The sequence below is a fragment of the Oncorhynchus gorbuscha genome, linkage group LG02 (assembly GCF_021184085.1).
Source record: "Oncorhynchus gorbuscha isolate QuinsamMale2020 ecotype Even-year linkage group LG02, OgorEven_v1.0, whole genome shotgun sequence".
Classification (NCBI taxonomy): Eukaryota; Metazoa; Chordata; class Actinopteri; order Salmoniformes; family Salmonidae; genus Oncorhynchus; species Oncorhynchus gorbuscha.
The window spans coordinates 54341239-54589882 of NC_060174.1; the positions used below are offsets into that span (position 1 = coordinate 54341239).

A 248644-nucleotide genomic window follows, 5' to 3' on the forward strand; every position below is an offset into this window, starting at 1 on the left:
GGTAGGGATGAAGTGACTATGCATAGATAGTAAACAGCGAGTAGCAGCAGTGTACAAAACAAATGTGGGGGGTCAATATAAATAGTCCCGTGGCCACTTAATTAATTGTTCAGCAGTCTTATGGCTTGAGGTTAGAAGCTGTTCAGAAGCCTCTTGGACCTAGACTTGGCGCTCCAGTACCGCTTGCCGTGCGGTGGCAGAGAAAACAGTCTATGACTTGGGTGACTGGAGTCTCTGACAGTTTTATGGGCTTTTCTCTGACACCACCTATTATATAGGTCCTGGATTGCAGGAAACTTGGCCTCAATGATGTATTGGGCTGTACGCACTACCCTCTGTAGCGCCTTACGTTTAGATGCCGAGCAGTTGCCATACCAGGCGGTGATGCAACCGGTCAGGATGCTCTTGATGGTGCAGCTGTAGAACTTATTGAGGATCTGGGGACCCATGCCAAATTTTTCCAGACTCCTGAGGGGGAAAAGGCTTTGTCGTTCCCTCTTCACGACTGTCTTGGTGTGTTTGGACCATGATAGATCTTTGTTGATGTGGACATAAAGGAACTTTAAACTCTCGACCTGCTCCACAACAGCCCCGTTGATGTTAATCGGGGCCTGTTCGGCCCGCATTTTCCTGTAGTCCACATTCAGCTCCTTAATTCAGCTCCTTAATCTTGTTGTCCTGGCACCACACTGCCAGTTCTCTGACCTCTTCTATATAGGCTGTCTCATCGTTGTCGGTGATCAGGCCTAACACTGTTGTGTCCTCAGCAAACTTAATGATGGTGTTGGAGTCGTGTTTGGCCACGCAGTCGTGGGTGAACAGGGAGTACAGGAGGGGACTAAGTACACACCCCTGAGGGGCCCCAGTGTTGAGGATCAGCGTGGCAGACGTGTTGTTGCCTACCCTTACCACCTGGGGGCGGCCCGTCAGGAAGTCCAGGATCCACTTGCAGAGGGAGGTGTTTAGTCCCAGGGTCGTTAGCTTAGTGATGAGCTTCTTGGGCACTATGGTGTTGAACGCTGAGCTGTAGTCAATGAACAGCATTCTCACATACTTTTGTCCAGGTGGAAAAGGGCAGTATGGAGTGCGATTGAGATTGCATCATCTGTGGATCTGCTGGGGCGGTATGCGAATTGGAGTGGGTCCAGGGTATCCGGGAGGATGCTGTTGATGTGAGCCATGACCAGCCTCTCAACGAACTTCATGGTTACTGAGTGCTTACGGGGGCGGAAATCATTTAGGCAGGTTATCTTCGCTTCCTTGGGCACAGGGACTATGGTGGTCTGCTTGAAACATGTAGGTATTACAGACTCCATCAGGGAGAGGATGAAAATGTCAGTGAAGACACTTGCCAGTTGGTCCACCCATGCTTTGAGTACACGTCCTGGTAATCCATGTGGCCCCGCGGCTTTGTGAATGTTGACCTGTTGTAAAGGTCTTGTTCACATCGGCTGCCTAGAGTGTTATCACACAGTCATCCAGAAGAGCTGGTGCTCTCGTGCATACTTCAGTGTTGCTTGCCTCGAAGCGAGCATAAAAGGCATTTAACTCATCTGGTTGGCTCGCGTCACTGGGCAGCTCACGTCTGGGTTTCCCTTTGTAGTCCGTAATAGTTTTCAAGCCCTGCCACATCCAACGAGCATCAGAGCCGGTGTAATAGGATTCAATTTTAATCCTGTATTGGATTAAGAGAATTTAGGAGAACTATTAGAATGTTAGCCGCCATTAAATGGCGGAGCGATTTCTGCATAGTGCATATTTTTTCTAAGAGATAACTACATCAAACACAGAGCATGGGAGTGTTGGTAGGTTTAATGTCATTATTTCTTGGCAGGCCCAGGCCTGGCTCTTTAAATCTTAGACTTGAAAAGCGGGATAAAGGCTGTCGTGGCATATTTGCTGAGCAATTAGACAACACAAGTGGGCCAAACCATTATGTCAACAGAGAGGGGGGAGGAATGGGGGCCGAAGGGGGAGGAAGGAGGGTGATGGGCTTAAGCCTATGCGAATGAGAGGAAGGAAGCATGAGCATGTTCTTGGGAGCATTCAAGTGCATGCTCCATTCCCTAAAGAACATACTTCCACAGCATCCTGCTGCTAGGGTAGCACTCCTGTCCTGCTATCTGTCTCAATGGACAGACTAGAGGACAGCGTCATGCAGCTGCTGTGGCATTCTTCCACTGTGACCCTCTTCAGAGCAGGTGTCCATTTCTCGCACATATCTGCCGCCCATGCAGTACTTGGCAAGAGCCTGGGGCAGGGGCTGGGTTTGGGGATGGAGCATTGGCCGAGGCTGAGGTTGGGGTTGGGGCTGGGGACGGAGCTGTGGCTGAGGTCAGGGCTGGGGCTGGCTATAGGCTGAGATTGTTTTCCTCCACTATAAAATCTCTGGTCTTCAAACAAATATCCAGATCTTCTCTTCAAAACAGAGATCCAGCCAGTGCCCAGGCTTGTAGCCCGGACTCCCGAGTCCCCAGCCCCCTGACCCGGCAGCCCCCCCCCCTACTTCACAAGAAATGCTCCAAGAACAACGGCCTAGCCAGTGGGGACGGGGCAAAAACAGACCCTCTTTTGTTCCCCTTGCTCCTTCTCTGTGTTCCATTAGGTACATGATTCCCCCCCCAAAATGCTTCCACACACCCCTCGCGTCCACCCTTCCCCCCCTCCCACTTCTTTCCAATGAGTGGTAAAAAAGCTTCTTTTTTTTAAAGAGTAACTTGTGAGGAGGACACAGAGAAGCAGACTAGCAACCACATCCTTCATTCATTCAACCCCCATCCCTCTCAACTTAGTCTTGTTCGTATCACAGAGAATAAATTCAGGTAAGTCCGGTTGTGAAGAATGAATCCCCGTGCTAGCTAACCGCCTAGAAGCTCAAGTGGTTTACGCTGCATGGTTTCAAATCAACGATGGCGGGTTAGCCTGTTCATTTGGTTTCTATTGGGCAGGGGGAGCATAGAACATTAAACCCACAACATCACGTTCTATTATCTTCCCATTCCTCACCACCCACTTTGAAAGGAGGCTTTCTGCTAGTTGATCCCTCACAGTCCGTTTGAACAGAAAAGAGCATCGCTTCACCTTTGTTCTCACCGAGGGGTGTAATAATCCTTACATGGGAGGGTGATAATACCGTATCCCGGGGTAACCTTGAGCGATTGGGTCGGGCGGCTATAATGGCATAATAACCTGACATGGGTAATAATTCATTCACCGTGGGGCTACTGCTGCTGACAAATGGGTGAGACTGACCGCTGACCGACTAACCACTCCTTCTGTGCCATCTGTCCTAGCAACCAAACAAATGACCACAAGCTAATAAAACAGTTAGGTATTAAAGAGCACATTGATAACAATAGTTGATTCACTTTGGACTGCTACTTCAGCTAGGAAGGGACCAGGGCAGACCAGACCATTGACTGACCACTCCTGTAAATCTGACATCTACCCTAGCAACCAAACACTGTACTGGCCTGAGATTCTTGACCACAAAGTCATATAGCTAGCTAGGTAATAAGGAGCACACATATAGCCTAACACTCCTATAACCCTTTGTGTAGCTCCAGGTTTCTTGCGTGTTTTGTGTATAGTACAACAAGCCAAACAATATCCTATTACTTGATGTGGGTGTAATGAAACGTTACACAAGGAATCTCGAGTAGAAAAGCGTTATTGTTTACAGCAACAGTGAGAATCAACCAAAATAGATTGTTTCTGGTCGAGACAATCGTGTCTGAGTCAGTCCAGAATCAGTCTGTTGTCACAATGTACGGGTCACCTAACCCCGCCACTTTTTCTAAGACATTATAAATCTAGGTCTATGATGTAAACAACTACAGTGTGCAGCTGTGAGGAGAGGAGAGCAGAGGACAGGACAGGAACCTGTCAATCCCCATTAGCACCAGTGGCTAACCAAGTGTGAAACTCTAATTGCGCTTCACCAGCTTGTCACTACTCAAGCGTGTGTGTGTGTGTGTGTGTGTGTGTGTGTGTGTGTGTGTGTGTGTGTGTGTGTGTGTGTGTGTGTGTGTGTGTGTGTGTGTGTGTGTGTGTGTGTGTGTGTGTGTGTGTGTGTGTGTGTGTGTGTGTGTGTGTGTGTGCGTGTGCGCGTGTGCGTGCTTGCCTCTCTAAGCAGATTTGAATACATGCATACGTTTAGTTTATTAAAGGCCCATTTCAGTCAGAAATGTGATTTCCTGTGTTTTATATATATTTCTACACTACGAGTTTGGAATAATACTGAAAATTATGATAATGCCCTTTTAGCGTAAGAGCTGTTTGAAAAGGCCGCTGGAAATGTCGGCTTTCTTGGTGGGATAGTTTTGGCCTGTCTGGTGTGATCACCTAGATGTAAATGAGTTAATAGACCAATAAGAAAGAGAGTTCCAAACCTCTCTGCCAATAACAGCTCATTTTCGGTTTTCCCCTCCCCACTCAGACCACTCCCAGACAGTCCTAGCAAAATTCTTGCTTGAGAATTTGCTCTTTGCTAAGAAGCCATTTTTGTTTCTTTTTGACCATTTTCATTTAAAACAATCCATGTAAGGTACTTCATTGTTACTCAGAAATGATTTAATATTGAGATACAAATGGCTACAATGGACCTTTAAAAACCGTGACACATCCAGCCCCATGTCATGTCTGTTGAGCAGGCAGAGACAGCCAAGCAGCAGCGAGACCGAGGGAGGGATATCCTTCACAGTCACCCGGTGGTCCTCACAGAATTAGACAGAACAGTATTATATGGCTGCGCGTCCCAAAGGGCATCCTATTCTCTACATAAGTGCCCTACTTTTGACCAGAGCCCTGGGAAAAGGGTGGGTATCATGAGAGTAGGGCGTCATTTTGGGACGCACACTTTGTGTTTCTATGGTGGTCCCCCTAATGAGACATTCATCTGCCGGCAGTGTGGAGGACAGGGGTGTGACAGAGAAGCTAGACTAAAGCATTTTCACTGTGACGCCTGCCTGGTCCTATGGGAACACACATACACACACGAAACACACACACACACACACACACACACACACACACACACACACACACACACACACACACACACACACACACACACACACACACACACACACACACACACACACACACACACACACACACACACACACACACACACACACACACACACACACACCACACACACACACACACACACAGAGAGACAGGCCCAGACCCTGGTGACACTAATGGATGTACATGGGCCTCTTCTTACTCGCCTGGGATCACTTACATCAGAGCAGGTCAGCCGGCAGTAGCAGACATTCATATTATTGAGTGGCAGACAGGCTACATTCAGATCATGGCTAAATAATATTCTCCATTCAAAGCAGTGCACTTTCACTACCTGTCCTACTGACCGACCCGTGAGGACATACTGTGTAACTAAATAATGGTAACCCCCAGGGTACAAACATGTGTCTTACAAAGTAACAACCACTGAGACACAAAGAATAATCAAATACTGTAGGTCTGTGTTGTTTTTGTTTAACAAAAAGCTCCAAAGAAAGCATCAAGAACTGCATGATAAAAAGTAAACTATTCCGACTAGTGACATCTGCCTTTACTAAATGGACACAGCTCCACAAGTGTGACTCCATTCCGTGATTCAATAGGTCCAAATGAACCGTCTTGGCTCGAAACGTCCTTCAACACTTCCGTTCTGGACCGATAACGGTTGATTTGACGCACGCGGTCTTCCCAAAAAGAGCATTCAAATAGGAACGTGTCATAAAAGTTGATATTCAATTCTTTCAGAGGAACCGCTATGACATCAGCATGACTAGACCAGGCTGAGTGCGTTGGTTGGATGACTAAGACACATTGTCCTGCTGTCTTGGTGAGGGGGGGGGGGGGTTACAACACAAGCTAGCAACTGCCTGGCAGACGACCGGAGACAGAGAACAAGTCCCTTCTCACAGAAGAGTCCGCATGCTTCACCAGCCCACAGTGTTGAATAAGTGGCATTTTCCTCTTCTCCACCCCAGCCTTTCCCATCACTCTAAGGACCGGCCACTTCTAGGTTTATCATCTACTGGGAAACTGGGACTCTCATAATGCCACATACAAATAAGTGCATGCATGAAAACAAAACACACACACACACACAGAGACACACACACGTTCAACAGACACACACACAGACACACACGCGCACACAGAGACACACACATGTTCAACAGACACACACACACGCACAATACCACAGATACCACAACCAGTAAATGGTAATTATGGTGATCCATTACAGTTATGCAAATCTCCATGTGGCACTGGAGCTGGGTGAAAGCAGTGAAGAGTAAAGGGACAGATATCTAGGTCACCAGTCTGGTAAGGTCACTGTGTATTATCTCGTCCCATTCTCAGGAATGGCCGGACGGGTGAGCAACAACGGTCTGCCAGACGACAGCTGTCAACTAAACCGCAAAAGTCACTGAGGTGACAGCAGGAAGTACAGAAAGGTTGAAAAATGACCCGGAACATCAACGGACAACATTATAACCGGTTGTTTTACCTCCGTTTTCACCGTAGTGTCCCTTTAAGACAGCTGCCCAGAGGGGGTCTCTCTGGGTCACAAATCTGTAAAGCAAAGTTATTAACAAACTGATCTTATAAATTAGATTAGATATAATCCATGGGTCAATAAAAAACAAGAAGGAACACCAGGGCAGGGTACACAAGCAACAATCACCGATGGGAGACACAAACACATTTTTGGACCGCTCTCTCAGGGTGCATGCAGATGCCATAGGGTAGGTCAGGGAGTCGTGATCTACTTGAGGAGATTAACAATAGTCTGCTCAGACTGAACAAACACACCTAGAACGTCAGTCACAGCCAGAAGACAGATAAAAGCATTGGTCATTCATCGTTAGTCGTTAGCGTTGTATTCATTGGACTGAAAAGTAAAAGTGCTGTGTGTTTTTGTGTGTGTGTGTGTGTGTGTGTGTTTCTGTCTGTGTGCGCGTGTGTGTGTTTGGGTGTTTGTGTGTGTCTGGAAAGTGAAAGTGGCGAGTGTTTGGTTGTGTGAGTTTGTTTGTGTTGAAGGGGGGGGGGCACTGGGTACACCATGAATGAATTAAGCTTGCCTGACAAGGGGACAGAGTGGGGGGGAGGGGTAGGGTAAGACATGGGTGGGAATGTTTTTGCAGTAATGCAATTGTTTGGCTTGATTATTAACGTCTCGAATACGTGACAGATGGAACAAGGACATCTCCAGGGGGATTATTCTAATTAGAATAATGACAATTTCGAGAAAATGGAGTCAGCTAGATATTGGTGTCAACTCATTAAACAAAACACAACATTTGATTTGCACCCGTACATTTTGAGAAATCGAATCAAGCGTGACATTTCGCATGTGAAATAACAGCAAACGCATTATTTGATTTCGATCAACTGACCAAATCTACTCGAATACCAAATACCAAACTTGAGTTATGTGCGTAGGCCCTTTACACAAATGCATTACATATTGTCTAACGCTCTGCTCTGCTCTCTCTCTCTCTCTCTCTCTCTCTCTCTCTCTCTCTCTCTCTCTCTGTCTCTGTCTCTCTCTCTCTCTCTCTCTCTCTCTCTCTCTCTCTCTCTCTCTCTCTCTCTCTCTCTCTCTCTCTCTCTCTCTCTCACTCTCACTCTCTCGCTCTCGCTCTCTCTCTCTCTCTCTGTCTCTCTGTCTCTCTCTCTCTCCCTCTCTCTCTCTCTCTATCTCTCTCTCCTCCCTCCCTCCCTCCCTCGTTACAACGAATACAAGAATTTGTGGAAAACCTTCAGTGAAGTTTTTTTTTTAAGGATTGTCACGCGCATAGCGGCACAAACATTTGGGGTGCTGTGGAGTGCGCCTTGGGTTGACTATCATTTGTTCAACAGCCATAACCTACAAATGAACAATTGATGCCATCGCAAGTCTAACATTGTTGACAACTTGTCCACCTGACCAACCACACTGATGCACAGACTGATGTACAGGGCTGTAGGACCAATACACAGACTCCTGATGTTGTGTCCCAACGTTAGCTGTAGGCTACACCTGTTCTGAGTAATATACCACATTTCTGTATCACATAAGAAGTAATCTAAATACTGTTACTGGTTCCATATGTAGGGTATACTACATGCAGTTTAATTGGCTCCGGCAATTTAACGAACACGATAATTCGTTTCTTGATAGCCTCAAGACAACATCTATCCTACGTTCGCACGCATAAACTACTGAATGAACGACAGCGTCATACGATTCTCATTCTGCCTTTGGGATGTTATGGCATAAAAACATGATTTACTTAACTAACCTGCAGTGTGAGGTGCGCTCTTTCTTCCAGGTCCTTGCAGTAGAGTGCTATTTTTCCCCGGTGTGTATTTTCAGTTGGAACCGCGTCGGTCCGTTGAGCTTCCACTTGCCTCTGCTGCTTGACTGGTCCTCTCCTCCTCTCGCTCTCTCTCTCTCTCTCTCGATCTCATCCGTTCACAAGATAGCGCGCTCTTCAAGCGCGCACACTGCAGCGCCGCTGCGGACGGATGGGGGTGGCCTCGAGCGCTGGACCAATTTGACAAAATAGGTTTCCAAATTCCAAATCGGTTCCCAGTTTCTTTCAACATCACAGATGGAGAACAGCTGTATGGGGTAAAGGATCATGCAGGCTAAAATAATTATACATGCTGTATTGTATAAATGATTCCCTGTTGCTATTGTATTAATCATCTTCTTGAAATGAGAAGGGCGAGTGAAAGGTTATTTACAAATTTGTCTATTATCTGTCACCCTTCAGGCAGAAACAGCACATTAGTGCCACTATTTGCAGGATTTCTCGATTTAAAAAATGCACAACATATTGTCTTAAGTCAACAAAGTTGGAGCTGCTGGGCAAGTCTGTCTCACTGTCTATGCTATTAGATCGAGAGCAATCACGGCAGCTGTTCATGTTATGCAGGTGAATGAGGACCCAAAAGCGATTTAACGAAAACAGAGTCTTTATTCCAGTCTTAGACAAAAGTGATAATCCTGGAAATTATCTAGGTGAAAGCAAACACAGGAAAACTGAAATCCACTCGTCAGTAGAGAGGAATGACTGGAGACGCGACCACAGACTGCAGGTCGCTTCGGGAAGGCATCGGCTGACAATGACACCTGCTCACACGCAGCATCTGAAGAAGGTAAAACACGACAGGGCGGAACAAGGACACAGAACAGCGAACATCATACAAGGATCCGACAAAGACAGAAGCGGAAAACAGAGGGAGAAATAGGGACTCTAATCAGAGGGCAAAATAGGGGACAGGTGTGAAAAGAGTAAATGAGGTAGTTAGGAGAATGAGGAACAGCTGGGAGCAGGAACGGAACGATAGAGAGAGAGAGCGAGAGAGGGAGAGAGGGAGGGGGAGAGAGAGGGATAGAAAGAGAGAAAGAACCTAATAAGACCAGCAGAGGGAAACGAATAGAAGGAAAGCACAGAGACAAGACATGATAATCAATGACAAAACATGACAGTTCACCCCATGTTACTGGGGATATACCAGAGACAAAGGGTTGTTCATATTGCAACCATACATGCAGCAGTCTAAGGTACTGCATCTCAGTGCTAGAGGTTTCCCTACAGACACCCTGGTTCGATTCCCGGCTGTATCACAACCGGCCGTGATTGGGAGTCCAACAGGGCGGTGCACAATTGGCCCAGAGCCGTCTGGGTTTGGCCGGAGTAGGCCGTCATTGTAAATAAGAATTTGTTCTTAACTGACTTGCCTAGTTAAAATAATAATAATGTCGAATGCCGGTTCACCGGTATGACCAAAATCACAAACCACTTTTTTTTTGTTCAAGCACTCAAGAACTGTTGTCCGCTACAGATGAAAATAATCTGTTTGCATCTGCCATATTGTCTGTCCAATATCCAGACGACCTGTCCCTAGAGATTTCTCTACAGTTCATCTGTTTCCGTAACGTGTTGAGGCCGGCAATTAAGGAGCATGAGAGGTTTAATTCAAGATTTTGCAGAACAGCTGTGTTTCAAGCACCACTCCCTTCTGCCACCAGTTTCCCCGATGTTTCGACAGCGATCAAGCTGTTTTCCCATCCCTGTAGCTGTCGCTTCTGCGGAGAGGTCGTTTTCTAAACTAAAACTCATAAAGAACTACCAAAGAAGCATTAGGCTCTCGGTCTGATATGTGCCGAGTAAGCTCTACTCATTGCACTGGCGCTGTCATTGCCTTGACCACGGCATTTATTCACCGATATCCCCTTATACTTTCAATCAGTTGCATATTTTTCAAGGTCTTTCAGTCCGATTCATGAAGCCCAAGTAACAAACACGTAGCTTCCTAGTACATGGAACATTTTTTATGAATTACTTTTTGGTGGGTTACTGCGGGGGGCTGACAGGTACTCCAGTTTTCAGAACTCGGGATAAGACCCAGATGCAAACAGCTAAAGTCACAGATGTTTATTGACCCAAACAGGGGGCAGGCAAAAGATAGGTCAAAGGCAGGCAGAGGTCTGTAATCCAGGGCAGAGTCAAAAAGGTACAGAACAGCGGGCAGGCTTGGGGTCAGGACAGGCAGAGGTTCGTAAACGGGTCAGAGTCAGGCAGGTACAGAACGGCAGGCAGGCTCGGGGTCAGGGCAGGCAGAATGGTCAGAACCAGGAAAACTAGGGAACTGTCCCTCTCCTTGTTCTGGTGGTCACCGACCTTCTAGCCATCATTGATCCATTTTTCATTTTCCATTGGTTTTGTCTTCCTTCACACCTGGTTCCAATCCCATCAATTACATGTTGTGTATTTAACCCTCTGTTTCCCCTCATGTTCTGACGGAGATTGTTTTATTGTATGTTTGTGCAAGTCATATGTCGGTGTGCGGTGGGTTTTTATACCCATTTATGTTATTTTTTGTATATTTTGGTTTTTGGAGTTTCATGAGCATTTATTAAACGACTCCGTTTATACCAAGTTAATTTTCCTGCACCTGACTTCCCTGCCACTGACACGCACCCATTACAGAATCTCCGACCAATACTATGGAGTCAACAGGAAAGGCCGGCCATTGAGGTGGAGGAGCGCATCCAGGAGCATGCAGTTTTACTTTACCGTCTTGGCGCCGCCATGGACCGCGTTGTCCAGACAATGGACCGCTGGGAGAGACAGTGAGTTCTTCCAGCACCAACACTGTGTGGAGAGAGGGTTAGATGCGGCGTTGGACCAGTTTGAGGAGTTTCCCAGCCATTACCGGGTAGGTTTCGACCACCTGCCCGAGGGTGGAGTGGCGGGTGAGCGCCTCTACCATCTGAGGCAGGAGACGAGGAACGCCCAGGAGTTCGCCCTGGAGTTTAGGACCCTGGCTGCCGGCGTGGGATGGAACAACAGGGCCCTGATTGACAATTATCGTTGCAGTCTGCGCGAGAACGTCCGTCGGGAGCTGGCCTGCAGAGACACCACCCTCACATTGGACCAGCTGGTGGACCTGTCAATCCAGCCGGACAACCTGCTGGCTATTCGCGGACATTCAGATCGGGGTCTGGTGGTTCTATCCTCCCGCACTCCCTCTCCAATACCCATGGAGCTGGGAGGGGTGGTGCGCAGGGAGACCGGAGGGAGTCCCCGCTCTTGCACATCTGTGGCCGCAGAGGTCACACTGCCGGTCGGTGCCGGGTTGGTTCCTCTGGGAATTGAGGCAGCAGGCAGGGTGCTCTGGTGTTACCCCAGGTGAGCCAGCACCATTCTCAGACAGAGCCCTCTTTTGTACATATGTTTGTGTCTGTTACGATCCCTGAATTTTCCCCGCATTCCCAACATAAGGCGCTCGTCGATTCAAGCGCAGCTGGGAATTTTATTGATAGTGCTTTAGCCTATAGTTTAGGGATCCCTATTTTGTTCCCATGGATGTGCCCTTCCCCGTTCATGCCTTAGATAGTCAACCATTAGGGTCAGGGTTAATTAGGGAGGTCACCGCACCGTTGGGCATGGTGACGCAGGGGGGTCATACGAAGAGAATTAGTCTCTTCCTTATTGACTCTCCTGTGTTTCCTGTGGTGCTGGGCCTACCCTGGTTAGCTGGTCATAACCCCACCATAACCCCACTGTTTCTTGGCCAGAGAGGGCTCTCATGGGGTGGTCACGAGAGTGCTCATGTAGGTGTTTAGGGGTTTCCTTTGGTGCTACTACGGTGGAAACTCCAGACCAGGTCTCCACCGTGCGCATTCCCCCTGAATTTGCCGATTTGGCTCTCTCCTTCTCCAAAAAGAAGGTGACTCAATTACCACCTCATCGACGGGACGATTGTGCGATAGATCTCCTGGTAGACGCTGCACTTCCCAGGAGTCATGTGTATCCCCTCTCACAGGCGGAGACGGAGGCTATGGAAACATATGTCTCTGAATCCCTCCCAAGTTCGTTTTCCTGCGCCTGACTTCCCTGCCACCGACACGCACCCATTACAGGAACAGAACTTGAGCAAGCAGGGAGACAGGAAAACACGCTGGTAAGACCTGTAGCTCAGTTGGTAGAGCATGGCGCTTGTAACGCCAGGGTAGTGGGTTTGATTCCCGGGACCACCCATACGTAGAATGTATGCACACATGACTGTAAGTCGCTTTGGATAAAAGCGTCTGCTAAATGGCATATATTACAAGACAAACTGGCAACAGACAAACAGAGAACACAGGTATAAATATAAATACACTGGGGATAATGAGGAAGATGGGTGACACCTGTAGGGTGGTGGAGACGAGCACAAAGACAGGTGAAACAGATCAGGGTGTGACACCTGTCACGCCCTGGTCGAAGTATTTTGTGTTTATCTTTATTTATTTGGTCAGGCCAGGGTGTGGCATGGGTTTGTGTATGTGGTGTGTATGTATTGGGATTGTAGCCAGTGGGGTGTTCTGGTTAAGTCTATGGCTGTCTGAAGTGGTTCTCAATCGTTGTTTATCGTTGTCTCTGATTGGGAACCATATTTAGGCAGCCATATTCTTTGAGTTTGTCGTGGGTGATTGTCCTTAGTGTCTTTGTTCCTGTCTTTGTGTTTGCACCAGATAGGGCTGTTTCGGTTTTCACATTTCATTATTTCTTCATGTATAGTTTTTTCCTTCATTAAAATATCATGAATCATCATCACGCTGCATTTTGGTCCGACTCTCCTTCACACCTAGAAAACCGTTACAACACCAGTGATTGCACCAATAATCATGATGAAGCAGTGTCCTATGGGATGATCCTTTTCACATCTAAGGCGGCTCTGATGATCTGGTCATGTGACTCTTGAAAGAAGGACATTTCGTCTCAATTCAACCCTGAGCGAGTCAGTGAATCACTCAGGCACAGCCTCTCAGTGCATGTTGATGTTCCAACACATGCATTATCTCTGGTTTAGCACAAGAAGCCATCGGCAGCCTGCCATGGCAGAACCAAAGAATTAGAATGATTCATTCTAATTCTTTGGATGGAACCAACCACATCATGCTAGACAGTCACTCTACTGGAAATCGTCACTGTCTGCACGCAAGTTACTATGGTGTAACGTTACTCTGTTTGGGAGGGATTCATTATTTCACTTCTGTGTTTGGAGACATTGGATCAGCATTCTTGTCTGGTCTTCTGTTAGTACCTTTCATGTAGGGAAGCTAATCGTCCATCATGTATGACAATCCTGGGAGTGTGTAAACTTGCATTTTTATTCGCATTTTTGTATGTTCTCTATAGTTACGTTCTTGAAAATGTATCAATTTACCAATTTGGCCCCTTGAAGGCCACTTGGGTATATTTGGGCAACTCGTGAGGGACATCTGGGTGACTTTGTGCTAAATGTCAGGTACCTCGCTCATTCTTGAAGTTATCAGTCTGAAACTTTGCACATACACTGTTTCCCTCTTGTGGAAACAATCTAAATTACCTCCAGCATCCTATCTGAATGTATGGCTTTTATTTTTCATGTTAAAGATGAATCAATAAAAATAGAAAATGTGTTTTTTTGGTTTGTGTTATCTTTTACCAGATCTTTTGTGTTTTGTTTTCCTACATTCATTTCACATTTAGACAACTTCAAAGTGTTTCCTTTCAAATAATATCAAGAATATGCATATCCTTGCTTCAGGTCCTGAGCTACAGGCAGTTAGATTTGGGTATGTCATTTTAGGCGGAAATTGAAAAGAAGGGTCTAATCCTTAACTGGCTTAAATAAGCCTGATTTGGCAGCAACAAACAAAAAAACACCCTTAATTTTGCTTCTAACTACCACACACTGGGCAAACCCGTAAGCTGCCTTACTGTGAGTTAGCCAAATTTAGATTTTTGGTTATGTTGAGAACTGGAGCATGTAATAATAAAGAAATTATTTCAATTGGACAGTTATTATCATTTGGAAAAGGAACAGAAGTAACTGATCCAACATTTGAGAAAATAGGGCCGGGTTAATGTCAGAATACATGGAAAAGGATCTCTCTTGTTTTCAAACCATCTCACTGCTGTTCAGATTTGGATACAGAAAAGCATTATTGGTCCATTATTGTATGAAAAACAATACAAAAACACAGATAATCAATAAAAAGCACAATAACAGGATTTCAGAATGAATACATACCATATACTACTCGTAAAGTGTAGCAGTCAGTGTATCCCGTCCTCCTCTCCTGTACCCTGCAGTCCTGTTCAGTTGTAAGGGACCAGGGAAATGAATAGCCTATAATTAAGGCCTATTGTTCTTACCGAATTAAGTCATATTCTTTCTATGGACTAGAATGGGATGGTCAATCTAGTAATTATATTTCTATGTTTTCAGTCCTGTCCTCCTATATCCTACTATACACTGCAGCCCTTATGCTCTTTATGAGTAGTAAGGGACCTGGGGACTCCTGCTACTGTATGCGTCTCATAAAAATACCATTTCTGTTGACTTGAATGGGGATCAAATCAAATCAAATGTTATTTGTCACATACACATGGTTAGCAGATGTTAATGCGAGTGTAGCGAAATGCTTGTGCTTCTAGTTCCGACAATGCAGTAATAACCAACAAGTAATCTAGCTAACAATTTCAAAACTATTACCTTATAGACACAAGTGTAAGGGGATAAGAATATGCACATAAAGATATATGAGTGAGTGATGGTACAGAGTGGCATAGGCTGCCCATTGTAGTAATTATTTTTCTATTTCTTCAGTCCTCCACCTGCAGCCCTACGTATTATCAGTTGTAATGGACCATGGTATCCATGCTATGTCTTCCATAGAAATGTAAATACTACAATTACTATCATTATATTTCTATTGACTTAAATGGGGATGCCCATTCTAGTAATTCTATTTCTGTCTTCAGTACTGCTCCTATACCCTGCAGCCCCGCTCATTACCAGTTGTAAGGGACTCCGCCCAGTACCACGTTAGAAAATACTGTAATTGTCCTCCCCTTCTCTCCTCTCAGACTGCCTGCAGATACATCTGTGGATCATCTCAGTCCGAGTAAAATATTCACTTAATTTCCTCCTGGATGCAAATGATCTGGAAAAATACTAAAAGGACTATTACTGTAGGAGTTCATGTATAGAATATGGGTAGCTATAGGGATGAATGGCCCTCTAGCATGAACCTACCTGACCTCATTGTTGAGCTATAAAGACAGGTGTAACAATGCTGGTCCTGTTAATGTCAGGAGGTCCCTCTGAAGAACAACACTTCATATTCAAGCACCATCTATGACACAGATTCAGAAGAGCCCCGAAAACAGACATGTACCTTACTCATCATTTGTTTGATGGCGCTAAATTAAACAGGTCTCATGAATCTGGTGCGTGCAAGCTGAGCGAGTGCAGGCTTCACCACCAGCCAGGAGCCAGGTCTGTTTTCTGAACGAGTCAGTGTTTACCTGCCTTATCACAACAACAAGCTAGGGAGGGATGAGCACAGAGAAGCAAGACGCACACACACACACACACACAGAGAACCATCGTTGCCAAGGAAGCCGACCATGAAATAACCTGGCTGTGATTCTAATGAATGTGATCCCATCTGAATGATGATTATATAACTACATCAAACCGCAGATCACAAGGACTGAACTGAAGCCCAAACACACATCAAAACACACGTATAATGTCAGCATCTAATGTCGGTGCGCTGACATTATACTGCATACTCACCGGAGTTAACTTTAGAGTTTTGACATTAACTTCAACAGGAAGGCTGGTGGATACGTCACCCTACAGCTTAATGTTGAAACTGTAGACAGACAGTCTTTAGGCTTCTGACAAGGTATAGAAGGGCCTATAGTCCCATATACTTAGTGTTGCCATTTGTTCCGCCATTGTCAAGCCGTACAATATACAGTATACAGGTTCCTGCGGGACCAATGTTATGCAGGTGAATGAGGACCCAAAAGCGACTTGGCGAAAACAGAGTCTTTATTCCAGTAAAGGAAATATGCAATACTCCTAGACAAATCGGAGCGGTAAACAAAGCATAAAAAACAATTCCACTCGTAATGACGAGGACAGACTGGAGACTCGACCATAAACTGTAGATTGCCTCGGGAAGGCACTGACCGTAGCAGACTCAGACACCTGCTCACACGCAGCATCTGAGGGAAACAAGACACAGCACGGCGAACAATATACAAGGATCCGACAGGGCAGAAACGGAAAACAAGGGGAGAAATTGGGACTCCAATCAGGGGAAAAGATAGGGAACAGGTGTGGGAAGACTAAATGATTGATTAGGGGAATAGGAACAGCTGGGCGCAGGAACGGAATGATAGAGAGAAGAGAGAGAGAGAGGGAGAGAGAAAAAAGGGAACGAACCTAAAAAGACCAGCAGGGGGAAAACGAACAGAAGGAAAAGCAAAATGACAAGACAATATAAGACAAAACATGACAGTACCCCCCCACTCACCGAGCGCCTCCTGGCGCACTCGAGGAGGAATCCTGGCGGCAACGGAGGAAATCATCAATCAGTGAACGGTCCAGCACGTCCCGAGACGGAACCCAACTCCTCTCCTCAGGACCGTAACCCTCCCAATCCACTAAGTATTGGTGACCCCGTCCCCGGGAACGCATGTCCATGATCCTACGTACCTTGTAAATAGGTGCGCTCTCGACAAGGACGGGAGGGGGAGGGAAGACGAACGGGGGTGCGAAGAAAGGGCTTGACACAGGAGACATGGAAGACAGGATGGACGCGACGAAGATGTCGCGGAAGAAGCAGTCGCACAGCGACAGGATTGACGACCTGGGAGACACGGAACGGACCAATGAACCGCGGAGTCAACTTACGAGAAGCTGTCGTAAGAGGAAGGTTGCGAGTGGAAAGCCACACTCTCTGGCCGCAACAATACCTAGGACTCTTAATCCTACGTTTATTGGCGGCTCTCACAGTCTGTGCCCTGTAACGGCAAAGTGCAGACCTCACCCTCCTCCAGGTGCGCTCACAACGTTGGACAAACGCTTGAGCGGAGGGAACACTGGACTCGGCAAGCTGGGATGAGAACAGAGGAGGCTGGTAACCCAGACTACTCTGAAACGGAGATAACCCGGTAGCAGACGAAGGAAGCGAGTTGTGAGCGTATTCTGCCCAGGGGAGCTGTTCTGCCCAAGACGCAGGGTTTCTGAAAGAAAGGCTGCGTAGTATGCGACCAATCGTCTGATTGGCCCTCTCTGCTTGACCGTTAGACTGGGGATGAAACCCGGAAGAGAGACTGACGGACGCACCAATCAAACGACAGAACTCCCTCCAAAACTGTGACGTGAATTGCGGACCTCTGTCTGAAACGGCGTCTAACGGGAGGCCATGAATTCTGAACACATTCTCGATGATGATTTGTGCCGTCTCCTTAGCGGAAGGAAGTTTAGCGAGAGGAATGAAATGTGCCGCCTTAGAGAACCTATCGACAACCGTAAGACTCACAGTCTTCCCCGCAGACAAAGGCAGACCGGTAATGAAGTCTAGGGCGATGTGAGACCATGGTCGAGAAGGAATGGGGAGCGGTCTGAGACGACCGGCAGGAGGAGAGTTACCTGACTTAGTCTGCGCGCAGTCCGAACAAGCAGCCACGAAACGGCGCGTGTCACGCTCCTGAGTCGGCCACCAAAAGCGCTGGCGAATAGAAGCAAGAGTGCCTCGAACACCGGGATGACCAGCTAACTTGGCAGAGTGAGCCCACTGAAGAACAGCCAGACGAGTGGAAACAGGAACGAAAAGAAGGTTACTAGGACAAGCGCGGCGACGCAGTGTGCGTGAGTGCTTGCTTAACCTGTCTTTCAATTCCCCAGACTGTCAACCCGACAACACGCCCATAAGGAAGAATCCCCTCGGGATCAGTAGAAGCCACAGAAGAACTAAAAAGATGGGATAAGGCATCAGGCTTGGTGTTCTTGCTACCCGGACGGTAAGAAATCACAAACTCGAAACGAGCGAAAAATAACGCCCAACGAGCTTGACGAGCATTAAGTCGTTTGGCAGAACGGATGTACTCAAGGTTCTTATGGTCTGTCCAAACGACAAAAGGAACGGTCGCCCCCTCCAACCACTGTCGCCATTCGCCTAGGGCTAAGCGGATGGCGAGCAGTTCGCGGTTACCCACATCATAGTTGCGTTCCGATGGCGACAGGCGATGAGAAAAATAAGCGCAAGGATGAACCTTATCGTCAGACTGGAAGCGCTGGGATAGAATGGCTCCCACGCCTACCTCTGAAGCGTCAACCTCGACAATGAATTGTCTAGTGACGTCAGGAGTAACGAGGATAGGAGCGGACGTAAAACGTTCTTTTAGAAGATCAAAAGCTCCCTGGGCGGAACCGGACCACTTAAAACACGTCTTGACAGAAGTAAGAGCTGTGAGAGGGGCAGCAACTTGACCGAAATTACGAATGAAACGCCGATAGAAATTAGCGAAACCTAGAAAGCGCTGCAACTCGACACGTGACCTTGGAACGGGCCACTCACTGACAGCTTGGACCTTGGCGGAATCCATCTGAATGCCTTCAGCGGAAATAACGGAACCGAGAAAAGTAACGGAGGAGACATGAAAAGAGCACTTCTCAGCCTTCACGTAGAGACAATTCTCTAAAAGGCGCTGGAGAACACGTCGAACGTGCTGAACATGAATCTCGAGTGACGGTGAAAAAATCAGGATATCGTCAAGGTAGACAAAAACAAAGATGTTCAGCATGTCTCTCAGAACATCATTAACTAATGCCTGAAAAACAGCTGGCGCATTGGCGAGACCAAACGGCAGAACCCGGTACTCAAAATGCCCTAACGGAGTGTTAAACGCCGTTTTCCACTCGTCCCCCTCTCTGATGCGCACGAGATGGTAAGCGTTACGAAGGTCCAACTTAGTAAAGCACCTAGCTCCCTGCAGAATCTCGAAGGATGATGACATAAGGGGAAGCGGATAACGATTCTTAACCGTTATGTCATTCAGCCCTCGATAATCCACGCAGGGGCGCAGAGTACCGTCCTTTTTCTTAACAAAAAAAAAACCCCGCCCCGGCCGGAGAGGAAGAAGGCACTATGGTACCGGCGTCAAGAGACACAGACAAATAATCCTTGAGAGCCTTACGTTCGGGAGCCGACAGAGAGTATAGTCTACCCCGAGGAGGAGTGGTCCCCGGAAGGAGATCAATACTACAATCATACGACCGGTGAGGAGGAAGGGAGTTGGCTCGGGACCGACTGAAGACCGTGCGCAGATCATGATATTCCTCCGGCACTCCTGTCAAATCACCAGGTTCCTCCTGAGAAGTGGGGACAGAAGAAATGGGAGGGATGGCAGACATTAAACACTTCACATGACAAGAAACGTTCCAGGATAGGATAGAATTACTAGACCAATTAATAGAAGGATTATGACATACTAGCCAGGGATGACCCAAAACAACAGGTGTAAAAGGTGAACGAAAAATCAAAAAAGAAATAGTCTCACTGTGGTTACCAGATACTGTGAGGGTTAAAGGTAGTGTCTCAAATCTGATACTGGGAAGATGACTACCATCTAAGGCGAACATGGGCGTAGGCTTGTCTAACTGTCTGAAAGGAATGTCATGTTTCCGAGCCCATGCTTCGTCCATGAAACAACCCTCAGCCCCAGAGTCTATCAAGGCACTGCATGTAGCACCCGAACCGGTCCAGCGTAGATGGACCGACATAGTAGTACAGGATCTAGATGGAGAGACCTGAGTAGTAGCGCTCACCAGTAGCCCTCCGCTTACTGATGAGCTCTGGCTTTTACTGGACATGAATTGACAAAATGTCCATCAAATCCGCAATAGAGGCACAGGTGGTTGGTGATCCTCCGTTCCCTCTCCTTAGTCGAGATGCGAATACCTCCCAGCTGCATGGGCTCAGTCTCTGAGCCAGAGGAGGGAGATGGTTGCGATGCGGAGCAGGGAAACACCGTTGACGCGAGCTCTCTTCCACGAGCTTGGTGACGAAGATCTACCCGTCGTTCTATGCGGATGGCGAGAGCAATCAAAGAGTCCACACTGGAAGGAACCTCCCGGGAGAGAATCTCATCTTTGACCACTGCGTGGAGTCCCTCCAGAAAACGAGCGAGCAGCGCCGGCTCGTTCCAGTCACTAGAGGCAGCAAGAGTGCGAAACTCTATAGAGTAATCCGTTATGGATCGATCACCTTGGCATAGGGAAGCCAGGGCCCTAGAAGCCTCCCTACCAAAAACTGAACGGTCAAAAACCCGAATCATCTCCTCTTTAAAGTTCTGGTAATTGTTTGAACAATCAGCCCTTGCCTCCCAGATAGCTGTGCCCCACTCTCGAGCCCGGCCAGTAAGGAGTGAAATGACGTAAGCAACCCGAGCTCTCTCTCTAGAGTATGTGTTGGGTTGGAGAGAGAACACAATATCACACTGGGTGAGAAAGGAGCGGCACTCCTTGGGCTGCCCGGAGTAGCAAGGTGGGTTATTAACCCTAGGTTCCGGAGGCTCGGCAGACCAGGAAGTAACAGGTGGCACGAGACGAAGACTCTGGAACTGTCCAGAGAGGTCGGAAACCTGAGCGGCCAGGTTCTCCATGGCATGACGAGCAGCAGACAATTCCTGCTCGTGTCTGCCGAGCATGGCTCCTTGGATCTCGACGGCAGTGTTACGAGCGTCTGTAGTCGCTGGGTCCATTCTTTGGTCGGATCCTTCTGTTATGCAGGTGAATGAGGACCCAAAAGCGACTTGGCGAAAACAGAGTCTTTATTCCAGTAAAGGAAATATGCAATACTCCTAGACAAATCGGAGCGGTAAACAAAGCATAAAAAACAATTCCACTCGTAATGACGAGGACAGACTGGAGACTCGACCATAAACTGTAGATTGCCTCGGGAAGGCACTGACCATAGCAGACTCAGACACCTGCTCACACGCAGCATCTGAGGGAAACAAGACACAGCACGGCAAACAATATACAAGGATCCGACAGGGCAGAAACGGAAAACAAGGGGAGAAATAGGGACTCCAATCAGGGGAAAAGATAGGGAACAGGTGTGGGAAGACTAAATGATTGATTAGGGGAATAGGAACAGCTGGGAGCAGGAACGGAACGATAGAGAGAAGAGAGAGAGAGAGGGAGAGAGAAAAAAGGGAACGAACCTAAAAAGACCAGCAGGGGGAAAACGAACAGAAGGAAAAGCAAAATGACAAGACAATATAAGACAAAACATGACAACCAATGAGGCTGTATATAAATATCAATGTCTATGTATGGGACTAGGCTGAGAGAGGCTGAAATAGCCTACTGTATAAGCGACATCCTCTATCTAAAACAACTCCTCCCCCCCGATCCACGATTCACTTCAAAACCAATTAATAGCCATTGAGCAAGGATATTCACTGCGGCTGAATCCCAGGGATAACTGAGTGCCAGTGACACCCCAAGCGTAAAAACAACATTACGTAACATGACATAAGTGTTCAGATGGAAGGGAGTGAGAACACCGCGTCTGTCAAAATCCAAATCTAAATACACACCAATAGAAATATGCAGAGTACCATTGATATGCTACTGTAATTCTGTTTCAATGAAAGCACCACTTGCCATTACTGTCTGGCTGTTATCTTCGTGACTCATTATTTCTAAACCCAATTATTGTACGTTCCCAGAGGAAAGGTAATGTCTACAGCAACATTAGCAGAGATATTGGTGCATGGAGCAATCTAGTTGTATCTTATAGGAGCCTAGATATGATATTTCTCATCATATGTAATGATTTATGTTAATACATTATGGGGGTGGGGGTGTACGGACTTTGCTGTGCCTCCATGCGTGTAAGCAGGTGCTGGAGAGGAGAGCTGTGGCCGCCCAGTGTTTATGCTCTAGGGAGGGTGTCTGAGCGTCTGAACAGAGACTTGCACAGTCATCTCATCTCACCTTCTCCTTTTAGTTGCATGCTTGACACAGCTGGCTCAGGAAAACACCTTCTTGCACGCACGCACGCACGCACGCACGCACGCACGCACACACACACACACACACACACACACACACACACACACAGGCAACAGCTGGCGGCTTTTCATGTGTGTCGATGGTTATATAAGTATGAAAATATAAATATGAATCCTCCATAAGCTCAGTAGAATCCCAGTGAATTGAACAGCCAGGGTGAAAGCTTAGGCATCTGCATTTACATTGCAGTGGAATTTAGAAGTGGGATGTGAATGTGCTTGTGTGCATGTGCCGTGTCACCCATGTGAAAGCATGGTTAAATAAAACACTAACAAAAACACAACCAGGACATACTCTTCCTTCCTGATGAACAAGTTGTCTGTGAATTAAAAAAACAGCAGCACTCAAAAGATAACATTCATAATAACGAGGCAAGAAGAGACAGTGTTTCAGTGACACACTTTAATTACACAACACACACACACACTCCAGACCTGAAATCATTCAAATACTTTGAGTGTTTGCTTGAGCTTGCCTGGAGTGCCAGTTGGGCGGGGTTTGTCGAACTATTCTATTGGTTCCATTGCATCAGGCAAGCTCAATCGAGCACAGTTGAGTGTGCGATAGTGTTTGAACCCAGGTCTGTTGGAAAACGGCACATTGGAGTGCTCATGATAACCTGTTATTAGTGGCTCTATAACATCTATAACATCTATAACATTGCTCATGCAGATAAATGATGAAAGAATCTAAATGACTCTGAGCAAAAGAAAATCTCAAAATCTAAACAAAAACAGCATGGATTAAAATCTCCTCTAAAGCTAAAATAATACAGAATTGCAAGACTACATTTTTGTTAATTCGGGAGCATTTTCAATCTTAATGCATTTTCAAACTATACCCAACACAAATATAAATGCAACATGTAAGGTGTTGGTTCCATGTTTAATGAGCTGAAATAAAAGATCCCAGAAATCTTCTACATGCACAAAAAGCGTATTATCTTTCAGATTTTGTGCACAAATAGTTTTACATCCCTGTTAGTGAGTATTTCTAATTTGCCAAGATAATTCATCCATCTGACAGATGTGGCATATGAAGAAGCTGATTTAAGAGCATGATCATTACACAGGTGCACCTTGTGCTGGGGACAATACAAGTTTATTTTACACACCACAGATTTCTCAAGTTCTGAGGGAGCATGCAATCAGTATGCTGACTGCAGGAATGTCAACTAGAGCTATTGCCAGAGAACTGAATGTTAATTTCTCTACCTTAAGTCGCCTCCAACATTGTTTTAGAGAATTCATTAGTACGTCCTCACAACCGCAAACCACACCAACCCTGGACTTCCACATCCGGGCATCTTCATCTGCGGGATCGTCTGAGACCAGCCACCCGGACAGCTAATGAAACGGTCAGTTTGCAGAAGAATTTCTGCACAAACTGTCTGTTATTTAATTAGGCAAGTCAGTTAAGAACAAATTCTTATATACAATGACAGCCCACCATGGCCAAACCCGGACAATTGTCTGCCACCCTATGGGACTCCCAATCACGGGCAGATACAGCCCGGATTGAAACTAGGGACTGTGGTGACAACTCTTGCACTGAGATGCAGTTCCTACGACCGCTGTGCCACTCGGGAGGCAGGCATAAGCTAAGGACAACAAGCACAATTGCATTTTAGCAGATGTTATTGCAGGTGTAGCGAAATGCTTGTATAAGCGCCATCCTCTATCTAAACCACTCATAACCCCCGATCCACTATTCACTTCAAAACCAATTAAGAGCTAATGAGCAAGGTTATTCACTGCGGCTGAATCCCAGGGATAATTAAGTGCCAGTGACACCCCAAGCGTACAAACAACATTACATAAGTGTTACATAAGTGTTCAGATGGAAGGGAGTGAGAACACCGCGTCTGTCAAAATCCAAATCTAAATACACATCAAAATGTGTTCTCAAAACCAATAGAAATATGGCGAGTACCATTGATATGGTACTGTAATTCCGTTTCAATGAAAGCACCACCTGCCATTACTGTCTGGCATGTTTGTGGCTGTTATCTTCGCGAGTCATTACTTCCAAACCCAATTACCGTCCTGGAGGAAAAGTATTGACTACAGCAACTGTAGCAGAGCTGTTGGTGTGTAGAGCAATCTAGTTTGAATGCACAGAGATAACGTGATGAGATACTATTGTGTTCCGGAGTTCTAAATTGAGCAGCTGCTAAAAATTAGCTCCTGTATATATTGAGATTTAAATGGTTTTTTAGAGTGAAGTACATCAAAAAAATCAAGAGAAAACTGCAAGACTCAATAGAAGACAAAACAAGGAACAAACCAAAAAAGACAGGCTTTTGAAAAATTAACTATTTTTCATAAAATTGTACAGTTATCTTAGCTAGCTGAATTGCTAACAGAATTGTTTACTTGTTGCTAAGCAGTTGCTAGGGACTCTCCTGGAAGAAGCTAGCTAGTTTACAAAGAATAACAACAAAAAATATCTAGTTAACAGAAGAAAGGAAGACAAAATAAGGACAAAAGAAGGACAGAAGAAAAAGGAAAAGAAAGAGGACAACAAAGTGTAACAGTCAGCACTTCTATTGCAACTTCGTATTTCGTCGTCCTAACGTAGTCTACACTGCTATCTGCCCAGCAGCTAGCCAGCTAGCATACGTCCACCGTCTACCGAATAGCAGCACTGTAGAAACTATTACACTCAACTGAACGACTTGATTAGTGTAGTGTTAGCTAGCTACATAGTTGTCTTTGCTGTCTTCGTATCCAAGATAATTGTGTAGTTTAGAGCGTGTAGTCTTAGAGTGATTATCTTAATTTACCGAGGTTAGCTAGCCAGCTATTTGTCGTCCTTAACGTAGGAGACACTGCTAGCTAGCCAACAGCTAGCCAACGTCTACTGAATAGAACTTCCGCACTCAACAACCCGGTCGCATTCCGCTTCGCTCCACAGGTAGTATCACATTTTTCATTTCATTTCATTACAGCACAACGGTTTGATTTGTTTGATCGTAGCTAGCTACATAGCTAGCTACATAGCCGTCTGTGTATCAAAGATAATTGTGTAGTCTAGAGCGATTTTCTAGGTTAGCTAGCCAGCTATTGTCGTTCTTTTAACGCAACGTAACGTAATCAACACTGCTAGCTAGCCAGCTAGCCCCCGAATAGCAGCACTTTAGAAACTATTACACTCAACGGAACGACTTGATTAGTGTAGTGTCAACAACGCAGCCACTGCCAGCTAGCCTACAAAGTCAACAATGCAGCCACTGCCAGCTAGCCTACTTCAGCAGTACTGTATCATTTTAATCATTTTAGTCAATAAGATTCTTGCTACGTAAGCTTAACTTTCTGAACATTTGAGACGTGTAGTCCACTTGTCATTCCAATCTCCTTGCATTAGCGTAGCCTCTTCTGTAGCCTGTCAACTATGTGTCTGTCTATCCCTGTTCTCTCCTCTCTGCACAGACCATACAAACGCTCCACACCGCGTGGCCGCTGCCACCCTAATCTGGTGGTCCCAGCGCGCACGACCCACGTGGAGTTCCAGGTCTCCGGTAGCCTCTGGAACTGCCGATCTGCAGCCAACAAGGCAGAGTTCATCTCAGCCTATGCCTCCCTCCAGTCCCTCGACTTCTTAGCACTGACAGAAACATGGATCACCACAGATAACACTGCTACTCCTACTGCTCTCTCTTCGTCCGCCCACGTGTTCTCGCACACCCCGAGAGCTTCTGGTCAGCGGGGTGGTGGCATCGGGATCCTTATCTCTCCCAAGTGGTCATTCTCTCTTTCTCCCCTTACCCATCTGTCTATCGCCTCCTTTGAATTTCATGCTGTCACAGTTACCAGCCCTTTCAAGCTTAACATCCTTATCATTTATCGCCCTCCAGGTCCCCTCGGAGAGTTCATCAATGAGCTTGATGCCTTGATAAGCTCCTCTCCTGAGGACGGCTCACCTCTCACAGTTCTGGGCGACTTTAACCTCCCCATGTCTACCTTTGACTCATTCCTCTCTGCCTCCTTCTTTCCACTCCTCTCCTCTTTTGACCTCACCCTCTCACCTTCCCCCCCTACTCACAAGGGAGGCAATACGCTCGACCTCATCTTTACTAGATGCTGTTTTTCCACTAACCTCATTGCAACTCCCCTCCAAGTCTCCGACCACTACCTTGTATTCTTTTCCCTCTCGCTCTCATCCAACACTTCCCACACTGCCCCTACTCGGATGGTATCGCGCCGTCCCAACCTTCGCTCTCTCTCCCCCGCTACTCTCTCCTCTTCCATCCTATCATCTCTTCCCTCTGCTCAAACCTTCTCCAACCTATCTCCTGATTCTGCCTCCTCAACCCTCCTCTCCTCCCTTTCTGCATCCTTTGACTCTCTATGTCCCCTATCTTCCAGGCCGGCTCGGTCCTCCCCTCCCGCTCCGTGGCTTGACGACTCATTGCGAGCTCACAGAACAGGGCTCCGGGCAGCCGAGCGGAAATGGAGGAAAACTCGCCTCCCTGTGGACCTGGCATCCTTTCACTCCCTCCTCTCTACATTTTCCTCCTCTGTCTCTGCTGCTAAAGCCACTTTCTACCACTCTAAATTCCAAGCATCTGCCTCTACCCCTAGGAAGCTCTTTGCCACCTTCTCCTCCCTCCTGAATCCCCCCCCCCCTCCTCCCTCTCTGCAGATGACTTCGTCAACCATTTTGAAAAGAAGGTCGACGACATCCGATCCTCGTTTGGTAAGTCAAACGACACCGCTGGTTCTGCTCACACTGCCCTACCCTGTGCTCTGACCTCTTTCTCCCCTCTCTCTCCAGATGAAATCTCGCGTCTTGTGATGGCCGGCCGCCCAACAACCTGCCCGCTCGACCCTATCCCCTCCTCTCTTCTCCAGACCATTTCCGGAGACCTTCTCCCTTACCTCACCTCGCTCATCAACTTATCCCTGACTGCTGGCTACGTCCCTTCCGTCTTCAAGAGAGCGAGAGTTGCACCCCTTCTGAAAAAACCTACACTCGATCCCTCCGATGTCAACAACTACAGACCAGTATCCCTTCTTTCTTTTCTCTCCAAAACTCTTGAACGTGCCGTCCTTGGTCAGCTCTCCCGCTATCTCTCTCAGAATGACCTTCTTGATCCAAATCAGTCAGGTTTCAAGACTAGTCATTCAACTGAGACTGCTCTTCTCTGTATCACGGAGGCACTCCGCACCGCTAAAGCTAACTCTCTCTCCTCTGCTCTCATCCTTCTAGACCTATCGGCTGCCTTCGATACTGTGAACCATCAGATCCTCCTCTCCACCCTCTCCGAGTTGGGCATCTCCGACGCGGCCCACGCTTGGATTGCGTCCTACCTGAAAGGTCGCTCCTACCAGGTGGCGTGGCGAGAATCTGTCTCCTACCACGCGCTCTCACCACTGGTGTCCCCCAGGGCTCTGTTCTAGGCCCTCTCCTATTCTCGCTATACACCAAGTCACTTGGCTCTGTCATAACCTCACATGGTCTCTCCTATCATTGCTATGCAGACGACACACAATTAATCTTCTCCTTTCCCCCTTCTGATGACCAGGTGGCGAATCGCATCTCTGCATGTCTGGCAGACATATCAGTGTGGATGACGGATCACCACCTCAAGCTGAACTTCGGCAAGACGGAGCTGCTCTTCCTCCCGGGGAAGGACTGCCCATTCCATGATCTCGCCATCACGGTTGACAACTCCATTGTGTCCTCCTCCCAGAGCGCTAAGAACCTTGGCGTGATCCTGGACAACACCCTGTCGTTCTCAACTAACATCAAGGCGGTGGCCCGTTCCTGTAGGTTCATGCTCTACAACATCCGCAGATTACGACCCTGCCTCACACAGGAAGCGGCGCAGGTCCTAATCCAGGCACTTGTCATCTCCCGTCTGGATTACTGCAACTCGCTGTTGGCTGGGCTCCCTGCCTGTGCCATTAAACCCCTACAACTCATCCAGAACGCCGCAGCCCGTCTAGTGTTCAATCTTCCCAAGTTCTCTCATGTCACCCCGCTCCTCCGCTCTCTCCACTGGCTTCCAGTTGAAGCTCGCATCCGCTACAAGACCATGGTGCTTGCCTACGGAGCTGTGAGGGGAACGGCACCTCAGTACCTCCAGGCTCTGATCAGGCCCTACACCCAAATAAGGGCACTGCGTTCATCCACCTCTGGCCTGCTCGCCTCCCTACCACCGAGGAAGTACAGTTCCCGCTCAGCCCAGTCAAAACTGTTCGCTGCTCTGGCTCCCCAATGGTGGAACAAACGCCCTCACGACACCAGGACAGCGGAGTCAATCACCACCTTCCGGAGACACCTGAAACCCCACCTCTTTAAGGAATACCTAGGATAGGATAAAGTAATCCTTCTCACCCCCCCCCCTTAAAATATTTAGATGCACTATTGTAAAGTGGCTGTTCCACTGGATGTCATAAGGTGAATGCACCAATTTGTAAGTCGCTCTGGATAAGAGCGTCTACTAAATGACTTAAATGTAAATGTAAATGTATACTGGAGGCCCATTGTCGTGCCATTCATCCGCCGCCATCATCTCATGTTTCAGCATGACAATGAATGGCACCATGCTACAAGTGTCTGTACTGTAATTCCTGGATCTGTAATTCCTGGAAGCTGAAAATGTCCCAGCCGTCCTGCATACTCACCAGACATGCCATCCATTGAGCATGTTCGGGATGCTCTGGATTGGTGTGTATGACAGCGTGTTCCAGCTCCCGCTAATATCCAGCAACTACGCACAGCCATTTAAGAGGAGTGGGACAACATTCCACGGGCCACAATTAACAGCCTGATCAACACTATGCAAAGGAGCATGAGGCGCAAATGGTGGTCACATCAGATAATGACTGGTTATCTGATCCACATTCCTAATTTTCTTTTAAAGATATATGTGACCAACAGTGTTATGCAGGTGAATGAGGACCCAAAAGCGACTTGGCGAAAACAGAGTCTTTATTCCAGTAAAGGAAATAGGCAGTACTCCTAGACAAATCGGAGCAGAAAACAAAACATAAAAAACTAATTCCACTCGTAGTGACAAGGACAGACTGGAGACTCGACCATAAACTGTAGGTTGCCTCGGGAAGGCACCGACCGTAGCAGACTCAGACACCTGCTCACATGCAGCATCTGAGGGAAACAAGACACGACAGGGCGAGACAAAGACACAGCACGGTGAACAATATACAAGGATCCGACAGGACAGAAACGGAAGACAAGGGGAGAAATAGGGACTCTAATCAGAGGGCAAGATACGGAACAGGTGTGAAAAGATTAGATGATTGATTAGGGGAATAGGAACAGCTGGGAGCAGGAACGGAACGATAGAGAGAAGAGAGAGAGGGAGGGAGAGAGAAAAAGGGAACGAACCTAATAAGACCAGCAGGGGGAAAACGAACAGAAGGGAAAGCAAAATGACAAGACAATATAAGACAAAACATGACAGTACCCCCCCACTCACCGAGCGCCTCCTGGCGCACTCGAGGAGGAATCCTGGCGGCAACGGAGGAAATCATCAATCAGCGAACGGTCCAGCACGTCCAGAGACGGAACCCAACTCCTCTCCTCAGGACCGTAACCCTCCCAATCCACTAAGTATTGGTGACCCCGTCCCCGAGAACGCATGTCCATGATCCTACGTACCTTGTAAATAGGTGCGCTCTCGACAAGGACGGGGGGGGAGGGAAGACGAACGGGGGTGCGAAGAAAGGGCTTGACACAGGAGACATGGAAGACAGGATGGACGCGACGAAGATGTCGCGGAAGAAGCAGTCGCACAGCGACAGGATTGACGACCTGGGAGACAAGGAACGGACCAATGAACCGCGGAGTCAACTTACGAGAAGCTGTCGTAAGGGGAAGGTTGCGAGTGGAAAGCCACACTCTCTGGCCGCAACAATACCTAGGACTCTTAATCCTACGTTTATTGGCGGCTCTCACAGTCTGTGCCCTGTAACGGCAAAGTGCAGACCTCACCCTCCTCCAGGTGCGCTCACAACGTTGGACAAACGCTTGAGCGGAGGGAACGCTGGACTCGGCAAGCTGGGATGAGAACAGAGGAGGCTGGTAACCCAGACTACTCTGAAACGGAGATAACCCGGTAGCAGACGAAGGAAGCGAGTTGTGAGCGTATTCTGCCCAGGGGAGCTGTTCTGCCCAAGACGCAGGGTTTCTAAAAGAAAGGCTGCGTAGTATGCGACCAATCGTCTGATTGGCCCTTTCTGCTTGACCGTTAGACTGGGGATGAATCCCGGAAGAGAGACTGACGGACGCACCAATCAAACGACAGAACTCCCTCCAAAACTGTGACGTGAATTGCGGGCCTCTGTCTGAAACGGCGTCTAACGGGAGGCCATGAATTCTGAACACATTCTCGATGATGATTTGTGCCGTCTCCTTAGCGGAAGGAAGTTTAGCGAGGGGAATGAAATGTGCCGCCTTAGAGAACCTATCGACAACCGTAAGAATCACAGTCTTCCCCGCAGACAAAGGCAGACCGGTAATGAAGTCTAAAGCGATGTGAGACCATGGTCGAGAAGGAATGGGAAGCGGTCTGAGACGACCGGCAGGAGGAGAGTTACCTGACTTAGTCTGCGCGCAGTCCGAACAAGCAGCCACGAAACGGCGCGTGTCACGCTCCTGAGTCGGCCACCAAAAGCGCTGGCGAATAGAAGCAAGAGTACCTCGAACGCCGGGATGACCAGCTAACTTGGCAGAGTGAGCCCACTGAAGAACAGCCAGACGAGTAGAAACAGGAACGAAAAGAAGGTTACTAGGACAAGCGCGCGGCGACGCAGTGTGCGTGAGTGCTTGCTTAACCTGTTTTTCTATTCCCTAGACTGTCATCCCGACAACACGCCCTTAAGGAAGAATCCCCTCGGGATCAGTAGGAGCCACAGAAGAACTAAAGAGACGGGATAAGGCATCAGGCTTGGTGTTCTTACTACCCGGACGGTAAGAAATCACAAACTCGAAACGAGCGAAAAACAACGCCCAACGAGCTTGACGTGCATTAAGTCGTTTGGCAGAACGGATGTACTCAAGGTTCTTATGGTCTGTCCAAACGACAAAAGGAACGGTCGCCCCCTCCAACCACTGTCGCCATTCGCCTAGGGCTAAGCGGATGGCGAGCAGTTCGCGGTTACCCACATCATAGTTGCGTTCCGATGGCGACAGGCGATGAGAAAAATAAGCGCAAGGATGAACCTTATCGTCAGACTGGAAGCGCTGGGATAGAATGGCTCCCACGCCTACCTCTGAAGCGTCAACCTCGACAATGAATTGTCTAGTGACGTCAGGAGTAACGAGGATAGGAGCGGACGTAAAACGTTCTTTGAGAAGATCAAAAGCTCCCTGGGCGGAACCGGACCACTTAAAACACGTCTTGACAGAAGTAAGAGCTGTGAGAGGGGCAGCAACTTGACCGAAATTACGAATGAAACGCCGATAGAAATTAGCGAAACCTAGAAAGCGCTGCAACTCGACACGTGACCTTGGAACGGGCCACTCACTGACAGCTTGGACCTTAGCGGGATCCATCTGAATGCCTTCAGCGGAAATAACAGAACCGAGAAAAGTAACGGAGGAGACATGAAAAGAGCACTTCTCAGCCTTCACGTAGAGACAATTCTCTAAAAGGCGCTGGAGTACACGTCGAACGTGCTGAACATGAATCTCGAGTGACGGTGAAAAAATCAGGATATCGTCAAGGTAGACAAAAACAAAGATGTTCAGCATGTCTCTCAGAACATCATTAACTAATGCCTGAAAAACAGCTGGCGCATTGGCGAGACCAAACGGCAGAACCCGGTACTCAAAATGCCCTAACGGAGTGTTAAACGCCGTTTTCCACTCGTCCCCCTCTCTGATGCGCACGAGATGGTAAGCGTTACGAAGGTCCAACTTAGTAAAGCACCTGGCTCCCTGCAGAATCTCGAAGGCTGATGACATAAGGGGAAGCGGATAACGATTCTTAACCGTTATGTCATTCAGCCCTCGATAATCCACGCAGGGGCGCAGAGTACCAATCCTTCTTCTTAACAAAAAAAACCCCCGCCCCGGCAGGAGAGGAAGAAGGCACTACGGTGCCGGCGTCAAGAGACACAGACAAATAATCCTCGAGAGCCTTACGTTCGGGAGCCGACAGAGAGTATAGTCTACCCCGAGGAGGAGTGGTCCCCGGAAGGAGATCAATACTACAATCATATGACCGGTGAGGAGGAAGGGAGTTGGCTCTGGACCGACTGAAGACCGTGCGCAGATCATGATATTCCTCCGGCACTCCTGTCAAATCGCCAGGTTCCTCCTGAGAAGTGGGGACAGAAGAAACGGGAGGGATAGCAGACATTAAACACTTCACATGACAAGAAACGTTCCAGGATAGGATAGAATTACTAGACCAATTAATAGAAGGATTATGACATACTAGCCAGGGATGACCCAAAACAACAGGTGTAAAAGGTGAACGAAAAATCAAAAAGGAAATAGTCTCACTGTGGTTACCAGATACTGTGAGGGTTAAAGGTAGTGTCTCATATCTGATACTGGGGAGATGACTACCATCTAAGGCGAACATGGGCGTAGGCTTCTCTAACTGTCTGAAAGGAATGTCATGTTTCCGAGCCCATGCTTCGTCCATAAAACAACCCTCAGCCCCAGAGTCTATCAAGGCACTGCATGTAGCAACCGAACCGGTCCAGCGTAGATGGACCGACATAGTAGTACAGGATCTTGATGGAGAGACCTGAGTAGTAGCGCTCACCAGTAGCCCTCCGCTTACTGATGAGCTCTGGCTTTTACTGGACATGAATTGACAAAATGTCCAGCAAGTCCGCAATAGAGGCACAGGCGGTTGGTGATCCTCCGTTCCCTCTCCTTAGTCGAGATGCGAATACCTCCCAGCTGCATGGGCTCAGTATCTGAGCCAGAGGAGGGAGATGGTTGCGATGTGGAGCGGGGAAACACCGTTAACGCGAGCTCTCTTCCACGAGCTTGGTGACGAAGATCTACCCGTCGTTCTATGCGGATGGCGAGAGCAATCAAAGAGTCCACACTGGAAGGAACCTCCCGGGAGAGAATCTCATCTTTAACCTCTGCGTGGAGTCCCTCCAGAAAACGAGCGAGCAGCGCCGGCTTGTTCCAGTCACTAGAGGCAGCAAGAGTGCGAAACTCTATAGAGTAATCCGTTATGGATCGATCACCTTGACATAGGGAAGCCAGGGCCCTAGAAGCCTCCCTACCAAAAACTGAACGGTCAAAAACCCGAATCATCTCCTCTTTAAAGTTCTGGTAATTGTTAGAACAATCAGCCCTTGCCTCCCAGATAGCTGTGCCCCACTCTCGAGCCCGGCCAGTAAGGAGTGATATGACGTAAGCAACCCGAGCTCTCTCTCTAGAGTATGTGTTGGGTTGGAGAGAGAACACAATATCACACTGGGTGAGAAAGGAGAGGCACTCCGTGGGCTGCCCAGAGTAACAAGGTGGGTTATTAACCCTAGGTTCCGGAGGCTCGGCGGACCAGGAAGTAACAGGTGGCACGAGACGAAGACTCTGGAACTGTCCAGAGAGGTCGGAAACCTGAGCGGCCAGGTTCTCCACGGCATGACGAGCAGCAGACAATTCCTGCTCGTGTCTGCCGAGCATGGCTCCTTGGATCTCGACGGCAGTGTTACGAGCGTCTGTAGTCGCTGGGTCCATTCTTTGGTCGGATCCTTCTGTTATGCAGGTGAATGAGGACCCAAAAGCGACTTGGCGAAAACAGAGTCTTTATTCCAGTAAAGGAAATAGGCAATACTCCTAGACAAATCGGAGCAGAAAACAAAACATAAAAAACTAATTCCACTCGTAGTGACGAGGACAGACTGGAGACTCGACCATAAACTGTAGTTTGCCTCGGGAAGGCACCGACCGTAGCAGACTCAGACACCTGCTCACACGCAGCATCTGAGGGAAACAAGACACGACAGGGCGAGACAAAGACACAGCACGGTGAACAATATACAAGGATCCGACAGGACAGAAACGGAAGACAAGGGGAGAAATAGGGACTCTAATCAGAGGGCAAGATACGGAACAGGTGTGAAAAGATTAGATGATTGATTAAGGGGAATAGGAACAGCTGGGAGCAGGAACGGAACGATAGAGAGAAGAGAGAGAGGGAGGGAGAGAGAAAAAGGGAACGAACCTAATAAGACCAGCAGGGGGAAAACGAACAGAAGGGAAAGCAAAATGACAAGACAATATAAGACAAAACATGACAAACAGACGCATATCTATATTCCCCGTCATGTGAAATCCATAGATTAGGACCTAATTAGCTTGTTTCTATTAACTGATTTCCTGATATGAACTGTAACTATTTGACATTGTCGCATGATGTGTTTATATATTTTTTTCAGTGTATAATTACAATTTTAAAGTAGTAATACGTACAGTCAAGTCATTTTTCTAATGATGCATTCTGAAAATCACAGAGAGGCGTGAACATTTTGAAACTTATACATCCATATACAATACAGAACCTATTTATCCTGATTAGACCTCGGGGCTTTAAAGCAGCTGTATGTGCAAGCTAGCCAGGTCTGTGACTAAAATGTTTCTCAAAATAAAATTATTTCTACAGTATATGTCCAAAATTACACCCTGATGCACAGTTGAAGTCGGACGTTTACATACACTTAGTCATTCAAACTAGTTTTTCAACCACTCCACAAATGTCTTGTTAACAAACTATAGTTTTGGCAAGTCGGTTAGGACATCTACTTTGTGCATGACACGAGTCATTTTTCCAACAATGGTTTACAAACAGATTATTTCACTTATAATTCACTGTATCACAATTCCAGTGGGCCAGAAGTTTACATTCACCAAGTTGACTGTGCCTTTTAACAGCTCGGAAAATTCAAGAAAATTATGTCATGGCTTTAGAAGCTTCTGATAGGCTCATTGACATCATTTGAGTGAATGTATTTCAAGGCCTACCTTCAAACTCAGTGCCTCTTTGCTTGACATCATGGGAAAATGAAAAGAAATCAGCCAAGACCTCAGAAAAAGAATTGTAGACCTCCACAAGTCTGGTTCATCATTGGGAGCAATTTCCAAAGGTACCACGGTCATCTGTACAAACAATAGTACGCAAGTATCAACACCATGGGACCATGCAGCCGTCATACCACTCAGAAATGGGACCATGCAGCCGTCATACCACTCTGTCGTCTAGAGATGAACGTACTTTGTAGCGAGAAGTGCAAATCAATCCCAGAACAACAGCAAAGGACCTTGGGAAGATGCTGGAGGAAACAGGTACAAAAGTATCTATATCCACAGCAAAACAAGTCCTATATCGACAAAACCTGAAAGGCCGCTCAGCAAGGAAGAAGCCACTGCTCCAAAACCGCCATAAGAAAGCCAGACTACGGTTTGCAACTGCACATGGAGATAAAGATCATACTTTTTGAGAAATGTCCTCTGGTCTGATGAAACAAAAATAGAACCGTTTGGTCATAATGACCATCATTATTTTTGGAGGAAAATGGGGAAGGCTTGCAAGCCGAAGAACTCCATCCCAAACGTGAAGCACTGGGGTGGCAGCATCATGTTGTGGGGGTGCTTTGCTCAGGAGGGACTGGTGCACTTCACAAAATAGATGGCATCATGAGGTAGGGAAATTATGTGGATATATTGAAGCAACATCTCAAGTCATCAGTTCAGGAAGTTTGGTCGCAAATGGACCATGACCCCAAGCATACTTCCAAAGTTGTGGCAAAATGGCTTAAGGACAACAAAGTCAAGGTTTTGGAGTGGCCATCACAAAACCCTGACCTCAATCCTAGAGAAAATGTGTGGGGAGACCTGAAAAAACGTGTGCGATCAAGGAGGCCTACAAACCTGACTCATTTACACCAGCTCTGTGTCACGCCCTGACCATAGAGAGACATTGTTTCTCTATGGTGTAGTTGGTCAGGGCGTGACTAGGGGGTATTCTAGTTTATTATCTATATTTTGTGTTCTAGTTAATTTTTCTATGTTGGTGTTTTGTATGATTCCCAATTAGAGGCAGCTGGTAATCGTTGTCTCTAATTGAGGGATCATATTTAAGTAGCTATTTTCCCATACTGTGTTATTTTATGTTTGTGCATGTGCACCACGTAGTCACTTTTCAATGTTCGTTTATTGTTTTGTTTTGCTTAAGTTCCAATTGTTAATAAAGATGTGGAACTCTATGTACGCTGCGCCTTGGTACAGTTCTTACGACAACCGTGACACTCTGTCAAGAGGAATGAGCCAAAATTCAACAACTTATTGTGGGAAGCTTGTGAAAGGCTACCCGAAACGTTTGACCCAAGTTAAGCAATTTAAAGGCAATGCTACCAAATACTAATTGAGCGTATGTACACTTCTGACCCACTGGGAATGTGATGAAAGAAATAAAAGCTGAAATAAATAATTCTCTCTACTATTATTTTGACATTTCACATTCTTAAAATAAAGTGGTGATACTAACTGACCTAAGACAGGGAATTTTTACTAGGATTAAATGTCAGGAATTGTGAAAAACTGAGTTTAAATATATTTGGCTAAGGTGTATGTAAACGTCCGACTTCAACTGTATGTACCAATATCACCGCCAATAATGAAACGATCAAATCAAGGATCACTAGCTGCATTGGTGTTCAAATAAAGCCGTTCGTTCAAATAAAACCTTGATACCAACCATTGCACGTGACAAGCTAGTGATTGTCAACGTTTGTTTTGCATTACATTCTTGTTGTTTACAATGTTCGTTTTACGCGCATGTTGAAATTTAGTTATTGATTGGTGGTAGATTGGGTTCAAGTAAAAAAGTGAAACCAATTTCAATCAAAAAAACATCCCAGTTATTTTTGTATGAAAATAGAAATAATTACAGCGTGAGGATATACTGGCTGTCGTAGCCTTATAGGGGTGCGTGCTTCAGTGTATAGTTGAGTCCAGTTTTAGGCGAAGGTGGTGTTATGTTGTTTGGTGGCCAAGCATCAGCCCAGACCCACCTACAGCTCGCAGTTGAAGATGGGCATACCATCGTACATGCCATGTTTGAGCTTAGCTCAGGTTTACAGCTTTTGGACGGGGCTCTTTTCCCTGGTGAGTATCCTGGCAGGTTTCTGCAGCTTCTCCAGTTTCCTGTCCAGGTAGTGGAGGCCCTTGGCCTGCAGCATTTCAGTTTCTCACCACGGCTCTCGTCCAGGGTGATGTTCTCGTTCATATAGGGGTTGAAGCGCAAGCACGAGTCGGGAGAAAGGAGGGCGTCCAGCATGACGTGGACCTCTGGGAGGGAGCGAAGGAGTGAGGCGAACTATAATCAAGTTATTGGTGCATCTAGTTAAGTATTAGTTATTGTAAGTGGAAAAATTAGCCGTGGGAGAAGACGGCATTGTGAACCACTGGAGACATAGAAGGGGAGGGGGGGGGGGTGGGAGTGAGGGCACATGTATGTATGTAGATGTGCATTTACAGGCACAGACACAGACATGGACGCACATTCAAACACACCACATTGGACATTGGTTGACATACAGTAACAAACATTCAACCCCACATAACAAATAAACCTAATTGTCACAACATGCGTAAACAGTCCGAAGTCAAAAGAGCTTGAGAGAGTCAAGAGATCAAGCTCGTCAAACCCATTCTGTCAGCAACATTGACAGGATCGCGTAATTTCAGATGGGCCAACATTTAGCGGCGAGGATCTGTGAGCTCTGACAGTGTCAGAAGCAGGGTTATTCAGGGTGCAGACGTCTGAGCGAGTGTTGTTTCTCAATGGTGTGTGTGTGTGTGTGTGTGTGTGTGTGTGTGTGTGTGTGTGTGTGTGTGTGTGTGTGTGTGTGTGTGTGTGTGTGTGTGTGTGTGTGTGTGTGTGTGTGTGTGTGTGTGTGTGTGTGTGTGTGTGTACATGCGTGTGTGTGTGTGTGTGTGTGTGTGTGTGTGTGTGTGTGTGTGTGTGTGTGTGTGTGTGTGTGTGTGTGTGTGTGTGTGTGTGTGTGTGTGTGTGTGTGTGTGTGTGTGTGTGTGTACATGCGCGTGTGTGTGTGAGGGTTGTTTCTCAGAGTATATTCAGTCATGGATGTGTTAAAATGGCGTGTCTGTAGCGGTAGGACCAGCAAGACACACACACACACATAGGTAATAATAGGCTAGATGTGCCTGAAGGAGCTGGTCCAATAAGTAATAGCAGCTGTTCGTGTCAATGTTCCCAGAGAAATGTGAGAGAGGTTGAGGTGAATCTTAGTTCAGGAGCTAAGACAAGACACGGGTTCCATTATAGCTACAACACGATTCTCAAACTACACGTCTGGGGGGCTGTTATTATCACTATATCTAACGGTCGCATCAGTTCTCACTACTTTTCTCACTAAGATAGGAACAGATTAAGTGAGTGGTTGCAGTTTTATACAAGCCTGACGGAGGGCCACAGCCCAGTAAATACTGTTGTTTGTGTCACCAGCTGTTTGTGTCACCTTTAAGTTCCCACAGAGGAGTGAATGAGGTGAGTCTCAGATCAGGAGCTGAAACACGTTCCCGTTATAGTATGTAATAAATGCATGATTGAGTTTGACTCTGTTCAACACACTTTTAAGACAACATACATGTATCTGGATGCTGTGTATTCAGGGTTCAACCAATGGGAAAGAGTGATACCTTAGTAAAGTTGTACAACTGAATGGCTCCAAACGAAATGTGTCTTCTCCAGAAAGGTGCAGGGGGCTGCCTTAATTAACATCCACAGCGCCAGGGAACCAGTGAGTTAAGTGCCTTGCTCAGGGGTAGAACAACAGATTCTTAAGGTGTCAGCTCAGGGATTCAAACCAGCAACCTTTTAGTTACTTGTCTACCTGCCTAGCGGTTCGCTGCTCGGTACGATATAGTTATGACCACAAGTTCGCGAAGATGACGGAAGAGGGAGTGTTTTTAAGTGTTGAATTTTCTAAGTGACCTCATTCCAATACACACTCCCCCCTAGCGATACGTGATCAATTCCAGCATGCACATTATGGCGTGCTCCTACTGCACTGCAAACGACATGTATATTGTTTTACATTTACATTTTAGATTAGGTCTGCTGTGCCGCTGCTGTGCTGCTTCTGCTGCTCTCTGCAGGGTGCTCCTGTAGTTCGGATCCATCTCTTCTCCCCTCCTCCCGTCCCTCTCTAATCAGGCAGGTTATTTATACCCACGAGATGAACATGCTTAAAACCCGGATTTCCTATTTTCCTTCTCAAAAACTCTGCTTCCACCACAGCTGCGACCTCCTCGTCCGCTTCTCAGAGTGTCCCAGGGGGGGTGTAGCGTTCGGTCTGTGTTGATGTGCGCGCAGACAAGGAAGGTTTTGAGTGTTTGTCTTTCTGTGTGGTGCAGCCGGTTGGTTTACAGCGACTGCCAAGTAGATCCGAAGACATCCGGGGGCTGTGTGTGTGTGCACGTTTCACCCTAATCACCGACTTCATTCCATCCCAGAGCAAATGTGGTGAGAATTAAAGTGATCATTAGACCATAGTTACACTGGGGGTGTATTGCTGAGGTGATGTCGAAATGTCAGTATTCGACGTCCATCCATGTCTGAGGACGTCGGGAGATGACGTGGGAAACGGCCACTAGGGGCAACAGTGAGCGTTTTTGTGGGTTTGCGGTTTTGCGGTTTTGCTATGGCGTTATGGACGGGGATGGCGGATGGGCATAAGCATCTGGTTGGAAAGGTTGCATGTTTGTTTTAAGCTCATCCTTAACCCTTGCCTCATCTATTCTGAGTTAATGCCTGACCTGAAGAATTCGTAGTTAATGGCTAAACTTAACCCCTAACCTTACAATGCCGAGTTAATGCCTAAACTTAACCTTAAACACTTTGAAATGTGTCGTTTGGAACAACTTTGAAATTTGACGTTTGAGAAACAGTCTAATTCTGACATGATGTGTCCAAACATAGGCTGATCTCAGAAATCTAACATGCTTTTTAGTTCAGGACTCGGCTTAATCTGTGTCTAGGAAACTGGACCAAAAAGTACAATGGCCCAGACAGATGTCAAGTTACGCTCTGTGTCTGTGACAGAGCTGATGACATTGGGGAGCTTGGTCTTGAGGCTGGTGTAGGTGGTGTTGTTCTTGCCGGCCGTCTCCACGCGAACCGTACCCAGGGATACCACACACTGCACAGACGTGTTGGGCCATAAGCACTTACATTCATGGATAGCTAACGCTGTGGGGTTGTTGATGAGGAGGAAGAAACAAGGTGAGGGTCATTTATGAACATTTGAACATCTTGGCCATGTTCTGTTATAATCTTCACCCGGCACAGCCAGAAGAGGACTGGCCACCCCTCATAGCCTGGTTCCTCTCTAGGTTTCCTCCTAGGTTTTGGCCTTTCTAGGGAGTTTTTCCTAGCCGCCGTGCTTCTACACCTGCATTGCTTGCTGTTTGGGGTTTTAGGCTGGGTTTCTGTACAGCATTTTGAGATATCAGCTGATATAAGAAGGGCTGTATAAATAAATTAGATTTGATTTGAGGGAAGAGAGAGTGAGAGAGCGAGAGAGAACATCAAATTCGACATACCAATTAGGATCTGGCTAAAAATACTTGAAATAGTTATAGAACCCATTGCCCTTTATAGTTGTGAGGTCTGTGGTCTGCTCACCAACCAAGAATTCAGAAAATGTGATAAATACCCAATTGAGACTGCATGCAGAATTCTGCAAAAATATCCTCTGTGTACAGCGTAAAATGCAAGCAAGGCAGAATTAGGGCGATTCCCACTAATTATCCAAATCCAGAAAAGAGCGGTTAGATTCTACAACCATCTAAAAGGAAGCGATTCCCAAACCGTCCATAACAAAGCCATCACCTACAGAGAGATGAACCTGGAGAAGAGTCCCCCTAAGCAAGCTGGTCCTGGGGCTCTGTTCACAAATACAAACAGACCCCACAGAGCCCCATGACGGCAACACAATTAGACCCAACCAAATCATGAGAAAACAAAAAGATAATTAACAAAAAAACAGAGCAAACTAGAATGCTACTTGGCACTAAACAGAGAGTACACAGTGGCAGAATACCTGACCCAAACTTAAAGAATTATCTACTTCACTTGCTTTGGCAGTATAAACATATGTTTGTTCCATGCCAATAAAGCCCTTGAATTGAATTGAGAGAGAGAGTGGTAGAGGCAGAGAGATGTTATGGCTACAGTTATGTTGCAGCGACCAGCGGGCATTTAGCATTTATTCAAAATTGATGTAATTAAATGTCCATTTGTTTTGTTTGTTTGGAAAGTAAGAAAAGGCAAAAGATCAAAACTTAAAATGATACAAGAACGTCTGCCAAAATGAACAAAATGGGACAGATCGCTACTGTAGTTGTGGCACAGCTTCTAGGATTCAGCTCCACCTCCAGCTACGCTGTAGTTGCTTTTCCCCCTTGCCTCTATTCATTGTGTCTGACTGGCTTTGATATCAAGAAGCCACCCAGGAGCAATCTGGTGAAGATCCATAGACTACCCAGGGCAATGGGGGAGTAAGTAGGGTAGAAGGCTGAAGGAGGGGAGGTGGGTGTTGAATAGGCATGAGGCTGGGGGACCCAAGGGGGGCTGGAGGGGTTGCTGGCTACAGGATCAAACACTGAGGGACAGTCCTCATTAGGGCAGCCAGGCTGGGGGGGGGGGGGGAGCTCTAGGACCCGGGGTGTCTAGGGACTCTCGGAGGAGTGGGTGGTGTGTATGTGTGTGTCTCTTTGCATGCCTGTAAATGTATATGTTTTGCTGTGTGTGTGTGTGTGTGTGTGTGTGTGTGTGTGTGTGTGTGTGTGTGTGTGTGTGTGTGTGTGTGTGTGTGTGTGTGTGTGTGTGTGTGTGTGTGTGTGTGTGTGTGTGTGTGTGTGTGTGTGTGTGTGTGTGTGTGTGTGTGTGTGTGTGAGAGAGATATAGACACCTGTGGGTGTGAATGCATTTCTCTGTGTATATGTGTGATACACTTGGGTGTGCAGTGTGCGTGTATGTATGCAATTATGTGTGTGAGTGCGGAAGGGAAAGTCAGGGGTAGGGGGGCCTTCTCCCGCTCTAATCCACATTGCCAATCCCTAGACCTATATCTCTCCATACCACTCAAGTACCCATATAGGATAATGAGAAAGAGGGTCCCTGTTTAATGTAACAAGGTCAGAGAGCATGCCATGATGGGGAATATCAGGGAGGGCTGCATCCTAGCCTACCAACCACCAAGCCAGGTCTGTTAATCATCCAGGGAGCTGGACTGAAGTATTATATCATTGCCTCAAGGTTTCCCCCCCCCAAAAAAAAGAAAGAAGAAAATAAAGAAAAAGGGAATTGGATGTGGGAGCATGATTGGGACCCTGGCGGCTGAGCGAAAGAGAGAGAGAAGAGCCCTGTGGACGGAATTATTAGAGGCACATTGACAGTGCGGACACCAAGTGCGATTTTTGGCTCTTAATATCACAGCCCCCTCAAATGGAAAGTCAAGTATGAATGACATTGAGGGATTGGAGGACTTGCAAGACAGGTGAAAAAAGCTCAACTACCAAGGGACAAATATGTAGCACAAGCTAACATGGTTGCATGGGTTAGTGGTTCAAAATGGAAAACAGTAGAACTTTTAATAAAAACATTGTCTTCGATTTTGACAACGGTGAAGTTTCTGGGTCATGTTAGTTCATGTTGTCTCATAAAGAGCTATTCTCGAGTTTGGAGAGAAAACAAGCTCTCATGGGTTGGCACGTAGCCTAGCGGTTAGAGAGGCGAGGGTTTCCAGTTTGAATCTAGCCCGAACCATGAAAAACAGCCCCAGACCATTATTCCTCCTCCACCGAACTTTACAATTGGCACTATGCTTTGGTCTTCTGGCATCCGCCAAACCCAGATTCGTCCGTCAGATTGCCAGATGCTGAAGCGTGATTCATCACTCCACAGAACGCATTTCCACTGCTCCAGAGTCCAATGGCGGCGAGCTTTATACCACTCCAGCCAATGCTTGTCATTGCGCATGGTGATGTTTGGCTTGTGTGCAGCTGCTCGGCCATGGAAAGCCATTTCATGAAGATCCCGCTGAACAGTTCTTGTGCTGACGTCACTTCCAGATGCAGGTTGGTACTCGGTAGTGAGTGTTGCAACCGAGGACATACAATGTTTACGCACTTCAGCACTCACCGGTCCGGTTCTGTGAGCTTGTGTGTCCTACCACTTCGCAGCTGAGCCAGTGTTGCTCCTAGACGTTTCTATGTCACAATAAAAATGCGTACAGTTGACCGGGGCAGATCTAGCAGGGCAGAAATTCGATGAACTGACTTGTTGGAAAGGTGGCATCCTATGATGGTGCCACGTTGAAAGTCACTGAGCTCTTCAGTAAGGCCATTCTACTGCCACCGTTTGACTATTGATATTGAATGGCTGTGTGCTCGATTTTATACACCTGTCAGCAATGGGTGTGGCTGAAATAGACTAATCCACTAATTTGAGGGGGTGTCCACATGCAGTACCAGTCAAAAGTTTGGACGCACCTACTTATTCAAGGGTTTTTCTTTATTTTTTACTATTTTCTACATTGTAGAACAATAGTGAAGACATCAAAACTATGAAATAACACATATGGAATCATGTACTCCCGAGTGGTGCAGCAGTCTAAGGCATTGCATCTCAATTCTAGAGGTGTCACTACAGACACTGGTTGGATTCCAAGCTGTATCACAACTGGCTGTAATTGGGAGTCCCATAGGGGTTGGCTGGGGAGGTCAGTCATTGTAAATTTGAATTTGTGCTTAACTGTCTTGCCCCGTTAAATAAAGGTCAAATAAAAACTTGGTAGACCCAGACCTGGTTTAAAATACATTTAAAAAATGTCACGTGGCCTACAGCCAACTTTGAGCAATTTTTTTTCCCAGGCTGGAGTGCCAGGTCGACAGGGTTGGCTATTTTGGGACATTTCTATTGGTTCATTGCGTCATGCAAGCTCAATAAAGCAAATTTAAAGTATTTAAAATGATTTCAAACAGTATTTGAACCCAGGTCTGCCATACAAATGGCGAGTTCTCATCTCATCTTGGTGACTTATATGCTGACTTAAACCACTTGCGTTGCGTGACGCGCTGCATGTTCCACCTCTCCCATTTCCTCATTGGTTTTTAGGAGCATATACGCACGTGGGTGAATGAAAGATGAACTGAGGTACACACTCCAGTCCAGTTGGTGGTGGTAAAGCACCTTAAAGTTGGTTGCTAACCGCCATATAAAGTCCAAAGAAGAAGACTGAAGGAGGAGCGATTACTAGAAACTAACTAGGTTTACCCTTTTATTTGTGGATTAATTGTCAGAGTAGAGGACCTTGTTTATATCCCAGGACAAATTAGCTAGCAACAGCAAGCTAGCTAAATTTCCATGAATGTTTAATGCATTTGGACCTATCCTCAAATGAATATGGTTTGTTCAGAATTCGTTTTGATATTTCAACCTGCGTGTTCTGATTGCGTCTGGTGTGGGTGGACAAAATCAACATGCGCGCGAAGGCGCACGCGGACGCACGCTTGCGCCCGGTCTAGTCGGCATTCAAGACCAAAAACAAGAACACAGAGAGAACAAAAAGCCATCGCCATCTCACCGTCCCCTTCCACAAAAAAAAACCTAGAGGAAGAGGAAGTGCTGAGTTGGCAAGGCCACGTCATTCAGCGCCAGAGGGGCCGTCGTCTGGTCTGGCAGTTCCTGAAATTAATCACAGAAGAAGTGTGTGTGTGTGTGCGTGCGTGCGTGTTTGATGTGTGTGTGTGTGTGTGTGTGTGTGCGTGTTTGATGTGTGTGTTTGTGCGCTGGATTTCCTGCAAACGGATAATTAATGGGAGGAGATAATGCTGCAGCCAACAGCAATAGATAACGTTTGGCCGACCACAGCTGGAACAAAACAGCTCTGTACCTTCTTACCACTTACACCACTGGGAGTGACTCCATTTTACGGTCCAGGACCTAGTAGCTGTGGCGGCTTCTTTTCCTTGATAGCCAGAGGCCATTTGTCAGTTCTCAATGAGCACAATGCCTTCCACTCATAACCAGTGTGGCAAGCAAGCACACACATTCTCCCACCAAATCCGGGAGTAGAATGATACGACTTGTCTCAATGACTCTGCACCTGTTAGGGGAATTTAATAGCCAATGGAGAAGAGAGGCGTCGCCTTGAAGCGCATTCTGTGACAAGGGACACCCTATTCCATACATAGTGCACTACTTTTGACCAGAGCTCTATGAGTAGTTCACTATGAAAGGAACTGTCCACGCGTCCTGTGAAGATCAGTTGGTCGAGCATGGTGCTTACAATGCCATCGATGTTGGTTTGATTCCCACTGCAGACCGGTAAGAAAATGTATGCGCTCACAAAGTCGATCTGGATAAAAAACCATATGGTAAAACGTTTGAAAAATGGATAGGGTGCCATTTGGGATGCGTCCACAGTCTGACGACTATGAAGAGGCTCCATGGTGCTATTGGGTTTGGACGGAAGACTGGGTTCCAAAGACGGGTTTTGTCCACTGTGGAACTTTTGGCATAATACATCATTCAGAGTCTCATTTGCATAGATCCGTCATCTCTCTCTATCTATCTACAGCTGTCAGAGACAAATAAGCCTCCGTGAGGGAGATGGAGCCGGGCCCCACACTAATAGAAACCAGTTGGCAGACTTCTTCTGACACCAACTGCGATCGTAGGCTCTGCAGCGCTGCTTGCTATCTTTTGGGGGCATACACACAAGCACACACACACACATGCACACACAAACACTCTCAGTCCACTTTTCTTTCCCAGCTGATGCCATTGCCACACCGAAGCACTGCTTAAGGTCTTTGGGCGCACTCTTCATCTGAGATCCATACTTGGAAAGCTTACAGTATATACTTGGACCATTGCCATGTTCTCACATTAAGCATCTCTTCAGGCCACGAGAGTCATTTGGATAGGAGGGTTAAAGTTAGAAACAATGATCTACTTAGGGGCCAAACTGTGGCAAATGAGCTGGGCACACAGAAACCTGCCACACAAGCTGCCTGTCAAACTCAGCATGACACAGGTCAGGGTTCGCTTCTCTTCAGAGGGATTTAGAGCCAATGCTACTCTCACTCTCTTACCATGGCCAATGCCTGTATAGAAAGTGCTCTTACCACAAGTTAAAATGTCCTCCTTTGAATGAAAAGGTACAAACCCTCTTTATTGAGGTGATTTGACAGAATTTAAACCCAGACCAAAGGCAAAACTGTAATTGAAATATTGAAGAAAGATTCAGGACGGAAACTTAGCACCCCTACAAATTATAACCCCCAAAGCCAAAGGCAATGAATGTCTACAGTAGCCTCAACAACATTCTGTAGGTTAGCACCATGGTGTAGCCAGAGGACAGAAAGCTTCTGTCCTCCTCTGTGTCTCAATCAATCCCGTGAACACAGACATTTACATTCAGTGTGAATGGTCTCATGACGTGATCATGGATCTCTCTCTCTCTCTCTCTCTCTCTCTCTCTCTCTCTCTCTCTCAATCAATCAATCAATCAATCCCGTGAACACAGACATTTACATCGGTGTCATGGAACGGGGTGTTCTTTTCTACACCAGTATAAAAAACACTTCTAACGAAACTTACAATAGAGCAGAAAACATGGAAGCTTTCGCTAAATATTTGGCAACTCTACCAAAGGACAAAACTAGAGAACTTGGAGATCATTCCCACGTTGAAATGGTTAAGAAATCTACAAACTAAAGAACAATTATTCAGTCTGCAGCTGGTAAACGCAACCGGACGAACGACCGAATGTTATTCTGACGTATGCTACAACTGCGAAAGACTTTGATCTCTGGTGGACAAACCAGAGACTTTCCATTGATGATGTATCCAGCAGGTGGTCCGGCGCTCGCAGAGAGGGACAAAGCCATACACTCGTAAATATGTAAATTGAGATTTATTTTGGAATGAGCGGTTGTTTGTGTTCAAAGTATAAGCATATTTATGAGTGTAGTGTATGTACGGGGCTCCACTCTGAGATTCCCGCCCTTGAGCTGGCCCCACCCCTTTCCTTTGTCTACAAAGCCGTCATATTGGCTTAGCCCACTAGAGACTTTTCAGTGTATCATGTCAGGAACCAATGTATAACTATTGTGTGTGTATTTATGTAATTCTGTGATTGATTAGTTAGTTAGTAAATAAATAATTAAGACCATTTGTATATAGCTGATTCATGATTTATGATGCTAGGGTTCATGCAGATATCCAAGGGTTTGCAACATTCAGGAATGAGATTGATGAGGTAATAATACATTAATAGAAGATCGATAAGATATGAAAATATCTTAAAAGTTTATTTGGGAAATAGAGACTCTATAAACATTTTCCCTTGGAGCCCCGACTTCCTAGTTAATTAAAGTTACATGATTAGTTTAATGAAGACAATGGGCAAGACAAAATATTTAAGTGCCTTTGAACAGGGTATGCTACTAGGTGCCAGGGGCACCGGTTTGAGTGTGTGAAGAACTGCTAGGTTTTTTACACTCAACAGTTTCCCCATGTGCTTCCGTTCAAGAAACATTTTTAACAGAATTGGTGGAATGAACACAACCTGATCACACGTAAACATGGTTCATGTTGTACTATTTCTGGCATCTCTGCGCTCTCCTCCTCTCACCTTTTCCCTTTGCCTGTGGACTTCAATGCACAACACATCAGCTGTATGTGACCAGGCAAAAAACACTTTCCAAGCTAAACCATATCATAACCACTATACACAGCCTACATCGTTGTCACCATAGGTTAAAGTAACATCATAGTCAACATAGCTATTAGAACTAACATGTTAGTTAACCTGTCAGTAAGCAGTTTAGCACTTACACCGGCGGGCCCGGATGGCAATACAGTAGTAGAACCAATAGCTTACCTTGACTTGGAAGAGTTGCAGTGTGGTGTTGGATAATCCTAGCCAGCTTGCTAACGTAGCATACCTCTGTTTAAGCAGATTGTTTGAGTAGGCTAAACTAGCTAGCTGCATTTGCTAGCTAAGTAAGTGAAACTGAAAGTGTCATTTCTTGCTTCTCCATTTTGAAATAAATTAATTTAGTTCAAAACTGGTTATGTCACGTTCTGACGATATTTATTTTGTGTTTTCCTTGTTTTAGTGTTGGTCAAGACATGAGCTGGGTGGGCATTCTATGTTGTGTGTCTAGTTTGTCCGTTTCTATGTATGGCCTGATATGGTTCTCAATCAGAGGCAGGCGTTAGTCATCGTCTCTGGTTGGGAATCATATTTAGGTAGCTTGTTTTGTGTTGGGGTTTGTGGGTGGTTATCTTCGGTCTTTGTACCAGATAGGACTGTTTCGGTTTTCACTTTTGTTGTTTTGTATTTTGTAGTGTTCTCATGTATGGTCTTGATTAAACATGTTGAACTCTAACCACGCTGCATTTTGGTCCTCCTCTCCTTCAAGAGAAGAAAGCCGTTACAGGTTAACTATTGTCTTTCTCCCTCTGAGTCAACTACTCACCACATTTGATGCACTGCAGTGCTATCTAGCTGTAGCTTTCAGTTCTAGATTAATTATCTGATACTTTGTTTGGGTGGACAACATATCAGTTCATGCTGCAACTCTGATAGGTTGGAGGACGTCCTCTGGGAGTTGTCATAATTACACTGTATGTCAATGGAAGGGGGTGAGAACTATGAGCCTACTAGTTTTTTTTATTGAAGTCAATGTATATAGAGGAGGGTGGAAGATAGCTGTCCTCCAGCTGTTCCATGGTGCTACTCTGCAGAGTGCTGTTGAGGGTACTGTAGACCTTCACTGCAAAACAGTGTGTTTTAATCAGTTATTTGGTGAGTATATTTAGTATAGTTTTAGCTAAAAGAGAACCTTTTTTAATGTTTTACCATTTTTATTTGTATGAAATTCACTGAATAAGATGGTCCTCCCCTTCCTCCTCTAAAGAGCCTCCACTGACTCAGTGTATACTGTCTGCTGCTAAAAGAGTGCCTTCGTACTCATACACCTCCCGGGGCTAATCCCTCATTGGGTGATGTGCTCTCTCCTTCAGGCATTAATGGCTGTTTCACAAATCTGCTTCTTTCCTTTTGCTATGGCCTGACTAAAATGAGATTCCTACTAGCTAATTGGGCTCTACACTGCACCCGGGGGAGCATGTTTCACTGCTAAAACCCCAGGAATTTAAACTGAATGATTTATGTATGTGTAAACAAGTTGCGGAATATAAGTTCCAGTATCAGTAAGATGATGAAAGGATAGAATTAAAACAAGAAGCTACAATTTAAAGGATGTTTAGTTCCTACTTACAGTACAATTGGCTTATCTTCATTGTTCCACTAAGCCATTTTTATATGGGGCTTTAAATTGGAAAGGGGTGTGATTCAAATGGGAAAGGGGTGTTGTGCCATCTATCGTTGTGATCAGCAAAATTCATTTCACGCATCAGTGTTTGTCAGCTCCCATTAGCAACTTCCTCCTCCATCTAAATGTTTGCCTCTGAGTTATCCCCGTCTCTCCATCTTCATCTCCCTTTCCCTTTCTCTCGGCTATGCTCCAATGGTAGCCTTGTGTGAGGGCCAAGTTGAGCGGTCCCAACAGAGGGGGACACAGGGGACACTGGTCCAAAGAGCCTGGTCCAGTACTTGTGTTCAACAGGGCATTCACTCTCCTCTCAGCTTCAGCTCCAGGTCAGCTGCTCTTGTCTATATCCCAAAGTGCACCCTATTCCTGATATAGTGCACTACTTTTGACTCGAGCACTATGGGCCCAGGTCAAAGTAGTGCTACATAGGTAATCGGTTGCCATTTGGGAGGCAGCTCTGGTCATTAGAAGTTCCTATCAGAGCGTCCATCTCAGACAAGGCTTGGCTAGCCCAGGGGCTAAAGGGTTTTTTGGCCGAGCTGGAGCTCAGCTCTGCTGCCTTGATTTACCCACAAGGATTATTTTCCTCTGAATAAGGTTTAATTGGGGAAAGGTTACATAAGTCACAGACCATCTGATGGATGCTACCCAGTGTGTCACAATAGCAGCTCTGTTTTAATGAGCTGATCATTCAGCCTTAATTGTCATATTCAGCGATGCTGTCACGTGTATATTGAATGAGGTTTAGCGTGAGTCTTCCTCTTCAACCCAGGTTGTTATGCTCAAACCGATATAAATCACATTTACCATGCAATCAAGTTCATTCATCTGTCCGCTCAACTCATCAATTGTCCAGATAAAATTGTATCTTAGCTATGTAATCACGTGTATATCGAACAAGGTTTGCCAGTCAAGGGTGTTTGTTCAAGAAGATATACAACCTTCCTTAGTAAATAATGTTCATCCATCCGATCAAGTGAATAAATCTGTCCGTTCAATGAATTAATTGTCCAGATAACATATAATCCATATCGTCCCTGTCACCAATAAGGAGGAGACAGACAGACAATGGTGTTAGTGTGATGACTGTCACGATGACTGTCACGGTCTAGGAGTGCCCAGGTCAGGACAGAGGTCTCCATGCCACATTATGTAATTGCACAGCCCGGTTTTTCTCTTTTACCTTTGACCCAAGAGGACAGAGGGGTACGAATGTGGTTCAAGTTGTCATCCCAGGCGGCGAATGGAGAGGGATTTTGGGACTCTGTATGGGAGAGAAAGATAGAGAGAGCCAACTATGCCCTCAGGCTAGGAAAAGCAATTGAGCGCTATTGCCATTGAGAACCACCTTCCCCCCTTCTCTCTCACACATGCCTTGATTCCCTCTTCCTCTTTCCCTTTCTCTTTTTCTCTCACATTCACATTCACATGCACACAACACACACACACACACACACACACACTGAATATTAAAGCACTCCTGCTGAGACCCTGAGATTGGAGCGTGTGGCAGCAGTTGAAATACTAAATGGGTGTGGCTTCTCCCTATGATATCTGATTGGTCTCTACCCACCATGTCATGAATAGGTCAATTGGCTACCTCATGTTCCAATGGTAGATTTTCACCGTCTATCATAATAAGAAAAGCGAACAGATTTACCACAGCAATATACAGTGCCTTGCGAAAGTATTCGGCCCCCTTGAACTTTGCGACCTTTTGCCACATTTCAGGCTTTAAACATAAAGATATAAAACTGTATTTTTTGTGAAGAAACAACAACAATTGGGACACAATCATGAAGTGGAACGACATTTATTGGATATTTCAAACTTTTTTTAAATCAAAAACTGAAAAATTGGGCGTGCAAAATTATTCAGCCCCCTTAAGTTAATACTTTGTAGCGCCACCTTTTGCTGCGATTACAGCTGTAAGTCGCTTGGGGTATGTCTTTATCAGTTTTGCACATCGAGAGACTGAATTTTTTTCCCATTACTCCTTGCAAAACAGCTCGAGCTTAGTGAGGTTGGATGGAGAGCATTTGTGAACAGCAGTAATTCAGTTCTTTCCACAGATTCTCGATTGGATTCAGGTCTGGACTTTGACTTGGCCATTCTAACACCTGGATATGTTTATTTTATGTTTTGGATCATTGTCTTGTTGGAAGACAAATCTCTGTCCCAGTCTCAGGTCTTTTGCAGACTCCATCAGGTTTTCTTCCAGAATGGTCCTGTATTTGGCTCCATCCATCTTCCCATCAATTTTAACCATCTTCCCTGTCCCTGCTGAAGAAAAGCAGGCCCAAAACATGATGCTGCCACCACCATGTTTGACAATGGGGATGGCGTGTTCAGGGTGATGAGCTGTGTTGCTTTTACGCCAAACATAACGTTTTGCATTGTTGCCAAAAAGTTCAATTTTGGTTTCATCTGACCAGAGCACCTTCTTCCACATGTTTGGTGTGTCTCCCAGGTGGCTTGAGGCAAACTTTAAACTACACTTTTTATGGATATCTTTAAGAAATGGCTTTATTCTTGCCACCTGGGAGACACAGGTGAAAAGGCCAGATTTGTGCAATATACGACTGACTGTTGTCCTATGGACAGAGTCTCCCACCTCAGCTGTAGATCTCTGTAGTTCATCCAGAGTGATCATGGGCCTCTTGGCTGCATCTCTGATCAGTCTTCTCCTTGTATGAGCTGAAGGTTTAGAGGGACGGCCAGGTCTTGGTAGATTTTGTTGTTGTTGTTGTTATTTACTGTAATTGTAACCTGTACTGGATACAGTATTTTATGTTTGTTGTTATTTACTGTAATTGTAACCTGTACTGGATACAGTATTTTATGTTTGTTGTTGTTGTTATTTACTGTAATTGTAACCTGTACTGGATACAGTATTTTATGTTTGTTGTTGTTGTTATTTACTGTAATTGTAACCTGTACTGGATACAGTATTTTATGTTTGTTGTTGTTGTTATTTACTGTAATTGTAACCTGTACTGGATACAGTATTTTATGTTTGTTGTTGTTGTTATTTACTGTAATTGTAACCTGTACTGGATACAGTATTTTATGTCTGTTGTTGTTGTTATTTACTGTAATTGTAACCTGTACTGGATACAGTATTTTATGTTTGTTGTTGTTGTTATTTACTGTAATTGTAACCTGTACTGGATACAGTATTTTATGTTTGTTGTTGTTGTTATTTACTGTAATTGTAACCTGTACGGGATACAGTATTTTATGTTTGTTGTTGTTGTTATTTACTGTAATTGTAACCTGTACTGGATACAGTATTTTATGTTTGTTGTTGTTGTTATTTACTGTAATTGTAACCTGTACTGGATACAGTATTTTATGTTTGTTGTTGTTGTTATTTACTGTAATTGTAACCTGTACTGGATACAGTATTTTATGTTTGTTGTTGTTGTTATTTACTGTAATTGTAACCTGTACTGGATACAGTATTTTATGTTTGTTGTTGTTGTTATTTACTGTAATTGTAACCTGTACTGGATACAGTATTTTATGTTTGTTGTTGTTGTTATTTACTGTAATTGTAACCTGTACTGGATACAGTATTTTATGTTTGTTGTTATTTACTGTAATTGTAACCTGTACTGGATACAGTATTTTATGTTTGTTGTTATTTACTGTAATTGTAACCTGTACTGGATACAGTATTTTATGATTGTTGTTATTTACTGTAATTGTAACCTGTACTGGATACAGTATTTTATGTTTGTTGTTATTTACTGTAATTGTAACCTGTACTGGATACAGTATTTTATGTTTGTTGTTGTTGTTATTTACTGTAATTGTAACCTGTACTGGATACAGTATTTTATGTTTGTTGTTGTTATTTACTGTAATTGTAACCTGTACTGGATACAGTATTTTATGTTTGTTGTTGTTGTTATTTACTGTAATTGTAACCTGTACTGGATACAGTATTTTATGTTTGTTGTTGTTGTTATTTACTGTAATTGTAACCTGTACTGGATACAGTATTTTAAGTTTGTCTGTTGTTTGCTGAGCTAACAGTGTTATTATTATTACTGTAGTAGCATGAAAACTGGGACATGTTTTGTTGTGATTCTCCATGTTGACATGTTGACTGATTTGGGTATATAGAGAGAAATAAATGATGTTTTCCTCAGTCTGCAGCATTGGTCATGTGTAGTGTTTGTATAGTTGCACTTTCTCCGTGTACTTCATTTACAGCACTCTAATCACTGACACTTAGACTTGCTGAAAGTGTTTTAGGTTAGCAACAGAAGTGTTTTAGATTAGCGACAGCAGTGTTTTAGGTTAGCAACAGCAGTGTTTTAGGTTAGCAACAGCAGTGCTTTAGGTTAGCAACAGCAGTGTGTAACTGGTTCAAAAAGATTGAAGTCATATGAAATGTGTGTTTCGTATGGTAACAAAATATTATTTTTATTAAGTCGTGTATAGTTTTGACAAATGTGTTCCATTTTTGCAAATGATCTGAAGTGTTGTGCTACTTTGGTGTAGGGTTGTGCTAATTGTGTGTAGTGTTTTGACAAACCGGGCCCTGTTATCAAAATTGTGCTTAAACAATTGAAAAAAACGACGTGGCTGAACGTGTGTGCGTGCATATGAATGCATTAATACAAGCATGAGATTGATGGCCCGTCTTTAAAACGGCAGACTTAATGCAGAGATTTCTTTGAGGAAATCTCATTTGAGCCACCACAGAGAGAGTGCTGTTAAGTGCAGAAGCAGTACTGTGAGGGGTTAGGGAAGGAGGGATGGAGGGAAACAGAGAAGGATCGAGGGAGGCAGTCTTCCACACAGCAGTCAGTCAGTCAATGTAATCAGTGGACTGGCCTAATCCCTAAAGAAGTGTGTCAGCGCAATCGCGTGTGTGTGTGTGTGTGTGTGTGTGTGTGTGTGTGTGTGTGTGTGTGTGTGTGTGTGTGTGTGTGTGTGTGTGTGTGTGTGTGTGTGTGTGTGTGTGTGTGTGTGTGTGTGTGTGTGTGTGTGTGTGTGTGTGTGTGTGTGTGTGTGTGTGTGTGTGTGTGTGTGTGTGTGGTTGTTCAGTTAAGATGGATGCATATGGGACACACAAACAGAGAGAAACAACATGGTTTACTGCGTGATTACGCCGACCATGAAATCCTATAAATGTATGTATGTATGTATGTATGTATATATATATATATATATATATATACTAGAGGAGAAAGAGAGAGGGAGAAAATGTGCGTGTGAATGTGGATAATAACCAAGTGAATGTGTGTACCGGGGGACAGCACTACACCGTCTATATGGGAATAAGAGGATACAGTAGATGGACAGTAGCCCGCTTGAAAAGTTCCCTCTTCCTCCAGCACTAAATGCTTAAAGGTCCAATGCAGCCGTTTTTATCTCAATATCATATTTACAGTCTACAGTCAATCACGGATTACAATAAGAAAACCAGCCCCGTCGCGGACATCTACGTCTTGCTCCCAGACAAATTAACAACTTCATTGCTCGCTTTGAGGACAATACAGTGCCACTGACACGGCCCACTATCAAAGCCTGTGGGCTCTCCTTCTCCATGGCCAACGTGAGTAAAACATTTAAACGTCTTAACCCTCACAAGGCTGCCGGCCCAGACGGCATCCCTTGCTGCGTCCTAAGACCATGCGAAGACCAGCTGGCTGGTGTGTTTACGAAGGTATTCAATCAATCCCTATCCCAGTCTGCTGTCCACGCATGCTTCAAGATGGCCACCATTGTTCCTGATCCCAAGAAAGTTAACGTAACTGAACTAAATGACTATCATTAGCACTCACTTCTGTCATCATGAAATTATTTGAGAGACTAGTCAAAGATCATATCACCTCCACCTGACTTGATACCCTAGACCCAATCCAATTTGCCCCAATAGATCCACTGACGATGCAATCACCATCATACTGCACACAGCCCTATCCCATCTGGACAAGAGGAATACCTATGTAAGAATGCTGTTGATTGACTACAGCTCAGCATTTAACACCATAGTACCCTCCAAACTCGTCATTAAGCTTGAGACCCTGGGTCCCGGCCCCGCCTTGTGCAACTGGGTACTGGACTTTCTGACGGACCGCCCCCAGGTGGTGAAGGTAGGAAACAACATCTCCACCCTGCTGATCTTCAACACTGGGGCCCCACAAGGGTGCGTTCTCATCCCACAGAGGGGGGTACAGGAAAATAACCTCTCACTCAACGTCAGCAAAACAAAGGAGATGATCGTGGACTTCAGGAAACAGCAGAGGGAGCACCCCCCCCCCCCCCCCCCCCCCATCAACATCGACGGGACAGTAGTGGAGAAGGTGGAAAGTTTTAAGTTCCTTGGCGTACACATCATGGACAAACTGAAATGGTCCACCAACACAGACAGCGTGGTGAAGAAGGCTCAACAGCGCCTCTTCAATCTCAGGAGGCTGAAGAAATTTGGCTTGTCACCTAAAACACTCACAAACCTTTACAGATGCACAATCATCCTGTCGGGCTGTATCTCCGCCTGGTACGGCAACTGCACCGCCCTCAACCACAAGTCTCTCCAGAGGGTATAGTGAGGTCTGCACAGCGCGTCAACGGTGGCAAACTACCTGCCCTCCAGGACACCCACATCACCCGATGTCACAGGAAGGCCAAAAAGATCATCAAGGACAACAACCACCCGAGCCACTGCCTGTTCACCCCGCTATCATCCAGAAGGCAAAGTCAGCACAGGTGCATCAAAGCAGGGACAGAGAAACTGAAAAACAGTTTATATCTCAAGGCCATCATACTGTTAAACAGCCATCACTAACATTGAGAGGCTGCTGCCAACATACAGACTCAAATACTTTAATATAATTATTTTTTATTTCCCCATTATTTAACCAGGTAGGCCAGTTGAGAAGAAGTTCTTATTTACAATTGCGACATGGCCAAGATAAAGCAAAGCAGTGCGACAAAAACAACACAGAGTTACACATGGGCTAAACAAACATACAGTCAATAACACAATAGAAAACTCTCTGTACAGTGTGTGCAAATGTAGTAAGATTAGGGAGGTAAGGCAATAAATAGGCCATAGTGGCAAAATTATTACAATTTAGCATTAACACTGGAGTGATAGATGTGCAGATGATGATGTGCAAGTAGAGATACTGGGGTTCAAAAGATTTTAAAAAATAACAATATGGGGATGAGGTAGTTGGGTGGGCTATTTACAGATGGGACCTTAATAAAATGTATCACTAGTCACTTTAAATAACAGCACTTTAATAATGTTTACATATTATATTACTCATCTCATATGCATATACTGTATTCTATACCATCTACTGCATCTCGCCTATGCCGCTCTGTCATCGCTCATCCATATATTTATATGTACATATTCTTATTCATCCCTTTACATTGTGTGTATGAGTTAGTTGTTGTGAATGTTAGATCACTTGTTAGATATTACTGCATTGTCGGAACGAGAAGCACAAGCATTTCGCTACACTCGCATTAACATCTGATAACCATGTGTAATGTGACCAATACAATTTTATTCGATTTTATTTGATTTCGGGGTAACAATTAAGTACCTTACAGTGATTGTTTTCAATGAAATGGTCAAAAACAAAAAAAGCTTAAGTTCTAAAGCAAAGGGCAATTTCTAAAGCAAGAATTTTGCTAGGACTGTCTAGGAGTGGTCTGAGTGGGGAGGAGAAAACAGAGAGGTTTGGAACTATCTTTCTTATTGGTCTATTAACTCATTTACTGCATGGTGATGTCACCATAGATGGGCAAAACTCCATCCCACCAAAACAGGCTGAAATTTCAGGTGGTCTTTTCAAACAGCTCTTCCACTAAAACTATTTTTTTACAATTTCATAGTATTATTCCAACCTCATAGTGTGGAAACGTATATAAAACACAGCAAAATCCTATTTTGGACTGCACTGGGCCTTTAACACAGGAGGAACGCTGGCCCTGAGGAGGAGAGGAGATGAGGCAGACTGAGCTGAAAGCACCAATAACAGCCAATGAGAACAACACGGAAAGGTGAAGAAGACAACTCCACCAAGTTTACTAGCAATACTTGACAATAGCCCGCATTTCTTATATTTGGTTAGTACACTGGTACTTGAAGAGAGGTGAAACCACTTAACTCAAATATCTTGTTTAAAGGAATTTTTATGGAAGCTTTTGATTACTCACACCAACAAACACCCTCTCTGAGAGTTATGAGTTCTCTGTATAGGAACAAGCCTCTCCTCCCCTATCCATGTGAGTGACATTGATGGTGTGTACTCAAAGTACTGAGGTGACAGGCTCCATTCCTGCGAGGGGTCTTTCTGTTTGGGATGGCGCCATATGGGAGGCTCTCCAGTCCCTTGCTTTGATCCCTGGGCTCTGAGGTCTTTCTCTGTCAAAGACTGGAGGAGGTGGGCACAAACATGTGGTTGTGTGTGTGCTGTGATCCCAGGGTTCTGAGGCATCTGTCAAAGACTGAAGGAGGTGATGGGCACACACAAACATGCCCCATTCCTGCCCACCGCCAAGGGAGACGCCATGGCAACCAACGCAAGGAGAATCACAGGGCCTTTTCCATGCATGGCATTCCCTGGCTGGCATCCCTGGCATCCTTTGTCAATTTCTGAAGTCTTATATTTCTATGGTGTTCAGAGCAGAGATAATACAGGATTTAAATGTGGAAAAGGCTCCTCACTCCTCCTCCTCTCCTTCTTTCTCTGTCTCAGAGGCATTCTCTCCATGGTTGTGGTGACTGTGATAGTGTTGTAGCTACTAGGCTTCAGAATTATTGCTCCCAGTCACAGTGTCTTTCTCCTATGTTGTTTACCACAGTTATAGAATCAGAATCCTGCCCCAGCTTACAATTAGTTTACAATTTCCAACATTCCAGGCCTGTTGAATCTGAAACTGGAAATGCATCATAAAGGGACAATCAGAACATTCTTCAAACAGCTGCTTGATAATTCCACAATTCCAGCGTTCGTTCAGCACACGGACTTGGCCGTGTTCTGGCACTTCCGAAACAGATAGGTGATTGTTGCGGAGTTGGGAGTCAATGGAATACTCTGTGGGTAGGGCGACTTGTGGAAAAAGGGCGGGATGACTCTCTCGCTGGGGGATCCTGAGATCACACACGAAGGCACAACCTTATGCTCCACTGACGCTTCGTTTGGACCGGTGGCCCTTTCAGAAAAACACCCACTCAAACAACAGAAGGGTGTTGACTGCTGGTGGGGCTTTTAAATATTGCTTATTGGACTTGAGAAGTTATGAAATTGTGAAAGACTTTATGGAATTGCGAAATTTGTCCTGATTTTACTGCTCCCACGCAAACTCCAATCTAGCCTAGTTACTTAAATTTTATTATTATTATTTTTTAAATTTGACTTTTATTTAACCAGGCAAGTCAGTTAAGAACACATTCTTATTTTCAATGACAGCCTGGGAACAGTGGGTTAACTGCCTGTTCAGGGGCAGAATGACAGATTTGTACCTTGTCAGCTCGGGGGTTTGAACTCGCATCAGTGGAGGTTGGTGAGGGTTGGTGAGGGGAGGACGGCACATAACGGAGCAAATGGAATGGCATCAAACGCATCAAACACATAGAAACCACTTACTCCGCTCCTGCCATTACCACGAGCCCATCCTCCCCAATTAAGGTGCCACCAACCTCCTGGGAAATGCATGCAGTTGAAGTTGTTTACATACATCTTAGCCAAATACCTTTAAACTCAGTTTTTCACAATTCCTGACATTTAATCCTAGTAAGAATTCCCTGTCTTAGCTCAGTTAGGATCACCACTTTATTTTAAGAATGTGAAATGTCAGAATAATATTAGAGAGAATGATTTATTTCAGCTTTGATTTATTTCATCACATTCCCAGAGGGTCAGAAGTTTACATACACTCAAATAGTATTTGGTAGCATTGCCTTTAAATTGGTTAACTTGGGTCAAATATTTCAGGTTGCCTTCCACAAACTTGGTGTCACAGCTGTCGAAAGAAGCGGACCAAGGTGCAGCGTACATTTTCTTTTATTATAAAAATGACAAAAATGCATTTACCAGGGCTAAATGCATCAAGCAAAGTTAACTACCCACAATCACAGGTGGGAAAAAGGGCTGCCTAAGTATGGTTCCCAATCAGAGACAACGATAGACAGCTGTCCCTGATTGAGAACCATACCTGGCCAAAACAAAGAAACTAGAACATAGAATGCCCACCCAAATCACACCCTGACCAAACCAAAATAGACATAAAAAAGTCTAATGTCAGGGTGTGACAGTTGGGTGAATTTTGGCTCATTCCTCCTGACAGAGCTGGTGTAACTGAGTCAGGTTTGTTGGTCTCCTTGCTCCCACATGTTTTTTCAGTTCAGCCCACACATTTTCTATAAGATTAAGGTCAGGGCTTTCTGATGGCATCTCCAATACCTTGACTTTGTTGTCCTTTAGCCATTTTTCCACAACTTTGGAAGTATGCATGGGGTCATTGTCAATTGGAAGACACATTTGTGAGCAAGCTTTAGCTTCCTAACTGATGTTGAGATGTTGCTTCAATATATCCACATCACTTTCCTTCTCATTATGCCATCTATTTTGTGAAGTGCACCAGTCCCTCCTGCAACAAAGCACTCCCATGATGCTGCCACCCCCGTGCTTCACAGTTGGGATGGTGTTCTTCGGCTTGCAAGCCTCCCCCTTTTTCCTCAAACATAGTGATGGTCATTATTGCCAAACAGTTCTATTTTTGTTTCATCAGACCACAGGATATTTCTCCAAAAAGTACGATCTTTGTCCCCATGTGCAGTTGCAAACCGTAGTCTGGCTTTTTTATGGCGGTTTTGGAGCAGTGGCTTCTTCCTTGCTGAGTGGCCTTTCAGGTTATGTCGATATAGGACTCGTTTTGCTGTGGATATAGATACATTTGTACCTCTTTCCTCCAGCGTCTTCAGAAGGTCCTTTGCTGTTGTTCTAGGTTAGATTTGCATTTTTCGCACCAAAGTATGTTCATCTCTAGGAAACAGAACGCGTCTCCTTCCTGAGCGGTATGATGGCTGCGTGGTCCCATGGTTTTGTACTTGCGTACTATTATTTGTACAGATGAATGTGGTACCTTCAAGCATTTAGTAATTGTTCCCAAGGATGAACTAGACTTGTGGAGGTCTACAATAATTTTTCTGAGGTTTTGGCTGATTTCTTTTCATTTTCCCATGATGTCAAGCAAAGAGGCACTGAGTTTGAAGGTAGGCCTTGAAATACATCCACAAATTATGTCAATTAGCCTGTCAGAAGCTTCTGAAGCCATGACATCATTTTCTGGAATTTTCTAAGCTGTGTAAAGGCACAGTCAACTTAGTGTATGTACATTTCTGACCCACTGGAATTGTGATACAGTGAATTATAAGTGAAATAATCGTCTGTAAACAATTGTTAGAAAAATGACTTGTGTCATGCACAAAGTAGATATCCTAACCAACTTGCCAAAACTCTAGTTTGTTAACAAGAAATTTGTGGAGTGGTTGAAAAACAAGTTTCAGTGACTCTAGTGAATGTAACTTCCGACTTCAACTGTATATTAACCTTACTGAAAAACATCCTACATACGATGGAAAGTTTGTATATTCACAGCTTGAAATTAAAATGTACGTTTCATTTCAGTTTCACTTTTCTTAGATATTTTTTGGACAGCAGTAGTGGATGACAATTTAGTATTAAGTATTTTATTAGGATCCCCATTAGCTGTTACCAAGGCAGCAGATACTGTTCCTGGGGTCCAAACAGAGATAAAACATTACATCAAACAAAGCATTGTGTATTTTACACATGTACATTATTCCATTACTTTGTTACAATGTGGCAATACTACATTGCATTACTAAGAATAATGTGTGGCTGTTTTAGAGCGTGTGTTTTGAGCTCCACAATGTATTTTTATTATTATTCTTTTTTTTCTTGCTTTTCTTTTGCTCCAAAATGCAGGTGTTTGAGCCTAGTGCTTTCTGTGGTGGTGGGGCAGCCAGCGGAAAATACAGAGCGTAGGGGTTGGTAATGTTCTCTAGTTGCGCCGTGATTGGCTCAGTGTTCTGTCACTCATGGGGACACTACGTCACCACCAAATCTATGGGTAGAGCTCGAAAATTCAAGCCCCTTGGGTGCTGCCATAAAGTTACATTAGAAGTGCCCATCCAAGAAGGCTCAATTCATTGGCCACAGATAAAATGAGGTCAAATCACGTTATATCTACAGTAGCTTTGATTGAACTGATCATGTCAAAAAAACATTATTTTTTTTAGCTAGCAGTCATCATCATGAATCAAGTCGATAATCTACTGGCAAATACTTTTTAATTCTTGTCATATGAAGAGAATTTACAGATAAAACATATTGGTGTTCATCAGCAAAAAACATCACACAACAAGTTGCAAATTCAACAATGAGTGGTTTGGAAGGAGTCAGTGGCTAACTTGCAAGCATTGCAAAGCAATCACTAGCCTGCTATTCAGTGGAGTGGAGTGGGTGTGTGGTCCGAAGTCTGGGTTTAAGGGTCTCTTTTACAAGCTTAAAATGATAAACATTTAAAATTGGCCTTGCTGTCAATCCAGCATGATTTTTGCCACGCTCAAAACAACTTGAAACTCGGAACTAGGAAATCTGACAAGACAATTGGGACCACGGGAAAAAAATAGCTCCGACTGGGAAAATACCTTTTGAACGGTCATCCAAATCAGAATTGTAAGTTGGGAGCTCAGGTCTCATTCTAGAGCTACGATCTGAAGATCACTGACATTATCATGATTTGATCTTGTTTTTTTCCAGAGTTCCCAGTTGTCTTGAAAGCACCATAAATCCAGATAATGCCAGAATTTGATGTCGAAGTCTGATGACAAAATTTGCCCACAAAGAACCACCGTGCCGCCTTCCTGTTCAAGTGAGCAGAGCGCAACAAGGTGAGTCCAAAAATGTCTTGCATGCTGTTGTATAAATTATGTAATATGCCAGGGAGATATATATACTGTAGCTAAGAAAGCAATACTAAGTGTATGTTGTGTAGTAAACTGTTAGTAGTCCATGTGCCTTACCCTAAGAATTTGGTCTATTTTCACCTCTTAATTTTGCCTGTTGTTCTGACTTGGTGGTGCACATGTAACCTATAACCTGTTTTAGAGAAATGTAATCATATAATATTGTAATTTCATCGTCTGCTTATATGCCCCCTTTACTTTTCCTACAGTTCCGATTTGGTGTACAAGGAGAATACTGTAAGAACAGCCCATGTTCTGAATTCTGTTGCTGTACATTTCAAAAGTGCTGAACAAATACTTATATTGACTACGTCCGTCCTAGCTTGCTCATTAACGTCTTCATCGAAATGATGGATTGCCTCTTATCCTCTTGTTGTACAAACTATGGCATAAGGGGACATCTCAATTGTCATCAGAAACCACATTTGTTTAAGCAAGTCAACCATATCAGCTATGTTTTTTTAAAGGCATTAAATGAGGCTGAATGAACTGTTTCACTGCCGGGAAAGGCCCTGCTGGTAGCCAGGTGTAGCAGTGGTAAGGTGTTGGGACTGCTGTTGGGACCCTGCTGTTGTGACAGCTTTATGTAGGCCCTAACAGTTTGTGGGGACTGTTTGTCACCATTATAGTGCAATTAATGTATTGTTTAGTGTTTAGTGTTATGTAGTGGCTTTTCTGGCATGCATCGTCCCCCAACAAATGTTGTTTGCCCACCAAGATTTACATGCTAAAATCACAACTGTGTGTTTGTCTCTTCACAGTCTGCGTTGTGAGGTGTTGTTTTAAATCAGATTTCACTGCTAGCTTGAGTTATCTGAGGTGGAAGAGAGTTCCATGGAGACATGGCTCTATGTCAATGACAAAGCCATCGATCATGTGACACCATTCATCACTATGTGAAGACTCAATAGCGCATTGAAGTCAAATGTAGTCAATTAAGATGGTCTCATGGAGACATAACATGCGCAGTTTGAGCTACTCCGGGAAGTGACGTTGCAGGCTAGCTAAGTGCTGACCCCTCTCATCGAGTAACCCAAGTTGAAGGTCGACCGGGTTACTGCAGGCTGTCATTAGCAACTAAATGATCCTTAAAATGTCTTCTGTGTGCGATTTGAAAACAATCAGTTCTAGGAAAAGTATTTGGTGCATTAGAAGCAATTATTGGTACCGTGATTGTCTTCCAAAAAATGTTTTATTTACCCAAAGATTGCCATTTTTCCATTCTCTATAAGAGGGACCCGGTTTTCTGCTAACAGTGCCTGCAGTGCCGTGGAGAGGGGGAGTCAATCTGCCTTGCACTATATGGTATGGTACTGTGCATTTCGTAGCCTCTGTTCTGGACTTGGGGACTGTATAGAGACCTATGGTGGCCGTGGCATGTCTTGTGGGGTATGTATGAGTGTCTGAGCTGTGTGTTAACCGATTGAACAGACAGTTTGGAACTTTTAACATGTCAATATCTCCTCTACTTTGAAACAGGAGAGATGAATGTGCATGTTATTGATATTAGCCGTCCGTGTACATTTAAGGGTCAGACATTCTTCTCTGTTCTGGGCCAATGGTAATTTGCCTACATGTCCTATTTTTGCAGCACTTGACCATATACACTTGACCATATAACTGGGCAGTAGTCCAGGTATGATAAAACTAGGGCCCTATAGGACTTGTTTGGTCGAGTGTGATGTCAAGAAAGCAGAGCAAAGCTTTATTACGGACAGATCTCGACCCATTTTAGCAACCATTGTTTGAATCAATATGTTTTGACCATGTCAGCTGACAATCTAGGCTTAAACCAAGCAGTTGTCTCCACTTGCTCAATTGCCACATTATTAATTACTAAATTTAGGTTTAGGAGGTTAGGGTGAAGTGAATGATTTGTCCCAAATACGGTGCTTTTAGTTTTTTATATATTTAGGACTAACTTATTACTAGCCACCCATTCTAAAACGGACTATGGCTCTTTGTTAAGGGTTGCTGTCATTTTACTTGTTGTGGTAGCTGACGTGTATAATATTGAGTCATCAGTGTACAGTCGTGGCAAAAGTGTTGAGAATGACAGAAATATTGATTTTCACAAAGTCTGCTGCCTGTATGATGGCAATTTGCATATACTCCAGAATGTTATGAAGAGTGATCAGATGAATTGCAATTAATTGCAAGTCCCTCTTTGCCATGCAAATGAACTGAATCCCAACAAAACATTTCCACTGCATTTCAGCCCTGCCACAAAAGGACCAGCTCACATCATGTCAGTGATTCTCTCGTTAACACAGGTGTGAGTGGCTGGAGATCACTCTGTAAATGCTGATTGAGTTTGAATAACAGACTGGAAGCTTCAAAATGAGGGTGGTGCTTGGAATAATTGTTCTCCCTCTGTCAACCATGGTTACCTGCAAGGAAACACGTGCCATCATCATTGCTTTGCACAAATAGGGCTTCACAGGCAAGGACATTGCTGCAAGTAAGATTGCACCTAAATCAACCATTTATCGGATCATCAAGAACTTCAAGGAGAGTGGTTCAATTGTTGTGAAGAAGGCTTCAGGGCGACCAAGAAAGTCCAGCAAGTGCCAGGACTGTCTCCTAAAGTTGATTCAGCTGCAGGATCGGGGCACTACCAGTACAGAGCTTGCTCAGGAATGGCAGCAAGCAGCTGTGAGTGCATCTGCACGCACAGTGAGGCGAAGACTTTGAGGATGGCCTGGTGTCAAGAAGGGCAGCAAACAAGCCACTTCTCTACAGGAGACAGACTGATATTCTGCAAAAGGTACAGGGATTAGACTGCTGAGGACTGGGGTAAAGTCATTTTCTTTGATGAATCCCATTTCCAATTGTTTGGGGCATCTGGTAAAAAGCTTGTCCGGAGAAGACAAGGTGAGCTCTACCATCAGTCCTGTGTCATGCCAACAGTAAAGCATCCTGAGACCATTCATGTGTGGGGTTGCTTCTCAGCCAAGGGATTGGGCTCACTCACAATTTTGCTTAAGAACACAGCCATGAAGAAAAAATGGTACCAACACATCCTCCGAGAGCAACTTCTCCTAACCATCCAGGAACAGTTTAGTGATGAACAATGCCTTTTCCAGCATGATGGAGCACCTTGCATTAAGGCAAAAGTGATAACTAAGTGGCTCGGGAACAAAACATTGATATTTCGGGTCCATGGCCAGGAAACTCCCCAGACCTTAATCCCATTGAGAACTTGTGGTCAATCCTCAAGAAGCAGGTGGACAAACAAAAAACAAAACCACCGCAAATATTGACTCTTTGCATCAACTTCATGTAATTGTCAATAAAAGCCTTTGACACTAATGAAATGCTTGTAATTATACTTCAGTATTCCATAGTAACATCTGACAAAAATATCTAAAGACACTGAAGCAGCAAACTTTGTGAAAATTAATATTTGTGTCATTCTCAAAACTTTTGGCCACAACTGTACATAGACACATAGGCTTTATTCAAGGCTAGTTGTAGGTCATTTGTAAAAATAAATAAAAAATAGAGAATAGTAGAGGGCCAAGACAGGTGCCTTGAGGTATACCACACTATACCTGGTTTACGTTAGAGGCTTCTAATAAATAAAACCCTCTGTGTTCTATTAGATAGGTAGCTCTCAATCCACAATATGGCATAGGATGTAAAGCCATAACACATGTTCTCAGCAACAGATTATGATCAATAATATCAAAATCTGCTCTGAAGTCTAACAATACAGCCTCCACAACCTTCTTATCAATTTATTTCAGCCAATCATCAGTCATTTGTGTCAGTGCAGTAAATGTCAATTGCCCTTCCCTATAAGCATGATTAAAGTATGTTGTTAATTTGTTTACAGTGAAATAACATTGTATCTGGTCAAACACAATTTTTTCCCAAATGTTTACTTAGGGCCAGTAGCAGGCTGATTGGTTGGCTGGAAAGGGTGTTTTGACATTCTTGGGAAGTGGAATGACTTTTGCTTCCCTCCAGGTCTGAGGGGAAGCACTTTCCTCTAGGCTTAGATAGAATATATGGCAAATAAGAGTGGCAATATACACTACCGGTCAAAAGTTTTAGAACATCTACTCTTTCAAGAGTTTTTCTTCATTTCTACACTGTATAATAATAGTGAAACATCAAAACTATGAAATAAAACATATGGAATCAAAAAAGTGTTAAACAAATTAAAAGAGTGGGCAAAGCTGTATCAAGGCAAAGGGTGGCTATTTGAAGAATCTCAAGTATACATCTTTTTTGATTTAACACTTTTTTGGTTACTGCAATATTCCATATGTGTTATTTCATAGTTTTGAAGTCTTCACTATTATTCTACAATGTAGAAAAGAGTCAAAAAAAAGAACAACCCTTGAATGAGTAGGTGTTCTAAAACCGCTGACCGACAGTGTAGTTCGCTACCATCCTCAGGAATTTTCCATCCAAGTTGTCAGAACCAGGTGGTTTGTCATTATTGATAAACAGCAATACTTTTGTTTCACCTCTTCCACACTCACTTTACAGAATTCAAAATGACTATGCTCGTCTTTCATTATTTTGTCAGTTATGCATGAATATGAAGAATGAGAGTTTGTTGTTGGCATGCCATGCTTAAGTTTGCTAATCTTGCCAATGAAAAGGCATTAAAGTAGTTGGCAATATCAGATGGTTTTGTGATCAATTCATAGTACGTTTGCCAGCTGTGCAGACAGATTTAACTGCTTTTCCTTTTTCCTTCGCAACTATACAATTTTTAAAAATCCTCATAAATTCCTCCCTCAATGACAAGAACATTGTATAACTCTGTTGTCATTGTAAACATGTTTAACTACCTAAGGTGTCACACTTTCCCAGTGAGAGGTAAGAGTTTTCCACAGTTAGCTAGCACCTAGTGGGATAACTGAGATTTAACAAGCACATGCTTCTCTGTTTTAACGAGTCTGATGTAGATTTCAAAAGGTGTGTGTGTGTGTGTGTGTGTATGTTTGTGGAGAAGGGTCTTTGTTTGGATACTGTATGAGTATCTGGGAGAGGAGGGAGACTTGGAAGACGGTAGGAAGGCGGTTTTCATCAACCATTCTGTTTCATTTCTCAGCACACGTTTTCAGAGCGTTCCCCGCTCACCTACACCGGTTCCAATTAAAAGTGTGGTAGCATGGGATTCCCACCTTTGATGAAAACAAACAAGTGTGTGGATCTCACCTCTGTGCGATGTGCATCTTTTATTTTGCCTTTATTTAACTAGGCAAGCCAGTTAAGAACAAATTCTTATTTACAATGACTGCCTACTGGGGAACAGTGGGCTGCCTGCCTTTTTCAGGGGTAGAACAACAGATTTTGTCACAATTCCGACCGAAGGTGGCTCCCCTTCCCGTTCGGGTGGCTTCTTTCCTCCCCCTCCTTATGTGTTTATTGGTTACACCTGTTATGAGTTTGTGGTAATTAGTTGGGCTTTATTAGTCAGCCGACCCGCCCGTTTCTTTGTGCGGGATTAATTGTTGTAACCTTTGTGTATGTAGTAGACAAACGTGTTTGTTCATGGTCGTGGATTTTGCTGGACTGTTTTCGTGCCCCGTGGTTGGGGCATTTGTTTTGAGCACCCAGTGTTTCGTGGAGAGGCCGTTGTTCACCGTGTGTGCATTAAATAGCACTATATTGAACTCTCTGTTTCCTGTGCTTGACTTCACACCCATGACACCCAGAGCGTTTCAGATTTTTACCTTACCAGCTCAGGGATTCAATCCAGCAACCTTTAGGTTACTGCCCCCACTCAAACCACTAGGCCACCCCAGATGTATGCTACATCTGTGTTTCCTAAGCCAATTTGGGAGGATGACATGATGAGAATTCCAACCTAGGCAGATAAGAAACTACACACATCCTTCACCTACACCTTGAGGCTACATTATGATTTGATGTCTCTAGTAGCCAGGTAGGCTTACTGAAAAACACATGTGTGTGAGTGTGAGTGGGGGGGGGTTCTCCTTGTGGGGACTTAAAAATCCCCCAGTCCAACAAGGATAGTAAAACAAGGAAAATTCTCCCTCGTGGGGATATTGCCCACGTCCCCATGAGGACAAAGGGTATTTTAAGCTTAGGGGTTAGGTTTAGTGCTGGGTTACAATTAAAAGTGGAATTAGGGTTAGAATTAGGGTTATGGTAAAGGTTTAGTGTTTAGGTTTAGGGTACGGTTTAGGGTTAGGGTTTAAGGAAAGTAGGATTTTGAAAGGAAAATTTAGGTTAGCATACACTGAGTATACAAAACAGCTCTTTCCATGACAGACTGACCAGGTGAACCTAGGTGAATGCTATGATCCCTTGTTGATGTACAGTGTATTCGGAAAGTATTCAGACCCCCTGACTTTTTACACATTTTGTTACATTACAGCCTGATTCTGAAATGGATTAAAGTAAATGTTTTCCTCATAAATCTACACACACTACCCCATTATGACAAAGCAAAAACAGTTTTTTAGAAATGCATGCACATTTACAGTATAACAAATAAGAAACAGAAATACCTTGTTGAAATAAGTATTCAGACCCTTTGCTAAGTGCATCCTTTCCATACTTGAAATATTTCTACAACTTGGAGTCCACCTGTGGTAAATTAAAATGATTGGACATGATTTGGAAAGGCATACACCTGTCTATAAAGATCCAACAGTTGACAGTGCATGTCAGAGCAAAAACTAAGCCATGAGGTCAAAGGAATTGTCCGTAGATCTCCGAGACAGGATTGTGTCAAGTCACAGATCTGGGGAAGGGTACCAAAAAATGTCTGCAGCATTGAAGGTCCCCAAAAACACAGTGGCCTCCATTCTTAAATGGAAGAAGTTTGGAACCATCAAGACTCTTCCTAGAACTGGCTGCCCGGCCAAACTGAGCAATTGGGGGAGAAGTGCCTTTGTCAGGGAGGTGACCAAGAAGATGTTTTTCAGCGGTAGGGACTGGGAGACTAGTCAGGATCGAGTGAAAGATGAATGGAGAAAAGTACAGAGAGATCCTTGATGAACACCTGCTCCAGAGTGCTCAGGACCTCAGAATGGAGCATAGATTCACTTTCCAACAGGTCAACAATCCTAAGCACACAGCCATGACATTGCGGGAGTGGTTTCGGGACAAGCCTCCGAATGTCCTTGAGTGCCCCAGCCCTAGCCCTGACTCGAACCCGATTAAGTCGGTCTTGACAGACCTTAAAATATCTGTGCAGCGACGCCCCCCATCCAACCTGACAGAGCTTGAGAGGATCTGCAGAGAAGAATGTGAGAAACTCCACAAATACAGGTGTGCCAATATTGTAGTGTCATACCCAAGAAGACTCGAGGCTGTAAGGGTCTGAAGACTTATGTAAATGTGATACTTCAGTCTTTATTTTTAAAACATTTACAAAAATGTCTAATAACTTGTTTTTGCTCCGTCATTATGGGGTATTGTGTGGAGATTGATGAGGGGGAAAAAAACAATTTAATTGTCAAGGGTCTGAATACTTTCCGAATGCACTATAACTTGTTAAAACCGCTTCAATCGGTGTAGATGAAGGGGAGGAGACAGGTTAAAGAAGTATTTTTAAGCCTTGAGACAATTGAGACAGATTATGTATGTTTGCCATTCATAGAGTGAAGGGGCAAGACAACATATTTAAGTGCCTTTGAATAGGTTATGGTAATAGATGCCAGGCGCATTGGTTTGTTACAAGAACTGTAACACTTCTGGGTTTGTATCACAGTTTCCCGATCTCTAGGAAGTATTGGAGTCAACATGGGCCAGCATCCCTGTGGAACGCTTTTGACACCTTGCAGAGTCCATGCTCCTACGAATTGAGGCTGATCTGAGGGCAAAAGGGTGGGTACAACTCAATTAGGAAGGTAATCAGGAGCAGAAGGGCTATATTATTGATCAGTAAAATAGCTGAGTGGAGAGGATTCAGGATGTACAAAAAGTATTCACAACCCTTGACTTTTTCCACATTTTCTTGTGTTACAGCCTGAATTTAAAATGGGTTAAATGGAGATGTTTTGTCACTAGCCTACACACAATTCCCCATAATGTCAAAGTGATATTATTCTTTTTTTTCTCTACATTTTTACAAATGAATAAAATAATGAAAAGCTGAAAATTATTGCGTCAATACGTATTCAACCCCTTTGTTATGGCAAGCTTAAATAAGTTCAGGAATAAAAATATGCTTACCAGTCACATAATAAGTAGCATAGACATACTCTGTGTGCAATAAGTGTTTTACTTGATTTATTAATGACTACCTCATCTCTGTACCCCACACATACAATTATCTGTAAGGTCCCTCAGTCGAGCAGTGCAAAACCTGGTTCAGTTTGCTTTCCACCAGACACTGAGAGATGAATTCACATTTCAGCAAGACAATAACCTAAAACACAAGGCCAAATTCACACTGGAGTTGCTCAGTGGCCGTCAGAGTTACAGTTTTTACTTAAATCTACTTGAAAATCTATGGCAAGACCTGAAAATGGTTGTCTAGCAGTGATCAACAACCAATTTGACACAGCCTGAAGAATTTTGAAAACAATAATGGACAAATATTGCACAATCCAGGTGTGGAAAGCTTTTAGAGACTTACCCAGAAAGACTAACAGCTGTAGAAAGTTTTTTCAATAAATTTGAAAAAAATTCTAAAAACATGTTTACACTTTGTCATTATGGGGTATTGTGTGTAGATGGGTGAGAAAAAAATATTTAACCTATTTTGAATTCAGGCTTTAACACAATAAAATGTGGAATAAGTCCAAATACTTCTGAAGGCACTGTGGGTATTTGTGGTTGCTGAGCTCTTGTCCTGTCTAATGGCTTGTCTCTTTAGATGCCTGTTTAGAATGGATAGAGTTAACTATCTCTCAGGCAGATTGCGTCTCAAACGGCATCCTATTCCCTATATAGTGCATTCATTTTGGTAAAAAGTAATGCACTGTGTATGGAATATGGCACCATTCGGGCCACACAAGTCTGTCTGACTCTTCCTGTTCTCTGTCCAAATGTAACTGCCTGGAAACAAATGCTGATGGTTTTCACATGAATCCAAAACTCCAGAAGTGTATTACAGGGATGGGGAAAGGGGATTTTGCAGGATTATATGAACTAGGCTACACACTGGAGGGAGGCCATACATGTCACCCAGTCCTTTAAATACAGGCTGCTGCTGGGTGAAGTAGGATAAAACCTCAAGTATTCTACTATGAATTATAATGCCTGTTCCCACCCCTGCTCATTATAGAAAAGTGGGTACAGGGATGAGGAAAAAAAACAGAGCAGACGAGAACGGGTGAGGAAAATAAACAGAGAGCACGAGAGAGGGTCCTCACCCTTACAAAATAATAATTACACGGAATCAGAGCCCAATTGATCCCCAATGCTCTCTGTTGAGCCAACCCGGTCCTGGTCTTACCTGATGGAGGTTGTGTCCCATGGCAGCGGAGGAGGCTCTGACTGCCTGCCACATGTTGTGTTCATAGCCCCCGAGGTAGTGGGAGTGCACCCCTGGCTCGGTTGGCTGGAGGTTATATTCCCTGAACACATAGGCCTTCAGAGGAGTGCTCAATGATGCTACCTGGAGGTAGGAGTAGGGTATGACATCACATTTGTTGTTTTTCCATTTGGCCCCATAAGCTGCTGGCGATGTTGGTTATGTAAATGAACATAGCCATGTATTGAATAAGAGTGATATTAATAGAATGTGTTGCTATAGCCAAGTCATCCACATAGCAGATATAGGAGGGGCGGCACATATACATGATCCCCTTGTGGGGATCTACAAATCGCTCAAAGTCCTCACAAGGATAGTAAAACAAGGAAAATTCTCCCTCGTGGGGACATTTCCCATGTCCCTATGAGGACAAAGGCTATTTTAAGCTTAGGGGTTAGGTTCAGGGTTACAATTAGGGTAAGGGGAACAGGTTAGTGGTTAGGTTTAGGGTTAGGAGCGCTGGAAGATTTAGGTATAGGCGACATGGGCAGCCGCCCGGGGTGGCATCTTGCCGGGGGCGGCATGGGGCACCCGCACAAAAAAAAAATTGTAGCGGTGACATGTGTGTGATCGGTTTTCTATCCCTCATTTGCACGTCACGTCAATGATATCATGTGACTGTGGGTCAATTAACCTTGTTGGAGTGGCCGCCCCGATTCTAGTTTGTGAGCTCGGCAGGCTACTGCCTGGGAAGGTCTTCCACTCAGAAGTACAAGATGGGGAGGGGGGCGGGGTTAGGTCTCCCGACTGGAAGCCTGAGGTCGGGGGAGCGGTGGAATCTATCAAATGGTGCACCTCTAACTTTGTACGTTACTAATGCAATTATTTATAATCAGTCACACTAGGAAATGCTACCAAATAAACCACAATTAATTCACGATACTGTGAAAATATAGTTTCACGGACATATTGTTGCATTTTTTGCTAGTTTGTGCAAAAAAAAACTGTCTATACACCACCAAGGTGAATTGGTTTAGTCTTGACTCTTGGTTGAAAGCAGAGGGAGCACCCCCCTATCCACACCGACGGGACAGTAGTGGAGAGGGTAGAAAGGGTTAAGTTTCTCGGCGTACACATCATGGACAAACTGAAATGGTCCACCCACACAGACAAAGTGGTGAAGAAGGCGCAGCAGCGCCTCTTCAACCTCAGGAGGCTGAAGAAATTTGGCTTGTCATCTAAAACATTCAAACTTTTACAGATGCACAATCGAGAGCATCCTGTCGGGCTGTATCTCCGCCTGGTACGGCAACTGCTCTGCCCACAACCGTAAGGCTCTCCAGAGGGTAGTGAGGTCTGCACAACGCATCACTGGTGGCAAACTACCTGCCCTCCAGGACACCTACACCACCCGATGTCACAGGAAGGCCAAAAAGATCATCAAGGACAACAACCAGCTTCTATCTCAAGGCCTGTTAAACAGCCATCACTAACATTGAGTGGCTGCTGCCAACATACTGACTCAACTCCAGCCACTTTAATAATGGAAAATTAATGTAATAAATGTATCACTAGCCACTTTAAACAATGCCACTTCATATCATGTTTACATACCCTACATTACTCATCTCATATGTATATACTGTACTCTATACCATCTACTGCATCTTGCCATCTTGATGTAATGTATCACTAGCCACTTTAAACAATGCCACTTCATATCATGTTTACATACCCTACATTACTCATCTCATATGTAAATACTGTACTCTATACCATCCACTGCATCTTGCCTATGCCGTTCTGTACCATCACTCATTCATATATTTTGTTAATGTACATATTCTTATTCATTCCTTTATACTTGTGTATAAGGTAGTTGTTGTGAAATTGTTAGGTTAGATTACACGTTGGATATTTCTGCATTGTCGGAACTAGAAGCACAAGCATTTCGCTGCACTCGCATTAACATCTGCTAACCATGTGTATGTGACAAACAACATTTGATTTGACAGTGTTGGTGGATGGGTAATGTACTGATGCTCGAGTGCCAGCCAGCCAGCCAGCCACCGGCCAGAAGCTTTCTGAGTGACCTCATTATTAAAGGGGCAATGCAGGTAAATACGTGATTTTTCTGTTTTCATTATGATATTTCCACACTATGAGGTGGAATAACGGTCTGAAATTGTACAATTATGACAATGCCCTTTTTGTGGAAGACCTGTTCAGGTGAACCACATCATGATGTCACAATGTGATCTGATTATAATAGACCATCAGCCATTTAGAGATGTGTATGTAAATATTTTCACATTTGTTTCCTATTGCTCACACGATCCGACTGAGCATTTCAAAGGCCAAAGGAAGTTCATGGTGATACATTATTAAACATACAGGTTGAAGTTATTTTCATTAAATAAACATCAAATATATTGATACATACAGTGATGATTGAAAAAGAAAATTCAAAAACTGCATGGGGCCTTTAAAGGCCCAGTCCAGTCAAAAATGTGTTTTTTTCTATGTTTTATGTTCTATATATATATATATATATATATATATATTTCCACACCATGAGTTTGGAATAATACTGTTCAATTTTGTAAATTAAGATAATGTGAACATGAACGACACTGTACCGGTATCCCCTGTATATAGCCTCGCTATTGTTATTTTACTGCTGCTCTTTATTTATTTGTAACTTTTATTTATTTTTAAGGTACTTTTTCTTAAAACTGCATTGTTGGTTAAGGGCTTGTGAGTAAACATTTCACTGTAAGGTCTATGTTGTATTCGGCACATGTGACAAGTACAATTTCATTTGATTTGATTGACAATTCCCTTTATGCATAAGAGTTGTTTGAAAAGACTGCTTGAAATTTCAGGCTGTTTTTGTAGGATGGAGTTTAGGCCTTCCGTGGTGTTATCACCATGTGGAAAATGTGTTAAACCAAGGGTGTTTTCACATATAATCTTCTTTAAAAGAAGTGAACTCTGGGGTAAAAAAAAGGAAAAAAAAGCTAAATAACTCAGTTACTGTACCTTTGTATTCTCAATGCACCCTTCCCTTGAATGAGGACTCAACTCTTTTGTCAGTTCACTTTAACTATTCTGTGATCCGAGTCCTCTTTGAATTCACATTGATATGTTTAGAAAGGAAACAATATTTTTTTTCACTCAATGCCTTTTGGGTTTTTACAATGTGCTGGACAAGCCATTCCATCAGAATGTGTTATCAGACACCTTGATACACCTACTTATATTTTGGGAGGCAATAGATTGCAAATATAAGACAATAATTGTAATCCGAGGATACTGTTAACATGCAAAAATGATTGGTAACTAAATAGCAGACGAATAACTGCATATTACATAATGTTGTACTTAAAAAAATTGTACACTCAATGTAGGCTACTTCCCCTTTAAGAGCTAAAATAGACATGGTTGTGATTCTCAACAAATATGTTTTCACACTATTCAAACCCCACAATCAACTAAACAGCTTGAGAAGCTCTCTTAGCCTACAGATCACATATTGAAAACAAATCATTTGAACTAAAAACCACACATATTCTGGAATTTCTAAGCATCCATGACAATCGTTAATCAACATTCAAAAACGGCACACGTTGTTTTTCTTGAACCTGTACATCATCATCTTCTCTCTCTTTTGGCTCCAATGTGAGGGCTTATGCCAGGGGAAACAACGTTTGCAGTAATCTAGGTGTGGGGCGGGAATAATGACAAGGGAACCTGGGGAGCTTCATGTCCACATTGTCCTATTAAAGGGAACCCAAACTCAGACCCCCTCTCGAGATGGCTCTCAGTTCAGTTAGTTTCGGGGGCTCTTTTGAGGGGTTTGAGTTCCTGCACTGAGTTCACAAACATTCTGCTGAAAGGGACTACGTGTAAAACACTAAGGGAGTTCCAAATCTCTCTGCCAATAAAAGCACATTTTCAGTGTTCGCCTCTCTGCTCAGACCAATCCCAGGCAGTCCTAGCAAAATTGTTGCTTGAGAAATTGCCCTTCGCTAAAAATCTATTTTTGTTTATTTTTGACCATAATTGAAAACAATCACAGTTAGGTACTCAATTATTACCCAGAAATTATTTGATATTGAAAAAAAATGACTACTAGGACCTTTAAGAGATCGTGAGGGCCTTCCTTCCTCACTGTCCACCTTGCCATCCATGAGAGGGCGTGTGTGTGTGTGATCATCAGCGCCACACTCCAGAGAGTGTAAATGAGTCATACCATGTGTCAAAGCTTAACTTTGGGCATTTGGAGTTTCTTGATGTTTCCACCATGAGAGCCCATTTTCTCTCTGTGGGAGAGAAGGAAAAAGGAGTTTTGTTACTAGAAGGCTGTGTCTAAAAATGTTACTTAGTCTTCAAATCCTTGCTTCCTCTGTCCTCGTTTCATCCATACCTGAGGAAGGGACCTTTGATAATCTCCTCCAATAAACTTTGAGACAAAATGAGCGTGCTGTGCTGTATCTATGAAGCTATTCTATTCCATACTCACTTGAGGATTTGCTCCAAGGTCTGCGAGTCGCAGAAGAAATGGCTCCAGCCCATCTTGATGGTGCCAACGATGACGTTCTGCTTGAAGGCGTCAGAACCCAGCTCCTGTAGAGCTCCTCACAATCATTTAGAGGGATCTGGAACACACCCAGCATGAAGCCCGGGATGGCACCTGAGCAGGATGAGAAGGATATTCAGCCACACGTGGAGGATGAAGGAAGTATATTTAACAAATGCTTCTTTGTTAGGCTATTAAGACCAGCAGGTTTTTAGAGGAGAAACATACATAAACACACACCCTTGTAAATATACACTATAAGCACTACAGCCTCTCTTGACACTCCCTCCACAAGGAATCCAATATGCTATCTAATAATGGAACCACAATTTAAATCTCATTCTTTGAGTCCACCGTGGACCAGCTTGGGTCAAATACTATTTATCATTGCAAATACTTGATCTGTAATTAATTGTGCTTGCCTGGCTTAATTGTCCAATAGAATAGTCCCAAAAATGGATAACCTTGCACATTTGTCACTCCAGGCAGGCTAGAGCAAATGCTCAAAATAAATTATGTGAAAGATTTCAAATAGTATTTGAAGTGAACCCAGGTCTGAGGCTTAGAGAAGAGAGCGGCTGGATGGGAGACTAATTGCCGGCAGGATAATCCGTTATGGGCATCATTACTCAGGGATGATCCATCCACAGCCATTGACTGGGATTAAAATGGTCACTAATGAATCAACCACAGTGAGAGGCACAGGCAGATCACTGCTAGCTTCCTCCAGCACCAGCATCACCTGACCACATGGAATATACAGTGCATTGATAATGTATTCACAACCCTTAACTTTTTTCACATTTTGTTGTCACGATCGTTGAGAGATGGATTGGACCAAGGTGCAGCGTGGTAAGCGTACATTTGACTTTTATTTAAATGACACCGAAAAAACATCAAAATACAAAAAACGAACATAATGCTACATGCAGTGCAGAAAGAAACTGCACACAAACAAGATCCCACAAAACTAAAGGTGGAAAAAAGGCTGCCTAAGTATGATCCCCAATCAGATACAACGATAGACAGCTGCCTCTGATTGGGAACCATACCCGGCCAACAAAGAAATAGAAAAACTAGAATGCCCACCCAAATCACACACTGACCTAAGCAAATAGAGAAATAAAAAGGCTCTAAGGTCAGGGTGTGACAGTTGTGTGTTGGCCAGAGACCAAAAATCTAATTGTAATCCATCTTAAATTCAGGCTGTAACACAACATTTAGAAATGTTTACAAATTAATTACAAATGAAAAGCTGAAATGTCTTGAGTCAATAAGCATTCAACACTTTTGTTATGGCAAGCCTAAATAAGTGTTTTACATGATTTATGAATGACTACCTCATCTCTGTACCTCACACAAGCAATTATTTGTAAGGTCCCTCAGTTGAGCAGTGAATTTCAAACACAGATTCAACCACAATGACCTGGGAGGTTTTCTAATGCCTCACAAAGGGCACCTATTGGTAGATAGTAGACATTGAATATCCCTTTCAGCAGGGTGAAGTTATTAATTACACCTTAGATGGTTTAGTAATTTTTTCCTGAATACAAAGTGTTATGTTTGGGGCAAATCCAATACAACACATTACGGAGTACCACTCTCTAGATTTTCAAGCATAGTTGTGGCTGCATAATTTGTATGGGTGTCCTTGTAATTGTTAAGGACTGGGAAGTTTTTCAGGATAGAAACATAAATATAATTGAGCTAAGCACAGGCAAAAACATGGTTCAGTCTGCTTTCCAACAGACACTGGGAGACAAATGCACCTTTCAGCAGGACAATAAAATAAAACAGGGCAACTCTTAACTGGAGTGGCTTACCAAGACAACATTTTGGACTTATAGTTTGGACTTGAGAATGGCTGTCTAGCAATGATCAACAACCAACTTGACAGAACTTGAAGAATTAAAAAAAAAGTGCAAATGTTGTACAATCCAGGTGTGCAAAGCTCATAAAGACCCAGAAAGAGTCACATCTGTAAATTGCTGCCAAAAGTGATTCTAAAGTGTATTAACTTGACTTATGTAAATGAGATATTACTGTATTTAATGTATTTAATGTTCAATACATTTGCAAAAATGTCTATGAACATATTCCCACTCTGTTATTATGGGTGATTGTATGTAGATGGGCGAGACTATTTGTTTGTGTATCCATTTGGAACTCAGGCTGTAACACGACAAAATGTGAAATAAGTCAAGGGGTGTGAAAACTTTCTGAAGGCACCGTATATGATACGCCTGCATCATCTTGCCCTGAGACAAAATGTTACTCTGATTCTCCAGTAGCCTTTCCTCCGTTTCTCACTAGTTGTCAGACCCCTACTGCTACCTGCTCTAAAATACCAAACCGATCTACTCCCAGCAGCTCCTTCATAATCCAACACACAAACCAATTCCAAAACCAGCTGGAATTCCCCAAATCTGTTTCTGCCTTCCTGCTCCACTCCCTCTGGGGACCAATCCCTTCTTTGGGAGAGGAGAGAGAGGATGCCGCTGGGTTGGCGGCCTCTGCTGCCAGCCACCGCCCCAGAAAAGAGACCCTTGTCCCGAAACTGTCATGACAGGGAGTACCCAGACCAGCGTGACCAAAGTGGGCAGCCGACACCAGATGTGGTGGTCCAGATGTGTCTGTCCTTAATGTTAATGTGTGCACTTCACTTAGCCTATCTGGTGGAAGGGGATTACCCTGTCCATTGACTGCAGCACACACTTGCCAGCTGTCTCTCTCACACACACACACACACACACACTGGCCGGCCATCTGAGCGCTAAAGGCTAGACTGGCTACTTTCAACTGGAGAGGTTTAAGGAAATGGATATGAAAGAGGGGAATAGGGGCAGAGGGGCAGGCAGACAGAGAGAGAGCATGTCTGGGTCAGATGTGGAAGTTCTGCGGTAGCTTCTTTGCGAGTCGCTGGTGGGAAAAGCATTTAGTTCTCTTTTGACTGTGATAAAGAGACATGGCCAGGATATTGAGGAGAGAAGAGAGGCAGGGAGTTATGGTAAACAGCACCACAATGTGGTGGTTTAGCCTAAGATCCTAGAATATTAGACAGACTAGACCGATAGACAAAACACGACATGATAGCCTACAGTCTGCATGTCGTTGGATTTATAGGGATTTCCCTTTCTCTGGAATCTCTGGCTTTTACTTGAAAACTCTAGTATAAACTGGAGACCATTGTAATCAAGTCTCAAATAAGAAAAGAGATCTGTTGAATTGAGAGCATGCCCAAAACAGTACAAAAGGAAAGGATAAATAGACCAAAGATTTGACATCCATTTGCCCTACAGGCTCCATAATGTTCCATTATAACCTGTGGCCTGGCGTGCGATGCAGGGTACAGATTAGAGAGCAAGGCTAAGGGCCGAGGCCAGTACAGGAACCAGTGGTAGAAAAAGTACCCAATTGTTATTGAAAGTAAAGATACCTGTAACGGCTGTTGTCGGGAGAGGGAGAAGACCAAGGTGCAGCGTGGTAAGTATTCATAATACCTTTTAATAAATACGAATACTTGGAGAGAAAAACAACAACCGAACAGTTCTGCAAGGTGCAATACACAAAACAGAAAACAGCTACCCACAAAACCCATGTGGGCAAGAGCTACCTAAGTATGGTTCTCAGAGACAACGACAGACAGCTATCCCTGATTGAGAACCATACCCGGCCAAAAACAAAGAAATACAAAAACATAGAAAAAAAAACATAGAATGCCCACCCTAGTCACACCCTGGCCTAACCAAAATAGAGAATAAAAAGCCTCTATGGCCAGGGAGTGACAATACCTTAATAGAAAACGACTGAAGTAAAATCACCCAGTCAAATACAACTTTTTAAAGGTCTAAAAATTTTGGTTTTAATTATACTTAAGTATCAAAAGTCAAAATCATTGCAAATTCCTTATATTAAGCAAACCAGATGGCACCATTTTCTAGTTGTTTTTATTTATGGATAGCCAGGGGCACACTCAGACATTTACAAATGAAGCGTGTGCTTAGTGAGTCCGCCAGATCAGAAGCATTAGGGATGACCAGGGATGTTCTCTTGATAAGTGCTTGAATTTGTCACATTGGCATGAACGATTCGGGAGAAAGGTGCAGGAATGCGTAATAGTAATTTTTTTATTAAGCCTAAATTACAGCGTGTCGTGTAAAGGCACAGGGACGAAGACCAAACAAACACGTAACAAAACACAGGGTAGAAACCCAAACAAAAGAGCGAGGAGTACCTCGAATAAATAACACAAGCTCACAATGATTAACACACGGAACGAGACCCATAACTAACTGCGCAATCCACAACGGCACAAAAGCCATAACACACAGCACAGGTGGTCACACGCTCCAACTGACATTGTAGCAATAATCAACAGCTCAATGTGAACCAAAGGGAACACTTATACAAGTACTAATCAGTGGGAATAGGGGACAGGTGTGCATAATGAAAATTCTGGAGGGATCCGTGACAGAATTCAACCATTTTCCTGTCCTTCCAAGCATTCAAAATGTAAGTACTTTTAGGTGTAAGGGATAATGTATGCAGTAAAAAGTACATTGTCTTTAGGAATATAGTGAAGTAATAAAAATATAAATAGTAAAGTATAGATACAAAAAAAAGACTTAACTAGTACTTTAAAGTATTTTTACATCACTGCCAGGAACTGGGTCACCCATGGGTGTGAAATGGGTTCAGCAAAGTATTGTAGTGACTGGGAGGAGCGGCTCCCTTTAGGTTAATCCACCTTCCCTTTACTGCAGGCCAAGCTGCCCTCACAAACAGGCATGTGGGTCTTTCTATAAATAAAGAGGCCAACAAGTGACAGAAGGGTCACATTTTCAAAATGGTTTGATACACATTTGCAGATTCACACGTGTGATTACAGGAATAAAGGTATAGGTAGGCACAACGAGACCATAACTCCACCTAGCAACAACAAAACATCTACTGCACGTTATTGAAAATGTCACAAGAAGCATAGACACTGCATGTTTCTTTGTCATGGTTAGTTGCCAGGTCTTTGTGCTTCTCTATCATTTACAGCCATGCTAAACGTTCAATGTGCAGCGTGGTAAGTGTGGTAAGTGTCCATAATGATATATTTAATAAAATCAACTGAACAAAAGTAGAAACAAACAACCGAAGCAGTCCCGTATGGTGAAAACACTAACACAGGATACAACCACCCAGAAAATGCAATAGAACACGCTACCTAAATATGGCTCCCAATCAGAGACAACGACTGACACCTGCCTCTGATTGAGAACCATACTAGGCCAAACACATAGAAATATAACAACAGAACAAAACATAGAAAAACAACATAGAATGCCCACCCCAACTCACGCCCTGACCAACTAAAATAAAGACTTAAAAAATGAAATAAGGTCAGAACATGACAATAATAGAATACAATGTGTTCTGTCAACCAAATAATTTACAATAATCATAATAATTGACTGACCTTCATGTCTTAAAGTAATGATGGACTGTCATTTCTCTTTGTTTATTTGAGCTGTTCTTGCCATAATATGGTCTTGGTCTATTACCAAATAGGGCTCTCTCGGGGGTATGAACTTGCAACCTTCTGGTTACTAGTCCAACTCTCTAACCACTAGGCTACCCTGCCGCCCCATTAAAAAGGAAAGAAATTCAACAAATTAACTTTTAACAAGGCACACCTGTTAATTGAAATGCATTCCAGATAACTACCTTATTAAGCTGGTTGAATGCCAAGAGTGTGCAAAGCTTCATCAAGGCAAAGGGTGGCTACTTTGAAGAATCTTATATAAAATATATAAAATAACACTTTTTTGGTTAATACATGATTCTACATGTGTTATTTCATAGTTTTGATGTATTCACTATTATTATGCAATGTAGAAAATAGAAAATAAAAATAAAGATAAAAACCCTTGAATAAAACCCTTGAATGAGTAGATGTGTCCAAACTTTTAACTGGTACAGTCAGGTCCATAAATATTTGGACATTGACCAAGTTAATATTGTTTTTAGCTGTCTACCACAGCATATTGGAGTTGAAATTAATTAATGGATATGAGCTGAAAGTACTTCCAGCTTTAATTTGAGGGTATTTACATCCACATCGGGTGAACGGTGTAGGCATTACAACACTTTTTTTTTACACCAAAAGTTGGCCAATTGGCTGCTCAGTTGTTCCATGGCCAGGTGTGTGTTAATACCTAATTTAGTTAATTTACAAGTAAGCAGATAAAAGGTCTAGAGTTGATTTCAAGTGTTGCATTTGCATTGGGAATCTGTTACTGTTAACCCTCAATATGAAGTCCAAAGAGCTGTCACTGCCAGTGAGGCAAGAAATCATTAGGCTGAAAAATCATTAGCAAAAACATTAGGTGTGGCCAAATCAACTATTTGGCACATTCTTAAAAAGAAAGAACACACTGGTGAGCTCAGGAACACAAAATGGCCCAGAAGACCAACGGAAAACAACTGTGGTGGGTGACAGAAGAATTCTTTCCCTGGTGAAGAAAACCCCTTCACAACAGTTGGCCAGATCAAGAACACGCTACAGGAGGGAGGTGTATCTGTGTCAAAGTCAACAGTCAAGAGAAGACTTCACCAGAGTAAATACACACGGTTTACCACAAGATGTTAACCATTGGTAAGCCTCAAAAACAGGAAGAGCAGATTGGCTAACTAAACAACATCACAAAAAAAGCCTGTACAGTTCTGGTACAACATCCTGTGGACAGATGAGACAAAGATCAACTTCTAATAGAATGATGGGAAGAGAAGAGTATGGAGAAGGGAAGGAACTGCTCATCATCAGAGCATACCACCTCATCTGTGAAGCATGGTGGAGGTAGTGTTATGGCATGGGCATGTATGGCTGCCAATGGAACTGGTTCCCTTGTGTTTATTGATGATGTGACTGCTGACAAAAGCGTCAGGATACATTTTGAAGTGTTTAGGCCTATATTATCTGCTCAGATTCAGCCAAATGCTTCAAAACTCATTGGACGGTGCTTCACAGCGCAGATGGACAATGACCTGAAGCATACTGCGAAAGTAACCCAAGGCAAAGAAGTGGAATGTTCTGCAATGGCCAAGTCAATAGTCTGACCTGAATCCAATTGAGCATGTATTTCACTTGCTGAAGGCAAAACTGAAGGCAAAATGCCCCAAGAACACGCAGGAACTGAAGACAGCTGCAGTAAAGGCAGAGCATCACCATGAAAGAAATCCGGCATCTGGTGATGTCTATGGGTTCCAGTCATTGACTGCAAAGGATTTGCAACCAAGTATTAAAACTCACCATTTAATTTATGATTATGTTAGTTTGTCCAATTACTTTTGAGCCCCTAAAATTTGGGGGACCACGTATAAAAAGTGCTGTAATTCCTACACTGTTCACCCGATTTGGATGTAAATACCCTCAAATTAAAGCTGAAAGTCTGCACTTTGCCCGAACAACACCAGAACATCAAGATGAATTTCATTCCATAAATACGATGCATTACAACTAAAACCAGATTTACCTAGCTCGGTGGAGACCCTAGGAACCTTAAGACTTAGGTGTCTATACTTCAATAGCAAAGTTAGATAACATGGAAGTTTATGAAGTAGGGCCTTTTAAACACAAATGGGAGAAATGTAGAGATCTATGGGTCTTTAGCGAAGTCCCGCCAACCTTTTGATACAGGATACAGTGATGAGTATCAAAGCTGTGGCCAGTAACACCACAACGGTGACTATGGTAGATGGCATTCAAAGGTTTACAAGTAGTAGCAGCTGCACTTTGATTAATACTATCACCATAATCAAGAACAGATTAAAAAAAGGTTGACTGAATAATCTGCTTCCTGCTGCTTAGAGAAAGACACAATCTGTTTCTGTAGAAAAAGCCCAATTTAAATCTTAGCTTCTTAACCAGCTTATGTTTTTTAAAGATCAAATTCATATCAATCCAAATGCCTAAGCATTTATATGCGGGAACACGTTCATTTGGAGAACCATCTTGTGAACATGTAGTAATTAATCTGAAACATACTTACGTGAGTTAAAGAACAATATGAATTTTGTTTTGCCGCATTAAGCACACGTTTAAAATCAACAAGGGATTCGTGCATAGCTATAAAATCTGACTGTAGTTTTGGCAAGGGAAATGTAGAGACAGAAACTTTTTTTTAAATAAAAATGGCCACTCCCCCACCTCTACCCTGTCTGTCAGCTCTGAACACATGACAACCCCTCAATGGGAGGTCAAGGTAGGATGTGAAGGGCAGGTGAGATGGGAGGCAAGAGGTGACTTCATTGGGGAGAGGTCTCTGCAGGGCAACCCTGGCAAAACAGCCAGAGAGTGGCAGCACAGTGGCGAAGCAGTGGCACAACAACCAGGCAGATTGTGACCTATCCAGGATACAATGCAATATCTCAATGTGTTTACTCTGGACGTCCAGCTCAGACATACATTCCTGAATAAGCTGACAGTTTCCACACCGGAAAACCGGCCAATTATCCCAAAACTGTCCAAAATAGGTGCAGCTCCTACATGGGATGAAACGTACACCGTAGTCTCTGAAGGTGGTAGCAGCCAATATTGAAAAGTTCAGTTTACCTGTGCGGTGGAAAGTTGGAAAAAAAGATAGGTTGGAGAGGAATCAGCTAAAAGTCAATCAATCCACACAGTGTGATAGTTAGATTGAATCACACAGTTTGTGGGATCCCCACAGTTATAGGCAACAGGCCAGAACGCAACCACAGACTCAAATACAGTCAGCACTAGGACCCACAATGAACACAACCAAGGCACAAAACTTGCCAGCATAACAACAGCAAGGAGAGAGCGGTGATTTACTCAGTGCAATTAAATGCTGGGGCCCATCAAAACAGCAATGCAATGGAGGCCGTGTTACCAGTATGATAGCCAGGAGAGAAGCACATTGGAGGGGAAGTAGTTTCCAGTACAGGCCGGTGGAAAGCCGGGAGGGTGGCAAGCGCTACACCTGGCCGCAGGAGAGTCCAAAAGAGTACATCCAAGTGGAGTTCAAGTTTGACAGTAGTCCAAAAACATCCAAGACAAAATGTCAAGTGGAAGGATGAAAGCAGCAGTAGGCAATTGTCTGCGCAGAAAATACCCAAGTGCAGAATAGGGTGCCCAGGTATATCCAAGTAGGACTCAAGAGTTTCAGCAGGCCTGTTTTATATGTCTCCTTAAAAATGCTGTATGCAACATTGCACTATTGTTCAATGTGTTCACAGACAGATTTAAAAATAATAATAATAATAATTGAGACAAAAATCCATGAAAAGGAAGGACCTCTGACCTTCTCTCCTCGTCTCCTTCTCAAAACCCATTGGATGAGAGGATGTGACAAATCAAGGAAATTAAATTGAGATTCTCCCAAGCACCGAGGAATTGAGTATTTGACAACTATTAAAGCCCCCATGCAGTTTTGGTAATTGTATTTAAATAATCTCTGTATTTTTGATAAATCACTGTGTGTGTTAAAATACCTCCAAAATAAAAATGCTATCCTTTATTTTCCTGATCCTTGAAATGCTCAGTCTGATTGTGTGGGTGTTAGGAAACAAATCTGAATATATTTACATACACAGCTCTGATTGGCAGTATATTCATGACAAGATATAAACACAGTCATTTGTTGATTGTATCGGACACTGTACTGCATTAATCAATCTTGTCTTCTCTTTATGCTTTGGGTCCACAGTCAGCACACAGCTTCGGGGCTTTGAGTGAGCAAGCCCTACAAACCAATCGGTTGCACTGCATACAGTTTTCATTGGCCTTGTTTCGTGTGCACCTGTCGCAGGGGTTGTGTAATCTCCCTGAAGCGGTTGCATGGCATGGTCTCTCAGAAAAATGCCACCCCTATCACCTATCAAACCATGACTCCACATCCATGCTGTTTCCGCCGAGTGTCCTACAGACATACAAATGTGTTTTGCATCATTCTGAAGGCCTACTGCAACACACAGCATGTTTTCATTTCCCTTACAATACATGTGATTAGTAGTAGTTACAGTAAATAAAACAGTCCTGTTATAGCTTCTTTTTACAAAGTCAAGCGTAACAGAGAATGCTGTCAAACTGCGAGCCGCGCGGTCAAATTATTAACATGAGCACCAAACCTAATAATAGGCATAACACAACCTCGTCATTACACTATTGTTGTTCTAAACTAAATCAACCTCATCGCCCTCATCATTCAGTTAGGCCTAATTTAAATTTGATTGTGAAGTAAGGTGCATAATTACTGTCCATTCCATCCATTTGTCATTCAATCAGTGGGCTGGCATCATTTGCGTCGCTGGATAGAGTCAAGGATGTGTTTTGGACAATACATGTGATTAGTAGCAGTTACAGTAAATAAAAAACAGTCCCATAACAGCTTCTTTTTACAAAGTAAAACATAAAAAAGAGAATGTATCAACCCCAAAGGCACGGTCAAATTATTTGCTGCTGATAAATAGGCATAACACGAACTCTTCATTACACGATTGTCTTTCTAAATTAAATCAACCTCCTTTACCATTCAGTTAGGCCTAATTTAAATTCAATTGTGAAGTACAGTGCACAACTATCGCCCATTCATCCATTTGTCATTAATTCAGTGAGGAGAGAGGGAGACGCGTTAGCGTCTTGGCTGGGTACCAACGTTTTACAGCACACTGCTTGGTGGTTAAGTTGGGAATACCGTAGGTGTGAAAACTACTTTTCAGTGTCTGATTTCAAAATTCTGACAAATGAGCAGTGTAAGATGTAAACACTTAAAAAGTCCGGGATGGAGCAGGACATACTTGTTTTTCGGGCTGATTTTTCTTTATTTACCAAATCAAACTTCAGTAGCCATTGGTATATGGTGGTTCTAGTGTTAAAGGACCAAAGAGTTTGGTCTGCTTCGTGTTTTCATTTTTGCCATGGAAAAAATGTCACAATACTGATATCGTCCTGGCCTTACAACCCATGTGTGTGTGTGCTTGTGTGTGTGTTTTCTACTCTCCAGGGGACTGATTGCCCTTCAGACTCTGCAGAATCTCAGGTCCTACATGATATCTGGGTTATAGAGTGTGTGTGACAATGTGCCTTTGAGCCATTGCCATGTCTGGAAATTTCCCTCAACTTCTCCCTACACGAACAGACATTTGCTTGCTAAATAGACTATGATTTCGCTAATAGCCTCAAACGGTGCATTGTATCATGTAAAGAACACAAATGCCAATGTCTGGTAATAATGTCATTTATTTAGAAATATTTAGCATTTGTAATTCTTCTGTTCTATCGCCAACTTGTTCTACTCACCATTATTTGTACTTGGTTTATCCCATTTAAGGGGTGTTTCATTGTTACGCTAAAACATTAATGTTTGTGCAAATAATGTCTTTGTTTTCATTCATGAGTTAACAATCAGCCGTTGTCATTGAGAATTTCTGTTTAAAGGTGAGAAGGGTTTATGCCAGGCTAGGGAAGGTCCATTTAGGATCCTCGTTCTCCTCATTCACGGAGGGCTGCTTGTCAGACAACATGCTGTTTGTATTACTCTGCCATATTCATCTCAGATATGTGAGTTTATGGACATTTTGCAGTTTATTTAAGGCATCTTGCCTTAGTCCTCGTGTGGAGGTTATTCTGCTAAAGACCATTTAAGTTTGTAGTTTTCAAAATGATATATTTGACAATTATTTTTTACAATTTTTCAATGCTTGTATATTTTGCAAATACAACCTCTGGATCCAGTCTTCTCTGATCAGTCTTCTCATCACTTCCCTCTCTCCCTCCCCTCCAGGAGGACCTGAGCCCTAGGACCATGCCTCACGACTACCTGGCCTGATGACTCCTGGCTGTCCCCAGTCCAACTGATCAGTTTCAACTGTTCTGCCTGCAGCTATGGAACTCTGACCTGTTCTCCGGACGTGCTACGTTGTCCCGCACCTGCTGTCTCAACCTCTGAATGTTTGGCTATGAACAGCCAACTAACATTTACTCCTGAGATGGTGACCTGTTGCACCGTCTACAACCAATGTGATTATTATTTGACCCTGCTGGTCATCTGTGAACGTTTGAACATCTTGGAGAACAATCTATAATACTATAATACTCTTTTAATCTTCACCCGGCAAAGCCAGAAGAGGACTGGCCACCCCTCAGAGCCTGGTTCCTCTCTAGGTTTCTTCCTAAGTTACTGCCTTTCTAGGGAGTTTTTCCTAGCCACCGTGCTTCTACATCTGCATTGCTTGCTGTTTGGGGTTTTAGGCTGGGTTTCAGTATAGCACTTTGTGACATATGCTGATGTAAAATGTGCTTTATAAATACCTTTGATTTGAACTGTTAAATAAATTCCACCTATTTTTGCACCGTCTCAACTGTTGCTGCTCCACACTACAGTAAGTAGGCTGCAGGGTCCCCTATCTTATGTGTATCTGTATGTGTGTGTGTACGTACATGGGTCTTTCTATAAACGAGGGTACCAGTGAGCATTTCTTGTAGTGAACAACTACTTGAAGCTGTTACAAAGTCATTAATAATAATTAGCCTTTTTTTCATGTGAAAACATTAAGCTATAAAAAACAGGTACATTCAAATATAATTCATGAGTTGAATCAAAGCCTATGTTTAAACTCTTTCTCAGGCTTGGTGTCTTCACAGATTTGGACAAACTCATGACATAAAACACTACCTTTCTTTCCATACATTTATGTAAGTCACTCTGGATAAGAGCATCTACTAAATGACTAAAATGTCAATGTAAATGATACTGGTGCTTGTCATTATATCATATACTAAGCATTTATCAATTGAATTTCACATTGTATGGAGATCTCAGAAGTGCACTGTAACCTCATAATATTTCGTATCTCCCTATGGTATATAGTGAAAACAGTTTTCATGGGCACACATCCAAAATAATGTATGGATTGCAAAATCAAATGTTTTTAACAGAAAGAGTAACTTCAACAAGATGAAATCAAACCAAAAATCAATACGGTCATTAAAACTTCTTAGGGCTGAGATTCCGCTAACAGGATCGATATGACAACAGCCAGTGAAAGTGCAGGGCGCCAAATTCAAAACAACAGAAATCCCATAATTAAAATTCCTCAAACATAGAAGTATTTCACACCATTTTAAAGATAAACTTCTTGTTAATCCCACCACATTGTCCAATTTTAAATAGGCTTTACAGTGAAAGCACCACAAACGATTATGTTAGGTCTGAGCCAAGTCACAGAAAAACACAGCCATTTTTCCAGCCAAAGAGAGGAGTCAAAAAAATCTGAAATAGAGATACAATGAATCACTAACCTTTGACACTCATAGGACTTCATGTTAAACAATACATATGTTTTGTTCGATAAAGGACATATTTATATAAAAATATCTCAGTATACATTGGCACGGTATGTTCAGTAGTTCCAACAACATCCAGTGATTTTGCAGAGAGCCACATCAATTTACAGAAATACTCATTATAAATGTTTATGAAAATACAAGTGTTATGCATGGAACTTTAGATACACTTCTCCTTAATGCAACCGCTGTGTCAGATTTCAAAAAAGCTTTACGGAAAAGGCAAACCATGCTATAATCTGAGTACGGCGCTCAGAGACCAAACAAGCCAAAAGGATATCCGCCATATTGTGCAGTCAACATTAGTCAGAAATAGCATTATAAATATTCACTTACCTTGATGATCTTCATCAGAATGCACTCCCATGAATCCCAGTTCCACAATAAATGTTTGTTATGTTAGATAATGTCCATCATTTATGTCCAAATAGCTACTTTTGTTAGCGTGTTTTGTAAACAAATCAAAGTCAAGAAGCGCGTTCCCTCGGAGCAGACGAAATGTCAAAAAGTTCCGTTACAGTCCGTAGAAACATGTCAAACGATGTACAGAATTGATCTTTAGGATGTTTAACATAAATCTTCAATAATGTTCCAACCGGAGAATTCCTTTGTCTGTGGAATTGAGATGGAACAGAGCTCGCTCTCATGTGAACGAGCGTCACGAGTTCAAAGCATTCTGCCAGACCTCTGACTTATTCCCCTCTCATTTGCCTCACTTTACAGTAGAAGCATCAAACTAGGTTCTAAAGACTGTTGACATCTAGTGAAAGCCTTAGGAAGTGCAACATGACCAATATCCCACTGTATCTTCAATAGGGAATGAGTTGAAAAACGACCAACCTCAGATTTCTCACTTCCTGGTTAGATTTTGTCTCAGACTTTTGCCTGCCATATGAGTTCTGTTATACTCACATACATCATTCAAACAGTTTTAGAAACTTCAGGGTGTTTTCTATCCAAGTACACTAATACTATGCATATATTAGCAACTGTGACTGAGTAGCAGGCAGTTTACTCTGGGCACCTTATTCAGCCAAGCTACCCAATACTACCCCCAGCCATAAGAAGTTTTAATGGGGTTCTTCAATAATTATGCATACCAGTTGATTAATGCACATTTGATGTCTTGCTGTTTAGTTATGTGGGGAAATTATAGTGCAACATCAGCTGATTCAGGAATTTTTTTCCTGAATGACAGACAAGTGATAAAGAGCTGGTGTGATAATGCACACGATTGAACAACAGCCAAAGTGTGGCAATTAATGTTGATCTGGAGAATTGACCGACATGTTGGTGTCTATGCTGTTAAGTCGGTGAAGATAATTAACCTGTCTTGGACAACATGTTCCTGAGGTAAGATTACGGTCTGTATATGTTTTGATCATTTTTTTCCCGACTTAAAATGGAGCAATCGGGAACTGCTTGTTTATTCATTTTTCAAAATATAACTGCATATTAAATCAAAACACACCACTTGATATTTCAATTTTCACATGTGGGTGGGGTTAATTGTGGAATGCCTGTCATTGGTTAAATGCACAGCCAACACTTCCTGTACTTTCAAAGTAGTTCACCCTGCTAATGCCATTATATGAATCTATTAATTCATCAATTAATAGCTCCCCATACCATGCCACTGTGCCAAGATAAAGTAAGATTTCTAAACATCTGCTTAAGATTTAGTGTGTATTGACTTATTAATGAACTGCTGTTACTGTAAATAGTTAGCTGACTCATATATTCTAGTTACCTAACTAACCATTGGTAATCTCATTCAACGATGCCATACAGCCGAAACAACAGTATCTAGCTAGAGATATGCCCTGAGTATATTTAGTCAGTGGTTACACATCTAACTAGCTGGAATAAATCAAGGGTGTGAATAGTAGACATGTAAATGCTGTGAGTGTGTCCAGCTTCCACCTGTGCAAATCCATGTGTGTGTGTATAGCAATGGAATGTAACAACCAACCAATGCCTCAAGTCGTGATGTACAGTAGAAGGTCCACCACACACCCGGAGGGTTGTGGGGGTCCTGCCCAGAAGCCACCCCTAGCCGCTATTCATAGACACTTATGGAGATCTGAGAGGATTGGACAGGTGTAAGCAATACATTCCACCAAGCCTTTCAGAGGGTAAGGTGGAGCTCTCACCATGTCATCACCAGCCATAAATCCCTCTCAGATCTCCACAAGTGTCTAGACTCTGGGCTGTTAGGGGCTAGGGGTTGTTGCTGAACAGGCCATGGGTATTGGTCCTTCTGTAGCTCAGTTGGTAGAGCATGGTGCCTGTAACGCCAGGGTAGTGGGTTCGATTCCCGGGACCACCCATACGTAGAATGTATGCACACATGACTGTAAGTCGCTTTGGATAAAAGCGTCTGCTAAATGGCATATATTATTATTATTATATTATTAGGTAGCAGAGTCAGTCAGTCTGTCACAGAGACTGGTAATAACATCCGCCAGTGCCACACACGCAGTCAATGGAGAACATTGGATAAACTTGAACGCAGTGACCGTTTGACAAACCACACAGACAAATTTTATTTTTATTTTTACATATTACTGTACCTGATTCGCCCTCCGTCGAACCCTGATGCCTAGGCCTTTAACAGGGTTGTTATAACCCACCAGAGTGAGGGCCTCCCTGACCTCTGCTTTCAGAGACGGATTCTCAGCCTGTCGGAGACAAAGTAGGCACGGTAATACTACATGGTGAACATACACTCATTTATTCAGTTCTACATTGCTAGTTTTTATGCAAGGCCAGAAACAAAGGCCCTGGGTTAAAATGGGTTAAGTGTCCAATCGAAAAGTCTCTACAGATAAGGCTATCTGTAATATAAATAGCCTAACTGATAAGGGAACAAACAGGGCAGTGCAAACTCGTTTTTGGTGATTTCTGGCAAATCATCAAAATAAATAAATCACATCTCGTTTTTGGACATAATTCTGCAGTTTTTACCCGATTAAGATCTATACCAATGGAAATTAATGTTACATTTATATCCCTAAAACTTAAGTTGATAATGATTCTGTCGCTGCTTCCTGTTGACAAGACATTTTGATAAATAGCCCAATGTCAAAACACAGTTTTAGCATTTCCAAATCAATAACAACAAGTCCTGCAACGGACAGGCGAGTATAACAAAATCAACAGTACCAAACCAAATATATGAATCTGTTTAAAGCAATTGATTTTAATGTATTGGTGATGACTGTAAACTAAAGATCACCAATCTGAAGCAAAAATGATATGTAATGTGGTAAAAAAGCAAGCTTCTGTAAAGTAGTAACCTGTTTTCTCCACCATAAGTGTTACGAATCCCTTTTGGCCCGACAGTCTAGGGGGGGATGGTAATGAGACCCGTAACATAACTCATGCAAATTATTATTGTGACAAAGTAAAAGTGTGCACGAAATAACCACGACAACAGAAATCTACCGTCAAACTCTAGGTTTATTTATAAACACACGGTAATGAGGGGAGCAGGAAAAGGGGCTGAGCTGGACCCAAGGAAAGAAACAATAAATATACAAAAACACACCCCTAAGCTAGACTTGCCTACTTTAACAGCTAACTAACTAACCAAAAATACAGTGGGTGGTCCGCCCAGTTCTACCTAGTGTATTTAACAAAGTTCACCTACGGGTAGTGTATGCCCATGGGCGACTTGTCTTGGTTTCCCCTTTTTCCCACCAGCAAACAAACAAACACCATAACCAAAAACAATACTCACAGGTGATGACAAAGTGCTATGGAGGTGCTTAAACAAAAGAGAGGTTAAGACACAAAGCGAGAGTGAAACACAGAGACCTACAGACATGGCATTTACAGAGAGATTGAGCTGAACTGAGCCGAGCTCTAGAACAAACAAATGATGGGGTTTTTAAACCATGGGGAAGGAACTGTGATAGGATAGGAAGTAGGAGGAGGTGTGTCTTCTGGTTGATGATTGATTGTTGACTGATTGGGGAGTGATGGTTTTCACCTGTGAGGGGAGAAGGAGAGAAAAGAAACACAGGATACACACACACACAGGATAACTGTATCCGTAACAATAAGGAAATGTGAGTAATATAACATAATTAAATATGTCAAAGTAATTCAATATGTTCATTTATGATGATAGTAAATAAAGCACACACACATTTTTACAACAATGACATTTATTTATTCCTAATTTAATCATGAGAGTAAAAAATGCTCCTAAGCACAGTTTAACCAAGCACTCTAGAGTAGAGCATCCATAAGGTCTGTGCAGCAGGCTGAACGTTTAACATCCCTACTACATAGTAAGACAGTTCTCTCATTGACTGACTCATCTTATATAACATTATGTACGCTATGCTGTTGCCATAGCAAAACTTGACATTTAGGAAGACATCAGAGAGCTTAAGGTTGTGTCCCAAATGGCACCCTATTAAATAGTGCACTACTTTTTACTAGAGGTCGACCGATTATAATTTTTCAACGCCGATACCGATACAGATTATTGGATGACCAAAAAAAAAAAAACGATACCGATTAATCGGACGATTTAAAAAAACATATTTGTAATAATGACAATTACACCTATACTGAATCAATTTAGCCTCAAATAAATAATGAAACATGTTCAATTCGGTTTAAATAATGCAAAAACAAAGTGTTGGAAAATAAAGTAAAAGTGCAATATGTGCCATGTAAGAAATCTAACGTTTAAGTTCCTTGCTCAGAACATGAGAACATATGAAAGCTGGTTGTTCCTTTTAACATGAGTCTTCAATATTCCCAGGTAAGAAGTTTTAGATTGTAGTTATCATAGGACTCTCTCTCTATACCATTTGTATTTCATTAACCTTTGACTATTGGATGTTCTTATAGGCACTTTAGTATTGCCAGTGTAAGAGTATAGGTTCCGTCCCTCTCCTTGCTCCTACCTGGGCTCGAACCAGGAACACAACGACAACAGCCACCCTCGAAGCAGCGTTACTCATCGCTCCACAAAAGCCACGGCCCTTGCAGTGAAAAGGGAATAACTACTCCAAGTCTCAGAGCAAGTGACATTTGAAACGCTATTATCACGTACCCCACTAACTAGCTAGACATTTCACATCGGTTACACCAGCCTAATCTCAGGAGTTGATAGGCTTGAACTACACCATGTGTAGTTAACTAGTGATTATGATTGATTGTTTTTTATAAGATAAGTTTAATGCTAGCTAGCAACTTGCCTTGGCTTACTGCATTCGCGTAACAGGCAGTCTCCTCGTGGAGTGCAATGTAATCAGGTGGTTAGAGCGTTGGACTAGTTAACTGTAAGGTTGCAAGATTGAATCCCCCGACCTGACGATGTAAAAAATCTGTCGTTCTGCCCCTGAACGAGACAGTTAACCCACCGTTCCTAGGCCGTCATTGAAAATAAGAATGTGTTCTTAACTGACTCGCCTAGTTAAATAAAGATTAAATAAAAAGGTGTTAAAAAAAATATCGGTGTCCAAAAATACAGATTTCCGATTGTTATGAAAACTTGAAATCAGCCCTAATTAAATCGGCAATTCCGATTAATCGGTCGACCTCTACTTTTGACCAGAGCCCAATGGGCACTCGGCCCTGTTCAAAAGAAGTGCACTATAGGGTGTAGGGTGCCATTCTAGACCCAGTATAGAAAAACAACACATGCAAATCAGCTGCCCCAGAATCTCACCAGACACAACATGATTATGAGGGCAAAAAACAATGCTGTACTGCATGCTGCTCTGATGTGAGGTGGTGTCAAAATGAAGGATTTAGGGCTAGAGGATTTGATCAGGATGGACAGATTGGACACACTGCCTGCAACACTGTACTGGATTCAGCACAAAAGCTCTAACAGGATAACTGATCAGTGGAGGCTGGTGGGAGGAGCTATAGGAGGATGGGCTCATTGAAATGGCTGGAATGGATTAAATGGAACATTTTCAAACACATCAAACATATGGAAACCACATGTTTGACTCCGTTCCAATCATTCCATTCCAACCATTACAAATAGCCCGTCCTCCTATAGCTCCTCCCACCAGCCTCCTCTGTAACTGATATGTCCTAACATGACTTTGTCGGTAAAAACTCTAATTCGCAACTCAAAAGGACAGTCTCTGACACCTCTGTTTCACCACGCTCCGCGCCGGGTCTCCGTTGCACCAAATGACGGGCGTCATCTCCACCCTTAACGCTAACCCAGAAATCCCTCCTTTCAATGGTGCCCTGTTCCTAAGAGCAAAGCAATAAATAGATATTGACCTGAGGATGCATGGCTCAGAGCAGCCGCTCCCTCTGGGTGGAAAAAACACAAACAAACATCACAATTCCACGTCGGGTTAGGCCTAGTTTCATTAGCACCATGGCAGCAACATTAAGACTTCCAGTTTTCTGATTTAGTGTTCAAAATAAAATGTGTTAAGACGCTATGTGTATGATACGAAATCAAGAATTTTTGCAGCTTTGCATTGTGCACAATGTTAAAATAACGTTACAAAAAATGTAAACTAAAGATAATTATTACTTTACACAAGATAAATCATATTATAAGGTGGAGCATGTTGATAAATGGTTCTAGCTTAAGTACACTGAACAAAAATATAAATGCAACATGTAAAGTGTTGGTCCCAGGTTTCATGAGCTGAAATAAAAGATCCCAGACATGTTCCATAGTCCGTCCTCCTGCCAGGTGTGGCATATCAAGAAGCGGATTAAACAGCACAATGCCACAGATGTCTCAAGTTGAGGGAGCATGCAACTGGCATGCTGGCTGCATTAATGTCCACCAGAGCTGTTGCCAGAAAATTGAATGTTAATTTCTCTACCATAAGCCACCTCCAACGTCATTTAGAGAATTTGGCCGTAGGCCAAATGGCCTCACAACCGCAGACCACGTGTAACCATGCCAGCCCAGGACCTCCACATCTACCCAGGACCTCCACATCTGGCTTCTTCACTTGTGGGACTGTCTGAGATCTGGACAGCTGATGAAACTATCAAGTATTTCTGTTTGTAATAAAGCCCTTTTGTGGGGAAAAACATATTCTGATTAGCTGGGCCTATGTCCTCCCAGGCTCACCCATGGCTGTGCCCCTACCCTGTCATGTGAAATCCATAGATTAAGGCCTAATGAATGTATTTCAAATGACTGATTTCCTTATAAGGACTGTAACTCAGTAAAATCGTTTAAAATTGTTCCATGTTGTGTTTACATTTTTGTTCAGTATTTAAATCAATGTAAAGAACAAAATATTTTACAGACCCTATTGATGTAGCACTAGAGTATATATATGGTTATTTCTTGGATGACTGCACTTACAAAGAAAGACGCTATCTAGAACTGTCACGCCCTGGCCATAGGGTGGCTTTTAATCTCTATTTTGGTTAGGCCAGGGTGTGACTAGGGTGGACATTCTATGTTAATTTTCTATGTTTTCTTTTTTCTTTGTTGTTTGGCCAGGTGTGGTTCTCAATCAGAGGCAGCTGTCTATAGTTGTCTCTGATTGAGAACCATACTTAGGTAGCCTTTTCCCACATGAGTTTTGACACAGCTGTTTCAGTTGTTCCTCTTGTTACTTTGTATTTAGTGTTCAGTTCTATTTAATAAAAATGACGAACACGTACCACGCTGCACCTTGGTCTTCACTTTCTTCCACCAACATCCGTTACAAGAACCTAAAGGGGTTATTTGGTTGTCCCCATAGGATAACCCTTTTTGGTTCCAAGTAAAACCCTATTGGGTTCCATGTAGAATCCTTTAACCGGAAAATACCAGATACCTTTCGCCATCCACTCATTGTAAAATAAAGTTGTTTAAAAAAAATTAGGATGCATCTAGTGTTCTTCATGCTGTAGCTACTGTCTTTGGTTTCAGTTTAATTACGTTTTCGATTTCCACTCTTTTTCCCCTTCGCATCCAGTAGTTGGCAGCAATAAACCTTTTCCGGTGTAGTACGCCCAAAACACCACCAAAGAGGAAGGTGCGCAATGGAGCATCAACATATCAAAAATAGTGCGACTTATTAACTGAAGTTATCCTTCGCAATTCAGCAAAAAATGTAAGTAAAACTATATTGTTGCAGTTTTGACTCTTCGCATAACTCCATGATTAGGGTCATTCAATCATTGTTTTTTGGCAATCAAACTTGCTTGCGTTAAATTGTGAACTAACCATCAGCTAACATTAATTAGCAAACGTTAGCTAACGTTATATAAGATAGCCAACATCACCAGCAATGTGTCGTTTGTTGTGCCCTTATCTTTGGATGAATGAAAAAAATACAAAATATCGCTAATATCGTGTCAGTTCAGGTTAACTGAGTTGTCTTAGCTAACGTTAGCTAGTTCAACCAGGCTCAAATCTGCCTGCCTGTCTCCATCAATACTGTTAACTAGTTTCGTCAAGATGCAGATGATCGGAGTACGTGTGATATCACTTTTCTCAACTCAAGAAACTGTTGATAGTGAAATATGTCGCACGATTAGCAGAAACTACATGATGTGGGAACAGTGGGGTATTTAGGTTGGAGATTACATCAATGCTAGTAGTATACCTTTTCTGCCCACTCCTTTGCATAAATAATACAGGGTACTGTGGTCTCAGTTGATGCATTGTACGTTTTTTAAACGCGTGTGCTGTATTGTAGCGTCAACTGTTCTTCTCCTCCCATATTTACTCTACAGAAGCCACCAGCACCATGGCAACTTCACAGTCAGCCTTCACATTTGCAGTTTGTATCCTGATAATAACGGAGTTAATACTGGCCAAAAAGGACTACTATGACATATTGGGAGTGCCGAAAGATGCCAACGAGCGTCAGATAAAGAAGGCTTTTCACAAGCTGGCTATGAAGTATCACCCAGACAAGAACAAGAGCCCAGATGCTGAGACAAAGTTCAGAGACATTGCTGAGGGTAAGCGTAATATGGATTTCCAGGTGAACAAAGGAGAAGAGCAGTCCCAGATAATGTAAATTAAGAGTCAATCTGGTTTATTATAAATTGCAAATCCAGCACAAGCAGAGGAACATGTCTAACTAGCCTTCTCTGAGCAGGCCCCTGTATCCTAATCAAAAAGTGCCAAGTGTTCTGTAGGAGGTCAAAACAAAAAAAGGCAGTGACGCTGTCAGGCTGCTACAGAATCGCAGTGTTCAGAATGTCATCAATGCAGTACAACAGTGCATCCATGTACCTCCTGTCTGGAGTCAATCATCATCAACAGATATGAGAATCCCTAACATTTGACTTCCAGTCTAGCAGCCATCAACCCACACCTTGAGTAACTCTGCAAAGGATTTTCTATTACAAAACCTCTTAAATATGCTAAACATTGTGTTGATCATGCCAAATTAGATATGAAGTTTAGTCATCTTAAATATTCCTGTTACAGGTTGATACTTTACTGCCGTGCCCTTATTTATGGAAATGTCTACTCACGTTCCAGCGCTTTCTTTCTTATTATTGTGGGTTGTTTTTTTTTACACTACTGCTAATAGAATCATTGGTATGATCTGAAACCCTTTTTTGCAACTCTCTCATCTACAGCATATGAAACATTGTCAGACGAGAAGATGAGACAAGAGTATGACCAGTTTGGACATGGCACATTCCATAATGATGGAACCAAAGGCAGAAACGGTCCAAACGTCCACCAGCCCTTCAACTTTGGCAACATGTTCAAGGACTTTGATATTTACAGCCAGAACCGGCACGCCCGTCACAAGAGGCACTTCGAGGATCACTTCCGGGCCCACCAGGAGGCCCATCACAGCAGACACAAGAGACACTCCCAGGGGGCTTTTGGAGCAGCGGGTGGTGGTGGCTTTGACGGCATGTTTAACGACATGAAGAAGTTTACTTTTCACAGGGACACTACTCAGCAGACTGAGAGCAGGTTTCAGAGTACTACAGCAAAGCAACACTGCAGAACAGTGACACAACGCAGGGGGAACATGGTCACCACGTACACTGACTGCACTGGCTCCTGAGGACAGGGGCAAAGTCCGTATCCACATCACTTGGGTTGTGTTCATCAGGCATGAAATGGAAGAAAGCGGTTTGAAATGGGGAGGTACTAATTGAACCAGTTGTTGCTGATGGGAGGAGCTATTGGAGGATGGGCTCATTGTAATGGCTGGAATGGAATTAATGGAGCGGTATCAAACACATGGAAACCACATTTGACTCCGTTCCTTCATTCCATTCCAGCCATTTTTTAAATGTTTTTTATTTTACCTTTTATTTAACTAAGCAAGTCAGTTAAGAACAAATTCTTATTTACAATGACTGCCTCCCCTAACCCGGAAGACGCTGGGCCAATTGTGCGCCGCCCTATGGTACTCCCGATCACAGCCGGTTGTGATACAGCCCGGGATCGAACCAGGGTCTGCAGTGACACCTCTAGCACTGAGATGCAATGCTTTAGACCGCTGTACCACTTGGGAGCCATTACAATGAGCCTGTCCTCCTATAGCTCCCCCCACCAGCCTCCACTGATTTTCACTTGTCCAATAAGAAAAGGTTGTTTTCGTTTACCATTGCACAACATTTTGAAATGTTTCTCTATGGTGTGCCCTAATGAACATCACCCTGCAACAGCTTGCAACAGCTTGCAACTGAGTAGGCATCTGGTGGGAGCTAGGTGTTTTTGTTGATGCTGTGACCTAAGTGCTGGTCATTGCTACTTTTTTGAGTTAAAGTAAGTAGCTAATGAAAACACTTGAGCAGACACTGTTTGTAAAACAATAATAATAATTCAAGCACTGAACAGATTTTGAAGCTTATTGCTCACAGTTTACATCAAGTATAGTTAAGAATTTGAACGTGGTAGAGGAGAATATTTTTGGGAATAATGTTAAGAAATTGTTTTATATCTATTTGACCAACGTTTCAAACTCTGTGCACATTTTGGTTTTTGCCCTAACACTTCACAGCTAATTCAAATGATCAAAGCTTGATGATTAGTTGATCACTCTAATCAGCTGTGTAGTGGTAGGGCAAAAACCTAAACATGTACCCCTTGGGGTCCTGGGGACCAAGTTTGGGAAACCCTGCATTAGACTATCATTCTATGTACAGTATATTTAGTACCCCTCTTGAATATTTACAAAGGCTCTTACTCATTAGCCAAAAGTGTTGAGTAACTACTACCACTCCCAGACATTTTCTGTGTGCATTTAGTAGTTTGTATAGCCTACACGACTTCATTGTGTGACTCCAGCAACTTTTAGTTGGAACAAAACGGTGTGGACAATGATGCTGGGACACGTTTGCTTTCGGTTGATAGATGGAGAAAAATGTCAGAAATATGTCCCCTCAGTTTGAACATTTAGTGAAACTATAATGCAGCATTTTGATGTACTGCTTTGTAAAGGGATGCTCACCACTTATAGTTGAAATTGGGTCAAACTATTCAGCTCTACAAGAACTCGTATGGCCAAGGGAACACATTGGAAACTACTTGCAGTTCATGTAGCCAGCTGTTTCTGTTGCTGCTGTGTGCTGGCCATTGCTTCTTTGTCAATCTTTCCTCCTGTCTGCATGGACCACTTGAATTCATCAGCTCACGTTGGTGTAAATACAATCCAGTGTTGTTCATCCAACACCTCATAAACACCCGTTACCTGTTTCCCTAGACTGTAGATGAGAAATGTATGTTTTGTTATGTCATGTGTAAAGCCAGCACTCTTTTTTCCGTCTTTTTTTGTGCCACTGTTTGCTGGCTTTATCGTTGTGATACCTTGACCCATATAAGCACTTTCATTATTTGAATCCTTTGGATAAAATGTTTTACTTTGACAGAAAAATTGTGTATCGTCCCTGTGTGTATCGTCCCAGAAAATAAACTTTATTTGCATTCTTTTTGCGTTGTGCTGAATTTTGGCATGTGTGTATGCAACCTCATAGTAGATATTTTGTCTTTGGTAATGCCAAGGAAATTCCCAACCCTGATTTTCTCAATACATTAATCAGTGCCTAAATATTTACAGGACATATCACTGCACTCTATACTCCTCTGTAATCTGGGCATCTCTGTACACCCGTCGCAAGACTCATTGGTTGATGCTTATTTATAAAACCCTTTTAGGCCTCACTCCCCCCAATCTGAGATATCTACTGCAGCCTTCATCCTCCATATACAAAACCCGTTCTTCCAGTCACATTCTATTAAAGGTACCGAAAGCACACATACCTAGTTCGCTGCAACTGGAACGAGCTGCAACAAACACTCAAACTGGGCAGTTTTTCCTCAATCTCTTAATTCAAAGACTCAATCATGGACACTTACTGAAAGTTGTGGCTGATTTGCGCGATGTATTGTTGCCTCTACCTTCAGCCCCTTGTGCTGTAGTCTGTACGCAATAATGTTTGTACTATGTTTTGTGCTGCTAACATGTTGTCGTCTTAGATCTCTTTATGTAGTGTTGTGTTGTATCTCTTGTCGTGATGTGTGTTCTGTCCTATTTTAATATGTATATATATTTTATCCCAGCCCCCGTCCTCACAGGAGGCCTTTTGTAAATAAGAATTTGTTCTTAATTAACTGACCTGCCTAGTTAAATTAAAGTTAAATATACCAAATATGTTGTTGTTTTTTAAACTCAAAGTCCCATAATGCAACGCCGAATTATTTTGTGCGCAGTTTTCTGGCCCGGGTAAAAGGTGGCTGTGTGAGGGACGTTGGATGACTTTGTGCCTGTGTTCAGCAGGCTAGTTAGGTCGTTAATTTGACAGGTACTACATTTTCAGAGCCATGGAGGCCCTTATCCCTGTCATAAATAAATTACAAGATGTGTTTAATACAGTTGGCGCAGACATTATCCAGCTACCGCAGATTGCTGTTGTTGGAACGCAGGTAAGAATCGCTGGCCAGCTAACTAGCATCCCGTCACCTCGTTTCATTCCCTTAACGTTAGCTACAGTACTGTTGTCTGTATCACGCAGTTCCACTTCGAGATATTTCATAGTACATGAACATTTACCTGTACTGTGTTTTCGAGGAAAGGTTAGCTAACGTTACTATAGTTACCTTAACTTTAGCAACTTAGTTAAGGCAGCTAGATAGTTAGCTTGGCTCGTGGCTATGAATCATGACCTGCTAACTAGTTGGTTATAGCGAATTTGACAGGCAGTGGAACCCGGCTAACGTTAGCCCTGTGTAATGTTAAAACAGCTGTGCTCAGCAGAAGGTGCCATTGAAATGTAATGGCATCACATGTCTCTACATGTACGTACTGCACATTTACTGAGTTGTTTACACTGGTATCCCCCTCCTAGCCTTTGAAGACTTCAGTGGTTTTTATGAATGAAAACATGAATGAATTCTTCCAAGACCTCCATCCCTCCCCTTTCTTATTGGTTAAATTATCATTCATTATATGTCAGTTGGCAACCAACTGGTGCATTAACACCACCAACTGGACTGGAGTGTGGACCTTAGTTCAGCTTCCATTCACCCATGTGGTATATGCTCCCAAAAAACAATGAGGAGATGGCACGTGGGTATATGCTCCCAAAAAAACAATGAGGAGATGGCACGTGGGTATATGCTCCCAAAAAACAATGAGATGGCACGTGGGTATATGCAGCTAAAAACCAATGAGGCGATTTGCAGCGCATCATGCCACAAATAAAACCAAGTTCTATTTTACCAACTGGCTAAACAGACGCACGAGCAGTGTGGGTGCAATGATTGAATGTACCAAGCTGACCACACCGCCTGCGCAAGCGTTGCAAAATAAATGTACACATGTTATTCAATCATTGCACCAACACTGCTCGCGCCTATCAACAGGCGCGTGCGTAGCCAGACGCTAAAATAGGACTTGGTTCTATTGGTGATACGCTGCAAGTCCCGCCTCTCCCATCACATTGGTTTTTAGGAGCATATACCCACGTGGGTGATTCATCTTTCAATGTTTAATGCTTTTACCACCTGTCCCCAAATTAATATAGTTCCTTTCAGAGTTCGTTTTGATATTTCAAGCTGCGTGTCCTGATTACATGTGGGTGGACAAAATCAACATGCGCAGGAGGATGAGCGGTCTGGTCAGCATGTAAGGGACTTCAGCTAAGTGTACCCCGTGTCCAGTGTGCCTGCCAACAGTAAAGATTGCCTCAAGATTGTACCTTCTTGAGGACAAAGTAATGAGGCTCCAAGGAGCACAGTGCAAGCTGTTCCAAGTAGTTGGACAGTTTTGACTTCCCAACAGCAGCGGCTCATTTTGAGCAGGCCAAGGTCTGCCCCAAACGCAAGTAAATTAGAGGCAAATTACAGCCTCCTTAATTTTGAGTTTTGGAAACAAGTGCTTTCATGAATGCATGGCGCGGGCCTCGTTTTACAGGAGCGTTGTAAAATAAGCTTTCTCTCAATGAACCAGCCTTAACAAATGTAGTTTATTTACAGATTTAGTTTTTATTGTACAACATCAGTTTTATAATTTCTTAATTTTGTGGCTGCCTAGTGTCCTCATTCCACTGCTGAATTGCAGTGGGAGTGGGGCGGCCATGTTTAGTTATTACACCTAATTAAAATGCTCATGCCTATGCTACATTTTAAATTAGAGAGTTCTAGATTGTATTTGAAAACAGATGTTATTTATTAATAAAATATTTCATACAAATTTCCTATAGGACAGGTTGTTCACAAATTATATTATACTAATATATTTTGAAGTTGTATTACTGTGTAGGGGTCTTGTTCTTCTAGGCTAAATGTCTTTTCTTAAATTATATATTCATTTATGATTTATACCAGGGATTAAGACACAATGGGCAATGTTTTTTTTCTCCAAACTTGTCATGTTGGTATAAGAATATTCTACTTTATTTTATTACAACGTTACAGGCATATTTCTGTTCCATTAAAATGAATTACAATAATCTAAATGTGATTTTTGAGCACCTTGGGTGGATGCCCTAATGTGTTACACACTCAATGCAAATGTATGTCAGGTCATTTTAAATGTTGCCCATCATGTTGTCTGGTGCCAAATTCTCTTAACAGAAACCCTGACTAGGGGGCACTCTTCCATCTGGTCTAAGGATAGAGATCCCAATGCAGTGAAGGGGACGTTGCACTGCGTAGGGTGCCGTCTTTCGGATGTGATGTTAAACGGGTGTCCTGACTCTGTGATCATTTCAAAATCACATGGCACATATCGTAAGAGTAGGGATGTTAACCCCGGTGTCATGGCCACCTAATCATCTCCCTTATTCCTAATTGGCATATCACTCCACCTCTCCATCTAATAGCTTGTGTGGTGAGCATTCTGGCACAAAGGTGGTCGCCCTGCATCACCCAGGTGGGTGCCACACATTGGTGATGGGTGAGACGAGGTTCCCCCTAAAGTGCTTTGAGTTCCTCAGTTGGTAGAAAAGCTCTATATAAATCCAATGAATTATTATCATCATATAGGCTACACCTGTACTCTTCTCTCCACACACAGCTCTTGTTGGCCTAGGTGTTACCTGATAGGTTTACAGTAGCATGGCATCCTCGCTGACACCTTCACTGGTCTGTCACCTTCTTGGTTACTGTCTCAGCCCTTTGGCAACCATCTGAACTGAAGGTGCCATGGCGACAGTAAGGCAACCCCTTGGAGGCTCCAAGTGTGTGTCTGCTCTTGTCTCGGTATTCATTAGTGCTGTTCAAAAGGACAGATTCACATAGAGGGGATCTTTTGAAAAATCCTTGACCCTGTCAGTTCTATAATTGCCACACATGAATCGAGCTCAAGCTAAATTAGGTCAACTGTATCCAGGCGCAGCTGAGGAGAGAACGGGTAGTTTCAAATGTTGTGGAACGATTTGACTTGTGATGAGTCATGGACTTGTGATGAGTCATTTGACCTTTAGTTTTGTAAGCGATGTTGTTGACTACTAGCTCACTTCTACTTTCACTCTGTAGGTGAGCATGCTATGTGTTTCTGTCTCCAGAGCAGTGGGAAGAGTTCGGTGCTAGAGGCTCTGGTGGGCAGAGACCTTCTGCCCCGTGGTACTGGTGTTGTCACCCGTCGGCCCCTCATCCTCCAGCTGGTCCACGTGGACCCAGAGGACCGCAGGAAGACCAGCGAGGAGAATGGTACTGTGAATACAACACTATCACTGCTTTAGGGTTGCACAATTCTGTGAATTTCCCCAAAGTTCCCAGGTTTTCAGAAACCCTGGTTGGAGGAGCCTTCCTCTGCTTAAGCTATTCCCTTCTAATTCTGCAAGGGAATCCTCCAACCAAGGTATTTGAAAAAGATGCCTCTGTACCTCTGCTGAGTGCAAACTTGAACGTTAGGAAAATACTTTGCAACTTCCAGCTAGCGTTTACTGTGAACACTGAGGCTGTACCCACTTTAAGTTAGTTTTAACAGTGTCCAAGTAGGCTACTGTAGGTATTTGATCATAATGTAGGCAATGGAGAAAATCCATCCCATAACATTTTAACATAGAAATAGCTGTTCTATCAATCAGCCTACAGTAGCAACCAATGTGTGGTGTTCAATGTAGGCCTAGACTCCATTAAACTTTTGAAATACACATGCAGGGCTTAACATTACCTGTTTATCCATGTGACTGAAAATGTTGTGGTGTTTGACGCAAGAAACCACTTAACAAAATAAAATGTATTATTATTCCCATCCCATTATTACAGAGAGTCAGACACATTTTTCTACCCTCTGCCTATTGGCTACGTAGCTTATTCAAGTATGTCTCAAAATACAACACTGCCCATTTAAGACAAAAAAAAAGCTCTTTACCAGACTCGCTTTTCAAAGATGTCCAGAAATGTACGTTTTGTGCTCTTGTATCGTTGACTACAAATGATCTATAACTGGGCTAATAATTCATTAAATTGCAAAGGATATGAACAAAATAGCTACATGCAGCTCTTGCTTTGATCTCAAAACAAACACATCTGCTCATGACTGCTCATGCTGTAAACACAGTCCTGTTCAAAGTAAATGGCACAGATCCATATATGGCAATGGTCAATTTGCATATAGACCTGCAGCTCTGACTGGTTATGCCGCACCGCTCTGTGTAGAGTACGGGCTGAGTCGTGCGTGTCGATGCAATAGAATCCTACTCCGATGTGTTCTGTTTACAACAGCATAGTTGGTTTTGCGTACTAAGTCGTGTATAGTTAATTTTGTTTCAGTATGTTGCATTGAAAGTGGCTAATATTGAGTTGATTCAACACAGCAAAGGGAAACGTTAACAGGGAAAATTCTAGAAGTTGAATGAAGTTCAACCTTGTGTTTCTCTCTCTGGGCTGACATTTCCTCTGCATGGGAGCTGTGCTGCACGGTGTAGGGCACATGTTGTAGACCCCTCTTCCCCGTCCTGTCTCCCTCATGTCTACAGCCATTAGATGACTGTTGAAATCTCTCTAGGTCAGACGTTGTCCTTCTGTGACTCTCTGCTGTTTTTTTGTCACTGTGTGTTGATAACTGGGCATATATTCAAGTCTGCAGCACTCCGTCTGAGTAGTAGCTACTATCCAGCTAGTATCCATAATAGCTAGCTAATATACTGCAGTAAATATGGCAAGTTATAGACAAATAAATAGGGATTCCCTTAGATTCTACTCAAGTTATATCTAGAGGCTCCTGAATGTTATTACTGAGCCATTAAGTCACAACAGCGTGCAATGTCATGTTACTCAATCGTCATTGTCATCCCAAGACATTTGAACACAAAACCAAGCCTGTGCCCTGCTGTTGGGAGTAGTTACACACCGGATGGATCATGCCAAAAAGTACTGCATTGCTGCAGATGGCCATGGTGCAGCAGCTAGGCTAACTGCTAACCATTTTCACCTGTCATCTGATCTCTCCTGAACCACAGACCCCAATGCCTGGAAAAACGGGCGCTATTACAAAGGTCTCCTTTTCATTGTTTCTCCTTGCCTTTTGTCTCTGTGTTCGATCATCAGCTTCTTACTCTAGGCCTATCCCTTTCATATTGCCCCCCTTCCATCCTGCCTATTGTTTTTGTAGCCTTGATTAAGCTGCCAAACTTTGGCTTAACTTGATTCAGCGAATCAAGCCCAACAAGGTCAGTCTCGTGTTTCAGACAAAACACTTGATTGTCTGTATAAGGACATCCTGTATAAAATAAAAACTATTCCGGAGTGCATGATCGGTGTCAACTTTGTCATAAATCATGGTAAGTATGACCTTTTTAAGGGCAAATAAAAGAATCAGCTGTCCTCAAACAGCTGATTTTGTTTTCTTAGTTTGGTAGGTAATTATTTGTTTAAATAATCCAACTAATACATTGATTTATTAGTTGAAAGAATAACTTTTGTTGCTTATCAAAGGTGCTTGGTACCTAGGTAGTATCGTATGCCTGTGCTCCCCATAACGCACCAACCATGCTTTGGCTTGTCTCACAGGCATATTTTCTTTTTTTTATTGACAAACAACATTTCTCACTGTATTGTTTGTTCAAATCTCTGGCCCTATACCTCTGGTTTATTGGCCTGCAGGATGTATTCCCATCCCAGCTGAACAACTCAACCCGACCCAATGACCGTATCAGCCGGTCCCAATTCACTCCCCTTCCCCTGGCCCTAACCTGGCCCTAACCTTTCTTTACAGATCTGTAAGACGTACTTGATCTGGTGGATGCTCCACCACTGCACTTTTTATGTCTATCCAGACCCTTCAGATATGCAAACATGGGTTAGGGCCAAGGTAAAAAGGAGGGAGTGAATTGGCACCTGCTCTATAATCACAACACTGCTGGTCATTAAAGTACTACTCCAAATGACATCTGCCAGACAGGCTGGGGAATGGCAATGACACTCTTGTGTTTTATGTTCCCATAGGTGTCGATGGAGAGGAATGGGGCAAGTTTCTACACACCAAAAGCAAGGTATGTCTCCGTAACCATTCCTCAGAGCTAGTTTCCTTGTTGGTTCAAAGCCTGCAGGTTGCTAACAAAGCGAAGCACCTCTAACTATCTGTTCACCTCAGTCGAGTTCACTGCCCTTTCACTGCTACAAATAGACATGCAGCTTAAATACTTGATTGACCTAATTATAGGCATTGTATTTATTTACTGACTGAAGATCACTGGAAAACCTATATGGATTTTGTAGCTTTGTCTGGAGACTTTGTTTGACAGAAAATCTTATTTTAATCACCTCAGGCACACACCCTTTCACAGTCGCAAGGCAAAGAAGACACAGGAGGATGTACAGTAGTACTGTCTTCTAGAGTGAATGGCCCAGAGCATAAAGTAGAGATGAGGGAATAGGGTGTAATATACAGTCAAGATGAGGGAATAGGGTGTAATATACGGTCGAGATGAGGGAATAGGGTGTAATATACGGTCGAGATGAGGGAATAGGGCGTAATATACGGTCGAGATGAGGGAATAGGGCGTAACATACGGTCGAGATGAGGGAATAGGGCGTAACATACGGTCGAGATGAGGGAATAGGGCGTAACATACGGTCGAGATGAGGGAATAGGGCGTAACATACGGTCGAGATGAGGGACTAGGGCGTAACATGCGGTCGAGATGAGGGAGTAGGGCGGAACATGCGGTCGAGATGAGGGAGCAGGGCGGAACATGCGGTCGAGATGAGGGAGCAGGGCGGAACATGCGGTCGAGATGAGGGAGCAGGGCGGAACATGCGGTCGAGATGAGGGAGCAGGGCGGAACATGCGGTCGAGATGAGGGAGCAGGGCGGAACATGCGGTCGAGATGAGGGAGCAGGGCGGAACATGCGGTCGAGATGAGGGAGCAGGGCGGAACATGCGGTCGAGATGAGGGAGCAGGGCGGAACATGCGGTCGAGATGAGGGAGCAGGGCGGAACATGCGGTCGAGATGAGGGAGCAGGGCGGAACATGCGGTCGAGATGAGGGAGCAGGGCGGAACATGCGGTCGAGATGAGGGAGCAGGGCGGAACATGCGGTCGAGATGAGGGAGCAGGGCGGAACATGCGGTCGAGATGAGGGAGCAGGGCGGAACATGCGGTCGAGATGAGGGAGCAGGGCGGAACATGCGGTCGAGATGAGGGAGCAGGGCGGAACATGCGGTCGAGATGAGGGAGCAGGGCGGAACATGCGGTCGAGATGAGGGAGCAGGGCGGAACATGCGGTCGAGATGAGGGAGCAGGGCGGAACATGCGGTCGAGATGAGGGAGCAGGGCGGAACATGCGGTCGAGATGAGGGAGCAGGGCGGAACATGCGGTCGAGATGAGGGAGCAGGGCGGAACATGCGGTCGAGATGAGGGAGCAGGGCGGAACATGCGGTCGAGATGAGGGAGCAGGGCGGAACATGCGGTCGAGATGAGGGAGCAGGGCGGAACATGCGGTCGAGATGAGGGAGCAGGGCGGAACATGCGGTCGAGATGAGGGAGCAGGGCGGAACATGCGGTCGAGATGAGGGAGCAGGGCGGAACATGCGGTCGAGATGTGTGCAGACAGTAATTTGCTCTGGTGCTTTAGGTCCTCCATGCGTGAACAGAGAAACCCTTGTGATGTGCTATACTGTAAATGGCGTTGATGCGGTGGGTGATGGAGGATGTTTTCTTTCTTTATGATTATATTTGTTTGTATTTAGATTTCTGTAGTGGTCTTTTGCTGTTGGGTCCAGATCATAGTAAATCACATTTACATTTGTCATATGCAGCTATATAAACCATAATTTAATAATTTGTTATACTGCGCAGTACCCATAAACATGTATTTGTTGTTTTTAGATCTACACGGACTTCGACGAAATCAGGCTTGAGATCGAAGCTGAAACCGAAAGAGTTTCTGGCAATAACAAGGTATGTCAACAATAAAAAATGATTTGATGCAAAGGTAGTCCTAAGCAATGTCAAACAGACATTATCACTGCCAACTGCTGAACTGACATTTCTTTGTTTTCTTCCAGGGAATCACTGATGAACCCATTCACCTGAAGATCTTCTCCCCTCACGTAGTCAACCTCACACTAGTGGATCTGCCAGGTATCACAAAGGTACACGCAAAGCAAGGTGTTTTTATTTCAAATATAAAAGCTAATTGAGTTGCTCAAGTGTGATCGAGTTGGTTTGAACCCGCCACAATACTTATTTAGCTGTCTGCGCTAACGCCTAGGCATTAGCTTTGAGAGCTAAGGCAAGTCTTAGGTGATCTCAGTGCCTGGGATCCTATCTTTCATGCACTGAACCACCTCTCTTTCCAAGTTTATTGAGGGAGATAGAACTCCAAGTATGGTTTGAACATGTTCTACACAGGTCCCAGTGGGAGACCAGCCCAAAGACATCGAGCTGCAGATCAAAGACTTGATCGTGAAGCACATCTCTAACCCCAACTCTATCATCCTGGCTGTGACTGCGGCCAACACAGACATGGCCACTTCAGAGGCTCTCAAAGTTGCCCGCGAGGTCGACCCCGACGGTAAACACCTCAATCACTTTCTCTTCTTCACTCGGGTCTCTTTCTCTTTTTTTTTGTTTGTCTATGCCTCTTATTTTTGTGTGTCTGACTCTCGCTCTGCTGGTCTCTGCATCTCTCTCCACCGCTCTTGCTCTCTCTGTTAACCTTAATGGTCTGTCACCTACTGTTTCCTCTAATCCTTATATCAGACGCGCCATGGCGTACATCGCCTCACAAAAACTCTTGATTACCTGGATGTAGGCCCAGGAGTTTTCCCTGATTATCTCACTTGACCAGGAAAATTATAGCCTCTAGTAATAGGCTAAACTCCTTTCCCTATTTGCAGGTAATTGTGGAAAGGTTTAGTTATCATGGCTGTGGATCTGGTCCCATATTCATAAAGCATCTCGGAGTAAGGTAGACGACCTAGGATCTGCCTTTCAGATCATAATGAATAAGAGTTTATGGACAGGGGGAGATCTGATCCTAGATTAACACCCCTACTCTGATATGCTTTTTTGACTATGGGTTCTGGGGTTTGTGTCACTGTGTAGGCAGGAGGACGTTAGCGGTGGTGACCAAACTGGACCTGATGGACGCTGGGACCGATGCTATGGACGTTCTGATGGGCCGGGTCATCCCTGTTAAGCTTGGCCTCATTGGCGTGGTCAACAGGTCTGCACCATGACACAATCATCTTCCGTCTCTAACATGTTGCATATAGCAAGGGTTCAGCCCTATGGAAAATCCAGTATGTAAGGGTGTTAGAAGCCAACAGTCACTTAGGATCAAAATGGGAAAGGGGCCAGCATTCCTTAAGTTCTGTTAGGATTTTCTTTTACTGTACTATGTACATTTACTTTTGAGTCATTTAGCAGGCTCTCTTATCCAGAGCGACTAGGTTAGTGCATTCATCTTAAGATGGCTATGTGGGACAACCATATAATTACCTCAGTCATAGTAAGTACATTTGTCCTCAAAGTTCTGGATAAGTTGCAGGGGTGTGATGGCACTAGCGGAGAGCCGAGCCAACAGCATGTTGCAGTAGTCCAGATGGATGATGACAAGTGCCTGGATTAGGACCTGCTCCACTTCCTGTGTGAGGTAGGGTAGTTTTAGAGGATAAACATGCAGGAGAGATTCACTGCTTTGATGTTTGCAGAGAACCACATGGTGTTGTCCATGCTCACGGCAAAGTTATTTGCACTCTCCATGATGGAAAAGACTTGGAGAGGGCAGGTCTTCCACGGGAGGAAAAGTAGCTTGCATCTCAAACTCAACCTCGACAAGATGGTGTCGCCACCTGAGTGTCAGAAGTTTGGAAGGGGAAGTTGAGTCATATGCATAGCAGTGATAGGAGAGACCATGTGAGGATATGACTGAGTAGAGTGTCTATATGGAGAACTGAGCCTTGGGGGGAGACCAGTAGTGAGAGCATGTGGTGCAGACAAAGATCCTATCCACATCATCTGGTAGGAGCGGCTTGCCAGATAGGATAGGATGCAATCCAAGAGTGTGCAGTGCCTGAGATGCCCAGCCCTGAGAGGGTGGAGAGGAGGATCTGATGGTTCACTCTCATAGGCAGTGAATAGATTTTAGGAGGAGGAGAACAGAGGAGAGAGAGTCAGCTTTGGCAGTGCAGAGTGTCTCCATGACACGGAGAAGAACAGTCTCGGTTGAGTGACCCGTCTTGAAGCCTGAGTGGTTAGGGTCAAGAAGATCGTTATGTGAGGGAGTTGGAGAGATGGCATGCTTAAGTTTTTTTGGAAAGAAAAGATGGGATACCGGTCTGTATTATTTATTTTTTAAATTACGTCGGGTCGAGTGTTGGTTTCTTGAGGAGGAGTTGCCAGTGAAAACCGGTGGTCAGGGATGAGGGATGAGGAATGGGAAAGATGGTCTGGAGAAGGGAGGCGGGGATGGTGTCGAGCGGGCAGCTTGTCGGGTGGCAGGTCATCACTAGTCACTGTATTTCATCTGGAGAGGGAAAGGATAAAGAGGTCAAGGCATAGGGTAGTTCTGTGTGAGTGGGACCAGTGGACTCAATAGGCTGACTGAATGAGGAGCTGATAGTAAAGGTAGTAAAATAACTCAAATAGTCCTATCCTTCACGACTTTCTTCAGGAGTCAGTTGGACATCAACAATAAGAAGACAGTGGCCGACGCCATCCGTGATGAATATGCCTTCCTACAGAAGAAGTATCCCTCCCTCGCCAACAGAAACGGAACCAAATACCTGGCTAGAACATTGAACAGGTATGAGCAATGTTCCCTCCCCAAAAAATTGGGCACTTAGCAAATTTTAGGTCTGCTTTAGCGCAAACTGGAATTTTGTAAATATTCTGTGTGACTTCCAGCACGCGTTCACTGTCAGCTCTGAGTCTGTACTTGCATTAAGTTCGTTTTAAGTGGCCAAGTAGGCTACTGTAGCTATTTGATCATAATGTAGGTCTGTCAGAGTGGCCTACCATCACAAACAATGGAGAAAATCCATCCCATAACATTTTAACATAGAAATAGCTATTCTGTCAATCAGCCTACAGTAGCAACCAATGTGTGGTGTTCAATGTCGGCCTACATTCCTTTAAACTTTTGAAAAACACATGCAGGGCTTGACATTAACCTGTTTATCCACTTGTCCTTCAGACAAGGAGGTGACTGAAATTGTTGTGTTTGGTGCAAGAAACCATTTTACAAAAATAAAATGTATTATTATTCCCATACCATTTATTACAGAGACTCCGACAAATTATACTACTTAGTTTATTCAAGCCTGTCTCAAAATACAATGCTCCTTTAAGACAAAAAAAAGGCTTTTACCTGACTCGCTTTTCAAAGATGTCCAGAAATGTACGTTTTGTGCTCTTGTAGGAAGCAATCACGCCCCTATTGCTGTAAAATATTTTGCATAGTTGGTTTTGTTTCGGTATGTTGCATTGAAAGTGGCTAATTTTGCATTGATTTCGTTCACAATTGCCACAGTACAGGGAAACGTTGATAGTGTTAATTAACAGGGAAAACTCTGAACTTAACTTTCTAATCTCGTGCTTTTCTCCGTGGGCTGATTTCTTTCCTCTGCGCTGCAGTCTTGGGGCTACTGCACGCGCGCAGTTTAGAAGGAACATTGGGAATGAGAAAGAAATGATATATTAGGCATACAAGGCCTCAACAGAAGAGTAGTTTTGAGGTTTGAAAACATCTGGCCAACTATGATTTTAGAGTGTAATGTCACTCTAGAAACTAACAACTATCATGTTGTCTGTTGCCTTTTCTACTTTCTCATTCTTCTCCTTGTTGCTAGATTGTTGATGCACCACATCAGAGACTGTCTCCCGGAGCTAAAGACTCGTATCAACGTGCTGGCGGCCCAGTACCAGTCCCTGCTGAGCAGCTATGGTGAACCTGTAGAGGACCAGAGCTCCACACTGCTCCAGCTCATCACGAAGTTTGCTGCAGAGTACTGCCACACCATCGAGGGCACCGCCAAGTACATAGAGACAACAGAGTTGTGAGTAACTTCTTCTTTCCAATGCAGCTGTTTTTCTCTATCAAATGATTTCTGGGTAACAATTAAGTACCTTTCGGTTATTGTTTTCAATTAAAATGGTTAAAAAATATATTAAAACATTTCTTAACAATTTCTTAGCAATTTCTCAGGCAAGACTTTTGATAGGACTCTGGGAGTGGGGAGGGGGAAATTGGCTGATATTGGCAGAGCGGTATGGAATTCTGTCTTATTGTTTTTATTTTTTAAATATTTTTTATTCTGTCTTATTGGTCTATTAACTCATTTACCAACTGGTGATGTCACCATGGAAGACCTGAACTCCATCCCACTGAACAAGCTGACATTTCAGATGGTCTTGTCAAACAGCTCTCTTACACTAATAGGCATTATCATTTCCAAAATGTCACAGTATTATTCCAGCCTCATACCTTACATGCATGCATGCATGCATGCATGCATGCATACATACATACATACATACATACATACATACATACATACATACATACATACATACATACATACATACATACATACATACATACATACATACATACATACATACATACATACATACATACATACATACATACATACAGTGGGGAGAACAAGTATTTGATGCACTGATGATTTGGCAGGTTTTCCTACTTACAAAGCATGGAGAGGTCTGTAATTTTTATCATAGGTACATTTCAACTGTGAGAGACGGAATCTAAAACAAAATTCCAGAAAATCACCTGTATTAACTGCACCTGTTTGAACTTGTTACCGGTATAAAAGACACCTGTCCACACACTCAATCAAACGGACTCCAACCTCTCCATAATGGCCAAGACCAGAGAGCTGTGTAAGGACATCAGGGATAAATTGTAGACCTGCACAAGGCTGGGATGGGCTACAGGACAATAGGCAAGCAGCTTGGTGAGAAGGCAACAACTGTTGGCGCAATTATTAGAAAATGGAAGAAGTTCAAGATGACGGTCAATCACCCTTGGTCTGGGGCTCGATGCAAGATCTCACCTCGTGGGGCATCAATGATCATGAGGGATCAGCCCAGAACTACACGGCAGGACCTGTTCAATGACCTGAAGAGAGCTGGGACCACAGTCTCAAAGAAAACCATTAGTAACACACTACGCTGCCATGGATTAAAATCCTGCAGCGCACACAAGGTCCCCCTGCTCAAGCCAGAGCATGTCCAGGCCCTGCTGAAGTTTGCCAATGACCATTTGGATGATCCAGAGGAGGAATGGGAGAAGGTCATGTGGTCTGATGAGACAAAAATAGAGCTTTTTGGTCTAAACTCCACTCGCTGTGTTTGGAGGAAGAAGAAGGTTGAGTACAACCCCAAGAACACCATCCCAACCGTGAAGCATGGAGGTGGAAACATCATTCTTTGGGATTCTTTTCTGCAAAGAGAACAGTATGACTGCACCGTATTGAGGGGAGGATGGATAGGACCATGTATCGCGAGATCTTGGCCAACAACCTCCTTCCCTCAGTAAGAGCATTGAAGATGGGTCGTGGCTGGGTCTTCCAGCATGACAACGACCTGAAACACACAGCCAGGGCAACTAAGGAGTGGCACCGTAAGAAGCATCTCAAGGTCCCGGAGTGGCCTAGCCAGTCTCCAGACCTGAACCCAATAGAAAATCTTTGGAGGGAGCTGAAAGTCCGTATTGCCCAGCAACAGCCCCGAAACCTAAAGGATCTGGAGAAGGTCTGGATGGAGGAGTGAGCCAAAATCCCTGCTGCAGTGTGTGCAAACCTGGTCAAGCACTACAGGAAACGTATGATCTCTGTAATTGCAAACAAAGGTTTCTGTACCAAATATTAAGTTCTGCTTTTCTGATGTATCAAATATTTATGTCATGCAATAAAATGCAAATTAATTACTAAAAATCCTACAATGTGATTTTCTGGATTTTTGTTTTAGATTCAGTCTCTCACAGTTGAAGTGTGATAAAAATTAGACCTCTACATGCTTTGTAAGTAGGAAACCCTGCCGATTTTGCAGGTTATCAAATACTTGTTCTCCCCACTGTGTCTGTATATATATATATATGTATGTACACACACACACACACACACACACACACACACACACACACACACACACACACACACACACACACACACACACACACACACACACACACACACACACACACAGTGGAGCAAAAAAGTATTTAGTCAGCCACCAATTGTGCAAGTTCTCCCACTTAAAAAGATGAGGCCTGTAATTTTCATTATAGGTACACTTCAACTATGACAGACAAAATGAGAGAAAGAAAATCACATTGTAGGATTTTTAACGTAACCTGCGCGACCTCGATATTTACATGCTACGCATGAGGAGCACGGGCCACTACAGGAGTTCCGCCGGTCGGATCTCTTCACTTTGATATCCTGATGCGCCAAACCCAGCGAGCTTGACATTTCTACGTTTTTGGGCTGCGCATCAGCCGCCTTCCTTCCGACCGGAGACTTTATATCGCGACATAACCACGATGCAACACAATCGTGGCGCAAATTCCCATTAACTCCTCATGTCTAGCTTTTAACCCAGCCTTAGTTGAACGAGAGGATGTTCGGCGTAATCAACAGACTTCCCTACTGATGGGCCCTTCGGAAAGCTCCGAACTGGTGACGGAAAACGGGGTAAATTGGTACTTCAAGGGGTCCCTTGACCCAGCCTGTACTCCTTGGAGCTCACAGTGTTTGAAAATGTTGCACGGCAGCCAGTGGCAAAAACTCCCAATTAGTCGGGCCCAGTGGAGAAACCCTGGGAGGACCCGGCTCCTTGGAGTGGCCCTTCCTCCGAGGCTGTACTGGGTCAAGATAAGAAGATTTCACCAGTGGTACCCAACCCACTGGCGGCACCTTTTTTCGGTTCTCAGGAAGTGCATCCTGCATTATTTAGCTCACTTGGCCTGGTTTGGCATGTCCAGGTTTAAAAAAATGTGTTTTCACTGTACTCTATCCCATTGTTGGGTGTTGGGGTCCTGTCTACAGGCCCCTTTAATTCTAGGTTTCTTGCCTTCTTTCTTGTTATATACCCTTTGTTGGCAATGACAAGAGGTCAAATGTTTTCTGTAAGTCTTCACAAGGTTTTCACACACCTTTGCTGGTATTTTGGCCCATTCCTCCATGCAGATCTCCTCTAGAGCAGTGATGTTTTGTGGCTGTTGCTAGGCAACACAGACTTTCAACTCCCTCCAAAGATTTTCTATGGGGTTGAGATCTGGAGACTGGCTAGGCCACTCCAGGACTTTGAAATGCTTCTTACGAAGCCACTCCTTCGTTGCCCGGGCGGTGTGTTTGGGATCATTCTGCTGGATCATTCTGCATTCATGCTGAAAGACCCAGCCACGTTCCATCTTCAATGCCCTTGCGGATGGAAGGAGGTTTTCACTCAAAATCTCTCGATACATGGCCTCATTCATTCTTTCCTTTACACGGATCAGTAGTCCTGGTCCCTTTGCAGAAAAACAGCCCCAAAGCATGATGTTTCCACCCTCATGCTTCACAGTAGGTATGGTGTTCTTTGGATGCAACTCGGCATTCTTTGTCCTCCAAACACGACGAGTTGAGTTTTTACCAAAAAGTTATATTTTGGTTTCATCTTACCATATGACATTCTCCCAATCTTCTTCTGGATCATCCAAATGCTCTCTAGCAAACCTCAGATGGGCCTGGACATGTACTGGCTTAAGCAGGGTCTGGCACTGCAGGATTTGAGTCCCTGGCGGCATAGTGTGTTACTGATGGTAGGCTTTATTACTTTGGTCCCAGCTCTCTGCAGGTCATTCACTAGGTCCCCCCGTGTGGTTCTGGGATTTTTGCTCACCGCTCTTGTGATCATTTTGACCCCATGGGGTGAGATCTTGCGTGGAGCCCCAGATCGAGGGAGATTATCAGTGGTCTTGTATGTCTTCCATTTCCTAATAATTGCTCCCACAGTTGATTTCTTCAAACCAAGCTGCTTACCTATTGCAGATTCAGTCTTCCCAGCCTGGTGCAGGTCTACAATTTTGTTTATGGTGTCCTTTGACAGCTCTTTGGTCTTGGCCATAGTGGAGTTTGGAGTGTGACTGTTTGAGGTTGTGGACAGGGGTCTTTTATACTGATAACAAGTTCAAACAGGTGCCATTAATACAGGTAACGAGTGGAGGACAGAGGAGCCTATTAAAGAAGTTACAGGTCTGTGAGAGCCAGAAATCTTGCTTGTTTGTAGGTGACCAAATACTTATTTTCCACCATAATTTGCAAATAAATTCATGAAAAATATTATTTTTCTCATTTCGCCTGTCATAGTTGAAGTGTACCTATGATGAAAATTACAGGCCTCTCATCTTTTTAAGTAGGAGAACTTGCACAATTGGTGGCTGACTAAACTTTTGTGTGTGTGTGTTTATTATTATTTTATTTTTTTCATTTATTTGAAGAGATAGATGGGAAGGATGGAGATCCTTTTTCAAACATTCTTGTACCTCTAGATACCAGAAGGGGGCATACAACTATAGCATCACAAGTCAACCAATTTGAAGCTTTTGCAGTGTAGTGGGAAGATTACGTGAGCTAAATTAACTAGGCTAATACGTTGATCACAAATGTTAAACATTTTGTTGCTTGTATATGTAACAGTGAACCATTCTCTTTCAGGTGTGGTGGAGCGCGAATCTGTTATATTTTCCATGAGACTTTTGGTCGGACGCTGGAGTCTGTGGACCCACTAGGAGGTCTGACCACCATAGATGTGCTGACAGCTATTAGGAATGCTACGGTGAGTGTGCAATGCTATATACTGTATTGTGCGCTACTAAACTGAACAAAAATATAAACGCAACATGTAAAGTGTTGGTATATTCTTATTGCCTGGTCCTGGCTCCCCAGTGTTTGGGCCTATGCCCACCTATGGCTGCGCCCCAGCCCAGTCATGTGAAATCCATAGATTAGAACCTAACACATTTATTTATTTCCTTTTTATGAACTGTAACTCTGTAAAATCATTCATCGTTACATGTTGTGTTTTGTATATTTTTGTTCAGTATGTTTATCTATACAGACTCATATTTACAGTCGTATGAACAAGTTTGGGCATCCCTGACAATTTCCATGATTTCCATTTATAAATAATTGGGTGTTTGGATCAGCAATTTCATGTTGATCTATCAAATAACTGATGGACATAGTAATATTTCAGTAGTGAAATGAGGTTTATTGGATTAACAGAAAATGTGCAATATGCATCAAAACAAAATTAGACTGTTGCATAAATTTGGGCACCCCAATAGAACAATCACATCACTGGGTGGCCAGTCCTCTTCTGGCTGTGCCGGGTGGAGATTATAACAGAACATGGCCAAGATGTTCAAATGTTTACAAATGACCAGCATGGTCAAATAATAATCAGTGGTTGTCGAGGGTGCAGCAAGTCAGCACCTCAGAAGTAACTGTCAGTTGGCTTTTCATAGCCGATCATTGACAGTATCTCTACCGCTCCTGCTGTCTCTAGAGAGTTGAAAACAGCATGTCTGGGACAGGTAACACGTCCAGTGAACAGGTCAGGGTTCCATAGCCGCAGGCAGAACAGTTGAAACTGGAGCAGCAGCACGGATTTATTGTGAGTTGTGATGAGTTGCGGGTTGTTAGCCAGCACGGCTGTTGGGTAATGTAGTCGTCTGTCTGTGTGTGTGTGTGTGTGTAGGGCCCGCGGCCTGCCCTATTTGTGCCCGAGGTGTCGTTTGAGCTGCTTGTGAAGAGACAGGTAAAGAGACTGGAGGATCCCAGTCTGCGCTGTGTAGAGCTGGTCCACGAGGAGATGCAGAGGATCATCCAACACTGCTCCAACTACAGCACACAGGTAGACTATAGACACACACACACACAGCAACTGCAGCACCCAGGTAGCCTGTTCATACACACATTCACATCAACAACACTTGCTATGACTCTTGACATCTGGCCACAGTCACTGATGAGTGTTATCTTTCTCTCTCCAGGAGCTGTTGAGGTTTCCAAAGCTCCACGATGCCATAGTAGAAGTGGTCACGTCCCTCCTCAGGAAACGGTTACCGGTCACCAATGAGATGGTGAGACGTTTTTCCACTGCATTTCAAATGGATTCTTCTTGAATGTTCTCTGCTCCACTTGTAGTGCGTTTGCTTATCTTTAGTGTACTCATTCCAACTCCTCAGGTTCACAACCTGGTGGCCATAGAGTTGGCCTATATTAACACCAAGCACCCTGACTTTGCTGATGCCTGTGGCCTCATGAACAACAACATAGAGGTAAGAAACATTCACAGCTTTAGAAATAACTTCATTCTGTGTTTTCTAACTTTCTTATAAAGTACAAGAAGTGTTGTAACTGCGTTGTTAATCAGTAGTAATGGTCGTCTCCTAGGAACAGAGACGCAACAGAATGAGAGAGCTTCCGTCCTCGGTTCCCAGGGAAAAGGTAACCGAACACACTCAAGACTCTCCCTCTTTCATTGTGCTTTTAATTTGTTGAATTGCTACAAAGACTGTTTCTTTACTGCGCCAAGTGAAGATTTCTACCTTTTACAGCAGAGATATAAGCCATATGTTGTTTTGATTCCACACCAGACTGTCGCAGCTCATTCAGTAAAGTTTTTCTTCCGTTGCTGGCTTTTTAGGTCCTATTTCGAACTCTGTCCACTCTTCCTCCTCTCCCTCTCTCTCTCTCTAGTCCTTTAAGGGCCCAGGTGGTCAGTCTCTCTCCCCCACTGAGCTTCCTCCCCCCGAGGGAGAGGGACCCAAGGTGTGTCACTGTGTGCCACTCAACAACCCAATGCTTGCATGGCCCTGCCTGCATCCTACCTCAACCAAGATTGGGGCCCATTTCATTTCCGGAAGTTAACTGAAAATCCTGTTTTCATTAGTTCCTTAAAATGTCAGTTAATTTCCTGAATTGCAATGGACTTTCCACTGACCCACCCTCATACTCCCCTCTGCAAACCTGTAGACGATCCTACTTTGTGTAGGGCACAATTCTGAATTCCCCTCATCTGTTCCCCTTCAATGTCCCACAGATGTGTTTTAATAAATTGATGAGCCCCCACCCTAACTAACTCCACCCCCTGAGGATGACCTTTTGATTCTGTCATTACATTCCCCATCTTACACCTCTTTCCGGCATGTGTGCTTCTATACGGAGGAAGGGTCCTGGAGTGATCTTTTTGTACGATATGGCCCTGCCTCTGTCAGAGTGCTGTTTTTAATCCAGAAAGTCAGTATATGTATCTACAGGCCGTATAGTCTGTAGATGTTACATCATACAAGCCTAAGGTGATGTAATAGCCCTGACACAAGCATGCTCCATCTTTGGGAATAAATTGTAACGAGCATATTGATTGTTGCGGTCTTGGAACAGTTCTCTCTTGTAAAATAGATTTTTAATCTCAAGGAGACAACTGTATAAGTAAAGGATGAATCCTTACCATTGAATAAACCACTAGACAGGATCTCTAACCAGTCTGTCTGTCTATTTCCTTGTCTCTAGGCTGCAGGTGGGGGTCCCCAGGGGGATCAGGATGGAGGGACAGGGAACTGGAGGGGCATGCTGAAGAAGGGAGATGAGGGGATGGGTGGAGATAGATCCATGCTCCAGACCTCCAACCCTGCCAGCCCTCAGAGGGGCCATGCTGTCAACCTGCTGGATGTGGTGGGTAATCACTTCTAGTCAGATACTCAGTCCCAATTCTATCACTATACCTTTTGATGTTTGCAGAACTGTGATCTTGGTTAACCCGAAACTAAAGTCTCACGTAATTAGTCAGCTGCTCGATTAAGTTCTGGGTCCAACACGTGATAGGAGATGGTAGACCGGAACGAGGCGCTCCACCCTCTGCAAGTTATGGGCCGAATGTCTCCTCCCCGTCCGAAAATCAAAAGATGACAGGGCAATTGGAGGGACGCCATGTGCGACAGACGTGTTTTCCGTTTGCTCCCGTGGTATTCTTAAAGTTTATGTGAATTTTGCAGCAGAACTGTATTTATTTTCAAATATTAGTTTGGTGATCCTTTTCCGTAAAAACCAAGACTACTTTGCTTCCGAAAGTCAGCATGTCGACGAAACATAAGGTCAAAAGCATGACTTTGAGAGAACCCGGCCAACAAGACCCACTCTCATCAGCGCCCTCTCCTGAGTCTGAGGACCCGGGGACTCGCACTTTACCCGGGGGTGTGGCCATGCGGCGCAGATATGAACATTAGAGTCCATCAAACTACTACGCTCTGAGATAGTTGAAATGAAAACGGAGGTGGTTGCTACGATTGAGGCCCGAATACAGGAGGTTTCTGATACTTTAAAAGCAGATTTAACCATCCTGCGGAATGAGACGATGCCAGCAATCACATCACTCAAAGCAACAACGGCGTAGCACACTACAACGATCGCAGCACTGGAGACCTCCGCTACCAATGTCTCTGACTTACTACATCCCTGGAGGCTGACGTGAAACGCCTGGCTGCGGATTTGAAAAAGGTGAAGGAGAGCTGTGAGTTTAGAGGGATTCTCTCGCCGCAATAACCTGAGACTTGTATCGGTCCCAGAGTCAGCAGAAAAGCCTCGCGCCACGGATTTAATTTCAGGGCTGCTGAAGGATGTTCTTGCCTTAGATGAAAAGCCCCTGATTGATCGTGCCCACCGGTCGCTGCGCCCAAAGCCCCGGGATGGGGAGAGGCCCCGTGACATAATTCTTCAAGTGCACTTTTTTCATGAGAAGATGGAGATTCTCCGACGAGCCCGCAATACCACACTGAGCTTTCAAGGACAGAGCTTCTCCATCTACCAGGACTACTCCCCCACTGTTTCCAGGCAGCTTTCGGGCAGGCCAAACGACTACTACGGGACCATCCAAGTGTGAAGTATGGACTGCGATTCCCGGCCCGTTTATGGCGGTAAAGACTACACATTTGAGTCTCCGGATGAGGCTATGGCTCACATTCAACGTCACATCAAGAAGTATTGAACTTGCTTACAGTTCAGCAACTGTTGCGTGCGAACTGTGGATAGTAAGTAACCCACCTGTGGTACAATTATGTTTAGTTATAACAGGCTCGTCTTGTATAGTTGGCGAACCCATTCAGGCTTATTTGATGTGATCTAATGTTTTGATCATCTAGTGTGCTTGCCTTACAAGCATTCAGTCATTTTTAATTTCATTGTATTCAGGTTTTACTTAACTCCTGTGTTTCTAGGCTGTCTCGCTCACCTATTCAGTTTGTTTACATAGTGTCTCAGTGACTCAAAATATTTTTGGTTATTTGTTTACTGCAACCGTTTGCATTGACCCAGTAAACAGTAAATACTTCCCGAGGCTACACATTTTTTGGGGTCTCACTTCAATTTTTAAAGTTTTGAGCATCATTTATGCCCAGCAAACGTTCAACGCACACCATAGTTTTTTGGTATTGGTTGTATGTTGTCTCAGTGTCAAACTAGACTATTATTATTATTATTGATTGTCTTATTACGATTTCCTTCAAATTAGGTTTTTGGCTGAGAGCCTTTATACATTTGATTTATTTTCTCTCTCAATGCCTGTTATAAGACTGGGAATATAATTATACACATCTACAAGTGGTGCTTTTGTAATTTCGTTTACACAAGGGATTCACTTTTTCTATCTAAAAATATCTCTTTGCTGTTTGATCCACTAACAAAACGCGACTTTAAAGAGCGGGACTGTGGGTTTAGGTTTAAGGCCCGCACTCTCACAGACATACTGTGCGAAGAGAACATGTTCTATTTAGGCTTGTACCTCGTTTGGGGTTGAATTGTTCAGTTCTGATGTTGTCATTCTGTCTTAGTTTTTTTTCTGTACTTTTTAATCTACCACCATACATTTACTCTGAGACAAGTTATTCTGGGGTTTTTGGGTGCTCATTGCTTTTCCATTCTATGCTCCTCTTGTTTTGGCTAGTGTTTATGCTCCCAATTGGGATGACACAAGTTTAATTTCTTCCTTTTTGTCTGCTATACCCAATTTAGATTATCATTTGTTGATTTTTAGGGGGGATTTCAACTGTAAAATGTCCCCAGTTCTTGACAAGTCCTCACGAACAACTACAGGCCCATCTAAATGTGCCCTACTTATTCAATCCTTTCTTCAGAAATATGCTATGTTTGAGGCCTGGCGTTTCCTACATCCTACAGATAGACAGTATTCCTTTTATTCTCATGTTCATCAAACATACTCCCGGATTGATTACTTCTTTTTGGACAAAACTTCTGCCTAACCTTCAGCGGTGTACTTACGAGAGTATTGTTATTTCTGACCATTCACCATTAGTGCTTGAGTTAGTTTCCCCAGCGACCTCATATGTGTTATCAATGGCGCCTCAACCCCATTTTACTCTCAGAAAAGGATTTTGTCAATTTAATTTCTTCTGATATCACCTTGTTCCTAGAAACTAATTCAACACCAGGTATGTCCTGCTCTACCATATGGGAGTCTCTCAAAGCATACCTACGTGGCCAAATGATTTCTTATACAGCCAACCAAAACAGAGTTGGCTCTCAGCGACTTCGGGACCTGAGCGAGTCCATAGCCACACTGGATGAGAAGTATGCTACAGATCCTTCCTCTGATCTGCATAAAGAGCGCCAACTCCTCCAATCTGAATTTGATGAGCTTTCTACCAAGCAAGCTGAACAGTTACTCTTGCGAGCTCGATACAAAGTTTATGAACAAGGCGACAAGGCCAGTAAACTCCTTGCACATCAGATCCGTAAATCTGAGGCCTCACATTTAATCCCACAGATAAGGACCCCATCTGGTGCCACCACAGTTATCTTTGTTGCTCTAGCAGACAGTTTGAAACAATCTTTTAATTTTGGGAATTCGCTACCTCTTTATCTTATAGGAAGGGTTAATGTCAATAAAATGAGTGTGTTGCCCAAATTATTATTTTTCTCAATGTTTACCCATTTTTATTCAAATCTTTTTTTTATTTCAATGGATCAAACATTCATGCATTTTATTTGGGATGGAAAGGTACCACGGATTGGTAGAAAACATTTACAGAAGCCTAAGTCATTGGGGGGTTTAGCTCTACCAAATTTTCAGACATACTATTGGGCTGCAAATTTCAGAGCCCTTCTGTACTGGCTGTAGACTGATCCTACTGGCCCTAGACTCTGGGTCCAGATGGAGTCAATCGTGTAAACCTGCAGCACTTTCCTCTGTGTTGTGCTCGTCTCTCCCAGTATCCCTAGGCAAAAGGTGTGTCAACCCAATTGTAAAGCAGTCCCTTAAAATTTAGAATCAGTTCCATTTAGCCAATCCCACTTTTTCCGCTATCTCCAGACTAGGAACTTTGTCAGAGCTAACACACCTGAATTTCCCCATAGGCCTGCGAATACAGCTATAGAGAGCATCTTGGAGCTGAACAAGCTTCCTAGGGGTGCAATTTCAGATGTATTTGCAATCATTCATGACTTACAGAACCCTTCTTTGGTGCCTTTTTAAAGACTTGATGGGAAAAGGATTTGGGGGAGGAACTTGGGGAAGACACCTGGGAATCTATGCTGCACAGGGTGCACTGTCCTCGTTTAGCACTAGACACAGCCTCATTCAATTCAAGGTGGTTCACCGTATCCACTGGTCGGGGCCAAACTTGGAAGAATATTCTCTGATTTTGATCCTACCTGTGTCAGATGTAAAATGGAACCAGCCACACTGTTACATATGTTTTGGGGCTGTCATAAACTGTCAGGTTTCTGGGAATTAATATTTAAATGTTTGTCATATATATATTTATATCTGTGCTCTCTGAAACTAGAAAAAATTCAATTCACGAGGGAACCCCAAACTGTTTAATGAGGCTTGGGCTCCATTCTGGTCTTACTTCAAACAGTCCTTTCTCTGATGGCACTCCTATTAAAACCAAAATAAGCCTGTATTTGACCCTCCTGTGACTTAAGGGTTGGATGAGCTTTTCTTTGTGTTTTGTCTGGGGGGGCATTAAGGTTGATGTGTTTATTGATTGTGACCCGTTTGATGCCTTGTTCATCTTTCCCGGGCAGAGACTGAATTGGGAGCTTGTTTTTCCCAGTTATTTTTATTTTTACATTTTGTTCACGCCTACATAAAATGATTATTATTATTTTTCTTAAGCATTGTAAACTTTTTTTTTTGTCCAGTGGTCTGTGAGTGCTTGCATTTCTCCACCCCTATCCCTTGACTGGTTACAGCAACAATGGTGAGGTTTTTGCTCTGTCCCTGTACTATAGATTGTCCTTTAGCATTCTGCCTGGTGTGTTTTAACTTGTCTAAAGCTTTTTTTTTTTCAATCTATTTGTATTTTTTCTAGTTGAGTATATTATTTATATGTGTGTGTGTGTGTGTGTGTGTGTGTGTGTGTGTGTGTGTGTGTGTGTGTGTGTGTGTGTGTGTGTGTGTGTGTGTGTGTGTGTGTGTGTGTGTGTGTGTGTGTGTGTGTGTGTGTGTGTGTGTGTGTGTGTGTGTAAAACTTAAACAACCTTCGAAATCTTAACGTCTCTAAATAACCAGTGACGAAAAACACTGGAACTACTGCTGATCATTACCCCATTCCTTCCTGACAGATTGAGTACCGGTTATGTTGATGTAGATCTGTCCACAAGTGATGAGCAGAACTGTGACGTGTAAGCCATTTAATATGGTGGATACTTCTCACTACTCTGCTTATGCCTATCCAACCCCTTCAGATCTGCAGACATTGAAGGGTTAGGGCCAAGGAGGGGTAGGAATGGAATGGGACTAGCTACTGCTCGAAGTCCAAACAAGTTCCATAGCAACGCAATGTTAATGACCTCTGAGAAGTAGCACGTAAGTGATTGGTCTGTTTGACTCTGTGTATCCTCCAGCCTGTTCCCGTTTCCAGGAAGCTGTCTTCTCGAGAGCAGAGGGACTGTGAGGTCATCGAGAGACTCATCAAGTCCTACTTCCTCATCGTCAGGAAAAACATCCAGGACAGGTATGGTGCTGCTCTGCTTTACTTGCTGTTAGACTCCCTCTCCTGTGGTTTCTGTACGATGTTAAAATAGTTTGTTTCTTTCTACTTGGTGCCATCTCGATTGCTTAAAGATCTGTTGTTTCCTGCACTTAAGAGTCCCAATTTGTTTCTCAATCTCACTCTCTCATCCACCCTTTCAATACTTCTCTCTCCCTTTGCGCTCCTCCCTGCAGCGTGCCCAAGGCGGTGATGCACTTCTTAGTGAACCATGTGAAAGACAGCCTGCAGAGTGAGCTGGTGGGTCAGCTGTATAAGGCAGGTCTGTTAGATGACCTGCTCACTGAGTCTGAAGACATGGCCCAGAGACGCAATGAGGCTGCAGACATGCTCAAGGTAATGTGTGTGTGTGTGTGCGCATGTGTATACGTACGCATACTATTTGTATCTAAACTCAACAAAAAAAGAAATGTCCCTTTTTCAGGATCCTGTCTTTCTAAGATAATTCGTAAAAATCCAAATAACTTCACAGATCTTCATTGTAAAGGGTTTAAACACTGTTTCCCATGCTTGTTCAACGAACCATAAACAATTAATGAACATGCACCTGTGAAAGTCATTAAGACACTAACAGCTTACAAAGGTAGGCAATTAAGGTCACAGTTATGAAAACTTAGGGCACTAAAGAGGCCTTTCTACTGACTGACAAACACCAAAAGAAAGATTCCCAGGGTCCCTGCTCATCTGCGTGAACGTGACTTAGGCATGCTGCAAGGAGGCATGAGGACTGCAGATGTGGTCAGGGCAATGTCCATACTTTGAGACGCCTAAGACAGCGCTACAGGACTGACAGCTGATCGTCCTCTCAGTGGCAGACCACGTGTAACAACACCTGCACAGGATCGGTACATCCGAACAACACACCAGCGGGACAGGTACAGGATGGCAACACCAACTGCCCGAGTTACACCAGGAATGCACAATCTCTCCATCAGTGCTCAGACTGTCCGTAATAGGCTGAGAGAGGCTGGATTGAGAGCTTGTAGGCCTGTTGTAAAGCAGGTCCTCACCAGACATCACTGACAACAACGTTGCCTATGGGCACAAACCCACCGTCGCTGGACCAGACAGGACAGGCAAAAAGTGCTCTTCACTGACGAGTCGCGGTTTTGGCAATCAACGCTGTGCGTTACAGGGAAGACATTCTCCTCCCTCATGTAGTACCCTACCTGCAGGCTCATCCTGACATGACCCTCCAGCATGACAATGCCACCAACCATACTGCTTGTTCTGTGCGTGATTTCCTGCAAGAACCCAGATCTCAATCCCATTGAGCAAATCTGGGACCTGTTGGATCAGAGGGCTAGGGCAATTCCTCCCAGAAATGTCCAAACACTTGCAGGTGCCTTGGTGGAAGAGTGGAGTAACATCTCACAGCAAAAACTGGAAAATCTGGTGCAGTCCATGAGGAGATGCACTGCAGTACTTAATGCAGCTGGTGGCCACACCAGATACTGACTGTTACTTTTGATTTTTGATCCCCTGCTTTGTTGAAGGACGCATTATTCAATTTCTGTTAGTCACATGTCTGTGGAACTTGTTCAGCTTGTCTCAGTTTGTTGAATCTTATGTTCATACAAATATTTACATGTTAAGTTTGCTAAAAAAAATAAAACGCAGTTGACCGTGAGAGGACATTTCTTTTCTTGCTGAATTTCTATGAAGGTTTTGACCCCCTCTCCATCCTTTGTCCACAGGCCTTGCAGAAAGCCAGTCAGGTGATTGCTGAGATCAGAGAAACACACCTGTGGTGAGGGCCTCTACCTCCATACACTCTCCCTCCCACATGGACACTATGCCCTATACTCTTTCCCCTAAGCCCTGTTCTCTCAAACCTTCCTGGACTGCAGTGCAGAGATGGCCAACTTAAATGCACTGGTGTCAATTTATTGAAAGCTTCAATTCCCCATCCTTCTCCTGAAGTGTGCACACGCAGTCTTGGATTTAAAGCGTTAGATTAGTGTTAGCATTGGCAGGAGGGAGCTTCCCCTATTGTTAATTCCATGACAGGGAGTGTAGAAGTGCACACTTTTGGAGATGGGTGGAGAATCTGGAGGTACGTTTTGAATATAGTTTTATGATGTATTATGTACACGAAGGGCAGTACATATCTTTGCCTGCAACACAAACACACACACAAGCTCTACTGTCCAAATTATCTTTCATATGTAAGTACAGTAAATACCATGTAAGGTGTGAGGCATACCTAAAGAATGTTTGTCCCTAAATGTAGTTAAAATAAAGCTAGAAATGGCAAACCTTAGATGTTTACTGTAGTCTCTGGCTGGATGCTGTGTTAAAATGCTGTCTGTTTTGATCATGGTTGTCTTATCTACATGTGTCGCTGTCTATGCTACTGTTGAACATGTCATTACATGGTAATTCATTTGCGTTGATTTTCCCAGAGAGAAATACCACTTTTTTACACATACGTTTTGGGTCAGTTTGTGTGATTTGTTGTATTTTTCAACTAACATGTAAATGTATGCTACACACAGTCTCATGATTAGTTTACTCCTGACCATGCCTAAACACAATGTGTTTGCAACTACTGAATTATCCATGGCCCATGTGATATTTGTTTTTCTTGGTGTCTCTCACTGGCAAATGAAAATGTGGTATAGTAGTATATGAATTTAGTTAACACCCATAAAACAGGGACACCTGTTTTGTTACTCCCCTCTTACCCTCAGAACAGCCTCAATTTGTCAGGGCTTGGACTGTACAAGGTGTCGAAAGCGTTCCACAGGTATGCCGGCTCATGTTTACTCCAACGCTTCCCACAGTTGTCAAGTTGGCTGGATGTCCGTAGGGTGGTGACCCATTGCTGATACACACGGGAAACCTGAGTGTGAAAAGCCCAGCAACATTGCAGTTCTTGACACTCAAACCAGTGTACACCTGGCATTTACATATTTTGTCTTGCCCATTCACCCTCTGTGTTTCATTCAGTCTCAAGGCTTAATCCTTTAACATTTACATTTAAATCATTTAGCAGACGCTCTTATCCAGAGCGACTTACAAATTGGTGCATTCACCTTATGACATCCAGTGGAACAGTCACTTTACAATAGTGCATCTAAATCTTAAAGGGGGGGATGAGAGGGAAAAAGTATGTATATCCCTTAAACTACTACTAGTTTGTTGTAGCAATCAATTGTCCCATTAACACATTAGCATCATTTCATACATCACCATATCAGTTCTCGCTCATTAGATAACACTAGGCTGGCCTCTTGCTAGTTGTCATTCAAGCGAGGAGCTGAAGCTCATTGGTTAGAACTTGAATTGCTACAGGGTCAGCCCACGTGGGGGAAAATGGCGTGGCACAGCGTTAAGAAAAGCTATGCCAGACAGAACACAGATTAACACATCATGGACCGATCCCTAGCGTCGTGGTGGTTCACCTGACTAGCGATTGCTCTTACCTCACCTGGCCCATATTCTTGATGTGAACTTTGATGCTGAAAGGGGCAGGAAAGAATTCCAGCTTAATCTCCAACCTGCCATGCTCGCCAAGTAGCCAGGTAGTAAGCCAGCCCTGTGGTGCCAGTGGATGTCAATTACAGCAGTTTTGTTCATTCTAATTATCTACCCTCCACTCAAGTGTGCATTTGTTCACTCTCCCTCACTCATGTAAAATCATTGGATTTGTGCAATCATGACCAGTCCATTCCTTTTCAGTCTGTGAGGGGGAGTGTTTGAGTACACACTTTGGGACTGCAGATGTGGTCCACTTACAACTCAAGTGTGAATGAGTTTAATGGTTTCAGTCAGATGTCAAGTTCAGTGCAATCAATCCGGTGTACGTGTTTTTAGGCTCTTTTTCTGTTGTAATAATGGGGAATTGTTTCATTCTGCAATTTCAGACCACACCATGTTGTCAGGTTCTCCGTTTAAAATGAATAGGAGCTAGTGCATAGATGCTACATACAGTGTAGATACACAGATCTGGACACAGATGCTGTGTAAACAATGGATATGAATGGTGAAATGATCAGGGGTTGGGAAGCTATAATTTAGCTACATGCTTCGGACAGAGAAGTGTAGGGCGGGAGATGCAACTGAAATTTTGTGGTTTGGGAGAGAGGACAGAGGAGGCTTGACATGAAGCACTGGGCATCTTGCTATGAAATGCATTATCTGAATTAGGCTCGCACAATTATACCTATGGAGTAGTGGCTTCCAAGAGTTGGTTTAACATTGGGCCAGAGCTAGCATTGGACGTTAGCTAGCTAACAAGCTTGCGTGTGCAGAGCAGCACCAGAATTCAAATAAAATTACCTTTTTTAATGCTTTTAAAATAACGGTTCTGTTCTGGAACAGGATAAATTACTTTCTTTCCCAGTTCTGATTGTGTTCCTCTACAAATGTTATTATTTTCAGTTCTGTCTCAGCCAGGTTTTCTGCATTGTATAATTGGGTATCAATGGATAATGAAAGACTTGTTCAAATAAATGATTGTTCCACTGTTAATGGACTGATTATGACCATGACCATCCCTGGTTGAGGGTTTGAAAGGAATGATGAGAAAAATAGTTAATGGAATAGAAACCAGTGACTGCCGAATTAAGATGAAAACCAAAATGATAGGTCTTGTTCATTGGGCACGAAGTTGAAGAAACTGTTCTCAAATGTTTGTCTCCCGCTTGTTTCCATTTCGTACCCTAATAAACATGAATTATTATGTCCCTCAAAGTCAAAAATCCAGAACCTCAGTGTTACTTACCTTTGGTGATCCTGGACCCGAGTGAGAAGCTGGTTCATCTGTAAGGACACACATACTATACTGTAAGTCTGGCTATAAGCATTTAAACAAATTTTAGTTACTGTAGAGGAAACCTGTACAAGTGTAGTCCATCGGAGCGATGGAGAGGAACATGGTGATACTGTAGAAGAATTCACCTGTTGTTCACCTGTTCAGTAGTACTATAGGTCACCTCTGGTGTACCCACTGCCTGGGACCTCACATTGTGTAAAAATAACAGTCCAAATTTCTACTTGGAGAAAAGACCAATCAAGAGATCTTTCAAATAAACTAAATCCACAATATGTTTGACCCCCTAAAATGTTTGATAGAAGAGAGAAGGAACTTACAGCAACCCTGAGCTGCCATTCCTTCTCCCTCTCCACACAAACCCTCCGCGGAGCGTTTCTCCAACGCATATGTACACAGACGCACAGTAGTTAGGTGTTTGCTTGTTAGTTGTAATGTTTTTTTTTAACAGTGAATGCACTGTAGAAATATAAATGTTATTATTTAATTATATTTCTATGGAAAGCACAGTCACGTGCTAAAACGGCCGACTCACAATCCTGTTTACGAGGGAGATGAGCTCCTCTTCCTCCGGATGAAGTGAGACTCAGAGACTGGAGCTCAGACAGGTCCTTCTCCTGACGCTTCCTGTGCATGTCCTGACCACCAGAAAGAAGAAACAGATTTCGTAATAAGAATTGCTTTGGTAAGACATGATATATTACACCATATCACCATATAGACTATTGTTTTTGGCGTCATTGACTTTCGGTACCTCTTGCTAAATATGACAGATGGCAGCTGAAGGCAAGAGCAAACTTGTCACAAACGGTGAGTTTTCTTACCATTGTTTGTGTGTGTTGGATGGTTCAACTCACATCAAAATACACTTTGTCACCATCAGCCATCTTTGGTGCAGAGAGGTTTTGCATGAACCTATGGAAATGAAAAATGTATGGAATATAATCTCAGTATGCACATTTCAGTAAACTTTAAATGTGATCCTTAATCACATAAAATGTGTCATCCGTCAGGGCAACAGAAAGAGCGGGCAACCCAGAAACAGATGTTTGGGCAGAGATGACTAAGCATGACCAACTGGTGTGACCTGGAAAGACTTGCCCTGAACAGAGTGAGATGGAGGATATTCAACAACCTATGCTCCTTTATAGGAGCCACGGTCTTAAGACTTTAATCAAGTAAGTCACATTGTCAAATTGAATCTTACGATTGTGGTAAATCAAAAACTTACTTTGGTTTAGGCTTAAATCCATCTGGAATTTTAAAATAAAAGTGACTCTTAGCTTGATGATATCATACAAAAGGTTAAGCATTATTATAATTGTGTATGTTAACTGGGATAGAAAAGTCCTTTAGTTTTACTGCATGGGGTCATAAAAGTATAATTATGTAAGAAAATATCCATTATATAGAGTTGCATATACACTAGCTCTCAAGAAGCAAAGGGGAGCATACCCAGCCCTAGGGTTCTCAATTGAAGGTATGAATAATAATATAATATATATATATGAATCACAGCTGGCTCCATGTGAACTACAATCCCGAACTGCCGTTTTAACGTTTAGAAATGTTAATAATCCTCGCTTGCTATACAGTTTTGCAAACCTTTGTAACGTAACTTTCCTATCAGCAAGAAATAATCTTTCAAATACACTTCTAGTACTCAGTTTAGCAAAGTTGCACATGGCTGTGCTCTCACACCCTCCAGCCGAAGTAGGCTACAACAAATCCTCTCACTTTGCGCTTGCATTTCCATTGGACCATTCTATTCCACATTTCTGCCCTGAAGCAGGTGTAACTCAAAACACAGCCGGGTGCAACTTCGCTAAACTGCGTACAGTAAGTGTATATTTAAAAAATATATTAAGGTTAAGTTCCAAATATTTCCCAACCCGTATCGGAAGCGAGGTGTATTAACGTTTAGAAAGATCATTTGGGTAGCGTTAGCCAGCTTCGGTGCATATTCAAGTTGGCTGGATGTCCTTAGTGTGGTAGACCATTCTTGACACAAGGGAAACTATTGGGTGTGAAAAACCCAGCAGCATTGCAGTTCTTGACACAACTGACACCTACTACCATACCCTGTTCAAATGCACTTAAAATATTTTCTCTTGCCCATTTCAGCATCTGAATGGCACACATACAATACACAATCCATGTCTCAGTTGTCTTAAGCCTTAAAAATACTTGTCTTCTCCCCTTCCTCTACACTGATTGAAGTGGATTTAATAAGTGACATCAATACGAGATCAGACTGACCAGGTGAAAGCTATGTCATGGAAAAAGCACGTGTCCTTAATGTTTTGAACACTCAGTGTATACACCAGCAGTCAGTTTTAAAAAACATGTTCTGTACTAGTCTAATTCATTATAATAATTTTATGAAAACCTAAATTTATCGACAGACTTTCAGACAAAGCCAAAATAAATCTTTACCTTCCTCCCTTCAAAAGTAGTGGCATGAAAACAAAATAAATATTTCATTAGTTTGATATAGCAGAAGATTTAAAAAAATGTTTTTTAAGAAACATGATACTCACTGCACTTCCTCCACTTCTGTGTCTGGCTTGTTTTATTTGAACCCTAAAATACAAAATACACCGTAATATGGCTCTAAGATGTTGGTCTACTAGCCCGACGGTCCAGTTCCTAAAACCATTCAATTCCATCCCCGGGAGTAACCCATACCGGATTCAAACACATGGAATAACAAACTATTATAGTCTAAACTACCATCATCACCTCCCACCATCACAGCACTTAATCTTCCTCTCGACATCTGAAGTATTTACTCTGGCTTGTTCACTTGCTCAGAGGACATTGTCAGTCTGATCAATTACTTAGCTGCTCTTAGAAGAACACTACCAGTCAACATTTTGGCCACACTTACTCATTCAAGGGTTTTTATTTATTCTTACGATTTTATACATTGCAGAATTCCGGTCTCTAGTTCATCAGGCTGCTGATTATCCCGTGCACCTGTCACCATCGTCAAACACACCTGACACTCACCTGGACTCCATCACCTCCTTGATTATTTCCCCTATATCTGTCACTCCCCTTGGGTGTTATTGACTCTGTTTTCATGTCGGTGCGTTGTTTGTGGTTCGTGTTAATTGTTTTATTTATTTATTTATTCAAATACTCACTCCCTGCACTTGCTTTCTGACTCTCAGCGCACTCTTTACAAGAATAATAGTGAAGACATCAAAACTATGAAATAACACATAGGGAATCATGAAGTAACCAAAAAAGTGTTAAACAAATCAAAATATGTTTTATATTTGAGATGACAGCTTTGCACACTCTTGGCATTCTCTCAACCAGCTTCATGAGTTAGTCACCTGGAATGCATTTCAATTAACAGGTGTGCCTTGAAAGTTCAACTGTGGAATTTCTTACCTTATTAATGCGTTTGAGCCAATCAGTTGTGTTGTGACAAGGTAGGGGTGGTATACAGAAGACCAAGTCCATTTTAATGCAAGAACAGCTCAAGTAAGAGAAGAGAAATGTCAGTCCATTACTTTAACACATGAAGGTCAGTCAATCTGAAAAATGTCAAGAACTTTTAAAGTTTCTTCAAGTACAGTCGCAAAAATGATCAAGCGCTATGATGTGGCTCTCATGAGGACCGTCACAGGAAAGGAAGATCGAGACTTATTGGGTTCATTAGAGTTACCAGCCTCAGAAATGGCAGCCCAATTAAATGCTTCACAGAGTTCAAGGAACAGACACATCTCAACATCAACTATTCAGAGGAGACTGCGTGAATCAGGCCGTCATGGTTGAATTGCTGCAAAGAAACTACTACTAAAGTACACCAATAAGAAGAAGAGACTTGCTTGGCCCAAGAAACACGGGCAATGGACATTAGACCGGTGGAAATCTGTCCTTTGGTCTAATGAGTCCAAATTTGAGATTTTTGATTCCAAACGCTGTGTCTTTTTGAGACGTAGAGAAGGTGAATGGATGATCTCCGCATGTGTGGTTCCCACCGTGAAGTATGGAGGAGGATGTGTGGGGGTGCTTTGCTGGTGACACTGCCTGTGATTTATTTAGAATTCAAGGCACACTTAACCAGCATGGCTCCCACAGCATTCTGCAGCGATAAGCCATCCCATCTGGTTGCGCTTAGTGGGACTATCATTTGTTTTTCAAAAGGACAATGACCCAACACACTTCCAGGCTGTGTAAGGGCTATTTGATCAAGAAGGATAGTGATGGAATACTGCATCAGATGACCTGGCCTCCACAATCACCTGACCTCAACCCAATTGAGATGGTTTGGGATAAGCAGCCAACAAGCATATTAAGTAATAGCCCTTACCCGAGCCCAAGGCGGAGAGGGAGAGACAGATACAGAGGCTGCAATTCATTAGGGTTCAGAATCCTAACAGGTTTGTTTGGCCAAAAAAAAGGGTATGTAGTGTGGCCCTTCCTGCTCATGTGACTGCATTGCCCTATGGTTGTTCAGATATTGTTCGAACCTTAAGACAATGGAACCCCAACATATCTGAAGGCATGCATACGTGCACGTACAGACACAGGGTTTCATTGACCTTCGCTTTTTGAGAACATCATTCATCCATTAAAACATTCACAAGCTATTGAATAAAAACACAACATCCAAAAACAAAACTATGACACATTCTTAGCTTTTTACATTTGTTTTATTGATGTAGCGGGGACAAGGAAAATCTTGAATCAAAACCTCTGAACAATGCAGTTCATTATAATAGACATTAGGACTTACTTTACTTACAATACTCTCCTTTACCTCAAGTTTAAAAGAAAAAGGAGCATTCACAGAGATTGATACCACGTCATACTCAGAATGCTAAAGTGAAACATCAATGAGTAAAGAACTGCATTTTAATTAGACGCCTAGTACAGTATTGTATTTTGGTATACATCAGTAAAATCAACTGTATATTTGCACTTGCAATACGGTGCAAATCTCAGCTAATGTTACTCTGTGGGAACATTTCCCATGGTGTTTCAAAATGATGCAAAGAATCCTTAAAAAAAATCAAATACAATGAATTACTTGAAAATGTGTAAACAAAAGAGGACATACTTAAGAATCCCCAGAACATTTGACATATTTGGTTTTGAAATGATAAGATGCGGTAATGAGGTCAATAGAAGTCGACCAAAACAATGGAAATGCCATGGAAACGCACAGGGGAAAGAAGCCACGGAGGAAAGATCCCGAATCTCTTTATTGTCCCCAGGAAAATGTGCCTACATTTAGGCTATTGTCTTTGAAACTATGCTGAGGTAAAAAATAAAAAATAATCAGAGTATAATGCTTGTATTGATGTCAACCCCAATACATATGTCATCCTCATCAATCAACTGCATTACAGTTAAAAACTACTGACTGCCACCACCGCTTTTTCTATGCTAGCTATGCTACCAGCTTTTACGAACGGGTGTTAGCATTTAGCAGTCACTTCTTCTAAACCTGGAAATGGACTACTTCTAAATGTTGTGCAGCATAGACAGCCAAATATATCCAACAATATATCCGACAGAGAGGGCTACCTCGCTTCTAGCTCTTACAAGCATTTTGCTACACCTGCAATAACATCTGCTAAACACGTGTACCTGACCAATCCAATTTGATTTGAGATTTGTTGAACGTGCGCCAATCCGGTGTCCTTCTTCTATCCCCCAATGGTCTATGTTCCATTGGCCTCTTTACGGCATCTATGCCTCCTCATTGTTTAAAACTTTCGTCTAAAAAAAACTAGTCTCTTTGGCTTATTTGTGAATATCTTTCATGGAACAATGAGATATGACTCCTGTCTCTTTGGGTGATTGTTAACTTCAGTCAAACAGTCACACCTTTCCTGGATAGTCCTTACTTTACCAATAGCCTTATTATACATTGAGACCTTTAAGCCCAACCAAGGAGTGATTAACCCTCTGATAATCTTGCTACAGTCCTGGGCATTATTTATCAAATGATTTTGAGGGGGTTAGTTTAGCAACCAGTGCTTATTGGGAAATAAGTTGTCGTTCATGGTTTATGTCACCTGGAGAGCAGAGCCATTCAATATACATGTATACGGTGTCCATATTAGGACAGCCTCCTCGTGACCATGTGGCAGTCCGAATATTGACATCCGTAAACATAAAATAAGTCAAGTATTTAGGGGCTTATCAGCCCAAACCCAGCTAAGCGGGACCAAAGTATCAGTCAACGAAAAGTATATTTGGGAGGAAAAAACAGCTGTGATGCCATAAAACTCATTTTGATATTTCCATAAATGGAATACAAAATGTGAACACATCTCAAAAAAGCTGTGATCGTGGATACTGCTAATTCATAACTAAAAACTAAAATACCCCGTTCGCCTGAATAATGTGAATATGCACTACAATGACACCATCACGTCACCATTACACTGTGAGCAAAGATATCGAAGTGATGAATGTGACAAACATCTATCCTGACATATAGGTAGTACATGTATATGATCAGACTGCCAGCTAATGTCAACCTTATGGAAGCTTTTCTTGAAAAATAGAACAAAATAAAAGTACAACAAAATTCAGTTCAGTATGGCTATTTGGATAGATACCTTATTCAATTCTTAGTGTATCTCTTCAGAAGACGCATTACATTTTGGATAACTTTGAAAACGTTTTTTTTTAAAGGTTTTTTATCTATTCTTTGAATTTCTTTTGTTGATCAAAGAAATTAAGTCGAGCCCAAAAGGGTGGGGGGATACAATATTTGTCATTACACTAACATAAATTATTTCCAAATGTCATTTTCACAGCATAAATTCTATGAGGATGTACAAGGGATTGTGCAAAGGCTGGAGGGGTTGGAACCATTTCAGGGATCAGACCGGAAAAGAATGACATCTTTCGATGAACAGAATCAGAACCAGGAATTAAAGTGATCTACAGTATACTGTTCTGGAACAGAAGCATTATTGTTCAAGCATGGGAACTGTTTAATAACGTTATTTTATACATTCTGGGGATTGTTTTCCAGTCCCACAAAAACAAAAAAACAAAGCACCTCTGCAAAGCCCACACTCAAAAACGTATTCCAGTGTGTGCCTGCCAGCTGAAAATCTTCACCGGTGTTTATGTGTGTGTAGGCTACATGCCCCACCCCCTCTGAAGCATAGGCTACTGTAGCCTACTGATGTTACAAGCGTGATTCAGAAATTAAGGAGAGAATTTTTTTAGTAGAGAAGAATGGATTAACTTTTTCATTGCTAGTTAAGGATACTATAGCACACACAAGCTTGTTATCTAGCTGAATAGCTCTAGTCCAACATTAAGCCAACTCTCGAAAGTTCAAAGACATTCAAAGTTCCTTCATAGAAGCCGCTCCTCCGTACCTATAATTCTGTGGGTCTAATTCAGAAAATGCATGTCATAACAAGATGCCCAGCACTTCAAGCCAAGCCTCCTCCTCCTCCACCATCTCTCCCCACCCGCAACATTTTAGTTGCATCTCTTGACCTACACTTGTCTGTCCAATGCATGTTAACAACTATATCTTGCCCACTCCATAGCATGCTGCTCTATCCGCAATGATTGGTGAAGTCAAATAGAAAAATAGATTTTAGAGGTTTAAAAAGGAACAGAAAGGAACGCTATATTTATTTTGGGGGGTTTCGAACAGGTTCAGAACTTGCTGGTCAGAACAGTGGAACGGAAAAAAAAAGAAAAATGTTTCTGTTCAGAACTGAACGATAATTTGGGTGCCAACCCCCGCAGGGCTGTTATGGAGATATTTTTGGTTATGAATACACAGAGTAGAGTCTTGTATTTCATCAGTTTGGGCTTCTTCCTCAGGGTTTATACTTTGGATCATTAGCGGCCCACACCTGCTGAGAGAGATAGGGAGGAAAATATCATTAGTCCTGAGGAAAAATTGCAAAAAGTCACAAACAAAGTCTCAAAAAGTGACAAAACGGTGCAAGGAAACAGAGAACAACCAGTACAGACAAACTCTTAAAAATGTCTCTTAAAAAGAATCACTAAGAATCACTAAAATAAGTATACTTCTACTTCTAAGTGAGTCATAGTTATTCAATTCTAACTCCCAGAGGTAAATATGTATCCACTCCTTCAGAATATGGCATAGCTTATCAAACGTTATTCGGTGTTAATAGAGACACTGACTGATTAACAAGTCATCTAATTTTAGAGCTGTTCATCAAAATATATATGTGTGTGTATGTATGCACGTACACACGTGTGCGTGAATGTGTTCAAGTACAGTGAAGTGTGTGTGTGTGTTTGTGTACAAGCATGCATGTGTGCGCAAGTGAGTTAGTGTATGTGTGTGTGTGTGTGTGCGCGTGTGTGTGCAGTTGTGTATATCAGACCCAGTAGGCGCTACCTTTGTTGACACATATTCTGAGGCCCCTACAGTGACACTAGTTTTAGTGATTGATAGCTCAAACAATGTAATTTGCCCTTCAGTTCATTCTCAGTGGGCTATTTCAGCTGAAGATCTGGGAAGGTTGCATGGGTTGGGGCGCTAGATAAGGTGACACCCAAGCGAGTGCGGACAGCTTTTCCTTCCCCCAGGGTCTGACTCTGACAGTGGGTGTTTGAGGGATATCCCCAGTTTGGCTTAGACTGGGCTGAGGGTGCTACTAATGATACAGTATATACCGTATTGGGGGAACTATAAAAGTAGCACAGTAGTGAGAAAGGTAATTGGGCAGAAACGTGTACTGTATAATCAATATAACTTGTTACCCATAGGAATCATATCTCTTTGATGTGTCAGCATCTACTGTTGCTAGTCTCACTCAACAGCCACTGAGATTACACCGTAAGCAACTACAATTGACCCCGTAAGAGTATAAGCCTTGACAACATTACGGTTGCGTGTAAAAGCCGAGTGAGGGAGGCTACTTTACAGCTCAAACGGCTGGTAATCCTCCACAGCCCTATGGGCATAATGCAACAGTAGTGTGACAATAGCAGCTGCACTGTGGCATGCGTGGCATCATGCCGACGGTATGCACAGTATTCGTCAGGTCCAGGTGGCGAGGGGTGACCTACGCAGGGCAGCGGAGGCATCCCACTATATAGGGAATAGGATTCCATTTGGGATGCCTCCGCTGCCCTGCGTTGTTTAACCCCCACGCTACCTAGACCATTTGGGACACAGGACATGACAGGTTCCTTGCACAGAGAAATAAGGTCAGTGGGAACGGGCCCTTTAAATATAGAACAATAATGCAATGAGGCATAGGAACATGCCCAATATGTCCGTCCAAAGGATTTGATTTACGGTGGCCAGCGAACTCGGGCAGAGTGGAGGACAGACGTAGGAGTTATGGACACGGCTCCATTGGGGGATGTAAATCAATTCAAGGCTTGTGTGGGTGGGTGTCCTTCATGAGAGGAAAACGTCTCCGTAGCCTCAGCTTCTTTCGTTCTGTGACGATGTCACTCACAACAGGTTCGGAAAAAGCACGCGTGCACACGTTCACATCATGGTGAGAAAACTCACTTACCATTTGTGACAGATTTGTTCTTGCCTCCAACTGTCACCTGTTAACAGAAAACAAGGGGACACAAAGTTACTAAACCGTCTAATCTTTGCCAGTGAAATGACTATTTCAAGGTGAATCATGTTTTACCAAGGGGCAATCATTATTACTTATTCAAACGTCATATACTTCAGGGTCATGCATTTTAATATGCTAAACTGACACACAAGGAGTGTACTCAGGAATGAGAGTGAAGAAAGTGTGACAACGATGTATCAGCAAACCAGAATTGAACATGACTAGGAAACGTTATCCTAGAGTACTAAAATTCCGACAGAAGAACATCCTTTGTTAACATTCCTGGAACTATTTGAGAACATTCCCAATGTCAAACCAGTTGGAGAACATTCCTGGGAACATTTACTGTAAAGGTGCAGCTGACCCATTATGTGTCATGGCGTTGGTGACGTAGAATACATAGGGGTATAATCACAGCAGGTTAAGATAACTCAGCTGTTTTGCCATTGTTTGGTGTGACAAACAGGTCTGGGATCAGGCTAAAGACTAAGTACCTGGTGGTGTAACGTGCAAAACTTTGCTTTTGCTCAATACCTCTTCTGCTTATCGAGGTTTAAAGGTGCAGTCAATTACGTTGACTGTTTCAAATGGGGAAGAGTAGAATCACAGAATCCTGTGTTATTGTACATCCTAAGAAGTGATTAATCTTTGGCACACTGTACTGTTGCCTAATCAGTACTGTTGCCTAATCACCCTAAACCCAACACTTGTGGAGATCTGAGAGATTGGACAGATGTTGGCAATATGGCAAAAAATACACCTAGCCTGTTAGAGGGCAAGGTGGAGCTATCCCCATACTGTTAACATCAAATCCTCTCTGTTCTCCATGTGTCTGGGGGTAGGGGCTGTTTCGGGGCAGGGCCATCGTCTGATCTACTAGCTCACCTTAGCAGGGGAGGAGCCTTTTGTTTCCCATAGGCTGCGCTTGTTGCCCACATCAACAGGTTTCAGGTCCTGCAAGAGAACACAGAGCATAACGTGGGGGAAGAAGCCATAGTGCATTTCATCTGATCAAAAGCATAGATGGAACTACACTGGATGCTAAGAAGTGCATCAATGGGTGGTGAATGATCACGACTAAATTGCTAATCGTGTATTGAGGAACTAAACATGTACATGTTTCCACCAATGGCGCTTTCAAGAAAGTACTTTTGAAAGATGTCAGATGCATATGGCTAACGTGACAAAACTGGATCATACTGTACCTTTCCCACAGATAAAATCAATCAGAAGACAGGACAGAAAAGTACAGAAGGAAGGAAAGTTCCGGAAGAGGAAAACTGCAGAGCTCGTCAAGTAGAAGAGAAGAAAATAAAGAAGTTGTTAAACAACAGTAATTGATAGACAGACATTTTCTCAAAACAATTAGCCTGCCTCAAAAGCTAAATGCAAATGGAAGCGAAACGTTTCATATAACACACAGAAGGAGTGCTTTACAACTTCTCTCCATGAGAGGGAAACCTTGTAGCGTTCATGTAGAAGCAACTTGGCTCTTACAAGTACTTGAGGCCAGAAGGAATGGGACTCAAGATAAAAACCTCATAAATGTCAGGTTCGAACAAAGTGGCTTGCCAATTCAACAGTACTGTTCTGCCTGTCTCTAATAGAACTGGTCAAATTAGCCTGCTAGCAAGCTATAAAGAATAGGATGCACTGGCTGTCACAAATGGCCTCAACATCACACTGGATATGGCATTTACTTTAGATATACATCCAATTTAGGATACCTGTATCCTACACATCGGTTATACACAGAAATGATCTAGTTTAACTCTCTAGTTTTAAACTAAATTAGAAATGAAAACAAATCAACTGCAAAAGTTGTTTTTTATGAAACTGGTCGTCAACTGAAAACATTTGAGAGACTTTACATTTTTTGATTGGTCCTATACAGAAAGTCACATTGTCACCAAGATCTAAAACGTCCCCTCAAGACACTGTTTACACACTTCCATAAACCACACACTCATGTGCCATGGCGTGATGTATGCAAACTTGATGTACGCAAACTTCTCTTATCGTACTCTGTCAGCAGTAAGATAACGTTAAAGTAACTATCCAGTCCAAGCAAGGTGAAATATTACCTCTGACAGTGGCTGATGTGGAGAGGGCAGAACCAGGGAGGTACACTATATATACAAATGTATGTGGACACCCCTTCAAATGAGTGGTTTTGGCTATTTCAGCCACACCTGTTGCTGACAGGTGTATAAAATCGAGCACACAGCCATGCAACCTCCACGGACAAACATTGGTAGTATAATGGACTTATTGCAGTGACTTTCAAAGTGTCACCTGCCTCTGCAAGCAACGTCAGCACAATAACTGTTCGTCGGGAGCTTCATGAAATGGGTTTCCATGGCCGAGCAGCCGCACTCAAGCCTAAGATCACCATTTGCAATGCCAAGTGTCTGCTGGAGTGGTGTAAAGCTTGCCACCATTGGACTCTGGAGCAGTGGAAAAGTGTTTTTTGGAGTGATGAATCACACTTCACCATCTGGCAGTCCGACGGGTGAATCTGGGTTTGGCGGATGCCAGGAGAAATCTACCTTCCCCAATACATAGTAGCAACTGTAAAGTTTGGTGGAGGAATAATGGTCTGGGGATATTTTTCCATGGTTCGGGCTAGGCCCCTTAGTTCCAGTGAAGGGAAATCTTAAAGCTACAGCATACAATGACATTCTAGACAATTCTGTGCTTCCAACTTTGTGGCAACAGTTTGGGGAAGGCCCTTTCCTGTTTCAGCATGACAATGACCCTGTGTGCAAGGCAAGGTCCATACAGAAATGGTTTGTTGAGATCTGTGTGGAAGAACTTGACTGTCCTGCACAGAGCCCTGACCTCAACCCCATCAAACACCTTTGGGATGAATTGGAATGCCGACTACGAGCCTGGCCTAATCGCCCAACATCTGTACTCGACCTCACTAATGCTCTTGTGGCTGAATGGAAGGAAGTCCCCGCAGCAATGTTTCAATATCTAGTGGAAAGTCTTCCCAGAAGAGTGGAGGCTGTTATAGCAGCAGAAAGGGGACCAACTCCGTATTAATACCCATGTTTTTGAATCAGATGTTCAACAAGCAGGTGTCCACATACTTTTGGTCATGTAGTGTATGTTGGCATCCTGCCACCTAACTATCGTACTTCTGTTGTTTGTTTGGTCTTTTTCTCGCCTGAAATTGAAAGAGAGAGATGCTGCTTATGAACAGGTGACTGGAGATAATAGTTTGGTTGAACAGTACAGATACAACCTACGCAGATCTGTCGAGATTCAGCGGGTCAGACACAAGGCGTATGTGGCAGGGGCTCCTAACAATCACGGATTACGAAAAGAAAGCCAGGTGCATCGCGATCACCAACACCACCCACCCTAGCTAAACACCTTTTTCGCATGATTCAAGCATAATGGCCCTGAGCTCCCGAGGAGAGACCCTGATGACATGGGCTACAGGCTCATGGTATTCAATGAGAACGTATGTAAGTCATTCAAACGTGTTAACCCTAGCAAGGCAATGTGCAGACCAGCTGGCTGTTCTCTGACATTTTCAATGTCTCTGTAGCTCAGGTGGCCACTCAAGATACCCACTATCATCCCAGTGCCCAAGAAAGGGAAGGTAACTGAACTGAATGACAACCTCCATCCTCATCAACGCAGCTGCTGTGGAGACGGTCGATAACTTCAAATTCCTTGGCGTACACATCTCAGAGAAGCTGAAATGGTAAAACCACATGGACACCGTGGTGAAGAATGCCCCGACAGCGACTCTTCAACCTCGGGATGCTGAAGAAATTCGGGCCTGTCCCCGAGGGCTCATCGAGAGCGTACTGTCGGGCTGCATCACAGCCTGGTACGGCAACTCCACTGCCGCGGACCGCGAGGTGCTTCAGAGGATGATATGCACAGCCGAATGCACCATTGGGTGCCCATTGCCTGCCCTCTAGGACACCTACAACACCAGGTGTTGCAGGAAGGCCAAGAAGAAGGGACCCCAGATACTATTTGTTTTATTTCACTCAGTCCTGCATGTTGGAATTAGGAGCCAATGGTTTTCAATGTACCCTGCAGTCACACCTCCAACCAGGCAATACGTTCGCAGTGCTCCCAGACCGTTTGTGTAGTGTCTCCACGTCTGACATGATGCGTATATAAATCCTATTTCAGCGTGTTTCCACTAGTGTAGGTCACAAGTTGAAAGACAAATGGATGATCGTATAGACTCACCAGGTCGGCCATTTGGGGTCATTAGACTACAGCTAGCCATATTTAAGTTAAAGTTAAAGAGCTCAATCGTGTGTGTTTGTCCTTACGTCAGCCTTCTCAGCTGCGGCTGCAGCTGCCTTGCCAGTGTCTGCTGGGCTCTTGCCCCAGCCTTTGGTCAGTCCAGCCACACCCACTTTAATATCAGCAGCATCCTGGGAAGAAGATGGAGAAGTATGCCGTCATTCATGACTTACAGTCAGCGATTGTCCTCCTGTCTCCCAATCGCTTCTTATTTTGAAATTTGAGTCATTTAGCAGATGCTCTCATCCAGAGCGCCTTACAGGAGCAATTAGGGTTAAGTGCTCAAGGGCACATCAACAGATGTTTCACCTCGTCAGCTCGGGGATTCAAACGAGCGACATTCCACTTACTGGCCCAACTCTCTTAATCGCTAGGCTACCTGCTGCCCTTCTTCTCCCTCTCTCCCTTTCCCTCTCTCAATCCCCCCCCCACACACTCTCTCTCTCCTTCATCCATGTCTCCCCGTCCCTCTCCTGACTCCCTCTCCTCCCTCACCTTATTCATAGGCTTGGGGCTTTCAGTGGCCACCCCAACGTTCCCTTTCTCCCACATGCTCTTGATGTTGCGGATGCTTGGTGTCTCTGGCAGGTCTGAGACCGGAGACTTAGGAGACCTCACATCCCGGTTGGTCTATGGAGAGGGAAAGGAGACATTTCATTTGTACATTTTGGTCATTTAGCAGATGCGCTTATCCAGAGCGACTTACAGTCAGACATCAAGACAATGCCACTTAAAAATAAATAAATAGAGAAACTAGGAGACAAGTGATTGTGTTTGTATTCCACGTATTTAGTTATTTAACCTTTATTTAACCATAAAAGTCAGATGAGAGCCACTTCTCAATTCACAATGATGACTACAAATGGACAAAAAGGTCCTCAACAAGACACAATCACCTCATTTCTGCCTCATAGCTTTTTATTGAATTTTTGTACTCATTCTGTCATCTTATGACATGATGAGTCGGCCTCACGATGCCCTGGAACACTATGCATTTAGGATGTGTCTATGCCTTACCTGAACTGCAGCAGTGTATAGGTCCAGTCTGTTGCCTATCTTGGAGACAATGGGAGCATGTGATGTCTTACAGCTGTAGGAGCGAGAACACACAAACCGTGAGTACAATGCAGTACACTCTAGACTGAAGGTTTACATGAATACCATAGTAGAAGTAAAAGGCAAGGAATGCTCACCCTTTCTGGGCTCTCTGGTTCAGGAATTCTGCTCTCTCCCCAATCTATAAACACAGAGAATAGACTAACTTAATTACACTTGTAAACACACTGTTGACATGCAACACACAGGTGATGCAATTGTCTGCTGCTCTCTCTCTCTCCCTCTCTTTCACCTCCTCGGTCCCTCTCTTTCCATTTCGTCTTTTCTCCCTTTAGACTAAAATTCGTACCATTCTTGGGCAGTTAGTTCTGTGAGATCTGAACAAAGTGAACCCAATGGTGATGACTCAGTGTTGGGTTGAGGAGTCAGAGACTATATTTTCTGGCTCTGTGAGACTATACTGTCACAGAGCCAGTATAAGCAGGGTCCTGTCAGCTCCTGAGCCCCGGGCCGGGAACCCAGAGCTGCTGTTTATGATAAATGACAAGTCCATAACGAATGTGCGCACAAACACATGCAAGCCTTACACTCAGGCAGGCACACACGTACACACACACACACACACACACACACACACACACACACACACACACACACACACACACACACACACACACACACACACACACACACACACACACACACACACACACACACACACACACACACACACACACACACACACACTGCTAGCTGTGGATGCTCCCAAAATACTTGTCACAATAAATTCCTCTCAGTCCTAGACCTCCTCTAAACACCCATATTTGAGCACAGTTGTGAAACCAGCAGGAAAATCCCTGATCTGCACTTGTCATGGAGAATTTCTGTTTTTATGAAAAGCTGTCTATCATTCAGAGGAAATAGAAACAGGCTTAACAATTAATTAATTACATAGCAGTTCCCCATGTTTGTATGAGAATAATTCTGTGGATCTTTACTGAAGGTGTTGCATTGTATTGCTTTATGGGAAGACATTGCACATCAATATGGACACAATATCTATAGGCGATAGCTTTTGTTAATCGTCAACGGATCTCTCTCAGTTACTGTAATGGTATCATCTGTAGCGGAAGCCTATAGGGCCTCACCTTGCCCTTGGGCGTGACACCCAATGTGAAGGGTTTCTTGTCTCCGTCGCCCGATTCCTCGATCATCTGTTTCTTCTTCTCTGCAGCGTCTTTTCTTCTTTGCTCTATCTCTTCCTTCAACCTCTTCCTCTCCTCCTGTTAGAACCAGAGCAATAGCCCATTTAACCATCATTGTTATCGTTAGGGTTAAGGTTAAACCCGGGATGAAGACATGAAGCTAGGGTTAGGTTTTTTTACTAGGCACAAAATTGAAGAAAACGTTCTGAAATGGGGTGAAAACATGTTTTTTTTAAATAATTTAGCTGTTCAATAAAGCAGGTAGTGATTCAAAAGAGTCAATACAGGTAGTCTGGGTAGCTGTTTGGGTAACTATTTAGCTCTCTTATGGCTTGGTGGTAGAAGCTGTTCAGGGTCCTGTTGGTGCATCGGTACCGCTTGCCATGCGGTAGCAGAGAGAACAGTCTATAACTTGGGAGGTTAGAGCCTTTGAACATTTTTAGGGCCTTCCTCTGATATCGCCTGGTATAGAGGTCCTGGATGATAAGGAGCTTGGCCCCAGTGATGTACTGGGCCGTTCGCACGACCCTGTATAGCGCCTTGCGGTCATATACCAACAAGTTGCCTTTTTGAGGATCTGAGGGCCCATACCAAATCTTTTCAGCCTCCTTAGTGGGAAGAGTCATTGCTGTGCCTTCCTGAATGTGTTGGTGTGTATTGACCATGTTAATTCAATAGTTATGTGGACACTGAGGAATTTGAAGCTCTCAATCCCCTCTACTACTGCCACGTCGATGTGGATGGGGGCGTGCTCAGCCCTCCCGTTTCCTGCAGTCCACAATCAGCTCCTTTGTCTTGCTGATGCTGAGGGAGAGGTTGCTGTCATGGCACCACACTGCCAGGTCACTGATCTTCTCCCTATAGGCTGTCTCATGGTTGTTGGTGATCAGGCCTACCAACGTTGTGTTGTCAGCCAACTTAATGATGGTGTTGGAGTGGTGCGCGACCACGCAGTCATGGATGAACAGGGAGTACAGGAGGGGACTAAGCACGCACCCCTGATGGTCCCCCATGTTGAGGGTCAGCGTGGCAGATGTGTTGTTGCCTACCCTCACCACATCATAGTCGTAGCGGGATTTCTTATAAGTGTCCAGATTAATGTCCCGCTCCTTGAAAGTGGCAACTCTAGTCTTTAGCTCACTGCGGATGTTGCCTGTAATCCATTGCTTCTGGTTGGGATATGTACATACGGTGACTGGTGTGGTGTATGTTATCAGATGAATCCTGGAATATATTCCAGTCTGTGCTAGCGAAATGGTCCTGTAGTTTAGCATCCATTTCATTGGACCACTTCCGTATCGCGCACATGACTAGTACTTCCTGTTTGAGTTTGTACTTGTAAGCAGGAACAGGAGGAGAGAGTTGTTGGCAGATTTGCAAAAGGGAGGGTGAGAGATAACCTCTAATACTATTTTAACCTCTAATACTATTTTTACCCCTTTTTCTCCCCAATTTCGTGGTATCCAATTGGTAGTTACAGTCTTGTCTCATCGCTGCAACTCCCGTACGGACTCGGGAGAGGCGAAGGTCGAGAGCCTTGTGTCCTCCAAAACACAACCCAACCAAGCTTGACACAACTCGGAAGCCAGCCGCACCAATGTGTCGGAGAAAACATCGTACGCCTGGCGACCGTGTCAGCGTGCACTGCACCCGGCCCGCCGCAGGAGTTGCTAGTGCACGATAGGACATCCCTGCCGGCCAAATTTCCCCCTAACCCAGAAGACGCTGGGCCAATTGTGCGCTGCCCCATGGGTCTCCCGGTCGCAACAGAGCCTGGACTCGAACCCAGAATCTCTAGTGCCTTAGACCACTGCACCACTCGGGAAGTCCTCTAATACTTTTCTGTGTGTCGAGTAAAGGTGATCTATAATTTTGTCGCCTCTACTTGCACAGGTGACATGCTGATAAAAATGAGGTAAAAGGGATTTCAGTTTCACTGCTTTAAAAACACCGGCCACAGGAATCGTTGCCTCTGGGTGTGCATTTGCTTGTTTGCTTATGGCCCTATACAGCTTGTTGAGTGTGGTCTTAGTGGCAGCATCGGTTTGTGGTGGTAAATAGACAGCTATGAAAAATGTAGATAAAAACTCTTAGTAAACAGTGTAGTCTCATTGCACACCAGCTGTTGTTAACAAAGAGACACACACCTCCCCCCTCATCTTCCTCAAGGCTGCTGACAGGTCTTGACGATGCATTGATGCAAGATGTATATTATCCATGTCTTTGTTCAGCCACGTCTCCAAGAATCACAGAATAGTACAGTTCTCCAGGTCCCGTTGAATAGATAGACTCAAATGGAGCTGGTACAGTTTGTTCTCTAGTGACTGTACGTTCTCAAACAGAATGGAGGGTAAAGGCAGTTTATTTGGTCGCCAACGTAGTCTCGTAAGGATGCCCGGCTCGTCTGCCACTTTTCCGCCGTCGCTTCCTCTTTCGAGTCCCGGGGAATTAGGGCTTGATCTAGTGAACAGAGCATCCAGAACTGTAGACGAGTTGAGGTATGAACTGTCATCCCAAATCGAGATTAGTGATAGCTGTTCTGATCTCCAGAAGCTATTTTCGGGGACATTATGTACAAAATAAGTTAAGATCAGCGTTAAAAACCTCCACAACATAGCGGAATTGGTCAGGAGCCCGTACAACGGCTGCTATCCACTGCAGGGACATTCCACATCTGTCTGTTTGTCCGTCCCCAGTTCCCACCTGTCTGTCTGTCTCTACATCCCCACCCACCTGCTCCTTGGCCTTCTTTTCAGCCAGCTCTGCCTTCTTCTGCTTCTCTTCCTCCTCAATGACCTTCTTCCTCCCCTCCCTCTTCTTCTTCAGCTCCTCCAGCTCGGCCTCAGACTCGTGCTGTTTCTGCTTCATCTTCTCAAACTCCTCGCTGTCCGCCTCGTCACGACGCCGCTTCAGCTCCTCCAGCTTACGCTCCGCCTCCAGGCGCTCCTGGTCCTCGGCGGAGCGCGCCACTCCGCCGTTCTGCTGCTTGGAGAGGGAGGACTCCTTCTGTTCAATAGAGGGCACAGATAGATAGGGGTCTATCATGAATCCATTGGTCTATCATTGGAATGAGATTACAATACCCCATCCAACATGCTTTATCTATTTCTATCAATTCACCAATGGAAACCAATTGATGAGTGACGGACCAGTGGATGAGCAACAGACCAGTGGATGAGTTCTACACCAATAAAAAGCATAGATGTAGAGAATAGGTAATGAATGCAACAAACGGTGGTAGTATAACAAGGCAACTGTTTTGTCGGGTGGACAGAAAATGATGCTCACTTCGTCTTTCCTCACTGATCTTAACTTCGGTTTCTCCAACTCCACCTTCGTAGCCTCCTGCATCAAAGTCCAACGACGTAGAAACAAAGACAAAGTTAGAGAAAATAAACAAATGGTGTCCAGCATAATATGGACATTTTTTTACAATCTATGATTTAGATCATCACCGACATAATATTTCTATTTGAGTCGACATTTCCACTTGATCTTACCCGCTTTTTGGACTTTTCCTCCTTGGTGGGCAGGAACACAGGGAAACATAACAAGGGAAGTCAGATAACTGTGGCATCTATCTACATATGTGAACTGTAGAAGCCAGGCAAATTGCCATACAATGGTGTCCCACTGCAGCCTGCAAGGTGAGAGCAATGCAGATGTACGTTGATGCTGACCACAGACACACACACACACTGTGACAACACTGTGACATAACTTAGCCTGGTTGCTGATCTGTTCGTGCCAACTTCTATGGCTCAGTTTGGCATGACAATGATCATAGGAATTGGCAGGACAGAACAAACAGATCTGGGACCAGACTAGGACACAACTGCCCAAGTTCTCAATGATGCAAAGCAACACATCGTGACCACTCTGAGATCTGTGACCACACCTTAAAGCATGGGAGAATGTGGATATGGAAGGGGCCCAAACAGCGAAGATGTAAAACGCAGCAAAAACCTGGATAACCCAAATATATCCTCAACAATGTGTCATTTAAAATATCTTGAATATAACTGTATTATTGAGCGTACTGTATTATGATACAGTAGATATGAGGAACATTGGAGTTATCCAGGATGTGAATGGAGGCAATCACCCTAAAAGTCACACTGATACCTCAACTTGATTTTTTCCCTCTGCTTGCTTTGATTGTTTAGCTTTCTCTTCAGCTTCTTTCTTGAGTTTTTCAGCTTTCTCTTCAGCTTCTTTCTTGAGTTTTGCAGCTTTCTCTTCAGCTTCTTTCTTGAGTTTTGCAGCTTTTTCTTCTTCTTCTCCTTTCTTGATTTTTGCAGCTTTTTCTTCGTTGAGTTTTGCAGCTTTTTCTTTTTCTTCAGCCTCTCTCTTCAGGTTTACAGCCTTTTCTTTTTCTTCAGCCTCTTTCTTGAGTTGTGCATTTTTTTCTTCTTCTTTCTTCAATTTTGCAGCTTTTTCCTCTTCTTTTTTAAGTTTTGCAGCTTTCTCTTCCTCTTCTTTTTTAAGTTTTGCAGCTTTCTCTTCCTCTTCTTTTTTAAGTTTTGCAGCTTTCTCTTCAGCTTCTTTCCTTTCTTTTTCAACCTTTTCCTCAGCCTCTTTCTTGAGTTTTGCTGCAGCCTCTTTTTCTTCCAACTCTTTTTTCTGTTTTTCTTCCTCTTCTTTCTTAGAGATCTCATCAACAGATTTATCCTCTACTGCCATCTTGGGCATAATTGATATTTCAAACCCGCACTCTTGTAGTGGTGCAGCGGGTACAACAAATTCAATACATTTCTCTTGTACTATTTGTGTTTCTTCAATGTCTTCCTATGAGATAAAGTACATTTTGTGTCAATATAACTTCCTGTAAATAACAAAACCTCCCATCCAACATTTATGCCCTTTAACGTTACTCTAGGAAGCCATACTTTACCTCTTTCTTCTCTTCCTCCACCTCCTCAGCTCTCTCAGGCTCTGTGACGGGTTCAGTCTCTTCCTCCTTTGGCGTCGCCTCCTCTTCTTTCACCTCCTTCTCCTCCTCTCTACTCCAGGAGTTGGTGGTTACTTCCTCCTGGGCTGGTTTCTCCTCCTTCTCCTCCTCTGTGCCTCGGTGGCGCCCGCTAGGGAAGGGCTCCTCCTGGCTGTTCTCATTACCATCGGTGATGGTAGGGTCGAACTCCTTCTGTCTATCTAGTGCCTCTTTCAACCTCTTCTGTCTGCGTTCCTCCCGCTTGGCCAGGCGGTCCAGGAGTACCACGTCATCCCCATCACCTGCTGAGGAGCTCACCTCTGCACCGGTGGAGGAGGACTCTGTCTCTGTCACACTGTGGAGTGGAGGGGAAAACAGAATGAATTAGTTGTAGACAAGCTATTGGTTAACACTGGAACTTATATTATTGTTACCAGATGGGTTCTTTATACAGATCAGGGTCTTGTTCAGTAGGGAGAATGGGGTGGTTCTACCTAAAATTTGTGGAAGACATTTTGGTTTTCAAGGATTTGTTCATGTTCTGCGTGTCCTGTGTTCTCTACCTGTGAGTGTTGTTGACCTCTGTTGTCACGGTGCTGCTGCTAGACTCCTCCATCTCCGCCTTTTTCATTCGTTCCTCACGAGCGTTTCTCCTACGCTCGCGAGCCGCCTCCTCATCATCATCAGTTGTGCTGAAGCCCCTGAAACAAGCCAAGTACACATAAATGGGAGATGTTAGCCTTTTGCGTACAATTATTACTGCCATACAAATGACTGATATTATCCCAATGCCTATTGCATATCATTAGGATTCCCATACATACCAAACCATCACTACAATTATTTTCACCTATAGTGGCTCACATAACAATTGTAAGAAATCAATTTTTTGTTTCATCAAGCGTTTTACAGAGGGACATTTATAAGCTTCCGGACATTTATTTCCACCCTGGGGAGTTGCTTACATTGTGTCCCAAATGGCACCCTATTCCCTATTGAGTGCACTACTTTTGACCAGGGCCTATATGTCATGTTTTGTCATTGGTTATCATGTCTTGTCTCTGTGCTTCCCTTCTATTCGTTTCCCTCTGCTGGTCTTATTAGGTTCTTTCCCTCTTTTTATCCCTCTCTCCCCCTCCCTCTCTCCCTCTCTCGCTCTCTCTCTCTATCGTTCCGTTCCTGCTCCCAGCTGTTCCTCATTCTCCTAACTACCTCATTTACTCTTTTCACACCTGTCCCCTATTTTGCCCTCTGATTAGAGTCCCTATTTCTCCCTCTGTTTTCCGCTTCTGTCCTTGTCGGATCCTTGCTTGATGTTCGCTGTTCTGTGTCCTTGTTCCGCCCTGTCGTGTTTTGCCTTCTTCAGATGCTGCGTGTGAGCAGGTGTCAATGTCTGCTACGGCCGGTGCCTTCCCGAAGCGACCTGCAGTCTGTGGTCGCGTCTCCAGTCATTCCTCTCTACTGACGAGTGGATTTCAGTTTTTCTGTTTTTGCATTAGGATTATCGCTTTTGTTTAAGACGTGAATAAAGACTCTGTTTCCGTTAAGTCGCTTTTTGGTCCTCATTCACCTGCATAACACTATAGGGCTCTGGTCAAAAGTAGTGCAATTAGTAGGGAATAGGATGCCATTTGGGATGCAATCTTGGTCTTTAACCAAACATGGAGATGGGGAAGCAGAGAGAAGTGATGTACTGGACTTGGTCTCTGTTACAGTTATCTACATGGGAGGTGAATGTAAATTGTGTGTATATAGGCAGGTACAAACATACAGTATGTTGGGCTGAGAAGAGCCTCATTCCATCTCCATTCTTTATACAACACTAAATCTGCCATGTAGTCATGGCCTAATCCTTATGTCCCAAAGTGTGATTATATACAGTACATACACGTATTTAAGACACCTTACTGTAGATACAGCCACAGCTTTTAAAAGAGCTGTCTTAAACAGATTCATTTGTAGATGGGTTTACACTACAGACAAAGAACATGCTAAATGGAGCTACACACAGGTTCAGACTAACAGGAAAACGCTAAAGTTCAGACTGCTCATCCGTCTAACCAACAATCTCATACTGCTTTGAGAGAGATGATCCAGCCATAGACCTTACACTGCACAGTAGTGCCGACGGTCTCACAAACTATTCAAAGATGAATTATCAGGTCTCGTCAGTCAAACACGTGACCCTGTACTGATCCACCATGTTGTCTCCCAGTGATCTGACCTCCAGAGGAATTACAGAAAAACGGCGGATGGATGGATGGATGCATAGTGTCGTGGTGGAGGAAGGTCAGACTGATAACACACACAGGTATGTATGTGTTGTGAATCAACACGTCACCGAGATGAAAGAGAGAGAGAGAATAGGGAGAGCCCCAGAGGGAGCACAATGCTCATCAACTGGACTCCCAGCCAAGATAAAGAGAAACCAAAATCCATATCACGATAACTTGACTGAATTATCTCGATAACGACCAATTGAATGACACATTAATGTGGAGCACATTTAATTTATTTTAATTTTATTAACCTTACAACTACAAAATGTTGTAGCTATCAAGTGGTTCATTAACAATCACCCATATTAGCATACTTGTTTCATTTCAAACTTCACATTTCTATGGTAGGGGTAGATTATTTATCGCAACAAACCATATCAAGAAAATATCCACGATAACTGGTTGGTTTATTCGGAGATGATAACTTTTGGTTTATCGTCTCAGCTCTGGAAAGTGGGATACGGAGATAGGAGGGTGCGAGAAATGGAGAAATCAAACAATCTAATCTTCTTATTATCGCCTTGCCTTCTCTCTTTCCTTATTCATCTCATGTGTGTGTGTGAGAGGATCCGTGGCTGCAGAGCATGCCATGCCGTCTCTTGCCTTGTTTATGAGGTGAGCAGAGAGCTTGAAATGTCCCGTTGATAGAGAATGGGTATTATCCCCCCCCACACACACACACACATACAGTACATTCGGAAAGTACTCAGACCCTTTGACTTTTTCCACCTTTTGTTACGTTACAGCCTTATTCTAAAATGTATTAAATAGTTTTTTCCTCCCTCACCAACCTACACACAATACCCCATTATTACAAAGTAAAAAACGTTTTTAGAAAAAAATAATACTTTTTTTAACGGAAATATCACATTTACATAAGTATTCAGACCCTTTACTCAGTACTTTGTTGAAGCACCTTTGGCAGCGATTACAGACTTGTGTCTTCTTGGGTATGACACTACAAGCTTGAGACACCTGTATTTTGGGAGTTTCTCCCATTCTTCTCTGCAGATCCTCTCAAGCTCTGTCAGGTTGGATGGGGAGTGTCGCTGCATAGATATTTTCAGGTCTCTCTAGAGATGTTCGGCTATGAAAAGCCAACTGACATTTACTCCTGAGGTGCTGACCTGTTGCACCCTCTACAACCACTGTGATTATTGTTATTATTTGACCCTGCTGGTCATCTCTGAACATTTGAACATCTTGGCCATGTACTGTTATAATCTCAAAAAAGGCACAGCCAGAAGAGCACTGGCCACCCCTCAGAGCCTGGTTCCTCTCTAGGTTTCTTCCTAGGTTCCTGCCTTTGTAGGGAGTTTTTCAGAGCCACCGTGCTTCTACATCTGCATTGCTTGCTGTTTTAAGCTGGGTTTCTGTATAGAACTGTGACATCGGCTGATGTAAAAAGGGTTTTAAAAATACATTTGATTGAGGTTCGATTGGGTTCAAGTCCAGGGTCTGGCTGGGACACTCAAGGACATTCAGAGACTTGTCTCGAAGCCACTCCTGTGTTGTCTTGGCTGTGTGCTTAAGGTCATTGTCCTGTTGGAAGGTGAACCTTCGCCCCAGTCTGAGGTCCTTAGTGCTTTGGAGCAGTTTCATCAAGGCTCTCTCTGTACATTGCTCCATTCATCTTTCCCTCAATCCTGACTGGTTGCTTTGACATGTACTGTCAACTGTGGGACCATATACGCGCCCGGCCCGCCACAGTGCACGCGCCCGGCCCGCCACAGTGCACGCGCCCGGCCCGCCACAGAAGTCACTAGTGCGGAATGAGACAAGGACATCCCTACCAGCCAAACCCTCCCTAACCCGGACGACACTAGGCCAATTGTGCGTCGCCCCACGGACCTCCCGGTCGCGGCCGGCAGCGACAGAGCCTGGGCGCGAACCCAGAGTCTCTGGTGGCAGAGCTAGCACTGCAATGCAGTGCCCTAGACCACTGTTATTTTGTTATTTTGAAGTGGAAATGGCTGAGCCGTTGTTGCTCCTAGACTCGAAAAATTGTCTTTCCTCACTACCGAGTTCCAAACTTCCTCTGGAAGCAACTTCAGCACAACAACTGTTCATCAGGAGCTTCATGAAATGGGTGACCATGGCCGAGCAGCCGCACACAAGCCTAAAATCACTATGTGCAATGCCAAGCGTCAGCTGGAGTGATGTAAAGCTCGCCGCCATTGGCCTCTGGAGCAGTGGAAACGCGTTCTCTGGAGTGATGAAGCACGCTTCACTATCTGGCAGTCCGACGGAAGCATCCGAGTTTGACGGATGCCAGGAGAATGCTACCTGCCCCAATGCATAGTGCCAACTATACATTTTGGTGGAGGATGAATAATGGTCTGGGGCTGTTTTTCATGGTTCGGGCCCCTTAGTTCCAGTGAAGGGACATTTTAACGCTTGAGCATACAATGACATTCTAGACAATTCTGTGCTTCCAACTTTGTGGCAAAAGTTTAGGGATGGTCCTTTTCTTCTTTCAGCATGACAATGACCCCATGCACAAAGCGAGGTCCATACAGAAATGGTTTGTCAAGATCATTGTGAAAGAACTTGACTGACCTGCACAGAGCCCTTACCTCAACCCCATCAAACACTTTTGGGATGAATTGGAACGCTGACTGTGAGCCAGGCCTAATCACCCAACATCCGTACTCGACCTCACTAATGCTCTTGTGGCTGAATGGAAGGAAGTCCCCGCAGCAATGTTTCAATATCTAGTGGAAAGTCTTCCCAGAAGAGTGGAGGCTGTTATAGCAGCAAAGAGGGGACCAATTGAAAAAATAATAAAAAATTGGCTTTATTTAACCAGGTAGGCCAGTTGAGAACAAGATCTCATTTACAACTACGACCTGGCCAAGATAAAGCAAAGCAGTTACAAACGTACAGTCAATAACACAATAGAAAAATCTATGTACAGTGTGTGCAAATGTAAGGAGGTAGGCAATAAATAGGCCATAGAGGTGAAATAGTTAAAATGTAGCATTAACACTGGAGTTATAGATGTGCAAATAGATATTGGGGGTGCAAAAGAGCAGGAGGGTAAGTAATAATATGGGGATGAGGTAGTTGGGTATGCTATTTACAGATGGAATGTGTACAGGTACAGTGATCGGTAAGCTGCTTTGACAGCTGATGCTTAAATTTAGAGAGGGTAATTCGTTCCAGTCATTGGCAGCAGAAAACTGGAAGGAAAGGCGGCCAAAGGAAGTGTTGGCTTTGGGGATGACCAGTGAAATATACCTGCTGGAGCGTCTGCTACGTGTGGGTGTTGCTATGGTGACCTGAGTGAGCTGAGATAAGGTGGGGCTTTACCTAGCAAAGACTTAGATGACCTGGAGCCAGTGGGTTAGGCGACAAATATGTAGTGAGGGCCTGCCAACGAGAGCATACAGGTCGCAGTGGTGGGTAGTATACGGGGCTTTGGTAACAAAAAGTATGGCACTGTGATAGACTACATCCAGTTTGCTGAATAGAGTGTTGGAGGCTAAGGATGGGTAGGATAGTCAGTTTTACGAGGGTATGTTTGGCAGCGTGAGTGAAACTAGACATTAATGCCCACAATTTTGGCATGAGATGTTTGACGAGCAGGTGTCCACATACTTTTGGTCATGTTGTGTGTATACACACACACTCAATAATTTACAGATGCTGGGGAGGGGAGGAAGTGCGCGGGTTTTCCGAATGACAAAGGTTGCTCTGAGGTCTGAACCATCAGTATTTCTCTTCAAGAATACCATCATACTGTACATACTCATGTTGATATGTTACAGATTATAACAATTGGGGAGGGGGGGATGGGGGGGGGGAGAGACTCAAGTTGTCAGCTCTGAAATAAAAACAGCAGTCAAAACATCCTAGCGTCTACAACGTGTCCTCGGGCCCAGGCCGTGCTGCAGCGAGGCCCCGTGTGTGTGAGGCTGCACAGGAAATGCAGGGCAGGAGCCGGACTGTGAGAAAACTGCAGGCCCGCCCTTCAGACCACAGTCAGAGCAGGGGCTGATGGGACTTCAGATAATATTGTAGATACCATACATGCAATGGGCTGTAGTTTCATCCATGAGCAAACAAACAATGCACCGATCGTTGTCTCCTTCATTAAACAGAGAGTGACATACATACAGTGACTTCTCACAGCCTCCTGTACCCAACAATACAGATGCTGTCATTTACAGCCTATTCCATTCGACTGTTGACGGAGATGTGACACTTTTAGATTGATACTCACGCTCCAATTGGGAATACTTGGTCTCTTCTGGACATGTTTTAAACCAAGTCTACAGTATAAAGACAGACTGAAATGTGACAAATCTGTTCTTTATTCTGCAGTGAGGCTGGGATTTTGAAGACATCAATTTCAATGAACTTTTCCTTTTGATCAGTCCAGCACACGCGCAGCACTACAGACGTAGTCTCTCTCTCTCTCTCTCTCTCTCTCTCTCTCTCTCTCTCTCTCTCTCTCTCTCTCTCTCTCTCTCTCTCTCTCTCTCTCTCTCTCTCTCTCTCTCTCTCTCTCTCTCTCTCTCTCTCTCTCTCTCTCTCTCTCTCTCTCTCTCTCTCTCTCTCTCTCTCTCTCTCTCTCTCTCTCTCTCTCTCACACACCCACACGCTGGCGGTGCTTCCTGCTGAGCAATAGAACCATTCCTCTTCGCTGGACGAAAGCTTCTAGATCCAAACTGACATTTAGGCGTGGTCACAGTGGCAGCTTAGATGATGCATTGCAGTAATCCGTGACTTTGTCTGCGAACGATTGTACTCACCCTTAAATTCCACAGACACGCACGCACACACACACACGCACACACACAGACGGAGGTCTGAACTCTCCAAACAGCCCAGCCAATCTGTTCACTAATGAATGAGCAAAGCAATCGAGCTCATTAAGCAGTCATCACTTCAGCCTGCCGCTCCATCCAAGTCTTCTGTCTGTTCCTGTCTACTGCACAGGGCTTGCTGGGCCAACACATGGATATGCTCAGACAAAGACAGAAACCATTACAGTACATATACTGTGCTTTCACACATACACTCACGCACATGCTTGGATATATTTTTAGAAAAAAAATGGTTCCAGAAAGGATTCTTTGGCTGTCTCCATAGGAGAACCCTTTTTGTTCCAGATATAATTATGTTGGGTTCCACGTAGAGTCCTCTGTGTAAACGGTTCTACATGGAACTCAAATGGGTTCTACCTGGAACCAAAAGGGGTTCTTCAAAGGGTTCTCCTATGGGGACCGCCGAAGAACCCTTTTTAGGTTCTAGATTGTACACTCTTCGAAAGAAAAAAAGGTGCTAACACATGCACACACACACACACTCAAATTGTACAAGCACAACTGGTCATTATCTGTCTTACAAGCCCATATATGGCTGCGGGACTATGGGAGGTTCAGGAGGAAGGGAAAGTGCCTCATGACTCTGCACAATGTAAACACTGCATACCAAGGAATCGCCGGTTTCATTCAAACAAACCTCGAATGCTGTTCATTTATTCTCCATAAAACATCATTATAGCAAACGGATATATTCCACAGTAACGGAATACGTAAGGTTTAATCATAAGCAGAATCGATTGATTGCCTGCCAATGGCGACACAGAACAAGATGGACATCTAGGCAAGCCTGCATCTGTTCAAGTTAGAATGACTTAGAAGCTGATGTAGAGTGATGGTTGCCCATACAAAACAAACAACAGTACCTTATAGTACCTTACAGTACCTTATAGCAAGCAAGAAGAGATGAGCAACCCTAAAATCTGAAGAAATGGAAGCCTCTAGGAGCCCAAAAAAAATCCGCTGCCAAAATAGAACATTTATAGAGTTTGTTTGTTTGTGTGCAGTAAGTCAGTCAGTCAAACAGTCAGGTTTCGAATAGAATTGGACACCACTGAAACTAACAAATCAGATTGATGTCGGGGGATAGGAGACGGGCCCAAAGCTGTCTGGAATGACTTCTCCTGTTATCCTGTGTGTGCATACAAGTGTACCTGCATGACAATAGATACAATAAATGCTGAATGAGATGTACCAGTAAAAATGCCCAGTGAGAAGGATGAATTTGGCAAAGAGATCAGAGAACTCTTACTGGGTTCAGATGAGGCAATGGGCTTAACTGGAGGAGAGCACACATTTGGGTTTAAAGCTCATCCACCATATTAGATCAAATCACATTTTATTTGTCAAATACTTTGTAAACAACAGGTGTAGACCATCAGTGAAATGTGTGTGTGTGTTTGTGTGCGTGTGTGTAAATGCGTGTGTGTATGTGTGTGTGCGCGTGTGTGTGTAAATGCATGTTTGTATGTGCGTGCTAGACAGACAGGTCACTCACTTCTCTGCGTCTAGACGCATTTGCTCACGCCTCTGCCTCCTCAATTCCATGCGCTGGTCAAAGTCGTCATCCATGGTGGCCTGGGAGAGTTTCTTCTGTGTTCAGACTGAAAGAAACCAACACAGACTGGTAAAGTTTAACATCATTACAAATTTACACAACTTCTATGCCGTAAGACTCTGTACAGAGGTCAGTATGCTGAAATGAGGACGTGCAAAAAGGTTTTCATTGATGCCGTGAGGGAAAATGCCAAATCTAGCCTCAACACGTTCAATGTTTAACTCCAAATGACATAACCTTTGACCTTACATCAGAAGAACCCTGACAGTGACATCATTGGTGATTAAGTGCCTGTAACTCATTCACATGAAGTAGCATGACACCGTAAAGACCTGCACAAACATTTGGGTGCTTAAAACTGCTGTGGTATAACCAACCCCTGCTTTTCTTACATCAGAGCTCTTAGTTGTCACACCTAAAGCCGCAAGAAATAAATCAAATAAATAATATGAATAAATAGAAATATGATGAAACATCATAATCATTATCATCATCATCATCATCATCATTCCAATCACAATTCTCTGGGACTAACTAGGCTAACTGGGATGGGAACTCTATCAAACAAAACAGGCACAAAGTAAAGACAAAACACAAGATAAGCTCCCCAGTCAACACAGAAACACACTAACATTCACTGGACATGACTCGAAGTAGGACCACCCAAGAAACATTCAACACTCAGCATTATGACATTCCCTGGCTCTCTATGGGCTACTGAATAGTAGGGGGAAAAAATCCCATAGCTATACAATACCTTAGCTGTAGTGAGTAGCGGACGCTTAGGTTTAGTCCATGGGCAGCACTCCCTCCTCTCTCAGTATATCAACTCCACAGTCTGGTTTATATCTCAGCTCTCTCTGCTACAGCACAAAGAATTCCTGCTTGCTCTTTCAGCAACTATAACTACCAGAAAAGGCAAAGCCTGTCTCTTCCCTCTCTCTCTCTTGCTCAGACTCCCTCCCTCCTTACTCTCTTGCTCAGCCTCCCTCCCTCCTTACTCTCTTGCTTGCTCCCTCCCCTCCCCTCTCTCTCTCTGTCTTGCGCAGACAATCTTACTCAAACTATTTTCTCTTGTTTTGCCTTCTCCTTCTATTCACACGCTCCTGATGTCTCTTCCCCTCTAGCTCTCTGTCTATCCCCCTGGTTTTTCTCTTTTTTGTTTCCATCTCTGCCTCTCTCTCAACCCCTTTCCCTCTACCTTTCTCTCTCGCTCCTTCGCTCACCATTCTCTACCTCCCTCCTACAGTATCTACATTTTCTTTTTAGCCTGCTTGTGTTTACAGAGCTGTCACTGGTTAGCTAAACTCAGCAGCGCTGGTTGGAATAGGGTGTTAAAGGCAGGCAGGCAGGCAGCAGGCAAGCAGGCAGCCAAGCAGGCAGGCAAGCAGGCAGGCAGTCTCCTAGAGGCCTTCACTTCCTCTGTGTGGCCAAAACTACCCGGCAACTGATTTTCCAGCCCACAGAGTGGACCAGGGTCGGGGCAGAGACAGGAAAGACACAAACATGCCAAGAAGATACAGTACGGCCCCAGGACAGTACTATACAGGGTTGCAGATTGTATTCCCTCGATTCACTTCCTTCCCTCTCCCTCTGTGCTGCAGAAGCCATTGTCTATGGCATTCACATAAATGCCATAATGTCATTATGAGAAAGAAAAACAAACAGAAGTATTTTAGCATTTACAGCCTTGGTTTTGGACTTTTTCAACTTTTCAAAAGTGTGTGGGTATCTATTTTTCTCATCATGAACACACTTATCTTGCCAGAAAGGGGGGAAAAGAGCATCTGAAAATGCATTACATGTCGTGAAAGTAAATAACAAAAGATATTAAAGAGATAATAGTACAATGGGTATCTCTGCCAAAGCATATTTACTAAATATCTATAAAACACTGTTAGTTCATGATAATAAATCTGTATTTAGGATGGTATAGCCAGGCAGGCCAGGGGGTCATTTAGTGAAGTGCAGTCCATTGTGTAACACTGTAAGCCTGTAAAAACCTTACAACTTACAAATGAAAAAACTCACTGGCTGGCTGATAGAGCTCCAGGCACGACTCCAACACCATCATTAAGTTTGTAGATGACACACGAGTGGTAGGCCAGATCACCGACAATGACGAGACAGCCTATAGGGAGGTCAGAGACCTTGCTGTGTGGTGCCAGGACAACAACCTCTCCCTCAACATGATCAAGACAAAGGAGATGATTGTGGAATACAGGGGGGGAAAAAAGGACCGGGCATTCTCATCGACGGGGCTGCAGTGGAGCAGGTTGAGAGCTTCAAGTTCATTGGTGTCCACATCACCAACAAACTAACATGGTCCAAGCACACCAATACAGTCGTGAAGAGGGCATGACAAAACCTATTCCCCCTCAGGAGACTGAAAAGATTTGGCATGGGTACCCAGATCCTCAAAAGGTTCTACAGATACACCATCGAGAGCATCCTCCTGACTGGTTGAATCACTGCCTGGTATGGCAACTGCTCGGCCTCCGACCGCAAGGCACTACAGAGGGTAGTACGTATGGACGAGTACATCACTGGGGCAAAGCTTCCTGTCATCCAGGACCACTATACCAGGCGGTGTCAGAGGAAGGCCCTAAAAATTGTTAAAGACTCCAGCCACCCTAGTCATAGGATGTTCTCTCTGCTACCGCATGGCAAGAGGTACCGGAGCGCCAAGTCTAGGTCCAAGAGGCTTCTAAACAGCTTCTACCCCCAAGCCATAAGACTCCTGAACACCCAATCAAATGGCTACTCAGAATATTTGTATTGCCCCCCCCCCCGCCCTTCTTTTACACCGCTGCTACTCTCTGTTGTTATTTTCTCTGCATAGTCACTTTAATAACTCTACCCACATGTACATATTACCTCAACTAACCGGTGCCCCTGCACATTGACTCTGTACCGGTACCCCCCCTGTATATAGCCCAGCTATTGTTATTTTACTGCTGCTCTTTAATTACTTGTTACTTTTTTTCTTTGTTATTCTTATCCATATTTTTTATAACTGTATTGTTGGTTATGTGCTCGTAAGTCAGCATTTCACTGTACGGTCTACACCTGTTGTATTCGACGCTTGTGGCTAACACAACTTGATTTGATTTGAGATCTGTCAGAGCAGCCCCATTTCTTAAATTATACACCACAATAATAGCTGAACATTATTTGACGTACAAATTTGATGATTCTATGTTCATAAGTGACTGACTGACTTAAGCTGTTAATTGGAGGCTGTGTTGTTCAGAGAGAGTCTGCTTCCACTGTGAAGAGACTCGATTGGCAGATACAAGAATAGAGTCGTCGATGAGGAATAAACAGATGCTGAAAGAAGGGATTTATGGGCTCGTGCCTTCAGCCTTTCATTGAATTACTCAGCTGGAGTACATGTGTACTTCTGACATGAATAGACCAGGCATGCTTTGGTAATGCCAGAACCACAACACTGGAAGTAAATGGACACTTATTCCTTCGTGGTATTGTATCTTCAAAGCAGTGTTTCCCTTAGTAGTAGCTAATTTATCAAATTCCATCCGTTACCTTCAAAGAGTTCTAATAGCATAGACAAACAAGGTAATCAAACAAGGTAATCACAACCTGTTATGGTTTTGTAAAGTACCTGTGTATTCTATTTTGACATAATCCTGATACTGACTTGGCATGTCATTGACAGCTCCCTCTACTGTAAATTCACATTAAGTTGACAGTCGCTCTGCTCACTGCCAGTAATATCTACTGTGAGAAGAACAGAGTAAGGGTGTGGGAGAAAAGAGTAGTCACGAAGCAAGCAGTTCACTGCCAGTAATGTCTACTGTGAGAAGAACAGAGTAAGGGTGTGGCAGAAAAGAGTATTCACAAAGCAAGCAGTTCACTGCCAGTAATGTCTACTGTGAGAAGAACAGAGTAAGGGTGTGGGAGAAAAGAGTAGTCACGAAGCAAGCAGTTCACTGCCTGTAATGTCTACTGTGAGAAGAACAGAGTAAGGGTGTGGGAGAAAAGAGTAGTCACGAAGCAAGCAGTTCACTGCCTGTAATGTCTACTGTGAGAAGAACAGAGTAAGGGTGTGGGAGAAAAGAGTAGTCACGAAGCAAGCAGTTCACTGCCTGTAATGTCTACTGTGAGAAGAACAGAGTAAGGGTATGGGAGAAAAGAGTAGTCACGAAGCAAGCAGTTCACTGCCTGTAATGTCTACTGTGAGAAGAACAGAGTAAGGTTGTGGGAGAAAAGAGTAGTCACGAAGCAAGCAGTTCACTGCCAGTAATGTCTACTGTGAGAAGAACAGAGTAAGGGTATGGGAGAAAAGAGTAGTCACGAAGCAAGCAGTTCACTGCCAGTAATGTCTACTGTGAGAAGAACAGAGTAAGGGTATGGGAGAAAAGAGTAGTCACGAAGCAAGCAGTTCACTGCCAGTAATGTCTACTGTGAGAAGAACAGAGTAAGGGTATGGGAGAAAAGAGTAGTCACGAAGCAAGCAGTTCACTGCCAGTAATGTCTACTGTGAGAAGAACAGAGTAAGGGTATGGGAGAAAAGAGTAGTCACGAAGCAAGCAGTTCACTGCCTGTAATGTCTACTGTGAGAAGAACAGAGTAAGGGTATGGGAGAAAAGAGTAGTCACGAAGCAAGCAGTTCACTGCCTGTAATGTCTACTGTGAGAAGAACAGAGTAAGGTTGTGGGAGAAAAGAGTAGTCACGAAGCAAGCAGTTCACTGCCAGTAATGTCTACTGTGAGAAGAACAGAGTAAGGGTGTGGGAGAAAAGAGTAGTCACGAAGCAAGCAGTTCACTGCCAGTAATGTCTACTGTGAGAAGAACAGAGTAAGGGTGTGGGAGAAAAGAGTATTCACAAAGCAAGCAGTTCACTGCCAGTAATGTCTACTGTGAGAAGAACAGAGTAAGGGTGTGGGAGAAAAGAGTAGTCACGAAGCAAGCAGTTCACTGCCTGTAATGTCTACTGTGAGAAGAACAGAGTAAGGGTGTGGGAGAAAAGAGTAGTCACGAAGCAAGCAGTTCACTGCCTGTAATGTCTACTGTGAGAAGAACAGAGTAAGGGTGTGGGAGAAAAGAGTAGTCACGAAGCAAGCAGTTCACTGCCTGTAATGTCTACTGTGAGAAGAACAGAGTAAGGGTGTGGGAGAAAAGAGTAGTCACGAAGCAAGCAGTTCACTGCCTGTAATGTCTACTGTGAGAAGAACAGAGTAAGGTTGTGGGAGAAAAGAGTAGTCACGAAGCAAGCAGTTCACTGCCAGTAATGTCTACTGTGAGAAGAACAGAGTAAGGGTGTGGGAGAAAAGAGTAGTCACGAAGCAAGCAGTTCACTGCCAGTAATGTCTACTGTGAGAAGAACAGAGTAAGGGTGTGGGAGAAAAGAGTAGTCACGAAGCAAGCAGTTCACTGCCAGTAATGTCTACTGTGGGAAGAACAGAGTAAGGGTGTGGGAGAAAAGAGTAGTCACGAAGCAAGCAGTTCACTGCCAGTAATGTCTACTGTGAGAAGAACAGAGTAAGGGTGTGGGAGAAAAGAGTAGTCACGAAGCAAGCAGTTCACTGCCAGTAATGTCTACTGTGAGAAGAACAGAGTAAGGGTGTGGGAGAAAAGAGTAGTCACGAAGCAAGCAGTTCACTGCCAGTAATGTCTACTGTGAGAAGAACAGAGTACGGGTGTGCGAGAAAAGAGTAGTCACGAAGCAAGCAGTTCACTTCCAGAAAATGTTGGCATAGAACAGCTAATAAAAATAAATCAAAACGGCTCGTTGTTGTTTGCGGCTCCAGTTCCCTGTGGATTTTTTAAAACATCCTAGAATATATGCGTTTAAGAAGGGAGAGGCTGCGATCAATTTCAATTTGTGCTTGGCTGTATGACAAACCCTAGTCCATAAAATAATAATGATACAGTAATACCTAATAATATTTCTGGAGGATACATCAAAACTCCATAAGTTGGAATAGTGGAGTGTGTACAAGTAGGCTAAATAAAGGAAACACCAACATAAAGTGTCTTAATAGGGCCATCGGGCCACTACGAGCCAGAACAGCTTCAATGCACCTTGGCACAGATTCTACAAGTGTCTGGAACTCTATGGGAGGGATGCGACACCATTGTTCCATAACAAATTCCATCATTTGATGATGGTGTTCTCATGTGCCAATTTCATGGTCATTAAACCATTCAGTGACAACTCGTGTCCTGTGGATGGGGGCAATGTTTCCTCAAATTCTGGGGGGCACTGAGCAAATTTGAGATCTTGTGAGCGGAATCTTGAATGCTGTGAGAATTTTGTGCAACTTCCGAGGCGTGTTTACAATGAAGACTGAGGCTGTACCCATACAGTTTTAGACAGTAACCAATAGGCTATTGTAGCTATTTGAGCATAATGTAGGCTTGCCAACCAACCCAATGGAGCAAATCCCATTACATTTTCACATGGAAATATCTTTTGATTTCTATGATATAGCCTTCAGTTGTCTATATATGTAGTGTTCAATGCAGGCTTAGATTGCATGAGACGTTTAATTATTATTACCATACAGAGATTTGGACAATGGGGTCTACCCCCTCTGCCTATTGGCTTATTTGCATATTCAAACCTGTCTCAAAATACAACCCTGCTCCTTTACCGCCCTATGGGACTACCAATCACAGCCGGTTGTGATACAGCCTGCATTACTCGAGTTCTTCCATTGTTTTGGCCATTACCTGTATATTTGACTGCTTTGTGCCTTCTCTCCCTTGAAGCTGTGTGCGAATACCCATACTTTATACTACATACTATTAGTTCATTTTAGTATACTGTAAACGAATGGTATCCGTTCAGTTGAGCGTACTAGCACTTCACTTGTCTACTGGAAGTTGAGTGTGTTCGTAAATTCATTCTGGAATGCCAGAATGTGCACTGTGCGTTCGTAAATTAAGAGCGTTGTCATAATATTATTGTCAGTTCGTAAATTCAGAGTGTTTCGCCCTCAGAGCACACACTGGACACTCTGGCCGGAGTAGTTGGGTTGATCCGAGCATTCTGACCTCCACAAAGGCAGTCAAGCACCCAAGCGAACTGGCTAACTTGCTAGCTACTTGCAGACAAATGAAATGACACCTCACTCTGACCATTTTAATCTCTAGCAGAGCTTGTTAGGGTGTTTTTATGTGTGCTTGAGGCAACAATTTAATTACGCCCTTTTGCCAACATTTACTGACACTCAATGAGAGTTTTATATATAACTGCTCTGGCACACTCAGGCGAGAGTGCTCTGAAATCAGAGCAGATAGCCAGGATTAACAATGTCCATTGAGAATGCACAACGACTATACAGCTTAGCTAAAATAAGAATCACATGTATAATCAAGTCAAACATTGGGTAATTATTTAGATAGCATATAGTTAATATACTGACAAATTCAATGTATTAGTAGCCAACTAACATACCTGTGGTACATACTGCTGTAATGATATGCGGTTTGTAAAATGCTGACTACACCGCTCACATCGCATGCGCGAGCGGTGCAAAAAATAAATGTAGAAATCTGTATTATTCAATTATTGCGCCAACGAGCGTCTGCGTTGCCATCGGCTAAAATAGAAGTCAGTTCTATTTCTGACACAGATCGCACTGCAAGTCCTGCCTCTCCCATCTCCTCATTGGTTTATAGAAGCAGGTACCTACGTGCCATCTCATTGGTTATACCCACGTGGGTGACTGAAAAACGAACGAGGTCAGTGGTGGTAATGCACCTCATTTATGAGATGCCAATCACAATATAAAGTCAAGAGAAGAAAAAGCCTAGGAGGAGAGATGACTAGAAACCAGTCGGTTGACCGTTTTGTGTGGATTAATTGTCGGAATCTCAGGACAAATTAGCTAGCAAGTGCAAGCTAGGTAGCTAAATTGCCATAAAGGTTGACTGCTTTTCGACCGGTCCCCAAATTCATTTAATTGGTTCAGAGTTTGTTTTGATATTTTAACCTGCATGTCGTGATGGCGTTTGGTGTGGGGGGACAAAATACATTTATGCACGACGGCGCGGAGCCGGTTTGGGTTCCGTGTAAGGATAGTGTAGCTAACAAATTGTCAGCCAACATAACATATAATGTAACTTATTTGAAAGCCATTACTTTATTACATTGCGCAACATTAACATTTGTTAGAATTAGTTAAAGCAATGAATTTGTACCCGCTCTCGTCAGACTTCGGCTGCACATTCTGCCATTTTCTTCAAATCTGAAAATTTGGCGAAGCCACACCCATTTTCTTAAAATGCCATTATGGGCCTTAAAAGCACAGAGTGTCCACTGCTTGTATACCTTGTATTTTGGTGAATTTAATACGACATCCAGGATCTTTAGGCATACTAACTATTTGTACTATGACCAATAAGCATACTCAATTTAAGTCACAATAGTACAGCTACTGCAGTTACAGCTTGTTACATGGCAAAACTATCAGGTATGAAGGGAAGACCCAGATGCAGACCACGTCGAATAAACAATTGTTTAATGTTCCAAACAGGGGCAGGCAATGGACAGGTCAAGGCAGGCATGGGTCAGAGCCAGAGGTGGGGCAACAGTACCGGATGGCAGGCAGGCTCAGGGTAAGGTCGAGATTGGTAATCCAGAGGGGGCAGAGTTACCAGTCGAGAGTCAGGGTCAAAACTGGGAGGGCGAGAAAAGAGACTGGAAAAAGCAGGCGCTGAGACACAACCCGCTCGGTTGACTTGAACATACAAAACAAACTGTCGCAGACAGAGAGAAAACACAGGTATAAATACACAGGGTGACACCTGGAGGGGGGTGGAGTGACACCTGGAGGGGGGTGGAGACAATCACAAAAGACAGGCGAAACAGATCAGGGTGTGACAAAAGCAAAGCCAAAAGAGCAGGCAAGCCTTCTTTCACGGTTTCACTGGGGGCACTTCCTTTCCCGGCTGTCTCACTAGTGTGGCCTGGGTAGTGTTTAGTATGAAGGAAAGTTTTTGAAACGGAGTCAAATGGGGAGGTGCTACTTGCATCTGTTCAATTAGAACACAAAGCTCTGGAAAATATCATGCTGGGATTTCTTTCCAAGACAATTTAAGCATATCAGTGAATCAAGTGCTGCAGTTTGAGTATATATAAGAGCAACTTATAAACAAATAGACCCACATGAATGTTTAATGTACCCAATAGATCTGTAAGATTCTAGTACTGGAGACAGAAATAGTCGCAGCAGAGAACCCACTGGGCACAGACTTCAATTCAACGTCTATTCCCACAGTGGTTCAAAGTCATTTCATTGTAATGTGTTGTGTTGTGTAGTGGCTTTGCTGGCATGCATCTGCATTTTATTTTTTATTTTTTTGGCCCCCAAGATTTACATACTAAATTCGCCCCTGTGTGAGCTCTGGGTCATGTGTGGGTCATGTGACTTATCACTCTTCATATGACTGCCTATTCCGCCCCCTTGTTTGCTGTCCCTACTCATGTTGACAAGCGACAACTTTCAATTCCAGTGGTGAAATATGTGCTCGGAGAGGAGTGACAGGATTGAACAGTGAAGGTTTATGAAATCACACCGATCTCAACATCCACAGCGATCAATCAGCCAAACCAAGCAGTGGCACTGCCATTTTGTTGTTTTTTGAAGGAGTGGGCCTATAAACTTAGCCTTATATGGTAATGTAGGATGTCTACCCAGTTATAGATGGTCTACTTCAGTGCTGCAGTCCCATTACATGTTTTATCTTTGATATCTGATCTTAAGAGGGGGCCACAAGGACAGCACAATGCATTACAGCAGGGCACTAGTGTATTCTGGTTTAGATTTCATAATGACCAACACCATATACAGTAACAGAGGCTTAAAACCTGAGCAGTCTGGAAGAGGCCTGTAAATCACTTCAACATATCAAACTCAAGTGTATATTTGCCAGAGCGCAACCTTTTTAAACCAAATGTTAGTTTAAGAAGGTGATAGTTCTGGGAGTGTTTTTGACTCCCCTACAGAAAGCAACATTGAAGATATACTTAGTGTGCAGTCTGTCTATACATTGTCTCTCAAAATAACAATAACTGAATATAAATCCAATGTTTGAGAGTATTGCCAATGTCTAAACCAGTGTGATGACTTGTATTTTTTACTTGGCACATGGCAATTTTAACGGCAACAGTTATTTTTATGTGCACTACGTCAGCGCGCACCGCCTCAATTTGATGGACATTTCTCTAATGGGAAAATGTTTTTATGCAGAAAATCTGTTGCCAATGGAATGGAAACGTGGCTACTGACTCCAAAATCTGACTTGTATCAATGTTAAGCAAATGCATCCAACACATCATTTTGAAAGTTGTTGAAATGAAAACAAAGATTCACTAGAAGTTGACTGATCTTCCATCGAGTCAACTGGAGGAGATTACACCTTCCTAATATTGTGTTGCACCCCATTTTGCCATCAGAACAGCCTAAATTCATCGGGGCATGGACTCTACAAGGCGTCGAAAGCGTTCCACAGTGATGCTGGACAATGTTGACTCCAATGTTTCCCACAGTTCAGTTGGCTGGATGTCCTTTGGGTGGTGGACCACTCTTGATAGAAACAGGAAAGTGTTGAGCGTGAAAAACTCAGCAGCGTTGCAGTTCTTGACACACTTAAGCTGGTGTATCTTGCACCTAGTAGCATACCCCGGTCAAAGGCACTTAAATATTTTGTTTTACCCTTAAACCTCAATGGCACACAAAGACAATCCTTCTTGAACCGGTCTTCTCCCCTTCATCTACACTGATTGAAGTGGATTTAACAGGTTACACCAACAGGGGATCATGGCTTTCGCCTGGATTCACCTGGTCCTTCTATGTCATGGAAAGAGCAGGTGTTCCTAATGTTTGTAAACTCAGTGTATACGGTGCATTCGGAAAATATTCAGACCCCTTGACTTTTTTCACATTGTTACGTTACAGCCTTATTCTGAAATAGATTATTTTTTTCCCACTCATCAATCTACACATAATACCCCAAAATGAAAAAGCAAAGACATTTTTAGAGGTTTTTGCAAAATGTACAGTGTACATACCAAAAAATAACTGAAAAATCACATTTACATAAGTATTCAGACCATTTACTCAGTAATTTGTTGAAGCACCTTTGGGAGTGATTACAGCCTCGAGTCTTCTTGGGTATGATGCTACAAGCTTGGCAAACCTGTATTAGGGAAGTTTCTCCCATCTTTCTCTGCAGAAGAGATGTTCGATTGGGTTCAAGTCTGGGCTCTGGCTGGGCCACTCAAGGACATTCAGAGACTTGTCCCGAAGCCATTCCTGCATTGTCTTGGCATTGTGCTTAGGGTCATTGTCCTGTTGGAATTTGACCATTCACCCAAGTCTGAGGTCCTGAGTGCTCTGGAGCAGGTTATCATCAAGGATCTCTCTGTACTTTGCTCCATTCATCTTTCCTTTGATCCTGACTAGTCTCCCATTCCCTGCAACTGAAAAACATCCCCACAGCATGATGCTGCCACCACCATGCTTTGCCGTACGGATGGTGCCAGGTGTCCTCCAGACGTGATGCTTGGCATTCAGGCCAAAGAGTTCAATCTTGGTTTCATCACACTAAAGAATCTTGTTTCTCATGGTCTGAGAGTCCTTAAGGTCCCTTTTCGCCAACTTCAAATGGGCTGTCAAGTGTTTTTACCGAGGAGCGGCGTCCATCTGGCCACTCTACCATAAAGGCCTGATTGGTGGAGTGCTGCAGCGATGGGAGAACCTTCCAGAAGGACAACCATCTCCACAGAGGAACTCTGGAGCTCTGTCAGAGTGAACATCGGGTTCTTAGTCACCTCCCTGACCAAGGCCCTTCTCCCCCGATTGCTCAGTTTGGCCGGATGGGCAGCTCTAGGAAGAGTCTTGGTGGTTCCAAACTTCTTCCATTTAAGAATGATTGAGGCCACTGTGTTTTTGGGAACCTTTAATGCTGCAGACATTTTTTTGGTACCCTTCCCCAGATCTGTGCCTTGACATAGTCCTGTCTCAGAGCTCTACAGACAATTCCTTCGACCCCATGTCTTGGTATTTGCTCTGACATGCACTGTCAACTGTGGGACCTTTATATAGACAGGTGTGTGCCTTTCCAAATCATGTGCAATCAATTGAATTTACCTCAGGTGGACTCCAATCAAGTTGTAGAAACATCTCAAGGATGATCAATGGAAACAGGATGCACCTGAGCTCAATTTCAAGTCTCACAGTAAAGGGTCTGAATACTTATGTAAATGTGATATTTCAGTTTTTTATGTTTAATACATTTGCTAACATTTCTAAAAACCTGTTTTCACTTTGTCATTATGGGGTATTGTGTGTAGATTGATGAGCTTTTTTATTTATTTAATCCATTTTAGAACAAGGCTGTAATGTAACAAAATGTGGTAAAAGTCCAGGGGTCTGAATATTTTCTCGAATGCACCGTATACCTCACAAGCGACCCATTATAAGACTATACAATTAGCCTATTAAAATGTTATCTGGCTCGATAAAGATAATTCAAGCTAGCATTAGGCAATGAGTTGACATTGACCACCCAACATATTAGGCAATGAGTTGACGTTGACTACCCGACCAGCTTATCCGACACCCTAGACCCACTGCAATTTGCATACCTCCCCAATAGATCCACAGATGATGCAATCGCCATCGCACTGCACACTGCCTATCCCTTCTGGACAAGAGGAATGCCTATGTAAGAATGACATAGACTACAGCTCATCCTTCAACACCATTGTACCCTCCAAGCTCATCGATAAGCTTGGGGCCCTGGGTCTGATCCCTGCCCTGTGCAACTGGGTCCTGGACTTCCTGACCTACCACTGCCAGGTGGTGAAGGTAGGCAGCAACATCTCCACTGCGCTGATCCTCAACACAGGGGCCCTACAAGGGTGTGTGCTCAGCCCCATCCTGTACTCTCTGTTTACCCATGACTGTGTGGCCAGGCACGTCTCCAACTCAATCATCAAGTTTGCAGACGACACAGGTGGAAGTGAGGGCCCTCTCCCTCAGCATCAACAAAATGAAGGAGCTGATCGTGGACTCAGGAGACAGCAGAGGGAGAACGCCCCCTGTCCGCATCGACGGGGCCACAAGTGGAGAAGTTCAAAAGCTTCAAGTTCCTTGGCGTACACATCACTGATCATCTGAAATGGTCCACCCACACAGAGAGTGTCATGAAGAAGTTGCAACAGCCCCTCTTCAACCTCAGCAGGCTGAAGAAATTCAGCTTGGCCCCTAAGACCCTCAAACTTTTAGAGATGCACCATTGAGAGCATCCTGTCGGGCTGTATCACTGCCTGCTACAGCAACAGCACACTGCCTGCCCTCTGGGACATCTACAGCACCCAATGTCACAGGAAGGCCAAAAAGATCATCAAGGTCCTGAGCCACGGCCTGTTCACCCCGCTACCATCCAGAAGGTGAGGTCAGTACAGGTGCATCATAGCTGAGACCAAGAGACTGAAAAACAGCTTACATCTCAAGGCTATCAGAATGTTAAATAGTCACCACTAGCCGGCCTCTGCCCAGTACCCTGCCATGAACTTTAGTCACTGTCACTAGCCAACTTCCACCTGGTTACTCAACCCCACACCTTAGAGGCTGCTGCCTATGTACATAGACATGGAACACTGGTCTTTTAAAAAAATGTTTACATACTGTTTTACCCACTTCATATGTATATATACTGTATTCTAGTCATGGCCTATCCTATTTAACTATTGCTGTAGATACTGTATACCATTCTATCCAACGTATTCTTCAGATATACTATTGTCCATAATGTCTATGCATCCCATCATATATATATATATATATATATATATATATATATATATATATACACACACACACACTACCGTTCAAAGGTTTGGGGTCACTTAGAAATGTCGTTGTTTTTGAAAGAAAAGCACATTTTTTGTCCATTAAAATAACATAAAATTTATTAGAAATACAGTGTCGACATTGTTAATGTTGTAAATGACTATTGTAGCTGGAAATGGCTGACTTTTTATGGAATATCTACATAGGAGTACAGAGGCCCATTATCAGCAACCATCACTCCCGTGTTCCAATGGCACGTTGTGTTAGCTAATCCAAGTTTATAATTTTAAAAGGCTAATTGATCATTAGAAAACCCTTTTTCAATTGTGTTAGCACAGCTGAAAACTGTTGTCTGATTAAAGAAGCAATAAAACTGGCCTTCTTTAGACTAGTTGAGTATCTGGAGCGTCAGCATTTGTGGGTTCAATTACAGGCTCAAAATGTCCAGAAACAAATAACTTTCTTCTGAAACTTGTCAGTCTATTCTTGTACAACGCTGGTTACTACTCCCTTCACAGGACAGCGCAAACTGTCTCTAACCAGAATAGAAAGAGGAGTGGGAGGCCCCGGCGCACAACTGAGCAAGAGGACAAGTACATTAGAGTGTCTAGTTTGAGAAACAGACGCATCACAAGTCCTCAACTGGCAGCTTCAGTTGAGGACAAAACACCAGTCTCAACATCAACAGTGAAGAGGCGACTCCAGGATGCTGGCCTTCTAGGAAGAGTTGCAAAGAAAAGGCCATGTCTCAAAATTAACATGGGGAAAAGAACACAGACACTGGACAGAGGAGGATTGGAAAAAAATTGTTATGGACAGACAAATCTAAGTTTGACAAAGAAGAACATTTGTGAGATGCAGAAAAAAATGAAAAGATGCTGGAGGATTGTTTGATGCCATCTGTCAAGCATAGCGGAGGCAATGTGATGGTCTGGGGGTGCTTTGGTGGTGGTAAAGTGGGAGATTTGTACATACCCTGTGGATGGCACTTAATTGGAGCCAATTTCGTCCTAAAACAGGACAATGACCCAAAGCACAGCTCCAAACTATGCAATAATTATTTAGGGAAGAAGCAGTCAGCTGGTATTCTGTCTATAATAGAGTGGCCTGCACAGTCACCGGATCTCAACCCTATTGAGCTGTTGTGGGAGCAGCTTGACCATATGGTACGTAAGAAGTGCCCATCAAGCCAATCCAATTTTTGGGAGGTACTTCAGGAAGCATGGGGTGAAATCTCTTCAGATCACTTCAACAAATTAACAACTAGAATGCCAAAGGTCTGCAAGGCTGTAATTACTGCAAATGGAGGATTCTTTGACGAAAGCAAAGTTTGAAGGACACAATTATTATTATTTGATTTTGACGATGGAAGAATTGGTCTGAGTGGAATACTTAAAAGCAGATATTTAATGACATTGTAAAATGAATTAAATCACATACCAGGCATGCAGGTTATGTTACAAGGCATTAACAAGCATTGCCAGTCATTAGCAAATAGACCATAAGGTTAACTTATAAGAAATATCATGAATAAAGAGATGCCTAGAAGCAGAGGAAATGAGAATTGATCACACCACCTTCCTCCAATGACGGGATACACGATAATAGATTGAACAAAGGGATTTAATTCCATTTATAATATCTGAAGGTGTAACTTTTTCCAACCACCATTGACCAATAGCAAGTTTAAAGTCACCTGATCACCCAAGCCCAATCTTCACACAGGATGTCACAGCATCTAAAGCAGCGTTTCCCAAACTCAAGGGGTACACGTTTTAGTTTTTTTGCCCTAGCACTACACTGCTGATTCAAATAATCAACGCTTGATGATGAGTTGATTATTTGAATCAGCTATGTTTATGTGCAAAAGCCCAATGCTGCTGGAAATAATCCGGGAACCCCTGCGGTTAGGGTGAACCCCTTCTCTTTTAGAAAGCGCTGGGTGCTCCACAGAGCAAATCAAATTTGTCACAAAAGGAAACAATCTTGTTATTGCAAAGGTCCTTGAGGTACTCGTTTAGGGCATCATGGGGGTTGAAACGTTCCAAACCCCTTCGATGCCCAGAGATAATTATTATGGTAATCCTCCCTCAGTTCCAAGTATCGCCTAAAGTGAATGTCGTTAAACCCAACGTGAGTGACGATGGTGCCAATATTACCGTAATTGGCCAGAACTGTTGGCAGAAGGGAGTTGATGTCTCAGACACGGGCATCTGGGTGACATTGAACCTTAGCCAGTCCACAGACTGTAGGCAGGTCAAAATCTCTCACTAGGCAGGTCAAAATCTCTCACCATCGAGCTGCCTACAGTGAAATTGGTCATGATGGAAACCAATGGGGAGGAAGGGGGGAATGGGACTGACTAAGGCAGGTAGGGAGGGGGCTTTGAGCCAGGCTAGCCCACACCAGTACCACTGGATGGCTTCAGGAGGCGCGGTAGGCTGGTGGTATGGACGGACGGGGGTTTACAGCCCTACGCCTGGGTAGTGACCAGTCTCCCAGGGGCAGCGGAGTTGAGCTCACCATCTGTGCAGTGGATCACTTTTTCACTTTAAAATGTATGCCAAGCAAATACCATTGATTGCAAAGTTTAACAAATCATACACCTACATTATATGCAGAAGTTAACTTTTAACAATTGCCACTGACATTTTTACTCAAATATATTTACTTGAGGAACAGGGCAGATGCAATTTATCATCTTTTTAAAAAATGTATTATGTCTTTTTACATTTTTTATGTGACCACATTTTCCAAAAACTCTGTTAAATCTCTACTTAAAATTCAAAGATGTCTGCAGAAAGAATGGGGTGTCAGCTATGACATGACACCTTGAGTTACTGTGCTGTACTCTACTGTGCTGTACTCTACTGTGCTGTACTGTACTGTGCTGTACTCTACTGTGCTGTACTCTACTGTACTGTGCTGTACTGTACTGTGCTGTACTCTACTGTACTGTACTGTACTGTACTGTGCTGTATTGTACTGTGCTGTACTGTACATGTCTGTTCTCTACTGTACTGTGCTGTACTCTACTGTGGTGTACTCTACTGTACTGTGCTGTACTCTACTGTGCTGTACTGTACTGTGCTGTACTGTACATGTCTGTTCTCTACTGTACTGTGCTGTACTCTACTGTGCTGTACTGTACATGTCTGTTCTCTACTGTACTGTGCTGTACTGTACTGTGCTGTACTGTACTGTGCTGTACTGTACATGTCTGTTCTCTACTGTACTGTGCTGTACTGTACATGTCTGTTCTCTACTGTACTGTGCTGTACTCTACTGTGGTGTACTGTACTGTACTGTGCTGTACTGTACATGTCTGTTCTCTACTGTACTGTGCTGTACTGTACATGTCTGTTCTCTACTGTACTGTGCTGTACTCTACTGTGGTGTACTGTACTGTGCTGTACTGTACATGTCTGTTCTCTACTGTACTGTGCTGTACTGTACTGTACTGTGCTGTACTGTACTGTGCTGTACTCTACTGTGGTGTACTCTACTGTACTGTGCTGTACTCTACTGTGCTGTACTGTACTGTGCTGTACTGTACTTGTCTGTTCTCTACTGTACTGTGCTGTACTCTACTGTGGTGTACTCTACTGTACTGTGCTGTACTCTACTGTGGTGTACTGTACTGTGCTGTACATGTCTGTTCTCTACTGTACTGTGCTGTACTGTACTGTGCTGTACTGTACTGTGCTGTACTCTACTGTGGTGTACTCTACTGTACTGTGCTGTACTCTACTGTGCTGTACTGTACTGTGCTGTACTGTACTTGTCTGTTCTCTACTGTACTGTGCTGTACTCTACTGTGGTGTACTCTACTGTACTGTGCTGTACTCTACTGTGCTGTACTGTACTGTGCTGTACTGTACATGTCTGTTCTCTACTGTACTGTGCTGTACTCTACTGTGGTGTACTCTACTGTACTGTGCTGTACTCTACTGTGCTGTACTGTACTGTGCTGTACTGTACATGTCTGTTCTCTACTGTACTGTGCTGTACTCTACTGTGCTGTACTGTACATGTCTGTTCTCTACTGTACTGTGCTGTACTGTACTGTGCTGTACTGTACTGTGCTGTACTGTACATGTCTGTTCTCTACTGTACTGTGCTGTACTGTACATGTCTGTTCTCTACTGTACTGTGCTGTACTCTACTGTGGTGTACTGTACTGTACTGTGCTGTACTGTACATGTCTGTTCTCTACTGTACTGTGCTGTACTGTACATGTCTGTTCTCTACTGTACTGTGCTGTACTCTACTGTGGTGTACTGTACTGTGCTGTACTGTACATGTCTGTTCTCTACTGTACTGTGCTGTACTGTACTGTACTGTGCTGTACTGTACTGTGCTGTACTCTACTGTGGTGTACTCTACTGTACTGTGCTGTACTCTACTGTGCTGTACTGTACTGTGCTGTACTGTACTTGTCTGTTCTCTACTGTACTGTGCTGTACTCTACTGTGGTGTACTCTACTGTACTGTGCTGTACTCTACTGTGGTGTACTGTACTGTGCTGTACATGTCTGTTCTCTACTGTACTGTGCTGTACTGTACTGTGCTGTACTCTACTGTGGTGTACTCTACTGTACTGTGCTGTACTCTACTGTGCTGTACTGTACTGTGCTGTACTGTACTTGTCTGTTCTCTACTGTACTGTGCTGTACTCTACTGTGGTGTACTCTACTGTACTGTGCTGTACTCTACTGTGCTGTACTGTACTGTGCTGTACTGTACATGTCTGTTCTCTACTGTACTGTGCTGTACTCTACTGTGGTGTACTCTACTGTACTGTGCTGTACTCTACTGTGCTGTACTGTACTGTGCTGTACTGTACATGTCTGTTCTCTACTGTACTGTGCTGTACTCTACTGTGGTGTACTCTACTGTACTGTGCTGTACTCTACTGTGCTGTACTGTACTTGTCTGTTCTCTACTGTACTGTGCTGTACTCTACTGTGGTGTACTCTACTGTACTGTGCTGTACTCTACTGTGCTGTACTGTACTGTGCTGTACTGTACATGTCTGTTCTCTACTGTACTGTGCTGTACTCTACTGTGGTGTACTCTACTGTACTGTGCTGTACTCTACTGTGCTGTACTGTACTGTGCTGTACTCTACTGTACTCTACTGTGCTGTACTCTACTGTACTCTACTGTTCTCTACTGTACTGTGCTGTACTCTACTGTGCTGTACTGTACTGTACTGTGCTGTACTCTACTGTACTGTTCTCTACTGTGCTGTACTCTACTGTACTCTACTGTGCTGTACTGTACTGTTCTCTACTCTACTGTGCTGTACTCTACTGTGCTGTACTCTACTGTGCTGTACTCTACTGTGCTCTACTGTGCTGTACTGTACTGTTCTCTACTGTACTGTGCTGTACTCTACTGTGCTGTACTCTACTGTGCTGTACTCTACTGTGCTGTACTCTACTGTACTGTGCTGTACTGTACTGTTCTCTACTGTACTGTGCTGTACTCTACTGTGGTGTACTCTACTGTACTGTGCTGTACTCTACTGTGCTGTACTGTACTGTGCTGTACTGTACATGTCTGTTCTCTATTGTACTGTGCTGTACTCTACTGTGCTGTACTGTACATGTCTGTTCTCTACTGTGCTGTACTCTACTGTGCTGTACTGTACTGTGCTGTACTGTACATGTCTGTTCTCTACTGTGCTGTACTGTACTGTGCTGTACTGTGCTGTACTGTGCTGTACTGTACTGTGCTGTACTCTACTGTACTGTGCTGTACTCTACTGTGCTGTACTATACTGTGCTGTACTGTACATGTCTGTTCTCTACTGTACTGTGCTGTACTCTACTGTGGTGTACTCTACTGTACTGTGCTGTACTCTACTGTGCTGTACTGTACTGTGCTGTACTCTACTGTACTCTACTGTGCTGTACTCTACTGTACTCTACTGTTCTCTACTGTACTGTGCTGTACTGTACATGTCTGTTCTCTACTGTACTGTGCTGTACTCTACTGTGGTGTACTCTACTGTACTGTGCTGTACTCTACTGTGCTGTACTGTACTGTGCTGTACTCTACTGTACTCTACTGTGCTGTACTCTACTGTACTCTACTGTTCTGTGCTGTACTCTACTGTGCTGTACTGTACTGTACTGTGCTGTACTCTACTGTACTGTACTCTACTGTGCTGTACTGTACTGTTCTCTACTCTACTGTGCTGTACTCTACTGTGCTGTACTCTACTGTACTCTACTGTGCTGTACTGTACTGTTCTCTACTGTACTGTGCTGTACTCTACTGTGCTGTACTCTACTGTGCTGTACTCTACTGTACTCTACTGTGCTGTACTCTACTGTGCTGTACTCTACTGTGCTGTACTGTGCTGTACTGTGCTGTACTCTACTGTGGTGTACTCTACTGTACTGTGCTGTACTGTACTGTGCTGTACTGTACTTGTCTGTGCTCTACTGTACTTGTCTGTTCTCTACTGTACTGTGCTGTACTGTACTGTGCTGTACTGTACTGTGCTGTACTCTACTGTGCTGTACTCTACTGTGCTGTACTCTACTGTACTCTACTGTGCTGTACTCTACTGTACTCTACTGTGCTGTACTGTACTGTACTGTACTGTACTGTGCTGTACTCTACTGTGCTGTACTGTACTGTGCTGTACTCTACTGTACTGTTCTCTACTGTGCTGTACTCTACTGTACTCTACTGTGCTGTACTGTACTGTTCTCTACTCTACTTTGCTGTACTCTACTGTGCTGTACTCTACTGTACTCTACTGTGCTGTACTGTACTGTTCTCTACTGTACTGTGCTGTACTCTACTGTGCTGTACTCTACTGTGCTGTACTGTGCTCTACTGTGGTGTACTCTACTGTGGTGTACTCTACTGTACTGTGCTGTACTGTACTGTGCTGTACTCTACTGTGCTGTACTCTACTGTGCTGTACTCTACTGTGCTGTACTGTGCTGTTCTCTACTGTACTGTGCTGTTCATTTGAATCACTTCATAATTCATAAACAAAACTGTGATCAGTAAAAACACTTCAACTAATTGTTAGGTATACCTTTACTTATTACTTCTGTGAACTTTCATAATCCTCCTACAAGAGGGAGAGAAATTAGAAAGTATCTTAAAGATACTGTATGTGGGTTTTTGGTAACAGAATGCCAAGACACTACGCAAAATGTCTTAAACTTACAGAAGGTAAATCATTTCTGCAAAACTAAAAATAAATGTTGATATTAATTGACAGGGGCCCTTTACGTCAACATGATTGTGTTTTGATGCATTTCTAATACCGTTTAAGACTTTTTCTAGTAGTTGTTTTTTTAAGAACCCCTTTCCATTTGTGTGACCAGAAATGAAAGCTTTTGCTTGTTCCCAATTCTTACGAAGGAGAATGATTTCAAAACACATTTATTGTCTTCAAAAATATAGACTCTTATCCTTCATTTGACACCAAATTTGATATGCTCCTAAAGAAACGTGGGTCCTTTTACATGGAAATGTCCATATAAGAATAGGGTTCCATTTGGGAAGTGACCACACACTGACCCACCGGCAGGGTAACTCATATATGTCGGGGTAACCAGCCCTCATACATGTCAGGGAGCCTGACGCCACTGCTACTTTTACTGGAGCTGCAGGCCTGTTTGGGTTGGCCTGGCTCCAGCAAGGGTTTAAATACCAGGCTAGGATGGATGGAGTGATGGAAGGGGAGAGGCTACTCTACATGTGAAGAGTTGAAGACTCTCAACTTTGCTTTGGCGGTCAGGTGTGGAACTCGCTCTGATTCGCAGTTACAACTGGTCGTTTCTCTCCAACAGTACTGACACATCATGCAAAACCCAATGCTATGGAAACAGAGCTATGTTAATCAGCTGTTCTCAATCACATACAGTACAGACAGACGTCTTTACACATTGTCCACCTTTCCGTCTCCGAGAAACCTCCAAAAAAAATGGAGTTCATATACACCTGTAATTGAGTCCCATAATAATCTCTTTGTTTATGCGTGGGACTGGGAACATCATCTAATAGACTTCCCATGTTATGTCCAGTCCTTCGTACCACTTGAATCAAATCCACAAATCACTTCCACATGACGGGGGCTGGGGACACATTGAAATGTACACATCTGGAGCGCGTTCAGTTTGCGGGCATGGGTCTCTCTCTCTCTCTCTCTCTCTCTCTCTCTCTCTCTCTCTCTCTCTCTCTCTCTCTCTCTCTCTCTCTCTCTCTCTCTCTCTCTCTCTCTCTCTCTCTCTCTCTCTCTCTCTCTCTCTCTCTCTCTCTCTCTCTCTCTCTCTCTCTCTCTCTCTCTCTCTCTCTCTCTCTCTCTCTCTCTCTCTCTCTCTCTCTCTCTCTCTCTCCCTAGACTCTCCCTAGACTCTCTATCCCTCTCCGTCACTCTCTCACTTCTTTCTGTGGCCTGCTGCAAAGTCATGAAAAAGAAAACTGGACCAGAGTTTGAGCTGGACTCTCTCTCTCGCTGAATCTCTCCCTCTCGCGCTCTCTTTCTTTTAACTGTATCGACTACATCTTCCTCTCTATTTCCCTCTCCGACTCTCTCTCTCGCTCTCTCTCTGACCTTCATGGGCTCGCTCTGGCTGCTCTCATGTCACTGGCTATCTGTCAAACATTCACAGCCATGACACTGACCATGCAGCATTCACGGATATCGAAATGTAATTGATATAAATACACCTCGCGATGCTGTCAGAAGTAGAAAAACAGAGGTGAGGGCTAGTGGGTCTGGGCCGGTGTGATGTAGTTGATGTTTGTATGACATCGTCGTTTGTGTATGTGTGTGTTGAAATCTTCTATCAAATCAAATAAAAAGTGACAGGGACAACTGGGTGCATGTCAGTTTGTTGCTGAGTAAGAGCAAATGACGACAACAAAAGATCTGAGACAAAACTTTGGTAAAGCTTCTGGTTTTGAGTCGGTGTGTTGACCTGTTAGGTGTGTGTGTATACAGAAGTGTCATGAATCGTGTGCTATCGGAGCTTGAGTCACACAAAAAAATGCAAACAAAAAAAACTTCTGCCCCGTCTCAACCCGCTTACAGTTTACCTGCTCCTCATCGATATGTATTGTTCGAGAATTATTTAGTTACCTTCCGTCAGCATCACACTGGGAAAACATTCAACAACCATAATACAGCCAGTAATACAAGCCACTGCAACAAAGGAATCGAAAAAATACTCCTGGAGTTCATCGGGTCCATCTGTGAACCAATAGCATGTTAGGTTTCTGAGCAATTTTAAGAATGAGTTATTGGATATATTATGTGTTTATTGTGTTTTCATGTCAAAGAAGATGAAAAGGAAGAGTTCTGCATTCCCAGACAATGGTGCATATTCCTGGCATAGCTTGCTGAGTCATAATCAAATCCTGAATGATGTTACCTGGGCTTAGTGCGATTGATGGGCAATGCTCTGTTTCAAACGTCTCAAAAGAAAGATAGATACCAGCACACTGGAAGGCTCCCACATTTTTATTGAGTGCAACATTTTGACCCGAAGGCCTTCGTCTGATTTCAAAGTCTCCTCATATTACAAAGAGACGTAATAGACGCGCGTGGCCCTCGACCTTCGCCTCTCCCGAGTCGGTGCGGGAGTTGCAGCAATGGGACAAGACTGTAACTACCAATTGGGTATCACGAAGTTGGGGAGAATTTAAAAAAATTAAATCACAGTTCTGTACGCTACAAAAGCCAACCAGTGAAAATTACGTTTCTCGATTACGTTTCTAGATTACGTTTCTAGGTCACAATCATAGCTATAGTCCAGCTTCTTAGTCGTTGAAGGCAGTCTGTATGTCCCACTACAAGATGCATAATTAGATCAACACGTAGCACTTCCTTATGTCTGTCTTCATACATTCCTTTTTGATATATGCCCCATGTGCTATTTAGATACTGTCTGGACATGTAACGACTCAACTAGATAAAATAATCGCTTGTCCACAGCATGACTACAGGCATGTCTACAACTTTATCAATCAGCAACATCAAAGAGAGGCACAGTAAAACATGATGTGCCTTTTCCCTATTTAAATGCTTAGTTTGCCTTAGCGGTGGCAGAGTAGCCTAGTGGTTAGAGCGTTGGATTAGTAACCGGAAGGTTGCAAGTTCAAACCCCCGAGCTGACAAGGTACAAATCTGTCGTTCTGTCCTTGAACAGGCAGTTAACAGGCAGTTAACCCACTGTTCCTAGGCTGTCAAGAATTTGTTCTTAACCGACTTGCCTCGTTAAAAAAGGGTCAAAAAATAAATAAATGAAAGGACTAAACCCACGAATCACATCAGGAAATATCCAGGGGAAGAAGTAGAGGCTGTTCAGCTACACTGTGAGTGGGGTTGTCTCTCCTACACGGTGAACTACAACCTTGCCTTCAAATAGAACTCCTTAGAACGTTCAGACAAGAGGAGTTCCCTTCACTATCACAGAATCCGAGAGCAGAGCCCCCTTAGTTAAACGATAAAGAATAACAATTCAAATTGAACTCGTTTTCGACCATTGAAACCCTTATTAATAAAGAAGAGGATAGAGACTAATAGATACTAGATAAACTTGGCAAAGAGGCGTGTGCAATCGATCAAGAAAGCGCAGCTGCTTACAAGTGTTGTCCCACGTGACCAAATATGGTACTGTCCTTAATCCAGGACACAAACTCCAAAAAGGTTATGAGATGCAGTGTAGTGTAGTGATGACCTTCAGGGAATCGGGGATGTGTGGTGACTCAGTTTGAGCAGGTTTGTGTACAGTTACAGTAGTTGATTTAAAAAATCTGGTGATACAGCCAACTTTAAAGGTCCATGTGCCCTGGAGTGGGAACGCTTCCACGCAGGGAACTGCATAAGAAGGTGAGGTGCGACACTCTCCATTATACAAACAATTCAATTGGCATTAGGATTAAACATAGTTTGTTGTTTTGGTCTAAACAGACCCTCATCAGACAATGCTCTGTAGGGAACTCGCCATTTTTGTTGAGATCTCTTGAAGTAATCAGTGATCTCTCCACCTGGCTTTTCTACTTTCACAACTGTCACTCACTCACTCAAAACTGACAAAGTTTCCTCTCAACAAAATAAGTCTACCCTTAAAGACCAGCTGCAGCTGAGCTTGAGTTTGTATATCAGTCATTAGCCTGTGTTGCCTGTGACGATGATGTTGGGTTGCCATTGATTGACCTTTACAACTGGGACACACTCAAACACACACTCACACACTCACAGGGACTGGGACATTTGCTAGAACGGAACAGAAAACTGAGCTCTCCCTCCCACTCCTAATGAGTCTTGTGACATTGGTGTCCAGATAGCAGGCTGAGGCTCCATTCAAATACTTGCGTTGGAGTTTCCCTTGGCGTCACCATCAAGTCTAAACTAATAAAAATAGCTGAAGCTATGTGTGTACTCCCTGTTCCAACCACATCCCATCAACTGAGAAGGCGTCGGTACTGTTCCTCCTTTTAAGGAAGCACACAGACACAGGAGGCGATGTTAGTTGATGGTAGTTGTGTCGTAGTAGCTAGCGTAGCTGGGAATGAACAGGAACAGAATACAGAAACCATGGTTTACCCTAGCAAATACCTGCTTGCTGCTGCTATCCAGAGACACGGTTGTGTCCCAAATGGCACACTATTCCCCTAAGCCTCTGGTCAAAACGAATGCACTATGTAGGGAATAGGGTGACATTTGGGACACAGACCCAGCTAGCCAGAGACAAGATGGGATCCAGGAACAACTTTTGTTTCCGTGATGATCAAAGAATCAGTTTTCCATAATGCTAATAGCCATTGTGTGTCTACAAGCTGCAGGAGAGGAAAGAAGGTAGAGTAAATAAAAGAAAGTCGGCCTAATTAGGTCATAAGTAATGGATGACATATCTGACTGTGCAAATGAAACATCTACAGTATCTACCACGTCCTTTTCTGCTCCAAAGGGACCTTAGGGGCTCCTGAATCTATTTCTGTATCCCTATCCATCACATAATCTGTTCTGAGTCTTACTGTGATGTCACCCATGGGGGAAGCGAGAAATCACAGAATTCAGGGCTTCTTTTCATGCCAGCACATTCAGTTGATTCTAGTATCCTAGTGATTTAGTCATGTCTGCTAATAGACATTTGTCTGGGACATGGTGGCCTTTCTATGTCTCTAAAATAGCAAAACTAGAAGGGACAGTTATTCTATTTATATGTGGTATAAGTGCACTGATGGTAAAAAAATATGTCTGATGAATGACACCATTTTCCAGCTAGGCCCATGTACCAGCTAATTCTAGGGCTACAATACCTCCTTTTCCAACTGGCCTGGACCCTTTATTGTCAACACGGAACCCTGCCGATCCATCACGACTGGACTGCGGACGTGATCGCCCGATGTGGTCACAACAGGCTATTCTGTAACGATGTCGCCGAAGAACCATCTACTGGCCCCGGCCCGCTAGCTTTTCTGAACGCTGTGTCTACTGCTCGCCTAGCGTCGTAGTGACGACCGAACGGCACCCTGACTCACCTATTGCTGCCCTTTGACCCTATGATCACTCGGCTACACAGCTAATGCCCCCTGGACTGTTTCAATAACACATCATTTTGTTTACCTGTCAGCCCCAGCTTTGAACTCGGGTCATGTATGTACCTAACTGACCCACTCTGCCCATTCATCACCATTTGTCCGTTGTTGTCTTAGCTCTCCTGTTCAACACCGGTGATTGCTTTATGCCTCTCTCTAATGTCAATATGCTTTGTATACTGCTGTCTTGACAAGTTATTTTGTTTTATTTCACTGTAGAGCCCTCAGTCCCGCTCAAAATGCCTCTTTTGTCCCACCCCACACACCTGGAGAGATCTCACCTGGCTTAACTGGTGCCTCCAGAGACAAAACCTCTCTCATCACCACTGAACGCCTAGGTTTACCTCCACTGTACATCCTACCATACTGTCTGTACATTATGCCCTGAATCTATTCTACCACGCCCAGAAGTCTGCCCCTTTTATTCTCTGTTGCCAACGCACTAGACGACCAGTTCTTATAGCCTTTAGCCGTCCCCTTATCCTACTCCTCCTCTGTTCCTCTGGTGTTTTAGAGGTTAACCCAGGCCCTGCAGCCCCAAGTACCACTCCTATTCCCCAGACACTATCATTTGTTGACTTCTGGTTTCCTGCATGTTAGTATCAGAAGCCTTCTCCCTGAGTTTGTTTTATTCACTGCTTTAGCATACTCCACCAACCCTGATGTCCTAGCCGTGTCTAAATCCTGGCTTAAGAAGGCCACAAAAAATCTGAAATTCCCATCCCTAACAACAACGATTTCCGCCAAGATTGAACTACCAAAGGGGACGGAGTTGCAATCTACTGCAGAGATATTCTGCAGAGTTCTGTCATGCTATCCAGGTCTGTGCCCAAACAGTTCGAGCTTCTACTTTTAAAAATCCACATTTCCAGAAATAAGTCTGGAATAAGTAACAGATATAATATGCAACAGAAATAAGTCTGTTGCCACTTGTTATAGACCCCGCTCAGCCCACAGCTGTGCCCTGGAAACCATATGTGAATTAATTGCCCCTCATTTAACTTCAGAGTTTGTACTGTTAGGTGACCTAAACTGGGATATGCTTAACACCCCGGCCGTCCTACAATCTAAGATAGATGCCCTCAATCTCACACAAATTATCATGGAACGTACCAGGTACAACCCTAAATCCGTAAACATGGGCACCCTCATGGATATCGTCCTGACCAACCTGCCCTCTAAATACACCTCTGCTGTCTTCAACCAGGATCTCAGCAATCACTGCCTCATTGCCTGCGTCCGCAATGGGTCAGCAGTCAAACGACCACCCCTCATCACTGTCAAACGCTCCCTAAAACTTTTCAGCGAGCAGGTCTTTCTAATCGACCTGGCCCGGGAATCCTGGAAGGATATTGACCTCATTCTGTCAGTAGAGAATGCCTGGTTATTCTTAAAAAGTGCTTTCCTCACCAACGTAAATAAGCATGCCCCATTTAAAAAATGTGGAACTAAGAACAGTCCAGTCACTCCAGACTTGACTGCCCTTGACCAGCACAAAAACATCCTGTGGCGTACTGCATCAGCAGTAGCCCGTAAATAGCACCCGTGATATGCTACTTTTCAGGGAAGTTAGGAACCAATATACACAGGCAGTTAGGAAAGAAAAGGCTAGCTTTAAAAAATATACATTTGTATACTGTAGCACAAACTCCAAAAAGTTCTGGGACACTGTAAAGTCCATGGAGAATAAGAGCACCTCCTCCCAGCTGCCCACTGCACTGAGGCTAGGAAACAATGTCACCACCGATAAATCTACGATATTCGAGAATTTCAAGAAGCATTTCTCTGGCCATGCTTTCCACCTGGCTACCATTACCCCGGTCAACAGATCTGCACCCCCACACAGCAACATGCCCAAGTCTCCCCATTTCTCCTTCACCCAAATCCAGATAGCTGATGTTCTGAAAGAGCTGCAAAATCTGGACCCCTACAAATCAGCTGGGCTAGACAGTCTGGACCCTCTCTTTTCTAAAATTATCCGCCGCAATTGTTGCAACCCCTATTACTAGCCTGTTCAACCTCTCTTTTGTATCGTCTGAAATCCCTAAATATTGGAAAGCTCCCTAATCTTACTACATTTGCACACACTGTGTATATAGATTTATCTATTGTGTTATTGACTGTGCGTTTGTTTATCCGATGTGTAACTCTGTTGTTTGTGTCCCACTGCTTTGCTTTATCTCGGCCAGGTCGCAGTTGTAAATGAGAACTTGTTCTCAACTGGCCTACCTGGTCACTCACTCTAATCTCCCTAAGATTAGACTACCCCCCATGTAATTTGCCCCTGTGGATAACCATTTCCTTTCCCATTCAATGTCACATCTATGCCATTGCTTAACTTTCTATTCTACTGACAGCCCACCACTGTTCTCTGACAGGTTCATGCACCAGACATGATCAGACATCACATTACTGTTTATAGATGTTGTCATGATATAGTCGTCAATCGCTGACATTGAGGCTAAAAATGAGTTCCAGACAATCTGAAACCACTACATTTTCATTCATGCTTTAAATAGTAAAGGGTCACCAATGTTTTTTATTTAACAAGGCAAGTCAGTTAAGAGAAAATTCTTATTTACAATGACGGCCTACCCCGGCCAAACCCTAACCCAGATGTCACTGGGCCAATTGTGCACCGCCCTATGGGACTCACAGCTGGTTGTGGTACAGCCTGGAATCGAACCAGCATCTGTAATGATGCCTCTAGCACTGAGATGCGGTGCCTTAGGCCGCTGCGCCACTGAGGAGCCCGATGTATTTAGCATAGTCTACTAGAGGTCGACCGATTAATCGGAATGGCCGATTAATTAGGGCCGATTTCAAGTTTTCATAACAATCGGAAATCGGTATTTTTGGACACCGATTTGGCCAATAGGACGATGGGCTATTTGTAATGGTTGGAATGGAATGATTGGAACGGAGTCAAACATGTGGTTTCCATATGTTTGATGTGTTTGAAAATGTTCCATTTAATCCATTCCAGCCATTTCAATGAGCCCATCCTCCTATAGCTCATCCCACCAGCCTCCACTGATCAGTTATCCTGTTAGAGCTTTTGTGCTGAATCCACTACAGTGTTGCAGGCAGTGTGTCCAATCTGTCCATCCTGATCAAGTCCTCTAGCCCTAAATCCTTCATTTTGACACCACCTCACATCAGAGCAGTATGCAGTACAGCATTGTTTTTTGCCTTCATAATCATGTTGTGTCTGGTGAGATTCTGGGGCAGCTAATTTGCTTGTGTTGTTTTTCTATGCTGGGTCTAGAATGGCACCCTACACCCTATAGTGCACTTCTTTTGAACAGGGCCGAGTGCCCATTGGTATCTGGTCTAAAGTAGAGGTCGACCGATTAATCGGAATGGCCGATTAATTAGGACTGATTTCAAGTTTTCAATAACAATCGTACATCTGTATTTTTGGACACCGATTTTTAAAAATCTTTATTTAACTAGGCAAGTCGGTTAAGAACACATTCCTATTTTCAATGACGGCCTAGGAACGGTGGGTTAACTGTCTCGTTCAGGGGCAGAACGACAGATGTTTTACTTTGTCAGGTCGGGGGATTCAATCTTGCAACCTTACAGTTAACTCGTCCAACGCTCTAACCACCTGCCTCTCATTGCACTCCACAAGGAGACTGCCTGTCACGTGAAAGCAGTAAGCCAAGGTAAGTTGCTAGCTAGCATTAAACTTAACTTATAAAAAACAATCAATCAAACAATCATAATCACTAGTTAACTACACATGTTTGATGATATTACTAGTTTATCTAGCGTGTCCTGCGTTGCATATAATCTGACTGAGCATACAAGCATACAGGTATCTGACTGAGCGGTGGTAGGCAGCAGCAGGCTCGTAAGCATTCATTCAAACAGCACTTTTGTGCGTTTTGCCAGCAGCTCTTCGTTGTGCGTCCAAGCATTGCGCTGTTTATGACTTCAAGCCTACGAACTCCCGAGATGAGGCTGGTGTAGCCAATGTGAAATGGCTAGCTAGTTAGCGGGGTGCGATCTAATAGTGTTACAAACTTCACTCACTCTGAGACTTGGAGTGGTCGTTCCCCTTGCTCTGCATGGGTAACGCTGCTTCGAGTGTGGCTGTTGTTGTTGTGTTCCTGGTTCGAGCCCAGAGAGGAACGAGGAGAGGGACAGAAGCTATACTGTTACACTGGCAATACTAAATAATAATAATAATAATGTGCCTATAAGAACATCCAATAGTCAAAGGTATATGAAATACAAATCGTATAGTGAGAAATAGTCCTATAATTCCTATAATAACTACAACCTAAAACCTCTTACCAGGGAATATTGAAGACTCATTTTAAAAAGGAACCACCAGCTTTCATATGTTCTCATGTTCTGAGCAAGGAACTTAAACGTTAGCTTTCTTACATGGCACATATTGCACTTTTACTTTCTTCTCCACACTTTGTTTTTGCATTATTTAAACCAAATTGAACATGTTTCATTATTTATTTGAGGCTAAATTGATTTTATTGATATTACGTTAAAATACGTGTTCATTCAGTATTGTTGTAATTGTCATTATTACAAATACATTTTAAAAATCGTCCGATTTAATCGGTATTGGCTTTTTTGGTCCTCCAATAATCGATATCGGTATTGGCGTTGAAAAATCATAATCGGTCGACCTCTATACTGTACATTATGTGTATTATAGGACAGCATCCTTATTACATTTCTACATTTCTAAAGATGATAATATTGTAGCGATCCTAGCTATATAAGCCATGTTACAATTCCCACCAAGTGGGTGGGAATTGACGCCAGCGACCTGGGTTCACTTCCCTGCTTTGCTGTTTGCTGCACTGGTGTCAGAAGTGGGATGGAGGCTATTAGGCCATCGGGAACACATGGCTCCCGTTCGGAGAGGGCAGTGTAGTGACGCTCGCTATATGAGACACGTTACAGTTCCCAACAAGTGGGTTAAAGGATTTTGGCAATGATGCCATTTATCTACTTCCCCAGAGTCAGATGAACTCTTCGATACCATTTTTTTTATGTATGAAGGAAGTTAGAGGTAGTTTCGTGAACCCATGCTAACTAGCATTTGCGCAATGACTAGAAGTCTATGGTATCTACTAGCATGTTATCAGTTACCATAGACTTCAGGTGCTTGTGTTAAAGCTAGTAAAAATGGTATCCACGAGTTTATCTGACTCTGGAGAATTAGATAAAGGGTTTCATTGCCAAAATCTAGAGTATCCCTTTAACCCTATTGATGCGATGTGTCGGGTGTTTGCCTTTCACATCAGCTTTCACACCCTGCCACGCCAGTTGATAGAATATCATAAACTTAATTTGTGATAAATGGATTTACAGATTTTGACAGAGGAAACATGATACTATTGACAATATACAATGTTGCTCTCTATACATGACTCAAGTCTGGAGTTTTAGTTGAATGTTGTGTTTGTATGCATGCTCAACTTGACTTAACGCTTAACTTGAATGCACTTTTTCCCATAAAACAACGGGATGATCTTAATTTCTCTGGTGACGAGAAACAGTAATAAGCAGACACAACTGTTTCAATCAGCACAATGTGTATAGCTTTCCGTACGGAAGGGGGGTGCCAGCATCTCATCCTTATCTAAACATGTAATTCAAATCGCATTTCTATGCTGAACTTATGGCAGTGAAACAAAGAGACAGCGTGTAGCAGGTAACCCAGAGGTTAAGGTCGCTGATTCAAATCACAAAGCCGGCAAGGTGAAAAACTCTGCTGTTCTGCTCTTGAGCAAGACAGTTAACCCCCAACAACTGCCCCCCGGGCACCGATGATGTCAATTAAGGCAGCCCCCCGCACCTCTGTTATTCAGAGTGGTTGGGTTAAACACTGAAGACGCATTTCGGTTTAATGCAATCAGTTCTGAAATTTACTAGGTATCCCCCTTTCCCAATACTGGTGAGAAAAGCTGAAGAGAGAAGCTGAAGAGTTTCACTGAGGTGAAACACACTCGCATGACAACCTTAGCTGAAACCTGAAGTCTTGGTTTAACTCCTGGAGCAACTGCCTTGGCTTTAGCTCAGTGGTTTTACACAGTCTTATGACACACAGGAGACAAGCGTTTTAACACTGAGACAGGTTAGAATACTAAGACACAAAAACACAGACCTAGACACACATATATCAGAATGAGACAGCCTTGTGCTCTTTTTTTTCTCCAATGAGATTCACAAATCCCTTTCTCACAGTCACTGACTAACTAGAAAAGTGGATGATCTTCTATAGGAGAGAGAGATAGTCGTAGCCAGAAACCATTCCTGGTCCCCAGGAGACAAGCTCATTGTTCATCAGGAGACGATGGCTCAACGGCTCACACACATACACAATGAGGCACTGGCTTTGGTCTCCATAACCACTACCATCTAAGGAATTAGGAGCCTGACTTGGCATGTACTCTGCGGCACACAGCTTTTCCACTGCAGGTCGTCTGCTTAATGTATGACAAACAGAGTGTTAAGTCAAATTATAGTATTCGCTGCCTGGGTCAGGGTAGAGAGAGCGTGCACACACACACACGCGCGTGTACACACACACACACACACACACACACACACACACACACACACACACACACACACACACACACACACACACACACACACACACACACACACACACACACACACACACACACACACACACACACACACAGGCCTGGGTAAAGCAGATGTGAGAACTTCTAATCCACAAGGAGGGGAAAAAATACACTACATGCACACTCTTGACATTCCCTCAACCAGCTTCATGAAATAGTCACCTGGAAAGCATTTCAATTAACATGCGTGCCTTGTTAAAAGTTCATTTGTGGAATTTCTTTCCTTCTTAATGCGTTTGAGCCAATCATGGAGGGGTGGTATATAGAAGATATTTGGTAAAATACCAAGTCCATACTGTATTATGGCAAGAACAGTTCAAATAAGCAAAGATAAATGACAGTCCATTATTACTTTAAGACATTAAGGTCAGTCAATCCGGATACATTTCATGAAACTTGAACGTTTCTTCAAGTGCAGTCACAAAAACCACCAAGTGCTATGATGAAACTGGCTCTAATGAGAACCGCCACAGGAAAGGAAGACCCAGAGTTACCTCTGCTACAGAGGACAAGTTCATTAGAGTTACCAGCCTCAGAAATTGCAGCCCAAATAAGTGCATCACAGAGTTCAACAGACACATCTCAACATCAACCGTTCAGATGAGACTGCTTGAATCAGGCCTTCATGGTCAGATTGCTACAATGAAACCACTAGTAAAGGACACCAATAATAAGAAGAGACTTGCTTGGGCCAGGAAACATGAGCAATAGGCACTGGACTGGTGGAAATCTGTCCTTTGGTCTGATGAGTCCAAATTTGACATTTTTGGTTCCTACCACCGTGTCTTTGTGAGAGGCAGAGTATGTGAACGGATGATCTCCTATGTGTGGTTCCCACCGTGAAGCATGGAAGAGGAGGTGTGATGATGTGGGGGGGTGCTTTGCTGGTGACACTGTCTGTGATTTACTTAGAATTCAAGGCACACTTAACCAGCATGGCTACCACGGCATTCTGCGGCGATACGCCATCCCATCTGGTTTGCACTTAGTGGGACTATCATTTATTTTTCAACAGGACAATGACCCAACACAAATCCAGTCTGTGTAAGGTCTATTCGACCGAGAAAGAGAGTGATGGAGTGCTGCATCAGATGACCTGGCCTCAACAATCCCCATACCTCAACCCAATTGAGGTGGTTTGGGATGAGTTGGACTGCAGAGTGAAGGAAAAGCAACCAACAAGTGCTCAGAATATGTGGGAACTCCTTCAAGACTGTTGGAAAAGCATTCCAGGTGAAGCTGGTTGAGAGAATGCCAAGAGTGTGCAAAGCTGTCATCAAGGCAGATGGTGGCTACTTTGAAGAATCACATTTTTGGGGGGTTACTACCTGATTCTACATGTGGTATTTCATAGTGTTGATGTCTTCACAATTATTATACAATGTAGAAAATAGTACAAATAAAGAAAAACCCTTGAATGAGTAGGCGTATCCAAACTTTTGACTGGTACTGTATGGTGTAATTCCTAGGTATTTTTGATTTTATGTTACTGGCTGGCGAAACATCTGCAAACTAGGCTACTTAAGGCATACTTGCACAGACTTAAATCAACAAAATCCATGGGTTTCAGCTTACTCTTACTTCATGATTGAGGAATGCTCGATTTACCATTTCTTTTCGCCATCCCGTTTTATACTGCAGGTCACATATTTCCAATGGGCTCCACTTGGTTTTGTGTGTGTGTGTGTGAGCGTGAATGTGTGCCTGTGTGCACGTGTATGTGACTATAACTGGGGTGATGAATGCAGAGAGTGGCCTTCAATTACACGTCTTTAAAGCTCAAGAAAATACTTCAAACAAGTTGAGACTGTCTGTGGCTGCTTTCATATCACCAGACTGGCTTCATGCTCATCATCATGTCTGGAATAAGAGTTCTTACTAACCAAGCTTCAAAAACAAAGAGTCTCTGATGATTCACAAGGTGTCTGAGGCATGTGATCTAGTTTAGCAGTCGAGACCATGGCGCAGTTACAAGGCTAAAATAGCCTAAGGCCTGGAATCAATCAGTAGCGCAGAAGATCAGCGTTATAGCGTGATTTAAATTTAAAGGCAATGTTTCCGCGTTCGCTGAGACTACATTCACGGTAAACGCTACAATGCGCTACAATGCAGATCTTCGGCACTACTGTTTGAATCCAGCCCTAAGTCTTTCTTCCCTTCGAAGGGAATGCAGAATGCAGTTAGCATCTTTGGTAAATGGATGTTTTAAAAGATGTACATTTATTCTTTCTCTAAGTATATTCAGATTGAATAAGGGACAAATAAATCTCGAGAATCTAAAGAATATGAAAATAAACGTTTCTTCATTGTTTCTTAACTTGCTACCAAAAACTCTCCTCCCCTATTTATATAATTTCCCTTGTCATTATTAAGCATTATTTAGTCATAACAATCAATATAGCGGTGTCAAACTTTCCCTGGCTGCCACTACTCTTGCTCAATTAGTCTCATCTAATAAAATGATTCTGAGGTAAGTTGATTTAATATTTAGTATTTTATAAAAAGGTATATAAATATTATCTAATTAAATGTCTTTAAATGTTTTTATATCACAGCGCCTTCAGAAAGTATTGACACCCCTTGACTTATTCCACTTTTTGTTGTGTTACAGCCTGAATTTGAAATTGCAAAGAAATTGCTTAACAAGTCACATAATAAGTTGCATGTGTTTAACATGATTTATTAATGACTACCTCATCTCTGAAGCCCACACATACAATTATCTGTAAGGTCTCTCAGTCGAGCAGTGAATTTCAAACACAGATTCAACCACAAAGACCAGGGAGGTTTTCCAATGCCACGCAAAGACGGACACCTATTGGTGGATAGGTAAAAACTTAAATATCCCTTTGAGCATGGTGAAGTTATGTATTACTCTTGGGGTGGTGTATACACCCAGTTAGTACAAGGATACAGGCGTCCTTCCTAACTCAGTTGCCAGAGAGGAAGGAAACTGCTCAGGAATTCACCCGAGGCCAATGGTAACTTTAAAACAGTTACAGAGTTTAATGGATGTGATAGGTGTGGTTAATTTCTGTATTATAATCGTGATAAAAAAGTTAATAGTAGAATTATGGGATAATTACACTGGATGTTAATATAAATGTACATTCTGCCAATGTTGTTAAATTGAGGTTATTTTTACTTTAAGTGATAGGACCAATTTGAATCACTGAGCAATGTCATTCTAAATTTTGGTTGGATAATTAAATTGGGTTTTTGATTATGATTTGGAAACTGAATGATTTTTAAAATTGAAGGATTGATTTGAGTTTAGTATGTTAATAACTATATGAGTGAAGCAATTGATGTATTAGGGATTGATTGTTCTGATTGCTGTTATGAACTAAAGTTATAGTTACTCCACAATACTAACCTAGATGACAGAGTGAATAGAAGGAAGCATGAACAGAATCAAACTATTCCAAACATGCATACTGTTTGCAATAAGGCACTAAAGTACAACTGCCAGAAATGTGGCAAAGAAATTAACTTTATGTCCCGATTACAAAGTGTTATGTTTGGGGCAAAACGTAACTGAGTACCACTCTTCATACTTTCAAGCATGGTTGTGGCTGCATCATGTTATGGGTATGCTTGTCATTGGCAAGGACTGGGGAGTTTTTTAGGATAAAAAGAAACAGTCCATTATTACTAAGAATAGAACCAAGCAGAGGCAAAATCTTAAAGGAAAACCTGGTTCAGTCTGCTTTCCAACAGACACTGGGAGACAAATTCCCCTTTCATCAGGACAATAACCTAAACAAATATACACTGGAGTTGCTTACCAAGACGACACTGAATGTTCCTGAGTGGCCTAGTTACAGTTTTGACGTAAATTGTCTTAAACATCTATGGCAAGACTCGAAAATGGCTTTCTAGCAATGATCAATAACCAACTTAAATATATTTAATTCATTTTGAATTCGGACTGTGGGACAAAATGTGGAATAAGTCAACGGGTATGAATAGTTTCTGAAGGCCCTGTATACCATTAGGGGAGCCTAAAGATAAATAATCCACTTGCTTAGAGATAAAATAAAATAAATGTAATCCGTTTTTAATTAATAAAGAAGTCAAATTTAAGGTGAGTGTGTTGGGACCCTCTTATTTTTCTTCATAGTTTGTTTGATATCTACTTTTTTTATTTTATTATATATTGTTTTACCAAACCTAGCTTTTTTTCCCGCAGCAATTGGAAATTGTATTTAAGGGGTACTAGTTATCCAAGGATACCCTACTGAATCAATAAACTAGTAGAACTGTGTTGCAATTATCCATTTAAAGAGCATACAGTAAACATGGGAAACATTTTATGTGAAATCGTTTCATTTCATACTATGGGGTATAACGTATTATTCTTGAACTCTACCCGCAGCCTAGCTTGCAAAAAAACTCGAATTTCTTTGGAAAATGGGTTGCGCACAAAATCAGGGCAACTGAGTTGTGGCACATATTCTCGCGTGTGAAATGAATACATGTAAAGTTCATATCTAATTCAAACGTACCTGTCCTGCAGAAAGCCAAGTTCAGTTGTTTCTTTATGTTCGATGTCAGAAGCTTCAGAGAGAGTTGAAACAATTGAGCTTTTATCCATTGGCTATGGTGCAGTTTTGGCTCCTCCTGTCCCGCTCACATTTCTAAGATGTTTAGGCTACATTGGCTATTTCTCTCTCTACTTGTGGTCATCTATGTGTATCGGAGACTTTGGCTTTTCCTAATAATGAAACGCTCGCGATAAAAGCAATAATAAAGAGTTGTAATGTATTTTTCTTCTACAAAAAAAGTAACTATTGCCTTCTAATACGATGAAGCATCCTTATATATGTTTCAGTCATTTAGCAGGTGCTTTTATCCAGAGCAATTAATCTATTTTTTTGTTATTTAACCTTTACTTAACTAGACAAGTCAGTTCTTATTTACAATGACGGCCGGGGAACAGTGGGTTAACTTCCTTGCTCAAGGGAACATCCACAGATTGTTTTACTTAGTCGGCTCTGGGATTCGAACCAGAGACCTTTCTGTTGATGTTCTAACGCTCTTAACTGGTAGGCTACCTGCCACCTTATCTCCACAATTAAACTTCACCAAAAAATGACAAATCGTGTTTTTGAAGAAATAAATAGAAAACAATATTGAAAGACTTTGGCTGTTCTCAACAAATACTGCGAAATAATGTGACGAAACTTGGCACTATGCCATTAGTCTTGGAGCTGTAGCTTTCATATAGCAGCATTGGTATGTGACAGATGGGAAATGTACAAACACGTGGCAGGGCAAAGAGAACAAGAGAGGGAACCATGATGTCGTCCAGGTGGGAATGTTGTCTGATTCATACTTTAGAAACGGATAGGCAGACTATAGGTGGGAGACCATCCTTAAGAGCTAATACCTAATTCAAAGGGTATTGGGGGAACCATTACTGCTTTCAATAAAGCTGTAGGCTAATAATTACATAGTTAATTACTAACCATACTGGCAGCTATTGGATGCAGCTATTTCAGGTCAGAATATACAAACTAATTAGTGTGGCGAGTGCTGCAAGACCAATAATGTGATTGTCAGAAAATGTACCAACAAATAAATATACCGTGTAGCTTACTTATACTGTGTTTGCAAACTGGCAATATAATCAGTTTAAAAGGAGTTTTATTAAGTGAGATGGGAAGTCAATGCAGTAATCTAAAAAGAATCTGAACCACGCCGAAATGTATGAGTAAATAAGAGTCTATAAAAGCCCTTTCCAACAGCTGACATCTCTCTCTCCTGCCAGAACACAGAGCTACCAAACAAGGACATGTTACTACTCCAACAGTCAACAGCTAATTGAAACTCCTCTGTTCACCTAAATAAAAGAGCAATCATTTTCAAAGGATGCAGTATATGTACAAAAATATGTGGAACCTGTTCAAATGAGTGGATTCGTCTATTTCAGCCACAGCCGTTGCTGACAGGTGTAAAGTTGAGCACACAGCCATGCAATCTCCATTAAAAAAAAACATTGGCAGTAGAATGGCCTTACTGAATAGCTCAGTGACGTTCAACGTCGCAAAGTCATAGGATGCCACAACAAGCCAGTTCGTCAAATTTCTGCCCTGCTAGAGCTGCCCCAGTCAACTGTAAGTGCTGTTATTGTGAAGTAGAAACGTCTTGGAGCAACAATGGCTCAGCTACAAAGTGGTAGGCCACACAAGCTCACAGAAAGGGACCGCAGAGTGTTGTCCTCAGTTGTAACACTCACTACTGAGTTCCAAACTGCCTCTGGAAGCAACATCAGCACAATAACTGTTTGTCGGGAGCTTCATGAAATCTGTTACCATGGCTGAGCAGCCGCACACCATGCGTAATACCAAGCGTCGGCTGGGATGGTGTAAAGCTCACTGCCATTGGACTCTGGAGCAGTGGTAATGCGTTCTCTGGAGTGATGAATCGTGCTTCACCATTTGGCAGTCCAACAGACGAATCTGGGTTTGGCGGATGTCAGGAGAACGCTAGCTGCTCGACTGCATAGTGCCAGCTGTAAAGTTTGGTGGAGGAGGAATAATGGTACGGGGCTGTTTTTCATGGTTCGGGCCCCTTAGGTCCAGTGAAGGGACATCTTAACGCTACAGCATACAATGACATTCTAGACGATTCTATGCTTCCAACTTTGTGGCAACAGTTTGGAGAAGGCCCTTTCCTGTTCCAGCATTATAATGCCCCTGTGCACAAAGTGAGGTCCATACAGAATTGCTTTGTTGAGATCAGTGGGGAAGAATTTGACTGGCCAGCACAGAGCAGGACGCTAACTGTAAGCCAGGCCTAATCACCCAACATTCGTGCCTGACCTCACGAATGCTCTTGTGGCTGAATGGAAACAGGTCTCCGTAGCACTGTTCCAACATCTAGCGGAAAGCCTTGCCAGAAGAGTGGAGGCTCCTATAGCAGCAAAGGAAGGACCAACTCTCTATTCATGCCTATGATTTTGGAATGAGATGTTGGACAAGCAGGTGTCCATATACTTCTGGTCATGTCGTGCATGTGTAGGCCTATAGTACATACACAGTACCCTCCCAATATGCTAAACAGATCTAGGTTTAAATAATTATTTAAAATCTTGCTTGACCTCTCTGGAATGCAAGTACGGTGTGTTAGTTTTGCACTTTTTTTTTTACATTTTCTATTGGTTCCTGCAAGCTCAACTTAAGCACAAGGGGGAATAAGAATCATATTGTACACCATACTCCTCATTCTTGTTAGCCTGATCCCAGGCGACAGTCTCACACCCAGAACTGATGGTTTTTGGCAGTCCCAGTCTTCTCCTTCATGCCAAATAACTCAAACAGCCACTCCCCCCTGTATCCGCCTGTGTTCACCCTGATGAAAAGGTTCATTATCTTTGGGCTTTGCTCATTGCAGTTCACTTGACTGTATCATGATTCAGGAAAACTCTAGCTCCAACAGGTAGGCACACTTTCTTAAAGGAACATTCTCATCATAATACACTACCAACTAGACAGACATACTTTCACATCTTTGAAACATCTTTGGCATTTTTACCACAAAGACAACTTCTGAGACAGTCATATCATTATTATCACGTATACTCCCCTCTCCGGCCTATAGGTCATCAGGCTGCTGATTATCCTGCACACCTGTCACCATTGTCTTGTGCACCTGCGCCTCATGACACTCACCTGGACTCCATCACCTCCTTGATTATCTTCCCTATATCTGTCACTCCCCTTGGTTCTTTCCTCAGGTGTTATTGACTCTTGTTTTCATGTTGGGAGTGTTGTTTGTGTTTTGTTTCTTTATTAAAACACTCGCTCCCTGTACTCTCAGCGCATTCGTTACAATTACAGAGCGAGTCATTTTATTTCCACCATGCAAACCATCAAATGGCAAAGTCAAGTTTTCAAACTAAGTTTAATACTTAATGTCGTCACTGAACATTTAGTATAACCGTGGGGATAATACATTACAGAAAATATTACAGGACATGACTACAGTATTTAGTAGTATCAATATATTTACACATTTACGGTTCTGGTGATGAACTAATAATATTAGTCATCATTTCCCTAATGACCTGAAGACCACAACAACAAATACGATGGTTATTATGACAGATGCACAGAACAAAAATATCAGACAGACAGACGTACAATACAAAATGAGACACACAAACATAAAGTAACAAAGTATCTTCCCTGTGTAAAAAACAAACAAAAAAAACATCACAGTAATGCGCCTTCAATGCGCCACAAACAATGCGCCTTCAGAAAGTATTCACACCCCTTGAATTTTTGCACATTTTGTTGAGTTAGTCTGAATTCGAAATTTATTGAATTTTGATTTTTCTGTCACTGGCACAATGTCAAAGTTGACTTTTTGGTCTATGTTTGGCTCAGATTTTTTCCGCTCTGGACATATTTTCAACTTTCATTCAGAACCAAAAATGTACCCAATTTAAACTTCCATAAAATACCTATTTTAAACTTTCATTCAGAGCTTAAATTGAACCCAACTTCAACGTCTTGAAAAATACTTATTTTAGACGTTTTTTCAACTCAATGTTGCTTACTGGGATTATTCTTGTAGTGGCGGCCAATTTTTGTTTCGCCTAGGGTGCCAGAACAGCCAGGACCGGCCCTGAATACTAGTATCCAAATAATGTACAAATGTAAAACATCTTTAGTAGCACTGTATTCAATTGAAAATGCAGTGCTGTTCACATAACCTAAACTATGTTAAGAATACTTTTACTTTTAAGGTAACACTGGCTGAGATAATGGATGGGCTGGACATGCCGGGAGATGAGTTTGGATTGGTCTGCCATGTAGCGTGCTTCTGTCTATAACGTGAGCTGCTCAGTATGTCTTGATAGTCCTGTCTACCGCAGTGTAAGACAACATTATCAATCGAGAACTACAAAAGTTGCTACATTTCTCAACAACATTGATGCTCTGAATTTTTGCTGTCTCTTTTTTGGTTTACCGAACATCACTTTTCCACTTTGTTATACTTCAAGCAAGTTCAGCCAAGACTAGCTAGCTAGTAACATTAGCTGAGATGGAAGCTAGCAAAAATGTAGAGGGAGCTGTCGTAACCGAGGTAGATACTGTCATCTATATGGAAGATTCTGACACTCTCACAGAATTAACGGTACCGAGGTTGGAGGAATTAGTCTTCGGTACAGGTGTCCAAATAACCCCTTTGAAACCCCACAAAACTACAGAGTTTAATGCAGCAGGCATTAAGGATATTACCACTGATGTGAAACTGTTGAAAAATAAAAGTGGATGCCCTGACAAAAGAAAACGAGGAGCTGCGCACAGCCAGTGATGAACAGGACCGATACAAGCGCCGATGGGGGCTGAGACTGAACATGCTCCCTGAAACTGATGGTGAGAATATCAGAGGGATTGTGATTGACATTATTGGGAAGGTTGTTCCATATCCCCCTGCTATCCTGAACATCGCTGTAGATGTTGTACACAGTCTCGGAGATAAGAGAAAGGAGATGAACAGACACAGACAAGGTTTGCGTTGAGGAACGTGAGAGACGAGGTGTGGAGAGCTGCCAAACTTGCGCCGATCTTCAGGGAGAAAGGCACTCGCTTTGCAAAAGATTTCAGCAAGCGCGACAGGGATGCCCATGCGAAGCTGTGGCCACAAGTCGATGGGGCAAGATGCAGGGAGAAAAGAAGCCTCCTTTCGCGAGGGGTTTTCTGCCATTGACAACCGCAGGGTGGAGCCACGTGTGACTGATTTATGCTTCATGAGTTGGCCTGCTTATACAGTAGTAGGCTAATGAAGCCATATACCGTTTCAACTGGTGAGTTTATTCATCCAATTGTTTATCTGAACACCGCATATAGGTGATATTGCATAGGGCCATACTGTCCGTAGTGGCGAGTTTTGAATGTGAACATTAACCAACGTAAGCACACTGATTTTTGATTCTCATTTGATGGCATACTAAGAAATCAGTTAGCTTTTAGTCATTTCATTTGGTTTCAAGATTAATATTATGTAAGTAAATCTCCATTTATTTTTCATATGGCGATGATTAGCTGTCAGATGTTTTTATTTTACGTTTGAGAGTTTAATTGAAGATCTAAACTATTAATATATTATGTGTTATTACACGGTCTATCCATTTATTTTCCTTTTATGGTCGTTACTGTTCGTCAAGTACATTTTTGAAGAACTTATGCTATATTCAGGGTCCCTTGTTTATTCTAGACAACTCTATCTCGGATACTCTGCTTGTCAACATTTCTTTGCTTTTTATTCTTGAACACCAGGGGTTTACGTACCAATTGAACACCAGGGGTTTACGTACCAATTGAACACCAGGGGTTTACGTACCAATTGAACACCAGGGGTTTACGTACCAATTGAACATCAGGGGTTTACGTACCAATTGAACATCAGGGGTTTACGTACCAATTGAACATCAGGGGTTTACGTACCAAAGGCAGTTTTTGTAAAGATTCGTTAAAAAGTCCAATTGTTTTTTTTGTTTTTTTCAAGAGACACGTTCCTCAGCTGCCGACTTAAAATTTTGGACTTCACAATGGGGTGACAAGATCATTTTTAGTCTTAGCTCATCTCATTCTGCTGGTGTGGGAATACTTTTCAGACAGTTTCCAGGTACAGTTTAAGAAAGCAGGTGTGATGCTGAGGGTCACTGGATAACTAATGTTTTCGAATATAAAAAGGGTCATGTTACATATTGGTAAATATTTATGGTTATAACAGTCATTCTTCTAACATCTATTAGTGAAGTCTTAATTGAATTGAAAAACAAATATTCCACAATAATTGCTGGAAGCGATTATAATGTTGCTCCTCGTGACTGGATGGACAAGTATCCCACCAGGCATTCAGCCCATTGTTTTAATAACTTAATTCTACATTTCTGCTCCCAACTTTCAACTTTCCGACATTTAGCGTTCACAGAATCCAACTTTAGAACATTGTTCTTGGTTCAACTCTATAACTTAGCGACAGACAATTCAAATCTAGAATTGATCATTGGTTGGTATCTTCCAATCTTACGAATCTTGTCAGTGAATGTAGTATTGTCAGTGAATGTAGTATTTCCTCAGATCCTGACAGGCCATTGTTCCATTATTCTTTCCTTTTGATAATGACAAGAGATTTTCAAAAGCATCTTTTCTTTTAAAGAATGAGCCATTTTGTTTTACAGTCGAAAGCTCTTATCAGAGGGACCTGTCTCGATCCTGCTCTTTCTTCTACTAACAAATGGGAAATTATTAAATTCAGAAATCAATGTCTTGCCATCACTACTGGTAAAATGCTAAGAAAAGATTATCCAAGCAGATGTTGATATTAACAGGCTGAGCAATAAACTTGATTTAAATGAAGATTAAAAAGGAACAGGGTGCCTTCATCCGTTCAACGGCCAAATGGATTGAAAAAGGTGAAAAAAACACATCTTACTTCTTTAATTTGGAGAAGAGTAGGCAGACTAGGAATAGTATTACACCCATTTGTAGTATTACACCCATCTGTTGATCGTGAAATGATTCATAAGAAAATACTCTTTCTATACTTCACTATATCAATCTCATCTTTCAGAAGGCAACATGAATTCCTTTTTTGATTCAGTTCATAACTCTGTTAACCCTATAGAAGAAAGGTTTAAGAAACTCTGTGATTCTGATATAGATATTACTTTGTTGGACTAAACCATTAAACAAATGCCTATAGGTAAATCTCCTGGACCGGATAGCATGACTCCTGAATTCTATCAACATTTTTGGCATGATTTAGAGAGTTATTGCTTTCGGGCTACAAAGAGGGTATTGCTAATGCTATCTTATCACCTCCTTTGTGACAGGGACTAATAGTTCTTATACCCAAACCAAAGAAGGACTCTCTTCACCTAGATGTATATTGTTTTTAGATTTTTAAAAATTCTTTTGGCACTTTCGAACAACTTTTAACTTAGAACTATCTACTTTTGGCTTTTGGGAGGATTTCTGTTAAGTGATAAGGATAATGTACAATATAATGATAATAGCAGTTCGCTGGCTATTAGTAATAGTACATCCCCTTGTTTCTCTATTGCTAGAGGAATTAGACAGGGTTGTCCAAGCTCTTTATTTTAGCCACAGATCTACTAGCAATATTTCTAAACAAAATCTGAGAATTTAAAATGGATCCATATTTTTGGTAAAGATTTAAATATCAGTCCATTTGCAGATGATACTGCCCTTTTCCTAAAGGATAGAGCGTCTATTCCCTTGGCTATTGACAGAATCAAGACATTTTCTATGGCCTCTGGGTCGACTCCCAACCTTAACAAATGTGATCTCATGCCAATTATTTGCTGTGACTCCGTCAACATTGCCTGTTAAAAAGGAAGTTAAATATTTAGGAATTGTTATCACTAAAAACGTTTCAGATAGAGAATCTTTAAACATCGATAATAGGATTAATTCCATGAGAGTTTCATTAAGTCCGTGGCAGCAATGTGATATCTCAATCTTGGGTCGTATTCTTTTGTCCAAGACCGATGGCTTATCTAGAACCATTTACCCAAGTCAGTCCCTTTTTATTTCTTCTAATAACATTTTTTTTAAGTCAATTCTGTTATATTTAGATTTGTAGGGAGGAATAAATCATTATATTCAGAAATCACAATTAGTATGATCGTGGAGGTTTACAGGCTATTGATTTTGATTCGTTAATGGTTGCTTTTAGAATTAAATCGTTGATATGTCTGTCTAATCCTACCTCTGTGGTATCATATCCCTAACAGTCTGTTTAATAAACTTGGTGGACTTGAATTCCTAAAGAAATGTGATTTTGACCCTCCAAAATGACCTGTGAAATTGTCTAATTTCACCAGCTAATGTTGTTTTTCTGGAAAATGATATTCAAGCATGATTTTTCTCCCCAGGTTAATATTACTCAGAGAGAATTTGCAAAGCAATTCCACTTCCTTTACTTGGGACTTATTAAGAACACTTTGTTATATTATGAGGTTGTTCCCTCTTTTCCAAGTTTACAAATGAATGACTTGAATCTTTTGGATAAAAAAAAGCAACAATAAATGGATACGATTGGCTGTTAATGAATTTGGTGTGAAGAGGGTGTGAACGATGTTGAATGGGTGGCTCTCCAGTAGGTGTACCAAAACATTAATAGCAATTTTCTCAACAAAATGGGGTTACAAGTTTATCAACATTCAAAGCAGAATTAATTTTCAATTGTTCCTCAACTGCAGTGTATCAAATACCATTTTCTAGCTTTGAGTCTCTACTTTCATCCAATGTAAAAAATACAATTTCAAATTTTGCTACATAAGACTGAATCCAGGTGGTGGGTCACAAATTGAAACAAGAGAAGTTTGTGTCAAATTATTACACAATATACTGCAAGTCATAAATCAGCATGTCAACGTAGGCATTTTATGATTAACCGCATGAGCACTACAGTTATTTCATATGAACTTCTCTTAAACTAGCATGTAGCATTTGAGCGGACATGTTCTTATCAAGTTTGACCGATCTTTTTCAACAACACATTTACAGCATTAATGTACTAAAAATAAGCTTTGATCACACAATCCACCGACTGGTCTTGGAATGAATAGCCTGACTGTCAGTCTCAATGAGGTAATACTTGTTATGAAGTGCTTTTAAAGTTTCTTGATAAATAACCATTTGTACCTGTTAGTGCTGGTTCATATTCTACTGCTAGATTCTGTCAGTCATAATTCACTTACACTTAAGAACTAACAAAATTGCATCGCAAAATCCTACAGAAATTGAGAATAATGGTAGTGAAGGCACGTGACAGAGGTTTGAATTTTTTTTTTTTTTTTTTAAAGGAACATTTGATCGTTTCACGTGCTGCGATTCCTTTAATGGCAAAATGCCTCAATACACACTTAGTCAGCCTATTGCCAAATATGCTTGTTAATGATAAATATGCCTGTTAATGTAACTCCCTTCAGCACACCACTTATTTCTGTATGAACAATATTATTTTGTTTCCTTATGCACCCAATAGGGTAGCCTGGGTTAAGTTCATACCACGATTATACAGTCAGTTCACTGAGACTTACTGACTACAATAGCATGTACTTAATATTGATTTAATTCAATCAAGAATTCAACTTTGAGTGAATCTGATTAATGGTGCATAACAGGCAACTAAATAAGTGCTAGCCCAGGCTTGGGCAAATTCGTATATATGTCTTACAGCCAGTTGACTAGATTGTAGAATATACTCCAGAATGACTAGAATACAGTTGATTAGATTCTACAAATCACTTGTATGTATAATGAATATAATTCAGTTGGCTAGATTTTTGAATCTAGAATGACTAGAATCCAGTTGACTAGATTCAGGCCAATCATAGTGTTTGTTTGACCTTCCCCTGATCCTCCACCTTCCTGATGGCTGCCTGGATGGCGTCCTGGTCTCCCAGGAGCTGCATGGGTTTGGTGGGCCGGAAGTTCTCATCCAGCTCAATCAGAATGGGCGTTCCTGTGGGTAATGTCACGTTGACGATATCAGCATCTGATATACCTGTTGAAATAAATAGAGATAAATGTTTGATTTGTAGTGTTCTGCTGCTTGTGAACCACAGTAAAACAAACCCGTGGCATACTATCACCATGAAGATAATATAACCATTATGTTAGTACAGCTTTATCCCATATTGTTATGGAAAGCGATACCAACTGCTCTGATTTCTGTACACCGAAGTAAGCTTATGAGTGCTCAATAACCACTTAAAACCAAATCAAAATGTGCAACAGACTACTGTAGGTCTATAATGTAGGTCCTCTAACAACAAATGAGCAAAACAAAAATTCCTGCTATAATAGCATAGATGATTTATAATATCGCCATTACATAACTGTCTATAAAGTTACAGGGTGGCCAGTGGAGGAGCTAAAAGGTCAATGTGGATCTCATGGCAGTAGCCTGATGTAACATAAACCTAGTGCCCTTTTTGTACAAGTTCAACCACGTGCCATTTCTGGAACTCATATATATATATATATTGCTATAAACCAAATGGGAGTGAATGCTAGTTACGAACTAGGCCTAAAGCATAGAGGGCCTAGGGAACTCCTTTTGTAGATTCAAACATTCAAATGGAAGTGAAAGTAGCCATGCAGCTCTTAAGTCTGCAGTTACAAAAGAGAACCAAAAAGGACAATAGCAGTGCAGCAAATGTCAATGGTAGTAATGGTGGAGCTGATGCACTCAAGCCTAGTGGGGTTACAAACACACACACACACACACACAACACACACACACACACACACACACACACACACACACACACACACACACACACACACACACACACACACACACACACACACACACACACACACGTTATACCTTGTAAGTGTTTCAGCAGTGCCCTGCAGCTATTCCCATGCCCAGAGATGAGCACCGATTTCCCCTGTTTGATCTCTGGCACAATGGTGCCATCCCAGTATGGCTGGAGCCTCTCTAAGACATCCTTCAGGCTCTCCGACTTAGGGAGATCCTCTTTAGAAATATCGCAAGTAGAATACCGCCGGTCGTTGTAGATCTCCAAAAAGTAAGGGTGTGAATTGTCGATAGGCGGCGGCGTGAGGTCGTAACTCCTCCTCCACTGTTTCACCTGCTCCTCGCCGTGGTTTAGGGCCATCTCGGCACGGTTGAGCCCGATCAGAGCACCATAATGGCGCTCATTCAGCCTCCACGATTTCACCACTGGGACCCACTCCTGCCCCATGGCCTCTAGTAGCAGCCAGGCTGTGTGGATGGAGCGGCTAAGCAGGGATGTGAAGACCACATCCAAGTGGTAGCCTGCCTCGCTTAGGAGGTGACCGCACGCTAGGGCCTCCTTTACCCCGTCCTCACTCAGCCTCTGGTCCACCCAGCTGCAGAAGCGGTTCTCTTTGGTCCAGGCCCCTTCTCCATGCCTCATCACAAAGACTTTGTACTTGGACATCGGGAAAGACTGGCTGGCAGCAGGAGCCTGTACTGTACACAAACAAACAATGGGTTGAATTATAGGACATCCGGAAGGACAGGCTGGCAGCAGGAGCCTGTACTGTACACAAACAAACAATGGGTTGAATTATAGGACATCCGGAAGGACAGGCTGGCAGCAGGAGCCTGTACTGTACACAAACAAACAATGGGTTGAATTATAGGACATCCGGAAGGACAGGCTGGCAGCAGGAGCCTGTACTGTACACAAACAAACAATGGGTGGAATTATAGGACATCCGGAAGGACAGGCTGGCAGCAGGAGCCTGTACTGTACACAAACAAACAATGGGTTGAATTATAGGACATCCGGAAGGACAGGCTGGCAGCAGGAGCCTGTACTGTACACAAACAAACAATGGGTTGAATTATAGGACATCCAGAAGGACAGGCTGGCAGCAGGAGCCTGTACTGTACACAAACAAACAATGGGTTGAATTATAGGACATCCGGAAGGACAGGCTGGCAGCAGGAGCCTGTACTGTACACAAACAAACAATGAGGAATTATAGAAGCGAAGGGTGCAGGTTCAGTTACATAATGCACTGGACTGTTACTGTGGCCAGCTAACATCATCAGTCACTTAGCACACAACTTAAATAAGAATTATTCAACAAGTCTCGAATAGGCTACTTGATGAGTTTCAACAACCTAAATGTACAGCAGCAGTTCAGTGGTGCCCTGTATTATTACCCGTGCTTCATTTGAGCCGGAACCTCTCCGTTTTGGACTGCCTTGTTCCGGAACCTGTTTGAATACGGTACCTTTTCCTGGCATGAAACGTTGTTTGAAACCAACGCGTGGCCATGGCTGTATGAGAAGCGCGCCTGTATCTCTCACAGAACTAGAATGAGATCAACTTGATATGATCTCTCTCCCTCTACTCTGATAGACATGAGCCTGCAACTCTCATCTCTCCAGCGTTGCACCATCATTTATTTCCTTACAGAATCATAGCCGTGCGAATTTAAATACATTTGCCAAAGTTATAGAAGTTCTGCTGTCGCGGGAACACACAGATTGGAAAGCAAATGGCTCCTGATCAAAACACTCAAATCTGTCTGCTTTAGGCTACAAAAATACTTGATTTACTTTGTAAAACAATATTTGGAAGTTAAACAAGAGAGAGATAATTCATTTAGTATGTATGCTATGTTACATTTCGTATGGTATGTATTCATTTGTGGATGTCCATCACCCATTTCGTATGATATGTTAAAAATTACATTTCTGATTATAGGTCACAAATTTGCAAAACGTACATTGTTACGAATTCGCACAAATGTCTTATATGTTACGATTTGCAAATATACAATATGTTGTGAATTTGCAAAACGTACAATATGTTACAACTTTGCAAAATGAATGTTACAAATTCTAGCTTGATAACGTTAGCTAGCGGATATCGGTTAGGGTTAAATTTAGAAGTTAGATTAAAGGTTTAAGGTTAGGGTTAGCTAAAAGGGTGAAAGTTAGGGGAAGGGTTAGCTAAAAAGGTTAGGGTTAGTAATGGCAAAGCAGCTAAAAAGTAGTAAGTAGTTGAAAAGTTGCTAATTAGCTAAAATGCTATGGTCTGTGATGAGATTCAAACTTGCAACTAGCTAAAATGCTATGGTCTGTGATGAGATTCAAACTTGCAACCTTTGGGTTGCTAGACATTTGCGTTGCCAGACATTTGCGTTATACTAACAAGGCAGTTGAAAAGTTGCTAATTAGCTAAACTCAGCAAAAAAAGAAACGTCCCTCTTTCAGGACCCTGTCTTTCAAAGATAATTCGTAAAAATCCAAATAACTTCACAGATTTTCATTGTAAAGGTACACCGTTTCCCATGCTTTTTCAATTAACCATAAATAATGAACATGCACCTGTGGAACCATCATTAAGACACTAACAGCTTCCATCAGCCTCCATCAATGCTCAGACTGTCCGCAATAGGCTAAACTGAGGGCTTGTAGGCCTGTTGTAAGACAGGACCTCACCGACAACAACTTCACCCATGGGCACAAATCCACCGTCGCTGGACCAGACAGGACAGGCAAAAAGTGCTCTTCACTGACGAGTCAGTTCTGTCTCACCAGGGGTGATAGTCGGATTCGCTTTTATCGTTGAAGGAATGAGCGTTACACCGAGGCCTGTACTCTGGGGCGGGATCGATTTGGAGGTGGAGGGTCCGTCATGGTCTGGGGTGGTGTGTCACAGCATCATTGGACTGAGCTTGTTGTCATTGCAGGCAATCTCAATGCTGTACGTTACAGGGAAGCCATCTTCCTCCCTCATGTGGTACCCTTCCTGCAGGCTCATCCTGACATGACCCTCCAGCATGACAATGCCACCAACGATACTGCTCGTTCTGCGCGTGATTTCCTGCAAGACAGTAATGTCAGTGTTCTGCCATGGCCTGCGAAGAGCCCGGATCTCAATCCCATTGAGCACGTCTGGGACCTGTTGGATCAGAGGGTGAGGGCTAGGGCCATTCCCCCCAGAAATATCCAGGAACTTGCAAGTGCCTTGGTGTAAGAGTGGGGTAACATCTCACAGCAAGAACTGGCAAATCTGGTGCAGTCCATGAGGAAGAGATGTACTGCAGTACTTAATGCAGCTGGTGGCCACACCAGATACTGACTGTTACCTTTTATTTTGACCCACCTTTGTTCAGGGACACATTATTCAATTTCTGTGGAACTTAAGTTTACTAAAAATAAACACAGTTGACAATGAGAGGAAGTTTCTTTTTTGCTGAGTTTTGAATTGTCTGTGATGATATTTGAACTCGCAACCTTTGGGTTATACACCCACCCATCCACCCTACTTAAGTAGCCATCTGTCTTATGTAACCATACCAAACATAACTTATCACAGTAAAAGGAGCGTCTCAGATTCACGTACAGAATAATACAAAATGCTCTGAGACCTGGTTGAGGCCTAGGCCATTGATGGATTCAAGACACGGTTGTTTTTATTGATCTCAGATTCTCAGTTTGTCTGTGTCAAAGTAAACTGTAATTTCGATCATTTGTGTGGTATCTGCCAAAGTCTCCAGTCATTTTATAAATGCATGAAATGTGTTCATAAAAGGCCCCATATTTCCCGGACCATAAACAACTAAAAATGTTCCCCATGTTTACAACTTCTGTAAGTGCTTCTACTCTACTGCTCTATGGCACTAGCAATTGCGATGATATGCATGCAATGCTTTATTATAAAGCATTGCATGCAGATTCACTGAGGTCACCCTCCACCCGCGCATACGTTTTGTCACGGCACACACTATTCATTAAGCACTGTTATTAGTTACATGTACACAACTCCGCTTGCTATAAGCCTAAAATATTTTACTTGTTTTACTATGCAACTCTATTGTTAATGAGCGTGATATCAGAAGCAGAAGCAGTAGCCATCATCAACATGGCTGAGAGGTTTATGGGGTGGGTCTGGTAGGTCAATAATTTCAAGTGGCATACTACAAGCCAACACACGGTTACGTTAACCCAAGTTAAACATCATTGCACAGGGTAACGCTGAATCTAAACAACGAAATGTGGCTATTACACATTCCCTGTGGCGTAATGAATACGGAATACCATATTATTACATCATATCAACAGACGATAAAAACAGCTAACGTTAGCTTTGATGCCTTGCACTTGTCATCTCATACACTGGTAGCCTACTCTGTCTGGAATCCAGATAGCGTACATGCGTTTTTACGAGGGCATGCGTGTAAGACGTTCAAGCTACAAAATGCGGGTCAATAACAATTAAAACTGAAAATGTATTACAATAATAGCATGTAAACAACCTTACCCTGCGTGAGCTACAAGTTTAGACCAATTGTCGTGCAGTCGTGACTGATGACAGATATTTGGAACACCATCGAGAGCGTTCAAAAGAAGTCCGCGACTGACAGCTTGCGGTCCAATCGAAGCGGTAAATCTCACATTTGGGCGGGATTTGTGTAACGTGTACTGCCCATATATGGACGGATGAAAGGAACGGCTCGCGCTGTCTGGGACCGTCATCATGGAGGAAGAAGGCGTGGCATGACATATTTAGCTGGGTACATTTTAAAAGTCACTGAATGTGGACATTATTAAGTATCTGCTCTGTCAATGTTTTGCCTGCAAAGTGGAAAATACTGCACTTTTTTTTGTTTAAAAAAAAACTACAGTATAAACTATGATTGATACACAATACAAACGACATGCGCAAGCTCGCACGCACACACACACACACACACACAGACGCATGCACTCACACACGCGCACACTCACACAAACGCAGTGTTAACTTTTATTGTTGACCATGCAAGTGACAATGATAATACGATGTTAATAAGTGCTTTATTGACAGTAACATAATTTTATGAATAACTTCTAACTATCCAACATTGTGTGTGTCCATACTACATCATATAAATACAATTTCATAACAAATTACATAAAAATAATACATTACTTTCCATTAAAAATAAGACATGATTTTCTATTGAATGACTATAATTATCTATCGTATGACGTAAATTTGATTTGCATCCATACAAAACATATACCGACGCAAGAGACTCTTACTATGTAAAACTACTACTTCCCTTACCTTCTCCTCCTTTTTGACAGTCTTGAGGTTGGCCTTGAAGTCAATAGACTTTGACCTTGGCTCCCAGCAGAGCCCCCAACATTGCTTCAGCTGATACTCTTACCCTCTTCAACTGAGGTCACTTTTTGCCTTTCAGCTCAATGATCTTCATGGTCAGATTTCCAATCTATATTGCCACATAGCAAGGTTTCAAAATAAAAGTCTCACATACCAACACGAATATGTACTGCCTGTACATTGATTTGATTCAAATTTTATTGCTCCAAAAATCTGTGTTGCTTTTATGGTAGCACATTCTTTTTTAGAATATCGACCAGAACAAAGGTTTATTATCTTCTAAGAGCTTATTATACATTCGCATAATAATATATCCCATACTTGGATAGTGTGTGCATTGAAAGATCATACTATGAAGTTAACGGTTTGTAATATTTTAATTTGAGAATCTGTTGGTAACTTTTGGAAACTTTAATTTGCGACAACAACAACCTCAATTTGCAGTACTTTACAAATATTCTTTTAAGAGAAAGCAGATTCATACCTGAATATTTCGCACTCATAATCAAGTACCTAAATATACCTGAATATACTCATACTCATAGTACTGTTCCTGAATACATCGTAATATGTCTGAATATACTCATACATATAGTACCTGCAGGTCCTGTACAGACAGCCCAGAGAGTTTGAGTGGTGGAACTCATTCACTCAGTGTGGTATGTCTGTCATCCACCTTCTGCTCTTTTTCAGCCACCAGCAGAGATGTGGCCTTCTTCACCAGTTTGGTCTGGGATACAATATTATAGATACACTACAATTAGAATACTATTATACTACTATTATTAATTACTTAGTAGTATAATACTAGTATTATGTATTAGTAGTATAATCAGGGTTGGATGGTAACAGAAGACATGTAACAGGATTACGTAATCAGATTCAAAAAATGAAGTAACTGTAATCAGACCAGATTACTTAAAATACATTTCTTATCGGATGACGTTATTAAAACATCTGATTACATCTTGGATTACTTCATCTGATATGATATGTGGGCTGCAAGTGTTTGCCTTAAACACAGTGAAATGGCAGATTTTTTGAAAGATGTGATGAGGCACACAGCTCGGAAGTCGCCTTTTCAGTGGGAATTTAAGATTTTTCCTTCTGTTGTACCGTAATCTATTTAAAATCTCAAACTTCAGAATTTCCTCTCCCTGGTTGCTTTCCCCAGAAACTTTTTTAACCACAAAAGTCAGACCCCCACTTACCGAGAACTAAATCATCCCACATTGAATCAGGATCCCTGTGTCAAAAGGACATTTTTAATTAGTCAACACAGCCCCATCCTGTTCACTTCCCAAGCACTGGGATGACACACGTGACAAATCAGCTGCTTAGTCAGCTAAATCTATCATTTAAGTGCAAATGAGTACACTAAAATTGACCTGTCTGTCTTTGAAGACCGATCTACATTCAGAGTATTTGCACAAGTAATCATCCAACTCATGGAATGATCTGATTTCATTTCGATCTGTTACATCTGTCTATTAAAGCGTTTATTCTACCTGACTGTTATGTTAAAGGTGAGTCAGACATTCAAATGACCATTTCCTCTTCTACTGGCCAGAATATGTAGACACTGTCTCTAGCCGACTACCACCCTGTGCTCTACCTTGCAACTTTGAGACTGCTGCCCTATGTAGAGAGAGTCATTGAACACTGGTCCCTTTAATAATGTTTCTATACTGTTTTACAGACTTTATATGTGTATACTGTATTCTAGTCATGGCTCATCCTATATAACTACTGCTAAACACACCTTTTCTATTTGCATACTGTCTATAAACACCATTCACCTGCATATATATTTATGTTCCAAACTTTGGCCTGGAAGCTGAGTTCCTGCAATTCTATCAATTTTGCCACGTACTGTGTATTTATATTTTTTAATATATTCTCAACATAGCTCATTCTAATGTTTCTACTATTGTACATTGCATTTTAGTCACACTATTTATACACACCAGATATGTATTTATATACTGGATTCTTGACATAGCTCACTGTAATATATGTACTACTGTACATGTCATTCTTAGTAGATCTTTCACCCAGTGTATATACAGTGCGTTCGGAAAGTATTCAGACCCCTTGACTTTTTCCACATATTGCTACATTACAGCCTTATTCTAAAATTGATTCAATTGTTTTTACCCCTCATCAATCTACAATATCCCATACTGAGAAAGGAAAAACAGGTTTTTAGATATTGTAGCAAATGTATAAAAAAACAACAGCTGAAATATCACATTTACATAAATATTCAGACCCTTTACTCAGTACTTTGTTGAAGCACCTTTGGCAAGCTTGGCATATGTTTATTTGGGGAGTTTCTCCCATTCTTCTCTGCAGATCCTCTCAAGCTCTGTCAGGTTGGACAGGGAGCGTCACTGCACAGCTATTTTCAGATCTCTCCAGAGATGTTCGTTCGGATTCAAGTCCGGGTTCTAGCTGGGCCACTCAAGGACATTCAGAGACTTATCCCAAAGTCACTCCTGTGTTTTCTTGGCCGTGTGTTTAGGGTCCTTGTCCTGTTGGAAGGTGAACCTTCGCCCCAGTCTCAGGTCCTGAGCGCTTTGGAGCAGGTTTTCATCAAGGATCTCTCTATACTTTGCTCCGGTTATCTTTCCCGTGGTCCAGACTAGTCTCCCAGTTCCTGCCGCTGAAAAACATCCCCACGGCACGATGTTGCCACCACCATGCTTCACCGTAAGGATGGTGCCAGGTTTCCTCCAGACGTGACGCACGGCATTCAGACCAGAGAATCTTGTTTCTCATGGTCTGAGAGTCCTTTAGGTGACTTTTAGCAATCTCCAAGTGGGCTGTCATGTGCCTTTACTGAGGAATGTCTTCCGTCTGGCCACTCTACCATAAAAGGCCTGATTGGTGGAGTGCTGTAGAGATGTTGTCCAACATATAACTATCAAAATAAAGAAAGTTGCACACTCCATGTGTAATCTCCCAGCAATTGAATTGATCTATTTTCCAAAGTTGAAACGTTGGTAAATACCCATTAAATTGCTGGGAGATTACACATGGAATGTGTGACATTCTTTGTTTTGATAGTTTATAGTTTATTCGCTGTTAGTCAGCACCTTCACACAAACCATAATTCTGGGTGTGCGCCAGCTCATGTTGTTTTTTATCTTCTGGAAGGTTCTCCCATCTCCACAGATGAACTCTGGAGCTCTGTCAGAGTAACCATCGGGTTCTTGGTCACCTCCCTGACCTAATCCCTTCTCACCTAATTGCTCAGTTTGGCCGGGTGGCCAGCTCTAGGAAGAGTGTTGGTGGTTCCAAACTTCTTCCATTTAAAAGTAATGGGGGACACTTTGTTCTTGGGGACCTTCAATGCTGCATAAATGTTTTGGTACTCTTGCCCAGATCTGTGGCTCGACACAACCCTGTCTCGGGGGCTCTACGGACAATTCCCTCGACCTCATGGCTTGGTTTTTGAACTGACATGCACTGTCAACTGTGAGACCTTATATAGACAGGTGTGTGCCTTTCCAAATCATATCCAATCAATTTAATTTACCACAGGTGGACTCCAAGTTGTAGAAACATCTCAAGGATGATCAAATCAAAGTATATTTGTCACGTGCGCCGAATACAACAGGTGTAGAACTTACAGTGAAATGCTTACTTACAGGCTCTAACCAATAGTGCAAAAAAAGTGTTAGGTGAACAATAGGTAAGTAAAGAAATAAAACAACAGTAAAAAGACAGGCTATAAAAGTAGCGAGGCTACATACAGACACCGGTTAGTCAGGCTGATTGAGGTAGTATGTACATGTAGATATGGTTAAAGTGGCTATGCATATATGATGAACAGAGAGTAGCAGTAGTGTAAAAGAGGGGTTGGCAGGTGGTGGGTGGCGGGTGGCGGGACACAATGCAGATAGTCTGGTTAGCCAATGTGCGGGATCACTGGTTGGTCGACCCAATTGAGGTAGTATGTGCATGGATGTATAGTTGAAGTGACTATGCATATATGATAAACAGAGATTAGCAGCAGCGTAAAAACAGGGTTGGGGGGGCACAAAATGCAAACAGTCAGGGTAGCCATTTGATTACCTGTTCAGGAGTCTATTGGCTTGGGGGTAAAAACAGTTGAGAAGCCTTTTTGTCCTAGACTTGGCACTTGGTAGTAGAGGGAACAGTCTGTTGCTGGGGTCTTTGACAATTATTAGGGCCTTCCTCTGACACCGCCTGGTGTAGAGGTCCTGGATGGCAGGCAGCTTAGCCCCTGTGATGTACTGGGCCGTACGCACTACCATCTGTAGTAGCCTTGCGGTCAGAGGCTGAGCTATTGCCGTACCAGGCAGTGATGCAACCAGTCAGGATGCTCTCGATGTTGCAGCTGTAGAACCTTTTGAGGATCTGAGGACCCATGCCAAATCTTTTTAGTTTCCTGAGGGGGAATAGGCTTTGCCATGCCTTCTTCACGACTGTCTTGGTGTGTTTGGACCATTCTAGTTTGTTGTTGATGTGGACACCGAGGAACTTGAAGCTCTCAACCTGCTCCACTACAGCCCCGTCGATGAGAATGGGGGCGGGATGCACCTGAGCTCAATTTCGAGTCGCATAGCAAAGGGTCTGAATACTTCTGTAAATCAGGTATTGCTGTTTTTTATTTTGAAGGGTATTGCTGTTTTGTTATTATGGGGTATCGTGTTTAGATTGATGAATAAACATTTTTATATAATACATTTTAGAACAAGGCTGTAACGTAACAATGTGGAAAAGTGAAGGGGTCTGAATCATTTCCAAATGCACTGTACCAATAGATTGCATTTGGATAACTGTTGCAGTGCTATTTGAGTTGTTAATTGGATTTGTTCGGACATTTCTTGATTTCTTGTTGTGTTTTATTAGTTGTATTTTTTGTGTGTGCTTGTTTGATATTTTACTACATTGTTTGGGGCAAGTAACATAAGAATTTCGCTGCACCCACTATAACGTCTGCTAAACTGTATATGCAACCAATACACCTTGATTTGATTTGTCTATAGGCCTATAATTTCACAATTAAAAAATGAGGGTTGGGAAAGCTTTCACTGAAACCTGACAGTGAAGCTGACCAGTGAGGTAATTTCATCCAGAGACGCAGCATCACTTGACCAAGGATTCTGGGGGGTTGGGTGGGTAGAGTTAAAGAGGGAACTGATCAGCATAAACTGATGAGGCAGATGCTGGCTCACCAAGGAAGGAATTCAAAAGTAATTAGTCATGTAATTTCATTTTGAGTAAACCAATTGATTGCCTTACTAATTACAGTAACTGATTACATTTTTCAAGTAATCCGTCCAACCCTGAGTATAATAGTAGCATCATTTGCATTATGTTTTATATACAGTATATCTATGTACAACATATTACCCAAATTACAACACACACACATTCTGGATAAGCTTCTTGTACAGCTGCCAGTTAAATAACACACAAAAGCTACCTTCAACAAGAGTCTGTAATATGCAGAGAGATCTTTGACTTTGGTTTTGGCTGAAATCAGGGCAGAAAAGGCGTCATGAGCACATTTTTGAACATGGAATAAACAATAATATGAATGATCGATATGTTCTTATTTAAGTATTAATTATGTTTTATGGACAGTATACATAAGATTTTTATCGCTGCCTCAAATTAGTTGTCTGTATAGTCCCCCCCAAAAAATCCACAACATAAGATCCTGACATGACATGATTTGTGTTCTGTTCCACCGGCTACTTCTGGCCTAGGGCAATGAGGCATAAATGATTGTGAGTGACATTAGACCTGTCACAATAGTCAACTACAGGAGCAGGGTTCATTTGTCCCGGTTTGAATATGAAAATGAACTTACCGGCCTGGACAAACAGTAAATTAAAGATGAAAAATAAAGATAAAGAGGAAGATGATCATATTTATATTGTTATTATAGCGTAAGACATGGATTCTTACGCTTCAGACATGGCTACTGTTCTGTGTGTCCCCCGTCAATGAAAAAGATGACGAAAATGGACTCAAATATTGTTTTTCTCAACTATGTCACTATATTTTGGATAGTACAAGTGATGAGCTTGCAAAAATGTATTTCAACGTTCTAAAAACATGTTGGTTTGGATGACATTCATATTCATTCTGCCAGGTTATCAATTTACATTTTGGCTTGTTTTTTCATTTTACCTTTAACTAGTCTGTTAAGAACGAATTTGTATTTACAATGACAGCCTAGGAACAATGGGTTTAACTGCCTTGTTCAGGAGCAGAATGACAGATTTGTACCTCGTCAGCTCAGGGATTTGATCTAGCAACCTTTTTGGTTAGTGGCTTTTTGGTCAGAACTACAACAATTGACTGTTTATAAAACATATGATACAACTACAGAAAATGAGATGATCTAGGAATCATTAAATAATCAATGAAAGTCAGTACTGTTAACACAATCAATCTGTCTGACTAGTATTTGGTCTTTATTTAATGTAGTTTTTATTCAATATTATTAGTATTTAGAAACATATCTCACTAGAATGCAGTATTTGGGGCATTGATTAAATAATGCTTTTATGTAGGTTTATAATTTCGTTTATGAAGGTATTCTTCCAAGAGATCTCCTTTTAATTATTGTAGACTTTAGATTGCATAAATTGTACATATAAATAGCTTCATTGGTTAGCTATCTTCTGTAACATCTCACAAAAATAGGTTAGGTAACACAAATAACATAACAATTTTCTGGTAATTTCCATAATTCATAAAATATCTAATTGTAAAAATAAATAAAAACTGATTGCAATAGAAATTGTTGGCAAACTAAAACAATCCTTGAGTAAATCAAGTGGACAAACTTCCTATTTACTACTTCAACTTGACCTCTCTTTTGTTGGGGTGACTACTCATACTGACAGCAAGCCACTTTCAAAATATTAGTACTGGAAACGTAACCTTTCATTTGAAGAAAACCTACTGTAGTCGTCTATGTGAGGCTGGAGGGACGGGAAGTGAGTAGATACATAGATTCTCGGCCTCGCGTGAGGTGTTCACTAAAAATAGACTCACTGTCCTCACCATTCTTGCTGTGAAATGCAGCAGATCCTGTGTTTCTTTTCACCTGTCCGGTTGTCTGTTCATACACAGTGACTGACCGGAAGAGGGACAAACTCCATGGAGTGACTTGATTTCAGCGTGGTTGTACTACATGGGAGAGTGTAATAACATTTATGTAAGTGATACATTATATGTGGTGTACACAACTAAGAGCATTTCAGAGGATTTGGTCTATGTCACACAACTGTACAAAGCCATGTAATTCGGGAAAATAACAATGACCACACAGATTTGAGTTAACCTTATCTGTATTATAAGAGTTGAATGTTCCCAAGGACTTTCATTTTTTGTTTTGTGTAGCTGGCAGTGACTGGCACGAAAATAAGTCAGGTGTACCTCTGTCAACAATATTCTAAGTTGCACAAATTAGAAATCTTTTTTTTAACATGTTTTCGTAAGTAAGGGATTCTGGACGTACAGTATTTCTATCCTGTATATTGAGAGTGTACTAAATATATTGTCCTGTTGTTCACAAAATGAATTTTTTTTGAATCTCAACCACAGCAATCCATAATGCCCCCATAATCATTTGACAAGCAGTTAAATATGCACTTGAGCTCAAAAGATGATTGATTTATTAATTAATAGGTCATACTGTACATGTTGAAACACTTCTAACTCTTGATGGGGGATATGCTGATGCAGTAATACATTAGTATGCAGTGCATTCGTAAAGTATTCAGACCCCTTGACTTTTTCTACATTTTGTTACATTACAGCCTTATTCCAAAATGGATTAGATACTTTTCCCCTCATCAATCTACACACAGTACCCCGTAATGACAGAGTGAAAACAGGGTAAAAAAATAGAAATACTTTATTTACATAAGTATTCCGACGCTTAGCTATGCGACTCGGAATTGAGCTCAGGTGCATCCTGTTTCCATTGATCATCCTTGAGATGTTTCTACAACTTGGAGTCCACTTGTGGTAAATTCAAATGATTGGACATGATTAGAAAAGGCACACACCTGTCCCACAGCTGACAGTGCATGTCAGAGCAAAAACCAAGCCATGAAGTCGAAGGAATTGTCCGTAGAGCTCAGAGAGCTCCGGATTGTGTCGAGGCACTGATCTGGGGAAGGGTACCAAAACATTTATGCAGCATTGAAGGTCCCCAAGAACACAGTGGCCTCCATCATTCTTAAATGTAAGAAGTTTGGAACCACCAAGACTCTTCCTAGAGCTGGCCAACCGGACAAACTGAGCAATCGGGGGAGAAGGGCCTTGGTCAGGGAGGTAACCAAGAACTCAAGAGTTCCTCTGTCGAGATGGGAGAACCTTCCAGCCATATCTGCAGAACTCCTCCAATCAGGCCTTTATGGTAGAGACAGAAGCCAGACGGAAGCCACTCCTCAATCAAAGGCACATGACAGCCCGCTTGGAGTTGGTCAAAAGGCACCTAAAGACTCTCAGACCTTGAGAAACAAGATTCCCTGGTCTGATGAAACCAATATCGAACTCTTTGGCCTGAATGCCAAGCATCACATATGTAGGAAATCTGGCACCATCCCTATGGTGAAGCATGGTGGTTGCATGCGGCAGGGACTGGGAGACTAGTCAGGATAGAGGGAAAGATGAACAGAGAAAAGTACAGAGAGATCCTTGATGACCTGATCTTGATGACCTGATCCAGAGCACTCAGGACCTTAGACTAGGGCGAAGGTTTTACCTTCCAGCAGGACAATGACCCTACACAGCCAAGACAATGCAGGAGTGGCTTTGGGACAAGTCTGAATGGCATTGAGTGGCCCAGCCAGACCCCAGACGTGAACCCATTCGAACATCTCTGGAGAGACCTGAAAATAGCAGTGCAGAGACACTCCCGATCCAACCTAGTCAAGAGAACCAAGACAATTTTCTCAGACATAAATGTAACACTGATATCAGGCGGTAGTGGAGTATTGTACATTAAACAAGAAACTGCACTTGAAATACTCAAACCATTTTTTTTTTATTGTCTTGTAACTTCTGCATACAGGTGTTTCAAATAAAGACATGCATTTGCTCAGATACTATATATATTGTATTAATACTTAATAAAAACATATTTTAACTCTTTATATTTGATTCAACAGTCTCATATAGTTATTTAAATTAAAATGTTGATTTCATGTACAAAAAATAACAAATATATTCAATAACTTTGTCTTTCTTCTCCATGTGTTCACTCAGTTATCTGTTACAGTTATAATTGGTACCTTCAGTTGTCCTCTCCTTTTCTACTTCTTTTATTTCCAATCAGAAAAGCCTTCCTTGATAATCGTCACTAATCTGCAAAACATTTCATACACCAAAGTAAACAGATGTAATTGTAGTTCTGTGTTGTAGCAATGTGTTGACTACGGGAATTGATCTTCTCAGTGCATGCAATGTTTTGTGTACCTTATTAAGCATCAAACATCTTCTTTCTGCCCTCCATGCCTGACATGGCATCCACATTTTGACGCCAGTCGGTGACCTCCTCTTTCTGTGGGGAGCAGACATGTATCATTGACACTCAATCAGTCATTGACAAACAATCTAGCGTGAGAATAAACAACAAGTTCATAATTTGGATTCGAGATGAAGAGCTTCTTAGATTTCTACTGTCTGTGATAATACCTCAATATAACAAGTAAAAGCAAGTAGACATCGTGACGAAGTACAACGGACTGAGCATGGACCAGTCTTACCTTCTCCTCTGCTTTCTTGACTGTCTTGAGGTTGGACTTGAAGTCGATTGTCTCTTTGTGCTTGGAGCCCAGCAGAACACTGAGCATCATCTCAGCTGAGATCTTCACCTTCTTCAGGCTTGGCTTCTTGAACTTGCTCTGCAGCTCAATGATCTTCAGACCCAACTCATGGCACTGGCAGAGCACAGAGGACATAATAACTTTCAGTCACAATACAGGCTTTCACATTTACTGTGATCATTGCCAATGTCCCAAATGGCACCCTATTCCCTTTATAGTGCACTATTTTTGCCCAGGCCCTATAAGGCTTTGGTTAAAAGTAGTGCATTATATAGGGAATAGAGTGCTATTTGGGACAGATGCGTAGTCTTCCCAGTTGTACAGCAACGAGTATGTACTGTGGCTGACGTTCCCTCTTAATTAATGTTGTGAACTCATAGCCGTTGGGAGGCAGTGTTTTATATTATCAAAGACAGCACAGAATGAAGACGGAAATAGAAGTCCTTGATCACGCTTGTAGCGATGTCATGGCGATGTTGGATAGCTAAGTTCATACACAGAAACACGTCATCGGGTCGAACGGTCAACTCTCGCTGAACTGCACCTGTGCAGGCCGTCAAATAAAAGGCACTCCTTTGATATGAAGCTGTTTGTCACTTCCATGAGGTTGGAGTAATGACATGTTCAGCTACGTAAGACATTTCGAGAAAATTAACAACCGAGGAAGAATTTTTCACTTCTCTCATTGACTTCCCAAACCCTGGCCTTTTAAAAAAAAAAAATGTTTTTTTTTAACAAAAAATAATTAAGTATTTGCTTTTTAAATGTTAAAAGTAAATGTAACTTCCAAAATATACTTAAGTATCAAAAGTTAAAGTAAAAAAATAAATAATTTCAAATGGCTTACATTAAGTTTTTTTTTTTTATCTACAGATAGCCAGGGGCACTCTCCAACACTAAGACATGATTTACAAATTAAGCATTTTTGTTTGGGATGTTCTCTTGATAAGTGTGTGAATTGTACCAATTTCTAAGTATTCAAAATGTAACAAGTACTTTTGGGTGACAGGGAAAATGTATGGAGTAAAAAGTACATTATTTTAAAAATAAAAGACCCCCCGCCCAAAAAAATACTTAATGTAAGTACTTTCAATTATTTTTACTTACATCTTTACACCCCTGATCTTTTGTCATTTCCCTCTGCAATTATTTGTTTTCTACAAATTAATTTTGAGTATCCTACCTCCTTGTCAGTTTTGGTTACTTTCAGTCCCACGTCGTATCGCTCCTCATCTACCACGTCGATCTTACGGTGCAGATCTTTGCACAAATCCTGCCAAGAGAACAAAAGACAGCCAATTTATCATATTTTCTTTTGTTACACTTTCTGTAAAGAATTTCAACTGTCGTGTATTATAATGCATTATGCACATCCTCACATGGCGTCATAAATGTACATTATTGTATACAATGTCAATGTGAGTATCAGTGTGTATACCTAGGTCTATATCCAGGTCTCTCTTGAAAAATAGATTTTTATCTCAACAAGACCCACCTAGTTAAATTTTTTAAAATATATTTTCATCCCTTATTTTACTAAGAAAAATTATCATCTCCAGCAACAACCTGGGGAATAGTTACAGGAATGAGCTAATTGGAAGCTGGGGCTGATTAGGTGGCCATATTTGGAATTTAGCCAGGACACCAGGGTTAACGCCCCTACTCTTACAACAAGTGCCATGGGATATTTAATGACCACAGGATACCTATTTTAACATCCCAACTGAAAGACAGCACCCTACATAAGGAAGATAGTTTTTTAGACCAGAGAAAAGTGACTCCTACTGGCCCTCCAACACCACGTTTAGCAGTATCTGGTCTCCCATCCAGGGACAGACCAGGACCAACCCTGCTTAGCTTCAGAGGATAGCCAGTAGTGGGATTGCAGGGTGGTATGCTGCTGGCAGACTGAAGTTGAAATAAATAATACCATGAGCTCATCCACAGACAAGCCAGAAAGCTTGAGAGGAGGGACTCTCTCAGCCAGAGCTTCTTCTCTTTCTCTCTTCTTCTCCTCCGTCTCAACCTCTAGCATCTGGCCAGCTACTGTCAGCAATCTGATCTATAGGAAGGAAACATAAAGCTACTGTCAGCAATCTGATCTATAGGAAGGGAACATAAAGCTACTGTCAGCAATCTGATCTATAGGAAGGAAACATAAAGCTACTGTCAGCAATCTGATCTATAGGAAGGAAACATAAAGCTACTGTCAGCAATCCGATCTATAGGAAGGAAACATAAAGCTACTGTCAGCAATCTGATCTATAGGCTAAAGCTACCACATGAGGTTGGTGGCACCTTAATTGGAGAGGACGGGCTCGTAATAATGGCTGGAGCGGAATACGTGGAATTGTATCAAACACGTGTTTATAGGAGCACAAACATTCAAAGGAATGTAAACATAGGTTCAAAAGGTCACAAGAGGTCGGGGTTCATGAGCTACACATGAGCTACGCGTTATGACATGCGTTCTGTTTATGTCATTGGAGGCTGCTGAGGGGGAGGACGGCTCATAATAATGGCTGGAATGGAGTCAATGGAATGGTATCAAACGCATCAAACGTGTGGTTTTCCATGTGGTTGATGCCATTCCATTGACTCCATTCCAGCCATTATTATGAGTCGGTCTCCCCTCAGCAGCCTCCAATGATTTATACACTGTTCATATATCAAATCAAATCTTATTGGTCACATACATGTGATTAGCAGATGTTATTGCAGGTGTAGGGAAATGCTTGTGCTTCTAGTTCCGACAGTGTAAGACTACAAGTTTTGTTCTTATGTTGACCATGGATGCCAAAATGCTCACCTTCAACCCCAACCGTCGGGCTGAGGAGATCTTTGACTTTTCTTTTAGTTTGGGCCTGTGTCAGCATTAAATGACAGAGGGGGAGAAATAGAGAACATGGAGATGGGCTGTTCTGTTAAATGATGTGGTTCATCTTTCCAAGGCACACGTAAACATCACTACTTACGCGTCCGCCATGTTTCCTGTATTGTCTTAGCCCTGAAATTTGGAGGTAGAAGAAGAAAGCATTTTCACCCTCAACACAAACAAAAAAAACGAAACAGAACATTCAGGCTTACATACCATTCATGAGGATCCAGGTTGGCCTTTTTATCAACTGGTGCTAAAAAATATATATATACATTTTGTAATCATCTTTTTTTTCTTTTTTAAAAATGTATTTGGTTGAAAAAATGTATTGCAAATACAATGTAGTGTATCTTTCACATATTAAGCTGTTGCCAATGCTGAGGATGGGGATTGATGATTGGTTGTATCCTCATTTGCATCAGCTATGTCACACACCCAGTGCACATGTTGCCTCATTGAACCTCTTTTAGATCATTTAATGTGCACTGCTGGTTAACCCTGTGTCCAAGTCCAATAGAGGCCTGTGTCCATACTTGAGGTATCTTATTTGAAAAGCATTTGAAATGTGTTCAGTATGTAAGGCAGAAGAGGGCTCTTGTTATATGAAGCTCACAGGATGTGAGGGTGAATGAGTAAGACAACATGTAAGTGCCTTTGAAAGGGGTACAGTAGTATAGCAGGTGCCAGGTGCAGTGGTTTGTGTCAAGAACGGCAACGCGACTGGGTTTTTCAGGCTCAACGGTTTCCCGTGTGAATCAAGAATGGTCCACCACCCAAAGGAAATCCAGCCAACTTGACACAACTGTGGGAAGCATTGAAGTCAACATGGGCCAGCATCCCTGTGGGACGCTTACGACACCTTGTAGAGTCCATAACCCAACGAATTTGGATTTGTATTTATTATGGCTCCCTATTAGCTGCTGCCACTGTATTTACAGTGCATTTGGAAAGTATTCAGACACCTTGACTTTTTCCAAATGTTGTTACATTACAGATTTATTCTAAAATGGATTCAATTGTTTTTCCCCTCATCAATGTATACACAATACCCCATAATAACAAAGCAAAAACAGTTTATTTAAAAAATACTAAATGTATTAAAAATAACAACATAAAATATCACATTTTCATAAGTATCCAGACACTTTACTCAGTACTTTGTTGAAGCACCTCTGGCAGCGATTACAGCCTCAAGTTTTCTTGGATATGCTACAAGCTTGGCACACCTCCTGTACTTGGGGAGTTTCTCCCATTCTTCTCTGTAGATCCTCTCAAGCTCTGTTAGGTTGGTGGGGAGCGTCGCTGCATAGCTATTTTCAGGTCTCTCCAGAGATGTTCGATTGGGTTCAAGTCTGGGCTCTAGCTGGGCCACTCAAGGACATTCAGAGACATATCCTGAAGCCACTCCTGTGTTGCCTTGGCTGTGTACTTAGGGTCATTGTCCTGTTGTCCTGCATCATCTTTCCCTTGATGCTGACTAGTCTCCCAGTTCCTGGCGATAAAAAACATCCCCACAACATGATGCTGCCACCACCATGCTTCACCGTAGGGATGGTGCCAGGTTTCCTCTACACCTGACGTTTGGTTTTCAGGCCAAAGAGTTCAATCTTTGTTTCATCAGACCAGAGAATCTTGTTTCTCATGGTCTGAGAGTCCTTTAGGTGCCTTTTGGCAAACTCCAAGAGGGCTGTCATGTGCCTTTTACTGAGTCGTGGCTTCTGCCATAAAGACCTGCCAAAAAGGCCTGATTAGTGGAGTGCTGCAGAGAGAGTTGTCCTTCTGGAAGGTTCTCCCAGCTCTGTCAAAGTGACCATCAGGTTCTTGGTCACCTCCAGGACCAAGGCCCATCTCAAGAATGATCAATGGAAACAGGATGCATCTGAGCTCAATTTCGAGGTATTTCATTTTTTATGTATACATTTGCAAAACAATCTAAAAACCTGTTTTGCTTTCATTATGGGGTAGTGTGTGTTGATTGATGAGGCCTTTTTTTATTTAACCATTTTAGTAAAGGTGTCTGAATACTTTCCGACTAAACTGTATCACATATACATCTTTTTGGGGAAATGTCAGGGCATGCACTGCACTTTAAATCTCTTAAAGATCTCTACAGATCTATGTCCCAGTTGAGCTAATGTGCGCTACTGTGATTAGCATGATATTGTAAGTAACAAGAACATTTCCCAGGACATAGACATATATTATATGGGCAGAAAGCTTAGAAATTCTTGTTAATCTAACTGCACTGCCCAATTTACAGTAGCTAATACAGTGAAAACATGTCATGCTATTGTTTGAGGAGAGTGCACAGTTATGTACTTGAAAATGTATATATTGACCAATTAAGCACATTTGTGCAGACTTGATGCAACATTTTGAACAGAAATATAGTAGATCATTTGATCAGTCTAAAACTTTGCACACACACTGCAGTCACCTTGCCAAAATCTAAATTGCGCCTAGTGTCCTAAATGTAAACATGTTTTTTCTTTATATTATCTTTTACCAGATCTAATGTGTTATATTCTTCTACATTAATTTCACATTTCCACAAACTTCAGTGTTTCCTTTAAAAAATTTTTTTTAAAGCTGGTCATGGGTGCACCTCAGCCACGCTCAAGTTCCTAAACGATATCATAATAGATAAGAGACATTACTGTGCAGACGTATTCATCTACCTGGCCAAGGCTGTCTGTCAATCACCACATTCTTATCGGCAGACTCAACAGCCTTGGTTTCTAAAATGATTGCCTCGCCTGCTTCACCATCTACTTCTCTGATAGAGTTCAGTGTGTCAAATCGGAGGGCATGTTGTCCGGACCTCTGGCAGTCTCTATGGGGGTGCCACAGGGTTCAATTCTCGGCCCGACTCTCTTCTCTGTATACATCAATGATGTTGAACTTGCTGCTGGTGATTGTTTGATCCACCTCTACGCAGACGACACCATTCTGTATACCTCTGGCCCTTCTTTGGACACTGTGTTAACTAACCTCCAGACGAGCTTCAATGCCATACAACTTTCCTTCCGTGGCCTCCAACTGCTCTTAAATGCAAGTAAAACTAAATGCATGCTCTTCAACCGATCGCTGCCCGCAACTGCCCGCCCATCACTACTCTGGACGGTTCTGACTTAGAATATGTGGACAACTACAAATACCTAGGTGTCTGGTTAGACTGTAAACTCTCCTTGCAGACTCACATTAAGCATCTCCAATCCAAAATTACATCTAGAATCGGCTTCCTAATTCGCAACAAAGCATCCTTCACTCATGCTGCCAAACATACCCTTGTAAAACTGACTATCCTACCGATCCTCGACATCTACCATCTACCACATCTACCATCTACATCTACACCATTCCAGTGTTTAATTGCTATATTGTAATTACTTCGGCACCATGGCCCATTTATTGCCTTTACCTCCCTAATCCTACCTCATTTACACACACTGTATATATATATACTTTTTCTACCGTATTATTGACTGTGTTTGTTTATTCCATGTGTAACTCTGTGTTGTTGTATGTGTCGAACTGCTTTGCTTTATCTTGTCCAGGTCGCAGTTCTAAATGAGAACTTGTTCTCAACTAGCTTACATGGTTAAATAAAGATGAAATAAAAAAATAAAATGGTATCGAGAATATGCATATCCTTGCTTCAGCTCCTGAGCTACAGGCAGTTATATTTGGGTATGTCATTTAAGAAGTTTTTTTTTTTTTTAAAGGTCTGATCCATAATAGTTTTTTTAACACTCAAAATTAAAACCCTTATTTATTAACCATTTCAAATGCAGCTCTGGTTTATTTGAGAACAAACAAAGGTTTGCCAAAATGTTATATTTAAATAATTATTGTGACATTTAAACATTGTAACATTTGTTGAATATCCAAGCTTTACAATGTGCGGTGTTAACATTTATCTCCATAACTGACCAGAGTCTCTGCATAGGCGTCAATAAGACTCCATAACCCACTTATTCCAAGGCATGTGAACTAATTAACACAAACTATTCACTGTCAGTCTTCAGAACAATATTAATCCAATGTGTCTTCATCTTATACCATACATTTCCATTCTGAATTCAAGCAGCCCTGAAGAAATAAATACAATTGACCTATGCTGAAAAGTTACACATTCCAAACTGTTTTCCACCGCTCTCCTCAACCAGCGAAACTCCTCCTACACTAATTTCAAACCTAAAATGTAATACATTTCATCCACACAGAAGATTACATTTAAAAAAAGTAAGTTTCTTCATATTACGCCAAAGGAGTCATTGAGACAATCCCTACCTTTAAGGTGTAGAAAAGTCTGAGGGAGAGAGTGAGGGAGTTTAGGGTGGGAGAGTAGCTGAGAGCGTATAGGGGAAATATCATTCAGATTTATAGTTTATAACCCCTGTGTGAATGGCTCACTAAAATAGACTGCTCTCTGTCCGAGTTACTCTCCCACTGACATTGACGTTTACTGTTGCACATAGCATCTAAATGTTATTCAGGCAGGTAAGTGCTGTAATTAAATACTTTTATGGACTTGAACGTTTGGGGCGGTACACTGTCAGTCTGTCTCATGGTTCTGACTCCACCCGTTGGTGGCAAGTTGACATGTAGCATGTATTGCTACAATCACCTCTAAACCCTTTCTCTGGACCAGTATCATACCTACACCTTTAGAACTTTATACAGAGTATGGAGTTTTGTCATAGGGATGTCCTAAAATGGAGTTTACATTTGCAAAAATGTCTAAAACTTTTTTTTTTCGCTTTGTCACTACTTTTGAATCAATTTTAGAATAAGGCTGTAACATAACAAAATGTGAAAAAAGTCAAGGGGTCTGAATATTTCCCAAAAGCCCTGTAGCTAGGAATGTTACCATAAAAAATGACTGTAAAATATGATGATGTAGAGTTTGTCAGGATTGTGGACAGGTTTGTGGTTGGGTGATGTGGACATAAGGAATACTATAACATAGCATACCTCTATATTGTTTTTCCCCACTTTGATTTCAATGTTGTATCGTTTGTCATCTATAATATCAATCTTTTGGTGTTGGTCTTTGCAAAGGTCCTGCAAGAATATGATATCATGTAGAAAAGACCACCATACTTTTTTTTTACATGGAGAACCAACAACACATTAATTACAGACAACGGTATTGTTGAAATAGCAGAATATTTAAAAACATTTATATACTGCAAAAATAATGACTTGAGTTAGAGTATTTGGTATTTTATTAAGATCCCCATTAGCTGTTGCGAAAGCAGCAGCTACTCTTCCTGGGGTCCACACAAAACTTGAAACATGACATAATACAGAACATTAATAGACAAGAACAGAACTACATACAAAATGTGTTTTAAAGGCACACGTAGCATACATATCAATGCATACACACAAACTATCTATGTCAAATAGGGGAACGGCGTTGTTCCTTGAGGTGTTTTTTTAAACCAGGTTTGCTGTTTATTTGAGCAATATGAGATGGAAGTTCCATGTAATAATGGCTTTAGAAAATACTGTACACTTTATTGAATTTGTTCTGGATTTGGGGACTGTGAAAAGACCCTGGTGGCATGTCTGGTGGGCTAAGTGTGTGTATGTCAGAACTGTGTGTAAGTTGACTTTGCAAACAATTTGGGATTTTCAACACATTAATGTTTCTTATAAAAAGAAGAAGTGATGCAGTCAGTCTCTCCTAAACTCTTAGCCAAGAGAGACTGACATGCATAGTATGTATTTCAGCCCTCTGATTTTCAAGAAGAGCAAGACGTGCCACTCTGTTCTGGGCCAGCTGCAGCTTAACTAGGACTTTCCTTGCAGCACTGGACCACACAACTGGGCAATAATCAAGATTGGACAAAACTAGAGCCTGCAGAACTTGCTTTTTGGAGTGTGGTGACAAAGAAGCAGAGCATCTCTTTATTACGGACAGACCTCTCCCTATCTTTACAACCATTGAATGTTTTGACCATGACAGTTTACAATATAAGGTAACGCCTCAACTTGTTCAACAGCCACACCATTCATTACCAAATTCAGCTGAGGTCTAGAACTTAGGGAGTGATTTGCACCAAATACAATGCCGTTAGTTTTAGAGATGTTCAGAATGTTATGGAATGGCCACCCATTGCACGACGCAATGCGGAATGGGTACAGCCCTTAGCCGTGTATTAGCAATATACCACAAACCCCTGAGGTGCCTTGTTGCTATTATAAACTGGTTACCAATGTAATTAGAGCAGTAAAAGTACATTTTTTGTCATATCTGTGATATATGGTCTGATATACCACAGCTGTCAGCAAATCAGCATTCAGGATGGTTTGAGCCTAAATGCTGACAGTTATGGTACAGTAGTATATCAGACCATATGTCATGGGTATGACAAAATATTTATTTTTACTGCTCTAATTACATTGGTAAACAGTTTATAATAGCAATAAGGCACCTCAGGGGTTTGTGGTATATGGCCAATATACCAAGGCAATATACCAAGGAAATATTTAACTTTTAGATTTGTGTGTATTGTTGTGAATTGTTAGATATTACCGCACTGTTGGAGCTAGGAACACAAGCATTTTGCTACATGCGCAATAACATCTGCTAAATATGTGTATGTGACCAATCAAATTTTATTTGGCCATATATCACACCCACTCGGGCCCTATTTCTTAATGATAATATATAAATCTAATATTGTCACCCATCAAACTATTATTGATTTAATCTTGTCTTTACATATACTAAATATGTGTGAAATTTGTTTCGATTTAGAAAGAACCATTATCATGCACATGTCTCAAAACAGGGGCAGCAGGAATTTTTTCTATATATGCACTTAAATAGCGAATGGAGGATGCTTTTCCTGTGGTTAATTTTCATGTCAGCCAGGCATGCTATACTACAATGTGCTTAATATTAGGAAAGTGAGAAATAAATGTAGTAGCCCTAGTCTATAGAAAGCTGATGGAATCCTCCTCTTTTTAGTAGAGGCCATCACTTTGTTTTCTCACATAATTGCAAAGCCTATAGAAATGTTGTGCAACATGAGCTCATGGGCTCTCATGAAGTGTTTGATTAGATTTTTCAATTACATTTGCATTGATGTCAGACTGATTAGAGTGACAATAGAGTGCTGAGTATAGGCAGTTAGTAATTAGAAGCCCACCAAACTTGCTATCAGCAGTATCAGAGCATGGAGAAGCCTAGTTACCATGACTAAACGGTTATGTGGAATTTGACTGCCGCAATAGCCCTACTTACACCATGGGATAATAATTCCCTTTGTTATTAAGGGCTTTGATTCTGTGAGAGCTCCTGTCTGGCTGCATTGCTCCCATGCTTTCCTATGGCCCAGATAGAAGCCAGATAGCAGCTGTGGCCTTGATGATAAGAGTCAAAGGCCCATGAATAGAAGGCCGGGCAGGAAAAAGGTTTTGGCAGAACACTCAGGGTGATCTATCCATCTCTCTCTCTTTCTCTCTCTAAAGTGTGTGTTCTGCCAAAACCTTTTCCCTCTGATAGGAAATAGATTTTATGATGCTATTTTTTTTAACCTTCCTGCAACACTAAACAGCATGTGTTTGTAATATCACAAGGTGAACCTTCAGTGCATGGCTGATCCAGTGACAAATGGGGTTGTCGAAATATCATTGCTTTGGATGGAACTACATACATCTGCTTCACAGGTTCTGCACCATACACTCTTAGAAGAAAAGGTACTATCTAGAACCTTAATGAGTTCTTTAACTCTTTAAGGTTCTTTAACTCTCTGTAATTTAGCATGAATGTTTAATGAAACATAAATGCACAATACGCAGCCTGCGGCATTGTCGTAATGTGACAAGTCCAGCTCAAGCTAAACCTGTCAATGACAGGGTAAGCTAGTAAACTAGTAAAAGAAGAGGATTCCAGAGGAAGAATGGCCTGTAGTAGAGATGCCATTCTCTTCATATGGCTGCTAGTTTACACTCCTCACCCCTCACTCTTCAACCTGTTTGAGCCCAGGTTCTTGGCCACTAAAGAGGGGTCAAGTGGTCATGGGTCAAGGTGTTACCTGGAGGCGAAAGAAACCCTGATTAAGACAGCTTGTCTGTCGAAACGTTGGCTATTAGGTTATTAAATGATTGCATCTGAGCTCCTAAAGTGTGCGGCTCTCCTTTTCTTTCAAGTTGTTACCTGCCATTGCATGTTTGGCAGGTGGTGGGTGTAAAAAGCTTCATATTACATTTGGCCCTCACTGAAGTGCCATGTTCTGGAGTTAGGAGATCAGGTTGTGTGGCCCGGAGGGGTCAGAATAAGTCACAGCATTGTTGACCACATTCGGACAGTTGCTCTGACTAAGAAACACACACACATGCACACAGCAAAAGCAAATGCGTAACACAGATACCCTAATGTAAATAAGAGAAGCCACAGTGGTATCCATGTCACAGTCCTTCACATTAATATGCAACAGTGGAGGCTCCTCAGAGGAGGAAGGGGAGGACCATACTCAGAGAATAAAAAATAATTAAAAACAAAAAAAGTTATAATTTTTCAGATAAATCCAAACTAAATATAATCACGTCCCAAATAATTGATTAAAACATACTGTTTTGCAATGATGGTCTCTAGTAGTCCCAACAGCACTCTGTAGGTTAGCACCATGGTGTAGCCGGAGGACAGCTAGCTTCTATCCTCTTCTGGATACATTGACTTGATTACAAAACCTAGGAGGCTAACGGTTCTCACCTCCTCCCATAGACTTACACAGTAATTATGACAACTTCTGTAGGACGTCCTCCAACCTATCAGAGCTCTTGCAGCATGAACTGACATGTTGTCCACCCAATCAAAATAATTAGAGAATTAATCTAGTATTGAAAGCATAAGCTACAGCTAGATAGCATTGCAGTGCATGAAATGGGGTGAGTAGTTGACTCAAAGAGAGAGAAAGACAATAGTTGAACAGTTTGGAACAAATTCATTTCTTCCAAAATTAAGGAGAAGCAAGAGAGAGAGAGAGAGACTTTCCCTTAGCTAGCAAATGCAGCTAGCTAGTTTAGCTTACTCAAACGCCTGACTCCGACAGAGAGGGATGCTATGTTAGTTAGCTGGTTATGGCTATCCAACACTGGAACTCTTCCAAGTCAAGGTAAGGCTTTTGGTTTTATGAATTTACTGCCCACCAGGGTTCTGCTGAACTGCTTTCTGATTGTACACTGTACTGCATGATTGTAGGGGGTTTACTAACGCATTAGTTATAGTAGCTATGTTGACTGTCAAATCAAATTGTATTTGTCACGTGCCGAATAGGTGTATGACTTGACAACGATGTAGGCTGTGCGTTAGCGATTAACGGTCATGATAGGAAAGATTTGACTTGGAAAGTTTTTTCCGCCTAGTCACAGACAACTGATGTCTTGTGCACTGAAGTCCACAAGCGAAGGGAAAAGGTGAGAGGAGGAAAGCGTGTAGATAGTTGCGAGAAGAAATGATATACAACGAGAAGTGATCATGCTGTTTCTATGTGGCTGCTATGAAAGTGAATTGTGTTTGCGTGTGATATGGGATGTATTCATTCCGAATATTCTGTTGAAAAGCGTTTCTTAAATGGAAGCAAACACAAGGAAACAGAGATAAACATACCTGAATTTGTCCAATAGAAACTCACATTTGTAACTGTTGGACTAATTATTGCACCCTAGATCAACTAAATGCAGGCAAGAGTGTGCACAGAGATATTGCATGTGTCACTGTCTGTCACCTTGATTATTCAATTCTCTTGATTATTGCACCTACATTGTAAACTTTCATTCATAGGCTAGGTTGTAGCAACCTCATGACGGGTACAGGGGGAATTTTAGTATCATGCAGTAGCCTAAACCTATAGACGTTACATTGAGTCCATGCTCATAAAAAATAAAATGATCATCCCTCATTAAGTGGCACTGATATGCAATCTTCACTAATCCTGCATCAAAACATAGCCTTCGGCAGGTGGACTGGCAGCCTAAGAGGTAGAGAGCAGTGGCGGTTGGTGCCGTTTTAGATGTGGGAGGACCATTCTTTTTTTTCATGAGCATGGCCTTGTTTTTATTACAGCATATCGGATGACTGTCATTCCATAGTCCATTCACCCAGCTCAATGTAACTTCTGATTCATTCCAATTGATAGTTTCCCTGTATAGCGATGTTTGCATAGCTTCATTATAACTTGATTCGTGTATCAAACTTACCTTCAAGGTGATGACAATCAGAGAGAGTGAGAGAAGTCTCAGAAGAGGGAGAGGAAAAAGCATTTAAATGATTTTTCAAGGAAAGATTCATGTCTTGAAAACATAATGTGAATGGCTCACTAAAATAGACCCCTGCAACACCTCTCCTACTTCCGACATTTCATAGAATACATCGCAACATTCTTTGTTTCTCAGCCTACAGTGTGACACATCCATTTGATATGGATCCCATTCCCAGATTATGCAGACGGAAGAGGTGTACACAGGTCACGCGTTAGCAGACACACCTACGAACACACTTACACACGTTGCATACAGTTACAGTGCATATGCATGAACACACACATCCGTGCCATGAAGCTACTTCTGAAAAATATACTTTGGACAAACTGGCAGAACGGTCCGATATCTAAGAACACCTGCTCCAAGACCATCAACGTGGAACCATCATGTGATACCAGTTTCTGTAGAAAAATAGATTTTAAGGCACACAGTGAGGAATCACTGCTTGGATCATACTGTTAAAACCGAGATGCAATGTAATATAATAGGCAATCAGGTAATCGTTCTGTCAAATACCAGTACATAGAGCAGGTGTCCCCAATTACATTCAGCTGTGGGACGATTTTTCCTTGAGCAGATGGTCGGGGGCCCGGAACAAAGTTATAAATAATTTGTAGACTGCAAATTGATCACAAGAATCCCAAACATATTTTGTATTTGACAAAAACAGAATCATTTCAAATACTTATTACATTGGGATATGATCACATACGCCTCTCTATTATGCGTGGGAATACTTGGGAACAGATTTCCGAAATTAAAATCACTTTGAGCTTTTCTCCTGGTGATTTTACAGTATTTTATGTCCAAACACTCTGCTATGAAGATCACCACCACCACTGTTCCTAGCTGTAAACGAAACACACCTGTAACATGTATTTTATTTTTACATTAACGATCAAAAACAACAAGCCCTGTGAAGGTGTCTGTCTGAACTGGATTGGAGCGTGCATTTGATTTGACACACTGCTCCGTGCTCACACACTGGTACTGTTTTGGCACTGAGACCAAATACACCATCTAGGGCATGGTTTCAAATAGCAGCCAGGTGGAAGGTGTCAATATGTAGCCTGGTCCCAGATCTTTATGTGATTGCCTTGTCAACTCGCATGGTCATTGCCACGTTATGCTGTAACAAGACTGCACAAACAGATCTGGGACCAGGCTAGTCTATCTGGCATATTGTTATGCAAACTAGTCTGGCAACTCTTTCTGTGTACCAAGTAGTATCAAATCAAAATCAAATCACATTTTATTTGTCACATACACACGGTTAGCAGATGTTAATGCAAGTGTGGCGAAATGCTTGTGTGTAAAGGGATGAAGAATATGTACATACAAATATATGAATGAGTGATGGTACAGAACGGCATAGGCAAGATGCAGAAGATGGTATCGAGTACATTATATACATATGAGACGAGTAATGTAGGGTATGTAAACATATAAGTACTCTCTTCCCTACCCATAGGTCACTATGGGTCCTAGTCAAAAAAAATAGTGCACTATGTAGGGATTAGGGTGCCATGTGGGGCATACTCCTTAGCTCACTGTCAGTGAACAGTACAGAAACACCTGTAAGAGCCAGGAAATAATGTGTGTTGGGGTTGTGCCACCTAAAAACTGATGAGATGGGGAACCGTTCAACCATTTATATCAACGTGCTCATCTAGAACACATACAAATGTTCATATAAATGGTTGAACTGATTCGTCTCATCAGTATTTAATTGTTATGCAGACGTGGTTATGAAACCCACGAGACATAACGAGACATAAAAGTGTGTTGACGAGTAAGTCTGAACCTACAGTATCTATGCTGTCTGGAATAAGTCCGTTTTTACATGTTAAAAAGTGTTATTTTCCATAGTACAGTCTAAGCCAGGGTTCCTGGAAATTCATCCCGTGTGTGATACATTTTAGTTGTTGGACATAAAATACTGTAAAATCTACAGGAAATCCTCTCAAAGTGATTTTAATTTAGGATATCTGTTCCCAAGTATTCCCGCACATAAATAGAGAGCCATATGTGATCGTCTCCCAATATAATCAAGGTTTGAAATGTTTCTGTTTTTGTCAAATACTAAATATCTGTTTGGGATTATTGTGGTCAATTTACAGTGTACTAAATATTTGTAAACTTTTTTCTGTAGTCATGACCACCCATCCGTCAAAAAAATAAAATTGTCCCTCGGCTGAATGTAATTGGGGACCCCTGGTCTGGGCTAATGTTAGCACAGTGTATTGTTAGAAGAGGCAAGTGCATAGTCGAGCTAGCTAAGAGAGAAAGTTAGAATTGTCATGGATGGCAGAAAAGGGTTCAAGACAGATGTCGGAGTGGGAAAACAACGTGATTGAAAAGGGAGGAGTGAGTAAAAAAAGGACATGTATTCAACTGTGAAGACGAAGTTCGGAATTCAAAACTGCTCAATGAGCGAACTTGAGGATGATATGTCAGTGAGTGAGGTGAAAGAAGATCACATGACTGAGGACAATATTGAAGTTAGTGACAATCAGGAACCTATTGAGAAATGAAAAATTGCTGATGAAAGTTTTGACCAGCGGAGCTCATACACAGAACGGTTTGAATATTATGTTATTGCAAATGCCATTGACGAGGATGAAATTGTGCCTCCATTTTTTTGTATAATATGGCCAAATACACTTAATTTACTACGCAGCCTGCTAAAAGACAGACAGGCCAGGTATTAAGATGTGTGGGGATATTGTGGAAATACCGAATGGACACTAGTTATTGCTAAAAGGTTTAGGTTCCACGGGAGGAATCAGTGACAATGTTTGCTGCTGCATGAAATAAACTACCAGTGCACTGAGTTTAACAATGTTTTAAAATGACTCCATTACAGACGGACTAGTGGGCTACGGAGTGAAGCTACACAAAAGAGCAAAAGTACTTCAGTTGTTTTTCGGGGGAATCTGTATTTTACTTTACCATTACTTTTTCAATTACATTCCTAAAGAAAATAATGTACTTTTTTACTCCATACACACCCAAAAGTACTCCTTACTTATTGACAGGAAGATGATATCATTCACACACTTATCAAGAGAACATCCATGTGATCCTCCCTACTGCCTCTGATCTGGCGGACTCAAACACAATGTGAGTGTTGGAGTGTGCCTCTGGCTATCTCTCAATAAAAAAAAAAAGTGATCTCTGGTTTGCTTCATATAAGGAATTTGAAATGGTTTATACTTTTACATTTGATAATAATTTTGCACGCCCAATTTTTCAGTTTTTGATTTGTTAAAAAAGTTTGAAATATCCAATAAATGTCGTTCCACTTCATGATTGTGTCCCACTTGTTGATTCTTCTCAAAAAAATACAGTTTTATTTCTTTATGTTTGAAGCCTGAAATGTGGCAAAAGGTCGCAAAGTTCAAGGGGGCCGAATACTTTCGCAAGGCACTGTATCGACAATCTTTTTGCGGGCTTACCTGGGGGTGGATAAAATATCTGATTGTCGTGACACATAAGGGTACTGTCGTCTACTGTTAGGAATTACAAGCGCCAGCTCTGTTCCAGAGGGCGATAGACCAGATCTTAAGTGGATTGCCAGGAGTACAATGCTACCTGGATGACATGCTCGTTACTGGTAAAGAGGACCATCTCCGGAACATGGATGCAACCTTACAGAGATCGAAGTACTACGGACTGCGAGTTTGTAAGGACAAATATGCATTCTTCCCATCATCGGTTGAAAACCGTGGACACGTCATCAACGATATGGGCCGTCACAAGGCTCCGTCCAAGGTCAAAGCTATCTAGGACACCCCACCTCCTCAGAACGTGAGCCAACTACGTTCTTTCATAGGATTACAGAATTACTACGGATGCTTTATCCTGAAACTGCTGCATCAGTGTTGCTTTGTCAGGACCAAACATGGAAATGGACAGAACAATGCGAGGAAGCATTCATGAAAACACTACTGAAGTCTGAGGCACCTGCTGCATAAACACAATATATACGCACGCACCAGACGCGTTTCCATCAAATTGACTTGGTGTGGATAAAAGTCTGATGAGTGATGATGTAGTGCTAAAAAAAAAGACCTTTGCAGATAAATTCCCATGTACCAAATAAAATGCAAGTCCCATTGCAATTTCAACTCTATTGATGGTTTAATCAACAAACAAAAAAATGCATTATACAGTGCCTTCTGAAACATTGTGACATTACAGCCTTATTCTAAAAAGTATTCAATTGTTTTTTTTCACCTCCTCAATCTACACACAATACCCAATAATGACAGAGCAAAAACAGGTTTTGAAGTTTTTGCTAATGTATTAAATGTAAAACTGAAATATCAAAGTTTAAATAAGTATTCAGACCTTTTCCTCAGTACTTTGTTAAAGCACCTTTGGCAGCGATTACAGCATTGAGTCTTCTTAGGTATGATGCTACAAGCTTGGTACATCAGTGCTTCTCCCATTCTTTTCTGCAGATCCTCTCAAGCTCTGTCAGGTTGAATGGGGAGCGTCGCTGCACAGCTATTTAAGTCTCTCCAGAGATGTTCGATCGGGATATGGCTGGACCACTCAAGGACTGTCAGAGACTTGTCCCGAAGCCACTCCTGTCCTGCGTTGTCTTGGCTGTGTGCTTAGGGTTGTTGTCCTGTTGGAAGGTGAACCTTAGCCCCAGTCTAAGGTCCTGAGTGCTCCGGAGCAGGTTTTCATCAACGCTCTCTGTACTTTGCTTTTCAATCAAATGTATTTCAATCAAATGTATTTATATCAAATGTATTTATAAAGCTCTTCTTACATCAGCTGATGTCACAAAGTGCTGTACAGTAACCCAGCCTAAAACCCCAAACAGCAAGCAATACAGGTGTAAAAGCACGGAGGCTAGGAAGAAACCTAGAGGGGAACCAGGCTATGAGGGGTGGCCAGTCCTCTTCTGGCTGTGCCGGGTGGAGATTATAACAGAACATGGCCAAGATGTTCAAATGTTCATAGATGACCAGCAGGGTCAAATAATAATAATCATAGTGGTTGTCGAGGTTACAACAGGTCAGCACATCAGGAGTAAATGTCAGTTGGCTTTTCATAGCCGATCATTCAGAGTATCTCTACTGCTCCTGCTGTCTCTAGAGAGTTGAAAACAGCAGGTCTGGGACAGGTAGCACGTCCGGTGAACAGGTCAGGGTTCCATAGCCGCAGGCAGAACAGTTGAAACTGGAGCAGCAGCACGGCCAGGTCGACTGGGGACAGCAAGGAGTCATCAGGCCAGGTAGTCCTGAGACATGGTCCTAGGGCTCAGGTTCTCAGAGAGAGAGAGAGAAAGAAAGAAAGACAGAAAGAGAGGAAGAAAGAGAAAAAGAGAGAATTAAAGAGAGCATACTTAAATTCACACAGGACATTTGATAAGACCGGAGAAATACTCCAGATATAACAGACTGACCCTAGCCCCCCGACACATAAACTACTGCAGCATAAATACTGGAGGCTAAGACAGGAGGGGTCATGAGACACTGTGGCCCCGTCCGACGACACCCCCGGACAGGGCCAAACAGGCAGAATATAAACCCACCCACTTTGCCAAAGCACAGCCCCCACACCACGAGATGGATATCTTCAACCACCAACTTAACATACTGAGACAAGGCCGAGTACAGCACAAAGATTTTCACCATGGCACAACCCAAGGGGGGGGCGCCAACCCGGACAGGAAGATCACGTCAGTGACTCAACCCACTCAAGTGACGCACCCTTCCTAGGTACGGCATGGAAGAACACCAGTAAGCCAGTGAGCCCCTGAAATAGGGTTAGAGGGAGAGAATCCCAGTGGAGAGAGGGGAACCGGCCAGGCAGACAGCAAGGGCGGTTCGTTGCTCCAGTGCCTTTCCGTTCACCTTCACACTCCTGGGCCAGACTACACTCAATCATATGACCCACTGAAGAGATGAGTCTTCTATAAAGACTTAAACGTCGAGACAGAGTCTGCGTCTCTCACATGGATAGGCAGATCATTCCATAAAAATGGAGCTCTATAGGAGAAAGCCCTGCCTCCAGCTGTTTGCTTAGAAACTCTAGGGACAGTAAGGAGACCTGCGTCTTGTGACCGTAGTGTACGTGTAGGTATGTACGTAAGGACCAAATCGGAAAGATATGAGTAAGCCCATGTAATGCTTTCTAGGTTACCAGTTAAACCAGTCCTTGTCTTAACAGGAAGTCAGTGTAGACAGGTGTAATATGATCAAATGTTTTGGTTCTAGTCAAGATTCTAGCAGCCGTGTTTATTACTAACTGAAGTTTATTTAGTGCTTTAACTGGAAAGTAGAGCATTGCAGTAGTCTAACATAGAAGAGACAAAAGCATGGATTAATTTTTATGCATCATTTTTGGACAGAAAGTTTGATTTTTGCAATATTACGTAGATGGAAAAAAGCTGTCCTTGAAACAGTCTTGATATGTTCGTCAAAAGAGAGATCAGGGTCCAGAGTAACACCAAGGTCTTAACAGTTTTATTTGAGATGACTGTACAACCATCAAGATTAATTGTCAGATTCAACAGAAGACCTCTTTGTTTCTTGGGATCTAAGAACAAGCATATCTCTTTTGTCCGAGTTTAAAAGTAGAACATTTGCCGCCATCTACTTCCTTATGTCTTAAACACAGGTTTCCAGGGAGGGCAATTTTGGGATATCACCATGATTCATCGACAGCTGTGTGACGTCTGCATAGCAGTGAAAGTTAACATTATGTTTCCAAATGACATCACCAAGAGGTAAAATATATAGTGAAAACAGTAGTGGTCTTAAAACGGAGCCTTGAGGAACACTGAAATGTACAGTTGATTTGTCAGAGGACAAACCATCCACAGAGACAAACTGATATCTTTGACAGATAAGATCTAAACTAGGCTAGAACTTGTCCGTGTAGACCAATTTCGGTTTACAATCTCTCCAGAAGAATGTGGTGATCGGTGGTATCAAGAGCAGCACTAAGGTCTAGGAGCACGAGGACAGATGCAGAACCTCTGACACCATTAAAAAGTAATTTACTGCCTTCACAAGTGCAGTCTCAGTGCCATGATGGGGTCTAAAACCAGACTGAAGCGTATACATTGTTTGTCTTCAAGAAGGGAGTGAGTTGCTGCGTAACAGCTTTTTTCAAAATAATTTTAGAGGAATTATTATGTTCAACATAGGAGAACCAAGCACAGGAAGCAGCTCTTTCAGTAGTTTAGTTGAAATAGGGTCCAGTATGCAGCTTGAAGGTTTAGAGGCCATGTTTATTTTTATCAATGTGTCAAGAGATATAGTACTAAAAAACTTGAGTGTCTCCCTTAATTCTATGTCCTGGCAGAGTTGTGCAGACTCAGGACAACTGAGCTTTGGAGGAATACGCAGATTTAAAAGAGGAGTCCTTAATTTGCTATCTAATGATCATGATATTTTCCTCAAAGAAGTACATGAATTTATCACTGCTGAAGTGAAAGCCATCCTCTTGGGGATTGCTGCTTTTTAGTTAGCTTGCGACAGTATCAAAAATACATTTAGGATTGTTCTTATTTTCCTCAATTAAGTTGGAAAAATATGATGATCGAGCAGCATAGAGGGCTCTTCGATACTGCACGGTAGTGTCTTTCCAAGCTAGTCGGAAGACCTCCAGTTTGGTTTAGCACCATTTCCATTCCAGTTTTCTGGAAGCTTGCTTCAGAGCTCTGGGATTTTCTGTATACCAGGGAGCTAGTTTCTTATGACAAATGTTTTTTGTTTTTAGGGGTGTGGCTGCATCTAGGGTATTACGCAAGGTTAAATAGAGTTCCTCAGCTAGGTGGTTAACTGATTTTTGTCCCCTGACATCCTTGGGTAGGTTGAGGGAGTCTGGAAGGGCATCTAGGAATCTCTGGGTTGTCTGAGAATTTATTGCATGGATTTTGATAATCCTTGGTTGGGGTCTGAGCAGATTATTTGTTGCAATTGCAAATGTAATAATATGGTGGTCCGATAGTCCAGGATTATGAGGAAAAACATTAAGATCCACAACATTTATTCCACTGGACAAAACTAGGTCCAGAGTATGACTGTGGCAGTGAGTAGGTCCGGAGACATGTTGAATAAAACCCACTGAGACGATGATGGCTTCGAAAGCTTTTTGGAGTGGGTCTGTGAACTTTTCCATGTGAATATTAAAGTCACCAAAAATTAGACACGGTCTCAATTGGGATAGCTGAGCTGACTACACTGACTGTGCTACTGGCAGACTCCACTAACCTGGCAGACTGGCCTGCACCCGATCTCATTGTGGAGCTAAGGGAGTTAGAGCCTTGTCTATGTTCGTAGATAAGATGAGAGCACCCCTCCAGCTAGGATGAAGTCCGTCACTCCTCAGCAGGCCAGGCTTGGTCCTGTTTGTGGGTGAGTCCCAGAAAGAGGGCCAATTGTATACAAATTCTATCTTTTGGGAGGGGCAGAATACAGTTTTCAACCAGAGATTGAGTTGTGAGACCCTGCTGTAGAGCTCATCACTCCCCATAATTGGGAGGGGAGACAATTACTTGATGCAGACACATCCTTCTAGCCGACTTAGTGGGGCAAAAAAGTAGTTTGTCAGCCACCAATTGTGCAAGTTCTCCCACTTAAAAAGATGAGGCCTATAATTTTCATCATAGGTACACTTCAACTATGACAGACAAAAAAAGAGAAAAAAAATGTGAGAAAATCACATTGTCTGATTTTTTATGAATTTATTTGCAAATTATGGTCGAAAATAAGTATCATATACTTATATACTGTAGACAAATCATATCCAATCAATTGAATTTACCACAGGTGGACTCCATTCATGGATGATCAATTGAAACAGGATGCCCATGAGCCCAAATCGAGTCTCATAGCTAAGTATCTGATTAAATCTGTAAATAAGTCCCAGTCTTCAGTGTAAAAACCCTTGCCATCTCCCTCTGGAGGCAGAGTGCTTCAAGCTGTTTCTGACTGAGACATACAATAGTTGAGGAGACCAATCGCTATGCCTTGGAGCTACTGGAGAAGAGAGAACCACCATACCAGACTGTATGCATGACTATAAACGTAACCACAAAATAGGTGCAGCATATAAGGCAGACATGATAAACTTCTTTGTGGGATGTAGTATAAAAAGAAAAACCAATAAGTGGTATGAGAATATATTTTTCCATTTGATCAACACTGCTGTCGTCAATGGCCACATAGTTTACCGCCAGCTAACAAGTGAGATGATTACTGAATAGGGCTGTTGCGGTGACTGAATTACCGCCACACCGGCAGTCATGAGTCATGGTCGCAGTAAAATTCCACGTGACCACTCCTCTTATGCACTCTGGACACAAATTGAT

The 248644-nt window shown here is 42.9% G+C and overlaps 6 protein-coding genes, 1 long non-coding RNA gene and 1 pseudogene across 29 annotated transcripts in view; 2 read left to right on the forward strand and 6 right to left on the reverse strand.

The window, feature by feature from the left end:
- The window catches only part of LOC124004303 (neuronal cell adhesion molecule-like), a 123710-nt gene extending 115246 nt beyond the window's left edge, over positions 1-8464 (reverse strand). For all 14 annotated transcript variants that reach the window (XM_046313137.1, XM_046313172.1, XM_046313214.1 and 11 more), the window contains exon 1: positions 8307-8464. The gene's annotated coding sequence lies outside the window, so the exon portion shown is untranslated. The remainder of the gene's footprint in view (positions 1-8306) is intronic.
- Positions 8465-37451: 28987 nt separating this feature from the next.
- On the reverse strand, positions 37452-72850 carry LOC123990372 (annotated as a pseudogene).
- Positions 72851-74653: 1803 nt separating this feature from the next.
- Positions 74654-93974, reverse strand: LOC123993199. Its single transcript, XR_006831392.1, has 4 exons — positions 93945-93974; positions 92776-92883; positions 76792-76962; positions 74654-76591 (listed from the first exon to the last, which is right to left on the reverse strand). It is a non-coding gene; the product is annotated as an uncharacterized LOC123993199 (long non-coding RNA).
- Positions 93975-98122: 4148 nt separating this feature from the next.
- On the forward strand, positions 98123-100437 carry LOC124004379 (dnaJ homolog subfamily B member 9-like). The gene is made up of 3 exons (XM_046313234.1): positions 98123-98265; positions 98891-99121; positions 99752-100437. The coding sequence occupies exons 2-3, from the start codon at positions 98905-98907 to the stop codon at positions 100192-100194; spliced, it is 660 nt and encodes a 219-aa protein (XP_046169190.1). The 5' UTR covers positions 98123-98265; positions 98891-98904; the 3' UTR covers positions 100195-100437.
- A 2401-nt stretch (positions 100438-102838) lies between these two features.
- LOC124004387 (dynamin-1-like protein) lies at positions 102839-130380 on the forward strand. 4 transcript variants are annotated; one of them, XM_046313240.1, is made up of 20 exons: positions 102839-103061; positions 106145-106289; positions 108047-108082; positions 109032-109078; positions 110918-110989; positions 111097-111183; positions 111443-111605; positions 112139-112259; positions 113709-113840; positions 114886-115092; positions 119758-119878; positions 120803-120958; positions 121098-121187; positions 121293-121385; positions 121501-121554; positions 121807-121878; positions 122620-122781; positions 127972-128081; positions 128294-128453; positions 129815-130380. In XM_046313240.1, exons 1-20 carry the CDS (start codon positions 102960-102962, stop codon positions 129869-129871), a joined length of 2187 nt encoding a protein of 728 aa, XP_046169196.1. In that variant the 5' UTR covers positions 102839-102959; the 3' UTR covers positions 129872-130380. The 4 variants fall into 4 exon arrangements, with proteins under 4 accessions (XP_046169196.1, XP_046169198.1, XP_046169197.1 ...); XM_046313242.1 differs by lacking the exon at positions 121807-121878; XM_046313241.1 differs by lacking the exon at positions 108047-108082.
- Positions 130381-137545: 7165 nt separating this feature from the next.
- LOC124004433 (non-muscle caldesmon-like) lies at positions 137546-200275 on the reverse strand. Of its 6 annotated transcripts, none has more exons than XM_046313247.1 (17): positions 163353-163552; positions 162988-163010; positions 162536-162641; positions 154493-154630; positions 153894-154284; positions 153125-153787; positions 152500-152520; positions 152288-152344; positions 151733-152005; positions 148943-149077; positions 147932-147975; positions 147756-147828; positions 147234-147368; positions 146765-146869; positions 143343-143411; positions 142404-142440; positions 137546-140756 (listed from the first exon to the last, which is right to left on the reverse strand). In XM_046313247.1, exons 3-17 carry the CDS (start codon positions 162607-162609, stop codon positions 140740-140742), a joined length of 2232 nt encoding a protein of 743 aa, XP_046169203.1. In that variant the 5' UTR covers positions 162610-162641; positions 162988-163010; positions 163353-163552; the 3' UTR covers positions 137546-140739. The 6 variants fall into 6 exon arrangements, with proteins under 6 accessions (XP_046169203.1, XP_046169204.1, XP_046169205.1 ...); XM_046313248.1 differs by having other exon boundaries at positions 162973-163010; XM_046313249.1 differs by lacking the exons at positions 162988-163010; positions 163353-163552 and adding an exon at positions 200150-200275 and having other exon boundaries at positions 137546-140753.
- Positions 200276-203530: 3255 nt separating this feature from the next.
- Positions 203531-215588, reverse strand: LOC124004499 (bisphosphoglycerate mutase-like). Of its 2 annotated transcripts, none has more exons than XM_046313251.1 (3): positions 215473-215588; positions 211026-211658; positions 203531-210197 (listed from the first exon to the last, which is right to left on the reverse strand). In XM_046313251.1, the coding sequence occupies exons 2-3, from the start codon at positions 211624-211626 to the stop codon at positions 210022-210024; spliced, it is 777 nt and encodes a 258-aa protein (XP_046169207.1). In that variant the 5' UTR covers positions 211627-211658; positions 215473-215588; the 3' UTR covers positions 203531-210021. The 2 variants fall into 2 exon arrangements, with proteins under 2 accessions (XP_046169207.1, XP_046169208.1); XM_046313252.1 differs by having other exon boundaries at positions 211026-211653; positions 215473-215544.
- A 9757-nt stretch (positions 215589-225345) lies between these two features.
- LOC123993204 (troponin I, slow skeletal muscle-like) lies at positions 225346-233466 on the reverse strand. The gene is made up of 8 exons (XM_046295094.1): positions 233317-233466; positions 229121-229152; positions 228955-229009; positions 228076-228207; positions 227329-227418; positions 226086-226259; positions 225796-225880; positions 225346-225684 (listed from the first exon to the last, which is right to left on the reverse strand). Exons 2-7 carry the CDS (start codon positions 229129-229131, stop codon positions 225800-225802), a joined length of 543 nt encoding a protein of 180 aa, XP_046151050.1. The 5' UTR covers positions 229132-229152; positions 233317-233466; the 3' UTR covers positions 225346-225684; positions 225796-225799.
- Between the last annotated feature and the right edge of the window lie 15178 nt (positions 233467-248644).

What these genes read in the sequence shown, in the direction of transcription:
- LOC124004379 (XM_046313234.1), top strand. Translation starts at nt 98,905, where the DNA reads ATGGCAACTTCACAGTCAGCCTTCACATTTGCAGTTTGTATCCTGATA. An exon ending in GTTCAGAGACATTGCTGAGG is followed by an intron (nt 99,122 to 99,751) that starts GTAAGCGTAATA and finishes TCTCATCTACAG; the next exon opens with CATATGAAACATTGTCAGAC.
- LOC124004387 (XM_046313240.1), top strand. Translation starts at nt 102,960, where the DNA reads ATGGAGGCCCTTATCCCTGTCATAAATAAATTACAAGATGTGTTTAAT. An exon ending in GAGTTTCTGGCAATAACAAG is followed by an intron (nt 110,990 to 111,096) that starts GTATGTCAACAA and finishes GTTTTCTTCCAG; the next exon opens with GGAATCACTGATGAACCCAT. An exon ending in CCGCGAGGTCGACCCCGACG is followed by an intron (nt 111,606 to 112,138) that starts GTAAACACCTCA and finishes GTCACTGTGTAG; the next exon opens with GCAGGAGGACGTTAGCGGTG.
- LOC124004433 (XM_046313245.1), bottom strand. Translation starts at nt 162,609, where the DNA reads ATGGATGACGACTTTGACCAGCGCATGGAATTGAGGAGGCAGAGGCGT. An exon ending in TGGAGGAAGAGAAGAAAGAG is followed by an intron (nt 153,788 to 153,893) that starts GTAAAGTATGGC and finishes TTTATCTCATAG; the next exon opens with GAAGACATTGAAGAAACACA. An exon ending in AGGGAAAAAATCAAGTTGAG is followed by an intron (nt 152,521 to 153,124) that starts GTATCAGTGTGA and finishes CTGCCCACCAAG; the next exon opens with GAGGAAAAGTCCAAAAAGCG.
- LOC124004499 (XM_046313251.1), bottom strand. Translation starts at nt 211,626, where the DNA reads ATGTCCAAGTACAAAGTCTTTGTGATGAGGCATGGAGAAGGGGCCTGG. An exon ending in ACTGCTGAAACACTTACAAG is followed by an intron (nt 210,198 to 211,025) that starts GTATAACGTGTG and finishes TTATTTCAACAG; the next exon opens with GTATATCAGATGCTGATATC.
- LOC123993204 (XM_046295094.1), bottom strand. An exon ending in TAACCAAAACTGACAAGGAG is followed by an intron (nt 226,260 to 227,328) that starts GTAGGATACTCA and finishes GTGCTCTGCCAG; the next exon opens with TGCCATGAGTTGGGTCTGAA. An exon ending in TCAAGAAAGCAGAGGAGAAG is followed by an intron (nt 225,881 to 226,085) that starts GTAAGACTGGTC and finishes TGCTCCCCACAG; the next exon opens with AAAGAGGAGGTCACCGACTG.